The 209,323-nt window shown below is 42.8% G+C and overlaps 3 protein-coding genes across 13 annotated transcripts; 1 reads left to right on the top strand and 2 right to left on the bottom strand.

The window, feature by feature from the left end:
* The first annotated feature begins 2,711 nt into the window (after positions 1 to 2,711).
* Positions 2,712 to 44,844, top strand: NCAPG (non-SMC condensin I complex subunit G). Of its 2 annotated transcripts, none has more exons than XM_084857054.1 (22): positions 2,712 to 2,821; positions 5,045 to 5,154; positions 8,911 to 9,117; positions 9,843 to 10,062; positions 10,620 to 10,765; positions 11,781 to 11,865; positions 17,886 to 18,078; positions 19,202 to 19,342; positions 19,885 to 20,025; positions 20,309 to 20,432; positions 21,438 to 21,527; positions 22,211 to 22,390; positions 22,914 to 23,024; positions 23,782 to 23,901; positions 24,672 to 24,890; positions 26,589 to 26,770; positions 27,652 to 27,826; positions 31,972 to 32,133; positions 37,075 to 37,252; positions 41,811 to 41,894; positions 42,510 to 42,582; positions 43,958 to 44,844. In XM_084857054.1, exons 2-22 carry the CDS (start codon positions 5,047 to 5,049, stop codon positions 44,079 to 44,081), a joined length of 3,063 nt encoding a protein of 1,020 aa, XP_084713180.1. In that variant the 5' UTR covers positions 2,712 to 2,821; positions 5,045 to 5,046; the 3' UTR covers positions 44,082 to 44,844. The 2 variants fall into 2 exon arrangements, with proteins under 2 accessions (XP_084713180.1, XP_084713177.1); XM_084857051.1 differs by having other exon boundaries at positions 43,955 to 44,843.
* A 3,882-nt stretch (positions 44,845 to 48,726) lies between these two features.
* Positions 48,727 to 159,022, bottom strand: LOC146344286 (uncharacterized). Of its 10 annotated transcripts, XM_084857042.1 has the most exons (10): positions 158,877 to 159,022; positions 149,152 to 149,197; positions 148,857 to 148,910; positions 123,046 to 123,111; positions 106,977 to 107,056; positions 106,629 to 106,758; positions 93,228 to 93,482; positions 80,690 to 80,777; positions 64,768 to 69,557; positions 48,727 to 51,720 (listed from the first exon to the last, which is right to left on the bottom strand). In XM_084857042.1, exons 1-10 carry the CDS (start codon positions 158,991 to 158,993, stop codon positions 51,617 to 51,619), a joined length of 5,730 nt encoding a protein of 1,909 aa, XP_084713168.1. In that variant the 5' UTR covers positions 158,994 to 159,022; the 3' UTR covers positions 48,727 to 51,616. The 10 variants fall into 10 exon arrangements, with proteins under 10 accessions (XP_084713168.1, XP_084713170.1, XP_084713166.1 ...); XM_084857040.1 differs by lacking the exon at positions 148,857 to 148,910 and having other exon boundaries at positions 51,657 to 51,926; XM_084857044.1 differs by lacking the exons at positions 148,857 to 148,910; positions 149,152 to 149,197 and having other exon boundaries at positions 158,873 to 159,022.
* Positions 74,409 to 79,554, bottom strand: LOC146344287 (ligand-dependent nuclear receptor corepressor-like protein). The gene has a single exon (XM_084857055.1). The coding sequence runs from the start codon at positions 79,467 to 79,469 to the stop codon at positions 78,399 to 78,401; it is 1,071 nt and encodes a 356-aa protein (XP_084713181.1). The 5' UTR covers positions 79,470 to 79,554; the 3' UTR covers positions 74,409 to 78,398.
* Positions 159,023 to 209,323: the final 50,301 nt, after the last annotated feature.

Here is a 209,323-nt window from a genome sequence, read left to right as displayed (position 1 = left end):
CACTCCCAATTGCAGAATTACAGCAAAAAGTGTGCCCAGAACAGCAGCTCATGCAGAAACATGAGGGTGGTCTCAATCATGGATAGCTTTACACACTCTAGTAACCCCTTCCAGATAAAATTGTAGTGTGCCTCTGAGTTTAATTCAGGAAGTGTTTCTTGGCTACTAGTTGTTTGGAAAATTCTGTCATAAGGTATGCAGGGCAGGCTGCAACTACGCTTTTCTTGAAATAATTTACCAAACGCTGGAGGATGTGAAAATTTGTAGGTCACTTTCCACATAAGACACAAAGCAATATGCTTATGGTGCTAACAGACAAGGGTTTTATTGTGTAATCATCCTGCATCATTATTCAGGAAATTTTACAGGAGGTCCAGAATATGGAGTCTTCAATTTGTAACCCTTGCATATTTTCCTGTTGCTTTTCTTTGTTGTTGCTTCATCCGTTAAGGAGGAAAAGGCAGAACAGCTGCATAATGCCATCTGGAAGTACTCTATTTACTCTGAAGTTTGCCCCACTTTCAGTGAGGCTTTACTCTCTAGTCTGGGTGCTTAGAAGATGCTAGAGTCTAATGGATATTACGTTGGCTAATGATGCAATCCTATGCATGTCTCCTCTGAAGTAGGCCCCACTGAGTTCAGTGGAATTTAGAGCCTATCTACACGACGCATTTATTTTGCGCTCATGTCTTGCTCATGGTAATTTGTGGGTGCTTTTATATTACCTTGTCAGCTTGAAGGGCCTCTGCCATTCTTTGCAACCATTTAAATGTTTTTTGTTATAGCGAGGAAAGTCTGTATATTTGTAAATGGCGGCATGAAACCATGGTGTATATGCACAATTCCACTATGCCACAGTACCACCTAGTGGTTGTGTAATGGATCATATAGAAAGGCACAGAAAGACACACACACACACCCGGGGAGAAAAAAACATGTGTAAAGGAGCCAATCTTAATCCCACGAAGAACCCAGAAGCCTCAGTAAAGTGGCGGGTTAAAAGCCCCATATAGAAAAGCCCTTACTTACAGGGATTGTTATGACAGTGTCGGGACCCTCTGTAAAATTCCATGAATGTGGCAGGGTGATAGTGCAAAAAAAAAAAAAAAAAGCTGCCTCTGAACCCCCAGGAAGAAGAAAATCCACAAGTGGTGGGAAAACATGTGAGGGCAACAAATTGTTGTAAAACTTTGTGAATGAGGCAGTGCAACTGCTAAATAAAAGCCTTGTCTGGAAGCACTCTTGGTCTGCCCAATAGTCTGTGAAATTTCAAAAGAACAATGAATAAGAGCATTTGGATTTCAATTAAATTTTGCAAACTGTGCCAAGTTTCCCACAGCTGGGAGACTGCCAGCCCCTCTCTCAAGCCACCACTATGTACCATCTACAGGTCAAGAGTCTACCCAAATCATCAAAACAAGTTTAACCCCTGATGTAGTTTGATTCAATGTATATTTGCCTGGATGTAAGCCCCAAGCATTCTCTGGGGCTGGCCCTCAGGTAAATATCACAAATATCTGCAAAAGTGCTTCACCTTATCAGCCTGCCTGTGCCTTAAGATAGCTAGGGGAGGCTCTCCTCCAAATATAATTGGTTCATTATGTGACAAGGGAAAGAGCCTTCTCTGTTGTGGCTCCTGGTTGTGGAACACACTCTTCATGGTAGACTGATTGGTGCTGACTTTGTACTCTTTTGGTGCCAGGTCAAAACCTATTTGTTTGCCCAGGCATTTTAAGTTTGTTAATGTGAATTATCTATTATGTATTTCCTGTCCTTGATTATTGTATTTTAATGTTTGTTTTTATATATTATTTTTTAAATTATATTTTTGTACACTGCCTGGTATCTGTCGATGAAGAGCAGTATACAAATATTTGTAATATAAATAAATTTGCCAAAGTGTGATTATACTCAAAGTGGGATAAAGGAGGAGAAGGAAGCTTTAAAAACGTTTAAATAAAAGTACAGCATAGTTTCATGGCCAGCCCAGTAAAAGATACATTAAAAAAGTCATACACTATTACTGCAGCATTTTATTGTAAGTAGTTTTTATATGTTTTGCTTTTTAATATTTTAATTTGATGCGTTTTTAATGTTCTTAATCATTTGGCAGGTTTGTTATGTATTTTAAACTGCTGATGAACGATTTATTGGAAAGCCAAGGAGATATCTGCAAATACTACCTACCTATTGAATTGTTTTAAATATTTATTTATTGCATTTATATCCCACCTTTTTTCCTCTTGTAAGGTCGCTTACATTATCCTCCTCTCCATTTTATCCTCACAAGAACAACCCTGTGAGGTAGATTGTGCTGGGAGTCTGCGACTTGCCCAAAGTCACCCAGTGAGCTTCCACGGCCAATATATATATATATACACATATAGTACTTCGCTATTTTTTAAAAAAGTTTTGACAGTAAACCTGCATGGAAGGAAACAGCATATCCTCGCCTACTACCTTCTCCTAACAGAAAGAACCGCTGAAAATCTTTCGCAGAGGCGCGGCCCGTCACCCTGGACAACGCAGCCGCCGGCCACAGCGCCGCGCCCGCTTCTCCGCGCCCCTGCCGGATACTTCGCCTGGCTCGTTCCTTTCCCGCCGTGCCAAGATTCAAGCCCTAGCCACGCCCTTTTTAGAACTCGGCGTTCCTCGGAGTCTTCTAGCCGCCCTCTAGAATCTCGCGAGAGTGCTGCCCGACCGCGCGACCCATTCTTGGACACGTAAAAATTTGAAAGCAACGGCGGGAAAAGGCAGTTGGGGAAGCGGTGTGCAAAAGGGCTTCGGCGTCTTGTTCTTCGGTAGCCTGCGGAGTAATCAGGTGAAATGGGGAGTCCGGGCGGGAGGGCCCCCTCAAGCCCCGCTCCGCTTCTTGGCGTTGCGTGCTCGATCCTGGCGCTTTTGCGAAGTGGGGCAGCGGGGAGTCTTCCCCGCCTCGAGCTCCATGCCTCGGTGGCGGGATGGATGTAAAACAAAAGACACCAACCCTTCGTGTGGCTTTTAGGGGCTGCTTTTGCTTTCGCGTTTCCAGAAGGTAGCTGTGTTAAGTCTGTTGCAGCAAAAACGGCGAGGAGCCCTATGGCACCCTAAGGACGTCACGCCGTTATTTTGGCAGAAGCTTTCGTGGACTATAGCCTGGTTCGTCAGATACATGGAGTGCTATGGGGAATGGTTTTTACGCTAAACTCTTGCATGACATACCTCTCTACCAAGGTTAAAAAAAACACAAAACTGCTAGCAATCCTCGTTAGGATTGAACTGTAGTTACTTAAGCCTGCAATTCAAAACTCAGTTTTTGGAGTTACTTAAGGCTGCAATCCAATACATGCTTATTTTGAAGCAAGTCCCACTGAACAAAGCAGGACTTATTTCTGAGCAAACATACACAGGATCAGCCTGTGCAAAGCTGCTGTTGTACTGTGTTACAACTCAGGCTTTCGTTACCAAGGAAAATCAATGGGCCAGTGCAGGTGTCATGATTACCACTGTTTTTTGTGTCAGGAATGACCCTCGGTGAACCTTGAGTTCACATTTTCTCCCCTGAACTGCCTGTGAGGAGACTGGAAGTGATTTTTTCCATTTTTAATTAACTTATCATTTTGCCTGAACTTGGCTGACTGATCAAGCCACTGTGGTTTATTTCCCTGTCTGTGATCATGTGAACAAGTCCAGAGTGACCTGGGAGGCTGAAATGTCCCTATGTGGCCTCCTATAGTTTTCTTGAAATAAGCCAACTTCAAACCATGGGTTTTCATCTAACTAGAGTTAAAGTTAACCACAATTTAGGGTATAATGCTAAACCTCAGCTAATAAAAATGGAAATCATGGTTTATCATGATGTCCAAACCAGCTCAGTTACTCCAGCTTAGATTGTCAGTTAATTGCAAATGGCATCGCTGTCTAACATTTGTTGGAGGAAAATAGATACACTTGTTTTTATGTGAAAACAGTTCATAGCATGGAAGTGAGTGGAGTTTTTTACTTGTCCTGCTCCAATGAGTGCGACATGCAGGAATTGAGCCAGTGAGAGTGATGAGGAAAACTGCCTTCATGAACCTAAGATTGATTGAAATGCTAACAGACTAAATGTGATCCTCCATTGCAGTTCCATGTGTAGGTGTCATAAATACGCATGTTTTTGTTCAAAATGCTGAAACTTTCAAAATGCAATAAACACCAGTAACTTTATGAGACTTGTCATTATGAGAAATGGCAAATTATGTGGTATTGTCAATCAGCCAGGCTTTACAATAAAAATACATTCCAGACTCAGAAGAAACTAGAACACATGTTGAGAAAATAGCTACTAGCACAGTTAGTAGGCATGAAATGAGCATCTATTTAGCAGAGGATCTAGCTACCAAAGCTCAGTGGTAGAGCACCTGCTTTGCTTGCCGAAGGTCCCAAGTTCAGTCCCCAGCACCTCCAGTTTAAAAAAGAATCATGTAGCATGTGATGGAAAAGACCCTCTGCCTGAGCCCTTCGAGAGCTGCTGCCAGTCAAGGTAGATAATAACTGGGTTAGATTGATTAACTGGATTAATCCCACCTGGTGTAAGGCAGCTTCCTATGTACATCCCATCTATTCTGTATTAGTATGCATAGTATGAATAACTCCTTGAGTATTTCCATCTTCTAAAGAAATGTGAAGGACAGCTTACAGATAATGTAAGTAAATACATAACTATATAACAAAGCCATGAGGGTGTTTAACAGCCAGCTATTTGTACTCTGAGGCTGCTGAAGAGACTGCAGGCTATTCTTTGAGTTTAATCATTCTAATCTTGTTTGTAAGCCACTATAGAGACCATTGGTAGAAAGGGTATAACTCTTAAAATAGCCTTATTTGAGAGCTAGTTCTAAACTATGTATAAATGGGTTGGCATTAAGTAATGCGGATGTAAATGTATGTTTAGGTAAGGACTACTTGAAAAAACACTGGTTGGTAGGCATAATGGTAACAGCAAGGTGATACTAGCAGCTAGTGGGATTCGATAGATACTACAGCATTTGATTATGTTTCTTTTATTGCTATCTCTTTGCAGCTATGAAAGGGAAAAAGTCACTCCATATTAAGGCGGCCTTTGAGGAGGCTCAAAAACCTCACCAAAATCATGCAAAACTAGTGACATCTTTGAAGTGCACATATAATAAGGTAAACATTTATTTATTTGATTTATGTCCCTTTTAGACTTAAGTTACCAGGGTGACTCACAGCAGAGATTCATCATCCACCTAGTGCGTTGGCCAGGGACCAAATGAAGTCAGGGGATGTTGCTACTGATGTCATTTGGCCTGTGGAGGGCTGGGTGGGGTGGGAGTCATCTGGTCCAAAAACACTTCCCCACCCCTCGGATGGTGTCCCAGGGGCCATAGGATAGATCAGATTTCCACCTCTCAGAGGGAAGTCTGACATTGGACAGGGAAATCTGACACTGGAGCCCATCTCCCAGCCCCTGTGGAAATGGCTGACAACCTGGCTGACATCGGAGAAGGGGAATTGGTGACAGATAGGGTCTGGGTTGATAGGTAGGCGGGTTTACCAGGAGAGTCCCCAGACACTTCCCCATCCCAGGGGGTGGGGGATTTATGCCAGTCCTAGAGCTATCATAAATGTGTGTGTTTAAGGAAGACGGTGTGTGTGTGGGGGAAGGAAATGCTCCTTCCTCTTTTCTGCTCTGTTAGGGTCATGATACGTTTTCTGCTCTGTTAGGGTCATGATAGGCTCTGGGTACGTTAGAGGCTCCGAGGTTGGAGCACTCCAAATCTGAAGCTGGGATTGCCCTGCCCATCAGCCTTTCGGGAAGTGATACTGGATCAGTTGCTAGGCGGTTAGTCTGTCACAGATAGTCTATATTGCAACTACATGTTGTGATAGTATGTGTCAATAAGGATACTGTAATGAACAATGTCTTACAGCTGCATTCCTGTTAACAAGGTAACAGGTTAACAGTTACAGTCTTTGCATAGCATAAGACAGGGCTGGAAACATATTTCAGTTTCCTGGGCATTGCATCACATATTTAGAAGCCAGTATCACATTTTAGGGGTAAGCATTGGGCTAAACAGTATTTCGGATTTCTAGGCGCACCTAGAATTTTTCCAGCCCTGTTGAAAGAATAGTGGAAAGGATGCTTATGCTAGTGCTCCAGTCGAAGCCCTGGTCAGTTTGTGGAATACAGAGATGGCTCAGGCAATTGACATGATCATGCCCAAGCGCCCTCTCCTTCTGAGCCCAGCCAGCAACTTGGTGTACACCTGAGCTGAGGGCAATGAAGAGAGAGAGAGAGAGAGAGAGAGAGAGAAAAGATGGCTAGAACACAGGTGGAGGAAGACTCCTGCTGTGTTTGACCGAACACAGGTTAGAGCTCATTATCGAGACTATTCTGTAGCAGCAATGATGGCAAAAAGGGAACTCTTTTCCACCACCATTGCATCTTCTCAGTGTCATCCAGCAAAGCTTTTCTGGTTTGAGTGGCTCACAGCCTCCTGCAATCTGGGCCAACGAGAGAGACAGTGGAACCCTCTCTGTAACATGCTGTGACAAGTTCACATGACGCTTGGAAGATAAAGCTGCACGCATCCATCACAACTTCCACATGTAATGCAATTTTCATTAGCAGAGGTGTCCAGAGCACCAATTGATTTAATTTTATTTGTTGACTTTGTTGTTGAGGCCCAAGGATGTGGTGGATAAGGTGCTTGGCCAAGTCCATTCAGCCACCTGTGTGCTTAATCCTTGCCCTTCATGGTTTATTACATCTAAAAGAGAGGGGATGTCCATCTGGGTCCAAGCGGTTGTAAAGTCCTCTTTGAGAGAGGGCATGGTGCTAGCCTCTTTAAAGGAGGTAGTAATTAAGCCACTCCTGAAGAAGCCTAACCTGGAGTCAATAAATGTTAACAACCGTAGGTCAGTTGCTAACATCCCCTTCCTAAGCAAGATCCTCAAGCGTGTGTTTTCTGGTCAACTCCAGACGCTCTTTGATGGAATTGATTATCTAGATCCATTTTAATTAAGTTTTAGGCCTGGTATTGGAATGGAAACTGCCTTGATCACCCTGTGGGATGACCTTTTTCTGAGAGAGGGACAGTCAGAGTACAACCCTGTTGATTCTCTTGGACCTTTCAGTGCGTTTTGATACTATCGACCATGGCATCCTTCTTGATAGGCTGTCTCTTTGCCGCTGTTCTGCTCCCAGCACCACCTTCTGGTGGCAGATTCCAGAAGGTGGTGCTGGGGGATTGTTGCTCTGTGCCTTGGCAGTTATGCTATCAGTTTTCACAAGGCTCTATTTTATCCTCCATGCTGTTCAACATCTACATGAAATCATTAGGGGAGATTATTCAGAGATGTGATCTGAGGTGTCACTAATATGTGGATGACAGCCACTGCCTGGGTGCGGTAATGGATTGGATGAGGGCTAATAAACTGAGACTCAATCCAGACAAGATGGAGGTACTGTTAGTGGGTGGTTAGTCTGCCTATGGGTGTTAGTCTGCCTGGCTGAGAGGTGTTCAACCTGTCCTGGAGGGGATTGCACTCCCCCCTAAAGGGCAAAGTTTATAGTTTGTTGGATGCTCTTGGACCCAGCATTGTCACTGAAGGCACAAGTGGCCTTGGTGTCATGGAGCACCCTTTTATCAGCATAGGCTGATATACCAACTACAGCCTTATTTGGACAGAGTTAGCCTAGCCCCAGTTATCCATGCTTGGGTAACCTCCCATTTGGTTTACTGCAATTTGTTATATGTGAGGCTGCCTTTGAAAACAGTCCAGAGACCTCAGCAGGTCCAAAAAAAGGCAGGGAGATTGTATTGACCAGTCCCTGTTAACAATCATATTATGCTTTGTGATTTGCGCTGGCTCCCAGTCCATTTCAGGGCTCAATTCAAAGTGCTGTTATTAAATGTTAAAGCTCTAAATAGCTTGGTCAGGTTACCTGAAGGATACTCTTCTCCCAAACATACCCGATGCAGGGAGCAATCCTATGGCCACTAGGCACTGTCTAGAGGGCCATAGGATTTTTTGGTTTCTGGGAACTGAGGTCGGGGCCAGGGCTCCAACTTCAGTTCTCAGAAATCGCGCTCCGAGCCCCCTCCTCCACCCCCTCATAGTTGGCGCGGTTCTCTCCATGACGGCTATGTCTCCACGCTCAGAAACAGAGCGTGGAGATGGGGAAAGGGGTGGGTAGGAGGAGACCGTGGAAGCTGCAGTACGCAACTTCCTATGCATCGCACAGCCTCCTTCCCCCCCGAAGCTAGACAGCCAAAATCAGCTGTCAAGCCAAAAATGCAGGAGTGCAGAGGTGAAGATCGCCTCTGTGCTACAGCCGCCCTAAATTGGACACCTGGCAACCTCTGACTTCGGATGCTGCTGACTACCTCGATAGGCTTGTGCCCTAAGATTATCTTCAGAGGCCCTGCCCCTGCCAAATGAGGTGAGGTGGGTGGCTACTAAGGAAAGATACTTTTCAGTGTTGGCACCTGGTTGTGGAATGAACTTCCCAGAGAGGCTCACCTGTTGCCTATGTTGTGGTCTTTTCAGTGCCAGGGGAAGACCTTTTTATTCTTCCAGGCCTTTTAGTCTTTCAGGTTTTTATTTAATATGATATGGTGTTTTTAGGTCTTCATACTGGTTCTGGCTTTTATTTTCGTTTTTACTTTGGTTTTATTCTGTTTTAAACTTATAAAGGTTTTTATAATATGTTTTATTAGATTGCTGTATTTTATGAACCTCCCAGAGAACTTTGGCTATTGGGCAGTATAGAAATGCAATAAGCAAACATGAATAAATTATGCATGATGAGAAGATTGCTTTATATATATGGTTGTTAAAATGACATCTGAATCTGTCACTTAACAGAGGTGTGTTCTACAATTGTGCAACCCAAACTGTATTGTATACATCTAGTTGCAGGACAAAATCTGTTTTCATGAGGAGTTTGTTCATTACCTTAAGTATGCCATGATAATCTACAGACGAGAACCTGCAGTAGAACAAGTGATAAACTTTGTGGCCAAGTTTCTTGCTTCTTTTTATGAGCCAGAAAAAGATGACACTGAAGAGGAAGAAGTAGAGAATTCACTTCTGAATTATTTGTTCAACTTTCTGCTTGAGGTACCATAACAATAACATAATAATGGTGAAGAACTGGTATTGGATAGATAAAGTTCCTACTTTATAATATTATCCAATGGGCACCATATGAATGCATAGAAGTGAGATATAAGTTCTTATGCTATTTTCTTAATGATGAGGTAAATTCAAGATTAAGCTTTACTGGGTCAATACCACCTTGGGTACATGGCTTATGTTAGATTTCATGGCCTTAATGAGGAAAAGCAAGAGGGAGAAGAAGATTAGCCTGAATCCCTCTGTCAAAGCTACCAGTACTGATAACAGTCCCTTAGGCCAGCTGAGGCTCTGATTTGTTCAGGTTGACCTGTATGGGAGATGTCTGTGTCATTGCTGTCTTTGCACCCTCCGTTTTTGTTATGTGGTCATGCTGCAGTTTGAGGATTGCTGTCTTAGCCACAGAGGTCTTTGTGCACAACAGCTCTGGTTTGGCACCAGTCTTCCATTCTTAAAAAAGACAACATTTAAGTTTAAAATTGACGCTGTCAGTATTGTAACATAACTTCAGAAAAATGGGAAGTTGTGTTTTGTTAAAACAGTAAATTTCGTACTTAAATTCATGTTGAGTGAACTTATGAGATTGTATATGTATTAAATATTATATGTATTCCATATATCTGGAATCTTTCTGAATAATGAAATTTCATGTACATAAGAACAATAATGCAGCTATTCATAGAAAAATTTACTTCTTGCCTCTTTTCAAGTCTCACCAAGCTAACAGCAATGCAGTTAGATTTCGAGTGTGCCAGCTTATTAATAAACTTTTGGGAAGTCTGCCAGAGATTGAAGATGATCTGTTTGATCAAATTAATGGGGCTATGCTGCTCAGAGTGAAAGACAAGGTTCCAAATGTGAGAGTTCAAGCTGTGCTGGCATTATCTAGACTTCAGGATCCAAAGGACAACGATTGCCCTGTTGTTAACGGTATGTTGTTGCTCTATTGTTGATCTTTCTTTTAATTCAGGTGTGTTTTTTTCTTTGAATTTTTAAAAGATTTTGTTGAAATAATTAATTTCAGCTTTATCATGTAATAGATTACTGGGTATATTGCTTGGCGGAAAATCATGGAGATGACATTAGTATTGAATTTTGCTTGGCAGATGTAAATATACTTGTTGCAGAGAAATCTGAAGTGGTATAAACAGAGTGGAAAATATATAAGTGCCTTACGTCGGGGACCTCATAATATTTGGAGCAGGGAGAGCTTATGCCTTTGAATAAAAAACAGCATCGGTCATTGGTGGTGGTGGGGACATGAGGAGGTTGAGACACTGGTGTTGTCTTGTTCAGACATACATTTCCTGGTTTGCTAAAACATAGCTTATCAGCTGAGCATGACTATTGGGGCCACACGCTTGTCTCTTCCCATTATATCTAATATGGAGACCGCAATATATGTTGGCCCCTCTTTGTTGCTTCTTTTTTATTTATGTACATTTCCCAGTCACCAACAAACTTTGTATAATACTGTTTTCTTTCAGTTTACAACAATTTAATTGAGAATGACTCCAATCCAGAAGTCAGGCGTGCTGTATTGTCATGTATTAGTCCATCAGCTAAAACTCTGTCAAAAATTATAGGTCGTACCATGGATGTAAAAGAGACAGTCAGGAAATTGGCATACCAGGTAAACAGTTTTCTATTAATATCACTTGTTAATCGTTTGCCATGAAAAATAAATAACACAACCTTATTCTCTTGTGAGGGATATCTTCATGGTACACTCTAAAAGAGTGTGTTTGTGTAAATTCAGTTAGAATCTCTTGTAACAACTCTTCTCTTTTATCAGCAATAACATCTGTTCAAACTCATTGAAATAAGGCACTTACAGTCTCCTCCATGCCTGGCTGACAGGTGAATTTGTTTGAGATGGCCCAGAAGCAATTGGTGAACATGCTAAAATTTTAAAAATAAACATCTTACTATTTGCGAGGAAGTGAATGCATTAAATCTATTTTTAATGCATTCTCTATTCTTTGAGCAGGCGAAGAATGAGCTGAATTCAGACTATACAGGAACTTACAGTACAGCTTCAGCAATATTCAGTATTGGGTGTATCTGGCACAGCGCTAGTCCACTCCAGTATGGTAGGTTTTAATTGAGGGTTATATGGTTAGATTTTGTTTCAAGTTTTGGTTCTGTGTTCCAGATTGAACACTGTAACCATAAATGTTGTCAGAGCGCATTATATTAACTGTTAAGTACTGAGGCCCAGCTCCAGTAGTATTCATCAAAAGATGTATCCAGCCAGTTAAAAGTGGCCTGGATTAGCACTGAGATGGGGACATACATGTGCATCCACATTGGCTGTGCATGCAGAAGCCTGTTTCCACACATGGATATCCCTTTGTGCCAGTAAAATGTGTCCCTTGCTCTTGTAGCAAGAATAAAGGTCTCTCGTGTTTGCACTGAGCAATAGTAAGTTCTCTGCTGGTGGAGCGGACATCTCTTTAGTTGTGGGACACAAACACAGTGATTACTTACTACTTTTCATGGGCTCCTTTTACAATAGAATAACTCTTACTACTTCCTTGTGGTTTTCAGTCTGTCAACTTGCACATCAAAATGTTTCCAAATTATGTGATGTATTTAAATACAAATTTATTTTATCAAATACAAACCTCACAATTCTTCTTCAAAAGGTTCTGGCAGAAAAGTTTCATATGAAAGCTTTGACAATAGCCCAGAGAGTAAAACTTTTGCAGCAAGGGCTTAATGATAGATCAGGTAAGAGATTTTACTTTTAGTTTATATTTTGCCTGTTTTGTGTTTTTGATCAATATGCCAGCCTCTTTCATTTTTTTCAGTGCTAGTAAAATGCCGGAAAGCTATCTAAGTAACAATGATAAACAAAGGCTAAAATCTATGCACACTTACTTGGGAATATGTCCCTTACTACTTATGAGTAAACATGTAAGGGCTTATGCTGTAGTTCTTCTATTTCTTGTGTGCGACCTGGTTAGAGATGTGAAGGCCCAGAAAAAACCCAGAAAAATTAGGGGGAAAACTTCTTTTCCCTTTCCTTCCCCCAAGGCCATTTTCTCCCCAAATTGGAAAAATTGAACAGCTTTGGATTATGGAACATTTTCTTTTAGAATGATTAATATATTTAAGACAGGGTAGTTATATATTGCTACTCAGCCTTTACTTCCCCCAAATGATTTCTAAAAACCATGTAATAAAACTTACATAGAAGGGCTAGAGATGTAAAATTTCTGGAAATAATGAAGCCGTGGGGTGTGTGTGTGTGATTTTTTTAATTCAGTAAGATTTCCAGCATAGTTCTTTCATTCCTTATTAAAATTATTGATGTAATGTATATTTTAGTGATAGACATTTAGAGATGCTCCAAGTCATGCTCAGTTTCCCATCATGTGAGTAGAATCACCATATCATAATATGGAGGAAAATGTACATTCTTGACAGTTCGAGTTTTGTTCTCCACAGTCCTGTGTTTCTGGACTTGTTCGGTTTAGTTGCTATAATGGTCAATTAATGGAGTTCTAATCTAAAATCCACATGTGAAAGAAACGTTGTAGGTTATCCTGCCACTAGATGCAGCAGAGCACCGTGTGGGTTATCCCACCAATGTTTATTGTTTAAAAAAATAACTTTGAGGCTTATGTATATGGAACTCACTTCCACAGTTTTTAATACATTTCCCAGTTAGGTATCACTGCTAGAGAATGCTGCTTCAACTATAAAACCTTTAACTGGTGCCATAGAACAAAACCTCTATCTAAAAGAAACTGGTTCCTATGACATAGGCTTGGGATTGACACCACCAGTGAGACAAGCTTTCATAATGAACAAACATAAGGTCTTTATTAGAGGAAATATTTACAAAATTGAATAAAATGTCACTGTTCAAATTACAGGTTGAGATTGTTTTGTTGTTGTTCAGTCGTTAAGTCGTGTCCAACTCTTCGTGACCCCATGGACCATAGCACGCCAGGCCTTCCTGTCCTCCGCTCTCTCCTGGAGTGTGCTCAAGTTCATATTCATTGCATCGGTGATGCTATCTAGCCATCTCATCCTCTGCTGTCCCCTTCTCCTTTTGCCTTCAATCTTTCCCAGCATCAGGGTCTTTTCCAGGGAGTTTTCTCTTCGCATTAGGTGGCCAAAATATTTCAGCTTCAGCTTCAGTATCTGTCCTTCCAATGAGCAGTCAGGGTTGATTTCCTTTAGGATGGACTGATTTGACCTCCTTGCAGTCCAGGGGACTCGTAAGAGTCTTCTCCAGCACCACAGTTTGAAGGCATCAATTCTTCGGCGCTCAGCCTTCCTTATAGTCCAGCTCTCACAGCCATACGTTGCTACTGGGAAAACCATAGCTTTGATTAGACGGACCTTTGTCGGCAAGGTGATGTCTCTGCTTCTTACTGTGCTGTCTAGGTGTGCCATAGCTTTCCTCCCAAGGAGCAAGCGTCTTTTAATTTCATGGCTACAGTCACCGTCTGCGGTGATCTTGGAGCCCAAGAAAGTAAAATCTGTCACTGCTTCCATTTCTTCCCCTTCTATATGCCAGGAAGTGATGGGGCCAGATGCCATCATCTTCGTTTTTTTTAATGTTGAGTTTCAAACCAGCTTTTGCACTCTCCTCTTTCACCCTCAACAAGAGGCTCTTTAGATCCTCTTCGCTTTCTCCCATTAGGGTGGTATTGTCTGCTTATGTGAGGTTGTTGATAATTCTCCCAGCAATCTTAATTCCGACCTGTGATTCATCCAACCTGGCGTTTCTCATGATGTACTCTGCATATAAGTTAAATAAGCAGGGCGACAATATGCAGCCTTGTCGTACTCCTTTCCCAGTTTGGAACCACTCGGTTGTTCCATGTCTGGTTCTTACTGTTGCTTCTCGTCCCTCGTGCAGGTTTCTCAGGAGACAGGTAAGGTGGTCTGGTACTCCCATCACTAAGAATTTGCCACAGTTTGTTGTGATCCACACAATCAAAGGCTTTAGCATAGTCAATGAAGCAAAAATAGACGTTTCTCTGGAATTCTCTTGCTTTCTCCATGATCCAGCGAGTGTTGGCGATTTGATCTCTAGTTCCTCTGCCTCTTCGAAACCCCGCTTGTACTTCCGGTAGTTCTCGGTTCACAGGCTGCTGAAGCCTAGCTTGTAGGATTTTGAGCATAACCTTGCTAGCATGTGAAATGAGCGCAATTGTACGGTAGTTTGAACACTCTTTGGCATTGCCCTTCTTTGGGATTGGAATGTAAACTGACCTTTTCCAGTCTTGCGGCCACTGTTGAGTGTTCCAAATTTGCTGGCCTATTGAGTGCAGCACTTTAACAGCATCATCTTTTAGGATTTTCAATAGCTCAGCTGGAAGACTGTCATCTCCGCCAGCTTTATTGTTAGTAATGCTTCCTAAGGCCCATTTCACTTCACTCTCTAGGATGGCCGGCTCAAGTTCAGTGACCACAATTTCATGGCTATCAGGGACATTAAGATCTTTCCTGTATAGTTCTTCTGTGTATTCTTGCCACCTCTTCTTAATCTCATCTGCTTCTGTTAGGTCCCTGCCTTCTTTGTCCTTTATCATGCCCGTCTGTGCACAAAACGTTCCCTTGAGATCTCCGATTTTCTTAAAGAGATCTCTAGTCTTTCCCATTCTGTTGTTTTCCTCGATTTCTTTGCATTGTTCATTTAAGAAGGCCTTCTTGTCTCTCCTTGCTATTCTCTGGAACTCTGCATTCTGTTGGATATATCTTCCCCTTTCTCCCTTGCTTTTCGCTTCCCTTCTTTCCTCAGCTACTTGTAAAGCCTCATCAGACAGCCACTTGGCTTTCTTGCATTTCTTTTTCTTTGGGATGGATTAAGTTGCTACCTCCTGAACAATGTTACGGACCTCCGTCCATTGTTCCTCAGGCACTCTGTCTCTCAGGTCTAATCCCTTAAATCTATTCCTCACCTCCACTGCATATTCATAAGGGATATGATTGAGGTCATACCGGAATGGTTTAGTGGTTTTCCCTACGTTCTTCAATTTAAGCTGAAATTTTGCAAGAAGCAGCTCATGATCTGAGCCACAGTCAGCTCCAGGTCTTGTGTTTACTGACTGTATAGAGCTTCTCCATCTTTGGCTGCAAAGTACATAATCAATCTGATTTCGATATTGACCATCTGGTGATGTCCATGTGTAGAGTCGTTTCTTGTGCTGTTGGAAAAGAGTGTTTGCTATGAGCAGCGTATTCTCTTGACTAAACTCTATTAGCCTTTGTCCTGCTTCATTTTGTACACCAAGTAGGGTGTTACGAAAGTCACTTACCTTTCCGCGGATTATGTTGATGGTGGGGGGGGAGGCGTTCTGTCCCCCCCCCAGAATCCTTGATGGGGGGGAGGCGATCCGTTCCTCCCCCCAGAATTCTCCATGGCCGGCTGTGCTCTGTGGCAGGTCCGCAGAGCAGCCGGCCAGGCCCAGCCCAGGCCAGAGCCAGCCGCAGCCGGATCTCCGGCCGTGGAGGGCCCTGGGAAAGAAAGAAAAAAATGACTGCGTATGCAAATGGCGTAAATATTTGCGTAGGCTAAAACGGCGAATCAAAAAGGGACGCAAATAGCGCCCACTACGCTATTTGCATTCCCCTTTATTTTCGCCGTCATAGTCTACGTAAATATTTACGTAGACTAAGACGGCCAAAAATAAGGAACGCAAATGGCGGCGGCCGTAGCGCCGCCATTTGCTTATGCGGTTTTTTTTTTTAACCCAGCCATGATAGGCTACGTAAATCTTTACATAGCCTATCAGATCGTTTTGTGTGTTTTTTTAACAAGACTGCAAATGGCGGCGGCAAAGCCGCCACCCGGAACATCCGCCCCAGGTAAGTCTTGTCCCGGGGGGGATCCGCGGCGGGACGGGGGGGTGGCAGGCCATTCTGCCACGGAGTTTGGGGGGCTGAATGCACTGGCATTCAGCCTCACCGAGATCCGTGGCGGAATTCTCTGACATCCCTAACACCAAGGCCATGCTTGCCTGTTATCCCGGTGATTTCTTGACTTCCTACTTTAACATTCCAATCCACTATGATGAAGAGGACATCTTTTTTTGGTGTTAATTCTAGAAGGTGTTGTAGGTCTTCATAGAATTGATCAACCTCAGCTTCTTCTGCCTCCGTGGTTGGGGCATAGACTTGAATTCCTGCGATGTTGAATGGTTTGCCTTGGATTCGTACTGAAAACATTCTATCGTTTTTGAGATTGTACCCCAGTACTGCTTTGCCCACCCTTTTGTTGACTATGAGTGCTACTCCATTTCTTCTAAGGGATTCTTGCCCACAGTAGTAGATATAATGGTCACCTGAATTAAATTCACCCATGCTTGTCCATTTGAGTTCGCTGATTCCCAAGATGTCGATGTTCAATCTTGCCATCTCATGTTTGACCACCTCCAGCTTTCCTTGATTCATTGATCTTACATTCCAGGTTCCTAGACAATATTGTTCTTTACAGCATTGGACTTTCTTTTCACCACCAGACACATCCACAGCTGAGTGTCCTTTTGGCTTTGGCCCAGCCGCTTCACTCTTTCTGGCGCTACTTGGAAATTCCCTCTGCTCTTCCCCAGTAGGATATTGGACACCTTCCGACCTGAGGGGCTCATCTTCCAGCGTCATATCTTTTAGCCTTGTGATACATTCCATGGGGTTTTCTTGGCAAGAATACTGGAGTGGGTTGCCATTTCCTTCTCCAGTGGACCACATTTTGTCAGAACTCTCCGCCATGTCCTGTCCACCTTGGGTGGCCCTGCACGGCATAGCTTATGGCTTCACTGAGTTACGCATGCCCCTTCGCCACAACAAGGCAGTGATCCATGAAGGGGTGAGAATGTTTAAAGGTTCTGAAATTAAATTAAAGCTGAGTCTTTCCCAGCTAAATAAAATCACTGTAGCTTTCCCTTCAGAACAGATTTCCCTAAACTCCACCCTACAAACAGATCAGGTTTCCTAATTTTCCTAAACTTCCTTACGAACAGGAGCCGTTGCTGTAGACCAGTCTTCCTTTGCCTCCAGTTTTTCCTTCTTCTGTCTTCTAGGATGATTCAGATGTTCCAGGGCTACTTCCTGAAGTTCCCTTTGGTCATACATAAAATAGGAACCTATATACTATGTATAATTTGCTTTGCTCATAAAGTCATGTTTGGTATCTGAAATTTAAAAGTATAGTTTTTTCAGACAATAACTACAAATGTACTAAGTTTACTTTTAGAAGTCTTTAATTTTATGAGCAAACTAAGTTAAACATAATACAATTTAGGTTCCTAAAGCAGCCTTCCCCACCCTGTTGCCCTCCAGATGTTTTCGAGTGGATTCCAGCCCTTATCTTGGCATAACCCCACTTTTCACGCTAGCTTTAAAGGCCTTTGAAGAGAGGGGGCTAGCTAGTAAAAATGAGAAGCCTCACATAGGTATATGTATGTTAGATGATTGGTTGGTGAGAATTACTTGAGGATGACTAAGATCTTGGAATAAGCTTTAGTGATGTGAAGAGACAGCATAATAGAAGAACAAATATAATGTATTTTAGTGCAAAGTGTTACCTATTTCAGAGAAGCTCTCATTGTTTATAATGTGTAAGCCATTTATATACCATTTGAAGTGATATGATGTATTTTGTTTGACATAGACAACTGGGATCATCACTAAATATTTATGCGGTAGTCAATATTCTGCAAACTGCATTCCAAAATACTTATCCAGAACACTTAGAGGAATTATATCTGAGTTGAAATGTCTCTGCTTAATAGAATCTGTGAAAGAAGTCGTGCGGAAGCAACTTCTTCAAGCTTGGCTGCGTCTAGCTGAGGGGAATGTGTTAGAATTACTTCATCGGCTGGATGTGGAAAGTTGCCCTGAAGTGGGTGTTCCAGCACTTAATGCCTTGTTTTCACTGTCTCCGCTCAATGACTTGATTAAAAACTTTTCAGACCTTGATGACAGGTATGTTTGTGTGTGTGTCTTTAAAAAAAAATGGATTTCTGTTTGACTACTTTTTGTCATGAGAAAGTAAGCCAAAGTCTTCTGCTGGTAGAACATCATTTTTACTTGTTTTGGATGGCTGTTGCATCATGCGTATGTCATTTCCTGCCTAAGCTTTGTTCCAGAGACTAGTGAAATTACCATGTTTAGCTCTGAGCATTTATATGTCATTCTCTTCCAAAAAATTGTAAACCCAACCCATAATCCATAAGACACCAATAAAATGTAGCTAGCACACTCAGGTAAAAGGTTCCAAGCCAAATCAAATCAGCAGCTATTACAAGGCATCCAATTACCTGGTGAGGAATGCTTTTTGAAAAAGTCATCAGTGTAGTAGTAGCCAGATGAGCCCCACCAGAGTGGGTGTTCACAGTGTGGATGCCACCAAAGAGAGAGTCCGCCTCTCCAACCTCACTTCTGAGGAGGAGGTTTTGCAGGCAGGGTCTCTTCCCACTATAGATCAGAGGCAATAGGATGTACATATGGGAAGAGGAGGAGGAGCAAGGATGCATGCATTGTGCTCCCCCCCCCCCCCGCCAACAGTAGTACTCAAGGATTGGGTAGATTTTACTACTCAGATTGCAGCTCACTTTTGTTACATATAACCGAAACGGAGATACAGACTTTGTAACTGCAGACTGCGACATTAGGAGCTGGCTTTTATACTCACAGCTTGCATTAACTTAGAATAAAGCTGGTGATTATGCTTAGGAGAAAAATAATGGTTTAGCAAGTGACAGTTACTATGGGGTAATGTTGAATATAATTGTCTTTTGCTTCAGTGAAGCATTCCTGCTGGTAACGATGGGTTAACAGAAGTTAGATTATCTGATCCTTAAGTAATTTTTCATCAATAGTCTCGTTGTCTTCAACATAATTTCTTATAGGTAGAAAATAGTGCAGTGTGTTTCAGCAACTACTATCTCATTTTAGCTTTTAGTATGACTGGTTTATAATTTGAATGTTTGTTTACCTGCACTAGTGCAGCGAAGGCCTTCTAAAGCTCACTGGTTCTTAATTGGCAAAAGAGAAAATGTTTTCCTTGATGAAAACATGATGTGTGTGTACATGTTTTGTTTTAAAGGAAAGTAATTCCAATAGAAAAATTAACTGCTGAGAGTGCCATATTCTGGAAGTCTCTTTGTGAGTATTTGAAATCTTCAGGAGAAGAATTTTTGGAGTGCATTCTTCCAGAGCCTGCTGTATATGCAGATTACCTGTTAAGGTAAATTAATATAAGTAAATTGGAAAATTAAAATGTTAGTGAAATATACACTCTGCTTTCCCTCTTACAGTTATAATTCTTGTCATCTCAGATTACTGGGTTATGACCCTCTTCTGTGACATTGTAGAGAAATTGACAATTAAACTGGTTTTGTAGAATATGAAGATTACTCTTACTAATGTGTGTCTGTGAACTTGGGGAGTGTGCAGAAATAGCTATGGGGGATAAAGCGGGCTCTAAAGGCCTTAGATCTGTGTGAAGGAGAGTCTTCTAGCACTGGCAGGTGGGATATAATCTTAGAAGGTTCATTTGAGCACCTTTGAGACCCCAAAGCCTTTTGCAAGGCCCAGGAAAGACAAAAATAAAAGCAGCTTATGACAACTGGTGGAGATTGAGGAAGCAATGCTGTCTATAGACAGAATGGGTCAAGTTGTAATTTGTAAGCCCCTGAGCTGATAAAGTAGCCTAGGATTGTGAGGAATACAAAGATACTGCTCAAATCCTACTGGATAAATAAAATAAATAATTTGTTTTTAATTAAGTTACTTTCAGAATATGCCAGTTCTCAGTCAAGAAGAAAAGGAAGATATGGCCTCTATTGAACATTTGATGACCAAGGAATTTATAGGTCAGCAGCTGACTCTTATGATAGGCTGTATGGATACCACTGAAGAGGGAGGAAGGTAAGTCTTAGCTCAGCAATAAAAAGATCCTTGATGTATTTGTTACTCTGCTGCTTTGGCCTTATGTGTAACTTGTTTGGTAGCTGATCTGGAATTGACTGGAAAAATATTCATAGCTATCCCAAAGAACTCTGACACATGTTTGAAGCAACAGTTAATCACCAATCCTTGGATTTTAGACAAGAATTATAAACACATTTGGGACCAGTGGTTGTTGTTTTTGACTAATAAATATTCTTCATTTGGGAAAACTTTCACTTTTTATTTGCTTTTCTTAATAAAGAAAAAGACTCTTGACTGTCTTACAAGAGATCCTTATGATTCCAACCACTTCAGCATCCCTTGTACCGCCACTTATGGAGAACCTGCTCTGTATTCTCAAAGACGACGATAGAAGAATCCAGATTGTACGTTGTTGTAGTTGCAGCTTCTTAACTTTCAGAACTTGTAATATGAATTGTTAGTCACTGCAGTTGCATGAACAAAGCATTTCCATTCTGAATTCACTTCTCATGTGTCCATCATTTGCTAGCATTGTGTTCTTTCGTTTCTTGAATATAGCTCTACTTGATAGCTCAATTCAGGATTTTTAGTTGTTTCAAATGCAGTGTCTTCATGTGCATAAAGGTAATATTTTATTTATTTAAGCTGTTTGTCAAGAGCTTTGCTTTTATGCAGAAAAGTAACTGCGTGTCATCTGAACCTTCATGCAGGCTTTGACAAATACGCTTGCCATGGTGAGTGTAGTACCACTCTGACAGGAGTGACAAGCAGCCCACTTTGCTCCCAACTTGAAGTTGCAGAGATGGTTGGGATCATCTGAGTGGTTGTGTGGCAGTCCCTGCCACCTCCCCAGCTCCAAAGTTCGGAGGAAGGCTGGGGATTGTTTGGCAGCTGCTGCATGGTGAAAGGTGCCTGAAGAGCCTGCCCCATGCAGGGCGGAACCAGCAACCCCTTCCCCCTCACTGGCCGTTTCTGCTTTGGAGCAGTTAAGACAGACAGGGTGAAGCAGTAGATGCCACTGCCTGAAGGCTCCCTGTACAACTTTGGGCAGCAGTTGTCAGCAGCCCGTGCTCCTACCCTGCCCAGCCTTCTCCCAGGAAAGACTAAGTGGGGAGCACTGTTGGCTATGGGGACACATAGTCTGATTGGCTATGTGGTGATACCACTGCTAGGATGAATACTGATTTGGAAAAAGCTGCACTACGGTGGCGGTAACTTGGGGCTGTGAGGAGGCTCTACTTGAAGCTTTGTGGCAGTGTGAAGGACTGGCGAATGGTCCAGCTCCACAAACTCTTTTGCATCCCTCCCAGAATCACTGAAAAGAGAGGGTCTAGTGTTTTGGTGGGGTAGAACATGGTTTTATTCCCTCCTAAGTTTCAGCTTAGTGTGAATTTTGTCTGCCTTGCCAGGTCGCTGAAATCATTTCAGAGGTTCATGAAGCAGTTATTACAGTAGATAATCTGCCAGATGCAACTGAAATAAGAAAACAACAGCTTAAAGTAAGTGGAGATGGCATAACTTCTTTCTTGTAGAGATTCATGGTCTAATATAACTGTACTATGACTTGAGTATTTTAACATAAGCCCCCCCCATTTAGTTTTACTATTTTCCAACAATGCAAATAATACAACTACTAGGGGTCAGGGGGCCAAGTCTTTAGTTCCTGAGACCAGCAGTTTGGAGCCATGTAGTTGTCGGTAAAGATGGTCTATATCTTGGCACAGATGCCCATGTGGTTTTTTTTCTGTGGCAAGTGACAAGCTCACGTAGGGGAAAAAGAAGGTCGTTTATTTCTACATAGAAAGTGGGAATGTTTCCTTCCAGTGCTGCAGCACCAGGCATTTAGCAAAGCACAAAGGATCCACCGTTGACGTCTAGGCAACAAGTCCCAAACAATTACAATGTAGCCCATGAAGGGCGCAATCCTATGCATGTTTAGACAAAAAAGTCCTACAACTCCTAGCATTCCCCAGCTAGCTGTGCTGGCTTGCACCCTAAGACATGCAGGTCCAGTTGTCTGTAAAATCTAAGGATGTTTTTAACATCCATGTTGATGATTATGTAGACTTCAAACCAGAAGGGGTTACCCATTAGATGTGGCAATTTGAAGAGGGGGCAATAACATCAGTTTTAGAAATAATATCTATTACTCTTGTGTCATGATTTGTGGCCTTTCTTCCAGCTGGCTGAAATAAAAGTAAAACTTATGGAAGCAAAAGATGCCCTGGAGAAATGTGTAGTTCTGCAGGACTTTAGCCATGCATTATTGTTGAAAGAAAGGATCATAGAACTGGAAGACATTAAAAATGATCTGTTAAAAGAGGCAGAAGAGCCCCAAGCAAAAGAAATATGCTTGGAAAGGGTACTGCATTTTATTCTTCCTACTCTCAGGTTCAGTTACTTCATTTTTAAATAAATGTGAAGATATTTGTGGGTGCGTAAAATGGTATTTAAGAATATCAAGTAAATTATAAAGCAGTACAGTGTTACGCTACTTCTAATGACGTTTTTGCCATCAAATTGCATTTTTTTCAGTGCGATTGTTTAGGGCTTATGATTTCTCATTTATGAAGGACTTAGAAAAACCATACTGCCTGATCACCCTAGCAGCTTAAAAGTAGATGTGGAATATAGGAATCTGAGAAATTGTTTGCAGGTTGTGTTCATGTAATCAAGTACTTTCTAAAGACAGTTCATCTGATGATGCTACATCTAGAAGTAGAAAGATTGTCTCATTAACTTGAATTTTAGCTGACTTTAGCAAGAAACTAGTTGTTTATTCAGTTGAACATTGTTCACCATTTTACTCCTGGTGATTAAATATAGCTTTTGAAAGATTATTGGTTGTGGCAAGCTTGTACTAAATTATATTTTTGTTTTAACAGAATGATCCTGAAACACTGCTGAAATGTCTGATGATGTGCAATGAACTTCTGAAGCAGATATCTCTTTCTAAAGGATTAGGTCCAACAATGGATGGAATAATTGAATCCTTGGTATGTGGCAACAAAACCAAATGTTTGACTCGTATGAGAATTCAGAATGCATATCCTGAGTAGATATTGTTTTGGGGGCCTGAGTAATATTGCTTCTCTTTGGTGACAATTTTTGCTTCAGTACCCTATTTCTAAGTTTACATCTGTGTGTGGACAACAGAGGACAGAAACTGGAGGGCTGGGCTGGGCAGGAGAGGGTCTCAACCTGTGGTGAAGGACTCGTGTCCTTGCAGAAAAATAGTATACAGAGGGCAAGCCACCCACTCCAGCCCTACAATAGATTGCTAGGCATCACTTACTGATACGCAAGGTTGGATTTGTCTTAGTACATTTGGCTGATTTCTACCTTTGAGGCAATTGTTCACAGCTCTACTTGTTTTGGGATGTTTGCCAGCTGATGATATTCCTTGCTGCTGCCAACCACTGCAGGGAGGAAGAGAAGAGAAAATAACTTTTGATCTAAAATGTAACACACAACAGTTCATATACGATTTTATGTTTATGAACTTAAGAGTTCTTCTCTCACCTGCAAATAAGTCTGCAGAAGTTGCTATCTGAGAGAAAAAAACACATATTCCTGTGTTAGCCATTTTGTGGCACCCTGAAAGGGTGGATGTGGGGTAGAGGAGAAAATAAACTTGTCACTTCGCTCCTTAGTTGCCTGGAGGAGCTTCTAACTCACCTTAGACAAGCAATGAAATGGCTGTTGGGAGTCTCTGTTGTGTTCATCATGACAAGAAATGTGTTTGTGTTTTAGATAATTCCAGGAATTACTAACATCCACCCAGCTGTAAGAAATATGGCAGTTTTATGTTTGGGCTGCTGTGGGCTGCAGAGTAAAGACTTTGCCAGCCAGCACCTTGCATTGCTATTGCAGGTAAATACTTCTATATTGGGGCCTGTTGACATCATCACTTTTAAGATAAGAAGCTTTATCACTCATACAAGCAATGGGGTGTAAGGGCTTGCTTAACTTGCATTGCCTTCCATGTAAATGTGGTATGGGCAGGGACTTGCCAATTGGGGCACCTCATGTGAACAGTCAATCTAATTTTAATTCGCTTTTTAAAATGTAAACTTATGTATCTGCATAATGGCTGGTATTCTGAGGTGTGAGGTAATATCTCTTCCCATTCTCCTGGGTGTGCGTGGGAGTCTTTTTTCTTGGGTAGGATGTTGGATCTTGGCCATGGAATGTATGGTTCCTTGGGTGGGGTGGGGAGATAGGAAGCTTTCTCTTAGAGATCCCCCCCCCCCGCCCTGTTTACGGATGTGTTGAAGGATTTATACTCCACTTTTGTAACAATAGACTCCTCTAAGAATGTACAGCTTTGCCTTTCTTCATGTTGCTTTTAATCTTTTTCTGATTTGGGTTATTGGTACTTTGAGGGAGAGAGCCAAGAGAACAAGTGAAACTGTGGGGCCTTTTTGTACTATCTCAATGAAATGCGTTTAAATTTCTATTTTTAAATTTGGATTCAAGTATGTTCTGGAAAAGGGGAGTGTGCAGAACAAGACCCTTTGCAAAGTTCAGGAATATACCACAGTTTAAAACTGCTTTAAAATAGGCTAGACCCTGGCCGGTGTAGAGTTTAATACTCATTTTATGAATTCATACATCGTGCCTGTGTTTCTAATCCCACCCAGGCCTTGCAAATTGATGAAATGAAGGTAAAATTAAGTGCTTTAAAAGCTGTCTTTGATCAGCTAATGATGTTCGGAATAGAGCCGTTCAAAGCGAAGAAAGGAAAAGACTCCCGAAGTGAAAATGGAGAGAATGAAAATGAGGTGATTAGGGAAAATGAAGAAGAAACTGCTACTACCCACAATCTCCTTCAGCTTCTTTCTGGGTTCTTGGACAGTGAGGTAATGCAGTAAAATAAGTCAATATTGATGCAGGTTTTGACTAGAAGTGTAGACGATTAATAAGGATGACATTTTGACATAATATTGTTATGAAAGGGTAGTACTATATCAGGCATTAAACATATTAAGACAAAAACTGAAAGGTGTATATATGCTTCGAGCTCTACTGTTTTCAGCTGAACTATATTTAAAATTGTGATGTGGAAGACTACTCTTGTTTCTGCAACATTTTGTTTTCTTTTCATCAGGGATGGGCAACCTTTTTGGATTCAGGGGCTGCATTAGCCCCTGCAGAACCCATTGGGGGCTGCGTGAGTGGGTGGGGCTGCTGGTGAGTGGGGCAGTAGTGGGCAAGCCCAGGGGACACACATGTACATTAACTCCCCGCCCCTCGCTCTCTCTCACGTGCAGACACAGTTACACACATGTACATTTCCTCTCCCCACCTTGCAGCAATTGTGATCAGAATCACTAGGTCGGGGAAGAGGATTTAACTTTGCCATCCACAGCCCCCCACCCCCCTAGTGATACTGATCAAGTTTCTGTGTCAGGATCACTGGGAGTGGGATGGGGTTAAAACCTCTCACCCCTTCACAAGTGATCCAAATCCAGATTATTGTTTGCTCACTGTTAATAGCAGCAGGAGGAAAAGCAGCCTTGATTAGCATCATGGGTGGGGGCGAGGTTAAAGCCTCCCTCCCTCCCCCCCCCCATCAATCCTGCTCAAGATAGTTGTTTCCCCACTGCTAATAGGAGCAAGGAAAGAGCAATCTTGATGAAGATTGCTGGGGTGGGAACAAGGCTTCAACCTTGCTCCTTCAGTTATCTGTTCTGATCAATTGTCTGATGAGCTGGGAGTTGGAAAAGGTTGGTGCAGCACCCCGGGGCTGATGGGTCACACAGAGTACCCAAGGGCTGCATGCAGGTCACCCATATGTGGTTTAGATTTGCCGCTTGTCTCATTTGTCTTACATTTTGGCCTCAGGGCAAGTTGCAGGAATTTTACAGGAAAAAGTATATTTCTATCCTTGAGGAACTTACAGTCCTAGATATTATTAGTTATTTAAAGAGGAAGATAGAGAGTAGAAGAGACTGCTAGTTATTTTGGAAGATATTTTGGAGCTAAAGTTTATTGTGAAAAGCTGTCTTTAAAAACAAGCATAACCCTTTTCTGTGAACTAATTATTGCAGGTAGGTAGAAGCCAGCAGAGTGAGGAGAAAAGATAATTGACCTTCCCCATGGAAGATGACCAAGTTACAGTGGGCAGCCCTTTTCTCCCTCTCTAGAACCCTATCAGAGGTGATGAGATGGAATGTAACTAAGGCTAATCCCATGCGATTGGTTCCATCCCTTTTGGCTGTAGACTGTTTTACTGTTGCTAATGTGGCGGTGGGTGTGTGTGTCATAATTTCCACGATAATTTGTTCTTTACATTGTGTTGGATCCAGACATAGTCCCCTTGATTCCCGTGGGTCTGCTCTATGTATGACTAAGTCTAGATTCAGCCTATGACATTTTATAGTCTTTGATAAATCTACCACACAAGTGATCTCTATCCTTGCATGACTGAGGGTTGTTAAGTGCCACTGTATTAATCTTTCTCAATGAAGTTCAAATAGCTTGGAAATGTGGAGTGTATTTCCCCCACCCCTAGACGAAATCAACAAATGCAACTTGAACAAAAAGCTCTTCTCCAGTTTTCAGAGCTCAGATCCGAATCTGCTGAGGGCCTTGCCAAGCTCATATTTTCTGGGCGACTGATTAGTGCTAAGCTTCTTTCTCGGCTTGTTTTGTTGTGGTATAATCCACTAACTGAAGAAGATACTCGTCTCCGACACTCATTGGGAGTTTTCTTTCCTTTATTTGCTTACTCAAATAGGTATGGCTTTTTTTTCTGATATCACGAATTTCCTTTTTTGACATTTTAGATAGTTTGAATTGAACATAATTGAACAGCAGAAAAAAAATAGTGTGATTTTCTTACCAACAAAAGATGCAGTCTTATATGTGTCTACTTAGAAGTCAGTCCCACTGAGTTTAGTGGGACTTACTCCATGGTAAGCGGCCTAAGGATTGCAGCCTAAGTCGATTCTTGGTTCCATTCTCTTCCAGATGTGTGTAGGTGCTATGGATATGCTTTCTGGAATATTTCTGAACTAGTCATCTAGTAGTCCCTCCCATGAGTTTGCATTGCTTTGTTATGATTAATGTGAAGGTCAAGGTTGGGAAGAGATTTGGGGTGGAGATGGAGGGCAAGGGTGTATTGGGTGGTGTGGTTATGGGATAAATAATATACTGGGGATATTAAATGTTGTCCTCCTCCTGAGCACATGGTTTTCCTTAGCTAGCGGATCATGTAGTTCCTGGGGTGTCTGTGCTTCTAAACATTGGCTTTTTCACACTCATCACAGTATATTCACAGGCAACTGGAGGCTGATATCACTGCATGCAGGAAACTTGCAAGCCAGATGTCAACTTGACTAGTCCCAGGCTTCTAGCAGAATTAACTTGGGGTAGTTCTGGCTCCACACCCACTTACCCTACGTCTAGGGAGGCAAGAGGTTTTTTGGAGGCACGCAAAGGCAATATCCTATACCTCTTCCTATTTGCCTTGCTTAGGAGACCACTTTAGTTGCTTGCTTACTACAGTATTTGGCTGCTTCTGCAATATTACTTTAATAGGTCATTTTGTTTGAAATATTAAATTTTGGGAGGCTGCATTATAATAACATTTCATCTCATCACATTTTAAAAACCCAGGGCTAATCAGGAGTGCTTTGAAGAAGCCTTTCTTCCAACTTTGCAAATATTATTTAATGCTCCTGCATCATCCCCGTTGTCTGAAGTTGATATAACTAATGTTGCTGAGCTGTTGGTGGACTTGACAAGACCAAGTGGACTGAATCAATGCACTAAGAATTCCCAGAATTACCAGGTATGCCAAGTCTTATCCAAGGGGTGCTATTTTGTTTGAGTTGAGATTGATCAATGCCCCTTGATCTTGGTAAATGCCACATCTTCCTCTTGCAGTATTAGCTCCAGCCTGATGGTTCTTGCAATGCTGTGATACTTATATCTGGCAGTATGAACTGTGAGAACAAGCTAGTTCACATCTGGGAGGGGAAATGAACTTGATTTTGTGCATAGTTCTTCCCACGTCAGCCTACTTTTGTTCCCATTAAGCAGAGCAGGGCTGCAGAACCTCTCTAGACCTGAAAGCCTAATTCCATTTTGGGGAAGCCTTCAGGGACCACATTCCAGTGGTGGGCAGGGCTGAAGGCAAAAGGGGGTGGTCCCAAAGGCAAAAGGAGTGGGGCCAAAATACCAGCGTATTGTAGGTTAAAGCTCTTATTTCTAATAACTCAGCCTTAGGAGAGGCATTTCAGTCTTTCAGAATGGGGTGGGGACTGGGACTGCCAAAAGCCAGGAAACCACCCAATGACTAATGGTTGGGGGGAGGGGGAGGGGGAAGGGGGCACAGAAAGGGGCATGGCCATTAGGGAACTCCAGGACAGCTAAATTTAGCCCCGGGGTCTGAGGTTCTACAACCCAGGAGCAGAGCTTTAACAAGCCGGCATGGTCAAACATGAGATGGTAAGATTGAACATTGACATCTTGGGAATCAGCGAACTAAAATGGACAGGCATGGGCGAATTTAATTCAGGTGACCATCATATCTACTACTGTGGGCAAGAATCCCTTAGAAGAAATGGAGTAGCACTCATAGTCAACAAAAGGGTGGGAAAAGCAGTACTGGGGTACAATCTCAAAAACGATAGAATGATCTCAGCACGAATCCAAGGCAAACCATTCAACATCACAGTAATTCAAGTCTATGCCCCAACCACTGAGGCCGAAGAAGCTGAGGTTGATCGGTTCTATGAAGACCTACAACACCTTCTAGAGCTAACACCAAAAAAAGATGTCCTCTTCATCATAGGGATTGGAATGCTAAAGTAGTAAGTCAAGAAATCACCGGGATAGCAGGCAAGCATGGCCTTGGTGTACAAAGGCTAATAAGAGTTTTGCCAAGAGAACACGCTGATTATAGCAAACGCTGATTATAGCAAACACTCTTTTCCAACAGCACAAGAGGCGACTCTACACATGGACATCACCAGATGGTCAATATCGAAATCAGATTGATTATGTCCTTTGCAGCCAAAGATGGAGAAGCTCCATACAGTCAGTAAAAACAAGACCTGGAGCTGACTGTGGCTCAGATCATGAGCTGCTTCTTGCAAAATTTCGGCTTAAATTGAAGAACGTAGGGAAAACCACTAAACCATTCAGGTATGACCTAAATCATATCCCTTAGGAATATACAGTGGAGGTGAGGAATAGATTTAAGGGATTAGACCTGATAGACAGAGCGCCTGAGGAACTATGGTTGGAGGTCCGTCACATTGTTCAGGAGGCAGCAACTCAATCCATCCCAAAGGAAAAGAAATGCAAGAAAGCCTGTCTGATGAGGCTTTACAAGTAGCTGAGGAAAGAAGGGAAGCGAAAAGCAAGGGAGAAAGGGGAAGATATATCCAACTCAATGCAGAGTTCCAGAGAATAGCAAGGAGAGAAAAGAAGGCCTTCTTAAATGAACAATACAAAGAAATCGAGGAAAACAACAGAATGGGAAAGACTAGAGATCTCTTCAAGAAAATTGGAGATCTCAAGGGAACGTTTTGTGCACAGACGGGCATGATAAAGGACAAAGAAGCCAGGGACCTAACAGAAGCAGATGAGATTATGAAGAGGTGGAAAGAATACACAGAAGAACTATACAGGAAAGATCTGAATGTCCCTGATAGCCATGATAGTGCGGTCACTGAACTTGAGCCAGACATCCTAGAGAGTGAAGTCAAGTGGGCCTTAGGAAGCATTACTAACAACAAAGCTGGCGGAGATGACAGTATTCCAGCTGAGCTATTGAAAATCCTAAAAGATGATGCTGTTAAAGTGCTGCACTCAATAGGCCAACAAATTTGGAACACTCAACAGTGGCCACAAGACTGGAAAAGGTCAGTTTACCTTCCAATTCCAAAGAAGGGCAATGCCAAAGAGTGTTCAAACTACTGTACAATTGCGCTCATTTCACATGCCAGCAAGGTGATGCTCAAAATCCTACAAGCTAGGCTTCAGCAGCATGTGAACTGAGAACTACCGGAAGTACAAGCTGGGTTTCGAAGAGGCAGAGGAACTAGAGATCAAATCGCCAACATTCGCTGAATCATGGAGAAAGACGTTTTTCTGGAATTCTCTTGCTATTTCTGCTTCATTGACTACGCTAAAACCTTTGACTGTGTGGATCACAACAAACTGTGACAAATTCTGAAAGAGATAGGGGTACCAGACCACCTTACCTGTCCCCTGAGAAACCTGTACGAGGGTCAAGAAGCAACAGTAAGAACCAGACATGGAACAACCGATTGGTTCAAAATTGGGAAAGGAGTACGACAAGGCTGCATATTGTCGCCCTGCTTATTTAACTTATATGCAGAGTACGTCATGAGAAATGCCGGGTTGGATGAATCACAGGTCGGAATTAAGATTTCCGGGAGAATTATCAACAACCTCAGATACGCAGACGATACCACCCTAATGGCAGAAAGCGAAGAGGATCTAAAGAGCCTCTTGTTGAGGGTGAAAGTGGAGAGTGCAAAAGCTGGTTTGAAACTCAACATTAAAAAAAACGAAGATGATGGCATTTGGCCCCATCACTTGCTAGCATATAGAAGGGGAAGAAATGGAAGCAGTGACAGATTTTACTTTCTTGGGCTCCAAGATCATCGCAGACGGTGACTGTAGCCATGAAATTAAAAGACGCTTGCTCCTTGGGAGGAAAGCTATGACACACCCAGACAGCATAGTAAGAAGCAGAGACATCACCTTGCCGACAAAGGTTCGTATAATCAAAGCTATGGTTTTCCCAGTAGTAATGTATGGCTTTGAGAGCTGGACTATAAGGAAGGCTGAGCGCTGAAGAATTGATGCTTTCGAACTGTGGTGCTGGAGAAGACTCTTACGAGTCCCCTGGACTGCAAGGAGGTCAAATCAGTCAATTTCCTTTAGGAAATCAACCCTGAGTGCTCATTGGAAGGACAGATACTGAAGCTGAAGCTCAAATATTTTGGCCACCTAATGCGAAGAGAAAACTCTCTGGAAAAGACCCTGAGGCTGGGGAAGACTGAAGGCAAAAGGAGAAGGGGACAGCAGAGGATGAGATGGCTAGATAGCATCACCGATGCAATGAATATGAACTTGAGCACACTCCGGGAGAGAGCGCAGGACAGGAAGGCTTGGCGTGCTATGATCCATGGGGTCACGAAGAGTTGGACACGACATAACAACTGAACAACAACAATGGACACACCATGGCCTGTTCTGGGACCGTGCTGGGTAGTCAATCATATTGCACTCTAGCAGAACAGGCACGCTCCCGCCCTTACAAAGCCAGTGCAAGAGTGGGTTATTAGGAGTAAATGCTTTTTAGAATCTTCTAGACCAGGGGTTTCCCAGCTTAGGGAACCCATTTTGGCTTGTATGCTCAGGCTGCTCTGCATCCTTGTGTTCTACAGTTGACTCATGTGGGGCATTGGCCAGGCCTGTTAGGCTGCTTCATTGCTGTATTTGAACTGAGTGTTCTGTGGAACACAGTTGGCAGTCCCTCAAGCTCGCAGTGGAGTTTGTCCACCATTTTCAGTCTCCTTGATGAGGAACTCCTGATAAACCTCTAAGGAACACTTCAGCCCAAGAATTCCTCAGTGCAGGTTGAAAGCAGCTGCTCTAGAACAAAGGACATTCCACTGGTTTGGAGCACTTAAAAAGGGTATGGTTGAGGCCATAACTTGCTTGACCCTATAACTATGAGCAGTAATCTGTATCGTAATGCTACTAGCATGGTTTCATGTGCAATCTGGTCTTAAAAGTAGCATAATCAAACTTTTTTTTATTGAGGGGGGTCTCTATGCTACACCAAAAACAGGCTATAGCAGAGTGCAGAAAATTCTTAAAACTAACAACATGTTTAACTTATCCTTAAAAGATGTGCAGTCAAATATTACAACATTGTAGTGGCTTTTCCAGGGTTTGACAGTACATGATAATTTAGCAAGGAAAATATGCAATGAAATGCTGATGGATCCAAGTGCACCAGATGTCCGTATCTATGCAAAGGCTTTGAGTTCCTTAGAATTCAATAAAGACTGCTCAGAAGACCTTCTGATTCTGTTGGATGAGGTCCTTGAGGTAGGTAATAGCCTGGTTTTTTTCTTAACACATTTAATTATTTTGATATTCTCTGTGAGTGAAATAACATTTAATGTTAGTCAGAAATAAAGTTTGAATATGTAATTGTTGGTCTGCAGGTGTATCCCAGTACAACTTCAGGAGTATCCAAGAGAGGCAACATGTGATCATCTTTGTTGCCCTCCTCTGAACCCTCTCCAGCTTGTCTGCATCCTTCTTAAAGTGTGGTACCCAGAACTGGACACAGTACTCCAGATGAGGCCTAACCAGTGCTGAGTACAGGGGAACGAGTACTTCCCGGGATTTGGAAGCTATGCTTCTATTAATGCAGCCCAAAAGAGCATTTGCCTTTTTTGCAGCCACATCACATTGTTGGCTCATATTCAGCTTGTGATCAACAACAATTCCAAGATTCTTCTTGCTTATAGTGTTGTTGAGCCAGGTATCCCCCATCTTGTAACTGTGCATTTGTTTTCTTTTTCCTAGGTGCAGAACTTGGCATTTATTCCTATTAAATTCCATTCTGTTTTCTGCCCAGTGCTCCAGCCTATCAAGTTCACTTTGAATTTTGTTTCTGTCTTCCAAGATATTAGCTATCCCACCTAATTTTGTGTCATCTGCAAATTTGATCAGCATTCCCTGCACCTCCTCCTCCAAGTCATTAATAAAAATGTTGCAGAGCACTGGGACCAGGACTGAGCCTTGTGGTACCATGCTTGTTACTTCTCCCCAGTTTGAGAAGATCCCTTTGATAAGCACTCTTTGAGTTGATTCTGTAGCCAACTGTGGATCCACCTGATAGTTGTTTCATCTAGCCCACTTTTAGCTAGTGTGCCAATCAGCATATCATGGGGCACTTTGTCGAAAGCTTTGCTGAAGTCGAGGTATATTAATGTCCACAGCATCCCCACAGTCCACAAGGGAGGTTACCTGATCCAAAAATGAGATCAGATTAGTTCTTGACAAATCCATGTTGGCTTCGAGTAATCACTGCATTGTTTTCAAGGTGCTTACAGATGGATTGCTTTATCATCTGCTCCAGAATTTTCCCAGGGATTGATGTCAGACTGACTGGTCTGTAGTTCCCAGGTTCTTCCTTTTTGAAGATAGGGACAACATTAGCCCTCCTCCAGTCTATCTGGCACTGCACCCGTCCTCCATGATTTCTCAAAGAAAATAGACAGTGGCTCTGACAGCTCTTCTGCCAGTTCCTTTATTACTGTAGGATGGAGTTCATCTGGCCCTGGAGATTTGAACTTGTTCAAAGTAATTAGGTGTTCCTTGACCATATGCCTGTCGATCTCAAGCTGCTATCCTGCCCCTTCAGCCTGTACTTCGCCTTTGCCAGGGGGGTCATAGACCCTCTTTTGGGAGAAGACTGAGCCAAAGTAGGAATTGAGCACTTCTGCCTTTTCTTTGTCCTCTGTTATCATTTTGCCATTCTTATTTAATAGTTGAACCACCTTTTCTTTCCTCTGTCTTTTACTATGCATGTATCTGAAGAAAGCCTTTTTGTTGTTTTTAGCATCCCTCGCTAACCTCAGCTCGTTCTCAGCTTTAGCCTTCCTGACGCCATCCTTGCAGTTCTGTGCTACCTGCCTGTACTTTTCCTTTGTTGCTTGGCCTTCCTTCCCCTTTCTGTATGTGTGTTTTTTTTGTTTTCAGGTCATCTCTAAGCTTGTTGTGAAGCCACATTGGCTTCTTCTGTTGTCTTCCGCCCTTTTTTCTTGTTGGAATAGTTTGTAATTGTGCCTTTAGAATTTCCTTTTTAAAAAACTCCCACCCATCTTGGACTCCTTTTCCTGTTAGAGTTGCTTGTCATGGGACCTTACTTATCATTGTTCTGGTTTATTAAAATCGGCTTTCCTAAATTCCAGGTTACGCATTTGGCTACACTTGGCTTTTGCTTCCTTTAGAACCAAGAACTCAAGTATAACATGGTCGCTTTCTCCCAGAGTTCCTGTAACTGCTACTTTATCCACTAAGTCATCTCTGTTGGTTAGGATCAAGTCAAGGATAGCCAATCCTCTAGTTCCTTCCTCTACTTTCTGTAGGAGGAAGTTGTCCACAACACAAGTCAGGAATTCCTTGGAGGGGCCATGTTTTGCAACATTTGTCTCCCAACAAATATCGGGGAAATTGAAGTCCCCCATTACTACTACATCATGCTTCCTTGAAACACTGGCAATTTGCTTTCCAAAAGTTTCATCCTCGTCTTCTCCTTGATTGGGTGGCCGGTAGTAGACTCCGACCACCAGGTTCCTTTTATTCTTTGCTCTATTTATCTTAACCCAGATGCTCTCGATGGGGCTACCAAGCTCATCCTCCTGTATTTCTGTGCAGAAATATGTATTTTTCACATATAGTTCAACCCCACCTCCCTTTCTGTTCCTCTTCTTTTTGAACAAGTATATCTTTCAATTGCTGTATTCCAGTCATGGGAGTCATCCCACCAAGTTTCAGTTACACCTATCAAGTCATAATTTCCCTCCTGTATTAGGAGTTCAAGTTCATTCTGTTTGTTTCCCATATTCTGGGCATTAGTTTATAGACATCGAAGACCATGTGCTTCATAGTCTGGCTTTCTTCCTACATGTTTGTGAAGACTATTATTAGGCGCTATTAGAGCTGTTCTCTCCGTTGCGGTGCATGAGCCTTCGTCCATTGTTACCCCCAACTTTACATCTCCCTTCCCCGTAGGATTCAGTTTAAAGTCCTCCTGATGAAGTTCTTCATGCTATGGCCAAACACATTCTTCCCAGCCTTTGTGAGGTGCAACCCGTCCCTTGCCAACAGTCCATCTTCCAGGAAGTATAGCCCGTAGTCCCAGAATCCAAATCTCTCGCGTCGGCACCACCTTCGTAGCCAGTCGCTCACCCGGAGTATTTTTCTTTCCCTTTTTGTCCCTCTTCTAACTACTGGAAGGATGGATGAGAAAACTAACTGGGCCCCAAAGTTCTTGAGTTTCCTTCCCAAAGCTTCAAAGTCACGTTATTTTTTCATAACTCCACTTGGCGGTATTGTTTGTTCCAACACGAATGAGAAGAAAGGGATACCTGTCAGTGGGCTTTATGAGTGTAGGCAACCCTTCAGTCACATCTCTAATCCGTCCTCTTGGGAGACAGCATACCTGGCGAGTCCATGGGACTTCAACATACTTGGGTTTCAATCCCTTGCAGCAAGGAGTCTCCCACTACTACTTTTCTTGTTGTAGGCCTTGGTTTCATTGCCTCTGCTTGACTGACCTTCAGCCTCTTGCATGCTGTCATGCGGGATCCCCTGTAATTCTTCCTCTGCGGGCTGTCCTCCAGTCTCATCCTCAAGTACCTGGAAATGGTTCCATAGCTCCACTGCCTCCATTGCTGCAGCGTGGCTTCTAGTTCTTCTGCTCCTGTCACCCTTTTCCAAGGAGTATCCTCTACTGCATTTTTCCTCACCTCAGCATTTTCCTCTTCTGCCTCAGCTTGCTGTTGTTCTTCAAGCTTCTGTACTTCACTTTGCTGCTATAGTTCCACCGTTCTGTCCAGGAACTCTTCATGTTCTCTTATTCCCCGGAGGGTCGACAGTCGCTGCTCCAGTCCTCTTACTTTTTCTTCCAGCAGTGTGATCAACTTGCACTTGTTGCACATATAGGCCATGTTGTTCTTAGGCAAGAAAACAAACATGGCACACACCTTGTAGGTCACCACCACTGGCCAGTCTTGTCCTTCCATAGTCTCTTTTCCCTTTGTATGTCTAGCTTTCTGATTGTTCTAGAGTAGCCTGTGCTTGGTTCTCTACTCACTGGACGTTAAAAACAAAGTCCCACTTGTATGGAAGTGTGTGTTACTGTCAGGAGCACCCTAGCTGCCTCTTGCAGTCCCCACCAATAGCCAACTTAGGACACAGACGACGAGGAATTCTTTCTGAGACTTTATTCCTTTATCCCTTTATGACTCTTTCAGATACTAATCACTAGTGACAAAGCCAGGAATAGCACTGGGGAAAGATAGCAGAGTAGCCTAAGCTCCAGGTAAGGCAGTTGGTCCCCGTTTGAAGGAGAACCATGGGAAGACCCTGAACTTATGGGCTAGGGAGAGATCCTCCCTTTCCCTTGGGTCCACGGGACGTGACCGTTGTTTGCGCGCCAAGTGAGCGCTACGCCTCCTATCTATGCCCTCCATCTGTTGTCGCTCCCTGCGTCTGCGCCGAGTGTCCAGCAAGCCCCCCTCCAGCGCTCTCTCACTGCCAGGGTCATTATCTATCCCAGGAATGCTGGCAGGAGGAATCTCTGCCAGCTGCTGTGCTTGTGAGAGATGAGCGAGCTCCTCTCCCACGGATTGCTGTTCCTCCTTAGAATCAGAACTGCTCTGGGGCTCTATGGGCTCAGTTTCCACCCTGATAATTACAAGAAAAATATATTTTTTTAAAAAAACATGTTTTCTTTTTTAAATAATTAAAAAAAATCTATCTATGATAAGCCTTTATTCTCCTGTTTTCCTATTGTGGAGCAGGGTATCCTTAGATAGGTAGTTTCTCCAATATGCTGGTCTCATACATCCTGAAACTGGGAGGGAACCCTCATACAAGAAAGTACATGCAAGTAGGAGTTGCATCAGATCTGCCCATTGGAGGGAGTGGGAGGAGGATGTGCTCCGTCCACTGTTGGAAGTAACTTGTCAGAGAAAGAGTAAGCATTCTTTTTGCTTTCAGCTTATTGATTTGAAGAAGCCTGTAGAGTGAGTGACTTTAAAAAAACACCATGAGATGGCTGTTCATTCTTCGTAGCTATTTACCATTCATAAACAATTATTACTTAAGTTTCTTTAAGTGTTCCTTAAACCTGAGCTTAACTAAAACTACCACAAATGTTTTAAGATGGAAAAAATGCATATGATGGCATGTTGATACATTACACAACTACTTTACAGTTGTTTTCTACTTCTAATATTACTACAACAGAAGGTGAAAGATAAAATGTGTTCAAGAATGATTGAAAAAGTGAAGAACAACTTAAACGGGCCACTCTCTAAAGTGGCCAAGGAAACAGACCTTTCTCAAGTACCTCAAGATACTGGTGATGTCAACACACTACATGACAGTGAGAGAACATGTCATCCCACTGACCAGAGTGAAGAAGGTAATCTAAAGAATAGACCATAGTGTATTTTGAAAATTCTTTACATAGACTAGTCTCTAGAATAGCTGTGAAATCTAAACTATGCATGCTATCTAAATCAAGTTAAGCTAAAAGAAAACAGTGAGACATTGTTTGCTTCTGATGCTGTTGCTTCTGTTGGGCTTCTTTGCAATTCAGGTTATACAACAGAATCAGAATAGTGGGGTTGGAAGGGGCCTATAAGACCATCAAGTCCAATATGGTGAGCAAATGTAAAATTTCAATGGGCAAATGTTTTGCATTTTGGTACTGATGTGGCTTTAGTGAGTAATGAAAATATATGCTCCAGAAGATTGTTGTTCAGTCGTTAAGTCGTGTCCGACTCTTCGTGACCCCATGGACCATAGCACGCCAGGCCTTCCTGTCCTCCGCTCTCTCCTGGAGTGTGCTCAAGTTCATATGCATTGCATCGGTGATGCTATCTAGCCATCTCATCCTCTGCTGTCCCCTTCTCCTTTTGCCTTCAATCTTTCCCAGCCTCAGGGTCTTTTCCAGTGACTTTTCTCTTCGCATTAGGTGGCCAAAATATTTCAGCTTCAGCTTCAGTATCTGTCTTTCCAAGGAGCAGTCAGGGTTGATTTCCTTTAGGATTGACTGATTTGACCTCCTTGCAGTCCAGGGAACTCGTAAGAGTCTTCTCCAGCAGCACAGTTTGAACGCATCAGTTCTTCGGTGCTCAGCCTTCCTTATAGTCCAGCTCTCACAGCCATACATTACTACTGGGAAAACCATAGCTTTGATTATACGAACCTTTGTCGGCAAGGTGATGTCTCTGCTTCTTACTATGCTGTCTAGGTTGGCCATAGCTTTCCTCCCAAGGAGCAAGCGTCTTTTAATTTCATGGCTACAGTCACCGTCTGCGGTGATCTTGGAGCCCAAGAAAATAAAATCTGTCACTGCTTCCATTTCTTCCCCTTTTATATGCCAGGAAGTGATGGGGCCGGATGCCATGATCTTAGTTTTAATGTTGAGTTTCAAACCAGCTTTTGCACTCTCCACTTTCACCCTCAACAAGAGGCTCTTTAGATCCTCTTCGCTTTCCGCCATTAGGGTGGTATCGTCTGCGTATCTGAGGTTGTTGATAATTCTCCCGGAAATCTTAATTCCGACCTGTGATTCTTTCAACCCGGCGTTTCTCATGACGTACTCTGCATATAAGTTAAATAAGCAGGGTGACAATATACAGCCTTGTCGTACTCCTTTCCCAATTTGGAACCAATCGGTTGTTCCATGCCTGGTTCTTACTGTTGCGTCTTGTCCCTCGTACAGGTTTCTCAGGTAAGGTGGTCTGGTACTCCCATTTCTTTAAGAATTTGCCATGGTTTGTTGTGATCCATACAATCAAAGGCTTTAGCGTAGTCAATGAAGCAGAAATAGACGTTTTTCTGGAATTCTCTTGCTTTCTCCATGATGCAGCGAATGTTGGCGATTTGATCTCTAGTTCCTCTGCCTCTTCGAAACCCAGCTTGTACTTCCAGTAGTTCTCAGTTCGCATACTGCTGAAGCATAGCTTGTAGGATTTTGAGCATCACCTTGCTGGCATGTGAAATGAGCGCAATTGTGCGGTAGTTTGAACACTTTGGCATTGCCCTTCTTTGGAACTGGAATGTAAACTGACCTTTTCCAGTCTTGTGGCCACTGTAGAGTGTTCCAAATTTGTTGGCATATTGAGTGCAGCACTTTAACAGCATCATCTTTTAGGATCTTAAATAGCTCAGCTGGAATACTGTCATCTCCACTAGCTTTGTTATTAGTAAGGCTTCCTAAGACCCACTTGACTTCACTCTCTAGGATGTCTGGCTCAAGTTCAGTGACCGCACTATCATGGCTATCAGGGACATTCAGATCTTTCCTGTATAGTTCTTCTGTGTATTCTTTCCACCTCTTCTTAATCTCATCTGCTTCTGTTAGGTCCCTGCCTTCTTTGTCCTATATTATGCCCGTCTGTGCACAAAACGTTTCCTTGAGATCTCCGATTTTCTTGAAGAGATCTCGATTTCTTTGCATTGTTCATTTAAGAAGGCCTTCTTGTCTCTCCTTGCTATTCTCTGGAACTCTGCATTGAGTTGGATATATCTTCCCCTTTCTCCCTTGCTTTTTGCTTCCCTTCTTTCCTCAGCTACTTGTAAAGCCCCATCAGACAGCCACTTTGCTTTCTTGCATTTCTTTTTCTTTGGGATAGATTGAGTTGCTGCCTCCTGAACAATGTTATGGACCTCCATCCATAGTTCCTCAGGCACTCTGTCTCTCAGGTCTAATCCCTTAAATCTATTCCTCACCTCCACTGTATATTCATAAGGGATATGATTTAGGTCATACCTGAGGTTTAGTGGTTTTCCCTACGTTCTTCAATTTAAGCTGAAATTTTGCAAGAAGCAGCTCATGATCTGAGCCACAGTCAGCTCCAGGTCTTGTTTTTACTGCCTGTACGGAGCTTCTCCATCTTTGGCTGCAAAGTACATAATCAATCTGATTTCGATATTGACCATCTGGTAATGTCCATGTGTAGAGTCGCCTCTTGTGCTGTTGGAAAAGCGTGTTTGCTATGATCAGCGTGTTCTCTTGGCAAAACTCTATTAGCCTTTGCCCTGCTTCATTTTGTACACCAAAGCAATGCTTGCTTGTTATCCTGGTGATTTCTGGACTTCCTACTTCAGCATTCCAATCCCCTATGATGAAGAGGATATCTTTTTTTGGTGTTAGTTCTAGAAGGTGTTGTAGGTCTTCATAGAACTGATCAACCTCAGCTTCTTCGGCCTCAGTGGTTGGGGCATAGACTTGAATTACTGTGATGATGAATGGTTTGCCTTGGATTCGTACTGAGATCATTCTATCGTTTTTGAGATTGTACTTCAGTACTGCTTTTCCCACCCTTTTGTTGACTATGAGTGCTACTCCAGTTCTTCTAAAGGATTCTTGCCCACTTTGTTGTTGTTGTTCAGTCGTGTCCGACTCTTCGTGACCGCATGAACCATAACACGCCAGGCCTTCCTGTCCTGCGCTCTCTCCCGGAGTGTGCTGAAGTCCGTATTCATTGCATCGGTGATGCTATCTAGCCATCTCATCCTCTGCCGTCCCCTTATTCTTGCCCACAGTAGTAGATATAATGGTCACCTGAATTAAATTCGCCCATGCTTGTCCATTTTAGTTGGGTGATTCCCAAAATGTCGATGTTCAATCTTGCCATCTCATGTTTGACCACCTCCAGCTTACCTTGATTCATTGATCTTTCATTCCAGGTTCCTAGACAATATTGTTCTTTACAGCATTGGGCTTTCTTTTCACCACCAGACACATCCACAGCTGAGTGTCCTTTCGGCTTTGGCCCAGCCGCTTCATTCTTTATGGCGCTGCTTGGAAATACCCTCTGCTCTTCCCCAGTAGGATATTGGACACCTTCCGACCTGAGGGGCTCATCTTTTGGCGTCATATCTTTTAGCCTTGTGATACGTTCCATGGGGTTTTCTTGGCAAGAATACTGGAGTGGGTTGCCATTTCCTTCTCCAGTGGACCACATTTTGTCAGAACTCTCCACCATGACCTGTCCGCCTTGGGTGGCCCTGCATGGCATAGCTTATGGCTTCACTGAGTTACGCAAGCCCCTTCGCCACAAGAAGGCAGTGATCCAGAAGGTTGCTGGTGTTTAATTTCAGTGTAATTTAGAAGGGATATTACAGAGTTTTCTAAAACTCAGTGCAAGGTATATATGCTGACCTAAAAGCCCAAGAAAAGGTATGAGGTATGCTATCTGTATATGTTTGGGTGTATATACACTACACATATGATTGAAGCATTTTTGTGTTCATAATTTTGCTCCTTTGAATAATATACCACTTCTCGAGTCCATTGATTTGTTTGGTTTGTGACATATAAAGCCCCATATGGCTTAGGACCTTGTTATCTAATGGGAACGCCTTCTCCCTTATGTACCTGCCCGGATATTAAGATCGAGTGGGGATGCCCTCTTGCCTGGAGTTTGATATGTGGCAACCTGAGACTGGGCATTTGTGACACATGCACCCCAACTGTGGAACTTCCTCCACTGTCATACAAACTTTTGGTGCCAGTTAAAGACCTTTTTGTCTACCCAGGCTTTGGATTAACTTTCCCTCTTTTCTTTTGCTGCATTGTTTTAATGGTTATTTACCTAATACTGTTCTTCCTTGATTATGTTTTTTGTGAATTTTGTATTTTACTGTGTTTTATGGCTTGTGCCCTGCTTTGGGATTATTTTATAAAAAAAGTGGGTAAGAAACTTATTAACAATCAAGGAAAATATCCTGTGGGAAGTTCTGCTGCACAAGGTCAAGTGAAATGAATTAGAGCTGTGTTTCTACCATTAATTTCAGTGGGGGCTTGTGTAGGATAACTTCCCAGTAGATTGTGCCCCTAAGGGCTGTGATCCGAAGCATACTTTTGTGGAAAGTACTTAGATCTGAGTAAATGTGTAGGCAGAACCTACACATTTACTAATCTTCTCTGCTATGTGTTTTTTTTAACTATTTGTTGCGCCTAACAGAAAATAAAAAAAACATTCAAACTACCGAACAAAGAGAGAAGACAACTGCAAAGTTCATACCTACAAGAAGCAAAGCCACAAAAGGTATTTAATTATGCTCTAAAGCATTTAATATGCCCGGATCAGGACACGAGCAGCAAGGGAAGGAGGAGCCCAACTCAGCCGGGCCTTGCAGGAGCTTCTGAAAGACCCGGCTGAGTCCTTTTCCCCATGGTGAGAGAGGCACAGAGAGCAATAAATAGAAGATATTGGGAAAAGTGGGTGGGGTGAATGATGTCATGGAAGAGGTGGAACTTTACCCCTTGATGTTGTCCGCCCTTCAGCTTTGTCTGGGGGGGTGTAATCAAGCCCAAGGCCAAAAGTAGTTGCCGTCTCCTGCTCTAATGGATGAGAGGCATTTGCCATTTTACAGTCCTGCATCCTCTGGAAGCCCACTAACTTTGGCTTCAGATCCCCATCAGTCAACATAGGATACAGGAGACATTTTGATACTCTGTGGGTGGTGATGGAGCGGTAACATTGGGGCACACTTCTAAGGAGCTGAGCCAGGCATCCTCATAATATGATTGTATCAGGTGGATTACACAGTGACTCTGAAAGGCCAATGGGGGTGGGGCAGTAAAAACAGATAGAATAACCAATAGTATAAATTTAATTTGCCGAAGGAGGAAAATAATAAATACAATTTGTAACTTTTAGGTCTGAGAAAAATGGAAGCAAGGTCTATTCCCAGAAGAGGAAATCGTAGAATTTCAGGTTCTGAAAGTGAAAGGTAACCTTTTTGTGTGTGAACAAGGAATGTCTCTGCTGTAACTCCTACTGTTTAAATTGGACAAATGCGTCTCTCTCCCCTTCCCTCTCTGAGGAAGGCAGACATTTAACTCAACAGTCCTGATTTGCTTGGTCATTTACTTACATACATACAATCTGACAGCAACATTGATTTAATTAATCTATTAAAGATTTCTAGGTAGATTAAAATAATGCCCCCAATTAACTGGGCCTTGAAAGTGTGGCTATTCCAGCTCCTGCCCACTCCCTTTCCTGCAGGAAAAAGATCTATTTTGTTGAAGGGGGAAAAAAGAGCTGGGAGGGGAATAAAAAATATGCTTCATCTAGCCAATGCTGAACAAGGCACGGAGAAGGGACCGATGCTGCTTTCTATGCCAGATCCACCATCACCTAACCCTTTGGGGAGAACAGGATTGCACAAACCCCATGTATTGCATCTGGTAGTGCTTCTGTCCACTTTCTCTTGAGTTCATGCCCCTCTTGCTATTAGTGTTGCTGTTGCTACTTCACAGACTAGATTGGTTCTGGTATGCACGACTTTTGAGACAGAGCTGCCTTGCTGGTTACTCTCACAAAGACAGGCAAGAGTAGCTGAATAAATGGGTGCTATCAGAGGAATCTGTGGCTAACTTCAAGAATTTGTGGGGGTGTCTTTAGCAAGGTTATGAAGCAGCTGGAAGATAGGTTGGGGTAGGCAGGAATAGCTTTTTACAATATGGGGGGGGGGCTGTAACACCAAGTGTGCTCACTCAATTAAAGCAAACGTATTTTTATTAGAAATCTTGATTTTATGCAGATGAAAATGTTAAGTGATTACCAACTAAGATTTCTTTAATGAAATGCGTATGTGCATGTGTGTGTATGTGCGCGCTGTCTCTTTCGCTCTTGTGTTTAAAGTATTCTTTATGGCATTTCATCCTTCATGATAAGTATATAACTTGGACATCCCTTTTATATTTTCTAGTCAATAGTTTAGTGAATATCTGGTTTTTAAAATCTGTTTTGTTAAATTACTGCAGATTTAGTATAATGCACTACAAAAAGGATTTGGTGTTGGAGGTTGACATTATGGGGGAGGGGAACTGGCAGAAAGATCTTCGGCTGCCAGTAGTTGACCTGCTCTGATTTTTGGCTGGAGCAAGTAGCAGGTCAAGGGAAGGGGCAGAAGTGGAAGAAAGCTGGAAGAGAAAATGGGCAGGAAGGAGAGTTGCGTATGAGCTGGAGAGGTAAAGAAGGCTGAATTTCACACATTGATCTGTAATAATTAGCCAAAGCATTGGGAACAGCCTCTAGTTCTGTAACAGTTGAATGTGGCTAATTGGATTCATGTTATCGAAAACATTTTTCTTTAGCAGTGGAGAAGTTCACCAGCCTGTATCTCTGGCAAGCTCAAGACCATCTCGTCGAGCAAAAACAGCAGCTCTTGAAAAAGCCAGAATGAATCTCTCTAAGCTTCTAGATGAAGAATTGTTTGATTGAAACGTTAGCTATAAAAACACTTTTTACTAATTGTATGTAACTGTATGTAAAAAGTCCAATAAATCATTTCCTGATTTTTATTTTTGCAAATCTCTTTAGCTGAAATGTCATAGGTTTCAAACCAAGGAGTCTTGCCTCTTATACTTTGGAAGTGTTTTTTTCCTGGCTTGGAGTTAAAGAAAAATGCAACTAGTGTAAAATATGGATGTTTGAGGATCACACTTTAATAGTAGCTAGGTTCTACTGCATAACTTGCTTCCTGCAGTTGGAAACTGCAGTAAACTGTAGTTCAGTTTTACCTTGCAAAATATAAACATGCTATTGAACCTCATCTTTTATAAAATAGAATAAAATGTATTGGGTAGTGCTTATCATCTTTACTAACTTAATGGTAGAGAAATTATTTTGGCTTCAATGAAGGTTGATTCCCATGTAAAACTGAAAAAAGCAGGATTATAAACTAGGCTGGTGTGTGGCACGTAATTTTGGTAGAATCTGACTGGCACAGAAATCTGGCTGTCTCAGTCATTATTTAATGCCAAACCTCTACCCTTCATATTTGAGATATATTTCAAATAGAGGCCAGTGCAAGTTGTACCTGCAAGAAACAATGTGGTGGCTTGATGGTAGCTTCTGAGCTTTATCTAACTGCACCCCTTTCTCATTGCCTGCAGTTGTGATTCCCAAACTATGTTCCAGGATAGGCTAGTGAGCTGTAGGAACTACTGGTGTACAATCGGAAATAAATCAATAATTAAAAGTTTAAAGTCTCCTATGATCCCAAAATACCCCACTGACAGAGAAGACTGCTGCTGTTACTCTGCATGGTTAGCTGCTTGGCCCTTGCTCCCTGTCATTCATTGGATAATTCTACCATGTTTTTGCATTAGGTGTGATTGAGTGATCCGATCTCTCTTGGTGCACCGGTACTCAGGAAAATGACTCATGTAGAGAAAGGGTATATAGGTTCTATTGGGCCTGTCTGCACATAATGACAACCCATTGGTTTAAAAACTGATGGGTTGTTGTGCACGAGTGCATGTGCGCCTCTACTGCTCTCACCCCATAACCCATCATTGGCTCCTTTGTAGGGTGTGGAGTGTGATGTGTGAACCCAGACTGCTGTGTTTAGGGGCTAAAAAACCCAGGGGTTAACCCAATAAAAAAAATCATGTGTTTGCGTATATGCTCCACAACCACTGGAGCCGATGTGGGTTGTGCAGTAAAAGCAGAAGTAGCAGTGTGTTGCTCGTCCCCACTCATGCACGAGAACCCATTGGTTTTTTAACCAGTGGGTTGATGTTACATGCAAACCAGATCTCTGACAACAAATAATTCTTATTCTCAAATGGCTAATAGTTTGTTGTAGCATCCCAGCAGTAAGAGGCTATAAGCAAGGTGGATGGGATTTTTTAAATTCAAGATACTAGGCATCTTTGGCAATTGTGGCAAGGAAGAGTGTGTTCATGATACTTTAGTTCCTTGTGTGAGAGCATTCAACACTGCTGGAATTTCTTCACAAACAGGATTGATAGGTTTGTTTGAAATCTTACAACACAGAGTGAATTCTGAATATTAGGATGGTTAGCTCTATGTTGATCTTAGGTGTTAGCTATGGAATGTTCCATATATTTAAAAATATGAGAGGAAGGAAAATTCAAATATGGATCTAGAACTGAAATCTGAGTAGCCACATATACAATTGTGCCGTAAGCCTCAGTTGACCTATTGTTAAAACAAACTGGCCACCTTAACCATGGAAAACAAAACAATAGAAGTCAGTAGTTTACAACCATTTTAATCCGAGTTTGATGTAACTTCCTACAAAGTGTCATCCCCACCACCGAACACTTGGTAAAAATGTTGATAAAGTGAAGGCTTGTTAAATGACTCCTTAAAGAGTTTATTACCTTTACAATCAATGGCCTTTCAGAATTTAAAAAAATTACAGACATTTCATAGAATAAATGAAAATTATGATTTAAAAAGCATACTATATGTTTGCAATCTGTAAAATTTTAAAAACCCTTTGCATTTTTATACAGCGTTGCACCAAGGTAAACTATCTATTGAACTTATGAATAACTTTTACACATCACGTAACATAAATATATTAACATCTGTGCACAAAATAAAACCAGGGAGAATATATAATTAGAGGCAAAAGGATAGAAAAATTACAACATACTGTTAAAAAGACAGTATCTGATTCTTATATAACCTATATTGAAGACTTGTATGTACATGCAAAGAGGTACAGCCAATGAATAATGTTCATGGTTTACTATGAAGCTACAACCCCAGAATGTCATTTCATGATCAAAATGCTTATTCAGCAGAAAAAATTGCACACAATGTACAAAACAATAGTGCAAGAAGAGCTGCAAACCACTTGTTCTCTTCATTTTTGAGCTTTTGGTTAAAAACTATACAGCTGACCAGATATGCTGTTATGAAACTTAGCTTCTATTCCATGGGTAGATTTAAGGCACATCATTATTTTCAAAGGTCGGTTGCTTATCTTTTGTGTCAAATATGTTCCAGTTCTCAGAGACTTTTATTTGTAGAATCTGGTTGTGGGGAGGGCAGGAGTTGAATTAATTTTTTAAAAAAACCCGAAGTAGATATCAATCTCACTTTTACTGCATTAACAAAAATAAGATTTTCCATTGGCTCATCCAAGTGCTGCCCTTGTTGGACCACAGTCCTATTGGGGCGAGTGACATCAGCATACACAGATCCCTCTTGATCACTACTGTTAAAACTTATTTGCCCATCAGGAATAAGGTTCAGCAGTTCACTTTGGCCTTCTTTTATACCTGGTAAACTAAAAAGAGGTTGTAGTGATTTTGGCATATGTTTAACTCTTCCCAAAATGAAAAAAGTTGGAATTTGGGCTTTGTAGAAGCAGAATTAGGGAGACCAGGACAACTCTTGAGTACATTTTGCTGGATCTGGAGCTTATAGAAGGGGTGCTTCCTGTCCCCGGCCCCCTGTGAAGAACTGCTCCCAAGGGGACCCACTCATATGGCATATCTCTTTGCAACTGATCTAAGCAATATGGTTTGTACAATGCTGCAAAGGTTCTGTGCAAAGGACTGTTGTACTACTGTACCTACTTGAATAAGTTGGAAGAGTCATAGAAACTGATGCTCAACTGGAATTCAAGAATGTGAAAGTAGGGAAAGAGCTTGGATGTTTTTTTACCTGCCATGCTGAAGTGTTTCTTCATAATGCATCTCTACATAACTTCTAGCATATGTTCCTAGTGCTTATTGACTTATTCTGAAAAGAGACCTCAATCAGTGATGGTTACCTGTAGCTAGAAAGAAAATTGGAAAAAATCCCAAAACCCCAGAATGACCAAGAATCAGAACTCGGGGGAGAACTGTACAATGTTGGTGTTGATTCACGTATCAGCAACTTCCATTTGAGTTCTATGGACAAAGTAAACTGCCTCTGCTTATGCTAGACCCCAAACAGTAGAAGATTTAGGGGTATCATTTGGATAGAGGTTAAGTGTATGCCTATTTTGTCCTGTATGCCTGAGATGCTATAGTTCTTTTTTTAAGGGGAAAAATAAAGTTTTTTTTTCTAAAAATAGCCAGTGTGGTGTAGTGGCAAGAGTGTTGGACTAGGAGCTGGGGGATCTGGGTTCTAGGCCCCACTCGGCCATGGAAGCTCACTGGTGACTTTGGGCCAGTCACACACTCTCAGCCCAACCACCTCACAGGGCTGTTGTTGTGAGGATAAAATGGAGAGGAGGAGGATAATGTAAGCCGCCTTGGGTTCCTTGCAAGAGGAAAAAAGGCGGGGCATAAATGCAATAAATAAATAAAAGTGCTGCAGCTGGGAACAACCCCTGCATCCCTAGGTATGGCTGCTAGTTGATATGCACCACTGATTGCAGATAACTATAGCTGGATTGGGGGTGGGACTAGTGCCTATTCAAAGCTGCTACAGCATAAGTGACAGAACTGAGATTTTAATTTTGATAAAAGTCCAGCACAGTAAGTGCTGCATGAGAACCCATGTGCATATTTTAAAAAGGTCCAGTGTGAACAGTATAGACTGTGCTGGAGAGTAAACATCAGCACCCCTTGGTGTCCTGCATGAATGTGTGTATGCCATTTGGGAGGAGGCTAAAGTCAAGCATCAGGTGATATACAATCAAAATTGCACTTAAAAAAATGGTGGCCTTTGGATTGTGGTAGCTAAAGCCAAAGGTCATGTTTTGTAAGTGCATGCTCTGTTGTTCATATTTATTTTATTTCATTTATATCCCGCCTCTCTTCCATCATAGAACTCAAGGTGGCTGCATGTGGTTCCCAGGTGGTCTCCCCTCCAAGCATTGACCAGACCCAAACCTGCTTAGCTTCAGCAAGGTGGCTGCCTCATGACAATCCACCAGCTGCTGTAGCCCAATGTATCTGTTTACAAAAATACACATTGAGCATTTACGCAGCCACTCCAGGCAGAATTACCAATCCCCAAACATATTGCATTTCTATACCGCCCAATAGCTGAGGCTATATTAATCTTTAGAGCTGAGCAGTGTCTTTTAATGTATTGTTGTGGACACTCCAAGCTGTTGCAGAGACGGGACAGGATGGTTCTAAATAAATAAAAGACCAACATTCTATTTACAGTTTATTCTTTCACCACCTCAGGGCAGAACCACGTTACATTGGTAACTGTTCTCAGTTGAATCTTTGCCAAGGTAATGCAGGGGTTGACAGGGCATTTTGGAGAGGAGAACTGGGAGATAGGGGGTGCCCAACCCTTTGTGTGCCTAATGATTTTCAGTAGTCACTGAAAAGCCACATCCCAAGGAGACTGCAGATATGGACAAGGTGATGCGTGAACCAGCTTAAAACAAAATGGAACAAACGTATGACTGAATGCTTAGATTCATTCTGCATTTTTCTAGACTCTATTTTGTGAGGGTACTCTTGCCAGTCTGTAAATATGAACTCCTAGGCATTAGACACTACCTGATTCTACTAAAAAGATCATAGTTCTGACAGTAATCTACATGCAGGTTACCATGAGTGGTTTTCTCCCTCTATTAGTAGAGACTGCCGTAGAGATACTAAAAATCCCCCACATTTGTCATCATGCACAGCGGGACCGAGATTCAGGGATCTGTGCGTACTGTGTTTATGGAAGCTCCCATCAACCTCTCTACTGGAAAATGAATAGGCAACTCTTCTTGCCAATCATTGGGTCAGTGAGTGAGTATTAGCCATTTTGTGGATTTATAATTCAGGGCGCATGTGTAGAAACCCCAGGACAACCACACAAAGGAATTCATAATTTTAAAAGGTCTATAAGTGCCTTTTCTTCCACTATAGCAGGCAAAATTATACCTTACAGTGCAACAGTTTTACATAGCTCTGCTGGAACAGATACTGTAGAAAGCAGCCTGCAATGGATTTACCCTACAGTTACTTTTGCCAACTGTAACTCTGTAACAATCTGTCTCTTCTACTTATATTGAATCATTACAAAACGTTTAAACATTCTGGCATTTTATACATTTATTTAAAATATACTTTGAAAAAAATGAGTAGATGAACATTCAGATAGAATTCTCTAAGAAATGCCTACTATGATTATACACTGTAGGATTGGCCATAAACTAAAAAAAATCAGCTTATCAAGCAAAGCTAAACCATAGCTCAAGTACTAAAGAAACCTCATCCAAGTAATATACATGTGCATAAACCTTTTCTTGCTACACTCTTTCTTGATGCTTCCATGCAGATTCCTCAGGCTGAGAAGAGCAGAGCTGCAGACTACAACATGGACCAAGCTATACATGATTGTCTTTGCCATTTAATGAAAGCCTGGCAGGTCTGGCTCTGGGGAGGGGAAGAGAGGGAAATATTTCAGCCTCCATGGAAGCATGTCCTCTTTCCCTTCAGCCTAAAGAGCTTTTTCCAAAGTTGAGATCTTGGAGACTTGCACAGTCCACCAAAAAGTGTCCCACTTAACTAAGATGAAGTACAATATATAATTGGTAAGTGGGTGCAGAGGTAGATTTATTACTGGAAATATCATGTAGAAACTCTTTGAAGCTATATATTCAAGCTATTTATAGCTCATAATCAAGGGGTAACATCAGCCCCAGTAGATGTAGAACAACAGTTTCAAGAAACTCCCAGGTTCCCTCTGCACTCAATTTCATCTCATACTTTGCAGACTAGTGCCCTGGACTGATAAGGGAAAGCTGGGTGTAGGAGCAGACTTTTGCGAAAATAGCCAAAACAGGACCAGCCTTATGTTAAGCAGAGTGAGGCAGCTGCTTCAGGCAGGGGATGCTGGGGATCAGCAGTGAGGTGTTAGAGGACAGAGTTGTGTGAGCCACACAGCCTGCCCTGTGCTGCCCTAAGCTCTGCTGCCCTCAGGTCCAGTGGAGGATGCTGTTCTGGTGCCAGTGCTGAAGAAAGATTCAACTGCCAAGCCAGTCAGCTTTTATACATGGAAAGGGAGGGAGGGCTCCATCTCGTCCTTCACCTCAGGCAGCAAAACACCTTGGCCCAACCCTGCCAATACAGATGTGCACCTATAATGCTCACTTGAGTCCAACTGAACTGCCTGGATTGGAACCTAGACTGGAGAAAGCCCTTCCAACACTGGTACATAAAGCTCAACCCATGCTAACCCCAGTGACTCTCATGTTCATTGTCTCCATTTATTATATAGGGATGCCAGTGTCCTCCACGCGGTATCTAGCTTCCACAGTTACATTCCTGTAAGCCTGTCTCAGGTGAGGTAACAGTGTAGAAGTCCAGGGTATCCAGTAAAGATCCCTTATAGTCAAACAACTTGCCAATCAATTGCCCATCGAAGGGGTAATTTTAAGGAAGCTCTGCAGACAAAAAGCTAATCTTAACACAAAATACACATAAAAACAGACTGGGCTCATTATAGCAATCTCAATTACACCAGAGAGAGGTTTCTGAAGCTGCTATATCAGATACCTCCTGCAGGGTTGTTTCCATTGTTCTTTAAAAAAAACAAACAGACGTGCATCTTAAGACCCATATTTTAAGATGCATGCAAAATGTCACATAAAAACAGTTAAGACAACAACTCTGTTTTACTATACATTTGGAAACGAAACCTCTGGAAGCCATTTTGTCAAGCATGCAACTTCTGGGCATCACAACTGAATGGCTACCCATTCTTCAGAGACTTTGGCATGCACGTTCAGAAGTCAATCATAAGATGCTTTCGCATAATAAGAATGGGCACCATCTCCCAGGGCCATCTCCCTGTAGACTGTGCCTGAACATCAGAAATAATTTTTAGCCCAGGTGAAACATGCTGCTTTCCAGCAACCTCAACCAAAACTTGATTAAATACAACCTCCAGAAAGGAATTTAGTATCTAGCTCTTTGAAGCAGTTTGTTTAGTTATTACAGCAATGACTTGCTCAGTTTTTACAATGATTCACAGTTTTGCATGCTTAGTAGGGACTATGTGACGGATGGACTCATCTGGACAATTCATGGGTTTTGCTGTTAGACTTAGGAGCTTCCATGAAGAGGCAAGTGAAATGGGATCATGGAATATTCAACAGCTCTGCTTGCAAATCCACCCATCAAAGGCAGTCCAACAGGTTTAAGAGGTCCTATAAAAAAGAAAGCAGCAATTAAAACCTGGACTCCATACGAGCGTGTGTGTGTGTGTATGTGTATGCGTGTGAATAATAATTAAATCTGGCACAAGAAAGCTGTGATGGTACAAACCTATACACACACACACACACTTGCCTGAGAGTAAGCCCCACTGAACTCTCAGATGACTTTCTTCTGAGTAAACTGGCATAGGCTTGCACTGTTACGATACAAAATACACAATCCAGCAAAGTTAAATACTCTAAAGGCCCAGTGATTTTAATGGGAAAGTTAAGCATGTACTTCAGTTTCTCCCACTGAAATCAATGGGATATGACAGCTTAACTTTGGTTAGCCTGTGCTGAAAATGTACTGAATTCAGTAACTCTCAGTAACTCAAAAAGGGACAACATTCGTAAGTTGCAAGGTGGCTTTAAACATGATTATCAGCTACACTGTAAATTTAAGGTATTTTCATAATGTAAACTGTTCCTCTTAAAACTCTTTGAACTTTTTGATACATAACATTAAAAGTGCCTGTAAACCCACTTTATTATACACATGAATTAAAATATGCAGGATAGAATACGATTAGAAAGTAAATGCACATTGTAAGCAATGAAGCCTTTTCATTAGCATTACAGACTAATTTAGATCACAAACCAGATTAAGCTTCATGTGTGAAGATTTCTTTAGTCCCTTGGTTACATGCTTAAGGGCTGTTATACACCACAAGACATTGAGTCAAGAGCAAAGCACTTTTCTTCTCCAACTTGCTCTCCGTAGCCTGCATTCTTGTCAAAACCCAAACATTGTGAAGCCCCAAATTTTAAAATTGAAATAAATCGAACTCTGTAGTTCTGTTCTTTGCCTCAGAATAGGTTTTTGTGAGATTTTACATCCAATTTTGAGGGGCATCTTTTTTTCTAATCAACTGCCCTGGCTACTACAATTTTTGTGCGATTTGGAAAATACCGCATTTAGCCATTGAAGGGAGGGATCTGTACCTGGAAAAAAATGATCTTCTGTCCCCTGAAGATGGGACTCAACTGTTTTTTGATGGTGGTGGGGGAGGTTATGTGCTCTGCAACTACTAATTCTAGCCAATATAACTTCTGTTGACTGTGGAAAAATCCTTCAAATTAATAAATAATACCTAAAAAATTTAATCTCCATTTTGCTAATATAAAGATTACAATTTACCTCTTTACTTCTGTTCTCTGCCTTTCAAAAGCCCAGTGTTTTGATCAGGGCTGGAGCAACAGAACTGAGTCACTAAGAGCAATCCTGTGGCCCCTAGACAGCATCTGGGGGTCCATCAGGTAGTTCAAATTCCTGGATCTGAGTTGGAGACAGGAGTCTGAGCTCCCCCCCTCCCCTTGTAGCCAGTGTGGAGTGAACCATGGTGGCTGCCTCTCTGAGGTTGCAAAGGTGACCTCAGAAAGGAGGGAAAGGGGGCAGTTCTGTGGGAGATGAGGGGACTGGGGAGGCTGGCTTATGAAGACTCCTCTGGCCTCCTCCCCTCCCACTCTGCAGAGCCCTGGCTAGATGAGTGAAAAATAGGGCTGTGCAGGGACCACCCAATCTGACTCGGAAGCCACTTTGTGGCTTCCAATGCGGGCCCGATTCAGCTCAGGCAGATTCGGGGGGCCCCCAACTCGACTCCGAACCGGGATTCAGATGGCAAACCCTGCTGCAGGTCCCCCCCGACGCCCCCACACAACCCCCCCAGCGCCTTACCTGGACTGCCTCCTCCTCCTCCACCACCACATCTGTCGCCTTCTCCATCACCACGCTGCCATCTTCTCTGCTGCCGCGGCTGCGTTCTCCTCGCCACGGCCACCTTCTCTGTCACCGCCACCTAGTCCATCACTGGCACTGCCTTCTCCACCGCCGCCAGCTCCTGAGGCCTGGACGCACAGAGACTTATCTTCTTGCAGGGCGTCGCCATTTTTAAAATGGCAACCTCCTGGAAGTTCCAGGAAGTTACCATTGTAAAAATGGAGACTCCCTGCAAGATGAGTCTCTGCGCATCCAGGCTTCAGCAGCTGGCAGTAGCAGCAGTGGTAGCAACGGAGAAGGCGGTGGCAGCGTGGTGGTGGCAGCGCGGTGGTGGCAACAGCTCTCCAGTGCGGTGGCAGTAGAGAGAAGGTAGTGCTGGCAGCGGCAGAGAAGCTGGCTCAGGTAAGGACCTGGAGGTGCTGGGGGGGGACCTGGACTGGTGGGGGGCAAAGCTCCAAAGCGCACCGAGTGCTTTGGAGAGCCCCCGACCCGCTCTGGGTCATTTCATGCCCCCTCCGCTTCCCCTTGGAAGGGGCACAAAGTGATCCAAAGCAGCCCACTTCGACTCGGGGTTCAGGCTTTGGGCCAAAGCGGTGCACAGCCCTAGTGAAAAAGTCCATCTAGCAAAGATGCCGAGCAGGAGGAGCAAAGAGGCAAAGATTGCCTCCACACTCCTCCTGCTCTGCATAGGATCTGAGTTCAGAGGCTGATGGGCATCCCAATAGGATTGCACCCTAACAGTTTTTATATTCTCAAAAAACGGGAGAATGACCATTATTATGTCTTTGTTGCAATAGCCGTGAGTGCATTCTGTCATTTGTTTTATACTTAGTGAAGCAAATCCAATTACATCTGCATAACCTCTCCAGTATTCCTCCTTAACACTGTTCTCCAACTGGTGTACATAGGCATACTGCCTTTGATTCTGGAGGTGGCATATAACCATCAGGACTAGTAGTCGCTGATAGCTTTCTCCTCCAGGAAAGTGTCCAATCCCATTTAAAGCCATCCAAATTGGAGTCCATCACTACATCTTGTGGAAGTGAATTCGATAGTTTGACTATGAGCTGTGTGAAGAAGTACTTCTTCTGATCTGTCCAGAATCTCCCACCAAGCACCTTCATGGGATGACCCCAGGTTCTAGTCTTATGAGAGAGGGAGAAAAATGTCTCCTTATCCACTTTCTCCACACCATGCATAATTTTGAACACCTCTGTCTCCCCTTACTTACTCCTGAGTAGCAAAGCTGGGAAAGACCCCTACCTGACATCTGGGAGAGCTGCTGCCAATCAGAGTAGCCAATATTGGGTTAGATGGACCAATGGTCTGCCATGAAAACAATTGCAGAAAACCAAGTCTAAACCATCTAGAATTGTGGGGCAAACTGGATTGTCTCTAAGTACATCAGTTTCCCACTTCCTGGAAGCTGGCAATTACCAAATTCATTTTATTATGGGCACCACCATTCTATTTTTAATTTGTTTTAATATTTTAAAAGTCAGTACAAAATATCAATACATAATATACTGATCAATATAGATTTTTTAAAAATAAAATTCAGATAGCTCATAGCTCTTTTTTACTACAAAAAAAGCTGAAGACAGAGTAATTTACATTATTAACCATGAAATGGAAACTAGACCCGATTTTTAAAAATTGTCATATTTAAGCTTGAATCGTACACACAGTTACCTAGAAGTAAGTTCTATTGAATTCAATGAGACTTACCTCTGAATAGACATCCACAGGATAGCACTGTTAATCTATCACATATACTAATAGTGCTCAAGTCCCCAAGCATCCGTCTTTATGTAGCCAAAACAACACCAACCACATACAAAAGACAGGCATCAGCAGAAGTACAAAAAACTTCTGGGAAAAAAACCTAAGGGAGGGAAACCCTGCAAAACAGCCCAATGCTGACTGAGCATGCTCAGTGGTCATGGAATGATGATGGTTGAGGGGAAAAAACAGAAAACTGAGTGGAAGAGGGAATGGAATGGAGTATCCTGAAGGAGGGCACAGATCAGGAGCACTCTACATCACAATGTTTTGTTGAATGTCCATTTGTAATTATACATCTTATTTTGGAAAATCCAACATCTTTAAAACTATTCCAGTTATAGTAAAAATTAGTTAATTTTCTAATACTCTCCTGACCTTCACAAACAGTTACCAAATGAGTGAATTTAACAATACAGAGAATGTGCCAACAGTCCTCTACTTCAGGCCCAACTGCTTGTTTCTTATTTGCTGGCAACTTCCAAGTTTTGCTGCTATCAAAAGACTCTCTTGCACAAGAGTTAATATTTTTGTTCCAAAACTAGATCCTCTATATATCCCAGGAACAGTCTTAAAAGGTCAGAAGTATTCTAACCAGCATAATAGCATTAATTGGTTCAAGATTCTTCCCCGCCCCCCTCCTGGAACTCTTACAGGATGGCACATATGGATGTCATTTGCAGTAGGTGCAAAGCGGTGCCAACATGAATTTGGGATTTCTCTTATCACATGCGTTTAATTTACAGCAAGGGTGGGCAACATCTGGCCCTCCAGATTTTTTGACCCACAACTCCCATCAGCCCTAGCCAGAATAGCCAAGGGAGAGGGATGATGGGAGTTGCAGGCCAAAACACCTGAAGGGCCACAAATGGCCCACTTCTGATTTAGAGTACGTTAAATTCCATCTATAGAGCACTGTTTATTTCATTTGACGTGACTCAGTACCATTTCCACTATCTTTACAAGAGGTATATTACTTGCCTTCTAAAGTGGATTTGTTACAATGATGAGGCATGCGCAGCACTGAATAAAATACTGTGCAAATAATTCCAGAAATCGCAACTATCTGATTAAGCTTAAAAGCAAAAGAGCCATAAATTGGGTACACTGATTTGCAGCATATTTATCCAAATCTTCTTAGTAGTATTTAAACATTGATATGACTGTTTCATTTTTACAGAGGATCAGAATTATGCTAAAGGGAAGCATGAAGAATTGCCCTGCTTGTGGGGTTTCCAGGCCACTGTGGGGATTCTGGTTCTGGCTGACCACTATGGGAAAAATGCTAGATTAGATGGACCTTGGCCTGATCCAGCACAGTTTTCTTATGTTCTTAAGAGGGAAAATGTTGCTACCAAATTGGGACAGATAAACTCACTCTAATCATATATTTTAAAACATTTTATCAGTTTCCCTCCCTCCTCCAACCTACATTAATTATCATCCCTATCCCCATCTACATCATGACTATTAATAAGAAAATAAGCTCTACCAGTCAAGAACTTCTTCTGCCTCTTCACACACAAACTCATTTTTACACTCAATCCAGTGCATATTTTGGTCTTTAGCCAAAATAGTAAAAGCAACTAACAATTAATTAAAGAATCAAGACATCAAAACTGCTTCTATTTAGATAACAAATGTAATGATTTGGGGCATAATCCTTCCACAGTTAAACACTTTTAAGTACAAATGATTTACTCTTCCATTACTTAGTTTGAGTTTGATCATGCACTATGCATTTGATTTTAGTCTGCCTAGAGACAACAGCACAGTTAACAGAAATTATGTAGAAGGGAAATATGTGTACATAATCTTTTCATTTATAGTATTATGCCCTTTTGCATTAAACCTCATGTAGATAATAATTCCAAATGAAGGATTAATTACTCTATGTTTGCTTTTTCTTAAAAATGCACCCCTAACATGGTAAAAGAGAGGTACAATCTCTCAGTATCTCCTGTTTGTTCAGCACTTTAGAGACTGAACTAAACAAACATTTTTAATTGTGCTAAACAGATGTAAGCATTTAATGGGCTTTACTCCAAATGTATGTGCATGCCATGTATGACTAACTCACCCAAAGATGCTTGGTGCTTCTATATTTTATTTATTTATTATTCCAGTTATTACATTTCTATACAAACAACAGCTGAAGCTCTTCTGTGAGCAACTGTCTTTATGTTTTAAATTGCAGACGTTTGAGAGGAAATATAAAGTGCTGAGAAATGTTTTTCATGTGTCACTGGTTAGGAATTGCCAGTCAGCCAAAATTCAAAGTCTAAGGTTTTTGAGGATCTGCATTAAAAATATTCCTGTTGCATTTATGTCTTTGGTTCTGATCATAAATTTTGTACAGTTCACAATACATATCGGGCATTATTCAACATTATGTCTCATATACAATCAGGGTTAGTTTTAGGGTATCATCATAAATAGAGTTCTAATCTTTCATATTCAAAGATCATGTTTAGGCCATTTCTTTCATCTTTATCTAAAGCTGTAGAAAAATATCTGTTATTTCATTCAGGATATTTAAACTTTTAAAAGGTTTTTTTTGCCATCAGTTCAGCAGATACTTGAGCATATGTATTTCAGTAATGAGTATAGCACTCTCTACCTTTTCAGAAAAAATAGATGTCAATTACAGATTTCTAACTCTACCCATAGGAAAACCCTCACCTCTGCATCCCCCAAATACTTAAGCCATTTGTTCTAGCAGTTTGTGTATAAACTCTAGTCTATTAATCCAAATTTTAACAAAAAAGAGTTATCAGGACTTGTGTGGCTTTAAAAGGGGATTAGAAAAATTCATGGAGCATATGGCATTATCAGTGGCTACCAGTCATGATGGCTATAAATTACCTCCAGAAGCAGAGGCACTAGGTCTCTGAATACCAGTTACTGAGGAATACAAGCAGGATGATGCTATTGTGCTTATGTCCTGCTTATAGGTTTCCCATAGGAAAAGAATGCTAGAGAGAAAATAATGCACATGAAGAGAATGCTAGAGAGGCCTTTGGTCTGATCAAGCAGGGCTTTTCTTAAGTTCTTATGATCATAGAATCATAGAATAGTAGGGTTGGAAGGAGCCTATAAGACCATCAAGTCCAACCCCCTGCTCAGTGCAGGAATCCAAGTCAAAGCATCCCTGACAGATGGCTGTCCAGCCTCGTCTTGAATGCCTCCAGTGTGGGAGAGCCCACCACCTCCCCAGGCAATTGGCTCCATTGTCGTATCGCTCTAACAGTCAGGACGTTTTTCCTGATGTTCAGCCAGAATCTGGCTTCCTGTATCTTCCATTAGTGCTTTCTTATTTTGACAAAGTCCCTCATCAAAGGCTCCTGAGCATTTTTAGCAGTCATAGGTAGGGATGTACGGATTCCCCACCATCCCTTCCGGTGGGGAATCCATGGGGGGGGAGGCGATCCATTCCCCCCCCCCCGGAATCCTCTGGAGCAGCTCCGCTCCGTAAGCATTCGGGGCGGGGGGAGAGCCCGGCTTGGGGGCCGCTTACCTTGCCGCCTGCCATAGCCATTCACCTCCTCCCTGCCAATGGCCATTTCTTAAAAAAAAAAAAAAGCGATCCCAGGATGTGACTTATACGCAAAACAGAGACATGAAACTTGCGTATAAGCCTATGGACACATAGACTTATACGCAAGATTCATGGCTCTATTTGCATATAAGTCTATGGGCACATCCTGCCGATGGCCATTTCAAAAAAAGAGAAAAAGAAATGGCCATCGGCAGGGAGGAAGCAAATGGCTCTGGCTGGCAAGAAGCAGCCGAGTGCCGTTCCACCTCCAATCCTCCTGGAGTGGAGGTAAGTGGTGCCAATCCGATGCGGATTCCTGAGGCCAGATTCTTTTGAATCCAGCCTCATTTGAATCCGTGGTGGATTTCTCCAACATCCCTAGTCATGGGATAAGAGGCCGGGTCCTCTTATACATCAGTAAATTGTTAAAGAAGTCTGGCATCCCTCTTCTTGAAGAGGAAAACAAATGGACAGTTCTCATAATGGAGGGATGTATAAAGTGAAATTGGGACCAGCGCTTTTTAACTTGTTTATAAACAATCTGAAGTTAGGGATGAGAAGTGAGATGGCCATATTTTGCAGATGACACTCAATTGTTCAGGGTGATACAAACAAAAAGGGACTGTGAAGAGCTCCAGAAGCATCTCTCCAAACTGGGTGAATGTGTTAAAATGGCAAATGTGGTTCAATGTAAGCAAGTGTAAAGTGATGCATAATGGGGCAAAACATCGTAACTTCACATATACACTGAGTGACTGGTGACTGACCAGGAAAGAGATCTTGGGATTGTGAAGGATAGCACAATGAAAACACTGACCAAGTGCGTGGCAGCTGTAAAAAGGTGAAATTCTAAGGAAAGAGGTCCAAAATAAAACTGCCTAGATCATTACAAGTCATTATAAATTGTAGAGCATTTATACAGCTCTGTGGTTTGACCACACTAGGAATACTGAGTACAATTCTGGTCACCGTACCTCAAAAAGGATATTGTAGAGTTGGAAAAAGTGCAGAAAAAGGTCAATCCAAATGACCAAGGGTCTCCACGAATACCCTTATGAGGAAAGGTTACAAGCTTTGGGGCTTTTTAGTTTAGAAAAAAGGCCAGTAAGTGGGGACATAATAGAGGTGTATAAAATTACGCATGGCGTGGAGAAAGTGTATAGGGAGAGGTTTTTCTTCCTCTCTAACACTAGAACCCAGGATCAACCAATGAAGCTGAATGGTGGAAGGTTTAGGACAGGTAAATGGAAGTACCCCTTCACATATCACATAGTTAAACTATGGAATTTGCTACTACAAGATATGTTGATGACCTCCAACAGATGACTTTGAAAGTAGACAAATTCATGAAGAAGGGTATCAGTGATGGTTAAATACCAGGGGTGGGGAACCTCTTTCAACTTGAGGACTGAATTCAGTGGTGGGCAGGGCCAGAGGCCAAAATACCTAAAATACAGCATATTTTCTCTTAAAGCTCTTCCCGCCAGTAGATTAGGAGAGGCATTTCAATAGTTTAGAATGGGAAACATGACTGGTCATCAGGGGAACCATGGAAGGACAGGTTGGGATCCCAAGAGGATCAAATTTCTACAGGGTCTGAGGTTCCTCATTCTGCTGTATAGTACCCCAAGAATCAGAAGCAGTATGACTCTAAATACAAGTTGCTGGGGAGCTACTGTCCTCATGCCTTGCTTTTGGGCTTCTCATAGGCATCTGGCTGATCACTGTGAGGAAGAGGATGCTTGGCAGGATGGATCTTTGGTCTGATCTGGCAGGGTTTTTCTTATGTTCCCACACCCTTCCTTCCAGTTTAAGAAACAAAAAAGAAAACCTTGAGGCACCATGTCAGATTTCAGTAGGAGAAGGGACAAGGTTCAGCAAGGTCAAGAGGTCTGATTTTGGTGTCATTGAAGGTTAAAATAGAAAAGCAGCAGTGGATTTTAAGAGCATCTGTTGTGGTTTCTTTTTTACGCCTTATAAGGCAACTATAGCAATGTATTGACACAGGACAGTCACTTTTTTTTTCAGAACAAAAGAATTTATGCTGAGGGCTGCAATGTGAATTGATTAATCAACACAATTAAAACCTTGGTCCCTGATTAAAATATTTAGCCAAATTGGGCATTGACCTATTACTCTGAGCATACAATGAAGTTTATGCCCTTGTACTTCTCCACTTAACATCAAGGATGGTGGCAGGTGACAGCCGGACACAATGGGCATGGGAACATGGGGGCAAGCACTCTACCAAGGCAGAGTTGCTTGGGCAACTGGAAGGTGCCGGTGATGGGGCTGCTGGCATAGAAGACATTACGACTCACAGTGCATGGGCTCCAGATGTCTTGTATGGGATGGGATATCAGGAAGGAGGATGAGACTTTTTTGACTTGCCAACAGGGATTTTTTCCACATACCACTTTGGAGATCCAAGCAAGTTTGGAAAGGGGTACAGGTGAGAGAAGTCCTTCTGCCCCCTTCTTTAAATTGGACCCTATAGCAGCTCATGAAATAAGGATTTATTTGGACAGTTCTTGTGTTTTTTATGAGGGAAGGATACATGTACCTGTGATTTCCTTTTTAGGTTCCACAAAAGGCATGATGTTGCTCTCAAGCAAGGAAGAAAACAACTATACTATAGACTCCTTTCAAGTCCCCTGTAAACGCTGCATTTTCTCCTTTGTTTGAAATGCTACAGCAGAATGACAGCTAAATGTTGTAATGCTTTCTCTAATTTGTTGTATAGTTTTAATGTTCTAGGGTTCTAAAACCCTTAAACCTTTTCCTAAAAATATGCCTATTTTTAAATCAAGGATGTGCTTATTTACAAATTTACATAGACTAAATCAATTTAGAGTGCCATTGCTACTAGATGGTGGCTTAGATGGCCACAGGATTGTTCAGTTCCTGGAAAACCACCTCCCCGTAGGTGGCGCGGATCATCCTGGGCTCCGTGCTTGTAAGAGCAGCATGCAGTGGGAGGAAAGGGGGCGTTCTCAGGGGTGGGAATGGCAGAAGGGCCTGTACAACACTTCCTATGCACTGTCTGGCTGGTCCCCCACCCCCACTCCGAACCGTTGCGGCTAGACAGCCGAAATTGGCCATCTAGCCAGTAATGCAGGCTGGAGCCCAGAGGTGAAGATCCCCTCCATGCTCTGCCTGCCCTGCATTGGATAGGTGGTTGCCTCCGAGTTCAGAGGCAGCCACCTATCCCCATAGCAATGCTCCCTTAATATATTAACTAAAATCTGATTAATATATTTTTAGTTCACTGGCACCCCTAATGTATGTCTTTGGATCACATACTGTAGTACCAGGGGTACAGAACCTCTTTGAGCTTTAGAGCCAAATTCCATTTTGGAGAAGCTCACAGGGGGCTGCATATCAGTGCTGGGCAGGGCTGAAGGGAAAAGGGGCAGGGCCAAAAATACCAGCATATTTCAGCTTAAAGCCCATATTGCCAGTAACTAAGCCTTAGGAGAGACATTTCAACCATTTAGAATGGGGAAATACTGCACAAAACCTGGGAACCCACCAAATTGTCAGTGGTTAGGGGAAAGGGGAATGGCCTTCAGGGAAACCCCAGAGGCCTGGATTGGAATCCTGGCCCTGAGGTTGTACACCCTGACTCTAGTACATAAGTCCATTCAGGCTGCAGTCCTATACACCCCTTCCTGGGAGCAAGTCCCACTGAATTAAATGGAGCTTATGTCCAAGTAGACATGCATAGGATTGTACTGTTATAATAGCAGCCACTATTCTATAGCACCAATAAACTGGACAAAAGTGTATGTGCTTCTGAGAAAAAACCACATAGTTTGAAACACTGGAGGGGAGGAGAAACTGACCTTCCCTTGCTAAAAGCACCCCTGCTTGAAATACTAGTTTAAAATTTGATAATAAACCTTCAATACTGTAACCTGTACATTCGAAGTTGTTACCTGAGGTTGTGCACCCCCACTCTGGTGCGTAAGTCCATGCAGGCTGCAGTCCTATACACCCCTTCCTGGGAGCAAGTCCCACTGAATTCAGTGGAGTTTATGTCCAAGTAGACATGCATAGGATTGTACTGTTATAATAGTAGCCACTATTCTATAGCACCAATAAACTGGCCAAAAGTGTATGTGCTTCTGAGAAAAAATCACATAGTTTGAAACACCAGAGGGGAGGAAAAACTGACCTTCCCTTCCTAAAGGAACCCCTGCTTGAAATACTAGTTTAAAATTTGATAATAAACCTTCAATACTGTAACCTGTACATTCAAAGTTGTTACCGGGGCTTCCCACTAATGACGTTTTTATATACTGATTTCTTGCATTTATGATATAAGGATCAGTCCTACAGACAAAGACAGGTATTGAAGTGGGGTACTTTCTTGCAATCACTGGAAGAGGGCAAGTAGATTCTAATTGTATGGCTACAATTTATACAATCACAACTTTGAACTGTAAATGGAGGCAGATCTGAATTTCTGCCCTGGTTTTGGAGTTGCCCGGTGAGCTTTGTTACTTTTTCTTTAAATGCATAATGTATGGGAAATGTTGAACAACAGAGAAGGAACAAAAAACAACAGAAACACAACAGAAGTCTGAAGTGAAATAATGAACAACTATGAAAAAGTTATCAGTTTTTTCTTAAAAGCATATGACAAAGTTATCCCTCAAGATGCAACTGAATTATAGTAGGCATCATTTTTTGTCAATTTAATCGTATCTGTGCTTTCAGTGTAATCTGTGTGTTTTTTCTACTGTAAGGTTGCTAGATCACAATCTGGAGCTCTTCTCTCTCCCTTCAAATGTTCTGAAGCAGCAGTAGAGTTTGTAGCCACTGTACTTCCAGACCTATTCCTTCATTGGTCCCTTGGCTCCTCCAGCCTCCCTTCAGCTGATGTGATTACACCCAAACTGTGCTTGCTATAATAGGTAGAGAAAGAGGATGGATGGGCCATGAGACCAACAGGGGGTAGAAAGCACAGCAGCTGGAATCCTGTTGGTGCTTCGGGATATTTAAACAAACAGGCATAATCTCTGGGTTGCAATCTGGCAACCCTAGCCTAGAAATAAAAACAGAAGCCATGAGAGCGCTCTTTGTATATCCATGATTTAAAAAATGGCCTTGTTTTATGACAGTGATCTCAGTTCTCACTCTGATGACAGTGACCACTCTTCAGGCCAGCAGAGCATAGGAATCTCGGAAGCCTCTGAGTTCAGGTTCTTTATTATACATCAAGCCCTTTTATATAATTATATCTTTATAATGAACATCTTTTAGCTCAGTACTGTTAGTACTCTATATTAATTTGTATGGTTTCAAAGATCCCTGCACAAAGCAGTACCACACAAATGTGTATGTGCACCTGCCCGACAGATGATCAGCACTATGTTTTCATAATACTGACTACTATCAAGAGTAGGGAGGGCATGATCATGCCAACATGTTTGGTTCTGTCCAAGCTGATTGGGCCAATCATGTATTTGGAGCTGCACATACAGTTCTAATTCAGTTAAGGCAACCATGCACAGTGCCTAAGTTGCAGGATGCAGGGATCCAGCCACAGGAATCTTATGCACAGCACCGCTTTGCATGTACAGTTTCCAGTCCAGCAGCCAGTCGGTGAAGGAACTCTGCTTTCTACATAGAGATCAAATTTCATGGATCAGGGAGATAGTGTACTTTAAACTCCATCAACATCACATAGAACTAGGGTATGCCTAACTTTGTCTGGACTCTGCTCAGAATGTCTTAAAACATTCTACTATAAAAGTGAATGTGAAATTCTATTTTATGCAGCAAATCATCATTTAAGCTGCACTTTTAGCATTATGTAGTTAGAAATTACAGTTTTCCTAAAGGATTTTTTTACTACTTTGCTATACTAAGTATTTTCCTTTCTTTATTCCATGTTAATGTAAGGTTAGTATAATTTTGTAAAGGAGTGAGGGGGAGATGAGATCAAACTTACCTAGCTGGTACTTTGAGTAACAACTTGATACTTGGCCAGCACTGCATAATCGCCTCTTATTCCTTTTTCTTATATTCATGTCAGTGAGCTTGCATTGTGTCCTCCTCCTCTTATTAATTTTTTTAGGAACCTCAGTAGAGCCATCATCGAAGGTGACACGTTTGCTTGATTTCTTGCTGTCTTGTTCAACATGCAGCTCTTTAACCAAATGTTTAGCTCCATTAGATGGCTCTGCATCCTTTTCACATCTGTTAGACATGCTTTCCTTTGCAGAATGGGACCTCAAAGTACAATGCCTTTGTTCCTGAAAGTAGCTCTGACTAGTACTATGATTAACAGATTCCGGAGCGCAAAGAGCAGGGTTTTTATTAAATGAATGTTGCTCTTCAACAGGATTGATTTTCTTCAAAAATATTCTACAATCCTTAAAGGTTTTGCCTCTCCATGCACCTTCACCAAGTTCACCAAGGGAGTGCACTTTCCCAATCTTTTGCTGGTTGCAATATGCCGATTGTGTGCTTGGTCTACAATTATTTATTAAGCCAGGCTTTGTGCTGAAGTCACACAATTGTGTTTTCTGTTGGAAAAATGCATCTCTGATTTCATTTCCAGTTGATGAAGTGATTCTATGAGATTCTATCAAAATTGTGGGTGATTTAATTTCTACTGCACTATTCCCATGGCTCATGCACATTTTGCTGTCAATTTCCCTTTTTGCGTTAGCAAAACATTGGCTTTGACAGAAGAATCGCAAATTCCTCTTTTTTGATTTCCAGTCACTTGTTCCATGGTTATACATTTTTTTCACTTGTCTCCACCGATCATGCTGTAAATTCTCAAATTTGGTTCTTTGTAATTTAGCTAATGTGAAGTTATGTTTCCTGTTTAAGACATGAGACCTGACTATTTTATGTAGAATTTGTAATTTTCCTGCTGATTTTGAAGGTGTGGATAGTGCAAACTTTTTAAAGTGCTTTCTCAAAGGACTAGTATTACAATCATATTGTCTTGTTCCCATTTTAAACTGCCTTGTACTAATTACTTCAAAAGGATTTCGAGCATTTGCTTTTCTCACTAGTGACAGTGACTGTGTTTCTGTTGTTTGCATAAACCATGTGCACAGTTCATCTATATTACATTTTTTCTGGAAAAGCATTTTTATAGGTGAATTTTCAAGCTGTAAAATGCAGGAGTCCAAAGGGTTTGATACTTTCATTTTACAGTCTTGTTCAATATGACACCCTTTGTCATACAGACATTTTTCAAATTCTTCTCCATTCACATGCAACCAAGTATTTGTTATCTGGTCATATCTACTGTTTAGTTCTTTTAATAAGGAATCATTAGGAATGGAAGGATCCCACCACCTAAGGGAAGAATTGGATGAAATGATGGGATCTGATGACATTTCATTAAAGGACATAAATGTATTATTCTCAGAACTTTTTTTTGCATTTTCTGGATTCTTTTTTACTGAGGTATATTTGGGTGTCATATCTGAGTGATGCTTAGTTTTTTGATCTTTAGCATTTTTCAAACAGAGTTTATATGATTTGTGTAAAAAGGCACGTCTACAAGATAATGTGCTAGAAGATGCTAATGAATGTAAGAAAGGCAGTGATGGTCTTCTATCTCTAAGAGATTGCCTCAAAGGGATTTCAGGCTTTTTTGAGGTTATTGTAATCTTCTTGTGTGAAAAATCCTCACTTGTATCATTCCAAAAGCTTTTTGAAACATCCAACTTATTGCACTGCTTATCATCCTTCTTAGATGATACATTTTTTTCTAACACAGTCTCTTGTTCTAAAGGAGGCAGACAGCTGTTAATACTCACTTTTCTTTCCTGAGATGAAATCTGATTAACAGTCACTGATATGCCAGATATTTTTACTTTTGCAGGTCTCCCAGGTTTTCTAACTATATTTAAAGGCTTCTGATTTGGTCTTATGATATTGCTGCAATGGGATGGAAGTACTGGGCTGCTCTCTAGAGGTCTAACATACTCATAACCAGATACAGACGTCGTTTCTGTTGCAGAATTCTGCACACTTTTTGAGGGGGGCAAATCATTTTTGATTTCAGAGTTCTGTCTCACTTGAGCAGACTCGCATACAGCATCACAATCACTGTGAGGACCTGGTAACACACTGACTACATTTAGGCTACCTTCAGAAACACACCTCTTAGTCCTTCGTGACCTTCCAAAGACAACTGTCACAGTAATATTTTTGTTAATGTTATCCTCCTCTAGAACTTCTGTATTACAACTGGCATTTTTCCTAGCACTAATGGAATCACTTATACGACTGGCATTTTCAGCAACATCTACTTTAGGCTTTGGAGGTCGCCCAATTGGCCGCTTAACCTGTTTCACAACTTGAGGACCTATTTTTTTGGGTCGGCCAGGTTTTCTTTTCAGGGAGGATCCATTGCTGCTTTGTTCTACAGGTTCATTTGGCTTATGTTCATCAGTGTTTGTTTCATTAGCAACTATTGTAGGAAAAACAGAGTTCACTGCAGTTTTTTGATTATTTTCACTACAGACACATCCATCAATAGAAACATTTTTAGCAGGATCCCTTGCTTCCAACTGTTTTTCTGACAGCAGACTTGTTTTCCCCTCAACAGAATAAAGATCAATGTTTAATTTAGAAGAATCGTTTACAGAGGTTAGCGTGTATTTGACTCCTTCACTACTGTTAATCTCTGAAAGGAACATAAGTTTTATTGGACTAGTGTAATTTAGTGTTGGTGAATTATCCCCAGCATCAGAACTTGTGTGCAAGTCCTCATTATTGGAAATCAATACATCTGAATCAAAGGTTGATGACTTCAAAAGGCTTTTATATCCTTCATCAGATACTTCTTCTTTTTTTGAAACACATTCCTTTTTGCTATTATTGCTACATGGCACATGACCTTTTGATAATACATATTGTCCCTTATTTCCAGTTTCAGTCATGCTAATAAGAAGACCACTTTTAGAATTGTTGTTAGCATCACAGTTATGAATGTCTTTCAATTTGCTGGATATTTTATAACCACTAAACAATGGTTTTTTAGTCTTTTGGGCCATGTTTATTGTATCTTCCAAACGCTCTACAACAACATGTAGATTTGTGTTTCGTACAATCTTATTTATATCTTCATTGCTACATGTTTTAGCCTGAAAATCTTTAAGTATTTTATCTCTTTCCATACAGTTGGGAAGTTTTTTTGCCTTTGAGGATTTTTGAAATAAAAAATTGTTTGTTACATACACTGAGCACCACATAGGAGGGATAATGTTATGTTTGGTCCCATCTAGCATCCTGTCATCATCTCCCTTCACAGGGATTGGATCCATACATAATTCAACTCCACAGTTTCCATGTATTTTAGCTGAGTTGGTTTGGGATGTTGAGTTATTTTCTGAAAATGTCACAAAACCAGAATTAGTTTCTGAATTATTCAGAGGTAGTTCTAGTGACTCTTCCTGATATATTGGCAAAGAATTTGATTTAGTGGGAGAAGATATCTTCTCTTTAGTTTCATGATTTTGTAAAGCAAGGTCTTTTAATGTACTATGATTATCAATTTTGTTTGGTGATAGTTTGTCACTCTTTGTAGGCTTCTTTGCAATTCTCTCTGAACTTGCCTTTTTCCTCATGAAGGTTTCATCAAGACTAGCTAGTTCCCTCTTGATTTGCAAAGACTGACGTCGAAACAGAGATGAATCGGGGGAATTATGCATTGCAAATAAGGTTTCTTGCCGCTTGCGAAACCGTGTTTGGATAATTTTATTTTCCACTTCTTTGTCATGTTGATTCAGTAACTCCATAAAATTGTAATCATTTACCTTAGCATCATGTAAGAGAGATGTTATGAAGCTCCGTAATTTAATATCATCTGATCTCCCATCACTTTTAGATAATTTTGCAAGATTTGCTGTTTCAGTAGTTTCTATTGATTTTAATTTCTCATTGATTCGATCCATTAAATCTTGAAATGCTGTAGCATTTTCAACTTTTTCAAGCTTATCAGAATTTATAAGGCTATTTTCTTGATTTGCACTTTGTAAGGATTCATCCAAGTTACCAGACACTTGTGTGATGCATACTTTATCTTTCTGTTTACACATAGAACAAGCCCTTTCAGCTGGCAAGAGAGATGGAGGCTGATTACTATTCATTTCAAGTCTGTTATCTAAAGCTAAAGAACCTTTAACTGATTCCTCCAAAGAATCATATCCATCAGCTTCCACAGGTGATAATGGAGGTGGTGAAGGGCTGCGTCCTCTGCTAGCTTTGCTAATCTTTTGCCCAGTTGAAAAGAGATGTGTACAAAGAGCAGCTCTCGCAGAGTCGATCTTACACTGTTGTAATTGTTTGAGGCAGCATCCATGAGGACTACAAGGCACAGGATTCCCTTTGTTTACCACCGTGTTAAAATATCCAACAGCCACAGGTTGGCATGACAAACAATCCATATCTTTCCCATAGACTGACAGAGGTGGTAAACAAGTATTTGGTCTTTGATTTTGTAAACAGCACCTTTTCAGTAGCATGTTGACATCACAACCGCAGACTGGAATGTGCACATCATCTTCAGATGTTTCAGAATACATAGTACGTAGCAGTTGACAATTGCAAAGTGAATGGATACATGGATCTTGGATTAAAAATTTCAACACAGCTAAAATCTGATGGCAATGATACAAGCATAACGATGCCAAAACCTTGCTTAGAGCAGAGTTTCCTCTTTCGAATTTGGATGTTTCCTCAGATTTTGCACCAGCTGCTGTACTTGAACTGAAAACAAAAAGCAGATCAAAACAAAAAGTAAATTACAGTTAAATATGGCTCAATAGGATTGAAGACTAATTATGCTAAGGTACCAAAACTGTAATATCACATTATTATCGAAATGTAATACTTCCACTGAGATTTTGTACATGCAGTATATGGAAAACATGTAAGAATTAGTGATTCTGCTAATGTCAAGCAATACAACTGTATGGGAGAAAAACTTAATTTGGCTAACAAAAAAATATTAGTAAGATAGGTTTTCCAATATAAAACATGCATTTAATTGCACCATTTATTCAACAGTCTAACAGTAACTATAGAAATAATAAACTCTATATTACTCCTGGGAGATATTTTAATTGAAATAGACACATTATGTTTATGATCCTAAGCACATTTTAAACATATGTAAAATATTTTGAAATCATTAGGACTTCAGGCTGCTTTATACATGGCAGTCCCCCCCCGCCCAAATATCACTTCTTAATAAGAAATCTTATGTACCCTAAATGTACCTTTTGTTCTACAGATATACATGACACAGCAAGAAACTACAGTTTATTAATGGCTTCCCACTACAAGTACATGCAGCAAAATATACACATTTGCATTTATAAGACATGACAATGCATATGATCAAATGGAACTGGAGAACATCCAAAATCCCCAGCGGAATAATCAGATGAAACTTCAGGAAGTTGAAAAAATATGTAGCTTTATTCCAAGGAATACTTCTTGGATTATTTTATTTCAAGAATGAATATTTCTTGGCATAAAACTACATATTTTTTCAACAACCCGACCTTGGTTGTTTATTCCACACGACCATTTACGCACAAGATACACAGAGCTAATTACATGAGTGCCATATCCATGTAGGGAATTGGCCATTTGTGAAGCAGCAGTTATTTTGAAGTAAATCTGAATTAAAACACTGATATTAAATGCAATTTTGAAGCTTACATAGGAAAGCTATAGTAGAATAAAAAATGCAATCTTTCCTTTTATGTCAAGAAGACTATTCTGTAATTAAGGATGTTAGTCATGTGCTTAACTATCAATATTACATAAAGGTGCTTAGCCTGGGCTGGATTATGTTCAATCTCTTTCTAAATATACTTATAGCAGTCCAGTGTGCTCTTCACTATCAATTTTAAAAGGCTGTTTGAAAGGATGCTGTGTAGTGCTGGAATATTTACTTTACATAGCAATCAATTGCAGATATTGCTGTGAAAAGATTCAGTCTCTTCTTTTTAAATCTGCGTTACAGTCACAAATTTGTGCCCTATGCACTGTAATTCCTTCTTCACAAAAATGTACAAATGAAGCTTTAAATGATGGGTTTCGCCATTAACTTCAAAGGCAGAGGCAACTCTGTATTCCTCATCTGGAACAGTGCTGCCATTCATTTAAAATAGGGGCTGGCAACTTCAGGCCAATTTCAAACCCCCGGAATCTATCAAGGGGCCACATCCCTACGCACCTTGTTTTAATGCAAGAGTGAACTCCGAGAAGCCCTGGGGGAGTGCGAGCTTGCATTAAAACAAGGTGCACACACTTTGTGCATCTTGTTTTAAAAATTCGGCTTTTAGGCTACAGCTGCCATGGAAATTCAACTTAGGGGGTGGCAGGGCTGCAGTAAAGCCTGCCCTCCCCCCTTGCACATGACCCACATGTGATTTAAACTAATGGTAACGTCTTTATGGGTATCTACATGGTGCAACTTGATTTGGACAATTTTATGAAGTTGAGTGACATCTTAAAAGGTTATTGTGCTACTGAGTCAATGAAATGGAAATATCCAGTAAGTGTGTGCATGTTTTTTTCATTTACAAGAAAACTAAGTCCATGAAATCAATGCAAATTTGTGTAGATTGGGGGGAGAGGCAACGTGTGGCACTCCAGATGTTATTGGACTAAACTCCTATCATCCTGGTCCACTGACCATGCTGGTTGAATAGATAGGAGCTGTGGTCCAACAATGTCTGGAGGCTACAGGTAGCCCTCCCTAGCTTTACCTTAAAACTAAAAGGATCTACATCTAAATAAGACTTCAGCTAAAATAACCAGTGAATGTTTTCGCTAACTACAGAATATTAAAAACTGTTACTACTTACCTAACGATTAATTCAAACTGAAAAGTTAATAAACCATGGCAGAAAGTAAATATTTAAGAACAAAATTGCTGAATTGTAACCTCAATCATTAATGCCTATTAATATTTTTAAGTAAAAGAAACTTAATTATATTAATATAATTCTGTTTCAGAAAAGTATGTATTTTCAAACATATCACCAAACTCTGAACATGACACTAGGTATTTGTATTGCCAGTTTTCTATATTCAGTATTTATAGCTCTAACCGTATGGGATGTAGAAAAAACATTTCAATATTTAATATTATGTATATAGTTATCACATGTAACATTAGTATTGCTCTCAACTCACAAGCTGTCTTGTCTAAACAATACTTAATTTCTCCACAACTTTTCACTACCCCAGTCATAGTTACTAGATTTAAAAAATGCTCCAAAAGTACAAAAACAGTCAGTGTTCCTGCATTACCAAAGCTATAGAACAGATTCTTATGGTGGCTCAAGCTTCTCTGAACAAGCCAATCAAAATCTGGACAATCAAAGCCCAACATCTCAGTGGCAGGGTATATGTCTGGAAGTATACAGAAGGTTGCAGGTTCAACCCCTAGTATCTCTAGCTATAATATCTCAGGAGGAGGGCTGGGAAACACCTCTCCCCACTGTCAGTCAACCTGGGCAAAAGTAGTCTAGATGGATCCGATTCCTCTTAAGTCAAATTCATATGTACATACATGTTTATGTGCAACTGGAGTACACAGGTGTCCATGAAACAGCAGGATAGCACTGCAAGGTGGGTTGGTAGAAACTATTTGGTGTCAAACAGGTGCCACATAGAAATAAATCTTGCTATTGATAGCTAAATTGTTCACAGCACTGGTTTTTTTAATGAGGTAGATGACCTTTAGAACTCTTTAGTATCAAGTCTAAACGTCTACACATTCAGAGACAATCTCTTCAAAGGCCAGGAGATCGCTGCTATAATAAAAACTTGCACTGGGTAGAAGACCCAGGTTCAGGAAATGTAGAGAGGCTCCTAAAAAAAAGCGGTGCTCGGAGTATTACTAGGTATAACAAGGGAAGCAAGGTTCCCAATGCCATGCTTTCCTCCTAACACTAATGTAGGGGGCATCTGTATGGGAGAATTGGTGGACAGCAGGGTTAACTCTCCCCTGCTGATTTTCTCTCATATGCCTCCTCCACAGCTATTTAACTGATTTTTCCTCCAGTGAGGCTCTGAAACTGGAAATAGATCTGGCTGAGGGAAAAACCTGTTGGAAGGGAGCATTTGTTAGGGAGAACTGGCAGGAAAGGATTAGACAAACACAGAACCCTTTGCTGATCCTCCCTTGTAAGTGCTACCTCTCTTTCAAAACGTGTTTGCTAAAATAACTTCCTGTTCTGTTCTTAGATGACCTAGTCATTGTATAAATGGGTTAACACAGGCAAGATCTCTTCCCACTGAGAAAGCCATAGAAAACCTATGCTTCCATGGCCAGTTCACCATGAAATGTGTCATCTTGCAAACCTATTATGTTTCAGGATGTGCTCTATAAACCTGCATAGCCAATCACAATGATTCACACGTCACGGTAAGCCACTGTGGGTTAATTCACCTGCAGGGACCCGAGATGTATGCTGGCCACCATTTTGAATATTCAAGCCGCAGTGGAGTTGCACTGCGGTTTGTTGTGTCATGACAACTTGGACACTGTGGGATATTTGAGGGTTAAGCAACCCTTGGATAACCCTAGAACAAGCCATGGTGGCCAGCATGCATCTCAGACGCCTGTGGGTGAATTAACCCATGGTGGCTTATCGTGATGTGTGGACTGGCCTAATATATTAGGCTAGAATTGAAGCAGGCACAAAGTTCTATGACATAATTTCTGCAAGCATATGCAAAAAATGTTTTCTTTTTACATGAATTTTTCAGACCTTCCCACATATTGAGAAATATATTCCTCAAACTCTTAATTGTGGAAGTGCACATTATGACATGTTCTGTGTTATTATTAAGGCACCAATAGTGGAAGAGGCGTAACTTTTAAAAAGCATATTTAAAGGTATTATTCCTCTCAGTGACAGAGACTGTAGAGACAGAATCAAGAGGTGGTACATATTGGGGAAAATGTATAATGCATACATAGAATAGTTTAACTTCAACTTACGTTGAATTTTCCAGCCTGTTTTCTTTGTACAAAAACTGAATCTCAATGTACATATAGTGGACATGCATAAATTAGGATGGATGGATATATATATATAATTTTGGCTCTGATATCAAAAGTAAATATTGTAAACATTTTTACCACTAATCCTGTATACTTTATTTTTCCACATAGTAGAGAATGTTATGAAGCCAATCACTGTATATTTAAATAGGCAAAGTAATATGTATTTATTAATACATTCATGTACAAATAAATACATACATTTATGGAATACTGGAAATTGAGGTTGATTACAGATGTGACAGTGAACTGTAAAAGATCTGCAGATGAGAACTAGTGGAATATTATATATATTTATATTGTTGTCATCACTAAACTCTAACAAACCATGGGCACAATCTGTTGGGATGTTCTTCTGCACACATCCCAGTGAAATTATAGGAATCTGTGCAAAAGTGACCCATATATGAAATGTCTTTCCTTGTGTCAAATGCTTGTGCTTCATTGTTAAGTGTGTAAAAATGCTATTATTGTTGCTATTACCCTGTTACACCAATGCAATTATGCCCATGGAGTCAAATAAGCCAACAAAGTTGTGTTTTTTTTACTGAATGAGCAAATCAATCACACATCAGTGTTGTAAATTTATGTGCAAAAGCATTGAAGTGCTTTACTAAAAATTACAACATAGAAACACATTAACAAATTCATACAATCAGATTTAGAAATATAACAACACAAAGAGGAAACAGAATTACAGTACATTTACAACACAAGACAAATACATGGAATTCATTAGAAAATATTGTAATAAATAATTCATGAATTATAGTGCAATTGATTTATGCATAAATAGAACTAATTGCCTAGAAATCAGTTATTAACAAAATCTGTCAAAAATCAAGGCAGCCACAGAGTTTTACTAAATTACTGCAACAATGGAAATACTGCAATTAAAAAAAACAAAACACAAATACAAGTATTTGTACTGTAAACAACTAAAAAAAATCAGTCTCACTAAAGTTAATATACAGTTTAATTTAATATAAAATAGTCATTAGCTACCAGAAATGGTTTAAACAACTTTACTGAGCAGTAGTTCTAAAAACAGAGGCACTGTTTTTTAATATAAAATACTTGAGAAACATTCAAATAAGTAGAAAGCATGTAGGGTTTGCTTTCACCTTCATTTAAAAGTCTGCTGAAATATGAATTTTCAGACACTTGTCAATTTCTAAGTAGCAACTGGTAACTAAATTTTAAAAGTACTTCAAAATTATAATTTAAACAACCTTTTAAATGAATACATTAGGGGTGGATAAGGGGAGACTATGTATTTCCCTGCCTTTCCTCAGTTGAATAATTAAAGGTTCAGCCTATTATTTAGAAATAATTACGTTTCTTTTTAAAACTTACAGGTTGAGCATTATCTACAAACTATCAAAAAATATTTTAATATACTATTTCTGGCCAAAAATAAATACAAGTACTAAAATGCTGAAAATTAATTATAATATTACATACAAAACTACCACTGTTAAAGTCAATAGCAAAATGATCCCTGATTTTATGAATCCTGTTACTTTTTGGTCAGGCCATCTTTTAAATGATATTAAAAGTGTACTGTAACTTGTCTTTGATATACATCTCTGACTAAAATCTAATATTGTCTTGAGAAATTAAAAAAGGCTAGGATCCAAGAGGCCCTGTGCATGAGTGGGAAAGCCAATTCCCATGCTCCACACAGCTGCATTATCCCGTTCCCTCACTGTGCACATCACATACTGATTCAGAGGGCCTTTAACTCTCAGGAACAGCTTTTGGGGGAAGCAAGAAACTGCAGCAGTAAGATGATTGGAAAAGCTCTGGCATATGTGTGGGACACCACAAGTGGTCCTTTGGATCCCAGCCCACATATTAAGCAATGAACTAAAAGTTCCAATAGTTCTCCAAGTAAAATTCTAGAAAAAGTCTGTGAAATCTGTTATTTTGTTTTCTACTGGGGAAAGATACAACAAATTGATAATTCTACTCCTGACAAAAATATGGCTTAGTTCTTTAAAATTAAAGATGACCTTGACACCTGATATTTAATGGTCTCTTAACTTATCTAATACAACATCTGGTTTTAAAAGGATTTGTTTCCGAATATGCAATTGAGCTGAAGAAGATTCAGCACAGGTCTAAGAGGCCAAACAGTGATAAGTTGATTACACAGTTTCGTTACTTTTATTTTATAAGTCACTCCAATTTTAAAAAATCATTAAGGGCTGATTCTCTCCCTAGTTTTTTTATGAAACACTACCAGTTGAGTTGAATGGCATACTTTAAAAATTATTACATGTGAATTTAGATGTTATAATTCACACAGTCTAAATAATGTAATTTTACATGAAATGTAGATAAAAATGTGTTCACTCACACACATATGGGCAAAATAGATAACGCTTCTGGAAATCGTAAGCTTCCCCATAAAAATCTAGTTTTTCAGTGAAAAAGACCATGGATGTCTTTATCCATCTATAGATATGATTTGATAGTATACCCAAGTTACACAGTACATAAAATCCAACGGTTATGGTGAGCACACTGCTCACGTACAAAAGAATCCTTCTAGGCTCAAAGGAATTTTGTTGCTGTGTTTCCTCCCTCAGTCCACATGCAAGTAGAGGGCCATGTACATTGGACCACTTTCAGGAATTGGGAGAGTGGGGTGGTTCACACAATCAAACCACCCTTGGGTTGCTTGTAAGTGCGCATGTGCGAGCGAGCATGCTTGGCTCCCATCCATTCACCGCTCCTGCTTTCTGAAATAACCCAAGGAATTTCTGAAACAACCCATAGTTTGAACCCATAGTTTGTTGTTTGTTAAGCAACCCAAAGTGTCGGGTCTGCATGTCACACCAACAACCCAGGAATGGGGTGTTCCTGGGTTGTTTCAGGAAGTGGATGTAAAACGGAGGTGATGAATGTGTGGGAGGCAGCATGTTCTGGCACGGCCACAGATAACTATGGGTTGTTTAACCCAGAGTTAGCCATTACATGTGAAACAGGTCAAAGTGTCTCTTCCATATCTTCATCAAGCCCCCACCAACTTGGTCAAGATACATTAGCTCCACAGCTTGCATAACTTGATTTAACAGAGGATGGAGGTGACGCTGCATAGGGATATGGGAGGTGCTCAGAGATACCTCCACCCCCACCCCAGACTGCCCCGGAGTGTTGCCTGAACATCTGCTAGAAGAGGGGAGTGGAGCAACACAAACCTATGAACCCTATGGGATTATTTCCAGAGGGAAAAATCATTCCCGATACGAATACTTGTAGTTCATTTGAAAACTGTACTCTAAAGATAACTGGTCCTCTGAGATTCTATGAAAAGTTATATATCTAAAATGAATTGCCCAGCTTCCAAATAGTAAATATACAAAGAATTTCTAGTACTGAAAGTTCAAAACAGTGTCACTGTTTTGTATCTGTAATTCTATCAAGACCCTGAACTGCAAATTTGGTTATTAGCAAAGTGATGATGTATCAGCCCACCAAAATGAAAACCTGATGTTCATTTTGATAAACTGAAAAAGTTTTGAAATGTCACAGCAGCAAATACATTACTGTTATAGTGAGGTCTTTCAGTAGGAGTGTTACACAATCCTTAAATAAATGTAAGTAGTCATAACACCAACTAACTAACCAGCACGCTTAAACCAAAATAACCATTCTCAAGCTCATTCTGTGCACATTATGAACATGCTCTAATCTGCATTCCAACTTTCGTCTTTAACCCTTACAAGTTAGCTTATTTTCCACACTAAAGGAAAACAGTTAAATTTTATGCCTTTAGTATTCCATCTTATTTAATAATCATTCTACAGCTACACTAAATTTGTCAGTTTTCACAAGTATATATTTTGTAAACACCAATTTCTTGCTAAACCAACAATAAAATTATAAGAACCCAGTTTTATACCTAACACACACTTTTTTAAATGAAATGTTTTTATCTATATTAGATGTTAAGCTTTGATGAACTTTTTCTTCCATACAAAATTCCGTGTTCAACTAATACTTCACGTTAGTTTCCAGGTTAAGAAACTAGAGCTGTCCTCTTTAAATTTCCCTTGATTTGTATATTTTCAGTTACTTGAAAATATTCCAAGAGGCATAACTGTCTTCAAAGCATTAATCATATGTTTCCTTAATAAGATGGATTATTGAATGGCTAGGGTCACTCTTCATCAGTAAAAAATAATTCTTCACATGACACATACATGTTATTCCAAACATTTTATGCTAATGACTACTAAATAAAACCTGAATCTTTTTCACTTATTTGTACAAGGATTATATTAAATACAAACTATCACAATTGTGATCAATTCTATCATTTTGTCCACAGTGAAAACCCTGAATAAAATTATTTTTCAAAAAGGCATGTATGTGGTTTCTGAACTGTAAAATTTCATGTCTTCTGTTTAAGTGAACATTTATTTCGCATGTGTGTATGTTTACACACAGGCGTGCACGCGCGCGCACACACACACACACACACACGCACAAGTTTCTAACAAATTAAACTACATAGGCTTGCTGCTATTTTTGCAAGTGCCAGTCCCTGAATCAGTTATATTAAACAACCCAGTGTCTGGTAATCGGAGCTTCTTCTTCGGCGGAGTCTTCAGCGTCCCAGATCTTTCTTTAACTTTGTATTCTAAAGTGCTGTGAGGTACCCCATATATTCCTTGTGCTTTGGAAACACTCATTTTTCCACTCATTACCATTGCGATAGCTTCCTCCATTATTTCATGATCATACTGTCGGTAGCGACCACGTTTTTTCCTTGGTTGCTTATTATCCTTGCGATCCAAGCCATCTTCTGTGGATTCAGAGGTGCCATCAACAATTCCATTCTTATTATTAAGACACAGAGGAGAGAGGTCCCCATGCAGAAAATAGGAGTCAACACTTGACTGAGTTACAGATGCAGAACATTCAATTTTGTTCTGTTTAGGGAGTATATTTTTCAATTTTTGAAGAGCTGATCCTTCTAAGACTGAAGAGGTTTTGGAAACATGGTACATAACATCCAGAAGTCCAGCACTATCAGGCTGTTGTTTGGGAACAGCACTGATTCTTAGCTGAGGAATTTTTAACTGTACAGTTGGAGCTGATGCTTCATATTGTACACTTTCATTTTTTTCTTTAAACTGAGTGACCATTCTTTGTAGAGTTAACTGGTGGAGGTAACTGGAAGCTGTTGGGAATCTTAATTCTGAGGTTTCAAGTAGACTGAGTTTACTTTTTTCTGTGCGCTCTGCTTGAGCTTTTGCCCACAAGGCTACTTTTTGCAGCACTGCACAAGTTTCTTTACTGTCTTTATAAGAATAACTGTCATTTAAATCTCGACTTTTGTTTTTAAAGGATGCAGGCTTTCCTGCTGGTAAGGCTTCTAAGTGGAGAAGTAAAGTTTTTTGAGGTATGCCATAAAGTATGCCTGCTTTATTAATGTCCAGTGCTCCGGACTGAATGTCTTTCAACGCTTTTGAGAGCAAACCATCTGCAAACTCAGCACTTCTTTCCACATAGTCCTCTCTGTGTCTGTGGAGTCTCCTGGATGGATGGAATGAAACGATGGTGAACTGATGCATGAGAGACTCTCACACAGCTATGGAAGGGAAGGGTCCACTCCTTTATTATACTCCTTGCTTAGGTAACATCACTGCTTCTGATACTTTTAAGTCTTTGAGTTGTGGTAGCTATTGATTACCATAGCAAAAGTTACAGTTCTGGTAGGACCGTGTGTCAAAATGATACCCCAGCTTCTATAGCAGCCCTTCCAAGAACTTTAAATCCTAGCTCAGTATTTGATAACTTTCTCATCTGCTTGCAATTCCCTTTTGACAGATGCTTGCAGAGTAACAGTTAAAACTTTTCTTTACACAATTTAACATCCACTGAATGCCCCCATCCTAAAGTTTTGTTAGTAGAAACGTGACGTTACCGCTAAACAAGTAATAAAAGAGTCAACCCCCTCATAGAAACTTTGTTGCAACTCTAGCAGAACATATCTTAGACATCCAACTAGGTTTTTTTTATTTTGCAATTAAAGTCCTACTTATATTCTAATTTCTAGTAAAAATTATCAGATTTTTTTCCCCAGATAGATAGATAAACACAAGCAGATTTTAGAAGGAATAATGCTACTGGGCTGTTAGTTGCTTTAAAAAAGACATTTGCAAAAAGCACAACTGACAAGAAGGGCCTGCTATGGATTGAAGGATGCCAAAATTATAACATGTTATTTCACTATTATTTCTGTAAATAGTACATTTCAGCATATTAAACATCTATTAATAAATGGGTATCTTAGCAGCATGACACCACATACCAGAGGTATAATCAAAATGCAAGAATGGCCATCAAGAGCTCTCTGTTTAGGAAACAGTAAGAATAATAGCTGTTTTTATCTTCTTACTAACTGAAATAATATATTAAAAATGTAAATCTTTTCCTTTGCCCCAATTGGAAAGTTTCCAAGTCACGGATAATTCATTTTCTTCTACTGCCTAGTTTCCTGGTTGCATTATGTATATAAGCATTCAGTTCACTTTTAGTAACATGAACTAAAGTTTGGTGATTGTTCTGATAACTTTTCTTTAACAGAAAAAGTGAAAAACATAAAATGAAACATATGAGTTATACACAAACACACAATTATGAGTGAAACTCTTTGGCAAAAGCAAGAGATAACTGCATGTGCCAACATATATTTTACACAACTCAATTAGAAAAGAATCCTGCCTTTGTTTAAACCTTATTTCCACTTACTATCTTTAAAATAAACCAAAATAATGCTTATCTTGCTTACCCAGACACCGAATTTTCAGAACATGATCCATCATAGGCTGACTGTTCTAAGCTTGTTTTCTTTGTAGAGAGATCTAGCACTCCATCCCCTAATGGGAAAACAAAATGTAAGGATTATTTTGGAAATGGAGTTCCTTTGTAAAAGCAAGATTCATGTAGTGTTACTTATGCTGGAAATGTTCTCTCTAACTTTACAAAATATCAAAATGCAATTACAAGACCATTGGGCAAGTTTGGATAACATACACCCATTCCTAGGTCTTGAGGGTGCAAAGGTCACTTATGCAGTCAGCACCACATTCACCTAGAGTTCCCAATGTTCCATATTCAAGGCCTGATCTATACATGCAGCAGAATGAGTAGGAGACTCCTGACGTGCTAAAATGTACTGTACCATTTCAGACTGTAAGTGGGGGATCCCTGCCTTGAATGCTCCCATATGCTTTAAGACTCCCAGTAAGTAAAAACCTACTCCCCGCTGTGCTAGTTTTCTACTTGCAGGAATATTTTACATAGGGGAACATTTTAAAATGTGAATGAATCCCCTTGTGAATGATATGGTCCATTCTACCATGTCATTTGCTGCATATGTAGATCAGGCCTGGGGATGGCCATTCTATATAAGGCCATGAGATTCAGACTTTCTACTTTTTTGAAGGTAGAAATACACCCCAACCAGTTACATCTGTCAGGGATGCTCAGACTTGGATTCCTGCATTGAGCAGGGGGTTGGACTCGATGGCCTTGTAGGCCCCTTCCAACCCTACTATTCTATGATTCTACATATACTACCAAGATAAATAAACTATGATAAATTAATGTATTAGATGCACAATGAGATGACTGAGAACCAGTTGTCAGTCACCATATTGTCTGATTCAATAATCACATGGCAGCAGTGTACTAGTGTGGAATCATTTGCATGTTAGATAAGCAATGTGAAATTTTATAGGTGTTTCTAAGTTTCATATACCTTTCTGATGATTGGGGTCAGAGAGGAAATTTAATCGGTATGTCATTGATATTTAAAATACTCCTAAACAATTTAAGGAATGCCATCTAATCTAACATTGTAATTAGCTAAATAAATGTGCATGTTCTATACTCCCCTTTTCATATAACTGTTAATTCAAACAGTTGAATTAACAATTTATTTTGATTACAAATCTCAGTTAACATAAATTTTAAAAAACCTCCCAAAACCAGGTTTCAAACCTAAAAGATTACAGAGATCATGTGAAAGATGCACATTCCACAAAATGCTTGCGTTCAGGGGGCAGACCTTCTCTGTCATAAATGATTACCTGCTCTTTTCCTTCTAGCATTGTTAGTTTCCCCCATCCATACATTCCTACTGAAATCTTACTTATCCACAATTTACTTCCAGACACTATATTGAAACCTGCAGGCTACCTTCTTGTATGAACTTCTATGTACAGAGCATTGATTTATTTTTATAAGTATTTTTACCCTGCCCTTCAAATAAATTCCCAGGAAAGCATACAAGAAAAGTTCAAAATGCAATAAAAAGTTTAAACAAATAAAACACCATCCTAAAAGAAGCAAAATCTATAAAAGAGTAGCATAAAATTATCAACTGGCAAAGATGAAAGGTCAGAACCAGCACTCTGAATTGAGCCCAGAAATGGATTGGGAGCCACTGAAGTTGACAGCACTGTCAACTGTAAAAGTCTGCACTGTGTTTAAGGGTAAGGTAATAGGATTTGGGGGTGGGGGGAACGTCTGTAGACATTTGGAATCTTGGGTATTTAGAAGGTAATAACATCAGCGCTGACATATACAGTTCCAGTTCAATAAATGCATAAATGATCATCCACATTTTCAATTTTTATTTAAGTGTATCTTGTCTAGTACCAAATGAAAGCGCTGGTCCTGCACAAGACATCGTGGATATTTATTACAGGTTGAAGAGTGTAGTTTCATCATTTTAAGTCATGCTTTAATGTATTTTCTTTGATTCCAGGTGACATAAATAAACTGAGTAGCACTTGGGCAGAGCAATGAAGATAGAAGAGACAGAACCAATGCCCATGAGTGTATACTATGGCAAAGAACTGGCCCCTACAAGCCTGTAAGTAGTAAAAGAGGTGCCTGCTGCCACTGTACAATGGAACATAGTCATCAAATGACTAAAAATGCTGACAAATACAGAATTTGTGTTATCACATTAGCAATGATTGTTAGAAGAAGTAAACGGTAAAGGCAATCCTTGAAAGAACAGGTCTGTGGTTCAGTCAGATAGATAAATTCCAGGATGGCCAACACTGCAGTAATACAGGCTCACCGCTATTTTTCAAACAAGTTCAAATATACCACCTCATGGGAAGGCTAGAACCTGAAGCCAGTTCGCAGCTTAATGTATCATATGCCTAAACACCACTTCTAATGGAGTTTATGTTAAATACTGCACGTTTGAATATGATTAGGGATCTGTTTCTAAAGGCTATCCAGTTCCACAAAGACCAAGTGTATATTTGAATAACTGCTTTGCGAAATGGAGATGGGCGATAGCTCAGTGGCAGAGCACCTGCTTTGCATGCAGAAGATCCCAGGTTCAATCCCCAGCATCTCCATGTAGGGTTGGAAAAACACCTGTCTAAATCCCTGGAGACCCACTGCCAGTCAGAGTTGACAATACTGACTGGATGGACCAGGGGTCTGACTCAGTATAAAGTCTGACTCATTTGTTTTCCACCAATCTACACTAACACTGGATTTCATATTTTTGAAAATGGGGGAAATAGCCATTATGCATTTGTTTGTCCCCAAAGTCCTAGGTGTAACTTGAAACCTACATGACATCTAGCAGAGTCTATCCGTTTAGGTCTGTGACTCTTCCTCCAGTCCATCTTAAGACTCTGACCATGCAGACATCATGACGTCAAACGTATCAGCCTTCTTCCCCTTGCTTTTTGTAACGTCTTGCCTGATGAAGAACTCTGTAGATCTTGAAATTTTGTGCATATTTTTTTGGTCCTAATAAAGGTATTGTCTAAGAATTTTGAAGGAGAAATGTGCAGTGGCTAAAGAAACGTAGCCTAAAGAGTCAGGAGCAGCATCCTGTGATGAAGCAGCATGGTATCTTGAATAAGAAGCCAAAAATGTTAGTAGGTGGAAGTTTCAACCACACTTACTTTCAAATTATGGCAGAGAAGACACTCTCAAATTCCCTATTACAACTATAGCTATTAAACAGTTCTTGACAAGGCAGTTGGAGACGAGGCAAAATTTTCAGTGCTGAGGAGAGCAAATAAACAATTGCTGTTGAAGTCAGTAAAACCAAATGATCAGTTTGACTTGAAAGACAGTTTTTCTGGCAAATATGACTTATATCAGCAGAGCAAGCAATGGTCATGTTATCTGATGTCTTGGTTTGCACCAAGGAGCCATACACTTTCATCCTAGACCACTTGTAATTAAAAATTAAACTAAAGATGGCAACGTAAGTTATTGAAGAGGTAACATCTTATGGTTTAAAGGAAAGAAGTTTAAAATCAGTACTCTATTTCAATGTGCTATCTTTTACAAAAGGCAAAGAAATGTACACCACTTTATGTAATGAATGCTCTAGCTATCATGGGACACTGATAACCTGCTTTAATAATCATAGGTGGTACGTCAGCTTAAGAATTTGACAAGTTATGTGATGGGAACAAGTTGTGATACTGTCTACCAAGTACATTCACAACATTTACAAGTTCACTCTTAGAGCTTTCAATACTTGCAATCTCATGAAAGCTATAGTACTGTACCAGTCTTATAATCACTAGATTTCTGAATATCAAACAATGAAGCACAAATGATTTGAAGCTGCGGTTTGTCATGGTTCCAATTTCATTTAAATCTGAGCTACCTTGTCAAAAACCACAAGCTTTCCAATAACTTTATGTAAGGGCTATTCTATCACTGATATGTCATGAATGAAGGTGATAACAGATAGATTGCAATGAAAGGCGGGGCTTTACAATTCCCCTTGCCGGCACACCAGGGACAAGAGCATTTTCCCAACTTGCAACCTACCTCCCACATCTGAATTCTCCATGAATTGCAAGGAATGTGAGAGTACAGGAGGTGTCTGTCTCCCTCAATGAGGTTGCCTGCTTAGAAGCACTTCCCCAGTATTTATAGGTAAATGTAGAGACAACCTGTGAAAAAGTTACAAAAGCAATATACATACACTTCTCTTCTTTAAAACTTGTATCCTTTTAAACTCTGTTCAGGACGAAGGCTTGGAGAAGGTTGAATAGGGTGCAGAAATTAATCATTCAACCATGGTTGCTAGGCTAGAGCCTTAGGCTCCAATGCTCTGTCATGCTTGTTGTTGTTGTTCAGTCGTTCAGTCGTGTCTGACTCTTCATGACCCCATGGACCATAGCACGCCAGGCCTTCCTGTCCTGCGCTCTCTCCCGGAGCGTGCTCAAGTTCATATTTATTGCATCCGTGATGCTATCTAGCCATCTCATCCTCTGCTGTCCCCTTCTCCTTTTGCCTTCAGTCTTTCCCAGCATCAGGGTCTTTTCCAGAGAGTTTTCTCTTCGCATTAGGTGGCCAAAATAGTTGAGCTTCAGCTTCAGTATCTGTCCTTCCAATGAGCACTCAGGGTTGATTTCCTTTAGGATGGACTGATTTGACCTCCTTGCAGTCCAGGGGACTCGTAAGAGTCTTCTCCAGCACCACAGTTTGAAAGCATCAATTCTTCGGCGCTCAGCCTTCCTTATAGTCCAGCTCTCACAGCCATACATTACTACTGGGAAAACCATAGCTTTGATTAGACGGACCTTTGTCGGCAAGGTGATGTCTCTGCTTCTTACTATGCTGTCTAGGTGTGCCATAGCTTTCCTCCCAAGGAGCAAGCGTCTTTTAATTTCATGGCTACAGTCACCGTCTGCGGTGATCTTGGAGCCCAAGAAAGTAAAATCTGTCACTGCTTCCATTTCTTCCCCTTCTATATGCCAGGAAGTGATAGGGCCAGATGCCATGATCTTAGTTTTCTTAATGTTGAGTTTCAAACCAGCTTTTGCACTCTCCTCTTTCACCCTCAACAAGAGGCTCTTGAGATCCTCTTCGCTTTCTGCCATTAGGGTGGTATCGTCTGCATATCGGAGGATGTTGATAATTCTCCCAGCAATCTTAATTCCGACCTGTGATTCATCCAACCTGGCATTTCTCATGATGTACTCTGCATATAAGTTAAATAAGCAGGGTGACAATATGCAGCCTTGTCATACTGCTTTCCCAATTTTGAACCACTCAGTTGTTCCATGTCTGGTTCTTACTGTTGCTTCTTGACCCTCGTACAGGTTTCTTAGGAAATGTCATGCTTACTGTGCAGTAAGTTCCACTGAACTCAGGGGGGACTTCTGAGTAAATATGTATTGGATTTCTCAGAAGTAAGACCCACTGAAATTGTGGTAGTACCACTATTCTATACTACTTGTGGTAGTACTACTACTCTATGGTAGTGCAGAGTCAGCTACTAGACAATACAGCTTGGCTAGTAACTCCAGCAATGATTTGCAGCCCCCTGTTGAAAAAATATGTTTCAGAGATCCATCATCCATGCATAGTTATTAATGGCTTGAAGCAAGATCTACCTTCATAGTATGCTTTCAGTTCCTTAATCTTGGAAGACAACATACCTCAGAGTGGAGTAGAATTTCTACCAGTTCTCTCATACTCTGTCAGAAAGTATTCGGTAGCATACACAACACTTAAGAACTTTCAGAATTAACTAGAGGCAACTGAAAACAGTTATTATTACTAGTCTTATGCGCTAATATTTATGAACATGTCCAAACAAGTAGCAGTGAGTCTTCATCACTTATTTTTCGTCTGTCTGGTTGAGCTGTAAAGCTATTCTTTGAAGGGTTGACTTCTATAACTACTTCTTTTTAAAAAATTGCTAATGTGATACACAAATTCTGTAATTGCCAGCATTTTTAGACATTTGATGACTATGTTCTGTTCTCTGAAAGGGGAAAGAGGTTAGGTGGTTTCACCCTATTTTTTTGTTCAACCTCCCCCACTCAACTATGGGCCGAACTTTCAAAGATTTTTTAAAGCCTACCATTTTTCCCTTGGATTGGCAAATTTTTCTCTGATCTTAGAAGTTCATGCAGAAAGGTAGTAACTGCTATTTGCCAAAAACTTGTATAGAACTGGCAAAGTCAATGCTGGTTTTCAAGTCAAACATATAAATATACAACAAAATAAATACATCAACAAGATATGTTTACTTGACTCTAACAGCATTATCCCTTCTATCTAGACGTGATGTGATGGAATGAGAAGACACATTACTATTAAACATTTATATCTTGTCTGCAAAGACCCAGATATTAATCCATTTAACAAAACGATGTTTAAGACCTAAAGGTTTTAATTCATATAATTTTGGAGCACATTTCTCTTTATGGGCATTTTAAAAAGTAATAATGCCACCTGTTACTCTTTAACACTTATTTATATATTTATAAAGCCAAAAAGTGCTTAAGGGAACAATCCTATGCATGTTTAGATTGAAAAAAGCCCTACACCTCCTAGCATCCCAGCATGGCTGGCTGGGGGATGCTGGGAGTTGTAGGGCTTTTTTCTGTCTAAACATACATAGGATTACATCCTAAATTGCACACATTTCTATGAAAGAATTGAACACATCCCTACCTCTTCCCCATTGAAATCAAAGGCTTGACTTTGGCAGCATCATGTCCTTATTTACGTTCCAAAGACATGATTAGAATTCCATAATGAATATGATTCATATGAAATGTATATTCCTGCACTGATTTGTAAATAATGGCCAATTTATGACTGAAGTTTTAAAAATAGATGATACTGAGTACAGTTCTGAAAGAACTTCAAGGTTAATCATTATGCCCGACTATCCTTTCAGTCTTCATTTGCCACTGACAGAATATTTAGTAGAAACACAGTAATTCAGTCTTGTAATTTGCCACTTGCCTGCACTAAGTAGTTGGCAACTGTCCATGGGCAAGCACCCAAGTAGCAAATCACACTGCCTTCTACAAGCTGAACTACGCATGTAGCCAGTCAACTGCACATGGGTTTTTAGAGATGGCAAGCTAGGTCTGGTTATTTCTCTTTTAATTTAAGAATAACTGCCCATTTAAGGCAGAAGTAACAGGTATGATATGGTGGCTATGAAGCTCTTGCTAAAGCTGCTTTGCTATGCCCTTGTGTCCAGGGGATTTAGGAGCTGTAGAGATGTAACATTTCTGGAAATTCAGAAGCCATGGGGAAAAAACTTGGGGGGAGGGGAGGGTTCAGAAAAATGGAAATTTGGGGGAAAATGGAAAATATGCTATAATTATTTTTTTAGCCTTCTTTACAGATCTAAAGTCACTTCGTTACTTTAGGAACATAAAATGTATTAGGTATAGCTTGGTTTGCTCATAAAATTATCATTACAATTAAAAACATTTAAACGTAAACTCAGTTAGTAAATTTGTAATTACTGTCTGAATAAACTAAGCTTTTAAATTTAATATAACAAACATGACAATTGTATGAGCAAATAGTGTTGTACATAATACATTTTAGGTTCCTATTTTATGCCTGACCAGGAGGAACTTCAGTAAGTAGTCTCCGAAACACTGGAATCATCCTAGAAGCAGGAAGAACTGGAGGCAGAGGAAGACTGGTGTACAGCACTGTGAGGAATTTGTTGGGGTGGAGTTTAGGGAAATCTGGTCTAAAGCTTATTTTAGAGAGCTTATTTAGCTGGAGAAGACTCTCTTACCTATTAGGAATGCTAACCAAACTTATTTAATGTAAGTACCTTTAAGCAATCTCAACCTTTTATTTGAAGAGTGATATTTTGGACAACATCCAACAGGGCCAGTCTGCCTCTGCTAATTCCCTTGTGGTCACAAGGAGTCACTATTTGCACAACAGGGCTTTGGTGCTTCTAAAAATAATCCCCCAAATGAGCAGAATGTCTGGTTCCTGGATCGGGACAGGTTGGCAGTTATTTTTAGATGTGCCAAGGCCCCATTATGTGAGCAGTGGGTACCACAAGCACATGAGCACAATAGGATACTACTCTGTATTCCCTTGTGTAAATAATTCCCCTTAATGAGCATCTTAATTTTTGTTCATTTTGAAAGACTGTCTCTGATGGTGGTGTTAATCTCATCACTATGCCATAGGAACCAGGCTACTAAGTTTCATTTAGGTATAGAGGGTTTATTATTATTAATAGATTATTATTAATAATGTATATTATTAATACAGGAGGAGGAGCTTGGTAGCCCCATCGAGAGCATCTGGGTTGAAATAAATGGAGCAAAGAATAAAAGGAACCTGGTGGTCGGAGTCTACTACCGGCCACCCAATCAAGGAGAAGACAAGGATGAAACTTTTGAAAAGCAAACAGCCAATGTTTTAAGGAAGCATGATGTAGTAGTAATGGGGGACTTCAAGTGCCCCAATATTTGTTGGGAGACAAATTCTGCAAAACATGGCCCCTCCAGGAAATTCCTGACTTGTGTGGTGGATAACTTCCTCCTACAGAAAGTAGAGGAAGGAACTAGAGGATCGGCTGTCCTTGACTTGATCCTAACCAACAGAGATGACTTAGTGGATAAAGTAGCAGTTACAGGAACTCTGGGGGAAAGCGACCATGTTGTACTTGAGTTCTTGGTTCTAAGGGAAGCAAAAGCCAAGTGTAGTCAAACGCGTACCCTGGATTTTAGGAAAGCTGATTTTCAAGAACAATGATCAGTAAGGTCCCATGGCAAGCGATGCTAGCGAGAAAAGGAGTCCAAGATGGGTGGGAGCTTTTAAAAAAGGAAATTCTCAAGGCACAATCACAAGCAATTCCAACAAGAAGAAAAGGTGGAAGACAACAGAAGAAGCCAATGTGGCTTCACAAAAAGCCTAGGGATGACCTGAAAACAAAAAAGGACACATATAGGAAGTGGAAAGAAGGCCAAGTAACAAAGGAAGAGTACAGGCAGATAGCACAGAATTGCAGGGATGGCGTCAGGAAGGCTAAAGCTGAGAATGAGCTGAGGTTAGCAAGGGATGTTAAAAACAACAAAAAGGCTTTCTTCAGCTACGTGCATAGTAAAAGGCAGAGGAAAGAAATGGTGGTTCAGCTATTAAATAAGGATGGCAAAACGATAACAGATGACAAAGAAAAGGCAGAGGTGCTCAATTCCTACTTTGGCTCAGTCTTCTCCCAAAAGAGGGTCTATGCCCCCCCCGGCAAAGGCGAAGTACAGGCTGAAGGGGCAGGATTGCAGCTTGAGATCGACAGGCATATGGTCAAGGAACACCTCATTACTTTGAATGAGTTCAAATCTCCAGGGCCAGATGAACTGCATCCTAGAGTCATAAAGGAACTGGCAGAAGAACTCTCAGAACCGCTGTCTATTCTCTTTGAGAAATCATGGAGGACAGGGGAAGTGCCAGATGACTGGAGGAGGGCTAACGTTGTCCCTATCTTCAAAAAGGGTAAAAAGGAGGAACCTGGGAACTACAGACCAGTCAGTCTGACATCAATCCCTGGGAAAATTCTGGAGCAGATCATAAAGCAATCCATCTGGAAGCACCTTGACAACAATGCCGTGATTACTCGAAGCCAACATGGATTTGTCAAAAACAAGTCCTGCCAGACAAATCTGATCTCATTTTTTGATCAAGTCACCTCCCTTGTAGACCGTGGGAATGCTGTAGACATCATATACCTCGAATTCAGCAAAGCTTTCGACAAAGTGCCCCATGATATCCTGATGAGCAAACTAGCTCAAAGTGGGCTAGATGAAACAACGATCCAGTGGATCCACAGTTGGCTACAGAATTGGACTCAAAGAGTGCTTATCAATGGGACCTTCTCAAACTGGGGAGAGGTAACGAGTGGGGTACCGCAGGGCTCAGTCCTGGGCTCAGTGCTCTTCAACATTTGTATTAATGACTTGGAGGAGGTGGTGCAGGGAATGCTGATGACACAAAATTGGGTGGGATAGCTAATACTTTGGAAGACAGAAACAAAATTCAAAGTGATCTGGATAGACTGGAGCGCTGGGCAGAAAACAACAGAATGACATTTAATAGGGATAAATGCCAAGTTCTGCACCTAGGAAAAAGAACCCAAATGCACAGTTACAAGATGGGGGATGCGTGGCTCAACCACACTACAAGCGAGAAGGATCTTGGAAATGTTGTCGATCACAAACTGAATATGAGCCAACAATGTGATGTGGCTGCAAAAAAGGCAAATGCTATTTTGGGCTGCATTCATAGAAGCATCGCTTCCAAATCCCGGGAAGTACTAGTTCCCCTCTACTCAGCACTGGTTAGGCCTCATCTGGAGTACTGTGTCCAGTTCTGGGCACCACACTTTAAGAAGGATGCAGACAAACTGGAGAGGGTTCAGAGGAGGGCAACAAAGATGATCAGGGGACTGGAAACAAAGCCCTATGAGGAGAGACTGAAAGAACTGGGCATGTTTAGCCTTGAGAAGAGAAGACTGAGGGGAGATATGATAGCACTCTTCAAGTACTTGAAAGGTTGTCACAGAGAAGAAGGCCAGGATCTCTTCTTGATCATCCCAGAGTGCAGGACACGGAATAATGGGCTCAAGTTACAGGAAGCCAGATTCTGGCTGAACATCAGGAAAAGCTTCCTGACTGTAAGAGCAATACGACAATGGAACCAATTACCTGGGGAGGTGGTGGGCTCTCCCACACTGGAGGCCTTCAAGATGAGGCTGGACAGCCATTTGTCAGGGATGCTCTGACTTGGATTCCTGCATTGAGCAGGGGGTTGGATTCGATGGCCTTGTAGGCCCCTTCCAACCCTACTATTCTATGATTCTATTTTCGTGGCAGCAGTTAAAAGATTTTATAGCTGAGGCAGCATTCCCTAACAGTAAGTTTTATTTCGGAACTTCCTTAAAAACTGTGGCAGTGAGTTCCATACACCTGTCAGGGTGAAAACTGAGCCAATAGAACCCCAGAGCAGTTCTGATTCTGAGGAGGATCAGCAATCTGTGGGAGAGGAGCCAGCTCATCCCTCACTGGCACAGCAGCTGGCAGAGATTCCTCCTGCCAGCATTCCTGAGATAAGTGACCCTGGCAGTGAGAAAGTGCGGGGGGGGGGGGGGCTTGCTAGACGCTCGACGCAGACAGCGATGAGTGATGGAGGGCGTGGAAAGGAGGCAAAGCGCCCATTTGGCGCGCAAGCAACGGCCGCATCCCGTGGACCCAAGGGAAAGAGGGAGGAACTCTCCCTAGCCCATAAGTTCAGGGTCTTCAAGTGCTTCTCCTTCAAACGGGGACCAACTGCCTACCCGGAGCATAGGTTACTCTGTTCATTGCTGAGTCGCTGGTGATTCGCATCGGAAAGAGTCATTAAGGTGTAAAAGGATTAAAGCCTTGAAAAGAATCCTTTCATCCGTGTCTTGAGTTGGCTATTGGAGTGTACTGAAAGAGGCTGCTCCTGACAACACCCAAGCCTCAACGTTTAAAAACAAAACAAAACACAGGTAGGGTAACCTATACCTTGTTCTGTCGCATGTGGTGGGAGCGGTAGGATAATTTACAGCGTTTCCCTCATTTGAGGGTGTTAGAACTACATTCATTGACTGCTACAGCATCTAACTAGTACAATTCCATAAACACAGAAGAAAACCCAAAATGTCATTTATTTATTTGAAGTAGTTTTATGCTGTTTCTCAGCCAAAAGGATCCCAGAGCAACTTACATAAAAGCAATTGAACAAGACAATAATTATAATTATTATAGGAATAATTATTCTTGACATATTATGATCTCTAAATGTCTATCAGTAAGAGATACATTAGATCAACAATCTTAATAAGGAATGGAAGAAATGACAACGCTTGCAATTTTGCAGAGGATTAAAACCATTTCTTTCCATGACTTTAAAATTTCTGCAAGGTATGCATCTCTAGTCTTACATCAAGTAGTAAGAAATCATTTTGAGGGAGTAAAACCGAGGTAGCACTTTGTCTTAAATATTTTATTCATAATTCTAAAAGAGAATATTTCATAATCCAATTTCCCCTCAAGTTTTCCAGTGGGACACACACACACACAAAATTAACTGGGGAAAAAATGGAAAAACATTTTCATTCAAACCACCCACCCCCCGCCCTCACATCTCTAAGCGGCAGGGCACTGGATCCAGTGTTTGTTTTTTTCTCCTGTGTGTCAGAGAATATGCTCTGATGCATATACTGCGTTACCCTATCCCAAAAAAATCCTCCTTCATTTCAGATGAGGAGGCTCAATATGCACAAGCAAAAGTATGCATATGCAGTTCACATCCATTTATTTAAAGATGGTGCAGCCATGCATAGTGTGATCTCTGGATTGGGGCAGCTGTTTTTAAAATCTATAGTCTAATCTACTGCAAGGTATTTTGTATACATAGAATTAAACATTGATTCAAGATAGCTTTCAGATACATCATGTACCTCAGTGAACTTCATTTCCAGTTATATCAAATGAATAACAACAAAAGGTATTTACCTTGCTGAGTATCCTGCTCTTGTGTTCGATTCACAGTGAGGTCTAGAGGGCTATCCTGTTCTTCCTGAAGTGAATTTTCTGTTTGGTTCGATTGGATATCTTTACGTATCAGACTTGTTTCAAATGATGAACCGTTTCTATTTTCTTGCATTTTACTACTTTTCGAAATGTATTCAATTGCAAATTGACGGATCATCTTTTTCATTAATTCCTGAGCAACTAGGGGAATGTTAGGATCACAGTTCTGAGGAAGATCTATGGGGAGAAAATATCATAATACACATATGAATTCGAATAAAAGTTCACCTTTATTTCATTAACTTTTCCTGTAGCAAGACTCAATAGTCCAATGGAATATTTATAAACTTGCCAGTCTTTGCTGTATAAAACTCGCTTATTTAAATGCAACTGCTAATTCAACATTTGCCCTTGAATTTACTGAGTGGTCAATAAAGGCTACAATCTAAAGGGCTGAGCACAAATGAACACAAGGGAACTGCACTTGCAGTCAAAATTTCTCTTGAGATTTCACTGTAACACATACAGTGCCTAAGAGCCAAACTGTACATACATGAAAAAATATATGTTTCTCCAGCTTTGGAAATACATGCAGCTAATGCAGTGGAGAAAGACCTCAACTGCATGTGCAGTTCTCATGAATGGACACTCTCCTCTCTTTTGGACCACACTCCAACATTACTTAGACTAGCACCAACAGCAGAAGGCAGCAGGAGGTGGCACTCTGTGTAGATCACAGCCCATGCATTCTGAATTACTCCTATCATCTGGCTAGGATATCCAGTTACTTTATTGGAAGCACCTTCCCCTGCCATTCAAGGCAGTTTAGAAAAACAAAAACAAAAAGGCATGAATAAAACAGCTTATTTCACCAATAATTAAAGAATTACCAAAAACAGCATGTCCATAAAAAATAGTTCAAACAGGAAATAAAGTAGACTGAGCTTGCTCTCTTAAATGCCAAACATCTTGCACTTTTTCCACAAGACCAACAAGGAGGAATACTGCAATCCCATTCAAAAACCTATGGGTTCCAAGTGAAAAGACCCTGCTATTAAGAGTGAAAACTCAACAGTGGGGTGTATGTACAGTCATGTGAAAAAGAAAGTACACCCTCTTTGAGTTCTATGATTTTATGTATCAGGACATAATAAAAATCATCTGAACCTTAGCAGGTCTTAAAATTAGGTAAAAATTAGGTAAATACAACACATGACATATTACACCGTGTCATTATTTATTTTACAGAAATAAGGCCAAAATGGAGAAGCCATGTGCGAAAAACTAAGTGCACCCTTACTGCTTCCATAGGTATGAAGAGGCCAAGTAGCAGCCAGGTAATCAAATGCCCTTGATTAATTGATCATCAGCAAGTGTGACCACCTCTATAAAAGCCAAAGTCTCAGGAGTTTGCTGGTCTCGAGCATTCAGGTGTGTGCACAATGCCAAAGAGTAAAGACATCAGCAATGATCTTAGAGAAGCAATTGTTGCTGCCCATCAATCTCGGAAGGGTTATAAGGCCATTTCCTGTCAGGGTGGACACTGAGCCCATAGTAGTTCTGATTCGGAGGAAGAGCAGTTGCTCCTGGGAGAGGAGCGCGCCCCTTTTTCCCAGGGCCCGCAGCTGACAGAGATTCCTCCCACCCACATTCCTAGATTAGAAAGCAGTCCAGGGAGTGACCCAGCACTGATAGCAGACTGGTTGGATGCGCGGCGCAGACGCAGAGAGCGGCGCCAAATGGCGAGCGCGGAAAGGAGGCGTAGCGCCCGGTTGGCGCTCAAAGAACGGTTGCGCCCAGAGGATCCAAGGGAAAAGGGGAGGGATTCTCCCTAGTCCTTATATTCAGGGGTCTGCCAGTAATTGCCTTTCAAACGGGGACCAACTGTTTCAACTTAGGGCATAGGGATGCTGCTGCTCAGATCTAGTTGCTACGTGTAGAGTTGTAAGTTGTAAAAGAAGAATAAAGCTTTGAAAAGAATCCCTTTGTCTGCGTCTGGACTTGGCTACTGGATCAGACTGAGAGAGCCCTCCAAGGAGCCCTTGACATTTCCAAACAATTTAAAGTCCATCATTCTACAGTGAGGAAGATTATTCACAAGTGGAAAACATTCAAGACAGTTGCCAATCTTCCCAGGAGTGGATGTCCCAGCAAATTCACCCCAGGGGCAGACCGTGCAATGCTCAGAGAAACTGCAAAACATCCAAGAGTTACATCTCAGACTCTACAGGCCTCGGTTAGCATGTTAAGTGTTAAGGTTCATGACAGTACAATTAGAAAAAGACTGAACAAGTATGGTTTGTTTGGAAGGGTTGCCAGGAGAAAGCTTCTTCTCTCTAAAAAGAACATGGCAGCACAGCTTAGGTTTGCAAAGTGGCATCTGAACAAATCACAAGACTTCTGGAACAATGTCCTTTGGACAGACCAGACCGAAGTGGAGATGGTTGACCATAATGCACAGCGCCACGTTTGGCGAAAACCAAACACAGCATATCAGCACAAACATCTCATACCAACTGTCAAGCACAGTGGTGGAGGGGTGATGATTTGGGCTTGTTTTGCAGCCACAGGACCTGGGCGCCTTGCGGTCATTGAGTCCACCATGACCTCCTCTGTATACCAAAGTATTCTAGAGTCAAATGTTAGGCCATCTTTCCGACAGCTAAAGCTTGGCCGAAACTGCGTCATGCAACAGGACAATGATCCCAGGCACACCAGCAAATCTACAACAGGATGTCTGAAAAAGAAAAGAATCAAGGTGTTGCAGTGGCCCAGTCAAAGTCCAGACCTCAACCTGATTGAAATGCTGTGGCGGGACCTTAAGAGAGCTGTGCATAAACAAATGCCCACAAACCTCGATGAACTGAAGCAATGTTGCAAAGAAGAGTGGGCCAAAATTCCTCCACAACGATGTGCGAGACTGATAAAGTCATACAGAAAATGATTACTTCAAGTTATTGCTGCTAAAGGTGGTTCTACAAGCTACTGAATCATAAGGTGTACTTAGTTTTTCATGCATGGCTTCTCCATTTTGACTTTATTTCTGTAAAATAAATAATGACACGGTGTAATATGTCATTGTTGTTCATCTGAGGTTGTATTTACCTAATTTTAAGACCTGCTAAGGACCAGATGATTTTTATTATGTCCTGATATGTAAAACCATAGAACTCAAAGAGGGTGTACTTTCTTTTTCACATGACTGTATGAAGATTAAGATGAAGCGTAAAGATTAAGACCAGAACTTCAAATTAGAGCTGAAAACTCAATGGCAACAAATACTCCTAAATCCCCGTTCAAGACAGATAGTATGCTGCAGAATTTTGAACCAGTTGAAGGTCCTGGGCTATCTTCAAAAGCAATCCGAAATAAAGTGTGCTTTATTGCAGTTGATCCTAGAAGTCACAAAAACACAGATAAAAATGAGGATAACCACATCCTTTATCCTCCAAGACAGAACTCCTAGTGGGTAAAACCACAGCTGTCACTTGTTTTTCAAGAAGCAGTGCTGTCCAGGATTATGTCAGGGATTACGGGAATTTAGTCCTAAACATCTGATGGGCACAAGGTTGCCTACCCTGTAGTAAGGTAACAGGTACCCTACTGATAAATGGCATATTCCAATCTCTAAACCAGTATCTCAAAGGCTCCTTTGTTTTCCTCCACAGGAGTACTTTGAAATGTTTTCCATGCAGAAATGCACATGGAAAATGTTGTATCAGAAGAACATTTACATCACTATTTCAGAAGATTTGTGAACATTTCATGTCTTTCTTGTGACCTTTTTCTAACAATCTGCATCGATTTGATCCCAATGTATCATTTGTCATAGTATTCTACTATGGGATTAATTCCCAAAGCATTCTTGTAAAAGAAAACCTAATGTTATGGTACTGTTCCCAAACAAACCCATTATCAGAATACTCCAGGAAACCAAAAGCCCTATCTGAATATTTAAGTAAGTATTTCACCGTAATGTTGTTCCAAACATTCTTGCCTGAAACAGAAAGTGATATTCAAAACTCACAACATTTGAAGATCCAGCTCGTCCAACATTGTTTCGCTTACTCTATGCTCAATAAAAAGAAGTTTCATCAAAAAAGAAAAAAAAATCTTCAAAGGAAGTTTTATCTTCCACAAACAGGTTTGTAATACACAAAGTAAGAAAATATCCTCTCACCAGTCCAGATTAAAATTAAGGATCAGTGTTTGACCAAAAAAATAGCAGCAAACATGTAGTTGTTAACATGATTTATGGGTTGCGCCCTGGGGACTCATAAGCCCCTGAACTCGGAGGCTTACGAGTATCCTATGCAGAGCGCGAGGCGCCTTGTGCCTCTCGCATAGCATTTAAACTAGACAGGCGATTTTGCCTGTCTAGGGGAGGCTTCGAGCTGGGGGAGGGAAGGAGGCTGAGGCAGTGATAAGAAAGGTGTAAGTCAGTCGCCCTGGTCTCCCCCACCCAGAAACACCTGCTTTCCCCCATCTCTGTGCTCCATTTATCGAGCATGGAGAGTAGCCAGTGCACTTCTCTACGTGCCAGCTATGAGGGGAGGGGGCAAGGAGTGCAGTTTCCTAGCTATGAGGTCAGAGCCCTGTCTGTGACCTCGTATCTAGGAAACCAAAGAATCCTTTGTCCCCCCAAACACTGTCTAGAGGGCATAGGGTTGCTTTCCCCATTGATTCAAATTAGGGAACTGAAGTCGAAAATAAGATGGAGATTATTATGTCTGAGGATTCCTGGAATTTAAATGTGGCACCTAAACGTGATGCCATTTTGTCCCCTACACTAAAAATTTTGATGGTACATTTTTCCCCTACACGATCAGATACATAGTCTTGGTACACTTGAGAAACTGCCACTATTTCTGGATTCTCAGATAGCAGTGATGCTCATGTACATTTTGTAGTTACACATTATATGCTAGCTTAAAACTTCCCTGGAAAGCAGATTTACACCATTATCCAGGGTTTGTAACTTTAACCTTTAAAGGCTGAATGTACATTTGTTCAGAAAGGCGGGATATAGATTTTGAACTTATTCATTAATTAAATGCACTCTAAAGGGCTGTGCAAAAGTAATGCTTGGGTCTCTCAAACACAGTTAAGGTATCAGGACTAGATCTCAGAATCATGTTTCCTTCCTCACCCACCCCATCTGCTGCTCTTAACAATGGTTTAGAGCAGGGGATTCACAAATTGTGTCTTGGTTTGGTAGCCAACAATTAGCTGTTGACAATCATTCCTGTCAATGGAAGAGGATAAAAAATTGGGGAGGGAGATATAATCATATGGGGTTGTGACAACTGGCTGTTTTAATTACTTAGTAGTATTGAAAAGGCAATCTATACATATAAAGACATAATTTCAAAAGTCTACAGCTTCATCATGATTTGGGCAAGGGAAAAACAAGAAGAATTCATTCCAGAGAGGGGAAGGGCTGAGAGGAAGGAGGGAGCAATCCCATGTTCCACTCCCAATCTCTAGACAGATCATAGTTAAGAGATCCTTAGCATTATATCTGCACTGACACTAAAAAGTCACCAAAAGAAAATGATAGGTACCACACATAGACAGAAACCTTTCTTTGGGGCCAACTACTTAAGTAATTCTTTCATAAAATGTCCTTTTGTGCTAGACCAACTGCCCAATATTTAGCCACAGAATCATAAACACAAACTTTCACTTTGTATCTAACATGTTATTTGTATGTCTTTTAAATGTAACATAACCAAATTAATATAGGTAATAACAAGTAGACTGGGTACTTCTAGAGGAAGAGTACCTTTGGATGCAACCACTAAATTAATCTTAAATAGTCTACATAAAATCCATTTGGAAGTTAATCCCTTGCCTGGCTCAGAACCAAAGCAGTAAAGCTTATATTTAGCATACAATAGGTTTCATTCACAACTTGGCCAAATGTTGGATGGGTTACCATGTAAGTAGTCTGAAATCAAAGGCAATGTGCATAGGATAGAAAGCAGCTCTTCTCTGGAAAAAAAATTTAAAATTTTAAACTTTTAAAAATTTTAAAAAATTAAAAAAAAATAATTTAATGTAATTTTTTTCACATTTTATACTAGTTTTAATGCATATTATCTTGATATTTTAGACTAGACTTAGACAACATTTATTCTTTTTATCCCACTTTTCTGTTTGAAAACATGCAAAACAATTTACAGAGTTAAAAGAAAAATAAGACAAGACATAAATAAAACACAATAATCATAAATGCAAAGCAATTAGGAAACAGTAGCTGATTTTGTTGTTGTTACTACTTCAGTATGTTTGGCACTGAAGGGTCTACATCCTGATGTGCCATTAAGTCCTAGTCCTACCTATTTCCTTATTTCCAAAACAGTTCAAACATGAAAGTTAAGCAGATGCTTAGCTTTTTTCCACAGAGATGGATGGGACTTAAAAGGACTCAACTCTGGTTGGCTTGAGCCATGTCTGTAAAAATCAGATATTCTGCCCCCTATTCCACAAGACGATAGCGTCAAGTGAACTCTGTACTGTGTAAGTGCTAATTAAGACTCAAAGCTGGTGCCTTTAAGAGAACTGGCTGCCCAAGAGAGAGCTTGGCTGTATACATGACTACAGTTACAGTCCTTTTCTGTTACCTCTATAGCTACCACAGTGATGAACAAGGTTTTATACTCCAGAGCAACCATAGAGGAGGAGGAAGTTGAAGCTTTTATGCATACAGGGGTTAGGAGACCTGAACTGCTTCTTCAGTTCTGATGTCTAGAAATTCTAAACTTTGGCTTTTTGCAGTCCTGGTACCACTGCAGACTAGTTACATCTCCAAGCTGTTGCTTCTGTCAAATTCCTACAATATTTGCACAAAAGTGGAGACAAGAATAGGCGCTGCTTCCACTGACACCTACAAAGCTGCAATCTGACACATATAATAAATTATGCTGAGGTTGGATTACTGTAACACACTTTACCTATGGCTGCACGTAAGACTGGAAACTTCAGTTAATACTGAACATAGGTTATTTTTAAATGAAATTCAAGGTGCTGGTTATTACTACTCCAGCTAGTACTACTACTACTGCTACTAGTTTTATATTCTACTTTTCAGGGTAGAATATATTTCAGGGAAAACCCTCACAAAGCAGATTACAACTTAGTTAAAAATACAACATACATAATCAAACACTAAAACACTATTCAATACACAAATAATTAAAACAAGTAAGATATAAGAAATAAAACAGCAGCAGCAGATAAAACCTTAGTTAAAAGCACAATACACTAAAATTAACCAAATGCAGACTGGAATAAATACACCCTTAAAATCTTCTAAAAGCCAGCAAAGGGAGGGCAGCATACAAACTTCCTTGGGAAGAGCATTCCAAAGATGTGGAGCTACCACAGAAAAAGCTCTGTCCCTGGTACTTGCCAGTCTCATAGCTCCTGGGCTTGGAAACTAACTGTCAACCAATGTAGTTGGCTCAGAAACGGCATGACACGATCCAAATGCCTAGCTCCTACAAGGCTGCTGCATTCCGCACCAATTGTAGTTTCTGGACCATCTTTACGGGCAGCCCCAGGTAAAGTTCATTACAGCAATTAAGTCTGAATGTGTTACTGAGGCAAGATCAGCTTTCTCTAGGTAAAACCACAGATGGTAAAAAGTACTCATCATTGACACCACCTGCAACTCTATTCTAAGTGCTGAGTACAGGAGAACTCCCAAAATGTATACCCTGGCTCTTTAGGAAGAGTACAACCATATCCAGAGTCAGCTGCACACCTCCATCCAGATAAGCAGATTTCCCCATCCACAACACTTTTGTCTGGATTAAACATCAACCTGTTCATCCACATCCATCCCAAAACTGTCCCCAGGCACATATTTAGGGTTGCCAATGCCTCCCTGGAATTAGACGATGGCAATGAGATGTAGAGCTACATGTCACCTGCATTGTGATGACATTTTAGCCCAAACCTCTGGATGCCTTCACTGAGAAGTTTCATGCCATGGGGGACAAGATGGAGCTGTCAGGCACCCAAAGGCCTGTGGCTATAGTGTGGAACAAAAGTCCACCAGCACTTGCTTCTGAACCCTTCCCTCCAGATAGGACTGGAACCACCATGCCTCCAAATCCCAATCTGGAGAGATATTCCAGAAGGAACCTATGGCTGCTGGGATGGAAAGCTGCTAAGAGGTCCAGGAGAAACCAGCCGGGTCACATTCCCCTCATCCATTCCCTGGAATAAGTTATCCACCAAGGTTACTGAGGCAGTTTCTGTCCCAAACACAGGCCAGAACCAGACTGGAATTATCAGGGTCCTCCAAGACTTCCTGAGACACCATCCTCACTAGGACCTTCCTTAGGAACAGTACATTGGAGACTCGGTGATAATTCTCCAGAGCTGTAGAATCTAAATTTGGCTTTTCCAGAAGTGGTTTCACCACTGTCTCTTTTAAAACAATTGGACAACAGGACCCTAATAAAGGATGAAGAACTTGTTTTTGTATCAAGGACTACTGCACCCACAGAAAAAAAGCAACCGGGAATCACACACAATTATTAATTATATTTTCTTTTTTAAAATATATTTTTATTTATTTTATCTTTATAAATGAAACAAACAATACCAAAATTGCCAACAACCTGATCAATACTACAATTTCCCAACAATACAATATTCTGATAAGGGCACTGCAATAACAAAGAGAGAAGGAAAAAGAAAAAGAAAAAAGGAAAAAGGAGGAGAAAAGTGAAGAAAAAAGATTCTTTCCCCTTCCCCCCCTGCCTTTAAAGAATTAAATTTAAACTCCAATACCCCCCAGCCTCCGACGCCATTCTATTTTAAAAACTATAAGTTAATTATATTTTCTTGATGGTATTAAATGTAATATAGTAAGCTGCTATGTGAGGGCAGTTCATTCTGAAAGGCGGGTTAAATTTTAAATGAATGAATGAATATGAATGAATATAAATATTTAATGACTAAGAAGACAGTGCTGGGATGTTGCCACCTCTTGAAGCTCTGGCTACTCAAGTTGGGATTCACTGACTAACAGAAACAATACCACAACTAACTCTGGAAAGGGAGGCAGGTGAAGACACACACCTGCTTCTCTCAGGGAATATTTCCACTAGAGCAGTAAGGCAGGCAAGGTACACTGCTGCTGGAAAATGTCTTCACTGCTGGAAGTGGCACCCAATCGGTAGCTATCTGTGCTGGCCCTGCTGGGAGGAGGGGGAGTTCCCAGGAAATGCCTGGAGATGACATGAAATTCAGTGAAAAGCTACATTTGGCCCTCATTTTTGAGGGCACATTACCTAAAGGACTGCTTCCCCTTCACGAGTCCTCCACATGCCAATGCCATTTGAGGTACAGCTGACAACGTACGGGAGAGCTTTTTCTGGAGTAGCATCCAGTATGCAAAATTCCTTGCTCTGAGAGGTTAGGTTCCTCTGCTACTTAGGAACTTTTCTGTTCCAGCAAGCGTTTGATTTTAATGCTGCTGAGTTCTCTTTTATATCATTTTTAGAATTTTAATTTAAACTGGCTGTCTGTTGATTATTTGCTTGTGTCTCCTGCTCTTATTTTTCTACTTTAATAGGGTGGTTAATGTTCGATTATTTTACCTTTATATTATTAGCCACTTTAGATATCCCTGTCTGGAGGGGAAAAGGGTGCTATAAATCTCAACAAAAATAAAATAGCTATTAACTAGAACAACTAAATTAAACCTGTATTTTCAGAGACAACAAACCTCTAATGACCAGATCCTGGCAGAAGCAAACAGAAAATGGTGATCACATCATGCTTTTGAGCAAGCTTCCCAGGGAAATATGGCTGGACACTGTTAGAAACAGAATGTTGGACTAGATGGACCCTTGGCCTGATCTAGCAAAGCCATCTTTTATGTTCTTAAATTTGGCACACAGATAAACTTTTAAATATGACATCCTCATTCCCAACAGACCAAAAGTATTTTATAGGCTCAGACGGGGAGAAGTGATCCAAGTCATATCGGATCCAAACTATTTAGAAGGAAGACACAACTAGCATTTGGAACTGAACTGGCTAGGTAGGGATTTGCATCTAGGTCTCCAACATCCAAAGCTAATATGCTATAAACTGTACTTCTCTATCCCCTAACCTAAGAAACTGGTAGAATTCAATCATCAAAACAATCAATACACAGTTGTTGTTCAGTCGTTAAGTCATGTCCGACTCTTCGTGACCCCATGGACCATAGCATGCCAGGCCTTCCTGTCCTCTGCTCTCTCTCGGAGTGTGCTCAAGTTCATATTCATTGCATTGGTGATGCTATCTAGCCATCTTATCCTCTACCGTCCCCTTCTCCTTTTGCCTTCAATCTTTCCCAGCATCAGGGTCTTTTCCAGTGACTTTTCTCACACAGTACTGAACTAATTCAGGCTTCAGTAACTAACAGAGCTATCCTATTTTCAAGGTTTGCCAGCTGAGGGGTCATAGGATTTGGTGGACACCCTACTATGCCAACAGAAGTTGAGATACACTGCTGGCTTGAAAAATATATTAGTGGAACACTCCACTGTCACAGTTCTTCTGCTGGTGAAGGTATGTTGGCAGAACAGTTAAATAGGTGGAAATATGGGTGGGCCCAGGGAAGGAACACACTTACACTGTATCCAATACTCTAGACCACGGCCACACACTCATTAATGACACAATTTTACACCAGCCTCAGACCTGGCAGAAAGTTTTCCCTCCCATTGACTTCGCATTGTTTTGTGTACGTATGTTTTGAAAAGTATGTTTTGCATACTTTGTACACAAAACAGCCTGCCTCCATAACATCCCGAGGAGAGTTTATTGCAAAAACCTCTCTAAAACCCTAACAGGTACCTTTCCTTGGAACTTCAGACACAAACGCTCAACCGCACTCCAACAACTGGGGGGTGTCAGGACAGAACATCCAACACAGGTAAGCGAGGGAAGAAGACAAGCATGCCACGAAGTGCAACTGTCTCCCATGTCTCCCTACATATCCTTTGTCATATGTGAATACTGTGGCTTGTTTGAACTATATTGCTCTAACATTCTTCCCCATCCAATAACAGGAAACAATGTCTCCCACAATATCTGTACTGGCAAAGGCCAGGCACTCCACTCCAGCTGTTGCCACTACTGGCCGAATATTCCTGTGTACTTTTGGTTTGAGGAGCACAGCACATATGCATGCAAAAGCACAAGCTGTGAAGGAACACACAGCATTCCACCTCCAAAAGATAGAGGTATACTCGGTCACTGCAGTCTCCCACCCATGGGGCAGGGGGCGGGGAGAGACAGAGGAATGAGCACTGGCCCCATTGGTACCGTTTCCTATCCATTCCCACTCCCTCACAAACAAATGCACAAATTGTGCATCCAGCTTCAGGGACTGTGCCTAGGTGTTGAACATTGTTTGTTATCCTCGCTCTATATCTCCCTTTGCTCTCCAAAGGCCATTCTCCCACAGGTACTTCCGACACCTGCACACTAGGAGAGAGGCCCACTTCATGAACAGCAGTGGCGACCACAATGCTCTCAACTGTTCTTTCGTGGCATTCCCAACCTACTTGTTCCAGGTAGGTTCCTGCATCCTGGCAAGCTCCATAACAGCCAGTTATATAACTGGTGAAGATGTTCCTAATACGGAGCTGATACAATAAGGGACACTGCACCTACTACCCAGCTGTCAGCAGAACCCTGCTGAAGTGACTGGTTGGGAACCCCACCAACTGTCTTTCCCTTTCAAGATCCGCTCCATCCCGCTGTTCAAGAAATGCTTTGACTTTGCTACATGTGTTGGTTCTTCGTTGTTAGGGATTCTTTTGTTGTTAGGATCCCTTTCTCCCACTCCATCTTGCTTCAGCTGGCCTCAAGATGGGACTGACAGGGATGAGCAGGAAGCTTGGTTAGCTCAGGGCCAGTGGCCCCTCCTTAGGTTTCCTGGACTGTGGGGGAGAAGACTTTCAGGGTGCATGAGTGGGATGGATGCACCTGTCAGGAGGTATGAGGCAGCTGGGTGGGGGAGGGAGGGGGAGGAAGGATGATGTGGGAGAGAGGCAGTGAGTCCTGCCGGGATGCTAACCAGCTGGCCTGGCCTATGGGGGAAAATAGGAGGGGATGGGTGGATTGGTCATGTGGGTTGCAAATAAGAAGGGATGGGACAAAAGGGCTGGCTGAGCCATGCAGGAGCCAGGTTACACCTCCCACCAGGGTGGGGTTATACCCTGGATTAGAAACTGGAATTCCCAGTAAATAAAACACAAGCTTTTCCACAGGACCAGGGCTCCTCCTGCATCCTGTATTACTGGCACCTATGATTGAGTGTTGAAGCTGTAGACAGGGGGAAGACAAATGCCCCATGATGTATTTGAGTTGTGTCTGCTCTGTAAAACTGCTGTGTGGTGTTTGCAGTGTGAGTTTTGAGTTTGTGGCTGCCTTTGTTGCCTATCCCAGCTCCTCCCTTTGGCTGCTTAGCAACACAGTCTTTCTTTCCCTTGATGGGTCTTAAACCCTCGTCTCCATGGCTGTGCGTGCTTTCTGCAGGCCTCCTGCTGAGGGTGCTGTGTGGTGTGGGCTCTCCTTCCTTGCCTCCACATGCTGTGCTCCACAACAGTGCTTGTGAACAGCATAAGGAGACTCAAACCCCTGCCTCTAAGATGGATGGGTAATGGTAGTAGCCAGACCATTACCGCCTATACCATTATGGCTAATTGTGCATGGTGTGTATATTGTGATGCAGGAAGAGTGCTGGGTACATCATCATTGAGTTAATTGGCTCTCTCTGTACATGGGCAGCATGGGGATGTCGGCGGCAGCACAGTCCCTAACTGGTGGGCTTTGGTGAAGTTGTTTGGCACGATGTCATTTCCCCTCCATTTTTGGATTTTTCAAGTGTGTACCCCTTTATATGTACTGGACACGTATACAATATGGGACCATTCTACTGGCACAGCAGTAGAGTATCTTCCCTACTCCCCCCCCCCCCGCATAATTAAGATTCTAGGATCGTTGTGTAATACTGCTAGAGTTTAAATTACACATCTGAAAATTTACAAGATCCATTATGAAACTCTGAAAAATCTACTTTCCCCTTAAAGCAGTTTTACTATAAAATAAATATATATAAATAACGTAACAATTGAAAAACTATTTACACTTTAAAATAATTTAGGAAAATTTAGGAAGTTACAGCTGGACAAAGATGACAAATAGAACATGAGAGGAGGAAAATTTGACAGAAAATCCTAGTGGAATGAGACTATGAAATATGGATGTTTGCACTGAAAACTAGGAGGAAGAAACACTAGATTGTTTATATCTATAATGATATTACAAATCAATTTTACAATAACAACCAAAATAAAATATTACCTTTCTTGCGAAAGAGTGCATTTAGGTAATTCTCTGCTTGGCACTCAATTTTATCAGTGTTGGACTGGCCCTGAGATGATAGTTCCTCTGTAGGCGGTGACTGCAAAGAACCAATAACTGTTGTATGATCCTAAAAGGTATAAAGAAAACCCACAAATCTAAATAAGGGCTAATGGGGGTGGGGGTAAAAAGCTGACAAATCTTGTAAGTGGTTACCAAGAAAAATGTCCATCCATTATAAAAGTATGCATTCATCCAACATTTTATACTTTCCAATAGTTTGAATTCAGATAAGAAACTGAAAAATCTTTTAAAACATCTGTTTAAACAGTTTATAGCACTACTTACACTGACTGTTTCTTTATGTAAATTACAAAAGGAACATTTTTCGTCCATAGACCAGTCAGTCACTTCTTCTGGTTCACAGTCTAAGGGGGGGGAAATTAAATGCAAATTGTAAACATAAGGTGCTAAAACAACTTATAATTCACTACTACAAAAGCAATTCCCTTATTAATTGTATGGCATTGTGTAACTATACTTGAGAAAAGAGAATTTTAGGTTGAACTGGCAGCATCAGGAAGATCACATCTAAACAGACCAATTGTTTTCATACTGATATATTGGGTTGGATCCAGAGCAACTTTATTACAAATCATCATGAGAAGTTTGTTATGATTAACTTTGATTTCAAGTGGACCTAAGCATGACTAACTAGCTCTGGATCCAACCCACTAATGTGTACTGCTTTTTTAATACGGGGATATTTGAAAAGTTATTTGCTTTAAGAAACATTGACTCTTCCTCTTCTTATATCATTTAGACTGAGTCTGGTGAGAACCATGGGACGTTGTTTATTTACAATATTGATGCACCACTTTTCCAGACGGGTTCTCAGACGTGATGGGTCCATTTGGGAGCAGGTAGCCCTGTCTTTTGTCCCCCACTGTGTCAAACTCACCACCAGTTTTCCGCAGCACACACACAGTTTCCTCTTTCTGGCTCTGTCCCCTCTATGTCCCCAGTCATCACTGCCCCAAAATTGCAAGTTGCAGAATAAAATCATGCATGCATCCTTCTGCTTGCCTCGTCATCTTCTGCCACAGGGCAGCACTATCGGAACATAGATATAAGACTCCAGGTTGTCTGACCGTACCATACTGCCTGGGTGCCGTATGTGGGCATAGCTGGTCCCCTGATATGTTTTTTAGCTGAGGGCTTATGGTTATGAAGCCGTCCGCGCCCAGACAATCCCTAGGTGTTATCTTTTAAAAGCCAAGCATGTGCAGAAAGGAGAAAGCAAGCAAACAAGCAAATGGACAGGGAAGCAATTTTCCAAGAGCAGAGCACATTCTTTGAGCAGCTCAGCAGCAGCAGCATGGAGTTAGACAGAGGTCTGGAGCCAAGCCTTGATCTGGTCTCTTTTCTGTTGCAGCAGCAGCAGGCAGAATGACACAATCCATGAGTGCAATTTAATCAATCTCTCTGTGTTTGTGGAGAGAGAGGGAGAGAGAGGGAGGGAGGGAGGGAGGGAGGGAGAGGCAGGCCTGCCAGCACTGCAGCCACCAAATCCAGACCATAGCAGGCAGCAGCATGAGCCAGAAGGTACATTTTAAAATTCTTTTTAAGGGTTGTATGGGTTGTGTAATTCTTCTGTTTTTAACGGGCTTGCATTCAGCTTCAGCCTGTGCAATTGTTTTTTTTTAATGGCTTGTGTTGAGTTCTGGGCTTCGTTATTATTATTTTTTGTAAAGGCTTGTGTTGAGTTCAGGTCTATGTACAAGTTTTTTTTTAAGCTTGCATTGATTTCCAGGCTATTTTCCTTTTATTTTTTTTAGGCTTGTATAGAGCTCTAAATAGTTTTTCAGACTTGTGTTGGCTTTCTTTTTTAAAAAAAATCCTCCCCCAAACCTTGCTTTGCACTCCTGATCTTTATGTTAATGTGCATGACTTAGTTTCCCTTTCCTGTGCAATGTACTGTAATGAGAGGTGGAATGTGTTGTTTGTATGGATTTCTCTGGTGCAGGTTGCTGTGAATTCAAAAGACCACTTTTCTCTTTTGCACTGACAATATTACATCCCACCCCACAAAAACCCTCTGCTTTTCAACCATGATCTGACAGTTCATGTGTTTCAGTTTACCTTTTCTGCACTATGGACTATGGGTTGTTGGCTGCTATGAATTCAAAAGACTGTAGTTGGCTTCACCTCTGGTGACTTGCCCTCTGCCCCATCAGCCCCAGTGGGCTTTAGTTGCCACTGTGTGTTCTCTAAGTAGTTCTAGTGGCAGTGTCCACCAACCAAACAACCAATATTTGCTGCTCAGATCAATGTAGTCTAACACCAGCTCATACCATTTCTAACGCAAAAGGTTCTTGAGATCTAAAAGGCAGATAGGGCTTTGGCATAGCAACACCCAGAAGAAGCTGTGGCTCAGTTGCAGAACCAGTGGTGCAACCAGGGCCAGACTGCAGGACACAGGTCTGGGCCCCCGGAGTCAAGCGAATCCCGAAACAACCACCAGCCACTTCCTGCTGCTGCCAACCAGCCTTTCTTCTTCGTTTTACCTGGCGGTGGCTCTTCTTCATCCTCCCTCCCTGCTAGCCTGGCTAGCCTCAGGTGCTAATAAAAGGAAGCATCACAGCCCCTGGCTGGGCAAGCCTGCACTTACTGTGGCACACCATTTTAAAATAACTTTTAAAAAAACTTACATTTTCAATAGCAGCGATCTGAACCAATCAGATGCTGCCTTTGGGGGATATGACCAATGAGGACACATCAGCAATGTCAGGACTGCCCCTTCACCACTCCTGTGCCATCACTGGCCATGTCCCCCCAAAGGCAGCATCTGATTGTTTCAGATTGCTGCTACTAAAAAAAAGTTATTGTAAAATGGCCGCTACGGTGCAGGCTCATCTGCCTGGCTGCTGGTAGGGACCCACTCCTGCCTCTTGCCACTGGTTCCATCTCCTCAGAAGCCGGAGAACCTCCAAGCTGAGTTAGCAGCAGGAGAAAGAAGTGGCTAGGAGATGGAGGAGCTGCTGCTGCCAGATTATTTTTTTTTAAAGGAGGGAGGGCTGGCTCGCAGCAGGGTGTGGGGGCTGGGAAAGCAATGTGCTTTACGCACAGAAGGCTCCAGGTTCAACCGCTGCCATCTCCAGATACGGCTGGGAAGGAGCCCTGTCTAAAACCCTGGAAAATTGTTGCCCATCAACGTACACCAACTTTCGCCAACGTGGTGCCCTCCAGTTGTTTTGGACTAAAACTCCCATCAGCCCCAGCCAGTATGGTAATGGTGAGGGATGATGGGAGTTATACTCTAAAACATCTGAAGGGTATCACACTGGTGAAGGCTGATATAGACAATACTGAGCTAGATTAACCAATAGTCTGATTCAGGCTTCTTATGTTCATATGACAGCTCATGCTTAGACCAGTCCATATGATGAACGATGACACAGCAAGAAACAATCAGAGCACTAAATGGTAAAGAAAATTAAAAAGTTGCTGATATAAGTATGGATGGATAATTAAAACATACTTGTTAATTAAAAAGAGTTAAAATGTATGTGATCATACAAGTGGCATGATAATACAAAAAGCAAGTCTGTGCTCAGGTATAACTCCTATGGGAGACTCTTTAAAAAGAAAGTTTCTTATGACAAGATTTGGAATCCTGGAATTTGTCAAAGCTTAAAGCATGTGGTTTTCATTTCATAAAGTTTAATAAATTGCAAAGCATTAAAAAATAAAAAATAATTAGAAAATCATACAAGTGGCCCACAGAACAACATCTGGGCAACATGGCCTTGCCAATACAAATCTCTTATCTGAAGTTCTAACAATGACAACCATAACACGTAGATCAACTCATAAAAGATCTTCCTAGTATTATATTAACTGCCATAAAATCTGGCACTGAACCAGCTATTTTAATCTGATAAAGCATATTGAACCTGAGTGACAATTTAATAAACCATTTAGGAATAATAATCCAGGAATATTACATGGTTCTCGGAGTGAAGCCAATCAAGTTGAAATCAAATGGCAGCAAGCACAATGTATAGATGGCAAATTACTATGTAACTAAACTTAAAAGAATCAAAATATATAATTCTTAACAGCTTGTTCAGCAAGAAACCATGAGCTGACAGGCTATTTCACCAGAAAAATAAATGCACTTCTCCTCAGAACAGAGAATGGTAGAATACTTGCCAGACCCAGCACTATCTTTGGAGAATGGCAAGACATCTCGTTGCTTTCAGAGCCTTTCCAAAGTAATCTCAAAGTCTGGTAGAGGAGCAGTTAAGCCAACGTTTTGGATCAAATTGTGCACTGAGTTGAAAGCATCAAGCAGGCCACGGATATACAGTGATACTGCCTAAGCATTTCCTTATATGGATCCCCCCCAATTTACTTCTGTTTTCAAATAAATTTGTTTTCATTTTTAAACTTTTTGCTTATAAATTAATATTCTCCACATCGAGAGAACGTTCCCAGTGATTGTAAAGTCCCAACAAAATTAGATGACAAATTTAAATTGACAAAAAACACAAAACAAGGAGTGTGCCTGTTCACAACGCAGTATGAAATTGTTGTGAACTGCCCAGAGAGCTTCGGCTATGGGATGGCATAAAATATAATACATAAATAAATCCTAGAGCATCTGCTTAAATCAACATAAATGCAAGTGGCTCACTAGAAAATGTTGTGACACAATGCAAGATACTGTTTCTGAAAAATTATTTTATATCAATCATTGACTTCATATTAATACCAAACATTAATAACTCCACATTAAACTTGCAAATTTCATGGTTATGTGCGCAAATGTATGGGACATACATTGATTTATGGGACATAAATATGGCTGTGGTCATGTACTTATTTACTGATGAACTTCAACGGGAAAGCTAGGTAGCTGTTCTGTCTATGGCATAAGTGTACTCTGTGAAGTACATAATGTCATTACTGTTATTCAAGCTAAATTATTTGTGAGAACAGTTTCCTTCATGGTAGCAAAGAGCAGTGCAATTAAGGTGGTACTGTAGCATTTGCATAGTGCAACTCTCTGAATGCCTTCTTACAGTTGCAGTGAATTGATTTGTAGCACTTTTCCTGAGCCATCCATTTTGATTGCCATTGAGATCCACCTTTCCTCTCCCAATCCCAATCTGCAGGACTTGGGAACTTTGAAAAACCTTTCCCCATTCATGTACTGATAGATTGCACACATTGTGTGCAGTCTGAGAGACATCTGTATTGGCGAAATATTTTCCAGGAATTGTGACCTTCTTGAAAATAAATGCTGGTTTTCCTCATTGAACTTACAGAATCCACAGCTTCTATCACAGAGGCACTACCAACTGTTTAAATAGCACCATGGTATAGTCAGGGATGTGTGTTGGGGCTTTTGTCAGTGTCAGAAATGCAGCATTGACTTCTAGAAATTTGTACCATGTGTCCTAAACTACCTTTTCTGCCTTTCCCAGCAAAGAAAAAGATCATATCATACCCAGTGGGCAACAGCCAACTTACCTGACAGTATCACAGAGGACACTCCCCTGGAGGTTTGGGGTGGTCCAAAGGTTATTGTGGGTGCACACCTCCACTTCTGTATTAATTTTTCCATACAATGGATATTATTCGCATGGGATCACTATGCTTTAAAGTGTTTGGAGGCCTAAAATTATTAAGGTTTTCTGGGTCTGGGGAGGATTTCTTCAGGAGTGGTCTCGCCACCGCCTCTTTCATGTGGCCCAGGACCACCCTCTCTTGCAAGGAGGCATTAATTACCTCCCTGGCCCAGCCAGTTGTTCCCTCCTTGCCAGTTTTTATAAGCCAAGAGGGGCAAGGATCCAATACGGAAGCGGTTGCATGAACCCGTCCAAGAATCTTGTCAATGTGCTCAGGTTGTATCAATGGAAACTCACCCAAGAAAAATGGACAAGGCTGTGTTCTGGATACCTCACCTGATACACCTACTGTAGCACTGCAGTGTATTTTATCCTGGAATAGCCTAGCAAATGTATTACAGCAGGCCTCAGATGGGTCTACAATGTCCTTAAGGCCAGCATGTAATAGCCCCTGGACAATTCACTGGATGGCAAATAGATAATTCAATAGAAGCAGCAAGTTGTTTCTTTGCCACCCTCACTGCCCCTCAATATACGTAACCATAGGCACACACCAGTGTTTGGTTGCACCCACTAGTTTTTCTCCATCTGCACTCAAGGCGTCTCCTATTTTGCTTCATCGCTCTCAGCTCTGGAGTATACCATGGAGCAGTTGTATATAAGCTCCACTCTGGAGAGGGCGGGCACTCAGGAGCAATCGTGTCAACTGCCTGGGTCAGTTCTGCATTCAACAGATAAATCAGAGTTTATCAGGAGAGCTAGCTATACCATCAGGAAACCTCCCCAGAGCCTTCTGGAAACCATCCAGATCCATTAGTCTCTGGGGGAAGACCATCTTAATAGGTCCCCCAGCCTTACAGAAGGGAAAAGCTGCCATAGTTTAAACATCAGCAGGTGATGATCTGACCAAAGAAAAGGAACTGATTCGAAGTCCCTCACCTTCAGATCACCATCTTCATATCCAGTTGAGAAAACCAAGTCTAGATTATGCCTCACTACATGTATTGGGCTGATGACACGTTGGGACAGTTCCACGGCTGTCATGGAGACCATGAAATCCTGCCCTAGACAAGGTGCCCTCAGCATGAATGTTAAACAGTCTGGGTGACCTCAACAGCACACCTGAAACCACCTCCATCAGCTCAGATAGGGAAATTGTTGAGCAGCAGGGTGGGCTGCTCAACACCAACAGAATCCCCAATCTGTCCTGCTGGTCCAACACAAGGTGCAAACATTGCAGTGTTGGGCTGGATGCGCTACCAGGACAACTCATAGAGGCCACTGTCCTGCAGGTCTGGATATATGACTTGGGGTGACTCAAAGCTTTCTTTGGGGTATATACCTCCAGCTCCTTACTCATTTATATATGTTTTCACTATTATTGGCATGGTCCTGTATGCTTGACAAATGACATATTATGACAAATGTGATGGTTGGCCAGCTTGTAGAGGACACTTTCTGGGAGGTTTGAGTATATGGGGTGAGGTGGCCCAAAGATTATTGTGAGGTGTACATCTCCAGTTTCATATTCATTTCTACTACATAGGATATTACTATTATGGTGTGCCATGCTTCACAATGTCTGGCAGTCAAATGCAATTGTCTGCCAGCTTGCAGAAGACACTCCCCTGGAGGTTTGTGTTCCTTATTCATTTATACATATTTTGGCTATTTCACATAGTGACAGTACCCTTGACAGTGTCTGGCACCCAAGTAAAGCATTGGCCCAGATGTGATGCTGTGGCAACTCATAGAGGACACTGTACTGGAGGTGTGGGTGATCCACAACGCGCTCTGGGCATTGTATTCCACCCCTGCTGGTGCTTCCTTAAATAGGATGTTTCACCTTGCTGCACGGCAAAGCCAGATGTGGTTAAGTTTTATATAAACTGTGATTACACACATGATTTCTGCAGGTCCACCACTTTGTATCTATTGGGGAGCACACCTTGCAATATATGTATGTATATGTATATATAATGTTCAGCATTAACCATCAGATTGGTAAGAATGTTTGCCCTAGCTCAGTGGGCTAAAAGACAAAACAATATATTTTATCAACCTCCTAACCTCCCAGGGATTATTGTTTACTGGATCAGTATGAAAAATGTTTAGGATGGGTCAATATATAAATGGATTATTTTAGGCTTAACTGATCTGCTATGGGAGATATCCTCCTTTTTTTGGCTCAGAAGAAGGGCGAGGGATCTCACTAGCCTCATGCTGAACCTCTTCAAGGCTCAGAAACTAGTGGGGATGTCTTAATGCTAAGCCCCAGAAGCGGTCAAGCATGATAAAACAAGGCTCCCCCTCACCAGCTCAGAGCTAGGGAAAAGGGCGGAGGCCTGCTCTTACAGTTATGCTGGGCTTTCAAGGTGTCTTTCAGGTTGAGGGGTGGGTCAGCTGCAAGTACAAATTTGTAACCCCCCTCAGTCAATATGCTGTCCAATGTTTTATACAAACAATGTTTTATATAAACATTTATATGGGGCAGGCCTGAGTGATGTAACCTGGGCAACCACTTGTCCCGTTGTTTGGGAATCTCAAGGATGTGGACAGGGTATCGGGAGTGAAGAGGGCCACCATCTGTGTACTCTACCCTTGCTCTTCTTGGCTGATTTAAATCAGCCAATATGGAACTAATGCCATGGCTACAGGAAGTAATTAATGTCTCTTTACCAGAGGCGGTTGTTCCCTCCTGCTTAAAGGAGGCAGTTATAAGACCTTTATTAAAGAAATCTTCCCTTGACTAAGGAGATCTGTCTAAGTATAGGTCAGTCTCAAATGTACCATTCTTGGCTAAGGAAATCGAGAAGGTGGTAGCAGTGCAACTCCAGATGCTTCTGGATCCATTTCAATTGGGCTTTCAGCTGGAATATGAGACTGAGACCACTTTAGTCACCTTTGTGGATGACCTATGCCAAGAACTGGCATAGCCAAGAGCATAACCCTATTAGTTCACCTGAACCTCTTGGCGGCTTTTGATACCATCAACCATGGTATCCTTGTAGACTGTCTGGCAAGTCTGGGCTTTGGGGGTGCTGTTTTGCAGTGGTTCTGGTCCTTTCCATTAAGCTATGTCCAGAAGGTGGCACTGGGGGTTTACTGTTCAACTCCACGGCCACCGGCCTGTGATATTTTACAGATTTCTATCTTGTCCCCTATGTCGTTTAATATCTACATGCAATCACTGGGAGAAATCATTCATAGCTTTGGAGTAGGGTGCCACCAATATGGTGACGACACCCAACTCGATTGCTCTTTGTCACCTAACGTCAAGGAAGCATCTGAAACCCTTGAAAGTTGCCCGGGTTCAATAATGGGCTGGATGGTGAATAAGTGGAGGTTGAACTCAGACAAGATGGAGGTGAGTAGAAAGCCTGACTCAGGGATTGAAATTCAACCTGTTTAGGGAACGCAAACCCTTCTGGAAGGATCAGATCAGTAGTTTTGGAGTGCTCTTTGATCCTACTTTGCCCCTGGAGCTTCAAGTGGAGGCATTTTTACAATTACGCTTTGTGTGCCAGCTGCAATCTTTCCTGAAGTGGTCTGACCTGGCAAATTATCCATGCCTTGATTACATCATGTTTAGAATATGGCAATGTGTTCTATGTGGGGCTACCCCTGAAGAGTGTCTGGAAGGTTCAATTGGTGTAAAATGTGGCAGCTAGGCTAAGTGGTTCATGGCATTAGGACCAAATTATACCTGTCCTGAAAGATCTGCACTGGTTGCCAGTTGCTTTCCAGGCTCAATTCAAAGTGTTGGTCTTAAACTTTAAAGCCCTAAACAGCTCAGGACCTAGTAATCTAAGGACCACCTATTTCGCCATGAACCTGCCTGAGTACTAAGATCTGAAAGAGAGGCCCTTTTGAGGGTATTATTACTTGCAGAGGCCCATTTGTCAGGCATGTGTGAAAAGGCTCTCTTATATTGCGCACAAATTATGGAATGTGCTCCTTCAAGAACTATAGTTGGCCTCCACTCTCTTTGCCTTTAGAAAGGGTGTAAAGATACATCTTTTCAAATTAGCCTTTAAAATGTGTAGCTTTTAAAAATGTTTTACTATTTTTAATTTTCTCGTTTTTATTTGAAATCATTGTACATTGCCTTGATGGCTTTTTAGTAGATTAGGAGGCATGTAACTGTTAATAATACATATATACATTTTTCCTTGGGGAGAGCATTCCACAGTTGGGATGCCACTACTGAAAAAGCCCTCTCCTTTGTAAATGTAAGACTCACCTCCAGTGGAATATGCAAAATGGCATTAGCTGATGCCCTCAGCACGCATGCAGGTTGCCTTTCCTCCAATGAGCTCAATCTGACTTCTTTTTTATCCTCACAACCCTGTGAAGTAAGTTGGGTGGGAACAGTGGCCGGCCTAAGGTCACCCAGTGAGCTTCATGGTTGAATAGGAATTTGAACCTTGGCCATCATCCAACACTGTAACTGCTACAACACACTGGCTTTCTTCTTCAAATAAACCAAAGTAAGGTTGCAATCCTACATACATTTACCTGGGAGTAAGCTCCACAGAACTCAATGGGACTTACTTCTGAGTTGACAGAAGTAGGATTGCACAGCCAGATGGCTCTTTCCCGGTCTCTGAAGAGGCATTTAAAAAGAAGTTCTTAAGAATATCAGCATAGCTGAATGAAAAAATAAAGCTTAACATTGAACTTGAATGACATAATAATTCTTAACATTTATTTTAGGGGTATTGAAAGACACATTTCTCAAGTAATTCTTACAACCTTGTAAGGTAGGTGATATTATCATCCGAAAAGTGAAGATCGGGGTGGGGTTAGGTAGGTTGAGGCTGACGGCTACTGTGAGTTCATTGCAGAGATGAGCAGGGGACTTCTTGGCTCACACTAATCAGCAGAACCATGCAATTAAGTTTTTTCCTCGACTGTAGTACTTCTGACTGCAGTGTAGGATGGAGAGGTAAAATTTATTTATCTTTTAAAAACTCCATCTTAGCTGTCTGCATTAATATGGTCAAACAAGGTGGCTCACAATCAACCAAAAATACAAAATAATAAAGTATAAAAGCCAAACCACAAATCCAGGGGCTTACCATTTTTGGCTGGGATTGCTGGCTAAGCCAAAAATTGTAGTTGCCAGCCCCCCTCTTCAACAGAAGAGCCTGCTCCCCCAGCCTTTCCCGAGGGAATGGCATAGGGGAGAGTATGCCAGGTTGGTCAGTGTTGCTGGGAGGAGCCCAAACTGCATTTGAATTGCATCATCCAACATCCCCTCCACTGACCTTTCCCTATAGAAAGGCCAGAACAGTGCTGGTCAGAAGTGCCTGGAAAGTGATCAAGCAGTGTCACCCAGTGTCCCACCCACTGATCCTTCCTGATAGAAAGGACGGCGGAGGGGAGTGGGCAGTGCTGCTCAGAGGTGCCCTGAGTGCCTTTGAGCAGCACTACTCAATACCCCTACTGGCTTTTCCCAATGGGAAGACCAGAGGAGGAGTGGCTGTTTGGGCAACTGCTGGTTAAGGTCTCCTCAAGCACTTTCAGGCAGGATCACCCAGCCTTCCCCACCCACCTTTGCTGCTCCAGAGCAGTAAGGCCAGCAGGGGCTCTCTGTGGCCATGGCTTTCCAGGAAGCCTTGGCCATGCAGCTGCTGTTCATGCATCATAAATCAGTGCTGTTGGTAAGAGACTGGAGGAGGGCAAACAAATGGAAGCTTAATCCAGACAAGACATAAGTGCTTTTGATCAATCGAAAGGCAGATCAGGGAATAGGGATTCAACCTGTGCTGGATGGGGTTACACTCCCCCTGAAGATTAAGGCTTTCTTAGACTCAGCCCTGAACCTGGATGCCCAGGTCTCGGCAGTGGCCAGGAGTATGTTTGCACAGCTGAGACTAGTGCGCCAACTGCACCTGTTCCTAGAGACATCTGATTTAGCCACAGTCACATATGCTTTAGTTACATTCTGTTTAGACTACTGTAATGCGCTCTACATGGGGCTAACTTTTAAAACTCTTCAGAAAGTTCAGCTGGTCCAGAATTCTGAGGGCAGGCTGTTGATCGGGGCTAGTTACAGGGAGCATGTGACTCCCTTGTTACAACAGCTTCACTGGCTACCAGTCTTTTTCCAGGCAGAATTTAAAGTGCTGGTTATAACCTAAAAAATCCTATCTGGCTTGGGACCAGGCTACAAGAACCATACAAGCGTGCCCAGTTATTAAGATCATCTGAAGAGGCTCTTCTTTTGAGACCACTGCCTTCAGAGGTGCATTTGGTGGTGACCCGAGGGAGGGCAAAAAGCTCTCAGGCTGTGGAACTCCCTCCCAAGGGAGGCTAGGTTTGCTCTCTTTCTGCTGTCCTATTTATTTATTTAAAACATTTCTTGACCGCCTTTCAGGGCAGAAGTCCTCCCAAGGCAGCTTACACCAATAAAATACATAAACCAGTTAAAATATTAAAAGCAATAAAAACAATAACAGCCAACAATAACAATAACAACAGTAACAGCAACAATAGCAGTCATATAAAGAGAAGGAAGGCCACAGTAAAATAATATGCTTTCAAGGCCTTCTTAAAAGCCTGCAATGATGGCAGGCCAAGGCCATTTTATTTTAGAAGGCCTTCAGACTTTAAGTGAGTCTTTTTAGGTTGGGTACTTAAAAAAAAAAAAAATTCTGTAATTGTTATATTTTATTGTGCTCTGGGCACCTTTGCTAATGGAACTGCATTGACTGCAGTGTCCAATTAGTGATGAATTTGAGCAACGTTATCTTCAAAGTGCCGTGCAAACCCATCACAGTGTGCTACTGAGGGTTCCACTGTTTCTCTCCCTGGCCCAGGTTGTGGCAGACCACGAACTGCTTGAAAAGCTCCGCTGGACAACAATGAGAAGATGTAATTGTGGTGGAAAATAACTCCCTTTTTGTCACCATCGCCACCACAGAGTAGGCTCAATAATGAGCTCTAACCTGGGTTTGATCAGACTCAGCATGAGTTTTCCTCCACCTGCGCTTTAGCTGTCTTCTCTTTTGTTTCATAGCCCTCAGCTCAGGTGTATACCAAGGAGCTGGCTGGGCTCTGCTTAGAGGGGAAAGGGTGCTTGGGTGTGATCAGGTCAACTGCCCAAGGCATTTCTGAATTCCACAGAGTGACCTGGGCTTCGCGAGAAGCACCAGCCATACCAGCAGGAAAATAGTAATAGTAATATATTGTTATTACTAAAATGTATACCCCATCCTTAAAAAACATTACGGCAGCTATAGGAATCCAACCTTTCTATAACCAAGGCATGTGTGCCTATGGCTAGGTCCCTCTTCTCCAGGAATGAGCACACCAGTCTAAGCTGAGCAAAAACACCCCTGTCTACAGTTGCCACCTGACATCCAAGGCCAAAGCTGGGCACAGTAGGATTTCTGAGCTGCACACCTGTTTCTTTAAGGGAAATGCTACCCCACCCACAGGCAGTATTCCCATTGCTGGATCAGAAGTCCTGTTAATCAGGCCTACTTCTGTCTTGTTGGGACAAAACTTCAGTCTATTCAACCTAATCCAGCCCAGGGACTGTAGGTTATGCAAGGGTTAAACCACCCTCACAAAAAACATGGCCTCTGTTTTAGGGTTATGTGAGGGTTGTTTAATCCTCACATAACCCACAGTCTCTGGGCACGGATAACACAACAAGCCGCGGTTGTGGCTTGAATATTCAAAATGGCCACCAGCATGCACCACAACCCACCGTAGCTTAAATAAGCCACAGTGCGCTATATGATCGTACAAACCAACCCAGTGATTCCAAACCTCTACACCCTTAGTGGATTGAGATAGAAAAGAGAGAACGAACTGCATAGCATCAACATATGAATGACAGCAAACTCCATATCCCCAGATGTTCTCTTCCAGAGGTTACATATGAAATAGCATGGGGAACAGAACAGAACCCTGTGTGACACTATAAACTAACAGACAAGGAGTTGGAGCAGTAATCCTGTGCTCCTCTAGGGCAGACCAGAACCACTGTAAAATAGTGTGCCAAGCTCTGTCCCGACCAAGCAATCCAGAAGGATACAATGTGACTAGTACTGAAACCCTTTGAGAATCCAGCAGAACTAACAGGGACACGTTCACTGGCCAGCTCCCAGCATAAATCGTCTACTAGGGCGACTGCGTTCACCTTCGTCCACAACCTGGTCATAAAATATAGTGAAATGGGTCTAGATAATCACTCTCATGCAGCAACCCCTGGAGTTCAGTTGCTACCATATGCTTCAGTGCCATGCCAAAGAATGGAATGTTGGAGTCTGGCTAGAAAATTCCCAAATGTAAGTTAAAAGGGTCTCACCACTGATTTGAGACTCAATGAAACTACAGTCAAGGAAACATTCACCACACTTATCACTCAGCTTGCTCTGAGAAGCAACGAAGGGAAAAGGTCAAATGCACAAGTTGTTCGCCTCCTGTACCCAAGGTCCACAGTCTCAGGTTGCATAAATTGAAAACTATCCATAACAGTATGACAAGAAGTCATCACAGATGCATCCAGATATAATGCAGATACTAGCCCTGTTAGGGGTACACAGAGGGCTTAAAGTGTGTAGGCCGTCGTGGCCATGCACACTGGCTCCACCCACTACACCTCCAAACGCACCAGCCCCACCCAATTCAGTTTAGACCTTGCCGTGTTGAATCAGCAAGGTCTGAACAAGAGCTCTACTTGTGTTCACTTGAACATGAGCAGAAGTTTCTGCATGATCAGAACCCTGATAAGGAAGGGTCCTCAATTGCTTGGAGAGTTCTACTTGGGTTCAAGCAAACGCAAGTGGAACTCCCTTTCAGATCTTGCCGATTCAACATGGCAAGATCTGAACGGGAGGCGGGCGGCAGGACTGGCACGCCCGATGAAGGCGTGGAACCAGTGTGCATGGTCCCAACTCTCTACCCCCTTTAAGCCTTCACATGTGCACCTGAACAGGGCTTCTGTTAATGTGGTATCCAACTAGAAACAGATGTAAACAACTGTATCCATAAAGTGTCTGGTAAAGCGGTTACAGCGGTTTATTGATGACTCCATTAGCCACGATGTAATAGGCTCATCATCATTTGAAATAACTGCCATAGATAATTCCACACAGACACACAAGAGCAGCAGAGAAGTAAGATTTCTTCACCACCATCACTGCAAGAGGGAATATGGTATGAAATGAGCTCTACCCATGTTCAGACAGATTCATCATGAATTTTTCTCCACCATTGCTCCAGTTGTTCCTGTTGCTGCATTGTCCCAAAGTCTCCTGAGGGAGCCAGCCAGACTTTAATCACCAGGAGAGGATGCTCAGGAGTGGTCATGTCAATAGCCTGGGCTATTTCCTAATTCTAGAGGTCAACTAGAGCTTCAACAGGATTGCCAGCCCAGGTAGGATAAAAATGCCTTACCTGTTAGGAAGCTGTCTTGATCTATCTGTCCCCAGGGACAGACCATTTGAGTATCTCCCCCATTCCTGCAAGAGGCTGAAAGCCAAGTAAGCCTGAACTCTTCTAATAATGATCTGACTATGACAAGGAACTATAACATGTTCCTCCACCTACAGATTAGTCATCCCACCCTGGCCCAAATCAAGAGTGTGTTCAGGAACATGAGTGAGGTCATATATAAACTGAGTCCCAGGGTTGTTGTTCTGGAGTGTCATGGCTTCCACAAGAGGGCTAAGGGGCTTCCAAGGCCACCTGGGCCAGCAGGAAGACTGATGGGTAGCAGAATGGGTACCCATCACCATCAGAATCCCATGTCTGTCTCTTAACACCCAATTTTAAGATCACTCAAAATTAAGCAAATGCTGGATGAGACACTTGGCAAGAGGAATGGAATTGTAATACACCTGTGAAACCCCACCTCCAGGCCTAGGCTGCCACATCACAGAAGACCTTTGTGTACAAAGCTGGGATAGATTTACCCCAGTCCCTCATAGAATGTGGTCTTCCAGGACAGATGTTTCCTCAACAGCCACTCCTGGCTCCATCATGGCAGCTCTGTGACACCTGAGGGGGCAAGACGTAAATGTCTCTTCCAATGCTGATGTTGCCTCTACTGCCTCTTGCTATCATCACAAATCCCTGCACATAGAAAACTAGTGTGTCAAAGAGAAAGATGCTGTCTCCCTGACTTTCCCATGTACTGGGAGGGTTTTTCTTCCATGTGGTAAGCATTCAAACATGTGACCTCCTACTGAAAGCCTTGAAGCTATATAATCCAGGGAAAAAACACTGCTTAATTTTGCTGACTGTGTAATCTGCACCTTAGCGTCAGTTTTCCAAAAGAGATTTTTTTTTCTTTTTTGAAATGAAGAGGTATCATGTTGTAAAAAGAAGTATATCGTTTTACAGAAAAAGGGACATTTTCACAGATTCAGATAGTGACTTTATTCAATTTTGACAGTAGATGGTGCAAAACCATTACTGTTCTCATGTTTAATTAGTTCACAAAGAATGCATTTACACTAAACACTGGCTGTCCTGTTATAATACTCCCAAAGAAAGAAACAGATATGAGTCAATGATCCAAACAGAGAAAATACTTAGTTAATTCAAGCAATTCACTAATAGATTAAAGATCTGTTGTAAATCCTTGCCATTTTGGACAAGTGCTTGTAGAGATGAGAATAAAGAGGAGTCTTCAATTTAATATTGTAGAAGACAGAATTTACAATAAAATGCCCCAGCAAAATCCCTTGTGCTCAAAAAATTGTTTTAAAATGTCACATAATTAGAAAGCTAGCTTTTACACATTTCACATAATTATTTACCTTCAAATAAACTGAGGTCTCTTCGTAGCCTTGGTCCATAAAGCCCTTCTAAAATACTTTCAAAACCTAACAAAAACAAAAACAAAACATTTTACAATACGTCAAACAACTACTAAGTAGTTTCACATATGTAGCAGCTGAAAAAGCAAATAACTACACTTGGGGATATTGCTGCAGTGAGGGCAAAACCTCTTCTCCACTTCTGGTATTTTGTGGCCCAGCTCTCAATAATAGAGATTCCACCAGGGAATAAAATTATGTTTAGGCACAGAGATGCAATACCCTCACTCCAGGGGTGTTGCTATGTATAAACTCTGCCTCTGCACATACCCCATTTAACATAACAATAGGGACTGCGCTATTGTACGGCAGATTTGAACTGCCATCTCACCACCCCGGCTGTGGGAGCAAGGAAGCATGTACACCCTCTCCTCCTGCATTTAGTACCTTTAAGTGAACTAGGACTTTTGTATGATGCAAGGATGGATCACATAGACATCAACAGATGCTACAAGTGATGTAGCTGTGGGACATGAGCCTCACCATGTATATGACTTGCATATCAGGCAAGTGTGCAAACTGGACCTCTATTTGGTTACACTGAACATCTAGTGTCTTTGCTGCCCTGATGTGAGTGAGGGGAGGGTCCAGCCCAGCTCTCCAGGCCCTGACATGCTGTTTGTTTCTATTTCAGCATGGGAAATTGAAATACAGTAGCATGAAAATATAACCCTCTTTCCATCTCTGCTCCTATAGCTCTTCTTCCAGCAACTACCAATAAGACAGAGGAAGGGATGGGGCCATTCCTGGAGAGCTGGGCTTAGTCCAGCCCTTTGCTCACTCACCAGAGGACATTGAAGTCAGAAAAGGTGAGGGGATCAGGAGGGAATCAGTAGTCTCTTAGGCTGCATGGTGCCCTGACCTGTCATCCTGATGGGTAGTAACCTAGTTATTCATTAAAAACAAAACAATACTTTCATATTACATTGGCTCTACGAATTTGTTATTTCTGCCTCAATTTCCCATTTCTTTACTTTCTTTACTTTCCCCTTCTGTGCGTGAAAACCCTATGTGCATCTTTCATCTTTCAACCCTTTACTTTCCCCTTCTGTGCGTGAAAACCCCATGTGCATCTTTCATGTGAAAAAAGCTAAGGTGAAAAGTTTATAGGGGTTGGCAACCTTCTTGGGCTGGAGGGCACATTCAGAATTTTGAGGAAGTGTCATGGTTGCCATAATAAAATGGCTGCTGTGCATATGGGGATGCCCCTTCACAAAATGGTTGAGATAGTCAGTCACAAAACACCCATTTCACAGAATGCCAAACTGTTAAGGCTAAAAGACAAGTAAGTTGCTCAAGAGTCTAAATACAAGGCAGAGGTGGAGTCCGAGCCCCAAAACACAAACACACTCTTTTGAACTAACAGTTCTCTTTTGCTCAGGATCTCCAATAAACTTTCTCTTACACCACACTCTCAAGACATGATCAACACCCCAATCACCATTTTTTCTTTTTGTCTGTATCATCTCTTTACCCCTCCTCTCTCTCTCTCACACATAAAACATACATAGAAAGACAGCTTCCACATTTTCTCCCTCTCATCAGATTACCCTGAAGAGTTCCCTAACTCCTCCCATTGCTCTCTGCAGCCCAGCCCATCTTCCACCCTATTGTGTCATTGCCAGCCCAGACCTCCCCGTTTCCTCCCCCCACTTCATTGAATTATCCCTGGTTGCCTCTCTGTTATCCCCAAGCCTCCACACTTAACAGGCCACAGCAACGTAGTCCATCCCTTCCTCCTCCTTTTTCTTGAAATAGGTGGGCAGCCAGGAATGGTCCAAACCCACTCCCACCCACCATCTTTAGTTCCTAAGAATGTTTGTCCATATCACCCACCCAAATGTGATTGGGGGGAATAATAATTTTTTTTAAAAAAAATCAGAGGTATCAGCAGGGCACTTCAGGTGAAGTATCCACAGGAACGACATTACATGACCATGTAAAGGTAGGCAAACATGACCATTTAAAGCATTTGAGAGCTCTTAAAATGGTGCACTAAGTCTCAGTATGCTGGATTCCTTTTTCCAATCCAGCACACTATGTGAAGTTCACATTTTCTAACAGTCCTGAATTGCCTTTTTGCTTTCTCATATCACTAACTTCTCATTGTACTGTTTGTTTCTATCTGTATCGATTCCACTGATCTTAAAGCAGACTGAGATCTGGATGTTCTAATTGCTGAAATCATAAAGATTACTGAGAGAAATAGAAAATGAAATTAAGTGCAGATTTAATTAAAAATTAAGGAACAATCTTATGAAATTATACGTTGGGAAGAATATCTGGCAAATAAATCCTGAAGATCAAGTTAATTACGATTTATTTATAGATAATTATTTGTAACTCTTTTCTTTCCCCAAAAGATAGTTAAGTGTGAGAGCCGGTGTGATATACTGGTTAGAGTGTTGTACTGGGACTCCGGAGATCTGGGTTCCAGTCGCCACCTGGCCATGAAGCTCACTAGGTGACTTTCAGCCAGTCACTTACTGTCAGCCTAAGCTACCTCACAGGGTTGTTGTGAGGATAAAATGGAGGAGGACTATGTAAGCTGTTTTGGGTTCCTCACAAGAGGAAAAAGCACAGGATATAAATGTTTTAATAAATAGATGAATCAATAAACTTGTAGAGACAGGCTCTAAGATTTAAGTACTTTAAGGCTACAATCCTAACACACTTTCCTGCAAGTAAGTCCCAGTGAACTCAAGGAGCTTACTTCTGAGTAGACATGCATAGGATTGCACTGTTAGTCTGATTAACCATTTAGAGCACAACTTAATATCTGTAGTATAAACGTTACCCTCCATGGGGTAAATAGCAACCATTTATAGAGCAAAAAGTAGTAGGGGGCATTGAATACCCGTTGGGAGGGAGGCCAAGCCTACTCCCTGATCCTTGGGACCTCATCCACTGAGAATCATATTTAATCCCTAGCAGTATAAGACCACACCTTCATCTGCACATCCACTTGGGTTCCATTTCTTGGACATGCTAGAATGTAATAGAATGTTAGGATCTAGCTTTTTATATAAATACAACTGAGCCACAGCTTCCAGTTACTCCCATAATGATCTAAGTATGCATATTTTTGCCTGTGTGGTTCAGCTTCCATCTAAATGATACCTGGTCTGTTCAGATATCCACCAATTGCATTGCTTGTAAACAAATTTGAAAGCCAAATCATGCGGGTACAGGTTGTTATATATACATTGCCCATCATGGGAGCAATCCAGAAAGCAATGGCAACCACACTAGAAAACGTACATGTAAAAAGGTCTTAATGCCCTTTAGTAGTCAAAACACCATTCCCAATTTCTTTTCAGAGCATTTCTTCAAGCAGGATGTAGAAAAAAAGAACTTGCAAATATAAGAATGGGATGTATGTTGAAAACTGTAAAATGAAAAGGAAGCTAAGGCCAGCAAAACACATAGCTAAAATCTGGCACAGAACTAAAACGTCGAGCCAAGTCTCCTTTCTGAAGAGCGCCCCTGATAACAAGTTGAGCCAATTTTACATATTTGTATGAGGTTATTTAACTTGCATTATTGTGTGGAACCATCTTATTGCTCACACAATTTGAAGTATTTTTTACAAGAAAGACAAATGCTGGAAGGTGATGGGGGGGGAGCAGAGGGGACAGGTAAAAGTGGACATCCATGAAAATTTACCAAATTGTTTTGTTTCACACACACAAGCAGTCATGTCTCTGCAATAACACTATCCTCCATCAGTAATCCTTTCACTCCTGTATTGTCGAACAGTCCACCACTGCCCTAGCTGGCTTCCCTCTTCTGACATATTTAAAGAAATGCTTGTTGTTCAGTTTAACATTTAAGTGTATGTATGCTGAATTCTTTTTCCCCATTTGCCTTATTGTCAACTTGTATTTGTTTTACCAGTGTTTGTGCTTTCCCCCCTAGTTTCGATTAGACTTCCACTTTGTAATGGAAATCTTCTTCCCTTTTATACCTTTCTTGACTCTTCTTAACCACACTGGCCTCCTTCTTGGACTTGTTGCTAACTCTAAGTCTGTGGTATACATTCAGGGTCAGCCCTCCCATGAGGCGGGCTGAATCCTTCACTTCAGATGGTGAAGTGGGAGCAGTGGCAAATTGTGTGTCAACACCACCACTACCATCATGAAGGCTCCCTGCTGCAAGGTTGCTGGAGCAAGGTGACAGCACTAGCAGGTGCTCCAGGAGTACCGCAGACCCTGCTTGCCTGCTGCAGTAAATGGAACAGCTCCCTGCCCTGTTTCACTCTGAGAGGATTTTCCGAGTGAGACAAAGGACAGGTAGCTGCTCTGGAGGAGTCAACCGCCCACTGTTTCAGTCTAAGAATCCTCTCAAAGTGAGCAAGAGGGCAGATGGGTTCTCTGGAGAGCTGCCCAGACTCAAATGCCTGACTGGAGTGGTGTGCTGCCAGCAATCTCCTGGGCCTCCTCTCCTCTGGAGGAGCCACCCATCCTCTGGAACGGCTGCCTGATCCTCTGTTTAGGATCCAATCTTCTGGGACACCTCTTCAGTCAATGCCTGGTTCTGAGGAAGGACCCTCTCAGAGCCAGATATCTGAGCCTGGGCAACTCTGAAGAGACGCACCAGTTGCTTTTGATACAGCCCTTCAGAGAGCCCACCCTCTGGCTCACTGTAAGGGGGTACTTAGAATGAGCTAGGGGACAGCAGGCTTTAAAACTAAAGATTTTAAAGCCCCTTAGGAGTATTAAGCATGAATGTTTCCTCTTGAAATAAGTTGGATTTAAAGTGCTCAACTTGGGCTGGATTATGCCCTAAAACAGGGGTCCCCAACACAGCACCCACAGGCACCTCTAAAGGCACTCATGAAGGGGTTACCAACATTGCACCTTTAAAAATTTTGTATATATCCATAGCAATGAATACATATGAAATGCATACAACTTTCTAGCAATACACAGGCTTCAACGTAAGTAGACCAAATGTCCAAAGAAGTATCTATTTCAAGGCAGAATCTATATGTCACCTGTTCAAATATTGAAAGTGTTCTACTGCAATAGATTGAGGGCCTTATGAGTGTTTATCCTTCCAATTGTCAGGAATCATAGCCCTTCCTCTACACCAATGGTCTCCAAAGATGGGTGCACAAGACGATCCACTGGGGTGCATGAGCCACGTGATAACTGACCAACCTCCCACTGCCCTGATGAGCTGCCAATGTGTGCAATGATGGCAGCAGCGGAGGCAGCAGAGGGAAGTTCCATGTCTCCCTCAGTTCCAGTCCTACCCTGCCTCTGCTGCAGCAACCGAGAGCAACTGTCCCAGTCTCTGCCAGGCATGGCAGAGGAAGCTGCACATGAGCAGCTGCCATCCTGCCAAAGGAGAGCGGGGAGGAGATGAACCCTTCCCAGTCTCCTTTGGCAGAATGAAGCAGAGAAGAAAGCGCATGCCATGACAGTGATGTCAGCTGTAACAGCCATTAAAACCAAGTATCAAAATAAACTGAACTTAAAACCAGCCCTTCGAATCAATGTATCACAAAGTGTTAAACCAAGATTTTCAAAAATAATGAAGCATATTCAACCACAGTGCTCTCAATAAAAAACATCATCATTAATGTTTTTTTTAGTGAGAGCAGAAAGGTTTTTTGTACCGTTAATAAATAATAAAAAATTAAAAACACTATTTCATCTTCATCTCATCCTTTTTTAATTTCTATTTTTGTGTACGTTTTGTTATTTACATACTGTATTAGCACAGTAGTACATGTACATAATTTATAAATATACATTTACTGGGGGTGCATGCTCAAAACCTTCTTACTGATCTGGGTGCATGATCAAAAAAGTTTGGAGACCATTGCTCTACACAATCAACATAACAGAGACTGGAACTTCAAGCTAATTATGACTTTTTTTACGCTAATGGACAGCTTTTCCACAATACAGCTTCAGTGAAACTCTAAGACTGCCCCAGGGCCTAAATAGCTAATCCTGAGGTCTCTAATAAGGAAGGCTTTTGCAAGGTAGAGAAGTTACCACCCAAATGACAATAGGCAGCTGCTGTAAAACCCCAAAGGCAGCTTAAGACCCTCCCTTAGGGAGGCTCCATTTTGCATATGCTCCAGGGAGAGGCTATTCTGCCAGAGCATCTCAAGCCACTCCCTAACTCTTACACAGACAGCTCACCCTTGCATCAACCAAGTCATACCCCTCCTCCTCCTGGGAAGGGACTTGGATTCCCATGTGGGGGGTGGACAGTGTTGAGAGGGTCAGGCCCTTTGTGAGGAGTTGGCAGGTCCTACCAAAATGCCTCTTCTTCCTGCACAAGAAAGACAGTCCTTCAGCGTGGCGCTGCTACCGCTCATTCAGGGTTGGCTGGCCCCCAACTGCATAGGAACTTCCTCTGCTCCGGTAGCATGGCTGCTTATTTATTTTTATTTATTTATTTCTATACCGCCCAATAGTCGAAGCTCTCTGGGCGGTTCACAAAAACTAAAACCAAACAACACACAATAAAACAATTTAAAATATATAGAACATTAAAACCACAATATAACAATACAACCACAATAAAACCTAGCAGCAGTACAGGAGTTTAAAATACAAATTTAAAACAGCAAAGATAAAAATTTAGAAAGCTAAAATGCCTGGGAAAATAAAAAGGTCTTCACCTGGCGCCGAAAGGAGTACAATGTAGGCGCCAGGAGAACCTCATTAGGGAGCTCATTCCAGAGCCGGGGTGCCACAGCAGAAAAAACCCTCCTCCTAGTAGCCACCCGCCTCACTTCCTTTGGCAGGGGCTCACAGAGAAGGGCCTCTGATGATGACCTTAAGGTCCAGGCAGGCACATATGGGAGGAGGCGATCCTTCAGGTAACCTGGCCCCAAGCCGTTAAGGGCTTTGAATGTTAACACCAGCACTTTGAATCGAGCCCGGAAATGGACTGGCAGCCAGTGCAGCTGGAAAAGTACTGGCGTAATATGAGCTCGCAGGCCAGTCCCTCTTAACAATCTTGCTGCCCTATTTTGGACCAGCTGAAGTTTCCGGACCGTTTTCCAAGGCAGCCCCACGTATAACGCATTGCAGTAATCCAGACAAGAAGTTATCAGAGCATGGATAACTGTAGCTAGGCTATCTCTGTCCAGATAAGGGCATAGTTGGTATACCAGCCTAAGCTGATAAAAAGTGCTCCGTGCCACTGAGTTCACCTGTGCCTCAAGTGACAGTTCTGGATCCAAGAGCACCCCCAAACTACGAACCTGATCCTTTAGGGGGAGTGCAACCCCCTCCAGAACAGGTTGAATATCACCTAGCCGGGCAGACGAACCACCCACTAACAGTACCTCCGTCTTGTCTGGATTGAGTTTCAATTTATTAGCCCTCATCCAGTCCATTACCGTGCTCAGGCAGTGGTTCAGAACAGCCACTGCCTCACCTAGTTTTGATGAAAAAGAGAGGTAGAGCTGGGTGCTTAGAGGAAAGAGCAATGCTCTAGGGGATACATTCAAACTGGCAGTGCTTCTCTTGGCTTGTTCGCGCTTCTCCAGCTGACTGTCAATCTGCAGTCACGACTGGATGAGCTCTGCCAGGTTCAGTGGGCATAGAACCCATACTAACTAATCCAAGATCTCATCCTTCAGGCCCTCCAAAAATTGGGCCACATACGCAGCACCATTCCACTGTAAGTCCTGGATCAACAACTGCACGTTAGTCATGTAGACCGGTCAGAATCTTTGCCTTGCTTGAGGCAGCGGATCTCTCTGGTCTAACCGTTCTAGGTCCAGCTCTGAATCAGAATTGGAACAATCGGAAATCACAGGGGCCCTAGTCTGAATTGTGATACCAATGTTATAATATCAGTCTTTTAGCTGTCAAAAGGGTGTGGAGAATCCTTTTATGCTGAGCATTTGTTAATTTCCATGAAACAGGTAATAATTTAAAAGAGTGTCTACATCTGAGAATATTAAAGACTGCTCCAGTACAAAGTTTATCTGTATAATAACCTCCTCCCAAAAAGAAGCAACTGCTGGACATGACGAAAACATGTTTAAAAGACGCATTAGCTGTATTGCACTGCCAGCAATTAGCCGAATTAGGCGATACCTTATTAAAGTGACATTGCAGTGTCCAACAGGCACAAAACATACATATTGGCTGAAGATGCAGCTTAAGAGATCCATACACATTTCACGTAGATGCTAAAGCAGTGATCCACTGATTAGGCATTTTGTGATGGTGCCCACAGCATATTCTCAAATATGCCCACGGATCCAAAAAGGTTGAGGACCCCTGCCCTAAAAACTGATACTTGCTTTCATAATTTATGCACTGAATTATACAAAATACATTTCATGATCTTCAAGTAATAATTAAGATTGGGTTTGATAAGTAATCAAATCCCATTTTTCAGTTCTTTCCAACATTTTCTTTCATCAAATTTCTTTTTCCAGGGTTTCAAGATAATTTTTTCATCTTCCATGGTTTCAAGATTTAAGGAAGTTTTATTACATCTCTGGGTAGCACTGGACCAATATTTCCCCACACACCCAAACAGCATTTGTTTATATGATGTCACATACTTAGTTTTTAAACTGATACCATTTCAAAAGGTATGCTTTTACTTATTCTACGCAAAATACAACTTGACAAACGTGTTGAGAACTAAAATATAATGAATATGTATATAATTCAGGCTTGCAGTCTGCTCTTGGCTAGAATGGGTTTCAATATCTACTGGGTCAGCCTTCCCCAACGTAGTGTCCTATAGATGTTTAGGACTACAACTCCAAGGATTCCTGACCATTGACCATGCTGGCTCAGGTTGACAGGAGCTGAAGTCCAAAATATAAGGAGGGTACCAAGTTGTGGAAGGCTGCTCTGGGTGGGCATATAAGCCACAAAACTGCCCCTATCAAGATAAGCTGCAGAGGCAGCAATCCTTTAGTGGGAGCCAAGGATCTGTAGCATTCATATCATATTTGCAGCTTGGGGGTTCTTCTGGTCCCTAGAGCCATCATTGTCACTTGAGACTCAGGTGGCCTCAGTGGCGTGGAGTGCCTTCTAACCAGCTTCAGCTAGTGGCCCAGCTACACTCCTAAGTGGAGAGGGATAATCTGGTTTCAGTAGCCTATGCTCTGGTAACCACCAACTTAAATTACTACAATGTGTTCTATATGGGGCTGCCTTTGAAGATGGCTGCAGCTTGTACAAAATCCAGTTGCTCCCAACATACAACACTGATCCTGGCCCTCTGGCAACGGCTGCCTGTACGTTTCTGAGCACAATTTAAGGTGCTGATTTTGACCTATAAAGCCCTATATGGCTTGTGATTGCAATACCTGGTGGAGCACCTCTCCCTGCATAGGCCTACCTGTATGCTACAATCATCATCTGGGGCCCTCCTCCAAGGGAGGTTTGGAGGATGGCAACAAGGAAGAGGGTCTTCCTGGTGGTGAACCCCAATTGTGGAATGCTCTCCCACTGAGGTCCCCCTGTAGCATTTGACAGTTTAAGGTAAAGGGTTTTTTTAATGGGTCCTGGGATTTTTATTGTTGATTGAGTACAATTGTTTTACATGTTCTTATGTGAATGGTTTTGTATTATATTCTATTCTATTTTTACAATCGTTGTAAACCTCCAGAGAGCTTTGGATGGTGGGTGGTTTGAAACGTAATAAATGAAATCATAACTCCATGTTCAGCCCAGCCCTAGCATTAAAATGTCAATAGCCCTTTATCATTAGTGGGGTAGGGGGAGAACCACACAAACACCTTAAACCATTATGACTCCGCTCTATGAGAAACACAGGGCCAAGACACAGAGATCACACACATAGCTGTTTCTTGATATACAGTCATGTGAAAAAGAAAGTACACCCTCTTTGAGTTCTATGGTTTTACATATCAGGACATAATAAAAATCATCTGGTCCTTAGCAGGTCTTAAAATTAGGTAAATACAACCTCAGATGAACAACAATGACATATTACACCGTGTCATTATTTATTTTACAGAAATAAAGTCAAAATGGAGAAGCCATGCATGAAAAACTAAGTACACCTTATGATTCAGTAGCTTGTAGAACCACCTTTAGCAGCAATAACTTGAAGTAATCATTTTCTGTATGACTTTATCAGTCTCGCACATCGTTGTGGAGGAATTTTGGCCCACTCTTCTTTGCAACATTGCTTCAGTTCATCGAGGTTTGTGGGCATTTGTTTATGCACAGCTCTCTTAAGGTCCCGCCACAGCATTTCAATCAGGTTGAGGTCTGGACTTTGACTGGGCCACTGCAACACCTTGATTCTTTTCTTTTTCAGACATCCTGTTGTAGATTTGCTGGTGTGCCTGGGATCATTGTCCTGTTGCATGACGCTTGGCAGTTTCGGCCAAGCTTTAGCTGTCGGAAAGATGGCCTAACATTTGACTCTAGAATACTTTGGTATACAGAGGAGGTCATGGTGGACTCAATGACCGCAAGGCGCCCAGGTCCTGTGGCTGCAAAACAAGCCCAAATCATCACCCCTCCACCACTGTGCTTGACAGTTGGTATGAGATGTTTGTGCTGATATGCTGTGTTTGGTTTTCGCCAAACGTGGCGCTGTGCATTATGGTCAACCATCTCCACTTCGGTCTGGTCTGTCCAAAGGACATTGTTCCAGAAGTCTTGTGATTTGTTCAGATGCCACTTTGCAAACCTAAGCTGTGCTGCCATGTTCTTTTTAGAGAGAAGAAGCTTTCTCCTGGCAACCCTTCCAAACAAACCATACCTGTTCAGTCTTTTTCTAATTGTACTGTCATGAACCTTAACACTTAACATGCTAACCGAGGCCTGTAGAGTCTGAGATGTAACTCTTGGATGTTTTGCAGTTTCTCTGAGCATTGCACGGTCTGCCCCTGGGGTGAATTTGCTGGGACATCCACTCCTGGGAAGATTGGCAACTGTCTTGAATGTTTTCCACTTATGAATAATCTTCCTCACTGTAGAATGATGGACTTTAAATTGTTTGGAAATGGCCTTATAACCCTTCCCAGATTGATGGGCAGCAACAATTGCTTCTCTAAGATCACTGCTGATGTCTTTACTCTTTGGCATTGTGTTAACCTGCATGCTCGAGACCAGCAAACTCTGAGACTTCGGCTTTCATAGAGGTGGTCACACTTGCTGATGATCAATTAATCAAGGGCATTTGATTAGCAGCAGCTGGCTGCTACTTAGCCTCTTCATACCTATGGAAGCAGTAAGGGTGCACTTAGATTTTCACACATGGCTTCTCCATTTTGGCCTTATTTCTGTAAAATAAATAATTACATGGTATAATATGTCATGTGTTGTTGTTCATCTGAGGTTGTATTTACCTAATTTTAAGACCTGCTAAGGACCAGATGATTTTTATTATGTCCTGATACATAAAACCATAGAACTCAAAGAGGGTGTACTTTCTTTTTCACATGACTGTATAGCATATAGTAGTGGACGTTTTATTTTTGGAAATGTATTTTCCCCTAAAAGTAAAAACGTAATGAACAAATACAATACATATAACATTGGGCAACTGGAACTGATACAATACTACCTAAATCTAAAATCGAAAGTTGTAATTTGCTCCCCACACCCTACCCCCAGATTATTATCCTTAGAAAGCAAATATTCATGCACACACGTTTTCAGGCATGTTAAAAAATATGCTGACAGTTTTAAGTGCCTTCCATTTTTTATTGAAAACTAGATTAATATAAGGGAAGTATATGATATTGAGTTGTCATGTCCTAAAATATTTAAAAGTATTCCAATAAAAATAATTTCAAAATAACTCTTGGAATTTAAACTGTACCATGCCCTTTGATTTTTTCCAAATCAAATATTTCAACTACTTTTGGTTACTGGAAGGATTTTTATGATATCTATTCAGTATGTAAACCATGACATAGGTGGGGTTTTTGGTTTGATTTTTTTTTCTAAATGTATACCAAACATACTGAGTCAGATTTCCACTGATTAATAGTACTGGAAAAATTATATTCAAATCCGCCCCCCCCCCATACATCATAACTAAAGTTATGTGACAAGAATAAGATAAAGTTCTAATATTAACTGCTACTTTATCAACATCTTTAGGTCTCCCCCTGTGAACACATGCCACTCAATGCTCAGCAGAAAAGGCAATCAATGTATTCACAAATATCAAGAGCATAACAAAATCATTCAGGACTGCTTCCCTACTGACCTCCTCCAAACATTCAGAACATTAGTATCAAACGCTTTCAGTTTAAGAGAAGAATTAAGGCACAAATTCACTGATGCACCTAGAAAACATTTTATTCATTTATACCCCACCTGTCAATACACATTTTTTTCAGGACAGTTTATAATGGGAGTAATAAAAGCAATTAAAAGAAATATCATAGAATACAGAAAACCTTATACTACTTGCCTCACTGCATGTCTTAATACAAAGAGGAGTCTTGCAAGTCTTCCCCAGAGAGGGAGTTCCACATCTGTGATGCCACCACTAAAAGGCACCATCCCTGGTACCCAGCAATCTGATCTTAATTAATGATGGGCCAAAAGACAAAGCCTCCAAAGCCCATCTTAAGGCTCAGTTACGTTCATATGGATGTGTAAGCGGTCCTTCAGATAACTTGCCTCTATTTTTTTTAGGGCTTTAAATGGCCAATACAAGCTCTGTAAACGGAGCCTGGAAAACAGATTGGTAACCTGTGTGAATGATGTAGGATCACAGTAATATAAGCTGACAGACTGCCTTGCTACTTTGGGACTAATTGTACTTTCCAAACTGTTTTCAAAGGCAGCTCTATGTAAAGAGCATTGCAATAGGACAATCTTGATATAAAGGCAGGTTGCTTACTTGTAACTGTAGTTCTTCTAGTGGTCATCTGTGCATTCACATGTATGGACTCTGCACCTGTGCCGAGACTCTTTCAGGAAACTTCTAAAGCTGAGGAACATTTTGGCAGGAACCCTCCCTCACTGTGCATATCCCAGCTGGTTCCTGACCATTCCCTCCGTTCCTTGAGACCACCTAGTTTGGCCTCCAATACAAGGGGGAAAAACACACCTCGGTCCCAACACAGAAATCGACATTAACACCTAAGTGGGGACAGTGGGTGGGTTGCGTGAATGCACAGATGACCACTCGAACAATTACAGTTACAGATAAGCAGCCTGCTGTTCTTCTTTGTTGTCTCTATGCATCACACATATGGGCAATTAACAAGCTCACTTAGTAGAGGTGGGTGGGTGTCTCATTATAAGATCGATGACAGCACAGCTCACCCAAAGGCACAGTCTGACATCCAGTTTGTAGTGCTTTACAAATGTCAAGGGTTTTGACCATGTTGCCAGTTTGCGCAAGTCTGACAATGGAACACATTTGCCAAAAGCTGTAGAATGTGCCCAGATGTGAGACAGGCGCTCCAAGCCTGACAGCTCATAGGCTAAACCAATTGTTTGTACAATCCATGAGGCTAGCCTTTGAGACGATACAAGAAGGCCCTTCTTAGGACTCCCATAGCAAATGAAAAGTAATTGTCTTTTACAGAAGGATGCCGTTCCTGACTTATAAAAAGCCTGGGCCCTTTTCACATCGAAAACATGCAGCTCCCTCTCCAGTTCAGAAGACAGCTGTGGGGACGAAGTTGGCAGTGAAATAGATTGGTTGACATGGAAATTGGAGACCACCTTTGGTAAAACGTCAATGTCTGGTCTCAGGTCAACTTTGTCCCTGTGGAAAATCAGATAGGGATTATCAAAACTTAAAGCACAAATTTTGCTAACATGTCTGGAGGAAGTGATAGCAACCAAAAAGACAATTTTCCATGACAATGGATGGAGGTCTGCCGTGGCCATAGGCTTGAAGGGCTTTGAAAGTAAAGCAACAGAGCAACTCCACTGAGGCATCAGAGTTCTCACCAGAGGTGCTAAATTGCTTAACCCACACAAAAACTGACTAGTGGGGTGTGTAAAAAGGGAAAAACCTTGTATCTGCCCCTCTATGAGATGAGAGGGCTGCCAAACAAACTTTTATGGATGAAAGCTTCAACCCTTTCTGGAACAGGTGGTGCAGGAATAAAAGAACATTTTCAATCGATCCTGTGAGTGGATCAAAACCGTGAACTTTTGCAAATTTTGTAAAAGACGACCCACTTAGAAGCATAGGATCAAAATGTGGCAGGTTTTCTGGCTGCGCCCAAGACAGTTTGAACTTCTGACAGAATCTGAACAGGCTTACTTGCTACTGGATTCTCCAGGCTGTGAGGGGCAATGTGTTGAGGTCTGGATGTAAGATTCTGCCCTGAGCCCAAGAGATTAAATCTGGAATCTGTGGGAGGCATAGACATTCCCTGTTGGACAGACAAAGTAGGGTTGTGTACCATGAATGACTTGGCCACCAAGGAGCAATTAAGATACAATCCATCCTATTTTCTGTCAATTTTCTTCATCTCCTTTTCATTCATCTTCTGTCGAAGAGAGCTTCGGCTATTGGGCAGTATAGAAATGAAATAAATAAATAAATAAATAAATAAATAAATAAATTAATTTCTGGAGGATTCTTGAGAGGAGTGGGAATGGAGGGAAGAGGCAGAACAGCTCTCCTTACCACCAGAGTTGGAATGCATCACTCAGTGACAATTGGCTGATCCCCACTCTTGTGCAGAACCTCCTGCAAATCACATTCAATGGAGTTGCAAGCAAGTCTGTCGTTGGGTGACCCCATCTCTGAAATAGGTGATGCAGGATGGTTGGGGACATTTTCCACCTGTGGGAAGATTGATACGACCACCTCAGAGCATCCGTTAAGACATTGTCTTCCCCTGCGATGTGAAGAGTGCTCAAAAAGATATTCTGCTGGATTGCCCAAACACGTCCATTGTGAGATTCACAAGCTTGGAAGAATGCATACCTCCCACTTCTTTATGTGCCAAAGCACAGCTGTACTGTCAGTAAGGATCTGTACATGCCTTCCACACAGGTAAGCCTCAAAGGCACACATTGCTTTCCAGACCGCAAGGAATTGCAGGAAATTTATGTGATGCCATTTCTCCACTCCAGACCAAGTTCCCTGAATTTGCAGCAGACCACAGTGTGTCCCCCATCCTGAGAGGGAAATGTCTGTTGTTAATAGCTGAGTCGGGGATGTTGGACAAAAGGAGCGCCTTGACACAGGTTGTGTGGCTGCATCCACCACAGAAGAGAGTCGGTGATCTTGTCTGGAATCTTTAAGTGACAGTGTCGAGAGCATCAGTGACGGAATCGAAGTTCCAGAGAAGCCAGTTTTGTCATGGTCACATCTGAAGCCTTGCCCAATATACAATCGTGACCATCACTGCTATATGCCCCAGAAGTGTTTGAATCATATCAGCAGTGACTAGACACCAAGAGTAGAGGATCTTTGCTAGGACGATCAACTGTTCCTGCCGCTGTCAAGCATGTGCAACTGTCGAGTCCAGTAGCGCCCCTATAAATTGGAGTTTTTGAGTTGGCCTTAAGGTTGACTTTTCTTTGTTCACATACAGGCCTAACACCCCCCAAAAGGTTCAGAACAAGCTTGATGGCATGACACAGGGAGTCTCTGGCATCTGAGATGAGAAGCCAGGTGTGCAGGTAAGGGTAGACTTCGATGTCCTGAAGTCAAAGGTACACACACACACACCCCACTCTGTAAAGACTCTTGGTGCGGTTGTTAGCCCAAAGGGCAGGACCCCAGATGGCAGTGTCAGTACCGGTGACAAACCTCAACTATTTCTGGTGAGCCTCTGTGACTGCTATATGGAAATGTGTGACCAAACACCTTTCTGGAGGAGAGGAAGAATAGATGCCAGCGTGGTCATTTTGAACTTTCTGGGGGGTAATGAACTTGCTTAGATTCCTTAAGTCTAGGATTAGGTGGAGTCCTCCATCCCGTTTCGGTACTGTAAAATAGTGGGAGAAAAAAACATTATTTGGTTGATATGGGGAAACTCTTTGAATTGTTCCTTTCTGGAGCAGGGTCATCGTCTCTAGAAGTAAAGCCTCCGATGGGGGCATCGCTTGAACAGTAGCCAATGGGGGAAGGGTACTGAACTCTATTTTGTAGCCCTGATTGAATACATTTAACACCCAATTGTCTGTTATTGCATAGGTTGAAAAGAATTGAGTCACGATGGAACTGAAAAAGGGCTGACTAGGGAGACTGTACATGGTGAATATCAGAAAGTCAAAGCCGACATTTGGATAAAGAGTCATTCCCTCCATGTCCCTGGCAGTATTTAGAGAAAGGTGTCTGCTTCTTCTGTTGCTGGGATGGTTAATACTGAGTTGTTGTTGTTCAGTTGTTCAGTCGTGTCCAACTCTTCGTGACCCCATGGACCATAGCACGCCAGGCTTTCCTGTCCTGCGCTCTCTCCCGGAGCGTGCTCAAGTCCATATTCATTGCAACGGTGATGCTATCTAGCCATCTCATCCTCTGTCGTCCCCTTCTCCTTTTGCCTTCAATCTTTCCCAGCATCAGGGTCTTTTCCAGAGAGTTTCCTCTTCGCATTAGGTGGCCAAAATATTGGAGCTTCAGCTTCAGTATCTGTCCTTCCAGTGAGCACTCAGGGTTGATTTCCTTTAGGATTGACTGATTTGACCTCCTTGCAGCCCAGGGGACTCGTAAGAGTCTTCTCCAGCACCACAGTTCGAAAGCATCCATTCTTCGGCGCTCAGCCTTCCTTATAGTCCAGCTCTCACAGCCATACATTACTACTGGGAAAACCATAGCTTTGATTAGACGGACCTTTGTCGGCAAGGTGATGTCTCTGCTTCTTACTATGCTGTCTAGGTTGGCCATAGCTTTCCTCCCAAGGAGCAAGCGTCTTTTAATTTCATGGCTACAGTCACCGTCTGTGGTGATCTTGGAGCCCAAGAAAATAACATCTGTCACTGCTTCCATTTCTTCCCCTTCTATATGCCAGGAAGTGATAGGGCCAGATGCCATGATCTTAGTTTTTTTAATGATGAGTTTCAAACCAGCTTTTGCACTCTCCTCCTTCACCCTCAACAAGAGGCTCTTTAGATCTTCTTCGCTTTCTCCCATTAGGGTGGTATTGTCTGCTTATCTGAGGTTGTTGATAATTCTCCCAGCAATCTTAATTCCAACCTGTGAGTCATCCAACCCGGCGTTTCTCATGATGTACTCTGCATATAAGTTAAATAAGCAGGGTGACAATATGCAGCCTTGTCGTACTCCTTTCCCAATTTGGAACCAATCGGTTGTTCCATGTGAGAGTAATGCTCAAATGACTGTTTGGCGGGGTATGACGAAATCACTTGTGAGTTCTGCAGGGCTGTTACCGTGGTTGAGCCCCAGACCCATCTTTCTGGCAATTGTTTTTGCCTTTTGGACCGAGTCCATTTGTTCATCTGTCTTGGCATTGAACAGACCTTCTCCATCGAACGGCAGGTCCTCAATCCTGGATTGAGCCTCAGGAGTCAAACCCACAGATTACAACCAGGCACATCTCCTGAGCATGATCACTCCCATCATGGATTATGCACTGCAGCCAGCTTCGTGATGGGAGCTGTTCACCTGCTGTCTCAAAAGTTTGACAGCTCCCACATTAAAAACTCTGGCGAGGTCCCTTTGGTCATCTGGGAGAGATGCGCAAAGAGTCCATTTCTCCCAGACAAACAGCTAGTTTCTGGCCATCACAGCCTGATAGTTAGCTACACGGAAGCGAAGAGCAGCTGAAGAGTACATCCGCAGACCCAGCAGATCCATTCTCCTGCCCTCTTTATCCACACATGATGCATAGGATGTTTTGTGATCGCCCCTGCGCCAACTCAACGATAATGGAGTTTGAAAATGGATGCAAGTATAGAAAAGTCACGTCTCTCTCCTGTACTCAGCACAAGGACTCAAGCCTTTTGGATGAAGGAGCCACCGAGGATGGGGCCTTCCATGACTGCTGTACCATTTGGAGGCGGGTCAGAAAAGAAACTGCCACTGGTTTCGATGATTCAGTACTGACAGCATCAAAAACCGGATCTTAGATGTGTTGTTCTGGTTGCTGAACATCGATTCCTAGAGACTGAACTTGCTCAGAAAAATGGAACATGTCCAAGCTCCTTCTTGCCTCCCAGAAACATCATCCAGAGAGGAGACAGAAGTAGGGATGGAAGAATAAGATGACTCAGACTGGTGACCATTAGCCAAATTATGAGGCAAAAAGGGTCTGTGCACAGGAATAGGCAGAAGGGTTTGCCGGTATCATAGGAGAAGATGGCAAGTGCAGTGGTTTGGCTGGTGCTAGTTGGCTCCGTTTCAGAGAGGATAAGCAAGGAGGCACAGGTGGAGGTGGAAGGAATTCATCTTCCATTGGCAGACGAGATAAAGCTGTTGATGGGTGAGGCTGGTATCTAGGAAAGGTTGCTCTAGGGTACCTGGTATGATCATAATGCTCTCGATCCCGAGAACAATGCCAGTCATTGAAAGTATATTGCCCTGGAGGTGGGAAAGACCATTCAGAGGATCTATCCCTGTCCTTGTGTGGAGATCTGGATCTCTCTCTGTATTGGTGTCTGTTGGGTCTACACGGAGAGACCTGATAGACTCAGGAGAATGGAATCAATGTTGATTATCTCAAAACGGAGTAATCCCTCAATGTTGAGAAGCATCATTCCGTACAACAGAAGAAGGCTGATGTTCTCAAGGTGGAGAGATCACTCAAACCTGAGGAGCTGGTGGAGGTAGAGATAATTCCAAAATCTCGCCCTCCAAAGCTGTAGAGATTGGCTCAATCACCAGGGCGCTCAGTACCGATGGGAATGCTCACATCAGTGAGTCCATTAATGGAGGCAGTGTTGGGACCTTGGCCTTTGAAGGGTTATCAACATTCCTCTTTTTCAGGGCCTCTGATCCAGACTTGGGATTCTTTGCTTTTTTTTTTTTTTTTAAGAGCTTCTTCACCAGCAAAAGGGTTGGTGAGTGCCCAGGAACCAGCAGGTCTGTTCAGTCAGCAACAGGGCCTGAGGACTGTGGAAAGGAAGGTTTTGAAGAAGACATAGCGGCCACCATCTTCTCCTTTACACGAGAGTCGGTTGAGTTTTTAGGATCTACTGCCAGCAAGGCTTTCTTCCAAAGCTCCACTTTCAGTCTATCCAACCTATTTTTCCTTACCTGCTTGGTAAACAATTGGTAGAGTGAGCAAGCCTCAGGTAAATGTGCCTCCCCCAAGCAAAAAAGACAGAGGGAATAAGAATCACTTGGAGGCAACTTACTTCCACATTTCACACATTTGCAAAATGGAGCCTTTGAGGCCACACGCTGTAAAGACCACAGCCGTGGCAAGAATATCCTTGTTTTTAAAACGAAGAGAAAAAATGACTCCTCAGCTATACTGCAAAGCACTAAAAAGTTCTCTAATGATGGTTACCTCTTCAGGATCTTAATCCAACTAGGCGGCCAAAAGAAAACTGAGGGAACGAGCGGGATCGCTCTGGGATATGTGCAGTAGGGGAGGGTTCCCGCCAAAACATTCCTCAGCTTTAGAAGTCTCCCAAAAGAGGCTCAGTGCAGGCGCAGAGACCACATGTGTGATGCAGAGACCACAAAGAAGAACCAGTGTATGAGTAAATGAAGCTAGGTCCACCTTTTGCAGATGTAATTATAGTTGAAGCTGTTAGAAGGTACGCCTAGTCATCAACACCACCTGCACATCCAGAGATAACGTACTTGGTCCTTCAATGGGAGTTCAATCCCATCCAGGACAGGTTGAACACCTCCATCCAGATCAGAATTATTACCAACCAACAGCACCCCCATCTTGCCTGGATGACGTTTCAGCTTGTTCATCATCATCCATGCCAGAACTGTCCACAGACAAAAGTTCAGAGTTTCAATGACAGGTACAGTCAAGTATCATCAACAAACTGATGACATTTCAGCTCAAACCTCCACATGTTCTCTGCCAGGATTTAATGTATATTTTTAATAGTATGGAGAATAAGCTGGAACCTTGAGGTATACCATACTCCAGGGGTAGGAAGCCTGTGGCCCTTCAGATGCTGTTGGACTCCAACATCCCTCAACCCTAGCCAGTCAGTGTTGAGAGTTATAATCTAACATCTTCTGGGTAGAGACATGAAGGCCTTGGAAAAAAAACATAAAAATTGGGGGGGGGGGGGAGTATTTTTTCCCAGTTTTTCCAAGGACTGTTTTTGTTCCCCCCTGCCCCAAAATTGAGCAGCTTTGGATTATGACATATTTTCTTTTAGAATTTAAGCCAAAGTGTTTATATGTTGTTACCAAGCATTTATTCCACCCCTCACCCCGATTTCTAAAAATCATGTTGTAAGAAGACTTTTATAGAAAGACTAGAGATGTAAAACGTCTGGAAATAATGAAGCCACGGGGAACTTTTTAAAATCTTCTCTGTACGATTCTGCATAGTTATGTCTTCCATTTCTTATTAGAATTATTGATCCAATGTATCTTTTATTGATAGACATTTTGGGATGCTCCAAGTCATACTCTGTTTCCCCAATATGTGAATAGAGTCACTATAATATGGAAGAAAGTGTATGTTGACAGTTTAGGTTTTGTTTTACAGAGTCCTGTGTTTCTGGACTTGTCTTCCTCTGCCTCCAGTTCTTCCTGCTTCTTCTGGCTTCTAGGATGATTCAGATGTTTCAGGGACTACTTGCTGAATTTTCCTCTGATCAGACATAAACTAGGAATCTAAAGTATGTTATGTATAACTTAGTTTGCTCATAGAACTAATCATGTTTGGCACATTAAAATTTAAGAGTATAGTTTATTCAGACAATAATTACGAATTTACTGAGTTCACTTTTTGAAGTTTTCAAATATGATAATTTTATGAGACAGCCATCTTATACATAATATAACTTTAGGAACATTATGTTCCTAACGCAGCCTTCCTCAACCTGGTGCCCTACAGATATTTTGGCCAGCATTTCTGACCATTGGCCATTATGCCTGAGGCGGATAGGTGCTGAAGTCCAAAATATCTGGAGGGCACCAGATTGGGGAAGGCTGCCCTAAAGCAACAAAGTGACCTTGGATCTATAAAGAGTGATTAAAAGTAAGTACTGCTTATTTTTCAATTTTTCCCAAAATTACTGTTTTTTCCTAAAAAAAATTGGTTTTTTCCATGGTTTCAAATTTCCAGAAATTTTACATCTCTATTTTTGGGGGCCCACAGATTCCCCAACCTTGCCATACTGGGGTAGAACAGTCCCCCAGTACCACTTTCTGGAACACTACTGCAGAAAGGACCAGAGCCACTAACACAGTGCCCACAAACACTACTAAAGCAAGATCCCTTCTTGATCATCCCACAGTGCAGGACACGGAACAGGCTCAAGTTACAGCCAGATTCTGGCTGAACATCAGGAAAAACTTCCTGACTGCTAGCGCAATACAATAATGGAACCAATGACCTAGGGAGGTGATGGACTCTCCCACACTGGAGGCATTCAAGATGAGGCTGGACAGCCATCTGTCAAGGATGCTTTGACTTGGATTATTGCATTGAGTAGGGGGTTGGACTCGCTGGTCTTATAGGCCCCTTCCAACCCTACTATTCTATGCTTCTATAAGTTGACCCAGGATGATACCATGGTTGAAGTTATTGAAAGCTGCTGAAAGATCCAGGATAATCAAAAGGATCACGCTCCACCCATCTGTCTCCAGGCACAAATCAACCACAAGGGTGACCAAGGCTATTTCTGTCTGGCCAGAAAGTAGGCTGACATAGATCTAAGTAGTATTATCCAAAACTGCATGGAGTGGAGGCTCCACCACCCACTCTACCACCTTTCCAAGAATGGAAGATTTGAAAGCAGATGCTACCTGTACAAATCTGCTGGGTTGAGGAACATGGAAACTGTAAGTGAATTACATGTAGCACCTGCACCATATAAGCAGTAAACAAATGCTAGTATCACATACACTTGTTTACAACTTCCATACACCCACATTTTCCCTTCATCTTTCAACCTCAGATATTTAACTTTAGTTTTAAAGTGGGCCCATTTAGTTTTAAGTGGGCAGAGTTTAATTTGTCTTCAATTATTGTGTTGGGTTTTGTCCATTTTGACAGAGATGGTTAGCCTGATTAAGGCAGTCAGGACCTTTAAGCCTGAGAGGCCGAGGGACTGAATGTTCATTTAAAACACCATTTCCTTCTCTGCTTGGAGTATACTGTATCAATATTGTTGCATCCCCCTCCATGTGAGAGACCAGAAGGGCCTAAGGAAACAATTGGGAACCTCTAGCTCATGGGCAAGATACTTCTTCCCAAGGTTCTGCTGATTGGAGACAAAAGCTTTTCTCTGCTAGGGTGAATGGGGCTACTGAATGCTTCAGTCCTGCTTACTTCTCAGTAGACATGCAGAAGTCTTGTCCTGCTTACTTCTCAGTAGGTTTAAAATTACTAATCACATTTTGGCCATGCCCACAGATGGAATGTAGCTCCAGAGACCTTTCCAGATTGGAACATGGCCCTCAGGCTGAAAAAGGTTCCTCACTCCTGTCCTAAAGGCAATGGATTATCCAATAGTTGGGGGGGGGGATGATATTAATTAAATAGCATTGATACTACTACTGCCTCCCTCAAAGGAGCTGTACAAAAAGTATTTATGGGGTTTTCCTTGCCAAGTCAAATGAAAGATACATCATAATAATGGATTTTGTTGAAGTTCTGTAGAGTCATTTTCCGTGTTGAAATCTATCTAGACAAAATTATTTTTTTAAAAATCTATTGCTGTCGCTAGGGCCACACCCCTCCAAAATTGTCTTCAAGATCATATATCCCATAAACACATGCTGATTCTTTTTGCCATAGAATGGAACATACACTACTTCAAAAGCCAATAAGGGCCCATTTTGAACCTTAGGGTCACTTTCAAGAAGGTCAAGTGCTATGTGGCAAAATAAGCAGAAATTCAGTAGTACTGGGATGTGTTTAGCAACTCCTAGTGACAGTGTCTCAATAATCCAAGCCATTATATGAGTCTTCCTCAACCTGGTGCCCTCCACATGTTTTGGTTAACTCCCATCAACTTCAGCCAGCATGGCTAATGGATAGGAAGACTGGGAGTTATAGTCCATAGAGGACACCAGGTTGGGGAAGGCTGCATTATATATTCTATAGCAAAAGGAGAGAGAAATGTGATCCTGAACAAGTTTTTTTTTTAGGGGTATGGGCCTGCCCCCAGTGATAAAATCCCCCCCTTTTTTTGTTTTGGCTGTAAATACATTTCAACATGTATATTGACTTTGCAAACATTCAACAAAATCCATGACTACAATGCAACAGTCATTTTTATTGATTTGGCATAGAATACTTTAAAGCAAAGCCTACTTGTGTGGCTGCATGTGTTATTTCATGTCATGTTAGATGAGTATTTATATAAATGAAACAGTGACTGGAATTAGACAAACTAAAATTGGGTAAAAAATTAACGGTACAATAAATGAGTAAATCCTAGGAGTGGTCATAAAGGCAACACATTTCAGTGAGTTCTGTCCACAGTGCACTCCATTTCTTTTCTCTTAGCATTGGGAACACCTCCCTATTTAGAAGCAAGAGTTTTCTTGATGGTTTATGAAAGTATTCTGAAAATATATATGCTGAATCCATAAGCATCTAAGGAGACCAAGTTAAATGCTAGTTCAATTCAGATATCATGGTCAAATGCTCTCCTCTTCAATTTCCTCCTGTGTTTCCTGGCTCACAGTAACCACAGTTTAAACTGGACTTCCACTTTTATTTGGGAACAAATATGGCCAACAGTAGCTTTATGCTGTTGGATGAAGTGGCAAACTATGTTTCTCATGAATCAAGAGGTAGAGGAAAATAGCAGCTGAAGGGAGACACAACGTGTTTATTTATTAATTAAATTTATTAATCGCCCATCTGGCTGGTCACCCAGCCACTCTGGGCGATGTACAAAGTCTATAATAGAACAGTTTAAAACAATAAAATTCTACAGTAAAAACATTTTCTAAAAAACCCTAACCCACCCCAAATGCCTGCCTCAACAACCATGTTTTAACCTGTGAGTGTATCACATTCAACACATTTATTTATTTACAATATTTATATACCGCTCCGTATCTAGAACAGATTTCGGAGCGGTGAACACAAAAAATAAAATGGTAAACGAATAAAAAGATTGAACACATAAATGAAGGATGACCAAGGTTTGGCTTTAATGTCTGAACTGAGCTAACTAATCAACCAACTTTGGAGACAACATACATCAATCACAAGAGGCTATGTTAAGTGTTAATTATATCGAGGTCCTATAGCTAGTATTAGGCACAAAGGTTTTCAAAAACCCCTCATAACTGAAAACCATGTAATACCAATTTCCAAAAATTCACATGCTGGGTCCCTTCTCAGCATGACATAAAACACTGCTCCCGTCTTAAAACCAACTTGTGAGGAGGGATGAGTTTCTCATAATGCTAAGCTTTGGCGAAAGCAGAAACAACAAGCTCAGCACATTATGGAAAACTCCTCCCCGCTAAGGATTTGGCAGTGTGTGTGTGTGTGTGTGGGGGGGGACTACTCGCATCAAACTTTAGAGCAGGTTGTCTGTTCTAATGCTTGGGGAAATATGAAGGGTCTCTGGTATGTGCAGAGGTCTTGGGGGAGAAGAGGGATCAGTGGTTGCCACAAATTAAGTGGTTCACAAACAGTGGGGCACACGCCTCTTGCAAGGCATGGGACACCTGAAAAGGGATGAAAGGAGAGCACTGTATAAAAATATCCAAACATTTACCTGTGGAAGAGATTACAGTATGACCTAGGGGAGAGGGGCAAAAGAAGTTTAAAAAGGGAGACCAAATTATGGAAGAGTAACACTGTAGTAAGCCAAGCCAAACTTTGTGAACAGAAAACTACCAGGGAAACCAGAATTACTCCAGAAACTCGGCAAAAATCTACTACCCTTCTGATTAGCTAAGATGTTGGGAGGGGGAGCTGGAATAATGTAGATATATGAAGCTAGCAGGCAGGCAAAGTTCAAGAGCCAGAAATCAGAAGAAAAAAGTGTGTGCAGAGGACCCAGAGACCAGGTTAAAAAAAAGCTAAGCTAGAAGACAGACAACTAGAAATTGCACTGCCAAATGACTAGGATGAGCTAAAATAAAATGCTTTATTACTAGGACTTGGCTTACGTAGAGAAACAGTCTAGACAAGGTTTAGATGGATGTGTTTTTTCACATTATTTTCATAGCCTAAGTGCTCTTAAGGTTAACTGCTAAAATGATTTTTAAATCTGTTCCCCCCACCTCGGATCATCATTACACTAACTGTCTAGTTGCTGTTTACCAAAAAAGTTAATAAAAGCTAAATATGTTTGTTGTTTAACTTTGATCCGATACCTCAATTTTCACTCCATACCTAATTGCCTTCCCACTCCACCCAGTACTGGCTAGTGGCTGCGTTACTAAGGAAGTCCATAGAAAACACCAAAATCACAGGGCTGTTTTAGTGGAGGCAGCCGGGAAAAAACAAAGATGTTCACTTAGTGGTAGCAGTGGCAGCCACAGGAGGGGAAGGGCAAATAAGGGCCTAGGTTTGTTGGCTTGCTCCCCTCCCCTCCATCTTATGAGGCAGACTACCGCCCATGCTGTTACTGAAGACCTTTCATATAATCTAGTTCTGTCCTCTCCAGTCTGTCACTCTATCCAACCGGTTGCCCAATTTTATATAGCATTTTATTGTTAGACAATTGCTCCTGCTACTAAACAGCAATACTTGCAGTTAGTGCCTCTGACAGGCCTGTTCAGTACTGGTATCCGTCCAGATGCAGTCACTAAAAAGAGCAACAGTACACAACAGAAGGGTTTATTGCAGCAGTAGCAAGCAACACCAATAGAACGAAAGCCTTCTATTTGTTTATGGAAGTAGTATCTGTGCTGCAACATTTGAGCAGAACCTATAAGCCAGGGGCACACATCATGGTGCCTGTGGCGCCTGTGCGCCTGGACAGCTTCCTTACTGCCTGCCACGGCGCTTACCCCCCGCTTTTTTTTTTAATTAACATGTTTTCTTACCTGTAGCTGGGATTGCTGTGAAATAGGCTTCTGTTGGTGCTGAAATCTGTGGGTTAGAAGGGGTTGTTTAATGTGCTGGAGCTCAGACTCCACCTCTGCCTAGTACTCAAGTCTTTGGGGCAGATTATCTTTTGCCATGCCTCTCATGGCAGACATTCTGCAGTGGCATCCAGCATAGTTTCTCAAAGTGTCAAATGTGCCCATGGACCAAAAACATTGCATACCCTGCTATAAGCTCATCTAGTCATTATAGAACAATCTACTACTTAGCTGTAACAGGAGTTAATGAAAGCAGAGCACAAGCTCCAATTATTAGACAAGATGGACAAAATGTATGTGACTTGGAAATCTGAAATGTAAACATCAATACAACTTTCTCAGTAGAAGACCATTACTAACAAAGCTAAACAATTACTTCAGCTACAAGGCTATGGATTACATAGTTGAAACTTATTCACTGTCCCCACCTAAGCTCAGTAAGATGAGGTCAAGAAGCTGAGAAAGCAGGCCACAAGGAGAGAGCTCTCCATCATAGGTACCTCTATCAAGTAGTAGCTTTTCTGACAGATGCCACTGGCAAAGATTTGTACTTGTGGTAATTCATTAATTGGTGGGGTATGAACCAGGTATTCATCATTTTGGGAAAATGTGGTCTTTAATGCAGAGTGCTGGTGATATGTTGTAGTATATGCGAATTTATGTGATATTGTGCAAACGTTACAGTTGGCTGCATGTGGATACCATTCTAATTTAAATTGTGTGTGTTTGTGTGTGTAGGAGAATGATACCTACCCTGTCCTCCAATTTGTCACCACTACCTCAAAAAGGCAAAGCTGAGTGTTGTGCTTGCATAATGACTTGGAAACCTGAGCAGCACACAGGCACCATCTTTATATCTTTAAAGGATTTTTATCCCATTCTTCACCTAGCTCCTACAGTGACTTACAGATCAATAATAATAATAATAAAAATATTAGAGTCCTTATCCATCAGACTTAACACAAAAGGAAAAAGGGCTTGGGAGGCAGGAAGAAAAAAAGCAGGCGCCAGTTCTTATAATGACCAGCTTGTATGGAAACAGTTCAGGTAGCCCAATGGAATGGTAGGTGACAGATGAGAGAAAAGAGAAGCCAAAGGCAACTGGTCTCTTTAGCTTCCCTTCTGCTGCTGCAGCCTGATGGAATGGCTGCTGCCAGTTGGCTGGAGCTGAGAATTCAACAGGATTCTGTTGAATCCTGCTACTTCAGGCTTTGGCTTTTGGGGAGTGGAATAGGTCTGGAGGATACACATTCTGACATAAATATCCTCTAAGCTACATACACCTCCAGAGGATCCTTGCAGTGGCAAAGGGGACTTCCACTTATGCTCCCTCCCTTTTAGATCCTTTCAGCAGTGCATTAGACTTGGAGGACAAGTGCCCTGCAAAGCCAGGAATGTGAATGGACTGATAGGAAACAAGTGGAATATCCCCCAGAAGGTAAAGGAAGGACAATATGCACATATCTGATCAGCTGAAAGGGGGCTGGGTGGAGAGAACTATGGAATGGTCTGAAAAAAAGCTTGCTGTATGACATGTTCCCTGAAACTAATTCCTTACCCACACTGATAGTTTGGGGAATGGAAGGAGGCTGACTGGACAGCCTCCTTCAGTCACAAAAATAATTGTGCTTGGTGCAGGGGGAAAGAAGAGGAGAGAAGTAGGTTTTCTCCGAGGCAGAAACCACTCTGATTTTGAAGGTAGCAGACAAACCATTTGGGGACCATGAAGTCCTCTCACTTGCTTGAGCATAGGACAAGAGGAAGGCCCCACTCTACGACAGTGGAAATGTTTCCTGAACTTTCAGGAAACCCAAACTGACATCCTTCAATAGGTAGGTGTTTTCCTTCCCTCAGGCCCAAGTGCAACAGAGGTGTTAAGAAAAGAAGTTGGGGGTGGGGTGGATGGAAAATAGGAGGGGTCAAGCTAAGAAGGAGGAAAGATTAAGAAGGAAAACAGAATGGTGGGGAACAAAAAAGGTTTCTCTTTGCTCTCTTCTGTTTGCAATTTTTTGTGGATACCCACTAGTTTAACTACTATTTTGAAAAGATCACTGAATCTTTGGAGAATTAAAGTTAAGGTATCATCCATCAAGTTAGGCACCAAATAATAGACAAGAGGTGTCAGTGCCAGGAAATCTCTGAAAGGCAGCCAAGAGAAAAATATTAAAGGCATAGACTTGTGCTACACTCTCAGCCAAGGGGAGAGCAAATGTCCAGCCTTGCAGCAAATAAAATGGCAATCTATAAAAAGCATAGTAAGCTGAGGTATTTGGTTTCTAATGGAAAGTATTCTGGTCTTTCATCATAATGACGGAATGCTTCAGTGCAAGACTGCTATATTATGTTATAGGTAATACTAACATACTGCAAGTTTCTTTAATCAGAATCAGCATCTGAAAGATCGAGAGTTTTTGATGTTAAACTTCCACCGATCAGGGAGTTTCTCACATACACACACGTCCATTTCTATGGTGTGTACTAAGATATGTGTTTGAATTAAGCAAAAGCGGAACACAACTTTTTTACTCTAAAAACGAGTTTTGAAGTGTTACGATCTGTTACATGAAGTTTGTATCTTCAAGACACAAGGTCAGAGTAGACACTGACAAAACAAACATTGTTTAATCATGTACAATTCCTCTGATGAAAGGCCATTTGCGGCCTGAAATGCATTGGGCTTCTGGAACGGAATATTTTGCATAAGTCCGTTTTTCTTTCCACTAACAAATTGTTTTTGTGCAGGCAAAGACCATATTAGAGTAATACAGGGGTCCCCAATGCAGTGCCCACAGGGGCCTCTAGTGGAGCCTGCAAAGCTCTCCATTCCCTGCCTCCTTCAAAAATTATTTTTACCAAGAAGCATGAAAAACTGTAGCGCACCAGGTTCTCCTTCCTGTTCACGGACCTGTCATTGATCAGCTGTTCACCAGTCAGAAAGAGAAGACTTGCTTCCTGACCCCACCCAATCTTCTTCTTTCTCCTTTGCACAGTCTCCTCTCCCCCACTCCAACCTCTAGCCTTGCAACTTCTTTCCTCAACCCCTTTTCTCGCTCTCTTCCCCTTTGCCTTGCTATTTCCCTCTCCCACAAGCCTTGCTGTTTCTCTCCCTACACCTCTTCACCTCAGTGTTTCTCCCATGAAAGCCTCCAGCCCTGCTCTTTCTCCCCCTGCACTTCTCTACCTTGCTTCCCCCTCCCCCAGCCTCTAACCTTGATCTTTCTCTATTTCCCCCTCCCTTCCAGACCCTAGCCTTGCCCCTGGACTAATAGCTTGACACCAAACTTCAAGAGCAAGCACTATGCCTGGCACATTCCCAGATAACATTCTTTGATCAAATTTATTTATTCCTATCCCACCTAATAGCCGAAGTTCTCTGAAACTGAAAATACCTGAAAACATTTTGCAACATGAAGCTCACTTTTCCATATCCAATCTCAGAAAAGACAAAAAACAAAGAATATCCCACATCAGACCTTCACACCTCTAATGTTTAAGCTTCCTCCAGTACTTCTCTTTGTGGGGAAACACCTGGGCCTATTCATATGCGCACTGCGGGAGGGTGGCTGGGATAACTACAGAAGGGGGGGCGGTTAGTGGAACCATGACACACAGGCCTGTGTTGTCACACAACCGGGAACCACGTGACACCACATGGTTCCACTAACACCCCCCTCTGTAGTTACCTGGCGATCTTACCAAAGTGGTTTATGCACATCCCAACGCCTTCTGTAGCACAAATGGGCTCCTGGCAGCCACTCCAGCATCCTGAATAGCTCGCAACCATAGAGAAAGTCTGTGACAGCTACAGCATCACCCACAGTGGCAGACGCTCTAGCCAGTGGACTCTGTGGTCATGGCCTGGAAGTCCTCTGGAGCTCATGTAAACCACTGGGGAGCCCGCCAGATGACACAGTAAGCCACCCTGGGGTCCCTTAACGCTTTTGAGGGGGTGAATAATGGGGATGGCTTACTAACCACAGAAAACAAGGTCCATCCCACCCCCCAAGACATGCTAAGCCACTGTAGTTAGTGGAAATACCACAACTATAATTGGTTAGCATGACATCTGAACAGGCCCACTAGCTCCATCCTGTGGTGTTCATGAGGTATCACCATTTCAGTGAATGAAACCCAAAACATAGCTCAACTTTCCCTTACAGGTATAGTTCAACATGCCAACTCTCACAATAAAAAAAAGCCCACCAAAGAAAAACTGTTATTAACAGAATTACTATTGCTTGAATTCAATTCATCACTATGTCATAAACTACTGCAGCTCAATTAAACCAAACAGAAAACAGTTTTTTATGTTTTTATGCAAGTGAAGTAGCAGTTATTACAAGTCACTAAACTTGAAAGCAGTTTAAACAGTCTTTCAAGTTTTATAACTACTTTACTTGCATTGCCTTCCCTTTTAATATTTTAATTGTCCAGTTTTCTGAAGACAGTTGCATGGCTTGAAGATTAAGCAAAAAACTCCCAAAGGCAAAGCCATGACCTGGTTTGCATGTAACAACAACCCAGACTATGGGTTATTTAGTCCTGGGTTGTTGTTACGTGTGAACCCAGAACTCTGGGTTGTTAACCACAAACAACCCAGGAAGAGAACCCATGGTTTGTGGTTGGGTTATGAACTCTGGGTTGCTTTAACTCTGGGTTGTTGTTGCAGGTGAATCCAGAACCATGAGTTGTTTCAGCAGGCTACAGAGGTGGCAGGCAAGAAAGGTAAAAAAACCCTCAGCCCCTCTACCTGCCAGTACTACAATGTCGCAAAGGCATTTGGGATACAGGGAGGGAGCGGGGAAAAGAGGACAGAATCAAACAACCCAGAAATTGAAAGATATGATTTATAATTTTTTTATAAATAAATACCCTACACTTCGCATGATTATCTTGCAGATAAATCATGGGAAACCCTGGAAAGGAAACAACCCATACTTTGGGTTGCCATTATGTCTGACCCAGTTCACTGTGTTAAGACAACTGCCAGAAAGATTAAAGATTCCAAGTGCAGCAAGCTATCATCCCTACCCACCACCTTTCTTTACTTTTCTCCAACTTAAGTGCAACAATACAAGTTATCACCCGAAACAAATACTTGCTACCTATTCAATAAACTACCTGCATTAAGAATCAGGAAGCTTTAAAGAGCTGAAATGCATATTCCACTGTTTACTATCCTCCTTTAAGGTATGCAAAGTTGCATATCCAGATCATCATAAGGCATTTATCACCATATAAATTAGCTTCCTACAAACAAGGAAGACTGACAAAAGCAAGAAAGTTAACACGGTTTTGAAGGACAAGAACGGTGAAATGAAGTTATGTTCTCAGTTTCTACATTCATCAACTATACAATCAGTACTTCAGAAAATGTAAACAGCTCTTTCAAAAAGACACAACATGAAGTTGGAAGGGCAACTAGGCACCAACTGTGGCCCCTTCCATATTTGGATCCCCCAGGGAGAGGAAATAGGCAGAAATAGAACAAAAATAAAGACTGAAGAGGAAAGGGGGGACAGATAGTTCTGCAGGGCGCACACAATCATGGGTAACTTAGAAATGGAGGTGCAGACACCTGCTCAGTGGGGGCAGCGGAGAGATGGCATGTAGAAATCTGTATGGTAAGGAGAGAGAAAAGAGGAGGGCAACAGATAGAGGTGCCAAGAAAAAGAGGAGCACCAGTTCACATGTAATGACAATTCCAGAGTTGTTTAACCCAGGAATTGTCAGGGTCAAGCAGCACAAAGGGCAGTGCCTCCCACATGCTCGTCACTTCCACTTTCAATCAACTTCCCATTGTTTGTTGTGGGGTTAACTCTGGGTTGTTTAACCTCTAAAAATGCACCTTTCCAGGTTCAGATGTCACAGTAACAACCAAGGAATGGGGCGTTCTTGGGTTGCTGATTAGAAGCAGAAATGATGAGCACCCAAGAGGCAGCGCTTCTGCTTGCTGCCCCTCGACCCCAACAATTCTCAGATTAAACAACCCAGGAATTGTTGTGACATTCAAACCAAGTCACTGAGAAATAGGGCTGGAGAATAACCTGTGGGTGCAGAAAAAAAGAGGTGATAACAGATGGGGATTCAGACAGAAGAAACCATGTGCTACAGAGTGCAGAACGAGCACTGTAGTTTCGAAAAGAGAATGAACCAAGAGGGAGTTCAGAAAGGCCTCTAGTGATGGGGGCGGGGGGGGAGACAGCATGATATGGAATGCACAGAGAAAAGATGATCAGAAAATGGATTAAAGAGAAAAACAAGAAACCTAAACCTAAAAAAGAAAAGCAAACACTTTTCTATGGTGAGCATAGTGATGTGACCATAGTGATTCTAAATGAAAACACACAACTGCCCCTGAGAGAGATGTGAGGTACATCCTTGCAATATGTACTGCTAGAATTTTACAATGTATTAGATCCCACCACATAGAGTTGCTTGTGTAAGTGTCCAATGAGAGATATACTAATTGAGCACTCTTTCATGGAATGTTCACTTCCAGCTTCTAGAAATTGTAAGGTTTTCGATCCAGACTTGGGCACATACAACTGGGCTAGCAGAAGTGGACTTCCCTCCCCTATCATCCGCATGGCAGCCCCTCCAGCCCCCTGAAAATGCTACCCAGTGGGTCAGGGGACCCTTCTGAATGGGGTTAGCTGTACTGCGGGGGGAGAAGGAGGATTCCCAAAAGTAAGGCAGAGGCACCTTCCATGAAAGGGAAAAGAACAACTTTCTGCCACAGGCCTTAATGATCTTTATTCAGCATATTCGAGGGTGCCTGTTAACTTAGTGAAGAGCAATGTAGGGGGTAAACCTAACCAAAGTCCCATACACACCCTAGAATATATCTTAAGTCTTCTGTAAAGATGTATGGGTTCCTTGGAAGACAAATAGAGGTGGAACTAGTTTCCTGGAGGTAAGATGTTTTAAAACACTATCCCTGACTGTTCATATTTATGATGTGCTGTAAACATCTCATGAATCACGCGGTGTGTTGGATTCAACAACTGCTCTATAAGCAACAAGTACTACTTCTCAACTTCCCACATAACTAGGAATCTAGCAATGGTATGCTATTTCTGGGGAAAATAGAAAACATCACACCAGAGCTATAAAAGTTGTGCTCCTAATACACTGAGTATTTGCCCATTGGACAAAATGGGAGTCCAACTCAAAATCTGTGCTTCTATCCTTCTCTAGTCTGTTGTTCAGGGATACAAATCTCTCCCCATCCCCTCTAAGTGCATACTGGAGAATGCATGCCCCCCTTCTTACTTTCCCACTTTTTTTCCTTTCAGGACAGAGGTGAAGACCTTTGGGTCTGCAAGTAATAAATGCAATGTGGGGAACATCAGGGGGATGACACTTAAAGAGTTCCATATATTACACCCAACTCTGACACTGTAGAATGGCGAGAACTGTAGTTAAGTCAATTTGACTGAGGCCCCAAAGAATAAAGACTCTTAATTCTCCACCCTCACTCTTTGTCTAATGCCATTCATCCATATCTTTCCAAACTGCATTATTTATCCTGAGCTGCAAAACAAACAGAAGCTAGAGTACTACTGATTTAAAAGGGATTCATCTGATAATTGCAGGACAATGAGATGCATGTAAACTTTGGTTGGTCCTAATAAATACATTGCCTAACCGTGGATTTAAAGTTCATGCCATCACTGATGTCCCACACAGCCAGATATACAGAAGAAAGCAAATTCCATATTCCGTATTAGCGTAATATCATGATTACACAAAATGAACGGTCCCAGAGATGTGCAAGCTTTTGAGATCTCCAAATCAATTTATCAAGCAAGATGTTACAAAAAGCAGGAGGGGGCTAAAGGCTCTTGATGTTGAAGTCATGATGTCTGCATGGTCTGAGTCTTAAGATGAAATGGGGGAGGGAGGGAAAGCAAGTCTCTTAAACTGTTCATAACTGTATTCCCTGGAAGCTGAAATGTGAAAGCAGTTTTGAACAACAGCACTATCTGAATATAGTTCAACCCCCATCTTCTGCAGCTGGGTATGATTACATTCCATATACTCTTAAATAAGCAAAATGATACCCATAACCCCAGAGGGGAGTGGGGATTAAAGTAAAGGGTCTAGGCCACATGCAGAGAAGTATTTCTGTTGTCCTTCCTTAACCTGAGAAACCCATAATGGATTTTTTTTTAAGAAGACTACTAAGCAAAGCAATTCTCCTTACAAATGGAATGAGAACAGACTTCAGGCTACAAACTGAGCAAGCTAAGATCTTAATGGAAAACAGTTACAGAGCACTGTTAGTCAGATGAATATATCGCTACCAGCCCAGCCCTGACAAAGGATAGGTATCAACAGATGCAGGGCTGACCTCAGTAATTTGGTACTAAAGCTGGAAAATCCAAACAGCAATCCAAACAGGAAAATCCAATTCTTCTCCCATCCCCCCGAACATCATGAGGTACAACCCACCAATACATCCTCCTATGCAAGCTCACTGAAACAAACATAAGCTGTATTATAAGAACTGTGACCAAGAACCAGTGCCTGAACTTGCTTCCCCCTCCCTTCCCTGTTCTTCTTTCCTTGTGTTTCGTGTCTTTTAGATTATAGGCCTGATGTTTTACTGTTGATATCTGTAATCTGCTCTGGGAACTTTTGTGGGGCTAAGGAGTATGATAAAAAATACTGTAAATAAATAAATGCACTCCTATTAATTTGTATAGGGCTTGTGCAGTATAACTCCCCTATGAATTGGGGCCCACGGGTAAGGTTTGTCCATCTTATAATCTGCTGCCTTAATCTTGCCATCGGAGATGGTAAACACACGGAAGGAGCACCCCTGGATAAAGACAAATACAGCAAAAATCTCAGGGGAGAGTGAAATCAAGCCTCATGCCATCTCCCCCATACCTTAATGGACTACCCACCACTTACAAAAATCGGGAAACCATTCAACAAAATCCGTCTGTTTCCCTCATGCACCTACACATTCACTCAGTCTCTCTCCCTCTCCATCCGTAACTCAAGGAATAGCCTTTGCTTCCATGTCAGCAAGTACAACTAAAAGGCACCTAGGAGAAGTCAGGAAAGAAACCTGCATTTATACCCAACAAACGCTGTCAAAAAAGTGTTATAGATTAAGAAGAATTAGGGAGCAGGGAGAAGGAGAGAAAGTAACGGAGTTCAACCCTGCCAAAGGAGCCACACTGGGCACAGGACAGCCCAGGGGGCTGGTTGGGCGGTGGGGGGGGGGAGGAGAAAAGAGCGAGAACTGCCGTTGTTATGACAACGCCGGGAGGGCGAGGAGGAGGCGCAGGCCAGCGCGAGGGAGGGGGAAACTTCAAATCCCAACCGTCAACGCACAAGCGGCTTCCCTTCTTAAAGGGGCGGGCGCGCCAAGAAGGACCCCGTCGCACACTCTCAAGGAACCCCGGACAAAAGGGGCGACCACTCACCCCCCCGGTACCCGACGTAGTTGTGTCGACAAGAGACTGAACCAGTAGGCGGGGTGTATCTACCCCCCCCCCCCGGTCAGGCACGCTTTTCCCTGAGGGAGATTCTAGCCTATACTCGGCTCCTCTTATGACGACGACCGAGCCGCTTCGCTTTGCTCCCCTCACGACCCACCCCGCTCTTCCCTCAGCACCTTCCCTTCCCGGAGCTCCGCGTCTCGCAGTCTACCTCTCTCTCTTACCCACACAGTGCATGAGCCGGTGCCGCCAGGAGTCGAGTTCGCGGCGGACTCCCCTGCGCTCCGCCGTGCAGCGGGGGCTCCGGCACTGCGAGGCGCCAGGAGCGGGAGCCGCGGCGGCCATTCTGCCTGTTCCCTTTTCCAACTGCCTCTGACCTCACGCTCGCTCATTTACATACGGGAGCGCGCCCGCCGACGGCCCCGCCCACTCCGATGGAACGCGGACGAGCGCAGCGCCCCCCACCCCACACCGAACGGCTGCTCGCTCGCCTGCCGTTTTCCGCCGCCTGTTACCCATGGCAGAGGAAGGACGGAGCGGAAAAGCGCAGCGCCTCCAGCTCAGGACTCAGGAGGGAGAAGAAACCCCCTCTGTATGGCGAGAAGAGCGGGCTGGCGCTACAGAACCCCTGAAAAGGCGGGCTCCTTTGCACACTACGAATCCCAGAGTCCTTTGCGCTACTGCGACGCTGGTTCTTTGTGACTCACCTGCAATAATGCATGCTGGAACTAGAAGTTCGAACACCGACCCGAAGCCGCCGAAGAACACATTGTTTTTTTAAATGTGCATTGTCATTTCTCTTAATTTTACCAAGCCGAACAGGATAGCCGCAATATAAATTATAACCACGATTCTCTCATTCCCCCCCGCCAAGCTACGGAGAGACGAACAATAAGCCACAGAGGGGCAAGTCAATATAAAGAGAAAATAAAGGGATGGGAGGAAAGGGAGAAGTATATACAGGTTCACAACGATTTGTGTCCTGTAATGTTTTCTCATTAGTTACTTTGCTTTTTTAAATAGTATTTATTCTAATAACGTAAGAAACTAGAATTTCTTTAATAAGAGCACAGTCCTAGACAGAAAAAAGTCCTACAACTTCTAAAGCTTTGCAAAGCTGGCTGGGGAATGCTGGGAGTTGTAGGGCTTTTTTCTGTCTAAACCTGCATAGGATTGCACCCTAAATCTTTGTTCAGCAACCATAGGGGTTGTCACGTTAGGGTGTTCATTGCAATACCTCAGTGGTATTCAGAGTGCATTCCCAGGGAGATCTTGAAAGCGGGGCGGTGTGGGGGGGTTGTTCATTGGAAGTTTCTCAGGGGCTTCTAGGTGAACTACTCAGTTATTGCAGACCACCTTTTCTGAACAACAGCATATCCATTCAGTATTCATCTTCGCTACAAGGTGCGAAGGGGAGCGTTCTGTATCTTCTAGGGAATACTTAGTTTGCACCAGGTGACAAATGCAACAGGACTGGCCAGTCTGCATGAAGAAAGTGTGCTCCTAAGAACATGCTCAAGAATCTTACGTGAAGCTGTTCATTAATGCACACACTGATGTGGAAAGTGCCGATGGAAGGCCACTACTATAGCCTATGTCCCAATCCACACCCACTTATTCCTGACTAACAAAGATGTTACCATGGCTCAGACCAAGCATTACAACATGTGCTGTGAAGTAGTCATCAGTTCCAACCAGCTGCTAAAAAGGAGGCAGGGTCCTCCTCCTCTAAATCAACACACTTCATTCAGTCCCGAAGGTTGCCAATGACCAACCAGAAGAGAGTATCTGAAATATACCTTTGCCAAAACTGCCTGTGGAGCAAGAAAGAAAAGAAGGGAAAGCTTATAATGTGCTTCTCAGTAATTTCAGCTTGTGACTTTGCAAAATTTGAATTCTACAGCTTTTCCAAAAACAAAAATAGAACCAATGTTAGAAAATGTGATTTTCACAATAGCAGAGGCAGTGCTAGGTTTGAGAGGGTTCTGTGCAAGGTCTTCTCTGCGCACACACACAGCCAGTTTACCAAGTAGCGGTGGGTAGCGGCAGGGAGAGGCATTTGTTTTCTTTAAAAAACGTGTTTACCAAGACAAGGAGGTGACTACAGCGATCTTCATTTCCCCAGCATAGGGGAAGGTGGTGAGTGGCTGCAGCCTTACCCAGCACTTTCATTCAGAGTGCTGGCCTGAACACTGCAGTCCCAGTTACAATGTTTGTAGAACAAGAAGGGAAAAGGGTATGCTGGCAACAGGTATCAGCTCCAGTGAGGCCCATGGGACCCAGTATTTATTCTTACAGTCTGAATGCCGTTGCCAGGCCTGCAGAAGAGCTTTAAGCCAAAGTTAATAGGTTTACTACTTTTTTTCCCTCACAAAGTTTGTGCCTTTCATGGCTGTGGGGTAGGTAGAAATGAAATGTATGCTATTTCCCACAAATGAAGATGTAGAAGGGGGAAACTTCACCTGCTTTGCCTCTACTTACCAGGAGAGAAGTAGGTGTCATTAGAGCGCAATAAGGTGGACAGGATTTGCTACTTTCATAATGTCTACATGTTACAGAGCTCTACTCGGGCAATAGTTGGGACTCTAAACCAGAGAGCCAATGTGGTGTAGTGGCAAGACTGTTGGACTAGGAGCTGGGAGATCCGGGTTCTAGTCCCCACTCGGCCATGGAAGCTCACTGGGTGACTTTGGGCCAGTCACAGACTCTCAGCCCAACCCACCTCACAGGGTTGTTGTTGTGAGGATAAAATGGAGAGGAGGAGGATAATGTAAGCCGCCTTGGGTTCCTTGCAAGAGGAAAAAAGGCAGAGTATAAATGCAATAAATAAATAAATAAATAAAGTCCAATTCATATATGGCTATTCAACCATTTGAAGTTGCACTTCACATTCCTCCAGCATTTGGAAGAAAATACTCTTAGGCTGCCTTTACATTAAAGACAAAAAACCTGCAGTCCTCCTGTTGTGGAGCCTTTCCACATTTACAGCAGCAGCCACAAGATTGCTGAGAGGGGAAGCTGTTAATTTTCAAGGTTCCATAGAACTCAATGAAACAGCACCATCTAGTGGCTGTTTTCATAGCGTAACATCCCGACTTAAATAGCTCATTATTTCCAGGTCTTTTTGAGATGGAATCACCAGGAAATACCTCTGGATGTGCCCTGGAGGTTCACGATGTCATCTAAAGGACCTGCAAACTTCCGTGAGTAGGCAATCTCAATATCAGGATAAAAGCTCCATGTGAAGAAGCCCTTAGTTTGCAATAAGACACTGAAGGTTTATAATAGGATACTGAGCAAGCAGGGTACTTCCATGTGAGATGGGCCTATATTCTGTGAAATGCAACTTCTATACATGTATTTCCCTAAGATCCAGGGAGCAAGTTGCCTGGATTCCAAAGAATAGCATGGCCCACACTATTTTGCACAGAATCCAAAGGATAGTTTAGGGGTATTTGTTTGTTTCTGTTGTATGTCACTTTTGCCTGTTTTACTCATAATTCCATTCCATTCCACTCCTGAACTAGCCTGTATTATTTTTTAAAAAGATTCCTCTGAAACTACATGTATTCTCTCTCAAACTGTTACCTAAATGTGTGTTTCAATGCCTTTAAACAGGTGAGAACCCAATTGCCAGGTTTGGAGAAATGCAGAATCTGTTAGCTATCGAAGCTACCACCCACACATTAGTCTGAGAGATGCTGAAAATTACATTTCATATAGGAATTCACAAACAGCCAATTCCTCAGGGATCCCTAGGATAACTACACTTGATATTAGTACAGTAGTACTACATAGTTAAGCTTTGCCCCAAGTGTCTTGTGCAGTACACCCAGGTTTTTCACACCTCCCAAATTTTCTTTCTTTCTATCCAGCATGTGCTAAAGAATCTATTATAAGTAGGTTAAAATGAAGACATGGAAATCTGAACTGTTCCCAAGTTCAATTTGTAAAAGTGAAATAGCATAGACAGGAACACACAGAAATGGCTGCACCTGATCCTCTTATGCTGCACTTCGACCAAACTTTCAGAATTAGAGCAGGAAAATCCAAGGCAACGCAAAAATATATTTCAGAACACAGTGGCAGTCATTTTGAGAGATGATAACTAGGACTCAGCGCTCAGTGAAATACATGTGCATGCATACAGAGGCTCTATTTGTTCCAAGAAAACACAACGAACAAATCAAGTTCTAGTTTGTCTGCTGCTCACAATAATGTGTTATGGGATCAATTGTTGAAATTAGATTGTAAGAGGATCTTTTATCGCTTCATTTGAAGAGACTATTCAAGAACATGACAAGAATTGTAAAGCCAACACAGACATGGGATGTTCAATCAAACTGGATGGTAAGATCAAATACCCCTTCTTTTTTCAGTTTACTTTCATTCAGTTCATGTACATCTTCTTGGATTATTATTTGACAAGTCCAAAATGTTTTTTCTTGTTGATTGCTCACTTCTTTCAGCCTACTTGACATGCTAGTTTTCACTTTACCCGTTTCCCCCCTGGCCCCCTCTAGTCTGATTCTTTCTGTAACAGGGACACATAGTGGTCACTGAACCACACCTCTACCTTATGTGTCACTCTGGAAACACCAGTAAAAAAAAATATTTTCATGTACGAAGAAAAATTGCCCACTGATGGAGTCATTAGATACAGGTATTCAGTGACTAGCTGGAAGAGGTGATCCCAACTCCACCACATGCCCCTGGGATAAAGTATTCAAGAAAACATATGATTATTTTCTGTTTGTACAGCTGTCAATAGCTCCTGATATTTGTTGCATGAAATCCCTTGTTACAGTTGAAACCTAAGTCATCACTCACAGAACATCTGTAACTAGTATTCATTCATGTCAGATTATCCATTTTCTCAAACAGCTGGTTTTGTCAGAAAGATTTGCTTAATATATTACATGCATAGTGACATGCAAATGAAACTGGGCTGGGTGTGGCTGAAATGTTAATATAGTTGACTTTAAAGAATGCACCACCAAGTGACACAATTCCTGATTATTTTAACTCTCTGCTTTCTGAACAATATGCTACCAGAAAAAAACTATAGTAGCACTACATTAAGAATATGCAGTCCAGTGTCGTATCCAGCTGACCAGGAGCGTAACATGATTTTAGGTACCGGAATAAATCTGCTCTAAATGAGGCAGTGTATACATTTCTTGTTCTTTTGCTTCACTTTTATATATGTAGTTCTGCATATGCTGCCTAGGAATCTGAGTCCTGTCAGTTCATTTTTGAAATATTCTGGATCTCCCAGATGATTTTGCTGCATGTTGACTGATCTCATTCATTTGTTTCAGCTTGTTCTCCTTTGTTCACTGTCAGCAATGGTAGTGACAAAGGTCAGGATTCATGGAGTGGGGGACCAAGTCTGAGATACTGATGTCAGTAGTATCACCAGCCTGCCCTAGATAGACATACCAGGGCTCAGCCTAGGCCTAGTAAAAATCTGCATGCTGTGGGTGCTCTTCCAAGTCACTTCTATATGGTAGCCACAGGAATTGTCACACATATCTACGGAGAGGCTGTAGCTCAATGGCAGAGCTCATACTTTGTATGCAAACGTTCCTAGGTTCAATCCCTGGCATCTCCAGGTATGGATGGAAAAGACTCCTGTTTAAAATCCTGAAATGCTGATGCCAGCCATTGAGGCTGTTTGCACAACATGAGAACCCACCGTAGGTTATTTAACTCATGGCAAGGCTGCAGCACATGCGGGATGTGTGCAGCTGCCATTTTGAATATGCAACCCTCCCTCGGGGTTTGTCGTGTTGTGCAAACCCAGCAAGCATGGGTTATGCAAGGGTTCTTTAAATACCCCTCATAAAACCAGCAGTCTGTTTTAGGGTTATGCAAGGGTTCTTTAACCCACGCTCTCCAGGTTTGCACAACACAACAACCCCCAAGCAGGGGTTGCATATTAAATATGGTGCCTGCAGGCACTGTGGCTCATCCTGGGTTAAATGACCCACAACAAGTTGTGGCATGTCATCTGAACCCAATCAGTGTAGACTGGGTTGGGAGGGGCCTATAATACCATTGGGGCCAACCCCCTGCTCAATGCAGGAATCCAGGTCAAAGCATCCCTAAGAAGTAGCTTTCCAGCCTCATCTTCAGTGCCTCCAATGTGGGAGAGCCCACTACCTCCCTAGGTCATTGGTTCCATTGTCATATTGCTCTAACAGTCCAGATGTTCAGCTGGAATCTGGCTTCCTGTAACTTGAGCCCAGTATTCCGTGTCCTGCACTCTGGGATGATTGAGAAGAGATCCTGGCCTTCCTCTCTGTGGCAATCTTTCAAGTACTTGAAGAGCGCTATCGTATCTCTACTCAGTCTTCTCTTCTCAAGGCTAAAGATGCCCAGTTCTTTCAGTCTATTCTCGCAGGGCTTTGTAATTGTGCTCAGGCTGGCCATCATGGCTGGATAACATGGCTAGATCAGGTTCAGTGTTAATACATGTAAGGACTTTGTTTAATGGCATACCTGTGTAGGTATGAATCTACATATACAGGCTCCAGTTATTAGAATAATGGGATCTTAAGTCTTTTGAGGTAGGTGTGTTTATAGATCTCATAGAGCAGGGGTGGGCAAAAGGTAAATCTCCAGATGTTTTGGACCTCAACTCCCAGAAGCCCCTGCCAGCATGGCCAATGTGAAGTCCAAAACATCTGGAGGCCTACCTTCTGCCCAACCCTGCCAAAGAGTTCCAAAATATTAATTTCTGAAATGAATGTAAACTGATAACAATTTCTTCTATATCTCATAAATTTTACTAAATCATAACTAACTAGACTGTATTTCTGAATTGTCATTTCAGCACCAGCACAACAGCAATGGCACCTTTCTGCCCAGAAACCATATTAAACATTGCTTAGGGCTGCTATATGTTGTAGATTCTCTACAATAGCCTGCCCTGCACAATTTAAGAGCAAAAGGGGTGTTCCTATAATAAGGAGATACTGAGGGGGGGAAAGGTGTATTCCAATAACATGTTGCCAGAATTCAAAAGTAACTTCGCCTACTGCGGCACATGAAATAGCAGCGTACACTACATGGTATACTAGTATTCATGCATGTGCACTAGAAATGAAATGTACCTTTTGTCAAGTTAGAGATGTAACCAGAGTGGGATGTGGGCGCAGGGAATAAATTCTGAGTAATAGCAATTGTAGCAACCCTCCTTTAAAAAAAAGAAAAAAAAACCCTTAAAAGGACATTTCCAAAATCTTCCCCCAAAGTAGAGACAGCTACCAGAAAACCGGGACTGTTCTTGGTAAACAGGGATCATGGGCAAGTATGAAGGAGATGCAGGAAAGCTGTAGAGATAAGTGTCTCGGCCTATTTATTCTAAGCAGAAGAAGAAACTGTTTGGTACTGATTTTACTGAGTAGCTAGCGAAGGTGGAAGTTGATATTCACCTTGAGATTAGATCTTGTTCTTTTCTTGCTGTCCTTTTGAACTTGTACAATTTCATATTTATATAATATGATCATTCAGTATAGAATGATCATGCAGAATGTGTTAGTGAGACGAAGAAATCGGCTAACCCACTTGTTGACAGCAAAAGGCACACTGTTCTGGTTTAATGCCTCAACCTCCAAGGAAGAATAGGTTGCAATAAAGCATTGAGACAAAGGTCAGCAGATCGTAAGGGAAGGCTGAAATCCCATAACCCTCAATAGGGAGTAAATCCCATTGAAAACTATGGGATCGTCTTCTGTGTCAGGCTACAGGTTTACCATATGTGCCTCAAAAAGAATTCTGCAGCTTCTAGTTTCTCAAACTCTTAAACAAGCTTTCTTAATTTTGCTGTGTTGCAAAGAGTCCTTGTAACGTGTAGCCAGTGTATGTGGTTGCTGTTAATCCCCTAACTGAACCCCAGTAAATGTTTATTTCACCAACACCTGTGGGCGTGCCAGCAGTAGCAACAACACAGTTGACTCCTGGCAGCCAAACCTCCATTTTCTTAACCCCTCAAATGACCCAAAAGATGCGGCATCATTCCCAGGCATCTGGGGAGGAAGGGGAAAACATGGCCAGCCCATGCCATGCCAGGAGATGATGGGGTAGCTTCCAAGCAAATGATTAAACCCAGCATGATCACTTCTTTCTTTACTTTTCTTTTCAAGCAGCAAGAAAGAAATAGCCAAGTTATCATGCAGTCATGCTGAGCACATCTGAGCACATCTGTTCTATGATTCTACAGCACCAGAGAGAGCAACGGCAAGTATCTTTGCTACTTCCCCAGTGCACCTAGTTGTGGCCTTCTGTATCCACTATCCAGCTCTGTTGGATGTGGCTGTCCCAAGACATTTTGGCACCCATGACAGAAAGATGATGGCAATGTATCTCCCTCTGAAAACACATGGGGCAAACACCACTGGGATGTTTTCATGCAGAAGGGCCATTTAGAATGAACAGAAGTGAAAATAACTTCCCAACAGATTGTCCCATCTCCCACTCTGCCACACCGCACAGCATCTAAAAATCTGCCACTTGACACTGCAGCCTCACCTCGCCTCAAGCAAGATTAGCTCTGGGTTCAGGAATCGCCTTTCTCCATTTTTATTTATTGAAAGTATTTCTATCCCACCTTTCAGTATAGAATACCCAAGGTGGCTAACAAAACCAAAACAGCCAAAATAATTGAAACAGTAATACATTTAAAATGACAGTTAACGCAGTATAACATCACACAAAGTAAATAAATAGCAGCTTCGATAAATAGCAGCAGCAAAATAGGCAATTAAATTACCATGGCAACAAAAACCTTCTTAAATAAAAGACTCTGTTCTGGAAGAATGCCAGAGAGCAGGATTGTCTTAGTGGACCCTACTGAGTGACTCCTATGCTACTGATGGGCAAAATATGAATTTCAGCACTCCGCTACTGGGACACATCACAAACTGCACTGGTCAAAGAAATAATATATTGGCGCTTAGCAACCCTAGATGCCTATTATTAGCCTTCTCAGTGCCCACTAAGACGATACCACATGTCTTAATGAATTAACCTCTTTATAGAACAGCTTAGCATTCATGTTCCAACCCATGGTATGGTATATCCAACTCCCTTCCCTATCCTACAATAGTGTGCAGCCCAGCTTTTTTTTGCTTCCTCCCCCCAAAAAACTTTTTTAGTTAGCCACTCCCTTCTGTAATGCTTCTACTTGGAAAGCAATTAACCCTCAGTCAGTACCAACTGTATGGTAGATGCATTGCATGTTTTACCCTGCATATAATTAGTGCAGTAGTTCCGTTACTATGCCCCTTATCCATGTTTCTATACACAAGTCCCCTGTGTTGTGCACATCTATACTACACACTGAAACTGGCTTAATAATAATTCCAGAGCCCTATTCAGGAGTTCCCTCCACACAATCCTAACTGCATGGAGGGCGAGGCCATGCCCTCACCTCCCATCCACCCATATGTTGGGTGGGGGGAGCTTCTGTACAGGGGAGCCTGCTAAGTGGGCTCCCACTAAGGGTACCTCTCCCCGCCCATCACATGGACAGAAGGCTGACAGGTGCAGCATGGCTCTCTTTCTCCACACGCTTCTTAATCTTGTGGACTGAATACTCAAACAGGGCCCACCTCTCTTGGGAACCCTGGGATCTTGGAGAGGAACTAGGGATCTCAGACAGAATTCTCACCAACCTGAAACAACTTCTTTTGTTCTTTTTCTTTTTTGCTATTAACAGCTTATTAGATTCCCCCCCCCCATTTTCCTATATAGTACTAACAGTAAACTCTCCCCTTCACCCTCATTCCTTCTCTTGTAGGTTTTCCCTCCCTTCTTCATATCATCCTGTATTTATTTAAGCTACAATTCTTAGGATTGTTTTGTAGGGGGTGGGACAAGTCATGACCATAAAGCTAGTACAGAATGTCTATACATTGGTAGTGTGGCTATGCCCTCCCGTAACTTTGTGCAAAATTAGTACAGCATAAGTTTTAGTATCTTACCATTCTGCTTACCAAGATAAATTGCATTGGAGAGGATAGCTCAGTTCCCACTGCTTCGAATCAGTAGTAGATTTAGTTTATTTTACATTATCACCAGATAGTCAGGGCCACTATATGGTTTTCTCCAAGGGCGGTGCAGTTTTAAGTATGTCATCACCACAGCAACTCTGCAGCTTAAAATACACCAAAGCAAGCCCCACAGAGGATATACCACTAATTGCAATTTAATATTAGCCATCCAAAAAGGACCCAATGCAGAGAAGCATGAGGGTGCATACAGTAGTAACATTTGTTAGCTAGATAACTAGATATCATTGTTGTTTTTAATTCTGTTAATTTGGTGAGCTGCCCTGGAAATACTTGTATTGAAGGACAGAATATAACTGTATCAAATAAACTGAGGAAATGAAAGAGCACAGGAGCCTCTCTATTGACCTCTCCCCACATCCACAGAGGAAACTGAACTATGGAAGCTCAGCACCCAAGCCGGTGCTGGCCTCTCCCCTACTGCACCCAGTTGATAACAAACCCCATAGCCGGCCCAAAGCAAGATCAGACCAATTTGGCCAGGAGCCCTTGAATAGGCTAGCTACACACATTTCATTATCTCACAAATAGAAATAGAAATAAAATGCCAACTAAATCACCACCTAGAGTAAGGAAACATGATTAACTATATGATAATAATACATTTTACATGTCATACCATGACCTTTCACAGACTGCTGTAAGTAATAGATACAAGTCTGCCAGGATCCTGCCCATTTCAGAATAGCAATCGATTCAGACAATTCCCCATTATTCATAGAAGCCCAAACCAACACCTATCACAGTTTGGAGGTTTCTGTGTTTCAATGCAGGACCAGAACCTCTGAGGTATAAGCAATAGCCATGGTAGATCTTCCAGAGGGAGAAAATCAGGCTAAGGAAATTAATTTGAAGGGAATGGTAAAAAAAAAGAAAGAAGAAAAAAGAGCTAAGCCACAATCAGCTCCAGAAAAGCAATCCAAGCAGAGCAGAGCAAGGAGAGAGGTAGCAAAGCAAGCATGAAGCAAAGCATTAAGTCTATGAGCAGTGCCTAAGACACACAGCTCATTGCACAGACCAAGCCTGTTGGTAGAAAGGGGATGTTATATACAGATAGGAAAGTGCAGTGACCAATCACAGTGGAGAGGAGTGGTTCAAGGTGCAGGGTGGTGAAGCCAAAGGGGCGAAGTCCCAGTGCAATCCAGTGGGCATTGCCAGTATTCAATTAAGTGGCTACGATTTTAATTGCCATTGCATGGTACAGAGTTTTACTACAGAGATGCAGGGAGGGATAGAACAATACCCCTCTGTTCCATTCTAAAAAATATGACTAATGACACCTTTCCATTCAATGCAAGACATTCTGGCTACGTGTCACTCTTTTTTCTTTAAAAAAAAAAATCTTTATGGATGAAGCTGCTTGGGGTCTAACAACACAATTTCTATACTTCCCAACAGCCAAAACTCTCTGGGCAGTTTACCAAAGATTAAAATCTTAACAATACAATCCCTTGGCCTAGGAGGCTGACTACATTTTTTTAAGGAAGGAATGGTGGCTCAGGAAGCAAAGCTATAGCTCAGAGCAGGTCCCTAGTTCTAGCTTCACCATGCGCCATTGCCCCAGTGTAAGCTTTCCACCTCCTTTTTAAATAGGTCAAAAGAACTGGATAAATCAAAACAAGAGGTTAATAGCATGCCTACTCCAAATCAATCACAGAAATCAATGGGACCTACATCTTAGTAATGTGACATTGGGTTGGGATGTCAGAATTACCAAATCTAGAATTACTCATAGAATGAAATCTGCATTGCAGCTGCTAAGGTAAATGGACATTTTACAGTCTTATCCATTTTATTTTGGCTGAAGAGGAAAAAAATAGAATCGGGTTACTGTTAAAGAGACATCTAATGCAATAGTTACATCATCATGTTGTGGGATTTAGCGTGCTATAACCAGATGTTTTCCGGTGCACCTGTACCTTTGAAATACAGGCTTGCTTTAGCACCTGCTCATTCTCAATAGATATATTCTCATTTGGAGTAAAGTAATCCCAATAGTTTTTAAATGGTCCTGGTGCAGTGTCTGCTATGAACTCCTGAACAGAGAAGTTTATTACCTTTGAGATATCAGACATTTCTGTTTTCCAGTGGTTAGGATTGTTGTGATAAATTAGTATATTTCATTCTTGAACGGTTAGCATGTGTGTATAGAAGGATAGGGCTTTTAACTTGACCATCCACATAAGGCCCCCAAACATTGTCAATAATTCAAAAGTATTTTGTAAGCCACTCTAGAAATACATGTTTTGTGGGGCAGGATAAATAAATTACCTGCATAGGTCTGAAACAGGAGTTTGTTATGTTTGACATACTGCTAGCTTCAGATTCTGTACCTTTGAAATCAAATGCCATTTTTCAATGGTTCCAATATTTTCAGATAGATACAAACACAACTCCAACTGGCCAACATCACAACTAGATTGAGCTGTGGTAGCTGTGTGTGTGTTTGTGTGTGTGCGCGCGCATATATATGTACTCTTTATAGATAATGAAGAGTGCTCTTCATTATCTATAAAACCCGAAAGGGTTTGGGATTAGAATAATAGAATCATAGGGTTGGAAGGGGCCTACAAGACCATTGAGTCCACCCACTGCTCAGTGCAGGAAGCCTGATTCCCACTTCCCAGGCGGTCTCCCATCCAAGTACTAACCAGGGCTGACCCTGCTTAGCTTCTGAGATCAGAAGAGATCGGGTGCATCCAGCCCTATGCTCGATACTTGAAGAACCGCCTTCTTCCATGAACTACTGCTGCATTCACCAGTACATGGTTTGGAAGCCACTGGTCTAAATAAGTCAGGAGGAGGAGTCTCAGAATAACATACCCTCCAAGATTTCAAGGATGAAAATAGGGGCACATGCATTTGTAACACCTCTCCTTACTTCAAGGACCACTGCCTAAACTCTGCTCCACTCTGCCTGCTGTATATTGAATGCATTCCCTTATTCCACAATAACCTAGTGATAGAGAGGGGCCATAGCTCAGTGGCAGAACACATACTCTGCATGCAGAAGGACTTAGGTTCGATCCCTGGCATCTCCAGGTAGGGCAGGGAAAACTCCTGCCTGAAATCCTAGAGAGCCACTGCCAGTCACTGTCAACCGTACTGGCCTACTTGGACAGCTTCCTATGTTCCTATGACTTATGAAGCTAGGGTGTGATTTCAAACTGGCCAGCACAGTTTCTTTTTAAAAACAGAAATGTATTTCATCTCAAAATGCATCTGGTTGTACTTCTTAGAGTACTGGTAGTCCTATACAGTTATTATCACTCCATGCTGCCATGTCCCCTGCCAGTCCTTCCCCATGCTGCCCACACATGAGCAGGGGAGACCTGCCTGACCATGCAGGGTTCCCGCTCACAGGGACAGCTGATGTGCATTTGGCAGATTTCCTTTGCACAGACATGCTCCCAATGCGTCGACAGCATGGGGCTGGAGGTGGCAGGGAATGTGATGACAGGGGTGGGAACAGCTCATATGTCCCCATTCTCGCTCTGTCTCTCTGTCTCTCTCCCTACGATGTTTAATCACATGGAGTAATAACTACTGAATAAGACTAGAGCAGAAGTGGTCAACTTGTGGCCCTCCAGCTGTTTTGGCCTATAATTCCCATCAGCCCTAGCCAGCATAATGAATGGTGAGGGATCATGGGAGTTATAGGCCCAAAAATCTGATGCTCACAAGTTACTCACCTCTGGACTAGATGGTTCCCTTTTACTCTGGACAGTCCATATTTCATGTTCAATATCCTTCCAAAATCAATGTCCCTGTTTTGTCCCTATGTTTAACACCTATTTTCATCTCCCTTTTTAGTGTTTGACTACAGCTACAAATCTGTCGGTACTAACATTCCACTCAGATCCAATATGTCTTTATTAGTAGGCTGAATCATCAGCATGCAGGATTTGGCATGTCGTTCATGTGCATTGCAGTATTTGGAGTGAAAGGAAATGGTCTTCAATATTACATGTGTTTATGATATATATTGCAGGGAATCTCAGAAGGTTGATAAAAGTTAGCATTTATTACCAAATTTTAACGTTTACAAGGAGAGTGGGAAATGTCGGAACATTCTGGCATTTACTATTAGTAAGTAGAAAACTACTCGTTCTCCCAGTAGATGTTGACACTTAGCAATATGGGATAATTTCCAGATCCAACCAAATAATATACTCAGTGATGACATTTACTGGTAAATCCATTCATTTCTGAGTGGTTTGGATAAATTATCAATACCCTAATCCAACTGTGCATGCACATGGCAGCTGGGGTTCATGTGCAGAGCCCTCTTTAAAAGGTAGGAATTGCTCCAATTAGCTACTCAGTAGGAAGCTGAGTCCGCCCCCTGGCCTTTCCACATTTCCTGGGCCAGATTCGGACAGCCAGTGGGCTTGACTAGGGCTTTTTGTGCAGGACTGATGACAGCAGACTTTGGCCCTGGTGAAATGCTGACCCATAACTGAAAGAAGACTGGACCCATGTCCAGCTGTTCTGGACAGGGCTGCACTCCCTTCTGAAGGACCACGTTTGCAGTTGGAGGGTGCTCCTGGAGTCAGTGCTGCTTCTGAGTGGCCTGGTGGTTGCTGTGGCTAGGAGAGCCTGTGCCGTCGACTGGTGTGCCAGCTGCGCCCTGACCTACAGAACCCAGATTTGGGCACAGTCACACACCGTAGTCATGTCCAGAGTACAATACTGCAACACACCCTAAGCGGGGCTGTCTTTGAAAAGTGTTTGGGAAACTGCCGCTGGTACATAATGCTGTGGCCAGAATAATTTCTGATGCTCATTTTTTCTGGCCATATTATACCAGTCTTTTAAAACTGCACTGTCTTCCAATTATTATTTAGGTTATAGGCTATTACCTATCAAGCCTTAAATGGCTTGGGATATATGAAGGGCCACCTCTTCATGCATGAACCTGTCTATCAGTTGTGGTCATCTTCAGAGGCTCTGTCCTGTGTGCAGCCATCAAGACAGGTGCAACTACTCGGGATTCAGAATGGGGCCTTTCTGGTGGCAGCACCTGGTTGTGGAACAACCTCTCAAGAGAGGTTAGACTGTCCCCTTCTCTATCACCCTTTAGGTGCGTGGTTAAGACATCAACTCCCTCTCAAGAGAGCTGGGTGGTTAAGACATCAACTCCCAACGTCAGTGTCTTGGTTAAGTCATCAACTCCCTCTCAAGAGAGGTTAGACTGGCCTCTTCTCTATCACCCTTTAGGTGGATGGTTAAACTGGCCCCTTCTCTATCGCCCTCTAGGTGGGTGATAAAGACATCACCCTTCAAGTGGGTAGTTAAGACATCACCCTTCAGGTGGTTGATTATACTGGCCCCTTCTCTATCACCCTTTGGGTGGGTGATTGTGGAACTCCCTCCCAAGAGAGTTTAGACTGGCCCCTTCTCTATCGCCCTTTAGGTGGGTGGTTAAGACATTTTGGTTCCATCAGGCTTTCAATGTGTTAATTTTACATACTTATGGTTTTATTATCTGTTATATTCTAGCTTTGAATGTTCTTTATAATGGTATTATTTTATTGTATGTCACCTTGGGGTGACTCTTTTTAGAGTCAAAACATGATATAAAATGTTTTACAAATAATTTTTTAAAACCTTAAAATAGTAGATATTGAAGGTGACAGGCTACTTTTTGATTATTTGTGTCAGGGTGGAAACTGAGCCGAGAGAGCCCCAGAGCAGTTCTGATTCTGAGGAGGAACAACAATCCGTGGGAGAGGAGCCAGCTCATCCCTCACAGGCTCAGCACCTGGCAGAGATTCCTCCCACTGGCATTCCTGAGATAGATAGTGACCCTGGTAGTGAGGGAGTGCGGGAGGGGGGCTTCTTAGATGCTCGACGCAGATGCAAAGAGCGATGAGCGATGGAGGGCGAGGAAAGGAGGCGTAGTGCCCGTTTGGCGCACAAGCAACAGCCGCCTCCCATGGACCAAGGGAAAGAGGGAGGATCTCTCCCTAGCCCGTAAATTCTGGGTCTTCAAGTGACTCTCTTTCAAACGGGGATCAACTGCGTACTTGAAGCTTAGGCCACTCTGCTGTTCCTTGCTTTAGTCACTGGTGATTAGCATCTGAAAGAGTCATTAAGTTGTAAAAGGATTAAAGCTTTGAAAAGAAATTCTTTCGCCTGTGTCTTGAGTTGGCTATTGGAATCTATTGAGAGAGGCCACCAAGGCGCTCCTGACAGCTTGATCCCCGTTCCTCTTTTTTCTTTCTTTCTCTCTCTCTCCCTTTCTTTTTTTTTTCTCCTCCTGCCGAATGGAGGGTGCCAGGGACCCGGCAGTGCAAGCTCTGGCGCAAGAGAACCAGATCCTCCATGATCAAGTGGCTCAACTGACGACTGCCGTACAGAATCTGCAAGCTGCGGTTCAACCCCCACCACCTCCGATTCCCCCCCGCCACAAGTGCCCGGTGGCTTTGCCAGAGAAGTTTTCTGGGGAGAAAGGACTTTTTCAGATTTTCCGGGCCCAATCAGAGCTGTACATGCGCCTTCGACCTGAGGATTTCCTGACGAAACAGGTTTGTGTGGGTTTCATCATTAACCTACTTTCAGGTGTGGCAGCTAAATGGGCTTTGGGACTTCTTCTCGCTAATGACCCCCTGCTCAGGGACTATCAAGGTTTCATGACAGCGATGGCCAGATTTTTCAGTGACCCCCTGCACACACAGACGGCTTCTCGAGAGATTCGCCACCTCAGGCAAGGCAAGGACTCAGTTTCCAGCTATGCGACAACTTTTCACTTGCTGATGCAGGATTTACAGTGGGATGATGCTGTGCTGGTGGCTCAGTTTTTGGATGGTTTAAATGACGAGATCTTGGACGAGTTGGCGTGCATGCCTAGCCCACCTACTTTGGAGGACCTCATCCAGACCTGCCTCCAGATAGATAGTCGGCTGGAGGGCCGCCAGCAGACCTGGTGGGGCGCTGGGGGCCCTGATTTCCCTCCTCCCATTCCCCCCCGTTTCCTGCTCCCTCCCCCACCCCCCGCCCCTGCGGTGGGGGCGCAGGAGACCCCGATGCAGCTGGGAGCTACCCGAGCCCCACTGCCGCTGGAGGAACTAGAGTGGTGGCGCCCTGAGCGCCTATGCTTTCGGTGTGGAAAACTGGGACATTTCACCAAAACCTGCCGTGCTAGACCCGCAGCTCCTCTGACTCCCCCTCCTCTCCTTCCTCCCCCTTCTCCTCCTCGCCCCCAGGCCTGACTAGGCTGCCCCCCAAGCCTGTTGGAGGTCTCCAGTGTGGGGGCCGGTTCCACACCCAGTGGGTGCCTTCCGCAACCCCCCCACCCTCCCATCTGCTATTACATGTTCATCTCCGTTCCTCCCAGTGGGGTGGAGTGGAGGCCCTGGCTTTAGTGGACTCGGGGGCTATGACCAGTTTCATGGATGAAACCTTTGCCCTCTTCCACAAGATTCCTACCCTGCCTCTTCCTGCCCCCTTGGCAGTGGAGACCATAGATGGGCGTCCTCTTCCTTCGGGCGCGGTGACCTGGATTACAGCTTCGCTCACTCTGTGCACCCAGTCCCACATTGAGCAGATTCAGTTTCACTTGGCCAAGGTTCCCCCATACCCAATCGTGCTGGGTGTTTCCTGGCTCTCTAAGCATAATCCTCAGATTTCTTGGGAGCTTCAGCAAGTGGAGTTTGCGTCTCCATACTGCCGGGAGCATTGCCTCCCGACCGAGGCGCCTATCCCAGCCCAGGCCTTAACCCTTTCCTCCCCCTCCTCGTCTGCTTCTGGCAGTTCTTCAGCTACCGTGATCCTCCCAGAGAAGTATGCGGCTTTTTGGGATGTTTTCGACAAGAAGGAGGCCGACCAGTTCCCCCCACCCACCCATTTGACTGTGCCATTAACCTCATTCCGGGGGCGACCATCCCCGCTGGATGACTGTATTCAATGTCAGAGCCGGAACTTCGAGCTCTGTGAGAGTTTTTGGACAAAAACCTCAAACGTGGTTTCATTCGCCCTTCCTCCTCCCCCGCCTGCGCCCCTACCATCTTTGTGGCCATGAAATCTGGAGAACTCCGCCCAGTGCACGATTACAGATCTTTGAATTTGGTCTCGGTCCCCGACAAGTACCCCCTCCCCCTGATCCCTGAGATGCTGGAGCGCCTGAGGCGAGCCAAGATTTTTACAAAGTTGGACCTGCGTGGCACCTACAATCTGATTCGCATCCAGGAGGGGGATGAGTGGAAGACCTTTTCGGCACGTGGTACGGAGCGTAGGAATACCTAGTGATGCTGTTTGGGCTCGCCCCCCCCCCCCCCACGTTTTCGCGTTTTATGAATGCCATCTTCCAAGACTATTTGGACACTTTCCTCATTGTGTATCTTGATGATTTACTTATATTTTCTGAGGACCCCCTCGCCCATCACCACCATGTCTCCGCCGTCCCCCAGCGCCTCCACGAGAACCATCTTTATGCCAAGCTGGAGAAATGTGCATTTGACCTAACGTCTTTGGACTATCTTGGCTACATTATCTCAGCTGACAGTATCAGGATGGATCCTGCAAAGGTCCAGGCTGTCCTCTCCTGGCAGGCTCCATCCACCAAGAAGGACTTGCAACATTTTCTTGGGTTTGCTAATTTCTACAGAAAGTTCCTGCCCAGCTTTGCTCAGCTGACATCTCCTCTCACAGACCTCCTTAAGGGCAGGAAATCTCCTTTTCATTGGACGGCATCTGCCCAACAGGCTTTCAAGGAACTTAAGAAGCTTTTTAGTTCTGAGCCAATCCTGTTACATGAGGAAGCCTTTTGTAGTGCAAACTGATGCCTCTGACTTTGCGGTGGGGGCAGTGCTTTTTCAGCCACATCGGGCAGGTGGCGGTTTGCAACCCTGCGCCTACCACTCCAGAAAGCTGAACATGTCGGAGAGGAATTATACCATCTGGGAGAAGGAACTGTTGGCCATCAAGTCTGCTTTGAAGACCTGGCGTCATCTGCTGGAGGGGGCACAGCACCCAGTTCAAGTTAGAACCGACCACCACAACCTGGAACATCTTCAGACAGCCCGTGCCTTAAACTAGAGGCAGATTACATGGTCGCTTCCCCCCCCCCTCGGTTCCACCTTAAATTTGCCATGTGAGGCCTCCGACAACCTACAAGCAGATGCTCTTTCTCGTAAGCCGGACCTCCAGCCAGGGAGTGAGGGGAATCCCCTCCCCTCTGATTCTTCCCTCCCAGAGCCTGTGGTGCCTCACTCTTGGGAGGAGCTCCTTCACTCTGCACAGGCTCAGGATGCTTTTGTTCGCACAAAAGTGGAGGAATTGGGGCTAGCCTCTGCCCCCCAACTCTACCCCCTTCTCTTTGCGAGGTGGCCTGCTTTACCATTCCGGCCGGGTCTATGTGCCTTCTAGACCCCTCTGCGAGAAAGTCCTCCATCAGTGCCACAACTCCTCCACTGCTGGGCATTTTGGCTTTGCCAAGACACTGCACAGAGTGACGTGGGATTTTTGGTGGCCTCGTGTGTGTTGGGACGTCAAGACCTATGTCGCCTCCTGCCCAACCTGCCAGCGGGCAAAGGCCCCCTCAGGCAAGCCCACAGGCTTGCTTCACCCCCTGCCTACCCCCTCAGGACCTTGGAAATTGCTCTCCCTTGACTTCATCACTAACTTGCCTCCCTCACATGGTAAGACCACCATTCTGGTGGTGGTGGATTTGTTTTCTAAGATGGCCCATTTCATCCCCTGCTCTGGGTTGCCCACAGCCAGGGAGACGGCAGAGCTGTTTTTGGCGGATGTTTTCCAGCTCCACAGATGGCCCGAGGGTCTCATTTCGGATAGGGAGGCCCAATTCACTGCCCATTTCTGGAGGGAGCTACTTGGGCTTCTCCATGTGACGCTCCGTCTTTCCTCCGTCCACCATCCACAGACGGACGGTCAGACCGAGTGCACCAATGTAGGGATGTAAGAAAGTCACTTACCTTTTCGAAGGGTGACATTCGTGGGGGGGGAGGCGCTTCATCCCTCCCCCCGAAATTCTGGCCAGGGGGGGAGGTGCTCCGTCCCTCCCCCCCAAATCCTGGCCGGCTGGCTTCGCTCCGCAGGGATTCTGCGGAGCTGCCAGCCGGCCCCGCCAGCGGCCGGACATCCAGCCGCTGTCTAGCAGGGACGCAAATGGCAGCGGCCGTAGCCACCGCCGTTTGCGTCCCTGCAGTCAGCTGTGATAGGCTACGTAAAACCGCCTATCACGGTTGATTTAAAAAAAAAAAACCACGCGTATGCAAATGGCGGCGCCCATGGGCGCTGCCATTTGTGTTCCTTATTTTGGCACGTCTTAGTCTATGTAAACATTTACGTAGACTAAGACGGCCAAAATAAGGGGAACACAAATAGCGTAGACACTACGCTATTTGCGTTCCCCTTATTTTCGCCGTCTTAGTCTACGTAAATGTTTACGTAGACTAAGACGTGCCAAAATAAGGAACGCAAATGGCGGCGCCCATGGGCGCCGCCATTTGCGTATGCACTTTTTTTTTCTCTTTTAAATCAGCCATATAGGCTACGTAAACATTTACGTAGCCTATCATGGTGTTCTTTAAAAATCTAGCCGTGATAGGCTACGTAAATCTTTACGTAGCCTATCAGGTTTTTTGTTTGTTTGTTTTTTTTAACTGGAAATGGTGGCGGCGGCAGCCGGTCAGAAGACTGGCCGCCACCGAACCGCCGCCGGAGCTGCCGTCGGAGCCACCGCCGCCAGGAAGATCCGCCCAAGGTAAGTCCCGTCCCGGGGGGCGGGGGGGCAGACCGTTCCGCCACCGATTTCGGGGGGCCGAATGGGCTGGCATTTGGCCTCCCCGAGATCCATGGCGGAATTCTCTGACATCCCTACACCAATGCGACTCTGGAGCAATATTTGCGCTGTTATGTCAATTACCAGCAAGATGACTGGTTTTCCTTGCTGCCTCTCGCAGAATTTGCTTATAACAATGCCTGCCATGCTTCCACCTGCCAAACTCCATTTTTTGCCAATTTTGGTTACCACCCCAAGGCTTTCCCGTCCACCGTGGCTCCCTCTTTGGTGCCAGCGGCCCATGACTTTTTAGAGGAGTTGCGAGTGGTACATCACCTCTTACGGGACTCCCTCGAGCAAGCCAAGACAGCCTACAAGGCCTTTGCAGACCAGCAGCGCCAGCTGGGTCCATCTCTGCAACTCGGGGACTGGGTTCGGTTGTCCACCCAATACCTCCCCTCTCACTTGCCCGCAAGGAAGCTCGTGCCTTGCCGCATGGGGCCTTTCCAGATTATGGCCCAAATTAACCCTGTTGCTTTTCGCCTGGCTCTCCCCCCCTCCATGAAGATCCATCCTGTTTTTCATCGGTCCTTGCTGTCCCTCCTGGTTTCTGGTGACCCTCATCGCTTGGTTGGCTCCCCCCCCCCCGCCGCCAGTGCTAGTGGAGGGGGAAGAGGAGTTTGAAGTCGCGGAGATTCTGGACTCCCGCCTTTCTCGCAGCTGCCTGCAATATCTAGTGGACTGGAAGGGGTACAGGCCAGATGAGCGATCCTGGGAACCCGTGGAAAATGTGCATGCTGCGTTGCTGCTGAGGCACTTCCACCAGCTGTACCCCCACAAACCCGGGGCCCCAGGGAAGGAGCACGAGGGGGGGCCTTATGGGAGCGGGGATGTTGTCAGGGTGGAAACTGAGCCGAGAGAGCCCCAGAGCAGTTCTGATTCTGAGGAGGAACAACAATCCGTGGGAGAGGAGCCAGCTCATCCCTCACAGGCTCAGCACCTGGCAGAGATTCCTCCTGCCGGCATTCCTGAGATAGATAGTGACCCTGGTAGTGAGGGAGTGAGGGAGGGGGGCTTCTTAGATGCTCGACGCAGACGCAAAGAGTGACGAGCAATGGAGGGCATGGAAAGGAGGCGTAGCACCCGTTTAGTGTGCAAGCAACGGCCGCCTCCCATGGACCCAAGGGAAAGAGGGAGGTTCTCTCCCTAGCCCGTAAATTCTGGGTCTTCAAGTGATTCTCTTTCAAACGGGGATCAACTGCCTACTTGAAGCTTAGGCCACTCTGCTGTTCCTTGCTTTAGTCGCTGGTGATTAGCATCTGAAAGAGTCATTAAGTTGTAAAAGGTTTAAAGCTTTGAAAAGAAATCCTTTCGTCTGTGTCTTGAGTTGGCTATTGGAATCTACTGAGAGAGGCCGCCAAGGCGCTCCTGACAATTTGATCCTCTGATGCTTAAAGTGCAAATCGATTTATTGATCGCTTTGATGTATAGCCAGACCTTGTGTATCAGACATTCATAAGAAAGCTATCCAAACACTGTCTTTGAAGGAGTTCTATCTGAAATTATGGCTAAGAGAAATTGCTTATGAACGGTCGCCCTGTGTATTGTGCCAAGGATCTTGAACCAGGGATTCTAGCATTAAGGCCCAAATGAATTACACATCTCTTTGCATCATCATGGAAGGTGCAGATGTGTGATAAAATAATCAGTTGTATCTACCTTTTGTTGCACTAATTTTACCAGGGCCCCATCTACATGGAGCTTTTACTCTGGTTCTACTCCATCCCCAAATCGATAGTGTCAGATGACACACGCTGCTCTCCATAGCTAGCCTGGCGTTTCTTGCCCTAAATCCTTATTTTTTCCCCCAAACTCATTTTGTGTCAGATTTTCCTGTCACAGCAGCTTCAGTGCTGTTCAGGAGTCTGTGTGACCTCAGCTGGCTTCGGTGCTTTGAAGGAAAATGGAAGCAGGCTGATGGAAGCAGCACTGATTGGTGGAAGGAAAAGTAGCGGGGGGTGGGGGTGGGGGGAGAGCAGAGAGGTAAGCTTGTCTACCTGGAAGTAACTCATTGCCTTCAGTTCCACTTTGCCAGCCCCGCTGTTTTAAAACTGTGCAGCTATGAAGGAGCACAGCTGAGAAACAGTGGACGCCTGTTTATTTGAAGCTGCGCAGCTAAGAAAGAGTGGGTGCCAGGGCGGATGATTTTCATGAACATATACTCAGACGCACTTCATTGATCGCATGTTTGTGGTGATGGTGGGGGAAGCCTGTTGATTGGGCAGTTAATATACATCAAAGAAAATGTGCTAGTTGTTCTCCCCCCTCGCCGGCTCCGCACTCTCTGCTCTCAGTGCCTCTTGCACTCCCACTCATTCTGCTCATTCTCTGGGTGGTGGCAATTGCCTGCTTGCCTGCCCGCCTCCTAAATGTGTGTGTGTATGTGGTGTTTGTCATGAACATATTCTCGTAAGCAAGTCCTCCATTGCACTTCATTGAACATGTGAGGGAGGGGGAGCAAGCTTCCGCTCATTGGCTGCCCCGCACCTACACAATTGCAGATGTTCATTTCTACTTGTGGTGGGACTTGCCCACCCCACCCCAACTAATGCGGCTTCAGTTCCCGTATATACCACAAAAGAGGAGGAATACAGCACTATGTGTATCATGGAAAGAGCTAATTCAATTCTGTGAAAATGAGGATTTTGCTCAACTCACTTCACAAAGTGTTTCTGTTTCAGAGTGGCCCCAGATCAAAATTTCATAGTCAGAAGTAGCTCTTCTATTTGCATTCAGATCTTAGCTTGTTCTTTTCCTTCTGCTGCCATAGGTTGCAGAACTTGGACACACATGATGAGTTTACACGAGGCACAAAAGATCTGTAACAACAGATATTTTTATTTTATTTTTTGCAGACAGGAAGTACAGCTCTCAAAGATTCAGATAAGTCATTGTTACTTTAAACATGCCACTGCAGGGTCGCCCCTTATGAATTGTGAAAAAAGAGGAAACACATCCCCCCAAAAGAGTACAAAAGGGAACATACATTTGCACAGACTGTGTATATGCTGATTTATAGAGATAGATGCAAATGTAGAAATAATTATAATTTAAATAGAAATACGGTACATCTCACTATAGTGTGCATGATGGTGACTGGGTGACCTGTGTACCTGCCTGTGCAGTCTGCTCTCTGGATGCTAACTGTCATGATGGGCAACAGTTCTTATGGTTCTTTATCTTTAAACTGGAATTGGACTGGACAGCCCTTCAAATACAGGATCCTTCAAATAGGGGACAGTCCTCTGGCAGCCGTTCAAACAGGGGACTGTCTTCTGCTAAAGAGGACACCCAGCCACCCGAGACCGTATTATACTTACAATCAATTTAGGAGGCACAGATCAGGCTGCATGGCACATAGGTCTCTCCTCCAACACCTTGTTACCACCTCCCAGCATCTGCAGCCTGAAGTGACTGTTTCAGTCTGCCTAATGGTAGGGCCAGGCCAGCCTTCCCTCTGTTCTGCATCTTTTCAGAAAGGGAATGGCAGAGAGAGCTGGTGAAAAGCCCCCATGGGTGCCCCAGTGTTAAAAACTCTAGAAGAACTCTCAGCAAACAAATCATGCTCTTCCAAAAAAGCTTGGAAGTAAGCTGGCAGGGTTTGTCCATCTCTAAAGTCCTTTTTCCAGCATACCAGTCTGGAAAATGAAGCAGCACTCTTTGGTTGTATTTTTCTCGTATTAGCTAACGCACACACACACACACACACACACACACTTATTTTAAGATGTCAGTTTACGCAACACACTGGAAAAGTACCTTTGCGCTGCAGGACTTTAAGATAAACAATTTACCCAAGGACTGAATTCAGATTATTAATTCTCATAAACAAAGCCTTATATGTCCATGTAACCCAGGGCAAATGAGTGCTATTCAAGGATAGCTTCGCTTTAAAAAAGAGACATTATTAAACATTCCTTTGGCTCATTCATGTTTCTTCATGTTGCTTTCCCAACACATATAAGGGAAGTCCTTTTTAATTTAGCAGAAAATGCCCATTGTAACATGGACAAGGTGAATTTCAACTTTTCAGTGATGGATTATTTTTAAGGCTAAAAGCAGTCTTCTTAAAAAACAAAAACAGAAAAAACACACACAAGGATGTTGTTAAGGAAGTTGTCACAAGACTCTCTGTCATGCCTTCACTGGAGGAGTCCTCCTCAGAGGAAGGGCTAGAGGTCCCAGAAGCCTAAGGCACCCCAGACCAAAGACTGCCACCAGACCCACAAGAGCCTGAGCACTCGGGGGAGATGGTGGCAGGGCCAGCCCTGTCAGGGGAAAGGGATTCTGCCTCTGAGGCAGAGGCTAAGCCCTCTCCCCCTGAGACCATCATCGCCTCAAGTGACAGGCTAGTAGGGCTCCTGTGCAAAGGAGTGCTCACCTCCAGAAAAGGCCTCCTCAGGAGAAAGGGACTCCTCAGGAGTAAGGCTCTGAAAAAGAAGCTTCATTACTACAGCTGAGCTCTGGGTGGGGCCCAGCAGGCTTTGGGCTTAAAAGCCTTTACTGAAAACCCAGCCAGTGTTAGAACAACATCATCTGTTCAACTTCTGTGCCATGTACCTTGCTTCCTGAACTGTGCCTTGTGATTGATGCTCTGTTTCCTGACCTTTTGGATTACCTGCCGACCCTGCTTCTGGAGTGTGTAACATACCTGATTTACTGTGTTTGACCTCTGCTTTGTTATAGTGACCACTCCTGGGACTGATGTACATGGGGGATTTATTCTGGTGCTGCTGTGCCTCACACACAGTTGTGGCACATGACGTTCCCCTCCCCCCTCTGCAGCAACCGCAGGTTTTCATGCTGTAAAACCTGTGTTTTTACAAAGTCATTTTGTGATGGATTTTCTTGTCGTGCCGGCATTAGTGCAGTTTGGGAGTTTTGTAATGTTGACTAGCGATACTGACTTCAGCACCCGCTGGGGGGAGCAGCGCTGATAGGCAGAAGGGAAAATTGCATCATCAAAGGGTGGACACAAAGGAGGAGTTGGCTAAACATGTCTCCTCAGAAGTAATTCACATAGCCTTCAATTGCACATACTTGGCATGGGAGCAGAGAGAGGGGTGAAGAGATGGAAATTGCTTTGCCTTTTGTTTTTGTGTCTACTTGGAAGTAAATCGCATTGTCCTCAATTACATTTACTAGAGAGAGAGAAGGGGAACTGGGAATTGCTTTTGGGATGACTTTTTTTAAAACTCGCTGTTCATCTGCTGCCCCACACCTACACAGAAATAGTTGATGACCTTCCGTTCCCACACAACCCCAAACTAATGTGGTTTCAGGGCTGTTTGCCCTCCAAAAAGCAGGAGGCGGGGTTGAATGTATACAGTGCTTTACTGGCTACGTGTGCCATGGGAGGAGCAAATCCAAATTCATGAAAATCCGGTTTTAAAGAGAATCATCTCCAAAAGCATCTCTGTGTAAATGGAGCCCTGCTGTTGCCTGTTCTTCTTTCACTGACTGACTGCATTCTATCTCTGCCTGAATTTAGACTACCTCTGTTGTAGCCTGAACCCCTTTGGCTAACCACCTGTAGGCTTGAAGAGTTACTGACTTCACTGCCATTGGAGTTTGCTCTCCTCAAAAGACAAGCTGCTTCTGCTGCCTCTTCTGAGTTTACATTTTAGGAAACCTGTATTTAAAACGTTTTCATTGGTCATCTAAAGTTAATTGTCTTTAGGTGTTCATGCTGGTTACTGTTCTCTCCTTGTTGCCTATTGCTATAATCTGGACAGTATAAATTAATCTGTGTCTGTACATGTGTACTCATAAGGGGTTAATGTGGGGAGAACCTCTAGCATCAGGGGTCCATTATTTTTAAACTTTCTCCACTGTCTTTCCATAACAATATTCTCAAGATGATTCACAGTGAACCAAGCAAAATAAAACAGTGCATAACAGTGGGGTTTAAAAAGCGATAGACATAATGCATGGATAACAGTGCAAAATTAATCAGGAGTCGAGGAACCATAAAGTTAAAAATCGGACACAGAAGATTCCCCTAGAAGGGTACTAGTGTGCCCCGGAGAGTGTGCTGTGAGCCAAGGAGGCCCTCACTTCAAATCCCACCTTTGCCATGAACTGACTGGGAGGCCTTAAGCAAGCCACTGTTCTCTTAGCAGCAGCACTGGCACAAACTCTCCTGCCACCTGAGATAGGAAAGCTCACGCACCATCCTCTCACCCTCCGCATCTCCCCCTCCACCCGCCTGCCCGGTCTGTTGCCCTCCTACCCCCCTCTCTACCCCCTCTGCCTGCCTGCCACATTATTAAGGCTAGTGCCTGCTCTGCAGCAGCCGGCACAGCTCTTCAGAGAGGCAGCCATGCCGAAATGCCTGGCTCAAGGGGTCCCTCATCAGAGAAATGAATCAGGTAGGTGGGAGACAAGGTGGTGGTGGCGGCGGCGGCAGCAGAGAGGGAGTGTGGTGGCAGCAAGTCCTCTGGGTGCGCACACAATTCACGAGCAAACAATTTACTGCTTCTCCCACTCTTCCGCCTGAGGCGGGGGCTTCATCTCACTTCATGGGAGGGCTGACCCTGCTTAGCAGCTAAGACATAGCTCCTCCCCATCTGTAATAAGTTAGGCATTCACTCAGGTGAAGGCCACACCAAAGAAGAAGTTAATATAATTGTTGATTGACAAACAGATATGTGTGCAAGCAACCTCTGTTGTCTGCTCCTGGTTCTGCCCCCTTCCTGCAGGGATCATTTCCAAACCCCTCCCTCTGTTCCCTGTAAGGAATAGGAATGTCCCCATAAGGACTATCCACTGTCACAGCATTATTTAATTAATTTATCTATTGCATAAAGGGGTTGTACTAGCACAAACCAACGCTAGCACAACGTCATTAGCACATGCTAGGCAAAGGGAGGAGCAGTGATTTGCCGCTGTATTTTGGAGGTGCAGTCGATGGCAAATCAATCACTGCTTTTCCCCTTTGCCTACCAAATGCTAAAGACATTATGCTAGCATTGGGTTACACTACAGCAATGTCATTAGCGCTGTGGTAGCATTGAATACTGACCATTGCCTCTAAATTACAACAATTGCTACACCACCCAGTATAATAATACTGACCTACCTTACAGGGTAGTTGTAAGGATGACTGAGATAATGTATGTGAAGAGCTTTGAGTGCATTTATGGCTGTAGCATTGGTGGTGGAGGTGGGCGGGGAAAGAGAGAGAGAGAGAGAGAGAGAGAGAAAGCAAGACCATCCCATTGCCTCTGCTAAGAGAACAGCTCCATTTGGCTCCTCTCCCTGAACTGTTTTCATTCCAGCTGGTCATTATAAGAAGGTTATGTAACTTTAAGAACTGATGCCTGAATTTGCTTGTTTTTCTCTTTCTGCCTCCTCCCTTTCTCTTTGTGTGTCATGTCTTTTACACGTATGCTGGCAGAAAGGGGTAGCAGAATCAGAGCAGGAGAAATTCTCTAGAAACCTGCAGTGGAATGGGCACTGGAGGGCTGCCTGCCAGGCCAAGCAAAGCCTGTTCTCTCCTCCTCTGGAAACTGTAGTATCCTGGACGGGGCAGGCAATACTTCTTTCCCAACACATGATGAGGAGAAAACCAACCTTGGCTTGGCCCAAAGCCAAGAGCAGAGTGGGTGACTTCCTGCACAGCAGAGAAGGGAGATTGGTCTGTGGGGAGAAAGTCGAGAAGGCTCCGTGTTTCTTCTCTCTGAAGAAAGAGTATGTGTATGCAAGATGTCTGGCATCTGCGGTGGTTCAATGGGGTTTGCCCCTGACCACAGGGTTACAGTAATCATTTGTTTGTTTGACTGATTGATATCTTGCCTTCCTGCCCCCAAAATGGCACTAAAGGTGGCTAAGAGTAAGATCCAAATTAAAAACAGAATTTAATTAAAACACAATGTAAAAACAAATAGATTAAAACACAATGTAAAACAAACAAGAAAGAAAGTTTTAAGAAATAAGTAAGCAGCACCAGCCAATTAAAAACCCCTTCAGCCACAAATCAGCCTAAATGTTTTGCCTGCCAGCAGAAGGACAATATGGAGGAGACCAGCCTAGCCCCCCCTTGGCAGGGAATTCCTGAGCCTGGGAGCAGCCACACAGAAGGCCTTCCATTGTCCTGACATCAGGAGAGGGAGGAGGAAGATACAGCAACAACACTCAAAGGAAGATGATCTGACCTACCCTAACAAATTATAATCCACTTCCACCAAGTATTTTGCAGCTAAAATTTGACCTATAATAAACTTTTGTTAAATGTCTGTTTTTCATCTGTTTTTGTGTCAAAAATAATTTTAATACTAAGGGACAGCTGTAGATTACTAATGAGTCAAATACAGTTTGACTGTTTTCATGAAGTGCTCTGTGGGATGTCAGAATATTTAATTCAGGATGTTAAAAACATCCCCAAATGTCACAATAATTATATCACAGCAGGCAATTAAAATACGAGAAAATGCCAAATGACTAAAAGGGTTCCTTGTTATTTAGAAAACTAATGAGTGACTGACACCTAAGCGAAGAAAATATAAATTATAACCACAAACTCCAATATACACTATAATTAATTTTAATAGAAAATTTATATTAAAATTAAACAAGATCCTTATTGAATCAAACAAAACATAGCAAATGGCTGCACAAGCCTTGAAGTCGAGAAAAATATAGGTAGCAACACACAGTGCCGGTGTTTTACAGCACAATCCTATACATGTCTATTCAGAAGTCCCATCAACTTCAATGAAACTTGCTGTATAGGATTGCAGTCTCAGTTGTTTAGAAGTGTATATGTAAAGATAATAGTAGATATATAGGGCCAAATTATATAATACACAGGAGATAACTGATTATATCTCCTGACATTTTGGAAAGCGTACTGAAAGGCAGCCATGGGGGCTGCCAAATTCTTTGGAGCAAGGAGGGGTTTAAAACTCTTTTCCCATGATAATTTCTGCATAAGAACTATGACCTATATGCTCTGCATAAGGAAAAATATATGTATTTGTATTTTCCCTCTTAGAGATCAAATCGCCAACATTTGCTGGATCATGGAGAAAGCAAGAGAATTCCAGAAAAACGTCTATTTCTGCTTCATTGACTACGCTAAAGCCTTTGATTGTGTGGATCACAACAAACTGTGGCAAATTCTTAAAGTGATGGGAGTACCAGACCACCTTACCTGTCTCCTGAGAAACCTGTACGAGGGTCAAGAAGCAACAGTAAGAACCAGACATGGAACAACCAATTGGTTCAAAATTGGGAAAGGAGTATGACAAGGCTGCATATTGTTGCCCTGCTTATTTAACTTATATGCAGAATACATCATGAGAAATGCCAGGTTGGATGAATCACAGGTTGGAATTAAGATGGCCGGGAGAATTATCAACAACCTCAGATACGCGGACGATACCACCCTAATGGCAGAAAGCGAAGAGGATCTAAAGAGCCTTTTGTTGTGGGTGAAAGTGGAGAGTGCAAAAGCTGGTTTGAAACTCAACATTAAAAAAACTAAGATCATGGCATCTGGCCCCATCACTTCCTGGCATATAGAAGGGGAAGAAATGGAAGCAGTGACCGACTTTATTTTCTTGGGCTCCAAGATCACCACAGATGGTGACTGTAGCCATGAAATTAAAAGACGCTTGCTCCTTGGGAGGAAAGCTATGGTAAACCTAGACAGCATAGTAAGACGCAGAGACATCACCTTGCTGACAAAGATTTGTATAATCAAAGCTATGGTTTTTCCAGTAGCAATGTATGGCTGTGAGAGCTGGACTATAAGGAAGGCTGAGCGCCGAAGAATTGATGCTTTCGAACTGTAGTGCTGGAGAAGACTCTTACGAGTCCCTTGGACTGCAAGGAGGTCAAATCAGTCCATCCTAAAGGAAATCAACCCTAACTGCTCCTTGGAAGGACAGATACTGAAGCTGAAGCTCAAATATTTTGTCCACTTAATGCAAAGAGAAAACTCACTGGGAAAGACCCTGATGCTGGGAAAGATTGAAGGCAAAAGGAGAAGGGGACAGCAGAGGATGAGATGGCTAGATAGCATCACTGATGCAATGAATATGAACTTGAGCACACTCCAGGAGAGAGTGCAGAACAGGAAGGCCAGGTGTGCTATGGTCCATGGGTTCACGAAGAGTCGGACACGACTTAATGACTGAACAACAAGAACAACAATTTTCCCTCTGCCGTGCAAAGAGTAGCCTGAAGGGGGAACTTGGTTGGAGAAATGTCACAGGGTAAAACATCCCTCCACTGCTCCAAAGAAATAGGCAGTTTCCTGTGGCTTCACAGTTTAGCACATATAAACACTGAAGCATCAACCATGTGGGCTGATTCACACATGCAGGTAGATCACATGACTCAGCACTTGATGATTCATAGCTGAACATGTGAACTGTGAAAAGCACTGCACTTCACACACATGAAGTAAAACCCTAGTAACCCTGTCTTTTACTTTTCCATGAGATGAGGAGAAGAAGAAGAGAAGAAATAATTAAAGATTCCCTCCAACTGGAAAAGAAACGGACACTGGGGCATTTTAGAGAGGTTGTTCAGGTAACATATCATCGCTAATTCCCCAGCCTTGATCAACAGAAAGCAATAAAGCAGACTGAACCTACAGGAGGTTGGGCATTAGAAAGGATCTTTGTGGGTTGCAACTTACTTATGCATCATAGAAAGATCTTGGCCATGGGAAAGGGTGGTACTGGATAGAAACTACTTTGTGAAATTTGTTTTAATTCCACTTCCAGTTAATAATAGAGAAGCAAGGTATCAGTTGCTGCAGTATGGAAGCAACACTAGTATGGGAGCAACTCTAGTGTGGAAGTAACACTAAGGTTATTGAGAACAAACCAGAATCAAAGCGTGGTTTCAGATCCAAGGTCATTCACTAACCAGAGTTTGTTTATTTGTTTATTTATTTCTATACCGTCCAATAGCTGAAGCTCTCTGGGCGGTTCACAAAAATTAAAACCAAACAGCATGCAATAAAACCATTTAAAATATATAGAACATTAAAACCACAATATAACAATACAACCGCAATAAAACCTAGCAGCAGTGCAGGAGTTTAAAATACAGATTTAAAACAGCACAGCTAAAAGTTTAGAAAGCTAAAATGATAAAATGCCTGGGAGAATAAAAAGGTCTTCACCTGGTGCCGAAAGGAATACAATGTAGGTGCCAGGCGAACCTCACTAGGAAGCTCATTCCAGAGCCGGGATGCCACAGCAGAAAAAGCCCTCCTCCTAGTAGCCACCCGCCTCACTTCCTTTGGCAGGGGCTCACGGAGAAGGGCCGCTGAGGATGATCTTAAGGTCCGGGCAGGCACATATGGGAGGAGGCGATCCTTCAGATAACCTGGCCCCAAGCCATTAAGGGCTTTAAATGTTAATACCAGCACTTTGAATCGGGCCCAGAAATGGACTGGCAGCCAGTGCAGCTGAAAAAGTAGTGGCGTAATATGAGCTCGCAGACCAGTCCCTGTTAACAATCTTGCTGCCCTATTTTGGACCAGCTGAAGTTTCTGGACCGTTTTCAAAGGCAGCCCCACGTATAACGCATTGCAGTAATCCAGACAAGAAGTTATCAGAGCATGGATAACTGTAGCTAGGCTATCTCTGTCCAGATAAGGGCGTAGTTGGTATACCAGCCTAAGCTGATAAAAAGTGCTTCGTGCCACTGAGTTCACCTGTGCCTCAAGTGACAGTTCTGGATCCAAGAGCACCCCCAAACTATGAACCTGATCCTTTAGGGGGAGTGCAACCCCCTCCAGAACAGGTTGAATATCACCTAGCTGGGCAGACGAACCACCCACTAACAGTACCTCTGTCTTGTCTGGATTGAGTTTCAGTTTATTGGCCCTCGTCCAGTCCATTACCGTGCCCAGGCACTGATTCTGAACAGCCACTGCCTCACCTGGGTTTGATGAGAAAGAGAGGTAGAGCTGGGTGACATCTGCATATTGATGGCACCTCAGCCCACACCTCTGGATAACCTCCCCCAGCGGTTTCATGTAGATGTTGAACAGCATAGGGGATAAAATAGAGCCCCGTGGAACCCCATGGCACAATTGCCATGGCACAGAGCAATAATCCCCCAGCACCACCTTCTGGAATCGGCCATCCAAGTAGGAGCGGAACCGCTGTAATGCAGTGCCTCCAACTCCCAACCCAGACAACCTATCCAGAAGGATACCATGGTCGATGGTATCGAAAGCTGCTGAGAGGTCCAGAAGAATCAACAATCAAGGGTCACACTCCCCCTGTCCCTCTTCCGGCAGAGGTCATCCCACAGGGCGACCAAGGCAGTTCCCATTCCAAAACCAGGCCTGAAGCCCGATTGAAATGGATCTAGATAATCTGTTTCATTCAACAGTGCCTGGAGCTGTCCTACAACCACTCCCTCAAGCACCTTGCCCAGGAAGGGGACGTTGGCCACTGGCCTATAATTGTTAACATCCTCTGGGTCCAGGTTAGGCTTTTTCAGGAGTGGTCTAATTACCGCCTCTTTTAAAGCAGCAGGCACCACTCCCTCTCTCAAGGAGGAATTTACAACCTCCTGGACCCAGCTGGATATCCCCTCCTTGTTTGATTTAATAAGCCATGAAGGGCAAGGGTCAAGCATACAAGTGGTCGATTGGACTTGGCCAAGCACCTTGTCCGCATCCTCAGGCCTCAGTAACTGAAACTCATCCAATAAAACTGGACCAGACGGTGCTCTGAACACCTCTACCAATGGAACTGCATTAATTGTGGTGTCCAATTCATGGTGAATCTGAGCGACTTTATCTTCAAAGTGCCTTGCAAACTTATCACAGCGTGCCGCCAAGGGTTCCACCATCTTTCTCCCTGGCCCAGAATGTAACAGGCCGCAAACCACTCGGAAAAGCTCCCCTGGACGATACTGAGAAGATGCAATGCTGGTGGAAAAGAACTGTCCCTTTGCCACCCTCACCGCCACAGAGTAGGCTCGATAGTGGGCTCTTACCTGTGTTTGGTCAGACTCAGCACGAGTTTTCCTCCACCTGCATTCTAGCCATCTCCCCTCTTGCTTCATTGCCCTCAGCTCAGGTGTATACCAAGGAGCTGGCCGGGCTCTGCTCAGAGGGAGAGGGTGCTTGGGCACAATTGTGTCAACCACCCGAGTCATCTCTGCATTCCACGGAGCAACCTGGGCTTCGACAGGAGCACCAGCCATACCAGCAGGAAAATCCCCCAGAGCCCTCTGAAACCCATCAGAATCCATTAATCTCTGGGGGCGGACCATTTTAATAGGTCCCCCACCCTTGCAGAGGGGGAAGGCTGCCAGGAGTCTAAACCTCAGCAGGAAGTGATCTGACCATGACAAAGGGACAAATGTTAATTCCTCCACTTTCAGATCACCATCCTCCTGCCCAGTCGAGAAAACCAGATCAAGCGTGTGTCCTTTTATATGCGTTGGGCCGATGACATGTTGGGACAGCCCCATGGTTGTCATGGCGGCCATGAAGTCCTGAGCCGCCCCGGATACAGCGGCCTCGGCATGGAAGTTGAGATCCCCCAGGACCATCATCCTAGGGGTCCTCAACACCAAGTCCGAGACCACCTCCGTCAGCTCAGGCAGGGAGACTGATGGGCAGCGGGGTGGGCGGTACACCAACAGAATCCCTAATCTGTCCCGGGTACCCAACACAAAGTACAAACACTCAAGATCTGCACTCGAATGAGCAGGAAGCCTGGAGAGGGAGATTGAATTCCTATAGACCACGCAAAACACAGTTCCCCAGGTTCAGATGTCACATGGAACTGTAGTCTGTTTAAAATAAAAAATGAACTCTTCTGATCTCCTCCTCTGGTGTGCAAAAGAGGAAGAGAGAGGCCAAGCCAGTCTACAAGCTGGAGGCTCACCACAGCTTGTTCATGTAGCACCTTGTTCAGTCGTTCAGTCGTGTCCGACTTTTCGTGACCCCATGGACCATAGCACGCCAGGCCTTCCTGTCCTCTGCTCTCTCCTGGAGTGTGCTCAAGTTCATGTTCATTGCATCAGTGATGCTATCTAGCCATCTCATCCTCTGCTGTCCCCTTCTCCTTTCCCCGTCAATCTTTCCCAGCATCAGGGTCTTTTCCAGTGACTTTTCTCTTTGCATTAGGTGGCCAAAATATTTGAGCTTCAGCTTCAGTATCTGTCCTTCCAATGAGCAGTCAGGGTTGATTTCCTTTAGGATGGACTGATTTGACCTCCTTGCAGTCCAGGGGACTCGTAAGAGTCTTCTCCAGCACCACAGTTCGCAAGCATCAATTCTTTGGCGCTCAGCCTTCCTTATAGTCCAGCTCTCACAGCCATACATTGCTACTGGGAAAACCATCGCTTTGATTATACGAACCTTTGTCAGCAAGGTGATGTCTCTGCTTCTTACTATGCTGTCTAGGTTTGCCATAGCTTTCCTCCCAAGAAGCAAGCGTCTTTTAATTTTATGGCTAAAGTCACCGTCTGCGATGATCTTGGAGCCCAAGAAAATAAAGTCGGTCACTGCTTCCATTTCTTCCCCTTCTATATGCCAGGAAGTGATGGGGCCAGATGCCATGATCTTAGTTTTTTTAATGTTGAGTTTCAAACCAGCTTTTGCACTCTCCACTTTCACTCTCAACAAGAGGCTCTTTAGATCCTCTTCGCTTTCTGCCATTAGGGTGGTATCGTCTGCATATCTGAGGTTGTTGATATTTCTCTCGGCAATCTTAATTCCGACCTGTGATTCATCCAACCCGGCGTTTCTCATGATGTACTCTGCATATAAATTAAATAAGCAGGGCGACTGTATGCAGCCTTGTCGTACTCCTTTCCCAATTTGGAACCACTCGGTTGTTCCATGTCTGGTTCTTACTGTTGCTTCTTGACCCTCATACGGCTGGGTGACCAGTCAGATGGGCGATTAATAAATTTAAGAAATAAATAAATACGGGTTTCTCAGGAGACAGGTAAGGTGGTCTGGTACTCCCATCTCATGTAGCACAGGGGTGGGCAACTTGTAGCCCTCCAGATATTTTGGCCTATACCTCCCATCATCCCTCACCATTGACTATACCGGCTAGGTCTGAACTGTGCCTATATGTCACTTCAGTAGCACTACTTGTCCTTCTAGGTGACTCAGGCAGTCATGACACCCTTCTTCCTTTTAAGCGATTTTGATTGTGGTTGTTAGAGGTGGGCAAGAACAGAAGATCCTGTTTTCCCTTTCAGGAAAATAGGGCCGGCTCTACTATTAGACAGAATGAAGTGGTCACCTCAGGTATCTGATTTTGGGTATCATGAAATGGCAGTAAATGGTTCATTATTTGATGTTATTGTATTTTTACTGTTAGAGCCGGGGATAGATGCTTATGGGACCTTCTGTTTCAGTAGCCAAAATAACTTGGCTGGTCTTGGATACTATGAACCTTCACTTGGCGGTGGGAAGGGGGGATGCCATTTGCTGCTTCACCTCCTCAGGCAGAAGAATTAATTAATCTAGTAATATGGCGTTATATTACTGTTGCTGCTACTACAGTAAATATGTTTAGCTTTTGTGCTATTCTAATGAATTCCCCTTTTCTTTCTTTCCTTTTTTTTTTAAAGCCTGTGTTTTATATTGTGTATAATGAACCCTGTTTCATTTACTCTGTATTATTTTATATATCTGATGTGTTTGGAAAATTACTATGAAAGTACTGAAAATCCAGTCTTCTGCTTTCAGTCAGATAAGTACAGATAAGTAACAAGATAGAAGAAAGTACTTGGAGGAATGAAATTAATAGGTTAAGGTATTACTGATCTGTGATACCTATGAAAAGAAAATCTTGACAGACCAGGAGTGTACTCATTATGAAGCTGTTCTAAGGCATAATGGTGTTAGAGCAAGATATTTATAGCTGACCTTTCAAGATTCATAACTCATTTCTGCAAAGAACTTGAGGATTTTTATCACTAATGGTTTGATCAAGTTCTTATAAAGACATTTTATTATTTCTGATAAAAATGACAATATATATTTCTCATTGCCTTGACCACATTTATATGCAAACATTTAATTAAACATATGTTGCCATCAATATACTTTTCAATTTTAATCCAGAGAAGAAGAATGAAGAATTTATCATCAACTATGTGGTCATTATATATTCAAATATTGATTTGGAAAAGGTCTCTTTGTGAGGACATATTTATTGGGTGGGGGTATCACAAAAACTTGGTGAACAGTGCTATCCTGTACATATCTATTCAGAAGTAAACCCCATTGAGTTCAACGGGGCTTTCTCTCAGATAAGTATATATAGGATTGCAGCTGTAATTTGGGCATTTGCTTTTATGGTGGAAGAGGCCTTTGGCAGAGAAGGGATTGTAGATATGCAGTCTGGTAATATTAATATTGGCGAGTATCGTGCTAAGGGGCCGTGCTATCCTTATTGTGCTCTTTAGCACTGGAATGGCTTGGAAATACATGATCTTTAATATTAATAGAAATAATATTTTACAATAATATTTAATAATAATATTTATTAATAGAAATATTTAATATTAATTGCCATACGGATAGGAGAAGAGATGGTTACACACAGTCTCCTTCTGGGTGCCATTTGAACACTGCCAAATGCAAGGCAGGACCAAAATGTACAATGGGGAAATTACTGTGCCCACTCACCACCCCTTCCCTGCAAATTTCGTTGTGTGCTGCCTTTTTCATTGCATTTGTTGCCCTGCAGGTTCAACTGGGGGCTGGCAGTGTCACTAGTTTCGCTAGTTTCACCTGTAATTCCTTAGTTCTTTTAGATATTTTCTCAGGAAACACTTAAAAGTACAGTGAAGTGGTGCATTCTTAATAAAATTTATATTAAATTCAATTTCAGTGAAGCTAAATTCTGATGCATGAATAGATAGGATGCTAGGCTCAGAGAAAGCATATAATAATCATTTACTTCAAACCATCCTTGCTCTTAGGATATGTGCTTATTAACAGCTAGAGTTGCCAAAGAACCTCTTAAAATGAACTGTTGCAGAATGAGACAAAAGTGGTTTTCTGTAACAGACACCATATGGTGGCAGTAAATAGAATCCTACCAGTTCACTTATATTTAGTCCAAACACAACAGGTGCAAAGGCAAATGTTTACAAGAGGAACAGAAGCTCTTCACTGACACATTGTCAAACTGCCCCCAGTTTTATTTTTCCCAGATGTGTGCATTTAACCCTTTTGCTAAGTTTGTTTTGTAAATGGAAAAAATACAGCACTAGCTGCTTTTCCCTTTCATGTAATCCATTTTAGTGACAATACAGAAATAATTAACCCTGTGTTGATAGTGCACCCAGAAGGAAGTAAGATTATGTATGTAGCTGAGTTAATGCCTTCACTCACTCACTCACTCACTCACGTGTGTTGTGCAGGATGCTAATACAAATTCTGCAGATCAAAATGATTCTTAAAATCCCCAGTGTACATACAACTGTGGTTTCTTTGAAGCACAAGTGGATGAAATTTATGCTATTAGAATTACCAGCACAATATATTCCCAACATATCCCCACATGTAAGATGTAACAATAATCTAATGTAGTGCAGAGATGGAGTTTCTCAAACGCCCACTGAAGAGTGAGTGCCTCTGTGTTTTTGGAAGGCACTTGAAAAAAATGCATGAAAAAATTCTCGGGAGATTTCTCAGTTTTTAAAAAGTATAGGCACTTGTGACTAATGTGCATATCAACGAGGCTCTAAAAGTCTCATAATATGTATTAGTGCATGGCAGCACTTTAAAACGAGCCTTTAATGCACATCAGCATGCACAGCAATGGGGCTTAATGAAGAGCCTTTTAATTCTGTAATTCTTTTTGAAGCTAGATAGGTATGTGCGTCAGCACACAGTATTTAAAAAACAGTCTTTTAATAGTGCACATCGGCTCACAGAAACGTGGCTGAAAAAAGGGTGTGGGCAATATCCTTTTCTAGGTTTAAAAAAGGGCTTTGAAGAAGCTATAAAATGGGGAAACAATGGCTCTGAATAGGCGCAAAAACATTTGCAAAAAAGCGGAAGAGGTGTGTGTGTGTGTGTGTGTGTGTGTTTGTACACCTTCCCACAGCCCTTGAAATGCTAGTTTTTGCATAAAAAATTATAATGAAAATTCAGAACCATTCTAATCTTATGTAAATAGCATTTCTTTTCATTAGACTCTGAAGTTGGGTACTGGTGGAAACAAGATTGAAAGGAATGGTGTAGAGAGGTCAAAACAGGATGAAACCTATGAAAACAGCAGAGGAAAATAGGCAGTCTACGGAAGGAGTGGAGAAACTAGGAGGTAAGGAAAGGTGGTGGAGGAAGCAAAGAACTGAAGGAAGTGGGGCTTGGGTCTGCTCCTGACCATGAGCAGGAGTCCCATGTCGCACAGTAGATGCCTGTGGGAGTCTTTGTCAGGCTGATAGAATCAGGCAGGATAGCTCTAATCAGACAATTTGCTGCAATGTGGCTGGAGATCATCTTTTATCTCTCTGGGACTGCTCCTTCCAGAATAGTAGGGTTGGAAGGAGCCTATAAGACTGGTGAGTCCACCCTGCTCAATGCAGGAATCCAAGTCAAAGCATCCCTGACAGGTGGCTGTCCAGCTTCATCTTGAACGCCTCCAGTGAGGGAGAGCCCACCACCGCCCTAGGTCACTGGTTCCATTGCTATATTGCTCTAACAGTCAGGAAGTTTTTCCTGATGTTCAGCCGGAATCTGGCTTCCTGCACCTTGAGCCCATTATTCCGTGTCCTGCACTCTGGCATGATCGAGAAGAGATCCTGGCCTTCCTCTCTGTGACAGCCTTTCAAGTACTTGAAGAGTACTATCATATCTCCCCTCAGTCGTCTATCCTCAAGGCTAAACATGCCCAGTTCTTTCAGTCTCTCCTCACAGGGCTTTGTTTCCAGTCCCCTGATCATCTTTGTTGCCCTCATGTGCCCATCTTGAAAACAAACAACACTTTTAATGTATACTTGAAGGGCCTCCATTTTTTAAAATGTATGGGTGTTTAATGAAATGTTTAATATTACAACGGATCTGGGTTGAAGTTGTTATAGAATCATTGGAATTCATACATATTCAGCAATGTTTACTATCTGAATAGGCAGTTATGGGGGTGGGGGGAGGGGGAGAAAGGAAGCTAGCACACCACTAACAATGAAATAAAAATAGCAGCAGCAGCAGCAGCAGCAACATCCCAACATTCTCTCCAGAAGGCAAAATATGGGCAGTGATTTATCAGGTACTAGAAAATGGATTGTCCTTGTAAATTAGGGCAGCTGGAGAGTATGTTAATGCTAATATACTTCCTTGATAAACCTATGATTTACATCCTATTGCTTGGTTTGCCCCTTGCTTTTCGGGTAATTAAAGGAACAACAGTAATGAAACAAATTTTCCTGGTTGGTTGGCAGCCCTACATTCCTACATTCAAATGTCTTTAGCAAACCTATGCATAGTGCCATATTTGGGGAACTATAGCTTTAAATAGCTGGCATTGTTTAGCCTTCTCTTTATATGAATCGTGTGTCTCTGCAAAATGACATGAGTTCCTAGTAGCCTTTGTTTCCTTGGTTTCATAACTGTCACTTTAAATTGCCTGGACGTATTGTGCTTAGCTTTGCAGCTCAAGCACGGTAGCTATTTTTGTTGAAATCACTGTGAAGTGTTTACAGAACGGAACTCTGAACAGCAAGCTGGGCCATTTCACACGTTACATAGCAACAAACTTGGGTTTGCCAGTAAGGCTGCAATCCTAAGCGCACTTAAAAGGACCTATTCCAGAGTGAACACGCTTAGGATTTTGCTGTTTGCACAACAGGCAGCCACTGCCCAAGCCACCTCTCTGCAGAGTGCACTTGTATGAGACACATGTTTCCAAACACCTGTTTACCACATTTCTACTTTTAAGTATTCACTGAAAAATGTAAACATATTTGGTATACACCTAGCAAATGGAATTTATGAAGAGATCAACAGCTTCCAATTCAAATTTCCCTCCCAAATAAATTTCCCAATGAATAGAAAAAACAGTTGTCTGCTTTCCAGTTTAATGTTTTCTCCCTCTGGGAAATCCAAGACAGAGAAATGAATTCCTAGTTGCAGCAGCAGCTCAAGTCCTACATACCCCATTCTCTGCCAAGAATGTGACACTTGAAATGGTGCATAACTTGGATAAAACCACAATAATTCATTCATTCATTCAATTTCTATCCTGCCCCATAGCCAAAGCTATCCTAGCGGTTTACAAGAATTAAAAACAAAATACATTACGTGAATAGTTTTTATATTTTATATAATGACATAAAACACACGCAACAACATATATCTAAAGCAATTTCAAACAATCAGCCAGAGACAATTAGGAGACTCATTATACGCTGCCAAATGCCTGAGAGAAGAAGGCAGTTTTAACCTGGCACCAGAAAGATTGACAATGCTGGCATCAGGCGGGCCTCATCAGGGAGATTATTCCATAAATGGGGAGCCACCACTGATGAATGAAACACCGATAACTGAAATAATTTGATGGGAAGGAAGCAGGTCCCAAACTGGGTAGGACTTGATGTTCCGTCCCAGGTGATGGTCTCAGCCAGATGGTTCCAGCCCAAACAAGGGGTTCTAGGGAAGAGTTCAGTTTACAGCAAGGCAAACAAGACACATTTCAGATTTCAGTAAGGCAAATCAACCAAGGCAAAGTTCAGGTTCCAGGTAGCACCCTGGATCGACCCATGTGAAGCTCAGACAGGAGATTCATATGAGCAGACTCAAGTGTTGCTTCAGCATCATGCAAGCCCAGACTGAGCCTAAATAGACCTGCAGCACCAACTGGGTGGCTAGCTTCACCTTTGGGAGAAAAACCTCTTCATTAAAGGTGCCATTGTTGACTATAATGACATGGGCGAAACACTGGTTCCATTGGGGCTTCTGGGCTAGAGTCCTCAGGTCCTCAGCGTCAGGAGATGGCAACACAACTTCCTGAGGCCAGAGAGCTGTGGTGGAGCTTCCAGGGCAGCAGGGATGTCTGTGACTGGTTGTAAGCACAATTCCTTCTCCTACTCCACAAATTCCTCTGAGTCCCCAGACTCATACTCCAAAGATGGGGCATCTGAAAGCAAATGGAATGCTAGTGCAGTTGAGCCAAAACTGGAGGAACATGCTCCATGGAGCCTGTACACATCAAGAGGTTGAACACAGCCTTCTGCACTGGGTGAAGCTTCCGAACCATCTTCAAAGGCAGCCCCATGTAGAGTGCATGGTAGTAGTCAATGCAAGAGGTTACTGCAGCATGAATGACTGAAGCCAAATCCTTAAAAAAAAAAAAAAAAAGTGGTTACAGCAGCTCACCAGTTAAACCTGGTGAAAGGCACCCCAGCAACTGCCATTGCCAGAGAATCCAGCAGCGATATGGGGTGCCGGGGTACTGCGAACCTTCCACTTTGTCCTCTAGAGGGAGTGTGATCCATTCCAGGACAGATAACTAACAACTCTCCAGCAAAAGGCTGGCCCACAATAATTATGTCTCTTGTATGGATTAAGTTTAAGCTTGTTAGGCCTCATCTAGCCCACAGGCATTCATTTGGGGATTGAACTAGTGCTCCTGGATTTGATGAAAGGTTGAGGTGGGTGTCACTGATGTTTTGATGACACTGTATTCCAAATTGCTGAATAACCTTTCCTGGCGGTTGCATATAGAAGTTTAAAAGCATTGGGGAACAGATGAAATTTCACAGTGCCCCGCAAGACAAATGGCAGGGGATAAAGCAACAGTCAACTGTAGCTACTTTTTAGAACCAATACATCTGCTCAGAGCCCATCTAACTACAGAGATACCTCAGATAGATGGGAGTATGGGGCAACTACTATATAAGAACGTAACAGCCTTGCTGGAGCACAGCAAAGGGCCATCTAGTCTAGCATCCTATTTCCCATAGTGGCCAAACAGAATCCTGTGGAAAGCCCACAAGCAGGAGACAAGGCCAACTGCCTTCTCCCATTGTTATTCCCCGAGGTATGCTGCCTCTGATCCTGGAGTTTGTATACAGGCCATCAGGACTAGTAGCCATTAATAGCCCTGTCCTTCATGAATATGTTGAATCCCCTTTATAACTCAACTAGGGGTCAAACTACACGTTACGTTAATTACGTAGTGTATAGCTGACGCTTTGTTTTTTACTCTAATATATGTCTGTGTAGCCTGAATTCAGATCAGGGTCACAGCACACCAGGAGGGGAGGATTAAACTTTTCCCCAACTTCATTTGCTTCCCACTTACCCACCCCCTTGTGGGGGTTAAAACAACAACAAAAGGAGACTTTTTTCTTTTTTGACCCCCACCCAGTGGTGGTGGTGGTGAATTTCAGGAAGCTATGGTGTGTATGTGTGAGAGGTTTAATCCTCCCCTCATAGTGTGCTGTGGTCCTAATCTGAATCAGAGCCATGCACACTTGCTCTAGAGAAAAAAACAAAGATAGCTACACGCTATATAATTCACCTAATGTGTAGTTTGATCCTAAATTGGTGGCCATCATGAAATGCGGTGGTAGCAAATTCCACAGAGGTGAGAAGATTAACTTTCGACAAGGGAAAGAAGTCAGAAGAAGATTGCAGTACTCAAGGCAAGATGGCCAAAGCGCTAACCAGTATTTTGGCGAATGGGACTAACAGTCAAACTAGATGTGTTGTCAATTACTAGATTTTTAAAATAGGTGTATTGTCATAGTGGGCAACTTGTGGCTCTCCAGCTGTTTTGGCCTAAAACTCCCATCAGCCTTAGCCAGCCAAGCCAATGGTGAGGGATCATGGGAGTTGTAGGCCAAAAAATCTATCACTCCTGTCATAGATTAACAGCACAAATCTATGTATGTCTACTCAGAAGTAATTTCCACCAAGTTCAGTGGGACTTGCTGAGGTAAGCATGTATGCAGATTGGGGCCTACATTTTCAGAACCTCAGCCACATTTGCAAATACTTACAGCATCTCTACGCCAGCCTAAAATCCCGTATTTAAAACAGGGCTTTCTGCTTCCGTTTTAAATGCAGGATCACAACGGACTCCCTTTGCACGTGCTTCCTTTCCCTGTCCCCTTTCCCCCTCCTTCTCCCCCTTATGTGAGTCTTCCATATGTTTCATTGATCTAGTTCCTCTTCTTGTGGCGTTTCCTTTTTCATGGAGGGAACACAAGTGGGGTAGTTTTATAGCTCCTTATCTCCAATCTATTTAAAAACAGAATAAAGGTCATTTAGTGCAGGAGATGCCCTGGAGGTTAATGGCATCATGTAAAGGGCCCACAAACTTCCGTGAGTGAGCAATCTCAATAGCAGGATAAAAGCTCTGTGTGAAGGAGCGCATGGTTTACACTGCAATTGTTTCAGTTTCTAACTCCTCTGCCTTCTGGTATGTGATGCTGGGGGGTCTTCATTCATATTTAATGAACGCTCCGGGAGAGAGCAGAGGACAGGAAGGCCTGGCGTGCTGTGGTCTATGGGGTCACAAAGAGTCGGACACGACTTAACCACTGAACAACAACAACAAAGCATGCAGGACCAAGTATGGATCAGGACCACCACGCAGGGCCAGGAGGTTTAATGCATCCCAGCTGCTTCCCTCCCCAAATTCCAACTATGTGGCAGAAAAAGGAAACAAAAGCCTCGGTTGGTGCCAATGCTAGTGGTTCTCAGGGGTCATTCCAGTATAATGAAGCCAGAGCTCTTTTAGCTTCAGATGTTTCAAATAAACCAGTGTTGGGGAACCTCCAGTCTGTGGAGCCTCCCCATCTATCTTGCTGAAGCCCTGCCCCCTCTCCCTCCCAGCAGCCATGCCATGGGGAGCCACCGCCTCAAGGCACCTGGAGTACTTTGACATGGTGGCTCCCCAAGTCTCCACTCACCCCTCATCTTTCACAAAGGAAAAGTGGAGGGGGGCAGGCAAGCAGAACCATCTCAGTCGGGAGCTGCTCCCTCAAGGCCCATGGAGTGCTCTGAAGTGATGGTTCCAGAAGGAGCAGCCTCCACTTCCAACGAGCAGAGCAGCTGTTCTGTTCTGCTCCTCCTACAGCAAAGGCTCAGCCTGGTGAGGCCAGGGTTTCAGGACACCTCTGTGAAATGGCGTTTCCAGAAGGTCAGGATTCAGGAACAATCTGCAAGGACAGATTTCTGGAATAGAAATTAGACAGAAAACTCCAAGTGATGCTGGGGTTGGAAGCTAGACAGGCTTGTCTATTTGTCGCTCTGACAAAGATCAGCGCAAGACTGAGGGTTAAATAGGAAGTTACTGGCCTCTAGGCTCTACTGAGGCTTTGACTCTTAAGGGGGCCTGGTCTGTTTTGGAAGCCTCAGGCTTCAGCAATGTGGGAGTGGTTGTGGCATACTAGTGTCTTCATGGCAGGGCTGGCCCACCCATGAAGCAGGGTGAATCCCCCGCTTCAGGTGGCAGATCCAGATGGGCAGCGGATCACATCCCCCCTCCTGCTGGGAGGTCCACACACCTGTCCACTTCCACTGCTGGGAGGGCTACACGCTCTGCTGCACTATGCTTTACTCTGAGGACTTCTCAAGAGTGAGGCACAGGATGTAGGCAGCCACTCTGGAGAGCCCCACTGGCCATTGTCCTGTGGCTGCCCTTGGGGATTCCTCTGACGAACTGGTCCTGCGAAGCCTTGCGCTGCTTTTCTGTGGCTGAGTCTCCTCTTAGTGATTCCAGAGCCTTTCCTGAGGATGAGGGGTCAGACACCTCTGTGGATTATGGTTTAGGGTGCTGGTCCATGACAGCAGTGTGGGAAGGGAGAGGTCATGGGGAAGGGGAGGTTTAAACCACAGTCTCCCACTCTGCACTGGGAAACAGCTGAGGAGCAGGAAAAAGGGGGCTGCTGTGTCCCAGTGTTTAGCCACTTTCCCCCTTCTCAGCTGTTTCCTGCACTGCTGTGTGTGTGTGTGTGTGTGAGAGGGTGAAAGAGGGATGGATGGATGGGGACAGAGTGTATGTGTGTGAGAGCAGTGTGTAAGAGCATAGTACAGTCAGGGCCAGAAATATCGGAACAAGGATAACTGTTTTGGCAGTTGGCCTCTGTACACCACCACATTGAAGTTGAAAGGAAACACACCCAGATGGGAGTGAAGTCAGGACTTCCAGCTGTATTTCAAGGGCTGTGACAAAAGTGGGGCACTAACCATTCAAGAAGGACAGCCAGTGGCATGCACACACACCCATTGTTGGTGGCTTGTAAGTAATGGAACAAACCAACATCATTTCAAACTTAAGGATCGCCTTTAATACCTGGATGAAAATCCTTTGCAGTCAATGACTGCCTGAAGTCTGGAACCCATGGACATGACCCAATGCTGAGTTTGCTCCCTCGAGATGCTTTGCCAGGCCTTTACTGCAGCTGTCTTCAGCTGCTGCTTGTTTGTGGGTCTTTCTGCCTTCAGTCTTGTCTTCAGTAAGTGAAAAGCATGCTCTATTGGGTGGAGATCAGGTGACTGACTTGGCCATTGAAGAACATCCCACTTCTTTGCCTGGAGAAACTCTTGGGTAGCTTTTGCTGTATGTTTTGGGTCATTATCCATCTGCAATATGAAGCAGCATCCTATCAGTTTGGCAGCATTCAGCTGAATCTGAGCAGAAAGTATAGCCCTATACACTTCAGAATTCATCCTGCTGCTTTTATCAGCAGTCAGGTCATCAATAAACACCAGTGACCCAATTCCATTGGCAGCCATACATGCCCATGCCATAACACTGCCACCACGTTTGACAGATGATGTGGTATGCTTTGGATCATGAGCTGTTCCTTTCCTTCTCCATACTTTTCTCTTCCCATCATTCTGGTACAAGTTAATCTTGGTTTCATCAGTGCAAAGAATCTTTTTCCAGAACTGGGCAGGCTTTTTTGGGTGTTTGCTGGCAAAGGCTAATCTGGCCTGTCTGTTCTTGAGTGTTACCAGTGGTTTGCACCTTGTTGTGAAGCCTCTGTATTTACATTCATAAAGCCGTCTCTTGACTGTAGATGTTGACAATGACATGCCTACTTCCTCAAGAGCATTCTTCTGTGATCTTCCAGGCCTTTTGCTGTTGCTGAGCTTGCCAGTTCATTCCTTCTTTTTCAGGATGTTCCAAACTGTTGTGCTGGCCACTCCCAATGTTTTTGCAATCTCTCTGATGGGTTTATGTTGTTTCCTCAGCCTAATGATGGCCTCCTTCACTCACATGGACACCTCTTTAGACCTCATGTTGGGAGTTCCAGTGAACAGCCACCAAATGCAAATGTAACACTCAGAACCACCTCCAGGCCTTTTATCTGCTTGATTGGTCATGGGGTACCCAGGAAACAGGCCACACCTGGCCATGCAGCTGCTTGTCAGCCATTCATTCCATTACTTATGAGCCACCAACGACGGGGGTGTGTGTATGCCACTGGCTGTCCTTCCTGAATGGTTAGTGCCCCCCTTTTGTCACACCCCTTGAATTACAGCTGGAAGTCCTGACTTCGCTCCCATCTGGGTGTGTTTCCTTTCAACTTCAATGTACAGAGGCCAACTGCCAAAACAGTTATCCTTGTTCCAATATTTCTGGCCCTGACTGTAGAAAAGCGAGGGAAGAGATATGCATATAAAGGAGCAGGATTGCAGATAGCGGCTTGGTCACTTCTCACAGATTCACATTGAATTCTATGGGGCAAAGTAAACAGGTTGTCATCTGGAGAACACAACTGAGAGGGCAAAACCTGACCCAGGTAACTGAGTCACCTGTGGTAGAGGGCAGACTTTGCATCCATGTGGTGTTACTTATACAAGTGAATAGTTGCCATTCACTTCTGTGGGGAAATGGGGAAAAATAAACCACTGTGCTTGAGAATAACATTGAAGGGACTCACACACCCTGGCAGTGGGTGCCCTGGCCCCACAACAGGGATCCCATGGAGTGTGGAGAGGAGGCTCCTTTTACAGGCACTCCTTCCACACAACCTACCCATCACATTGAAAGACATTTTGCTATTTAATACTTATAGTCCCTCACATAACACTCCACAAATTAGAAACACAACAAAATGTGATTGAATCAAATAAGAAATCCATTGTGAATCTGGACTGGGGGAACCTGGATTTGAATCCCTGCTTATCCTTAAAGCTCAGTGGGTGAACTTGAGTCACCCTTCTCTCTTAGCCTAGCCTACCTCACAGGGTTGTTGTGAGGAAGGAATCGGGTAGCCCCCATTCATGCCACTCTGATCCCTTTGGAGGAAGGGATGAATATAAATGTGATAGAAATAGAGAATGAAAAAGCAGTCACTAAGCAAAAATGTGTGTACTTTTTGCTGCCCTGTTCACATGTCAGAGCTGATCATTGCTGTCCATTGTGTGATATGTTTGGCCAGCTGAGAGGAATAGAAAGGCTGAAGTAAAGCAATCCAAAAGGCATAATATTGTGCTGTGGTCCTCACCCTTTGAATGTGTTCTATAAAAAAGAGAAAGGCCTAGAGCACAAAGCAAACCACAAAGAGCGGGTTGTAGAAATCTTTTGGTTTGCTTAGTTTTATATACATTTTTAGCATATCAAATAGTATACAAGCAGTGTAATCTGCCTACAGAGAATCATATCATTAGCAAGAAACACCAATTATAAAACAAAAATAGACAGCACATAACATAGCCAGGAAACAAAGCTAAGATCATGGAATGTGAAATATCATGTCAGCAAATTTGAGGTTTCAATTACTATAATATTTTCATATATCTGGTGATGCAGTATTTGACCTTGCCTCATCTGCATCGCCAGAAATAAGTACCATTTTACCCCACCCACAAAAAAGCGGGGTGGGGGGAACCCTCTAGCAGCGTCAGGTTCATGATTCTGATGTGATATTTGGAACCTTGGGCTGTGTTTCCACGACAACAGAAGGAGAAGCGAATGGAGGAGTACTGGATTTTTTAAAAGGAATCAGCTTTGCTGCGCTTTGGTCCATGCAGGGCTCCACAAGCAGGTTCTCTGCACCAGTAAAAATCGCTTCACAGAACATACTTCCTGGCGGGGGTGGGGGTTGGAGTGAACGTCATCTGACTGGCAGGGGCTGCTCAACCAATAAGAGAGGCTCCCCCCACATTCTCCTTTCCCCTGAAGGTCCAGATGCACCTCCATTTCATGAGCAAGCCTCACTGAGCACAATGGGAGTTACTTCTGAGTAGACACATACAGTATATGCTTGTTCTGGGAAAGCGGGGGGAGAACAGGATCTCTATAACAAAGGGTCGAAGTAGTTACTTCCCAAGGCAATAAACCAAACAGAGGAGAATCGGAGCCTCGAGATCACCCTTTACCACATTTCGGGAACTGGGCTTTAAACTGTGCCATGTCAGTTGAGGGGGATCTCTGTGAGTTCTGATGTGGCCATTCAGAGGGCAAGCCTCATTCAGCACAATGGAGTTACTTCTGAGGAGACACTAATTGGTTTGTGCAGGGACGGGAAACACACAGGAAACACTCCTCGACTGGGGTCATGGGGAAAGGCACACCCCTGGGCAGGGCTAGCATATGTGAGGTCAATGCGGGTGTTGGGGCCCACAACAACTACACCACCGAGAACCCAACTTAAGGAAAATAATCAGACTTCAAGCAGTTTCAGAAAATCTGTGTTTTCCCTCCTAAGCTCCGGGGTGGCTGCTAGATGGCCACGACATCATTGATCCCTAACGACCCCAACACACAGCAAGCTCAGAGTGAATTGCTGGTGGAAACACCCCCTTGGTTTATCAAAAATTAAGTGGTCCCAGATCTTCTTATACCAGACCAGTTCTTTGTTGAAGGAAGTGTCTGCCCTTCCCAATGTGCTGCAAAGTTTACTCTGGCCATTGTGAGAAAGATTGAAATCAGGTCCTTCTGGAGTATATTCTGCAGTTCATTTGGATAACTGTTCAGAAATGCCATGATCTACAGGAAGTTAACAGAACAGTTAGGGTGCCACCCTATGCAAGTTTAGTCAGAAAAGAAGTCCTACAACCTGAAGGCCTGAAGAAAAAAGTCCTACAACTCCCAGTCCTAAATCTCCCATGGTGGAGTTGTGGGACTTTTTCTGTCTAAATATGCATAGGATTGTGCCCTTAATTGTTGAATCAACCTTCCTTCAGGTTGAAGCGAAAGAATCACGATCTGATCCAGTGGAACACATGAGAAGTAAGAAAATGGTGATGGGAGTGGGTGGGAATAGAAATAGCTACATTACAGAATGAAACCAATTTTAAATATGTTTCATTGCTCCCCATAAAGAACTCTATGAACTGCAGTGTTGTGGAGGTGCCAAGAATATTTTGTTAGAGCATCTAGTATTTCAGAGTTGGTGTACTGCATCCCACAGACTCTTGTCTTCCAAACAAACCTAAGTTTTACTAAACAAAGCCTTTCCACTGAGGTCTCTCAAGCCCTGGCCTCTCTCTCCTCAGGCCAGAAGTAGTGGGTGTTTCCCTCAATAACTTCCTGGTTCCTCCCAGGAAGAACAACCCACTCAGGCTGAATCCAGCACTTCTTTCCTATTGTTACACCTAGCTCCAACACCAGGGTCTCCTTGGTTAAGAGTCATGACAGTTAGAGCGCAATCCTATGGGAATTGACAGTTGCCTCCAAACTGGGGGGCGACCACCTATCCACTGCAGGTTGGGAGAAGAGGTGAGGAGCACATCTCCTCCACGCTCCCACCACCCTGCTTTCACAGCTAGGCAGCCAATTTCGGCTGTCTAGCTGCGGGACCTCAGAGCACGGGGTGGGGAGGCTGGACGACACATAGGAAGTGTCATACCGGCACTTCCGACCTCTCCA

The sequence above is a fragment of the Heloderma suspectum genome, chromosome 5, assembly GCF_057233095.1.
Source record: "Heloderma suspectum isolate Gila_16-S chromosome 5, 16-S_ref, whole genome shotgun sequence".
Classification (NCBI taxonomy): Eukaryota; Metazoa; Chordata; class Lepidosauria; order Squamata; family Helodermatidae; genus Heloderma; species Heloderma suspectum.
This window is presented reverse-complemented; position numbering and strand designations above follow the sequence as displayed.

Coding starts and splice junctions, on each gene's coding strand:
- LOC146344287 (XM_084857055.1), bottom strand. CDS start 79,469: ATGCATCAGTTCACCATCGTTTCATTCCATCCATCCAGGAGACTCCAC.
- LOC146344286 (XM_084857040.1), bottom strand. CDS start 158,993: ATGGCCGCCGCGGCTCCCGCTCCTGGCGCCTCGCAGTGCCGGAGCCCC. Junction 123,112..149,151: donor CACAGCAATCCCAGCTACAG/GTAAGAAAACAT, acceptor TGTTTTTGTTAG/GTTTTGAAAGTATTTTAGAA. Junction 107,057..123,045: donor AGACCTCAGTTTATTTGAAG/GTAAATAATTAT, acceptor CCCCCCCCTTAG/ACTGTGAACCAGAAGAAGTG.
- NCAPG (XM_084857051.1), top strand. CDS start 5,047: ATGAAAGGGAAAAAGTCACTCCATATTAAGGCGGCCTTTGAGGAGGCT. Junction 19,343..19,884: donor TATGCAGATTACCTGTTAAG/GTAAATTAATAT, acceptor TTTTTAATTAAG/TTACTTTCAGAATATGCCAG. Junction 24,891..26,588: donor CTGGGTTCTTGGACAGTGAG/GTAATGCAGTAA, acceptor GCTCTTCTCCAG/TTTTCAGAGCTCAGATCCGA.